The 288,358-nt window shown below is 38.0% G+C and overlaps 2 protein-coding genes, 1 long non-coding RNA gene and 1 pseudogene across 7 annotated transcripts; 2 read left to right on the plus strand and 2 right to left on the minus strand.

The window, feature by feature from the left end:
- Nucleotides 1–437: 437 nt before the first annotated feature.
- Nucleotides 438–37,311, plus strand: GORASP2 (golgi reassembly stacking protein 2). 2 transcript variants are annotated; one of them, XM_036067305.2, is made up of 11 exons: nucleotides 438–631; nucleotides 20,334–20,393; nucleotides 21,185–21,265; nucleotides 22,344–22,547; nucleotides 23,264–23,350; nucleotides 24,516–24,646; nucleotides 27,685–27,817; nucleotides 29,737–29,860; nucleotides 33,289–33,375; nucleotides 34,480–34,590; nucleotides 36,174–37,311. In XM_036067305.2, the coding sequence occupies exons 1-11, from the start codon at nucleotides 569–571 to the stop codon at nucleotides 36,512–36,514; spliced, it is 1,422 nt and encodes a 473-aa protein (XP_035923198.1). In that variant the 5' UTR covers nucleotides 438–568; the 3' UTR covers nucleotides 36,515–37,311. The 2 variants fall into 2 exon arrangements, with proteins under 2 accessions (XP_035923198.1, XP_035923199.1); XM_036067306.2 differs by lacking the exon at nucleotides 20,334–20,393 and having other exon boundaries at nucleotides 440–631.
- A 24,808-nt stretch (nucleotides 37,312–62,119) lies between these two features.
- TLK1 (tousled like kinase 1) lies at nucleotides 62,120–216,862 on the minus strand. 4 transcript variants are annotated; one of them, XM_078070982.1, is made up of 23 exons: nucleotides 216,166–216,276; nucleotides 183,319–183,524; nucleotides 175,425–175,473; nucleotides 168,668–168,786; nucleotides 141,771–141,842; nucleotides 124,223–124,298; nucleotides 120,963–121,009; nucleotides 118,738–118,833; nucleotides 117,166–117,255; nucleotides 116,055–116,147; nucleotides 111,551–111,661; nucleotides 111,307–111,443; nucleotides 108,134–108,322; nucleotides 92,963–93,029; nucleotides 81,344–81,441; nucleotides 78,956–79,037; nucleotides 74,787–74,878; nucleotides 74,613–74,702; nucleotides 74,292–74,461; nucleotides 73,879–74,014; nucleotides 70,809–70,920; nucleotides 69,811–69,918; nucleotides 62,120–63,892 (listed from the first exon to the last, which is right to left on the minus strand). In XM_078070982.1, the coding sequence occupies exons 4-23, from the start codon at nucleotides 168,779–168,781 to the stop codon at nucleotides 63,716–63,718; spliced, it is 2,157 nt and encodes a 718-aa protein (XP_077927108.1). In that variant the 5' UTR covers nucleotides 168,782–168,786; nucleotides 175,425–175,473; nucleotides 183,319–183,524; nucleotides 216,166–216,276; the 3' UTR covers nucleotides 62,120–63,715. The 4 variants fall into 4 exon arrangements, with proteins under 4 accessions (XP_077927108.1, XP_035923203.1, XP_035923202.1 ...); XM_036067310.2 differs by lacking the exon at nucleotides 183,319–183,524 and having other exon boundaries at nucleotides 216,166–216,298; XM_036067309.2 differs by lacking the exons at nucleotides 183,319–183,524; nucleotides 216,166–216,276 and adding an exon at nucleotides 177,996–178,074.
- A 30,414-nt stretch (nucleotides 216,863–247,276) lies between these two features.
- LOC144381503 (uncharacterized) lies at nucleotides 247,277–263,690 on the minus strand. The gene is made up of 3 exons (XR_013446761.1): nucleotides 263,579–263,690; nucleotides 259,012–259,127; nucleotides 247,277–247,396 (listed from the first exon to the last, which is right to left on the minus strand). It is a non-coding gene; the product is annotated as an uncharacterized LOC144381503 (long non-coding RNA).
- A 13,029-nt stretch (nucleotides 263,691–276,719) lies between these two features.
- Nucleotides 276,720–277,128, plus strand: LOC118519692 (gamma-aminobutyric acid receptor-associated protein-like 2 pseudogene; annotated as a pseudogene).
- The last annotated feature ends 11,230 nt before the right edge of the window (nucleotides 277,129–288,358 follow it).

Raw genomic sequence — 288,358 nt, forward strand, 5'->3', positions numbered from 1 at the left:
CTCATAATTAGGAAGGCAAAAACAGAAACAGAACGTTTTCCTTTATAAAACTGAGATGAGCTGAGCGGATGCGGGATTCAGCCCACAGAGAGGCACCATCAACCTCTTTACAATCTGGGACAAGACCTATAAACATGGAGAACAGAAAGCTGTTTGTACCCACCCTGCTCTTTTCAGTAGCAGCCCTTTCCCTGCCTCTGGCCACCAGGGGGAGCTACGACAAAGCAATCGTTCCTTCGGGCGAGTGGGAACGCGTCTGGATAAAGCTTGTCCAACTTAAGGATCCGTAGCAAGATGCCGAGACTGGAGGAACTGTATTTCTGCTGTCTCGCGAGCACCAGTAAGCCCCTCCCCGCCCGCGCGTGTTCAGGCCCCTTCCGGTGATTTGCGGCAGGTGGCGCTGTCTGCGGCGTCACAGCGGCCGTGGGTGCCGCGGCGACGCTCTCCCGGCGGGCAGTGCGGCCCGGCTCTCCGGCGGCAGCGAGTGCCACGTCCCAAGTGCTACGCGGAGGAGCGGAGCGCGCGGGGGGCGGGGAGCAGCGCGGATCCACACTAATCGCCCGCCGCCATGGGGTCCTCCCAGAGCGTCGAGATCCCTGGCGGGGGCACGGAAGGCTACCACGTCCTTCGGGTAAGGGCTCCGACGACGGCTCGGGAAAGGCAGGCTGGAGGCGGGGTCCGGCCGCGGGGAGGCAGAGGCCCCGACGGGCCCCTTCCCGGGACAGCCAGGCCCGACCCCGAAGAAGAGCGGCGACCGCGGGCGCTGCCTTAACCGAGGCCGGGTCAGGAGGCCGCTCGCATCCCGCCTCCCCAGAGCGCTCCGGACGCGGGGTCCGCCGCACTGGGAGGACGGGGTGGAGCCTGGGCGGTAGCCGGCCACTTGATCGGGAGGCGGCCCAGCCGGGGGTGGGGGGCGGAGGGACAATCTTTTTCTCCTTACGGACTTCTCTGTCCCTTCTCTCTTAATTCTTAGCTTACAAAGTTAGGAAAGGTTTGGGGGCAAAGTCTGCAGAAAAGGTGATGGTGAAGGTAGCATTTGAGTTCTGAGAAAATGAAGCCTGGAGCTCGCAAGCTAGACGCGGGGGATGCGACGGCAGGTGTTAATTCACCTCGGCGCTTTCTGGATGTCCGGAAAAGCCAATTAGGCAAACAGAAAATGAAATGGCCCAGAAGTAGGTTTGACGGACTTAAATTTACTTGATTTTGTAGGAGTTTTTCCTCTCCCGGGTCGCTCCCGACCTTTCCACCCCTCCTTTTCCACATTTCCTGGTGGGGGGGATCTTCCGTTCTGTTCTAAAGGTGTGGTGGAGATTAAGGTTTAAGGTAAAAGGTAATGGAGAGGAACTTCTAAAAAAAAAAAAAATCTAGGTAAACAAAGGAAAGCAGCCTCAGTTACCAGGATGGAGAAGCATAGTATCTCAAAAAACATTAGGTAAGCCCTTGCTTATGAGCAACCTAAGTTCTTGCAAAGCATGTGGGTTTTATAGAACTGGAAGTCTTTAAAAGTAGCATTGACGGTTATGTGCTGTGACACCTGCGTGAGTGGTTAACATGATGGATTGTCAGCAAAGTGGCCCCAATCTGTAGCACCATTTCAGGACGTAATAGAGTGTCACTAAATGTTAGCTGCTCACAGGCAAGAACATTTTCACTGAAAGTGAGAAACTGTACTTTCTGGTGCTTACAGTCATTTTCTGCCTTAGATCCCATGTTTTGGGGGAGACAACATTCTTTTTTTTTTTTTTAAGATTTTATTTATTTGACAGAGAGAGACACAGCGAGAGAGGGAACACAAGTAGGGGGAGTGAGAGAGGGAGAAGCAGACTTCCTGCCAAGCAGGGAGCCCGATGCGGGCCCGATCCCAGGACCCCGGGATCATGACCTGAGCCGAAGACAGACGCTTAACGACTAAGCCACCCAGGTGCCCCGTGAGACAACATTCTTAAAGTGAATTACCCAGATATGGGTGTGATAGCACTGTGATTGATGACCTTTCTGATCTTCAGGATTATCATGTCTTGTTGCCTCTCCACTCTACTAAAAATCTCTCTTGAAGCCACACTATTGGTGGGAAAGGATGATTTTCCTAGAAAATAAGTAAAGCATATTTCCTTCAGCTAAGCGAACCCCAAGAGCCACACCGATGGGAGAAATTGAAGGAGAAATGTCAGATCCAAATGTAAAGTGAAAGTTTAGTGGCAGTACTTTTCTATTATCTGGTTTGATTTTGAGTATTCTACCCGGGGGTGTGATATCTGGTATTACCAGCTGATTCTCACAGTGGCTGATTGTGGCCATGAATCTTTGGGGATTCATGATATTTTAATGATACATGCACTCAGTAAAACAGCATACTTGAGTTTTTAAAAGTCTGTTAGAAAGATGTACACATCGGGCGCCTGGGTGGCTCAGTTGGTTAAGCGACTGCCTTCGGCTCAGGTCATGATCCTGGAGTCCCTGGATCGAGTCCCGCATCGGGCTCCCTGCTCAGCAGGGAGTCTGCTTTGCCCTCTGACCCTATCCCCTCTCATGTGTTCTCTCTCATTCTCTCTCTCTCAAATAAATAAATAAAATCTTAAAAAAAAAAAAAAAAAAGATGTACACATCAAAAGGATTGCAATTGGATGACTTCTATTAATGACTGTGTTCCATGCAAAATAAGTTGAAGTATGTTTTCTTTACATAGGTGCATCTTAGTAAATCAGCACTCCTATATATTCAGTAGTGCAGATGTGTTATTAATCTGTAAATCTGATTTTCAGAAGCACTAGGGACAACCTTAGTTTCCAGTCTGCATCTGGAGCATAAATGTTGCAAAAGATGAAATCTTACTCAGGTTTTATTAGAGGGCGCTTTAAAATAGTAATGACCATCTGACTTAGGAGAATTTTTTAAATGTTTTAGAGTTCCTAACCCACACTGTCCTTGGTTTCCAGCTATCTTTGTTTTTAGAGGGGAAAGTACTATGTTAAATCTGAACATAATAGAAAAATCTTCCTTTCATTTATTATGGCCTAAATATACAATGATATATTCCACTGCTGGATTACTGAGCTTGTAAACTAGAATAAATATTGTGAGATAACCTTGGAAGAAAATCACTCATGTTAACAAGTTCTAGAATGATTTCATTAGAAGTTTGTTTTCTTTAATAATCAAATAATCGAATAGTGCTTGGTAATAAAAACTTGTTAGTAATAGTAATAAAAACTTGTTAGTAATAAAAACTTGTTTGGGTTCTGGGAGGCGCCTGGGTGGCTCAGATGGTTAAGCGTCTGCCTTCGGCTCAGGTCATGATCTCAGGGTCCTGGGATCGAGCCCCACATCGGGCTCCCTGCTTGGCGGGGAGCCTGCTTCTCCCTCTCCCTCTACTGTTCCCCCTGCTTGTGCTCTCTCGCTCTGTCAAATAAATAAATAAAAAATCTTTAAAAAAAAAAACAAAAAAAAAACTTGTTTGGGTTCTGAAATAATAATTATAGTGACACCCATGTCCACTGCTGTTTTTTAATTATTTTCAAGTCCTTACAATTCACATAGATTGAAATTTACATTTTTTTCTATTTTTCCATATCCATTGGTAGATTCTGCTTTTACGGTTTTTTAGGGGACAGCCTTGAAATAGTTTCAGATTCTCCGCTGTGAGCGGTGTACTTTCCTTTTTATGTATTATGCATTTATATATTGATGGACATTTTCAGGTTGTGATCATACTGTATATCCAATTCCCCATTCCTACCCTAGAAGGAGCTACTGTAGTTTAAGTATCTTTTCAGAAATGTTTTATGCCTGTAAAAGAATTCTGCCCCCCTTCACTCTTTCTGTTTCCTTTTGTAACTGTTGGAATCATAAGATACATACTGTTACTCCCCTCCGGTCTTCTTATTTGATAATCATCTTGGCAGTCTTTCCATAGCAGCACATAGAGATCTGCCTCTTGGTTTCACTTAGCTCCGCAGTAGTTTGTTGTACCACAGTTTAAACAGCACCTCCTGGTGATGGACATTTAGTTTTTCTAGTCTTTGCTGTCACCAGTACATGTTCACCTTAAATCCTACCTTTGTTTTCACTTAAAATGTACGTTTTCCCAAATTATTGAATCTTAATGTTTGTTTATACAAACGTTGATCTTCATTTTAGTAGATTACTACATTGTTTTCTGATAACATGTGTTCATTACAGATCTTTTAGATAAGTTAAAAAAGTGTAACAAAGAATCTAAATTATAATTCTATCATCTAAAAGTAAATACTTCTGAAGTATTTTCCTGTGCTTAACCATGCCGCTTAGCCATCTTTCACAAATATTTTGAATGATAGGACATATTCGAGTACAGTGTGGTCTGAAATTATCGTAAGATGTCGGTTACTACCTAAATACCCAGTAGCTGAGGAACTGGTAAATAAGTCAGGCCCTAAGTGCAGATTGAAATGCCATACGTTCATGAAAATGGTATTTCACAGCACTCTGTGGCCGTAGGTCTGCCTCTCTGCGTGGGTGCATGTACAGTCGAGTGCCAGGAACATAAAGTGGAAAGGTAATAAGCCAGGATATTAAAAAGGATTATTGGTGAATGGTGACATTTTTATATTCCTTCTAAACTTCAGTATATTTTCTAAAATTTCCACAGTGGTCATGAAATATTTGTATATTCACAAAATAATTAAAAGATATTTATAAAAGGTGGACTCTTATTGGAAATTTTTAAATTTGTTCAGAAGTCTTCTTTTATTTGTTTTAATTTATTTGTTTATTTGAGAGAGAAAGAGCATGAGCAGGGGGATCGGCAGAGGGAGAGGGAAAAGCAGACTCCCCGCTGAGCAGGGAACCCAATGCGGGGCTCGATCCCAGGACCCTGAGATCATGACCTGAGCCAAAGGCAGACGCTTAACCATCTGAACCACCCAGGTGCCCCCAGAAGCCTTCTTTTAAAAATAGCATTATAGTTCAGATTCCCTTATGCAATAAGTCCAATTCCATGTTCATCATGAGTACCACTTTTATTCCCACTCTCCAATCTTAACATCAGGCAGGAAAAATGTTAGCCAGGGCTTCTTAGTTTTGTTAGAAGTTACTAAAGTTGAAGTATGTTGAATACAGAATTCTTGCCTAGATTCTCTTTTAATGACCAGTAAACCATATAAGGCCGTTTTCAAAATTACATTTTTGGAGTTGCCTCATTGATGCCCATTATAAGATTTGTTTTGAAATTTGAATATTCAGATTAATTGCATTCTACACTTAATATTCTTTGAGGTGTGGGTTATCTGAGGACATTCTGGAACCAATGTTCACACCACTTTGGGGACATGGAAAATGTCATGTTCACTATTCCTTGTCATTTCCTTCAAGAGAGATTCTGAGATGATGGATGTTTTGAAGGAAAGGCCATTGAGATGAAGCATGTCTCCAGTATAATAATAGGCCTTTATCTCCAGAGCTGTTTGCTATAGACTGGGCAGCATTAAATACTCTTCTTAGAGGAGAAAGTGACAGTAGAATTATTTCCATAGGAAATGGAGGGTGCCTTGGGTAGCTCAGTCGGTTGGGCATTTGCCTTGGGCTCAGGTCATGATTCCAGCGTCCTGGGGTGACTCCCATGTTGGGCTCCCTGCTCAGCAGGGATTCTGCTTCCCTCTCTCCCTGTGCCCCTCCCCCGATTCATGCTCTCGCTCTCAAATAAAATCTTAAAAAAAAAAAAAAAATGAAATACCTAGACATAGCTACTATTACATGGATCTGTCCTTTTTTTAATGGTGCCTCACTAATCTACATGAAATCCTGCAGGATTTCAACTTGGTACTTATTTTGAGAAAGGGAATTCCTAACATTTGATAGTCATAATTTTTTCCACTAACACAGTGTTTCTTGAACTTTTTAAATTCATGCCCCCATTTGAAAAACAAAAATCTCACTACTACTGTCTTCTCTCCTCACTCACTCTGAAAACAGTGGATATAAAAGGAAAACTTGGGTTATTTGGTGTTTTTCAAATACAAAGTTGTAATCGAAAAGCTTTATAAACACCCACCTAAAGATTATGATCTCCCAAAATTGATCTCTCCTACTAAAAGACTATGAATACGGGTGCTTGGCTGGCTCCGTCTACAGCATGTGACTCTCGATGTCAGGTTGTGAGTTCGAGCCCCATGTTGGGCATTTGGGGCACCTGGCTGGCTCAGTTGGTAGAGCATGTAACTCTTGATTCTGGGTTGTGGGTTTGAGCCCCACATTGGGTGTAGAGATTAGTTAAAGATAAAATCTTAAAGACTATGAAGTTGTTTAATAAACATTGTTTGAAATTCCTTTCAAGTGTAGGAATCAGATTATTTCAGTTCATAAATCCCATAGAATACAGTGAATGTATGTGAACCTTACACACTTTCAGGAATTGTAATTATCATTGAACATAAACTTTTCCTGATATTAATAAACCTTGAACAAATCAGTGTTACACTGTTTATGTACACTTTCATATTTTGTGATGAAGAGTGTTTCAGTGTATGGACTGTCATCCTCAGGATCCTTATTTGGGGAAACCTACTGTTGGTGTATAATTACAGTTTCTGTTCTGGTCAGTAAGTAGTAGAGTGCACAGCACTGGCTGTAGTGTTTTCTGGGTCAGATACTGACAGGGCTTTTTTAAATAATACCGCTGAAATTTTCATAAGAATAGAACTTATGGAAAAAAAAGAATTGACCTTAGAATAGCCATTAGTTTCAGTACATTTTGCTGGCTTTAATACTGTGCTAAAAGGATTATGTTATTTTGATTGATTTCATTAATACTAATCTGAACTAGAAAATATTTATCTGTAAAGGTTTGATACATACTTCAGTATAGAACTGTAGATTGCCTTCAGAGGTGTGATTAAGTAAGATGGCTTTTTTTTTTTTTCCTCCAAACAGCATGCAGAACCAAAATAGTTACTCTGAGAGACTAGACATTGTCCCTCTTGGCATTGCAAATAAATTTACTGCAGCATGAAGAGAATGATGCTAAGGGTTGTTTTTGTTTTAAGCACCGATGAGAGAACATTCCAGCACATAATCAGCAATAAGGAACCTTGTCACCTGGTAGACGTGAATATATTGAGAGACTTCAGAGTAGACCACCAGAGACCACTCTTGGGAATCACTGGATCCTAGTGTCAGCTCCATCGTTGTGTTTTCTTGGGCAAACCTTTGAACTTCTTTGAGCTCTATTATTTTTATCTGAAAAGTGAGGATAATAGTAGTGTCTCCTCCACCTTTTGTACTAAAAACCATATTAAATATTGTATATGAAATATTTTGAAAAGAATTGAGCACATTATTTTTTTTCTGGCCTGCTGCCACCTTACAGAAGGCCTCGCCCTTAAACTTCTTTATTAAAACAGTGTTGTCACTGGGTATTCTATAAGACTGATGAATCACAGACCCGTACCTCTGAAACCAATAATACATTATATGTTAATTAGAAAAATACAATAAAAAAGTAAAAAAAAATAAAAATAATTTAAAAATTAAAATTGGGAAATATGAAAAAAAAAATAAAACAGTGCTGTCTACCTCATTGGTTATCCCAAGGATTAAATGAGATATTCCATAATAAAGCATTTAGCTTAGCATAGGGTCTGGAATATGATAAAGACCCAATAAATGTTAGCAGATGCTTTTATTATTAGCATCTGCATTATTGTATCACCCATTGAGAACCACTGTTGCAGTGGCAATACTGGTTAAAATAGACCTCTAAGCATATTAGGTAGCATTTACATTTACTTGATAATTCAGTAGCTACTTTTTGTCTATGTACTTAACCCTATACTTTACTGCTTAAGTTTTGGGGCACCTGGCTGGCTCAGTTGGAAGAGCATGTGACTCTTGATCTTGGGGTTGTGAGTTCAAGCCCCACATGGGGTGTAGGGATTACTTAAATAAATTTAAAAAAAACCTAAAGCATAAGTTTGAGATCAGATCTGACCCATTAATTTTATTTATGTGCCTGCTAATTTTTAAGGATCCTCATTTTTAAGGAAATTTTGTCTTTTTTAAAAGTTAGGTGGGTACCAGTGTCCTTTTCATTGCTTGGCATCACAGTGATACTAAACACATTAATTAAAAATTCTAAAAGAGTATGTAATTAAAATACTGTTGTTGGGTTTGATGTACACTGTAGAAGCTATAGATAGCTTAGCGGCAGTTAGACTTATTTCATGGGGAGTCATTCAGTTTTAGAAACTGTCTTGTCAACCTCCTCACTTTACAGCTAAAGAAAAGGAGCACAGGATTATTGCCTAAGGTCACGCAGCAAGTTTTCTTTCCCTAAGAAACAAATACCTAAGTTGGTATTTGAAGATTATAAAATTTGGTGACAGGTTGTCAGAATTTTTGCTTCTTTTAGAGTAGACTTCAGTTTCTTTCAACATCATTTTCCTGATACACAGACCTTTTCTAAGAAGGTACCGTATGCTGATAGGTTTTAATTTCCTTTTAGTTACCATTAGAATTTTATTTCAAATTGCTTCATATGTTATAAATTACATCATAGGGTCAGTCAGAAAAAACATGCTCTTTGAGTTATTTTGGTAGAACATGTGAGAATGTTTTAGCAAGTAAAGCTTTGAACTCTTCTGGTCAAAATAATTTCCACATATTTATGTCAAGTCCCAAATAGGAAAACTGGTCCTTTTCAGACATAGAAGAGCTCCCCTGCCCCACTCCAAAAGTGCCTTTTTTATAACTGAAGGATTTAGGGTTTATTTTTATCATATCACATTCCCAAGTCTTTTCCCATCATTTTGATCACCCAGGCATATACGTATAACATGAGGCTTTGTGTATATAGTTGGAATGAGTCATCATTGATACTTGGATTGAACTTAATTTTTAGTCTTACTTAACATCCCTGCTGTTTTTAAAAATAGTACAAAAGTGAGAGTGTTAACATTAAATTGAGAGAGGAGATGATGGTGTAGACAAAAAGTCATTCAGAGGAACTTAACTACCTTTTATATGTGAAGGAATTGGTGGTGCAGTAATAAAGAGGAGACAGTTACATATTCCATTGAGCCCATTTTATGGAAACATCTCCATGGTTAGAAAACTTAAGAGAAATAATTCACATACTAGCCAGAAATGTGAGTAAGTGTATCTTTGTATATCACCTTATAAAATGCCTACTTTGATGATATCCTGCGTTCTGAAAGTAGCTTCGCAATTTCTTTTCTGTGTTACATTAAGGTGGCAGTTCTGTACTCCTCAGCTGGAAGTATATAAATGACCGATGGAGCTGAGAGAACGTCTTCCCCTGACTCCACCCAAACTTTTCTTCCCTTCTACTGTGCTGTCCCTCTGTCCCCAAGCCAAGATTTAAAAGAGAGAGTGGTTCATATGAAATGACCCAAACCTAGTATAAAGTACTATTGCACTTTTAATCCCAGAAGAAGAGATGGATGCTTCATTGGAAAGCAACCAGTATAGAACAATTAGGTCTGTACACAAAGAAAAATCCATGCTAAATCTGGTAAAACTTTCCAATGATCCAGGATCAGAAGGTGAGAGAAAAGCCAAAAGTTTAATTGCATTTATTACCTGGAGGTTGTTTGGACAAAACAGTTAATGGTATCTCTTAGGGCTATTTTTCAAACTTTATTACAGATCAAAGTAAGAAACTTACTTTCCATTGCAACTGGTGTGTCCTACTACATTTCATGCAAAATAATGACTGTTATTAAGTCATGAGTTTTTTATATTTTATCTATTCTGATGTTTTCTTATTTTGATGTTTGTTCTATAATGACCCACTAAATTAATTTCAGAGCCCTGAAACTCCCTGTAGTAGTTGAATGACAGCACTTTAAGAAGAATTTATATATAGTTGGTGATTCTAAGTCCAGCTTCTAATCATGGATGCTAATTTCTTTTTTTTATGCTAATTTCTTTTTATGTAATGGGGATGGATACCCCTTCACTGTGCAGTTTCTGGCATAGGTTCTCATTTTTTGCTTCTTTTTTTTTTTTTAAAGATTTTATTTATTTATTTGAGAGAGAGAGAATGAGAGACAGAGAGCATGAGAGGGAGGAGGGTCAGAGGGAGAAGCAGACTCCCTGCCGAGCAGGGAGCCCAATGCGGGACTCGATCCTGGGACTCCAGGATCACAACCTGAGCCGAAGGCAGTCACTTAACCAACTGAGCCACCCAGGCGCCCTCATTTTTTGCTTCTTGAGTAAAAGGTTTTGTCTTGCTTATTGTACCTGTTTTTTCTAGGTTTATGAAGGAAGTATTTCTTTCATGTTGTGTTTTTATATTGGTAAGATAACCTCCAAATTTAAAGTTCAACTCCTGTAAGTGCCAGTAATTGTGTTCATAATTTATTCTACCTGTCCATGTTTTGGTAACATTTATTTTTGTCATTCATTTGTAAGCATAACTACTCTTTAGTATTTTCACCTGCTGTATTATATTTCTTTTTTTTTTTTTTTAAAGATTTTATTTATTTATTTGACAGAGAGAGACACAGCGAGAGAGAGAACACAAGCAGGGGGAGTGGGGGAGGGAGAAGCAGGCTTCCTGCGGAGCAGGGAGCCCGATGCGGGGCTCGATCCCAGGACCCTGGGATCATGACCTGAGCCGAAGGCAGACGCTTAACGACTGAGCCACCCAGGCGCCCCTGTATTATATTTCTTAATTGTTCAAAGTAAACCATGAGGCCTGAGAAGAATTGGAAAAAGTGGAACTTCAGCATGCTTGTTAGAACTCTCAGGGAATGGATTTGTGTAGAGTCAATTTCTTACTTAAAATGGATTATTTACTGCTTTTAGTATCAAGAATGTTATATGCGAGTCTATTTGTAAAATGTATTTCATGCTTCCCATCATCACTGATAGATGCTAAATATATTTTAGCCTCTTCATATCTTAATTGTTGTGATGACATCCATATGCTGTATTATATTTGTATTGGAATACAGATCATGTCCTTAGCACCTAGACTGTTGGTGTCCAGTATGGTAGCCTCTAGCCACATATGGCTGTTTAAACTTAGATGTAAATTATTTAAGTTAAATGAAGTTAAAAATTCAGTTCCATGGTCACAAAGCCACATTTCATGTGTGGCTAGTGGCTACTGTATTTGGACAGCACACGTACAGATTTCTATAATTGCAAAAACTTCTAAAAACGGCTTCAAGGCAGAGAACTTTTTTTTAATCTGCATTCCCTACAACAAGACACAATCACAACTTTTTTTTTTTAAGATTTATTTATGAGAAAGAGAGAGAGTGTGCCCATGGGATGGGATGGGGAGAGGGAGAGAGAGAATCTCAAGCAGATTCTACACAGGGCATGGAGCCTGACACAGGGCTTGATCTCACAACCCTGAGATTATGAACTGAGCCGATTCAAGAGCCAAACCTTAACCGACTGAGCCACCCAGGCACCGCACAATTAAACCTTTTTCATAAGTGCATAGTACATACTCACTATGTAGAATTTGGTAAGTGGCTTAACACTGGTGCTTTTTCTTCCTTTTGGTTTTTGATTTTTGAAATTTTTATTCTCATTTTCTGCCAGCTATAATTTTTTGTTAAAGTCAAGTGGCAGTAGCATCTCTTTCAGTTCTTTTGGCTATTCTCAGTCTGTTGGTGGCTTGGAAATCAAGTAGCCAAACGATGTAAATGTAAATAGACTATAAAGAGTGGTCCTGAAACTAAGAGCATCCTACTAAAGAATGAATGGATCAACCAGGAGATTAAAGAAGAATTTCAAAAATTCATGGAAACCAATGAAAATGAAAACACAACTGTTCAAAACCTTTGGGATGCAGCAAAGACAGTCCTAAGAGGGAAGTATATAGCAATACAAGCCTTTCTCAAGAAACAAGAAAGGTCTCAAGTACACAACCTAACCTTCTACCTAAAGGAGCTGGAGAAAGAACAACAAATAAAGCCTAAACGCAGCAGGAGAAGAGAATTGATAAAGATTAGAGCAGAAATCAAGGAAATAAAAACCAAAAGAACAGTAGAACAGATCAATGAAACTAGGAGCTGGTTCTTTGAAAGAGTAAGATTGATAAACCCCTGGCCAGACTTACCAAAAAGAAAAGAGAAAGGACCCAAATAAATAAAAATCGTGAATGAAAGAGGAGAGATCACAACCAACACCAAAGAAATACAATTATAAGAGCATATTATGAGAAACTATATGCCAACAAATTAGGCAATCTGGAAGAAATGGATGCATTCCCAGAGACGTATCAACTACCAAAACTGAACCAGGAAGAAATAGAAAACCTGAACAGACCCATAACCAGCAAGGAAATTGAAGCAGTAATCAAAAATCTCACAACAAACAAGAGCGCAGGACCAGATGGCTTCCCAGGGGAGTTCTACCAAATATTTAAAGCAGAACTAATACCTATTCTTCTGAAGCTATTTCAAAAAACAGAAATGGAAGGAAAACTTCCAAACTCTTCCTATGAGGCCAGCATTACCTTGATCCCAAAACCAGACAAAGACCCCACCAAAAAGGAGAATTACAGACCAATATCCCTGATGAACATGGATGCAAAAATTCTCATCAAGATACTAGCCATCGGATCCAACAGTACATTAAAATGATTATTCACAACCAAGTGGGATTTATTCCTGGGCTGCAGAGGTGGTTCGACATCTGCAAATCAATGTGATACACTACATAAATAAAAGAATGATGCAGAAAAAGCATTTGACAAAGGACAGCATCCTTTTTTGACTAAAACTCTTCACAGTGTAGGGATAGAGGGAACATACCTAAATATCATAAAAGCCGTATATGAAAAGCCCACATGAATATCATTTTCAGTGGGGAAAAACAGAACTTTTCCCCTAAGGTTAGGAACAAGGCAGGGATGTCCACTCTCACCACTGCTGTTCAACATAGTACTAGAAGTCCTAGCCTCAACAATCAGACAACAAAAAGAAATAAAAGGCTTCCAAATCAGCAAAGAAGAAGTCAAACTCTCACTCTTTGCAGATGATATACTCTATGTGGAAAACCCAGAGACTCCACCCCAGAATTGCTAGAACTCATACACGAATTCAGCAAGTGGAGGACATAAAAATCAATGCACAGAAATCAGTTGCATTTCTATACACTAACAATGAGACAGAAGAAAGATAAATTAAGGAGTTGATCCCATTTACAATTGCACCCAAAACCATGTGATATCTAGGAATAAACCTTAGCCAAGAGGCAGAGGATCTGTACTTAGAAAACTATAGAACACTCATGAAAGAAATTGAGGAAGACACAAAGAAATGGAAAAATGTTCCATGCTCATGGATTGGAAGAACAAATATTGTTAAAATGTCTGTGTTACCTAGAGCAATCTACACATTCAGTGCAATCCCTATCAAAATACCATCAACTTTTTTCAGCTGGAAAAAATAATCCTAAAATTTGTATGGAACCAAAAAAGATCCTAATAGCCAAAGGAATGTTGAAAAAGAAAACCAAAACTGGTGGCATCACAATTCTGGACTTCAAGCTCTATTACAAAGCTGTGATCATCAAGACAGTATGGTACTGGCACAAAAACAGACACAGAGATCAATGGAACAGAATAGAGAGCCCAGAAATGTACCCTCAACTCTATGGTCAACTAATCTTTTGACAAAGCAGGAAAGAATATCCAATGGAAAAAAGACAGCCCCTTCAACAAATGGTGTTGGGAAAATTGGACAGCCACATGCAGAAGACTGAAACGACCATTTTCTTACACCGTACACAAAAATAGACTTAAAATGGATGAAAGACCTCAGTGTGAGACAGGAATCCATCAAAATCCTAGAGGATAACAGAGGCAGCAACCTCTTCGACCTTGGCTGCAACAACATCTTGCTATCAGGTCTCCAAAAGGCAAGGGTAACAAAGGCAAAAATGAACTATTGGGACTTCATCAAGATAAAAAGCTTTTGCACAGCATAGGAAACAGTCAACAAAACCAAAAGACAACTGACAGAATGGGAGAAGATACTCGCGAATGCCTTAGCAGATAAAGGGCTAGTATCCAGTATCTATAAAGAACTTATCAAACTCAACACCCAGAGAACAAATAATCCAATCAAGAAATGGGCAGAAGACATGAAGAGACATTTCTCCAAAGAAGACATCCAAATGGCCGACAGACACATGAAAAAGTGCTCAACATCACTCCTCAGGGAAATGCAAATCAAAACCACAATGAGAGAGGGGCGCCTAGGTGGCTCAGTCATTAAGCATCTGCCTTCGGCTCAGGTCATGATCCCAGGACCCTGCATCGGGCTCCTCCCACTCCATGGGAAGCCTGTTCTCCCTCTCCCCCCCCCCCCCCCCGCTTGTGTTCCCTCTCTCGCTGTGTCTTTCTCTGTCAAAAAACAAAAAAAACAAAAAACACAATGAGATACCACCTCACACGGTCAGAATGACTAAAATTAACAAGTCAAGAAATTTCAAGGGAACCCTCTTACACTGTTGGTAGGAATGCAAGCTGGTGCAGCCACTCTGGAAAACAGTATGGAGGTGCCTCCAAAAGTTGAAAATAGAGCTCCCCTATATCCAGCAATTACACTACTGGGTATCTACCCCAAAGATAGAAATGTAGTGATCTGAAGGGGTACCTGCACCCCAATGTTTATAGCAGCAATGTCCATAGATAGATGAATGGATAAAGAAGATGGACTATTACTCAGCCATCAAGGAAAAAAGATAAAATCTTGCCATTCAGCAATGTGGATGGAACTAGAGGGTATTATGCTAAGCAAAATAAGTCAATCAGAGAAGGAATTATCATATGATCTCACTGATATGTGGAATCTAAGAAACAAAACAGAGGATCATAGGGGAAGAGAGGAAAAAATAAGACAAAACCAGAGAGGGAGACAAACCATTAAGAGACATTGGGGAGGGTATGTGCTATGGTGAGAGCTGTGAAGCGTGCAAGACTGTTGAATCACAGATTGTACCTCTGAAGCAAATAATACATTATATGTTAAAAAAAAAAAAAGATAGCAGGAGGGGAAGAATGAAGGGGGGAAATCAGAGGGGGAGACGAACCATGAGAGACTATGGACCCTGAAAAACAAACAGGGTTCTAGAGGGGAGGGAGGTGGGAGGATGGGTTAGCCTGGTGATGGGTATTAAAGAGGGCACATTCTGCATGGAGCACTGGGTGTTATGTGCAAACGGTGAATCAGGGAACACTACATCAAAAACTAATGATGTAATGTATGGTGATTAACATAATAATATATATATATTAAAAAAGACTCTTAAGCATAGGAAACAAACAGGGTTGCTGGAGGGGGGGGTGGGGTAACTGGGTGATGGACTGTAAGGAGGGCATGTGATGTAATGAGCACTGGGTATTATATAAGACTGATGAATCACTGGACTTTATATGTGAAACTAATAATACATTATATGTTAATTGAGTTTAAATTTTAAAAAAAAGAGTGATCCTGAAATACTCTGAAGAAGAATGAGCATTAGAGTAAGTTAATTTGTGGCCTTTGCACTAACTACTCAGAGTTCTTTTAGATTTCAGTTGCTGGCTTTCAAACTGTGTTCTTTGTAGGTGAAATATTGGGTATGTTCTTAGGTTGTAATAATTTCATTTCTGCTTTTTGGATAGAGGGAATATATGTTAAAGCTTTTTAAAGTGCATGTAAGTGTACAGCCTGATGAATTTTCACAAACAGCATTCTCTTGTAACCAACATCCATCCCTTTCCAGGCACACTGACTACCGACCAACCCCCGAGTGCATACTGTCCTGATTTCTAACAGCGTAGATTAATTTGACCTGTTCTTAGCTTTATATAAATGGAATCATATGTACTCATTTGTGTCTGGCCTCTTTTGCCCCAATACTGCTTATGAAATGTGTATTGTTGTAGGTCTCTCATTAATATATTTTATGCCATTGAGAGAATATACCAGGATTTATTTATGTATTCTGTTGTTCGTGGGCATTGTGTAGTTTTTAGTTCAGGGCTAGTACAAATAGTGCTGCTGTGAACATTAACTGTGTTGGAGAACATATATGTACCCATGTATTTTTCTTGGGTATACTGAAGAGTGCAGTATTGGGTCAAATATTTCAGTATTAACAGATATTGCCAAATAGTTTGCTCATTATATTCTCACCAGCAGTAATTGAGGTTTCTGATTGTTCTTTATCATCACTAACACTTAGTATTTTCCATCTTTTTCATTTTGGCCATTCTGGTAGGTGTGTAGTGGTATCACGTTGTGGTTTTAATTTGCATTTTTTTGATGACTGTTGAAGTTGAGCATATTTTCATATTTATTGGCCACATCAGTATCCTTTTTCCTTAGGATCAACTAAAATCTTTCCCCATTTCCCCATTAGATTATGTGTTGGGTTTTTGTTTTTTTTTTTTTTTGGTAGCTTCATTGAGATAAGATTTACCTACCATTAAATTCAACCTTTTAAAGTATATAGTTCATTTTTTTTAGTATATTCACAGTTACACAATCATCATCAATAGCTAATTCCAGAACCTTTTTATTACCCCCAGAAAGAAACACTGTACCCATTAGCAGCTATTTCCCATTGCTCCTACCCCTAGCCCTTGGCAACCACTAATCTACTTTCTGTTTCTGTGGATTTGCCTTTTCTGGACATTTCATATAAATGGAATCATACAATCTGTGGTCTTCATGATTTAGCATAATGTTTTCAAGGTTCATTCATGTTGTAACATGAATACTTCATTCCTTTGTATTGCCAAATATTTCATTCTTTGAGTGTACCACATTTTGTTTATTCATTCATCAGTTAAGGGACATTTGGGTTGTTTCTACTTTCTGGCTCCTATGAATAACGCAACTATGAAATTTGTGTACAGGTTTTTATGTGGACATGCTTTCATTTCTCTTGTTTATATATCTAGGAGTAGAATTGCTGGGTCATACGGTAACTCGTTAACATTTGAGGATCTGCCAAACTGTTTTCACAGTGACTGCACCATTTTACATTCCCACCATTAATGTATGAGGGTTTGTTTCCAACCCTTGTTGTTGTCTTTATTTTAGCCAACCTTGTGGATGTGAAGTCCTATCTCATTGTGGTTTTACTGTCTCTTTCTTAATGATTTGCAGTAGTTCTAAATCTGTTCTGAATACAGTTCCTTTGTTGGATGTGTGTTTTATCTTTTCAGTGTCTTAATTGTGTCTTTTGATGAGAAGTTTGTAATTTTAGTATAGTTTATAAATTTTTTTAGTTTATGGTTAGTGCTTTTTGTATCCAGTTTAAGAAGTCTTTTCATATTTGAAAATCTCAAAGATACTCTCTTATGTATTTCTCTAAAGGCTCTGTCATTTTACCTTTATGGTTTTATTTTTTTTATTGTTCTTTTTTGTTTTATTATTTGATCTTCAAATCTGTTCATCTGGAATTGATTTTTAAGAGACACATTTTAAAAGATGGTTTCTCTCCTCTTGCTAGTTAACATTTTATGTCTTTTTCTTTCCTTTTTTTTTTTTAAAGGGATGAAAGACAATACATGGTTAGAAGAATAATGTGGGTCCAGGAATTCGTTGGTTATAAAGATTTGCCCTCAGGTGGTGATTACGGAGTTAGGAAGAGGAGTTTAAGATTTGTAGGACTCCTGGGGTGCCTGCCTGGTTCAGTCAAAAGAGTATGCGACTCTTGATCTTGGGATCCTGAGTTCCAGCCCCATGTTGGTGTAGAGATTACTTAAATAAATAAACTTAAAAAAAAAAAAGATTTCTTCCAAGCATCAAACATGCCAGGTACACCATAAAAAAAAAAAAAAAAAAAAAAAAAAAGATTTGTAACACTCCTATCATATGTCAGAGTCTTATTAGCTCGGTGTTTTATAATGTCAGCTCAGCGTTTCATGATCTCATTCAATCTCTGTGGTATTCTTGTAAAGTAGATGACGTTATCCTTTACTTGAAAATGAAAAATCTGAGGCCCAGAAAGATAAATATACTTTCCCACGCTCACACAGCTAATAAGTAGGTAAAATCATGCCTCAAAACCAGATTTTGAGGCTCTGGAATTCTATTATCTTTTCATTGTGCATTTTTTCAAAATCTTGTAAAATCTTAACTATTAAACTTTCCAGTTTAACCTGTTCATCTTAAATTGCTGTAATATTTGGCCCAATAATAAATGCTAAATGACCAGGTAGGTAGGTAGGTAGGTAGATGGGTTGTTTTTTTTTTTTAATTTAAGGTGGTTTGAAGGAAGCTGACAATGAATCAACAATTGAAAGATATTAGATATTAGAGTGGACAGAAAGAATTGAAGTAATAATATGATGCTTGAAAGATTGGGTGCCTAAGAGATTCTTGTCAGTGGATATTATTGCCAGAGAAACTTACCTGTGTGGATGTTTAATTTGCTGTGTTGTAGATACTATTTTCCATGCTATGAAATGTAGGAAGTTTCCTTTAAGTATATTAGGGTCAAAGAGAACATTTTCTGGGGCCCCCTCTGCTGGCTTTCTATTGGTAATTAAGATACATAGTTGCCAGAATAATGCTGGTACAAATGATGTAAATAATTTAGGAAAGAAATTAATTTCAAGGTCCATTAGAGGAGATCCATGTTTGTAGCAAATGCAAATAGAAAAACAAAGTTAGAGAAAGGATTATTTAAGCTTATTATTTTTAGAATTCATATTTGGCTATTGAATCTCTTTTGACTTATGGGGAAGAATACTTCTAGTGGTATTGGAAACTTTCCATTTTAAACCAATAGTGGTAAAACTTTATACCCGGAGGGTGGCATGATAAGCATCAGTGTGTGGGATCAACTTTCTCAGTTGGTGGTAACATTACAAAAGTACTATCTTTGGCCCTTTTTAACTAAAAGATAAACTTTTGGCAGCCTCAGTGGAAAATTCTGAAACTGATCAAATGGACTGGTTGGTTTCTAGAAAAAATGGTCATTTGGAAATATTCAGAGAATTAGATGATTAGATAAGGACCTTACTAAATGAGAAACTCTACCGTAAGGGGGCTCCATGGATCTATGGTAATTATCCTCTTTTCATACCCAAGGCATTTCACACCTACTTGCTAGGCACCTAATAGGCATTTCAAACCCCAGCTAGCAGTGACTTGACCTCACTTTTCTTCTCATAATAGCTCCAGCCAGCCACCGTTTCCCTTTCAGAGTTGCCTTTTGAGGAGAAATCTGCCTGCCACTTTGAGTTCTAGACGTTTTGCTTGGTAATACGTAGAATATAAAATATCCCCCATTTAAGAAAACTGAATATAAAGAAACTAAACAAGCATGTGCTGATTATTTTCATTAGAGCTAAATAATAAATCCCTTTGATATTTAACTTAATTTACAAAAGTGATGTAGTCCCAAATTTGCAGGAAAATTTATGTAAAGCAAGATTAAACAGTTTTAGTAAGTTAAGCATTGAACCATCTTTATGATGGACAACTATTTCTTACTGTAACAAATGAAGAAGACCTAGTTTTGCTTCTTTAGAAGCAATGATAGTGTAATTTGGTTTTAAATAAATAAAAGGTAGCCTTAGTCCAAGAAATAATGAATGTATTATTATTCCAAGCTTAAGTATCATTAGTCCAAAAAGTTTGGTATTAGAAGGACAGATTCTGGGAACAGTATGGGTTTCATTTTGAAAGCATTAAAATGATTTGTTACTGTGTAGATAGCTACAGATTTATGTATGGATGAATGTGTATATCATTTGTGTAACTTCAGAACTGACTCTTAGAACTGTTAGGACTGTTATAGATCATCAGCCTGCAAATATCAAGGCAAACCTGGTTTTCATAGGATAGTTTTGACAGTATAAAATAATATCGGTCAGAACAAAAAGTCCTTAAAACATGAAAATATTTCAGAGAAAATGCAAAGTGTATAAACTTTTTGCTGTTCTGTTCTGTCATATTATTACTCTTAATAGCTCCTAATATTTTTATTACTGTAAATTTAGAAAATTTAATAGTTAATTTTAGTCCATTTCAAATTTGGGATGCTAAACATTTGAGTTGTTGAGAATCTAAGTAATCTTAGTCTTCCATTTAAAGTCCCCTCTAAGTCTGGCTCCATGCTTTCTTTCCAGCCTTCTTGCTGGACTAATAGATGTAAGATACACTTCCGAGTTTAACCTCTACCATGAGCCAGCAGTCCCACAGGCAAGTCATGGGATGGTTTCTTCACCTGTAAATAAAAGAACTACACAAAATCTGTGGTTTTAGCACTTTATTTGGAGAAACCCTTTGAGAATCTAATGAAAGCTGTCGATCTTTATACCCAGAAAACTGCTGATTCATACAAAATGTTGCATGTAATTTCAGGAGCTGCAGTGTTCCCCAGAAGCCATCCACACAGACTTCAGTTTAAAGATCCCCTGGATTGTAGGTTTTCTGATTTTCAAAATCTGTAATTCTGTATTTCTATCCCACACCATCCTCTTGTCTAGCTATACTGTATTAACCTCATGTTTTCAGACTCCTGGATTTTTACTCATTATTTCAACTTTCAGATGTCCTTTCTTATCCCCTTATCCATCCTCACCTTTAAAACCCTCGACTTAAAACACAGTTCAGATGTCTTTTTTTTTTTCTGTGAAGCTTCTTCAGTCAGAATTAATTTTCTCCTTAGAACTTTGTACCTCCATTATAGCCCTTAAACTCGTTGGTCTTGTATTACAGTTTATTAGAGGGCTGTGTGTCCTCTGTCTTCCCTTCCTCTTCTTATCTTGTCCTTAATAGATTATGAATATCTTGACATCAGCAGCTATGTTCCTATTAGTTTTGTAATTGAATGGTGCCTTACTAGTAGTAGTAGTGGAATAAATGCTTGCTAAATTAATTTGAATTTTTCACTCAGTTGTGATGACTGTCTGTTATGTCATGTGCTATACCCTGGGAAGGTTGCCCCTGCCCCCCAAAAGTAGGTGGTGTGAAATAGAACCATAGAGGACCTCCTATATTGGATGAATTTAAAGAATGGGTAGAATTTAGGGAGGTGCAAGGGCATTATCTGGGAGAGATGAAGAGAAATGAGAGAACTCGTGTGTTTTACCTATATTTCCTTATCAGTGAAATTAATCTATTTTTGCTGAAAATAGATAGGTATTAAAATTTAGCTTACAATTATTAATTAAGCTTTGTATTTTACATTTTTGGCACTTTTGTTTTCACAGGTACAAGAAAATTCCCCAGGACATAGAGCTGGACTGGAGCCATTCTTTGATTTTATTGTTTCTATTAATGGTTCGAGATTAGTAAGTTAAACTTTTTGTAGTTTCAACTATAATATTTTGTAATCTTTTAAAAATGGAATTTTTCAGATTATCTGGGGTGGATATTTATTAGTTATAAACATTATATGGCATATGATACCAGTTTATAAAAACTATGTAAGGAAACATGAAAATGTCAAATATAGAATACTATACCTCACCCTTCAGTGATTATCTTAGGAGAATGAAATAGCTCCTAATATTTTTATTAGGAGACTTTCTATATGTTGAATATTTAGTTTTTTTTTAAGTAGAAATAAGATGAAAAAGTTTGCCTTTTCAGTGATTTCAGACCTTTGTATGCTTGGATTAGTAAAGGCTCCTCAAATAACATATCAGTTTGCTTGGAGCTTAATTTCATGATATATAAATAATGCTTTTAGAACCAAATAGGTATGTTCCAAAAGTACAGACTTAAAACCACCTTTTATAAGTTGCTTCAGTTTACTTGTAGTAAAGTCTTGAAGGAAAAGAATTATAATTTCAGCAAAGGAAATTCTTATGACAGTGGCTACTTGGTTTTGTTTTGTTTTTTTTACAGCAGTTTTAAGTCTTCATTATTTATCAGCATCTCCTGCATAATGGCCTTTATTCATTTATGTAATGAAATATTTAATGTGCTACTTCCATTTTTCTTTCCTGCCAGTTCCTAATAAATAAATAAGGTGTATATTTAGGAATGCTGTCCAAAATTAAACCACAACTTCAGCAGATGTTTTAGATTTTAAAATCAAAGTCATACCAACTCTCTTAGTAATATGACTTCTTGTGGAGTATTTTGGTTTTTTAGCACTAAAGCCCTAGATCACTTCAAATGTTGGGTTGCAAAATCCATAATCCATAGTCAGCTATTAGAAAAAGTCTGAAGTTGGTAACATAGGAGTTGTTCCTAGTTTTCGACATTCTTCAAGGAACATTTGAATGTCAATGGCAGCTTTACCTGTTGGATGTTTTATTTATGTTGATTATTAATATTACTCCCATAGGGCCATAGGATGCTTAAGCTAATTAACATTAATTTTTTTATTTATTAAGAAAAATTATTTCTATGTGTTCACAGAATAAAGACAATGACACTCTTAAGGATCTACTGAAAGCAAATGTTGAAAAGCCTGTAAAAATGCTGATCTACAGTAGTAAAACACTGGAGCTGCGAGAGACGTCTGTCACACCCAGCAACATGTGGGGTGGCCAGGGCTTGCTGGGAGTGAGCATTCGTTTCTGCAGCTTTGATGGGGCAAATGAAAATGTTTGGCATGTATTGGTAGGTATTAACCGTGAGCTGTTACTTATAGTTTACGAAACGAAGTAGAAGTGTGCTGTCTTCATCTAAGTTGGATTGTAGAGGTATTATTATTATTATTAGGCTATTTTTGGTTTCTGAAAATTAGAATTCATTGCTATGGGTTAACAGATTTTAAAAATTTAGGAAGAGAAGCAAATATAGATGCCTAAGAACTATTTTTCTAGTGATTCGTCCATTAGAAGGAGAAATGTCAAAGCAGATAGCTACAGATAGCTAAAATAATATTTTAAATTTTTATTAAGTATGTGATTTTTATGTTTGTGATTTAGATATATATTTTCCATAGTTTCTGATATCTGACATGTCTAACAAGATAGAAATACAAGGGTTTTATGGGGTACCTGGGTGGCTCAGTCAGTTAAGCGCCTGCCTTCGGCTCAGGTCATGATCCTGGAGTCCCAAGATCGAGCCCCGCATCGGGCTCCCTGCTCAGTGGAGAGTCTGCTTCTCCCTCTGCCTCTGCCCCTCACTGCTCAAGTCTGCTGCTCCCTTTGCTCCTCACCCTGCTTGTGCTCTCTCAAATGAACAAAAGAAAATCTTTAAAAAAAGAAAGAAAGAAAGGAAAAGAAGTACAAGGGTTTTTTTAAATCACTAAAATTAAGGACTGTGAACTGTAAATTTGGAAGATTATTTTATATACATTAATTTTGGGGTGTGTTTTTGTGTTATTCTAGGAAGTAGAATCAAATTCTCCTGCGGCACTGGCAGGTCTTAGACCTCACAGTGATTATATCATTGGAGCAGACACAGTCATGAATGAGGTAATTGGTGTGTTTATTAATAATGAAAGTTTTATAACATTTTCTCATTAATGTATAGGTTCAGAAGTATATTTACATTTCACATTTAGAGTTGAAATTTAGGTCTTTGCTAATCAAGATAACTTATACATCAGGGTGTAAACAGAACACATGGGAGGAGGTGTCTTATAAGGTATAGCTATAAGGAAAAATACATACCGTGTGGCAATTGCACAGATTTTTTGTATGATACACAAAAATCTCTTAACAGGAGCACCTGGGTGGCCCAGTCAGTGGAGCATCTAGCTCTTGATTTTGGCTCAGGTCATGATCTTGGAATCATGGGATGGAGCCCCGAGTGGGGCTCTGTGCTCAGTGGGGAGTCTGCTTGAAGATTCTCTCCCTCTCCTCCTCCTCCCACTCTTGTGTGTACACTCTCTCTCTCAAATAAATAAATCTTTAAAAATAAACCAATCTCTTAACATACCTCAAGACTAAGGCAGATGCTCATTTTGGTTATTGATTTCATTTTCTCTACCCCTTTTTAAGGGAACAAAATTGGCTTAGCTATATTAGATCCTTTGCCTTGTCTGTTAGCTAGTGGAAGTATATATTGCTAAATCGAAAATGAGAGAAAAATAAGAGGCCCAGATAACCAGGTCTTAATAATGAAGAGTAGGGGCACCTGGGTGGCTCAGTCAGTTGAAGATCCAAGTCTTGATTTTGGTTCAGGTCATGATCTCAAGGTCGTGAGATCGAGCCCTGTATCAGTCTCCATGGGGAGTCTGCTTGAGATTCTCTCCCTCCCCCTCCCTCTGCCAATCCCACCCCATGTGCACGCTGGCTCGTGCTCTCTCTCAAATGAAGAAATAAATGTTTAAAAGAAGATAATGAAGAGTAAAAGCAGAATATATAGAATTTGGGTGTAGAAGAGTTTTATTAAAATTGCTGACTAGGTCTTAGGGAACTGGAGATAAGGCATTGCACATAGGAGATAGGTAAAATATTTGAAATCTTGTTTGGAGTATTGGTTTTAAGGAATGAGTTTTATGTCTAGCAGCAGGGCCTACAATCTGTACTTTTTATAAAAAGTTTTCCAGATGATTCTGATATTAGCCAGGTTTGAGACCCACTGTTCTAAAGTTTAGTAACATAAAAATGTTTTTCTCCTGTGATGCTTTTGCAGTCTGAAGATCTGTTCAGCCTTATTGAAACACATGAAGCAAAACCATTGAAACTTTATGTGTATAATACAGACACTGATAACTGCCGAGAAGTGATTATTACACCAAATTCTGCGTGGGGTGGAGAAGGCAGGTAAGGTCATTGTTCAGACTAAGTTATGATTGCTTAAGCTTACCAGTAAATATTGTAAACATCATTGCTTTTATTTTGAAACAAGTTACTAGTTTATTATAAGTCTTCTGTTGAGAAAAGGAAAGAGCTAACCTAGAATACTGAAACCAGTAATCCATTTTTTTAAAGCACATATTTAGGTAGTGTGGTATAGACCTACGGTCCTTTTCTTTACTGATCTAAGAGCAAACAGTCTTGTTTCATTTTGTTATTTTAATAAAATAGTTTCAGTTTTATTTTCCCGGTTCCCTTCCCCAACAGTGGGACAATACAAGTGTAACTTTCTCTAGCTGTTGGGGAAATTTCTTAGCATTTTGTGAAAACTCTTGGCTTTCAAAAATGGACAGATTGATTTCAACCAAAAATTAGACAAAATTGCAACAAAAATAAAAAGCAACTTAGAGGGATGCCTAGGTGAGTCAGTCGGTTAAGCATCTGCCTTTGGCTCAGGTCATGGTCCTGGGGTCCTGGGATCTAGTCCCGCATGAGGTTCCTTGCTCAGTGGGGAGCCTGCTTCTCCCTCTGCCTGCCCCTCCCCCTGCTTGTGCTCTCTTTCTCTCTGACAAATAAATAAAATCTTTAAAAAAAAAAAAAAAAAAGGCAACTTAGAAGGATTATCAAGCCAAGCAGAGAAGCAAACTGTAGAAAATCAGTTTTCCAGGACCGTTCATCAAGTCAGTTCCCTAATTTCAAAAAGCCAAAGCAAAGCATGCAGACTTAACTTTGCTTCTTTAAAAGGTCTTTCAGCTTTTGTTTAAATTGTACAAGTTTTTCATTATTTTGAAAGCCTTATTTAATTGAGGAATTCTTGAGCATAAGCCATAATTATAGGAAAGCCTAAGGTTTGGAAACTTTTCTAAATATTTTGTAAAAGTTCCAGCATTTGTTGGGAAGAGGATGACTTAGTTGAGGCAGGCAGAGAAAGACCCTGTTTGTTCATAATATCTTTCCCCACACTGACTGAGATTCTGTAGCTGACTATATGTTGCAACCAGAATGCTAACTTGTTGCAATTTGAGAAAATAGATAGAGGTATCATCTTAAGAATCTGGACTGTCTAGAGGGGAGAGGGGTGGGGGGATGGGTTAGCCTGGTGATGAGTATTAAAGAGGGCACTTACTGCATGGAGCCCTGGGTGTTACACGCAAACAATCATGGAACACTAATCAAAAACTAATGATGTAATGTATGGTGATTAATGTAACAATTAAAAAAAAAGAATCTGGACTGTCTGGGGCAATTCTTGATCAAGTTACTGTCCATTGTCCAGGTTTGTAAACACACAGAAATATGATCTTCTCAAGGCATTCAGAATTGACTCACTTCCGAGGGACTGCCTCATATAAACTAAATTTGTAGAGAAACTACTGTATTTATTAGAATGGCAAATTTTTAGTTTATAATAAAAACATTTCCCCTCTCCAGTTAGAAGATAACTCAGGTCAGATTAGCATCACAAGAGTACTTGGTACTCTTAAAGATGGGTTTACAGAGGTAAGATAACTTTACTACCAATGACATCAACAGAATCAAAGTGCAAGGAAGAGATTCTGCTGATGGTGAAGTCCAACTGCAAAGAACATCTCTAATTCTAATAAGAACATTGTTTTAAAATGCCTACTTCTGAAAGGCTATCATTGATCAATTTAAATTATTTTATCTTTCTTCCTCTCCATCTGAGATCTAGTTCAGTGAGGATTGCAGATTTGATGGTAGAAGGGACGAAAAGTGAGCCAAGGAATAAGTAATTTTGTAATATGAAGCATCAGTGTAAAATCAGATTTGGATTAGGAAGAGCTGGAGTTGGCCACTGCTTGCTCTCCCAGCTTTTGGTGGTGGTAGTATCCACAGAAATAACAGATGCCTTGGCAGGAGAGAGGCATGGAGATAACTGTGTGTGGCCTTCTCAGAAAGTATCAAATAGTTTGGGAGATAAAAGCAATCATGATGGAAACCTAAAGTGGAATCTGATTGTGAAGGGCCTTACCATGGTCGGAAATTTGGAAACACCTCGGGCAGTGAGACTCTGAAACACTGTACCCGTGGTGGTGGTGTTGGGTGGGGTCATTGGTTCCAAACAGTAGAAACCAACTGTTGCTGTCATAAGCAAACATGGATTTATTGCTGTGGAGTTGCTCCTATAATCAGAGAAACAGCTAAAGAATCAGACATGGGAAGAGACAGGACTCAACACTGCTAGGGAGTTAGGGAGGAAGGAAATTAGCAGTTTTCATTAGGGTTCTACTGAAGGGATCAAGCCATTTCTGTTTTTTCTGTCACTCCCAAGATTTGCAGCCATGGGCAAGAGAGGTGGATTGGCCTCTTTGGGTTATGAACCATTCATTTCTTGGTTTGGACAAGGCCCCCCCGATGGACAGTCCCACCAGCACTGCACACAACATAGAGAAGTAATTCTCCAAAGGGAGAAAGGGAAAAGGAATATTGGGAGGCCAGCAGACTATGAAAAGAAGCAGTGTGATTATGTCTTATTAAAAACATGCCTCTGGTGGCAGTGGGAGGATGAAGTAGAAGGAATCTGGATGAATTTGGATTGATTTGTGTCAGGTTCTGAAATAGAACTAGGGGCTGTGTAAATGACATCATCGTACAGAAGTACTTAAAGCTCTTCAGTGAAAAGGCTGTATGTCGTTCGTTCAGCAAATAATTATTAAGTGTCTGCCATGTGCCAGGAACTGTTACGGCAGTAAACAAAGTGAGGTCTCTGCCCTCAAGGACCTTAACATTTTATTGGGGGAGACAGAAAATAAATAAATGTGCAGTGTGTTAGATGATGATAAATGCTTGAAGAAAATAAAGGAGAGTAAGGGTAGTGTCTGTGGTGGAGGGACAGACACTGTTTTATAAAGGGTGGTCAGAAGAGTCCTCTGATACGATGACATTATTTAAAAGAATGGAAATTGGTTTTGTATTTCAAAACCTCAGAGAAATGCAAGCTGTGATTGATAACAATAAATTTAAGAAAAAAAATATTTTCATAGCCTAGGATGTGGCATTGGATACGGTTATTTGCATCGAATACCAACACGCCCGTTTGAAGAAGGGAAGAAAATTTCTCTTCCAGGACAGATGACTGGTACACCTATTACTCCTCTTAAAGATGGGTTTACAGAGGTAAGATAACTTTACTACCAATGACATCACACAGTTTCCAGTAAAACAAATCAAGTGTCCATGTGTGTGGTGGTAGCACTCATGGAGATGGGGCAGGTGAGGAGTTAAGTGCTCCTTAACCATGTTGAATTTGAAGTTCCTCTAGGATATCCAGATGGGTAGCCTGTGGATCTGGATTTCAGGAACAAGGACAAGGCTAGAGACACAGATTTGGGAATCATCAGCAAAAGGAGGGTAATTTAACCCAATGAACAGTGATAAAAATTGTCAAGGGATTGGGCCCGGGTGGGTCAGAGGACTGAGGCTGGAATCTTGAACATTCCTAATATTTAAATGGATGGGCAGAAAGGGGATCCAGCAAAGGGGGCTTGGAAGAAGTCCTAAGGGAGGACAGAGCTTCAAGAAAAAAAAGGCATGTCGACTTTGTGAGGTATTGAGAGAAGTCAGGTGAGAGGAGTGAAAAACACATGTCCTGGACGAGAGCCTTTCAGAGACTGGCGGGGTGCACGTATCCGATCACAGGGGACAGAGGGCAGACAGTTGGTGATAAGGTGATGATGAGAGCTGGTGCTGACTATTTCAAGAAACTTAACTGGGAAAGCAGAACAAGATGCTGTGTGGGGACTCTTATAGGATCAAAGTGAGGCTTTTTAAAGAATAAGATATTTGCACAGGCTTATAGGTTTTTAAAATGTTTTCTCTGCAAGCCTCACAGGACAGTTAACTCTTGTCTGCGTGAATAAGTAAAAACCAAACATCCAGAAGAAAAATGCTACCATTGCAAGAAAGGTCTGCCACCACTATCATTTTATGGTACACAGTTTGGCCATCCCCAATTCTAGAGAAAGTGAAGAGGAGCTAGAGAAGTGGAGCCTTTCCTCACTGCTCACCGCTGCCATTGGCCGATGGCCAGAGCCCATGTCTTTCCATGTTTAGAGCCCTACCGCCGTGTCTGCTGCTCCTCATCAGTGGTCTCTGCCCGAGTTAAGCCTCTGTGGGCAGTCTGAGAAGACCAGGGGGTGAAATGGCAGCTAAGGAAAAGGGCCAGAATGCAAGTAGTGTTGGAATGTGCCACAGGGCACTGGAGCTGGCAGAAGTTGGAGTATCCAGAGGTGAAACCACACATAGAATCCATGTAGACTGACTTATCCCTCCGCCACCCCGGAAGGTAGAGGTCTGGCTGCCATGTTCAGTCACTGATGAGAAAAGATAAGATGGACTCACGAGGTTAGACATCTTGAGAAACTTCCAAGACTTTATCATGGTATTAAGACTTTGAGCTGATTTCTCCTATGAACAATGAAAGTTAGAAACTGGCTGAGAAATCAAAGAAGAGGAAAGGTGGAGTAAAATGATTTGGGGACAGCTACGAAGGAGGAAAGAGTAGAATCTCCTCCTAGAACAGTGTGTGTAATGGGGGAGATGCCACGTGTCAAGAGACTGGAAGTGACAGGGTGGGGAGATGTTTAGTGCTTGGTCCTTGACATGTAACAAAAATAGGAAGAGTGTCTGAAGGCGGAAGTGCCAGGTGAAAACTTCTGACAGCTAGTATGATCAAAAAAGGTACCTGTTAAGAAATAAAACAAATGAGCAAACAAAAAAAAAGAAAGAGGCAATCCCAGAAACAGACTCTTAACTATAGAGAACAAACAGATGGTCACCAGAGGGGAGGTGAGTGGGGGGATGGGTGAAATAGGTGATGGGGATTAAGGAGGACACTCGTGATGAACACTAGGTGATGTATGGAAGTTTTAAATCACTATTTTTTTCAACGGAAACTAATATTACACTATGTTAACTAACTGGAATTTAAATAAAAACGTTTTTTAAAAAAAGGTATCTGTAGGGCCAGTGAGAGACAATATCTGTATGTTCTTTCAAGTAAACTTGAGTATTTTCTTTCCTTCTTTTTTTGGCAGGTCCAGCTGTCCTCAGTTAATCCCCCATCTTTGTCACCACCAGGAACTACAGAAATTGAACAGGGTCTGTCTGGACTTTCTATTAGCTCAGCTCCACCAGCTGTCAGTAATGTTCTCAGTACAGGTGTGCAGAAAAATCTATTCTCTTTTCAACCTACTTTGTTTTACATGATACTCTTTTCTGTCTCAAGCTATAAAAGTTTAAAAAGTAATGCTGGTGTACTTTGAAAACTATAAATATGCTTTGCATTTAAACCTCTTCTCGGTGTATTTTAGAGTCTGGGCTTCTCTTAGCTTGGACAAGTTGTAGAGTCAGGACTGTACCTTTAAATTCTGTTCAGTTGCTCTATTTACTCAATGAATGTTTGCGGTATCCCCTAGGTAGTAAACACTGGAGATACAAAATTGAGCAAGACACCGTTCTCTTTCTGGGGGTTCAGTCTTGCTCAGGGGACACGTGCATGTCTTCCTCCCTTTTCTTATTTCTTGTTCTACCCAGTACAGTCCTTTTTTGTTTTAGTTTTTTTCCAACAGCTTTATTGATATATAATTCACATACCATGCAAGTCACCCATTTAAAATAGATAATTCAGTGGGATTTTTTTCCGTGTATTTGCAGAGTTGTGCAACCATCACGTCAGTCAATTTCAGAACATTTCATTACCCCAAAAGAAACCCTATGCCCTGTCGCTCACTGTTTTTCCCCAACCCCTCAGGCCTAGATCATTCCTAATCTTCTTTCTTTTTCTGTGGATTTGCCTAATCTAGACATTTCATGCAATATGCATGGTTTCTGTGACTGACTTCTTTCACTTAGAATAATGTTTTCAAGGTTTCATTCATGTGGTAGCATATAGTAATACTTCCTTTCTATGGCTAAGTAATGTTCCATCATATGGACATGCCACATTTTATTTATCCATTTATCAGTTGGACATTTAGGTTGTGTCTACTTTTTGGCTGTTAGGAATAATGCTGCTATGAACGTTTGTGTACAAGTTTTTGCATGAACCCGTGTCTTCATTTTTTTGGTTATATTCCTAGGCCTGGGATTGCTTGGTCACATGATATAGATCTTAACTTGGTATGTTGGTAGAGTTTATTTTTCCATTGCCTTTTAAAAAACCACCTTTTTTCTGATTTTGTTTCTTCATAATACAAAGAGTATATTATTACTCAATAAATGTTGAGTAAGTGAAAGAAATACTCACATAGTTTAGTTTTATTTCATTAAAACCTTTTATTCTTGAGCTCCTTTTAATATTTGTGTTTATAGTTTGTTCACATTTCACTTTGTCCTGGAATGGACTTAAAATAGATGGATTCACCAAGATGCAGTTAAGGTCAACAGTATGATTTTTGCACTTGATCTCCTCAGTTCAAATCCCAGGCCTTTTCAGAGTCTTCATTTTCATTCCCAAAGGTGTCGTTTTCTAGATAAAATTTAAAACTTCAATTTTTTAGAATTAAAAATTTCAAACGTAGCCTAAAGTAGATGGCATGGTATTACGGATCCCCCCACACACACACCCAGCCCCACCAGTTTGCACTATGGTGACCTGCTTCTCTGTCCCCTACTCTTTGCTGGGTTTTTTTTTCCTGACTTTTTTAAAATACAGTTTGCATACCATAAAATTTAGTCACAACTCCGTGATGTCTAGTGAATTTATGGGGTTGTGCGGTCATCGCCACAATCCAGGTTTTTCCTAGATGAAATGAAATACTAACATCATCAGTATTAAGTCATAGATACAGTTAGGAGGGCATTTAAAGTTTATTTCATTTGAGCGGTGTTGGAATCCTTTTTTATATTGTGATTTTTTTCTTAGATTCCATCAGATGGTCTTCTAGTTTATTCCTGGCTAGGCTTAGTACAGGTGGGCTGGTGTAACACCCACGGCAGCAGACCGCTCAGTGTCTGAGTAGCTCTCTCCTCTTTGAGAGTAAGTGTTCCAGTGCCCTATCAGAGCTCTTCTGACCGCTGTCTTCAAATCTCAGTTTCTTTTTGACATTTTAAATCTTCCCTCATTACATTATAGTTACACTTGTCTTAGAAGCACATGAAGTGAGATCCCTGGCCTTGTTATACAGTAGAGAAATGGCTTCTTGAATATTAAAAGACAGAAATGCTCAGAAGAGAGTGAAATCAACATTTTCACTTTGAGAAAATCAGTTTAAAAATTGAATATTCTAGCAACATGACATGTGAGAACCCACTTTTTTTTTGTTACTTACCTATCTTTATTTTTAATTAAGTTGCTGCAAAGTAGCCCAGTCGGTAACTGCAGAAACGTTAAAAGTGTCTTAAAAATGTATATATGTATGGATTTGAAAATTTGGGGATTATAAAATTTTAGAAAATGAATATATCCTTTTGAAATGACATTAATCAGTATGACCTTTTCGATACACTCCCTTATGCTTCCTGTCCTCTTCCCTGCTTGATTTTTCTGCAGAGAACTGACACCATTTTACAGGCTGTGTATTTTACTTGTTCGCTATCAGTCTCCCGGACCCTCATTAGAATATATCCTACAGGTAGTGATTTGTCATTTCTTATGCTGTAGAGTGCATCAGTGCCTAGAATAGTGTCCAGCATATAGTAGGTGCCCCCGAAAACCTTGAGTGAATGAACATATCAGTTACCCAACTTTTTTGAGAATCTGATGAAAGCGATGGCCCCTCTTCTACTTTTACATGCCTCTAATTTCTGCAGAAAAGTAAATACATGAAAAAAATAAGTAACTATCTGAAAAGGGTTGTTTCATGCTTTTTAGGCACAATTCATTCCTGCTACCATATTTAAGCAGATTTCTGTAAGACAGTCTGGAATCCATGTACATTGTTACTACTGTTTGGACAGCAAAACCTCTCACATGAGTAGGTGGTAAACATTAATAGATAACCTTTATTATGTAGTATCCTAAGAGTTACTTGCATTTGAAGTACATAACCTCCTCAAGCTAGCATCAGTAAAAACACTTCAGAGGAGAGTCACAGAACCTACCCATTTCCTATCAAAAGGAAATGGAAATTCAGGAAGCCAGGTCATTCTCTCCATCCCTGGAGGCCCACGTACTCTTGTCTCTTTCAGGCCGTCTGCCTCCCTCTCCCCTCTCACAGATCAGCACTCATGGTTTCACAGAGCATCTGCCCCCACTGCCCCCAGCAGTTCTAGGTTTATGTGGTGTCTAGTTCAGGAGCCCAGTAGAGATTGACTGGAATCCTTGAGTCCCATTTCTGAATTTCTAAAACAGTTTTCTAATCTAGCCCTGCTTAGGTCAGATGTAAAACTCTTGTCCAGAGAACTTAGCTGGGGTGGGTTTGCAGGGCCTCCTACCCTGTTAGGCCAGACTCTGCTAACAGTCCTCATTAAAGGCCACAGGCAGAGTGTGTAGATGAGCTAAGGCGGTGAGGCAGCCAGAAACCAGGACGGAGTGAAGGCCTTACCATGGTGGGGAGGGAAGGGGGCTAAAGACTCCTAATAAAGTCTGTCCATTCTTTGTCAAGAATTTGGTAGAAGTTTTTTTTAAAGATCGTGTTTTGTTTCAGGTGTCCCAACAGTACCATTATTGCCACCACAAGTAAACCAGTCCCTCACTTCTGTGGCACCACTGAACCCAGCTCCTACCTTACCAGGTAAGCGGCAGGAGGCAGGGGAGGAGAGATGTGTGGAGTTAGTAATAATAGCATGACTAATGTTGTGCGTCTTAAAAAAAAAGAAAAGAAAAAAATCTTACACCTTTGTGGTGACTTATTACGTCTTTTAATCTCCTTTTATCTTTGCTATAACTTTGCGATAAATGAGAGCAAATGTCAAAGAGCTGTCAGTTACCAGCTGTTAGGTGCTGAGCCTCAGGCTCCTTATCCTCAGCCGGCCACCCCTGCGATGCGGCGTGAGGCAGGAAGAAGCAGTGTGTAAAAGTTCTGTCCTTCGGGGTTTCCTTCGTCAGGGCTTTCTAGTAGTGGTTTCTGTGAAGAGACGTTGTGTCCTGACAGAGAGCATTCCATAGCAGGTTCTTCAGAAGCTCTAACATTAAGTTAGATGTTTATTTCTCTTACTGTTCCTAGTGAAGACCAAATGTCTTTATCCATCAGATAACAATCAAATATTATTTCAGGGATCAAATGTACTTGCATTGTGAGAACCTTTAATTGTATGACTACAGAGGTCATGCACAGACATATTAAGCCATTAACCAAATTTGTATGTAGACACACACACACACACACACACACACACACACACACAAGAAGTGTGGTAAAACGTTGACGTGTGGGGAATTTGAGTGAAAGGGATATATGGGGTTTCTTTATATAAACTACTTTTGCAACTGTAAGTCTGAAGTTATTTCAGGAAAAAAAATTCAAAAGCGGGAGGGACTGTAAACCTCTGCCATCAAAGAGAAGTTGAGTTTCATTTACTCCTGCACTTGCTGAGCCACATCAGCCCTTTCCCCACAGCACTCAGGCCGTTGTCATTCTGGCTCGCAGGTCTGGAAGTACTCGGATGGGTTTTAACCCTTATCTACTCAGCCACCTAATCACGTAGGTACAGAAAGATGGTTCGCTGAAGTGAGCTGTTTCGCTCTTGTTGTTAATGTTAGGACACAGAGCTGCCACCCAGTACGTGGACTTCTGGTGTTCTCGCTTTGAAGCTGGTAGTAGTTGTTTCAGAACACAAAGATGGAATGTTTTCCCCAGAGGAAGTGGTTTACCTTTTGTTCTCTGCCTTCTCTCTAGGTCTGATGCCTTTACCAGCGGGACTACCTAACCTGCCTGCCCTCCCCAACCTCAACCTCCCCACACCGCACGTCATGGCAGGCGTCAGCTTACCGGAACTCGTGAACCCGGGTATGTTGCCCATCCTGCCTTCCTAGGACTCTGGCTAATAAAAAGCTTTTATCCAGGAAAGCAGATCCTCTATTGCAGTTTTTTCCAGAAAGGGCAGATCAGTTGAACAAATTCCAGCTGCTTCAAATAAATATTAATCTTTTTTACTTAAAAAGCTTAAAAAAGAAGAGGAAGAAGATTTTTGTGATTCTTCTCTGCTTGGCACCTCTCCTCCATTTTCCTCTCCTTGCACGCCGACAGCCCGAGTACCGTAAGGGCCAGTTGCAGAAATAGCAGTGTCGCGGCGCTGCCGTAACGGACTTGGATGGAAGGGGTACAGGCCCCCCGGTGGAGGTGAATGGACTCCCCGCCGTTCTCCTGGTGCGGGCGACTGCCACCGGTGGTGCTTGTTTTGAGTAGCCAGGCCCAGGACCTTGGGCTGTGAAACCCTCATCCTTGCTCAGCTGGCCGCGTTTGTTATTTGATAAATATTCTGTTATTAACAGATGTTTTTATAATAAAAACTGTTGGGATTTTAGCTACAGATAGTTAAGCTAGCCGATATTCAAAGCACTTCGCTCCGATTTTATGTGCTGATGGGAATGAAGCAGCAGAGTGTCCCACAAACCTGCTCTTCTAGTTAATGATTACCCACATCACCTTTAACTCTGAGATGGCCACAGGTCAGGGCTATTAATTTCTGATTTCCGTACTGAGGCGCATGAGTGTATGCTGTCATGTTTCTGTCTAGGTCATAACGGCCGGCTGTACACGCCCCTCTGGATGTATTCATCACCTGTCCTCATTAACCCATTCACTTTTCAGCACAGTGGTTTAAAAACAAAGGAAGACTGTAAACTCTAACGGTTTACCTATCTTAGCGCTTCCTTTGTTTTTTCTTTTATGCCCTGTATTCTTGGCTTCTTCCTCCCTTTTCCCAAATTAACAGACTCTAAGAGCATTGAGGGTTTCACCAGCCCAGTGGTTGCTCTGAACATGTTGTACATTCTACCTTTCCTTGTTTCTTAAAGAAGTAATACTCTTTCTTCATTCTGCATTTTGAAATCATCACAATAAACCCACCAAGTGTAATGGTTACCTGTCACAGGGCTTGAACAGAGGCTGGGTACTTACGGTGAGGCTAATGCGGGGCGGGGGCGACACGACAAGCCCATCCCTTCCTCGGCCTTCACCAGAGGGCTGGCCCCCTCTCCTCTTTCTGTTGTCTGTCCGGAGGGCAGCTCTGGGAGGGCAGCTCTGACTCGGGCTTGCAGCTTGTTGGGGGAAAGGGAGCACCCGGCCTTTCCCCCTCCAATGCTAGTGTAGCTGCGTGTCCTGAGCGGGAGAATCCTTTCTTCTCTGAACTGGCTGAGTCACACGGAGGTTTTGGAGTCTAGAAGCCCAGAACCTTTCCTCCTGGCCACCTGGTCTGGCGTGGGTACTTAACTCCGTCCTGCTTCCACCTGAGGGTAAGCGGGGCTTGTGCTGTGTGTTGCCCTTCCTCAGCTTCACTGCCCTAGTGAAATGCAAATACAGGCATGTGAGGATGACCGCTGCCTTTCTAGTGCTGGGAGGATGTGTGATCTCTGCCATTTTTGTCCTAGGTTTGCCACCTCTTCCTTCTTTGCCTCCCCGAAACTTATCTGGCATTGCACCTCTCCCCATGCCATCCGAGTTCCTCCCGTCATTCCCTTTGGTTCCAGAGGTGTCTTCTGCAGCAAGCCCAGGGGAGCTGCTCTCCTCCCTCCCGCCCGCCGGCAGCCCACCCTCCGACCCTGTCACGACCACTGCAAGGGCCGACGCTGCCTCCGCACCCGCTGTGGATGTGACGCCCCCCACTCCCAAGGCCCCCACCACTGTTGAGGACAGAGCCTGCGAATCCACCCCAGCCAATGAGAAGCCTGTCTCTGCGGTTACGGATGCAAGTGCCTCCGAGTCGCCCTAGCTTTGAACCTGTCTTCGGAGTCAGCGTGGTGGGCTTACTTACCCACGGAAGCGTGTCTGGAAATGCAAACTATCGTTAATTTCATACTAGTTTGTACTGTATCTGTAGGCATCCTGTAAATAATTCTAAGGGGAAAACTAAGGAAGAGGACGTGGGCTTGTATCCTGCCAAGTCGGGGTGGGGCTCACAGGCTGGGGAGGGAAATGTCGGAGAGTGCTTGTATTTTAAAGCAACCAAAAAGAATTGTAAGAGTGGCTTGCTGCCAGGTTTCCACTGCCATTCTTGGGGGGTATACATCTTCGGGAAAGGTGGTGACAGGGCGTCCACTAGGCTCCCTGTCCCCCTGCTGCTCCTTCTGTAAGTAAATGAAATATTTTATGCCTGGTACTCACACGCAACATTTCTTGTATTTTGTAAATCGGTTTTGAGAATGCAGACCACCTCACTAAATCGTGAAAGGAAAAGCTGTTTTACTTTTGGTGTCTGTGAGTCACAGCTCTCTAAAGGTTTACACGAAAATTCCAACTAAAGATGTTTGGTAAAGTTACACAGTGTGCGCTATTAATTGAACATCTTTTTACTCAGCCTACACCCAGATCTTCGTTCAGAGCGCTCAGCGTTACTGAGACAGCGTTTTGTAGCTGCTGCCATTGCTTTATACGCCCACCATAAAATGGCATTTAGAAAGAGGGAAAGGAGGTGTTGCACAGTTTTAAGCCGGAAGGTGGCACTTTGTGGCTACTTATTATAGCTCTACTGGAAAAGCATAGATACAGCAATAAATTACAGTAATTTTATTTTTCTTCTTGTGGTGCGTTTAAATGAGAACTAATTACCATGTATGCACTCGTTCCTCTCCAGTATGTCGCACATCTTTAATGTAATTTTTCATGTCTTATGTTTGCTTTTTCTTAAGTTTTCTAAGAGATGGTAAGTTAAGTGGAATTGATTTATTGAATGAAATTAAATGCGTATTATATCTGTTTTTTAAATAAGGCAAAAGAGGTTCATTGATTCTTGACCTGGTAGTAGCATGACTGTTACTAAGGGAGCAGCACGTGTGCTTGACCTTCACCTCGTCAGCCAGAAACTAGACTTAGCAGCACCGACCTAGTGCCTCTAATAGAGGGCCCCGCACCAGCCGATGTTCAGGTCATATTCATTTCTGGAGCCAGGTTTGTACTTAAAGCCAAATGGTAAAAGAAGGCTCCAGCTCTGGGCCTCGCTTCTTCTGTTTGCATTGTAAACATTTCTAGAATATTTCTCTCAGCTAACAATCCTATTTTTTGAAAAAGAGCTTGTAACAGGTAGGGAGAATATTCACAAGCATATTTACATGTTAAAATTTTTTACTTCCCAGGATAGGAGGGGGTTGAGCAAGTTGTTACTGCATTCTAAAAGATGCTCATATTTTTAAAAAAATGTCAAGGAGATACCTTAGTGGAAAGCAAGTAAATAGGTTTTAAGCTTTAAAAATGATTTAAAAACAAAAACAGTTCTTCCAATGCAGTGATTATTTAACTCTTGTGAGGTCACAGTTCTCATTTGAGAATGATGACAGTCCTGGGTCATCTTCCCAGGAAAATGTCCATAAGCATATCTAAAACACTAAGCTCTGGGGAGGGAGGGATTCTTAGCACTCGTTTGGAAGATGGGCACACACGTGGCCTGTGTTGGCTCACTGGATCTTCCTGAGGCGCAAAACACTTATTTTAGATATCCTCTGCTTCCTTCAGGAAAACCAGTCTCAGTGTTATATAGACAGGAGTAGATCCTGCACTGGGGCCAGAAACATGGATGTAAAAGATAGTGTCCCTGCCAGGAGGCCACTTACTTTGGCCATGTCAGGGAGGGAGCCTGGGGCGATCAGTTCTCAGGGCCCTCCAGAAAAGTGCTCTAACCACGGTGAGGGCTTTCTGGCCATCCCGTGTGGGGAGGATCATGTGCAGTCAGAATGACCTTTGAACCCCCTCTATCACTCTGTCCCTAAGTGCACACATGGGAGACATGAGGCAGTGATAGGGGAGGACATTAGTTTGGAATAAACTCCATTATCACAAATACTGCAAAAATAATGGTGATTTAAATAGAGTTTATTTCTCCCATGTTCAGACAGCCCGTTGGAGGTAGTCGGGCAGAGGCAGGACTGGTCCGTGGCAGTGTCCGAGACCAGCTCCTGTCTGGAGTTCTACAGGGTCCGCTTTCCATTTCCATGGTCATCCCATGACCAAGGTGGCAGCTGCAGTCCCAGCCAGGCCATCTGGTTCCAGCCAGAAGAAGAGAAAGGTATATTCCCCTTCCCTTTGGGGACAGTTCAGAGCAGTTTCGTGTCACACCCAGTACCGTGACTTACATCCTTCTGGCCAGTGCGGAGCTACGTGGCCACTTCCAGCTAGAGCGAGGCAGAGAAGTGAGGTCTTCATCTGGCCGCGTGCTCCGCCATCACTGAGGAGGAGGGAGAGCAACCAGTGAGGCCCAGTGAGCAGCCCTGCCGCAAGCCGTGCAGCGGGACTGAGCCCTCGGCCCGGCCCACGCGCGGCACCACTGTTTGCACCAAGATTTGGTGGAGCCAGAAGAGGCAGTGTGGTGAGGGTGCTGGAGAGTTGGACGGGAAGGTTTCAGACAACATCTGACATGAAGAATTACTTAGGCAAAGCGGGAGAGGGGGCAGAGACCTTCTAGGTTAGGAATGGCGAGGAGTAGAATGCACAGGGCCCTGAGGGCCAGGCCGGGGAGTGGGGGCTTTGTCTTAAAAACGGGAGTCACTGAAGGAACTCTGTGGGGGACGGGCTCAGATCTGCATGTGAGAAAGCCTGCCTAGCAGCGGGGAGGCTGGAAGGGGCTGCACAGTCCCAACGGGTCACCGACCCAGAAATGAGCAAAAAGAAGGGAAGAGCTTCGGGGCAGACGGAAGAAATAGACTTGCAGCTGTCATCCAGAGGTCACTTTTTTTTTTTAAGGATCTTTTTAAAGATCGATTTATTGAGAGAGAAAGAGCCAGGGGGTTGAAGGGAATAGAGGTGGGGAGAGAGAGAGAGAGAGAGAGAGGGTCTTAAGCAGGCTCTGCGCTCAGCCCGGAGCCCAACGTGGGACTCCATCTCATGACCCTGAGAACATGACCTGAGCTGAAACCAGGAGTCTTAACGCTTAACTGACTGAGCCACCCAGGCGCCCCATCCAGAGGCCCCTCTGGCAGCTAAGACTGAGTGTGATGATGATTCACCCTTCCCCTTTGGTGTTTGTTCCTGTTTTATCCTTAGTCCATTATTAAGCACACTTACCAAGAACAGCGAAGTTTAGCTTATTTCCTGACAATTGAAAAAGGAAAGGAAATGAAAAAGGCCTTCCTTATTTGTGAGACACCAGCTAATGTTCAGGGATGGGCTCTGCCTTGGCCTGAAGGTGAAGGCCTTCCCTTTAATTATCTAACCACTCCCGCTGCAACTGCAGTCACCTCAATTAGAACATGATTCCTGGGACCTTGGAGTTTTAAGAAGCTTCCCAGGGGATGGGAACCACTAAACACTGACCTTTCTCTTCCACGCTGAACATGTCCCCTCCTTGGCTTCCATTAGCAGCACCTACTCATACCTCCTGCTAGGTGGTCATTGAATCAGACTGTTCCAGAATTTGGGGAGGTAAGAAGACAACACAAAGGTCATTGTCTACTAAGACATTTTACCACTTAGCAAAGACTACATGTTAAGAGACTATTTATTGCTTTTATTTATTTTATTGCAGACTTTGTGCATGAGATCTAGGAAGGACAGCTTCCCATATTGCTCACCAACATGTTCCTTTATAGCCTTCTTGCATATGAGCCAGTTTGATTAAATAGAAGAATGGGGGATTAACACCAAGGCCAGTTACTCAAGCAGCAGAACCACAGGCTAGTGGAAGAGCAGGTGGGCCCGCTCTCACGCTGGTAGCATCCTGGGTACTGGAAACCATCCACTGGTGGAGGTGGGCCCCCAGGGACTTTCAGTGTTCTCAGAGTTGAGGTTGCACAGTGTTTTCTGGCAATAGATAAAAACAGGCCCCTGTTCCACAAAGGCCACTGGGACTCAAGATAATAACAGTGTGTGCTCACTGCTGGTGGGGTGAATAAAGAAGCAAAGATGGGTGCTTGGCCGGCTCAATTGGTAAACTATGCAACTCTTGATCTTGGGGTCTTGAGATCGAATTCCACATTGGGTGTAGAGATTACTTAAAAAAATGAACTCTTGGTTTTCTTGAAAAAACAAATGGGGCACCTGGGTGGCTCAGTTGGTGGGGCGTCTGCCTTCAGCTCAGGTCATGATCCCAGGGTCCTGGAATTGAGCACCACATCGGGCTCCGTGTTCAGTGGGGAACCTGCTTCTCCCTCTCCCTCTGCCACTCCCCCTGCTTGTGCTTTCTCTCTCTGTGTCAAATAAAATATTTTTAAAAATTAAAATAAAAAAAAAGTTGCTGAGTCAGCTAGGACAATCTGTTAGGTGAACAAGAGGTAGCAAACTGGTTTCCCTCCCAGACACGGTTCCTTTGAACCGGCCTATATATATTTTAAAATGTGAATTAATTGCCAACATTAAAAATAACATTTCACATAAATCCAGATTTCTGGTTTCTCAAGTCCCAAGATCTGGGAACACTGAGTAAATCCTCAGTCCCACAAGGAAACGGGCCCCCATGAGACTAAATCCTTCAGTTGGCCATGGTCCTCACCTAGCCCACTGGTTTCTGCCACCTGCCTGACCCACAGGTGTCTGAATTTTGCAGTGTCTCAAGTATTATCTTGGAAGGGATGGGTAAAAAACTGGAGGCTTCAAAAAGTTAGATGGTCCAGAACCCAGGGGATCCAGGATCAGAAAACAAGATGCTTCTGGGGCACCTGGGTGGCTTAGTTGGTTGAGCCTCTGACTCTTGATTTTGGCTCAGGTCATGATCTCAGGTTTGTGAGATCGAGTCCCATGTCGGGCTCGCGCTGGTGTGGAATCTGCTTGAGATTCTCTTCCTTTGTCCCTTCCTGCCCTCTCTCTCTCCCTTGCTGTCAAAAAAAAAAAAAGAAAGAAAGAACAAGATTTTTCATGGACTTCATTATTTTGGGTCCATGAGTCCTGGTGGAATGGACACTAAGGTTTAGGAAATTTGAAGCAGTCCTGTAAACTATAATAAACTTGAGGGAGAAATGGGCCTGGACAGTGACTGGGACAGTGACAAGAATTTGGGTTTCACCAGCCTCTTCCTGAAGCTAATTTTGGAACCCCAAGCCTATTATTTACCTTAACAACCAACTCTTGGAATTCATGGTCGGTTCTCTTAAAAAAAAAAAAAAAAAGATTTTATTTATTTGAGATAGAGCGAGAGTGAGCGAGCGAGAGAGCACAAGCAGTGGGGAGTGGCAGAGGGAGAGGGAGAAGCAAGCTCTCCACTGAGCTGGGAGCCCGACACAGGGCTCGATCCCAGGACCCTGGGATCATGACCCAAGTGGAAGGCAGACCCTCAACCGACTGAGCCACCTAGGCGCCCCTCAGTTCTCTTTTTTAGGTACCAAAGAGTGGCTTCTAAGAGGTCCTGAGTTCCTGAATGGCTTTCTTAACCTCTACTCTCTATGGCCTCAAATCCTGGTGCGAGGAAAGTGGCTCACATCTGCCCAGCTCTGACCAGGCTGGCCTGGCTTGAGACTGAAACTAGTAAGTCTGCCTGAGGTTGTGGGGGAAGCATCTTGGAGAAGCATTTGAATTAGGGTGTCTGGTGGTGGGGTTATGGGAACTTTTCATTTCTTCTCTTACACGTGAGTATTGCCAGAATCTTTAAAAACACATTTGAATTACTTTTTAGTCAACAAAAACAATAGGATCATTTCCAGGTAGGGGAGAAATGGAAGACTTGTGGAACCCGGGCTGCCTATTCTGGACGGTGAGGGGCTGGTGATCTCCAGCAGCATTTAAAAGGACTGTATGGCTGGTCATATACACAGGGGGCTCTCTATTAAGAAATCTCTAACACTGGTCCTAGGTTAGAATTATCAGCTACATTGGCCTTAATAGACTTGCACTGTGACTGATGTACAATGTTGTGTTTGTAAATCAGTTTGGCAAGAAATGTTCCTATATTCTAAATGTTCAGACAGCTGTGTTGAGCAGAGAGTCCCAAAGACTGGGCAAGAGTCCACATTATTTTGGCATTTAGATCTCTGAAAATAATGTTAGCTGTCGGATACATGAAGCATACACCCTTCCAACATTGTTTCATTTGAGATCAGCGGCTGAACAGCCTGTGTGCCTGCGGGCAGTGGAGATCATAAATGTGAGAGCATGCTCTGTTTTGTTAGGGAGCTGAAACAGGCTTCTGTTGCATGAGTCCAGGGGCTCAGAGTTCATTTAGTAAACAAGGCATTTACCCACCTTGATCTCTGCCAAGTTTTTGTCTTTGTTTTCCTGGGATGACCAGAAATAAGGGCATGAAAACTCAAGAGGCAATGAAATTCATTTTTCCAAATTCAGATCTCTACTAGGCAAATAGTATATATAACCTAAGGGGAAAAACACAACCCACAAAGGTCTTTGGCAACCTGATGTTGCTGTGTTCCAGGAGAGGATAAGTGAGGGTTGATTGTACTCGGAACATGGAAACTGGCAGAAGAGAGGGAAAAGAGGAGGGGGCCTTGGGCAAGCACAGATTCTGGACTTGATCACATGGACCCGTGTTGCAGAGTGTGACACATGAAGGAAATTTTTATTTTCTAATTTTAATACCTATATATCTAACATATATTGAAAAAATAGAGTTGCTTTGGATAAGGCTAAAGTAGCTTCCTTTACAAATAAACTTTAGTGAGAAAAAGGAATCAATTTAAAGAGAAGTATTAACTTGACAGCAGGTGCCAGGCGCCACGTTGGGCGAGTTTCCTTATTCTTCCCGGGCATCCCAGCAAGTGGCACTGATATCTCCACTTAACAGTTCAGAAACCTCCTCCAGTTCGCACAGCCGGAAAGCTATGGGATAGGCTTCCCGGTAGGTCTGTCCGCTCCCAAGCCTGTTTTGTCCCCACACGGCAGGAGACCGCGGTGCCCACCATCGACTTTGGCCCTGGGACTCTTGTTCGCTCCACCACCCACGTGGAGACGGAGCCCGGCCCGCAGTGCGCGCCGCGGCCACCAGGTGGCGCCGCGAGCCTGGGAGAGCCGCGCAGCGTCGGAGGCCGCGGGGTCTCCGGGCCGGCCTCGCAGGGCTCCTGGGCGGGGCTGGGGCATGGCGGAGCGGCCCCAAGGGTGGGGGCGCTTGTTACTCGTTGGAAAAGGGTTCTGGAACGTAGTCCCCCGCTTCCCTTACAGCGCAGACGTTTATCTGGGTGGAGATGCAGAAAAGCCTGGGTGCATTCTCCAAAAGGAGCCTTCAAAACAATTTTAAAGTAAAAACTGTCAACCTCAGGATTGTTAGGACAAAAATGAAAAGCCCTTCAGATGTCTGTGAACCCCTCAGATACTTCAAGAAACATCGGGAGTCTTGAGTACCTGGTGCGGGAGGAGGGTGCGGGGGGCCTTGCTTCCCACCATTCCCACCTCCGCTCGCCCTACACCCCTTCCCCTTAGCTCCCCAAGCCCAGGTTGATAGAGCCTGGCTGCGGCAGGCCCACCTAGACCTCGGTGGGCGGTCGGGCTCGAGGCCTCGCCCCGGGCCGGGTGCTTGCACCCCGGCCTGATCACCCCCACAGCTGCGCGAGGCGAATATTCCCGCTTCACAGGCAGGCCCCAGCGCAGCTAAGTGGGGCAGCTGCGTTTGGACCCAGGTGTGTCCGGGGCCGAAGGCATTCCACCACACCGCTTGTAAGTTAGCAATTTAGTATCGAGTGTGATGCGTATGAGGGACGGAGAGCGCGGAAGCGGGAACCTTCCATCGGGGGAGGTCAGGGCAGGCTCTGAGAGACGGCTGGAGCTCCCCGGAGCGGCGCTGCGGGCGGGGGCGCCGGCATCCGCAGCGACAGGAGGTACGTGTGCCCGGCGTGTTCTGGAACTACGGACTGCTCCGGGCGGCTGGAATGTGCAGGGCGCAGCCGTGGCAGCAGCTGCAGCCGGGGGCGTTCAGGGCCAGATCATGAACGGCCTTGGATGCCATGCCAAGGAGCTTAGACCGTACCGTAATGGCGACTTGATAAAGGGTCTTTTGTTTTATTTCGGTTTTGGCAGGGAAGTAAAGAGCTTGCCCTTTATAAAGATCAGTGGTTTTGAAAATCGTTTTTAGCAAGCAGATAGCCTTTTGAAAATGAAATATCCTATGGAATATAGACTTAAAAACCAGATCAAGGTGTAGCTGCCGGCTACCTCTGAGCAGGAGGAAGAGGCCTGGCACCCCTGGGGAAGGCGGCCACAGTCACCCCAGAACAGGGGATGCGCCAAGGAAACTAGGATCTCATCTTATCCCCAAAGAAACTTAAGCCTGGAGAAGGGCAGTGATGCCCCTCCCAATCCACTCCATTTCGTACCCCTAGGACCCTGCTTTTAGCTGTGGCTGGGGAGCACCTTCAGCTTCTGGTCTTGGAGAGGTCTGGAAAGAGCCAGAAGCCCATGGGCTGAGCCCTTCTCCTTTTCTCCAGCCAAGGCCGTCCTTTCTGCCTGGACTGAGAAAAGGAACTCACCCTCCAATGCTTCTCAACTCTGGTTGCTTTAAAAAACAAAAACAAAAAACCCGATGCCTCTAGATCAGGTAAAGCAGCTTGGGGGACCTTGGAGGTCTTCTCCCTCAATTCCTCATTTTATAGCTGAAGACGGTGAAATCCAGAGAGGTTGAGTGACTCTCCCTCAGGCTCCCTGCTCCGGGCCTGGCGTCCAGGTGGAAATAGGAACCACTCATTTGTTCTTTCAGCGGGACCACAACTTGGGCCACTGGAGAATGGGGGGCAGCTCAGCCTGGTGGAGACACACACATGACACAGCATGACACTGCTGGAGGGTCGGGGCTGGGGAGCTCGGTGTGGGGTCCTGTGCACGCTCATGTTCTTTTTTTTTTTAATTTTATTTGACAGCCACAGCGAGAGAGGGAACACAAGCAGGGGGAGTGGGAGAGGGAGACATAGGGGATGTTCTTAAGGCAAACCAGAGCTAACTACCCTCCTCCTTTACCAGAATTTAAAATGCCAGTGATTTTCCTTTTTTTCAACAATAAGACCCTGCAGTCACCGGGATGCTTAGTTGTGAGAAGAACCCAAACCAGCCTAGTCAAACAGGGACCATTCAAAGGCAGGCTCCTGGGGGGAATCTCTGCAGTTGGAGGGGAGCCATGTGCCTGGGCTGCAGCTCTCTTTGGGAACTGGTGGCTTTCTGTCCCCACAAACTGGCAGGGAAGTGAATGAAGAGACGATGCAGGTGAGAATGTGCTACCCTGCGACCCTCGAGGGGAGGCCCCTGGGGTTACACCCATCTGTCTTCTTACCTTGGTAGCAGGGACCATGTCTGGTTTAACTGGCATCTAGAGCATCCCTGACCCAGCAAGCACCTCATGTCTACTGAATGAGTGACCATCAGGATCTGTCCTCATCCAGCTCGGAGTCTGGCGGTGGGACCGAGATGAGAGTGAGTCTGTGTGGTAAATGCACAGCTCCTGCCCCCACCGCACTGTGTCCAGCGCTGGGCCAGAGACTCCCAACAGTGAGGAGGGAGGAGCATGCCTTCCTAGGGGGAGTACCCGGAGGGGTGAGCACATCCTCCCTCCCAAGGGGAGAGTTATCTGCGGGGTGACTGCCGTGTCCAGCAGGAGGTGTGCTGGGCGTGGGAGCCAGGGTGACCAAAGGCGTGGACTCTTCACACCCACCACTCTGCTTCTAATAGAGGCTCTAGGCTCACTACATCCTGTCTAAGGGGGTGGGGGGATAGAAAAAATGGGATTTTGTTTGTTTCAGGATTGGGGCTTAGCTGTCCTGCTCAAGAGTAAACGGTAAGTTATGGGCAGGTATTGAAGAGTCCTTTATTTGACGGGATATTCACTTTCATTTTCAGAGCTTTATTTTTTTACTTACAAGTTTGGAGAAATATAAAAATTCTCAACACTGAGGGGGAAAAATAAAATACTTGTAATATCTGAACATATCAGAAACTAGCAACTCTTTGCTTTATCTTAGAACAGAGCGGGGTCTGGAGAGCACTGCATTTGATAAAATATTGACAAAAGTGTTAAAAGAATACTATGGTACTGTCAATAATCTAGAAATTTAAGAAGTTCATATGTGTAATAAAAATGACAGAATTTATTTGAGAACCTTGTTACAGAATTACCAAAGAAAGATTTTTAGCTTAAGTGATTTCCTGTTTTTCAAGGCTAACATTTTGTCCAGAAGTCTCTCTTTTGAAGAGTCAAGGAGAATGGACAGGATTAAAGTGTCTCTATCAGCTTCTTCAGATGAGAATGCCCTAAATACCTGGAGTGTTGCCAGCTTCTAGTGCAGATGTTCTCAGTCTGCAGCAGAGGGTGTACTTTTGTGCTTCTGAAAAGTTGACTAGTCCTATTATTTCCTCTCCAAAGTGAAGAGTTTTTATAGTGAAATGATCTTAGTTATTTTATGCTAGAGTCGCATACACCTTTGGCTTTTTCTATGGACCTCTGTTTATTTTTAGTTTTTTAGTAGCACTTAGCAGGTTATGGTCTTACCACAATGTAATTTCACATTTATTTGTGTGATTCTCTGAATTGATGCCTGTCTCCACTATTGGGCTCTGTGTTCCACAAGGACACTTTCTGCTTCTTTCTGTATCCTCAGAGCCTCAAAGAGTCTTGTGTAGAATATATGCTCCATAATTATTGTTGCATGAATGAAAGGACCTAGGAGAGGTTTTCAGGCGTGGCTAGATGAGTACTCATTCTACAGCATCCCTGAGTGCATTGTTTTTTTAAATGCTCAGAAAGCATTGTTTAAAAAAATTGTAATGGATGGAATTGTCATTTAGCAACCTATAGCTTTTATAGCTTTTAAATGATACCTTTTCTCATTTTGAAAATCTTTCTTTGATTTACTTAAATGTATTCATAGCTAAAACCACTTAGATGTGTTGACCTCTTGTCTAATTTTCTCAACTTTTTCCCTTGAAGAAAATAACATATATTAGACACTTTTGCCTTTATTTGCAGATGAAGAAACTGGGGTGAAGTAATTTTTTATTGAGCTATAATTGACAATCACATTAGTTTCAGGTGTAATGAATTCATATTTATATATATTACACAATGATAACCAAAAGGTCTACTTAAAATCTATCACCATACATAGTTACAGATTTTTTCCTTGTGATGAGAACTTTTAAGATCTACTTCCTAGCAACTTTCAACATTTCAACTTTGTATATAATACAGTATTAACTATAGTCACCATCCTGTACATTACACCCTCATGATTTATTTATTTTACAACTGGGAAGTTTGTACCTTTGGTCCCATTCATCCACTTCACTTACCCCGCCTCTGGCAATCACCACTCTGTTCTCAGTATCCAGAGATAAAGCTTGGGTTTTGGGGGTTTTTTGTTTCTGCCTTTTTTTGGGGTTTTGTGTTGTTTTGTTTAGATTCCACATGTAAGTGAGATCATATGGTTTTGTCTTTGACTTATTCACTTACCATAATGTCCTCAAGGTTCATCCATGTTGTTGCAACTGACAAGATTTCCTTCTTTTTTGTGGCTGAATAACATTCCCTGGTGTGTGTACCTTTTCTTTATCCATTCATTCATTGATAGACACTTAGGTTGCTTCCATGTTTTGGCTGTTATAAATAATGCTGCAGTGAACATGGGGGGGCAGGTATCTTCTCAAATTAATGTTTTCGTTTTCTTTGGATAAATACCCAGAACTGAAATTCCTGGATCATATAGTAGTTGTATTTTTAATTTTTTTGAGAAACCTCCATACTATTTTCCATAGTGGCTGCACCAATTTACATTCCCACCAACAATGTATGAAGGGTCCCTTTGTTCTACACCCTCACCAACACTTGCTATTTGTCATTTTGTTAGTAGCCATTCTAACAGGTATGAGGTGATATCTCATTGTGGTTTTGATTTTCATTTCCCTGATGAGTGATGTTGACCACCTTTTTGTGGATCTGTTCGCCATCTGAATGTCTTCCTTGGAAAAATGTCTATTCAGATCCTCTGCTCACTTTAAAATTAGATCATTTGTTTTTTTTTGCTATCGAGTTGTTTGAGTTCTTGATACGTTTTGGATATTAACCCCTCATCAGATACGATTTGCAAGTATTTTCTCCTTAGGTGATAGGATGCCTTTGAATTTTGCTGATTGTTTCCTTTGCTGTGCAGGTTTTTCATTTGAGGTAGTCCCACTTGTCTGTATTTTTTTTTTAAGATTTTATTTATTTATTTGACAGCACAAGCAGGGGGAGCAGCAGAGGGAGCGAGAGAAGCAGGCTTTCCACTAAGTAGGGAGCCCAATGTGGGGCTCATGACCTGAGCCAAAGGCAGACATTTAACTGACTGAGCCACCCAGGCGCCCCATATATATTTGCTTTTATTGCCTTTGTTTTTGGTGTCAGATCCACAAAAATCCTCTTCTAGACCTGTGTTGGGGATTACCAGCTATGTTTCCTACTAGGAGTTTTCTGGTATTAGGTCTTATGTTCAAGACTTTTGTCCAGTTTATTTTTCTCTATGGTATAACAGTGGTCCAGTTTCATTCTTTGGCATGTGGCTGTCTAGTTTTCCCAGCACCACTTATTGAAGAGACTGTCCTTTCCCCATTGTATATATGGCTCTTTGTCGTAAATGAACTGACCATCTATGTGTGAGTCTATTTCTGGGCTCTCTATTCTGCTCTATTGACCTATGTGTCTGTATTTATGGCAATACCGTAGGGCGTTGATTTCTACAGTTGGTAACGGAGTTTGATATCAGAAAGTGTGATGCCACCAGCTCTTTCACTCAAGATTGTTTTGGCAATTCAGGGTCTTCTGCAGTTCCATACGTATTTTAGGATTGTGTGGTCTATTTTTGTGAAAAATGCCATTGGAATTTTGATAAGGATTGCACTGAATCTGTACACTACTTTGGGTGGTATGGACAATTTGATGATATTCTTCCAATCTGTGAGCATAGAATATGCTTCTATTATTCGTGTCTTCATCAATTTCTTACATCAAAGTCTTCTAGTTCTCACTGGACAAGTCTTTCACTTCCTTGACTAAATTTATTTCTAGATATTTTATTCTTTTTATTGTAATTATAAATGGGATTTTTTTTCTGATAGTGCATTATTACTGAATAGGAATGCAACAGGTTTTTTTGTATATTGATTTTGAATCTTGCAACTTTATTGAATTTGTTGATTAGTTCTGACTTCACTAGTAATTAGTGGAGTCTTTAGGGTTTTAACATATAATATCATGTCATCTGCAAATAGTGACAGTTTCACTTCTTCCTTTCTGATATAGATGCTTTTTATTTTTCCTGCCTAATTGCTCTAGATAAAACTTCTGTTTGGTACTTTCTTGTTTTCTCTCTTTGTTGAGGCTTTTCACTGTGTTCATCTATTCTTCTCCCAAGTTCAGTGAGCTTCTTTATACTCTTATTTTGAACTCTTTGTCAGGTAAATCACTTATCTCCATTTCATTAAGATTTTTTTTCTGAGGTTTTATCTTGTTCTGTAGTCCTCGGTTTCTTCACTTTTCTTGACATGCTGTGTCAGGTTCTTTCTTTTTTTTTTAGATTTTATTTATATTTATTTGAGAAAGAAAGAACGAGTCCAGGCAGGGGGAGGAGCAGAGTGGGGAGGTAGAAAGAATCTCAGGCAGACTCGGTGCTGAGTGTGGAGACTGACATGGGGTTCTAGCTCAGGCCCCTGAGGTCATGACCTGAGCCAAAATCAAGAGTCAGATGCTTAACCAACTGAGCCACGCAAATGCCCCACTGCTGGGTCGGTTTCTATGCATTGGATAAAACAGCCACCTCTCCCAGTTTTGAAGGAGTGGCTTCGTGTAGTTGATGAGCCGCATTCCACTCTGCCCTCGCTTGTCCTTGTCTCTCAAACCCTTCTGATTTTCCAAGCAGCCTATTTTATTTTTAATGGCTCGGAGCAGGTGAGGGTATGCCAGGACCAGTCAGTGTCCCAAAAGGGGAGGATCTCAGCACCCAGATTCAGGCTGATTGGAAGCCACAATCTGAGGCAGGAGCCATTAAATTATGCAAATATATACAGTCCTGTAGGACCACAGGCAGAGGTCCCACTGGTCACCAGTGTCAGGTGATCTAGGGGTGCCCACTGGCACCAGTCACCCAAATGTGGGCTCCTTTTTGGGAGGTCTCTGGAAAGGATTACAGTCAGCCCTTCGATGTGTGTTTAATGAGAAACCCGCTCCAGACTGCAGCTGGGATCCTAGACTAATCAGCCTCTTTCACAGAAAGATTGGGCTCCTGGATGTATCGCCTCTCGTTGTGCCCTGGCGGAGTGCCCACTTAAGAACGCTTTCTCTGTGGGACCAACAAGTGCAAGCCCCACTGGCCACCAGGGCCGGGTGGTTTCGAGGGGTCCCCTAGCAGCTGCTGCAACAATTGGGGTGCCAGAGAAGGGTATAAGCTCCTTTTAGGGAGCTACCAGGAAGCTGGAGCAAGGCAGAGGGCAAGCACGGGGATTACTCGCACCGGCCTCCCCCTGTGTGCCAGACCTCAGGCCCACCCTCCGACTGAAGCTCTTGGAAGAGCAAACAGACCTTTTTCACAGGAGGCCTGGGGTGTGTTTCAGTTGGCTATCTGCGCGGTGCCCTGATGGTGCCAGCCTGCCGAGAACGGTCTCTCCAAATGTTAGAGTCCCGTGGGGCCTACGAACGCAGCCCTTCTGGCCCCCGAAGCCAGGGGATCAAGTGTTCTCCCCTGGGTAGCAGCCACAAAAACTGGGTCACAGACAAGTATGAACTCCTCCCCCGAGACAGTGGCACTCTAGAGTGTGGCAGAGGGCGAGCATCCTGGCACTCCCCCTCCCAGGTCTCTAGAAGGGACTGCAGCCCTTAGATGTCTGTTGAACTAGAAGCCTGTCCCGCAGCCTGCAGCGGGGGCCGTGAGCTAATGGCCTGTTCACAGCAAGACTGGGATCCCTGGACTCTTGCCTCTTGCTCTGTGCCCTCAGGGTGACAGCCATTTAAGAGCTCTCTCGCCATTGGTTACAGTCCTGCAGGACCCCGGCCACTGGAGGCAGGGGCTCTGGGGACGTTTCCTGGACAACCACAGGTGGGCACGGTATGGTACGTTCCTTATTCCTTTGGCCCAGAAAGCGTTGTTGATCTGGGTGTCCGTGCACACGTGTGGAGTTCCCGGCTCTTTCATGGCAAATTTTGCGATTTCTTTGAGCGCCCGAGGGGCATGCTTTTTGAAATCCACCCCATGGATGCGCTTGTCACTGCTGATGGCGTGTTCTCCGGTTACTACCTCGTTGATGGCAGACTGGCCCTTCTTTTTTTTTTTTTTTTTTTTTTTTAAAGATTTTATTTATTTATTTGACAGACAGAGACACAGTGAGAGAGGGAATACAAGCAAGGGGAGTGGGAGAGGGAGAAGCAGACTTCCCGCCGAGCAGGGAGCCCGATGTGGGGCTCGATCCCAGGACCTGGAATCATGACCTGAGCCGAAGGCAGACGCTTAACGACTGAGCCACCCAGGCGCCCCCAGACTGGCCCTTCTTCTCGCCACCCTCCTTTGCAGGAGCCACGCTGCCAGGTCCTGAAAGGAAGAACAATGTTTTATTGGGTTTTTTTTGTTTTTAAACATTTATTTATTCATTAATTCCTTCATTCATTCAAATAAGTAGTAACACCCACTGTGGGGCTTGAACTCAGGACCCCAAGATCAAGAGTCCCGTGCTCTAACCACTGAGCCAGCCAGCGGCCCCAGAACAATGTTGTTTTAAAGTGGAATTTGATACACAATAAAGAAATAGGGATTTCCAATGGCATTTAACAGCCTCCATTCAGAACTGGAGAGCACTACCTGTATTTTTACTCAAGTGGGTCATGGATCCCTAGTGGTAAAGCAAAACCTTTCAAATACCCCAATATAATACAATTGCTTTTCTGTTATGGTAATTAAGTATCTCACTAAATAACTTTATAAATCTGAAAAGGTTATAGCAAAACCTGTGGAAGTCAAATATAATTTTTCTTAGCTATTCCACTGTAAATTAATTGAAGACTTTGCCTTGCTATTACTTTTGTCACTTGAAAGGTTAGTGAATAGTGTGCTGGGGATTTTAAAGTCTTGAACACAAAATTGTAAGAGAAGGATAAATTTTTTTCTCCAGTTTTATTTTTTTGTTTTATTTATTTAAGAGAGAGAGAGCTAGCGAGAGAGAGCAAGAGCGGGGGGGGGGAGGTGCAGAGAGGGAGAAGCAGACTCCCCGCTGAGCAGGGAGCCCGACATGGGGCTCGATCCCAGGACCCTGGGATCATGACCTGAGCCAAAAGCAGACGCTTAACTCACTGAGCCACCCAGGCGCCCCTCTCCAGCTTTACTGAGGTATAACTGACAAATAAAATTGTATATATTTCAAGTGTATAGTGTGGTGATTTGATGTACATATATTTTGTGAAATGATTACTATCATGTTAACATTCATCACCTCCGCAGTCAGCACAGAGTCTGCTTGAGATTCTCTCCCTCTCCCCTTCTCTCTGCCCCTCCCCCTGTTCACGCCCTCTCTAAAATAAAATTTTCTAAAAAAATTTTAAAAATAAAAATTATTTCTTCTTTTTGTTCTTCAGCTTGGAGGCTTTCCATTACCCCGTTTTCCAGATCACTGATGGTTCTTCTGCATCCACTAATCTGTTGATTCCTTATAGTGTGTTCCTTTCAGTTATTATATTTTTTAATTCTGATTGGTTCTTTTTATATTTTCTATCTCTTTGTTGAAGTTCTGAGTTTTTCCATTCTTCTCTCCAGTCCACTGAGCATCTTTATGATTTCTTTTTTTTTTTTTTTTTTAAGATTTTATTTATTTGACACAGAGAAAGGGAACACAAGCAGGGGGAGTGGGAGAGAGCGAAGCACACTCCCCGCCGAGCAGGGAGCCTGATGTGGGGCTCGATCCCAGGACCCTGGGATCATGACCTGAGCCAAAGGCAGACGCTTAACGACTGAGCCACCCAGGCGCCCCCTTTATAATCATTTCTTTAAATTTGCTATCAGACCTATTGCTTAATTTCATTTTGTTATTTTCTGAAGTTTTGTCTTCTTTCACTTGGAGCTCATTCCTCTGTCTCCCGGTTTTGCTTCACTTTGTGTTTGTCTCCTTGAATCATGTAGAACAGCTACTTCTCCTAAACTTGAAGGAATGGTCTTGCGTGTGGTTGTCCCCTGTGTAAGCTGTGTGCCTGGTGACATTTTAGGTTGGCCGGTTGGAGCTCTGGCTGGCAGGGGTCGGGGTCCTGGGGTGCTCTGCACTGGGGTTGCCCTGATGGGATGGCTGTGGGCCGGGGGAGTCCTGGGCTCTCTGCACAGAGGGCGCCTAGTAGGACAGCCATACCTGAGGTGCGCATGGGTCAGGAGGGTTCCAGGACACTGTGCACAGAGGGTGTCCTGGCAGGGCGGCTCGAGCCAAAGCAGCTGTGAGTCAGGAGTCCCCCCAGGGCTCTGAATAGGGGGTGCCTAGCAAGGCCTCTGAGGCCAACGTGGTGCAAGCTAGGAGTATTTCAGAGCGCCTCGCTCCTGCGTCACCTCGGCACAGTGGGTGGGAGCGTGGTGAGCACTGACCAGGGGTGGCCTGCCGTGGGCCGCACTGGGCCGCACTGGGCCGCCTTGGTGTGATGGCTGGTACTGGGGTGGGCTCGGGGCCCAGGGCTCACTGAAGCATTAGGATGGTTGGGCACCAGGAACCTGCTCTTGTCCGTGTTATCAAGGTGACAGTGTAAACAGTGGTGCTCACCAGCACCTGAGACCCAGAGAGTGCTCCGGCAGATCCCCTGCCATTTGGCAGTGTCCTAGGGTTAGTTCCTATCTACCCTATTTCCTGTTTTAAGCCATGGGTTTTTTCCTGAGCCCCAAGGCCATCTGGCGCTGTGTGGGCTAGGGGCCCGGCTGTGGCGTGGACGCTGCTCCCCTCTGTGCTAGCGAGTGGAGGGGGATGTAAACCGTGGCACTTGCCAGTGTCTCTGGCCTGGAGAAGTCCCGGTGGCTCTTGCACTATTTTGTGGAGTTTCGGGCTGGATCTTTCATATACTAGTTGCTCTTTTAAACCACTGCCTTTTTTTTTTCTTTTCTTTTTTTTTTTTTTTTTTTGGTGCCCTGAGGTGAATCTGCTTAGTCCCTCAGTACCGTCCCTCCCCACTAGAGCTGGCAGCACTGGGTGCGGGGGTTCTCTTTGCTACCAAGTCTCCATCTCTCCTGCTCTTCTCCATGCTGTCTTCTGTTGTGCAGCTGTGGGCCAGTCAGCCCTCAGTTCTGATCCAGGAGAAACTACTTGTAAATACATACAGACTTGGTGTGTCCATGGAGGAGGTAAGTTCAGAGTCTTCCTACATTGCCTTCTTGGACCATAACTCCAGGTCTTTAATCCATCTTGAGATTTTTTTAAAGATTATTTTTCAGAGAGAGAGAGAGAGAGAGAGAGCACAAGTGGGGTGGGGGCGGCAGGCGAGGGAGAAGCAGGCTTCCCGCGGAGCAGGGAGCCTGATGCGGGACTCGATCCCAGGACCCTGGGATCATGACCTGAGCCGAAGGCAGACACTTAACTGACTGAGCCACCCAGGCATCCCGGGATTTTTTTTTTAAGATTTTATTTATTTATTTGAGAGAGAGAGAATGAGAGAGAGCGAGCACATGAGAGGGGGGAGGGTCAGAGGGAGAAGCAGACTCCCTGCTGAGCAGGGAGCCCGATGCGGGACTCGATCCTGGGACTCCAGGATCATGACCTGAGCCGAAGGCAGTCGCTTAACCAACTGAGCCACCCAGGCGCCCCCCGGGATTATTTTTACATACGGTGTGAGAAAGTGGTAGAGTTTCATTCTTTTGCATGTAGCTAGCCAGTTTTCCCAATACCATTCATTGGAGAGAGTATCTTTTCCCCGTTTCATATTCTTGCCTCTTCTGTTGTCGATGAATCAAACATATACGTGTGGCTTTATTTCTGGGCTCTCTGTCCCTCTGGTCTGTGTGCTATTTGGGGGCCAGTACCACACTGTTTTGATTTGTATTGCTTTGTAGTATAGTTTGGAATCTGGGAATGTGGTATCTTCAGCTTTTTTTCTTTTTTTTCCCCTCAAGATTGCTTTGGTTATTTGGGATCTTTTGTGGTTCTTTACAAATTTTAGGATTATTTGTTCTAGTCCCGTTAAAAAAGCTATTGGTATTTTGATAGGGATTGCATTGAATCTGTGGGTTGCTTTGTGTAGTGTGGACATTTTAACAATATTAAATCTTCCAATCCGTGGGCAAGGGCTATTTTTCCAATTGTGTTATCAGTGTGTGTTAGTTTTCGGAGTACGTTTCCCTTCCTTGGTTAAATTTATTCCTATGCATTTTATTATTTTTGATGCAATTGTAAGTGAAATTGTTTTCTTAATTTCTTTTTGCTAGTTATTAGGGTATAGAAACACAAGCAATTTCTGTGTATTAATTTTGTATCCTGCAACTTTACTGAATTCATTTATTAGTTCTAGTAGTTTTTGGTGGAGTATTTAGAGTTTTGTATATATACTATCATGTCATCTGCAAATAGGGACAGTTTAACTTCTTCCTTACCAATTTGGATGCCTTATTTTTCTTGTCTGATTGTTTTGACTAGGACTTCCAATACTATGTTGAATGAATGTGGTGAGAGTGGGCTTCCTTGTCTTCTTCCTGTGTCTTCCCACTTTTCACTATTGTGTATGATGTTAGCTATGGGTTTTTATATATATGGCCTTTATTATATTAAGATATGTTTCATCTGTACCCACTTTGCTGACAGGTTTTATCACGAATGGATGTTGAATTTTGTCAAATGCTTTTCCTGCATCTATTGAGATAATCAAATGATTTTTATCCTTCACTTTGTTAATGTGGTGTATCACACTGATTGATTGGCAGACATTGAATCATCCTTGCATCCATGGAATAAATCCCACTTGATCGTGGTGAATGATCCTTTTAATTTTTTGTTGAGTCAAATTTACTAGTATTTTGTTGAGAATTTTGCAATTGTGTTTATCAGGAATACTGGTCTATAATTTTCTTTTTTGTAGTTTGTCTTCTTTTGATATCATGGTAATGCTTGGCTCATAGAATCTGTTTTCTTCCTCTTCTAATTTTTGGAGTAGTTTGAGGATAGATATTAACTCTTTCTCAAATGTTTGGTAGAATTCACCTCTGAAGCTGTCTGGTCCCGGACTTCTGTTTGTTGGGAGGTTTTTGACTGCTGATTCAATATCCTAGTAATTAGCCTGTTCTCATTTTGTCTTCCTGATTTCAGTCTTAGAAGATGGTATGTTTCTAGGAATTTATCCATGTCTTCTAGGTTGTAAAATTGTCGGCCTATAATTGTTTATAGTAGTCTCTTATAATCCTTTCTGTGGAGTTGGTTATAACCGCTCTTTCATCTGATTTTGAATCCATTTTCTTGATAAATCTGCCTAAACATTTATGTCCTGTTTATTTTTTTAAGAACTCTTAGTTTCATCTTTTATATTGTCCTTTTCTTCTCCATTTCACTTATTTCCACATTGATTTTTATTTTATTTTTATTTATTTTTTTAACATTACACAGTTGTTATTTATTCAACTATAAAGACTGTGGCAATTTCTTGATGGGTAACACCTTAACACTAATTATATTGCTGTAAATGTGGTTGAGGATCAGAATAGGATTCAGGAACAAGGGAGAATAACAACAAAAATCTTCCAACACTGAAACAAAGAAATACTTTTCCCCCCTTTATTTAAATGCTACTCTCCCATAGGCTTTTCTAGACTGGTCTGCAGTCTTAAGGTGATAGGAAACAAGGCTTTGGGCATTCTGAAGAGACCACAGGTTAAGCTACGGTGCCAAGCAGGAGACTGAAACCCTGATTGATCTGAGTGTCAATCTCAGGCACATTCTGGGAGCAGAAGCAGATTCTCAAACTTTTTCTGGTTATTACTTCCTGCCTTCAACTATAGGCTTGTTTTGTTTTCTGTTCCTTTTGGGATAAGGTTAGATCATTTGAGAATCTTGTTTCTTGAGGTAGGTCTATCACTATAAACTTCCCTCCTAGAACAGCATTTATTGTGTCCCAAATATTTTGGAATTTGTATTTTGTCTCCACAATTTTTTTAAATTTACTCTGTGGTATCTTCATTGACCCACTGGTTGTTTAGTAGCATTTTTAGCCTCCATGAGGTTTTTTTTTTTTTCTTCCAGTTTTTCTTTGATTTCCATTTTCATACCATTATGGTTGGAGAAGATGCTTGATATGATTTCAACTTCTTATATTTATTGAGACTTGTTTTGTGACCTAACATGGGATCTATCCTGGAGAATGTTTCATATGCACTTGAAAAGAATGTAGTCTGCTGTTTTCAAATTGAATGTTCTGTAAGTATCTGTAAAGTCCATCTGATCTAATTTATCATTTACTCTTTCCTTATTGATTTGTCTGCCTGGATGATCTATCCATTGATGTGAGGGGGGTGTCAGAGTCCCTTACTATTATCATATTACTATCAGTTTCTCCTTTTATGTCTTTTAATATTTGTCTTATATATATTTAGGTGCTCCAATGTTGGGTGCAGATACATATACTTGTTTATGTCATCTTGTTGGATTGACTCCTTTATCATCATGTAATGCCCTTGCCTGTTATTACAGTCTCTACTTTAAAGTCTACTTCATGTGATGTAAGTTTTGCTATCCTGGCCTTTTTTTTTTTTTTGCTTCCATTTGCATGAAATATCTTTCTCCACCCCTTTACTTTTGGTTTCTGCCTTTAGGATTTGAAGTACATCTCTTGTAGGCAGCATGTAAATGGGTCTTGTTTTTTTTCTTTTTTTAATCCATGCAGTCTAGTGTCTTTGGAGCATTTAGTCCATTTACATTTAAAGTAATTATTGGTAGTTATGTACTTATTACCATTTTTGCTAATTGCTTTCTGGTTTTTGTAGTTCTCTGTTCCTTTCTCTTCTCTTGTTATTTGCTGATTTTTTCTTATGCTTGGATTTTTTTTTTTTAAATCTATCAGATTTTGGTTTGTGGTACATGGGGTTCCTATATAGCACCCTATGTATATAGCAGTCTATTTAAAGTTGATGGATGTTCAAGATTGGACACATTTTAAAAGTGTCTTTTCTACTCCCCCCACCCCCATAATTTGACATTTTACATCCTTTGTCTCTTAACTGTTTTAGATATAGTTGATTTTACTACTTTTGTCTTTTAAGCTTTATCCTAGATTTATAAGTGGTCTACTACCTTTACTAGGAGTTTGCTTTTACTAGTGAAATTTTTTTTTGTAATTTTCTTCTTATTGCATTTTCTTTCCATTTGGCATTTCTTTGAAGGCCAATTTAGTGGTGTTAAACTCTTTTGAGTCTTGTCTGGAAAACTCAAATTCACCTCAATTCTGAATGATAACCTTGCCAGGTTGTTATTGTTGATTGCCCCTAGTGTTTTTCATTTCAGTTATTGTATTCTTCAGCTCATTCTTTTAAAGTATTTTTTACCCCTTTGTTGAAGTTCTGAGTTCATCTACTCTTCCAAGTTCTGTGAGTGCCTTTATGACCATTACTTTATCAGGTAGATTGCTTATCTCCATTTTAACTTTTTGAGGTTTTTGTCTTGTTCTTACATTTGGACCGTACCTGTCGGTCTCCTTTTGTCTGGCCGTGTTTGTTTCTATATACTACATAGGTCTGCTCCATGTTCTGGTTTGGGAGGTATCCATATGTTGGTGTCCTGTCAGGTCTGGAAACACAGTTCCCCCATGGGTACCAGAATGAGTGGCTCTAGAGGTCTCCCCTGTGGGAGGGGCTGCATGTACCCTTCAGGTGTGACTACACTGACTTCCATGGGCATGCGGAGGGCTGAGGCTAACTCCCAGTGAGGGTGGTTGCAAGGCCCTGCAGTGATTTTTGTAGATGTGCTGATAGGCAGGACTGCCTCCATCTCTGGGGCCAGAGGTACTTTAAAAGGGAGCCAGTCCTGACCAAGGCTTACTACCAGCTGTGGTGAGGTGATAGCTACTTTGGAGGGGCGCCTACTGAGAGGTGGGCTGGGTGGGTCAGATCTACAGGGGAATGCCACGATTGGGCAAGAAAAACTGTGCCCATCAGTGCTGCCCTTTCAGGAGAAAGTTCTACAGATCTGTGTCCGTCACTTGCCTTAAAATTAGTCAATAAATCTCCTTCATGTATAATAACCTAGGTGCTTTTCAGAGTCCAGACTACTAGCCATTAGACCACGGAACCCCTCTTAACTCAGGTGCTTTCAATATGCTGCTTCTGTGCTGGGTCTTGGACTGTTACAGTGCACTGGCCCTTTAAGAGCAGGGGCTTGGTTTCCTCTCTCCCTCCCAGTTAAATCCAGCTGATTTGCAAAGCCAGATGTTACGGGGGATTATCTTCCTGGTGCAGATTCCAAGGACAGGGAGGGCATGCCCACTGGGCTTGAACCACTTGTTCCTCAGGGAGGACCTCTGCACCTGTGATATCCTTTTCTGCTTGTGGGTTACTGCTAAGTGCTTTTCAAGCTGCTCTTTTTTCACTGGGTTTCAGGGTGAGCCAAATTACATGCAAGCCCTCTAAGCAGTGATTTTGTTTCCTGTAGCACTTTGGCACCTCCTACAGGTCAGCCCTGTTGGTTTTCCGGGCCAAATGTTCTGGTGGCTCGTCTCTCAGATGCAGACCCCAGGGTCTGGGGTGCCCAATGTAGGACACCACGCCTCTGCTCCTCCTGAAGCAGCACCACTCTGGGGCGATCTCTCCCTAATGTGTTGCCACACTGCGGTTTTGTGTTTTGTTTTGTTTTGAGACGGTCTCTGCCTCTCCTACCCGTCACAATGTGGTCCTTTGTATCTGTTGTTGTAGAGAGCAGTTCATCTAGTTTTCAGACCTTTTTCAGAGGGAAATGGTCCATATGTAGCAGTAGACTTGGAATGCTCACGGGAGGGGACGAATTCAGGATCTTTGTATAACACCATCTTCCCAGCTGAATCTTAAAAATTAGCTGCTAAAGCACTTTTTGAATTAGATTAAGCCTTCAGAACATTAAGTTCAGTTGTACTTAATGATCAGATAACGTGTCAAAATTTAAAGTGGGACTGGAGAAGGACCTGTCGGTACCAAGGTGTGAGGCTAAATTTCTCACATTTCAAACAGCAACGTAATTAAATTCTTAAGCTAAAAGGACTGCTGTCTACAATTAGCACTGAAACATAGCTAATAACATCTCATGTCAATCAACACTGTATTTAATAAGTTAATGAACAGCAAAACGAACAATATAGTCTTTAAATGTTTCGCTGAAACTCTCCATCATTTTGGCTTCATGTTATAAAGTATTTGTAGAATATGTGTTCACATTTTATGTACCATTTAAACTGAAAGAGTTTTGTTAGCAGGAGAGGATGACAGTAAGAAAATAAACCTGACTCTACTTTTGAAAAAAAAAAAACCAAAAATCTACTCAACTCCCGACTTATAAATTACTAGGGTGGTTTCTACACTTCCTCTCAACATGCATACACTACAGCTAATTCACATCAAAGAAAGATGTTTAAATTATATGCAAAAACTGTATATTTTACCTTGCATCAGTGCTGATTCCTAAAGGGAGACCCTTGGCTCATGTCTTAGGGAAAGAAGAGATGCTTTAATTCTGAGGACAGAATTCAGGAGACCAAAACCAATGTAAGCTTCAGAAGATATTAGAGCCAAAGATAGCCAGTGACTGAAATTATTCAGCAATACCCATTTCCCATGTGAAGGGAGCAGTAAATAATTCAGTTTGGCTCCGTTAGTCATCTTGTACCTGTTGGGTTAGTGGGCTATGACCCAAAATCTATAGCATTTGCTGGGGAAAACATAGGTGTCTAAGTTGATTTACCTCGTATACATCTTTGGAAACCAGGGAAGCAGTTTCCTGCTGTGGCTTGTTTTCCTGCATTTCCACACTAGCAGTCATTTTCATTCATTTGAAAAGAGTATGGTAACGCAGTGACTTAGTCTACACCACTTATTCCACCTAGTGTTAGATGTACATGTCCACTGTGTATCTCACTGAAATTTTTAAAAACCAAGCATTTTCTTTTAATGCAGGATTTTAAATGACAATTACTATATGAACACAGTACTTAATGATTTGGAAAGATGAAAACTCAAACAACAAAACTGAAAAATTTGTAGGCAGCACCTAAAGCACTCAATTAATGCTAACATTTCATTACCATATCAATATTTTTGAAAAATAGGATTTCTATCTTAATCTACATAAGAGCAGGTATAGCCCTGAGGCCACTCCTCACAGCGCTGTGTGTTACTTACCCAGTGATAATGATTATTAGGTTTACTTTAACAGCTTGAAGCACTTGATACCTGTCTTGAAGTATACTTACAGAATTTATGGAGCTGATTCTTAAGGAGCCTAGTCAGTCAATATCCTAAATCTTCAAAGCTCCCTTGAAATGTAATTTTCATAGTCCTTAAATTTTAATTGTCATTGTTTATTACTGTTTTGGCTACATTCTCTACAATTTCAGCAGCATCTTAAAGAGACAATGTGTCTATATGTACAATGAAACAAAATGCCTTGCAACATGAGAAATAAGAGCCACAGTTTAACTGTACAATATTAAGGAGAATCTGTGGTTATCACCTCCTTTTTCGGCAACATGGACAACTTACATGTAAGTATCAGCATTATGAATGTGACAAATAATTCTTACAGGAGTAAAATATAACATCCTGAAAAATAATGGTTTCTACCATACAAGGCAGTTAGAAAATGTTCACATTTTAACAAATCTGTACAAACCACAAGAAACTTATTTATGGGGACCGTCTTACCTTTCTGGTAAGAACCTTCTAGAAACGTAGGATAAACATGAACAATTTATAAATCTAGTTATCTATGTGCTCCCCAGCCCTAGAACCCAAGAATCTGATTTAGTGAACCCTATATGTCCAAGATGGATCATTTTTACATGCCTTGATTGTTAATGAATGCCAGCCTTTAATATCTCTCTATGACATATGTACAGTCAACTTGCACCTTTAAGGAGGTCATGAGATTTTTTTAGCAAAGAAGCAACATCATTTAGCAGCAATTAAAGCGCCTTCAAGAAGACTTAAAAAAAATACAATATCCAATTAGAAAAGCCATATTTTTAAACATTTGTACAAGAATAAGCTGCTGAAACTGGTAACTGTAATACAACGTCTGTACAACAATTTACAATAGAGCTAGAAGGGAATTTATCATTATCCTGCATAGAACTGGTCTGATCTGCATTTGGTTACATACTGTCACTTGTTTATGAACAAGGCCTGGTAACAAAGGGAAAATATCTTAATTCAAACATGTTGAAAACACCAGAGATATTTAGTGAATTCAACTGATTTTTAAAACAAGCAGCTCATTTGTCAAAGGTGTAAAGTATCTAGAAATAATAGCTCTCCTGTTAATATGACTAGTGGAAAAAAAAAAAAAAACAACAAAAACGGACACGCGGTTTTGAGGTACAACTTGGTAAAAGCCAGAATAGGCAAGTGACAAAATCTAACTCTGTCCAAAGTCCAAAGATTCTAACTCTCACATTCTATAAAACACAAATGTCATTCAGTTCTTACTTTGGTTTCAGCAGATTAACTGCTGAATGCTGAAGAATGTATCCAGGCACTATAGTTCTTGTGTTAGAAATATTTTTTCCATGTGTTTTTAAATAATGAAAAACTACCCTTCATATTAGAACTCTCTAGTTAAACAACCAAATGTATTTAAGTATTATAAACGTTATTTACAGTGTTCCCCCAAACAATTTTTCTTAACATGGTATTCCTGTTTCTGTGCAACAGGCAGTCATCCTTCACTGTTCAAGGTCATAGTCAAAAGTGTACATTTTATTCATTGTCCATGATCCACTCTCATACAAATGACGCTATGAAGAACTTCAGTTCACAAATAGTTTTCAACCATGTCCTGTGTGAAAAAGGAAACAACAGAAAACAATCAAATGCTCTCAAACTCAAGTGTGTATCTGGAAGCAATTCAAAGATATCATGCCAATTTTGGAGGAAAATCAGTAAGTAATTATGCTTGAAGAAGGGGGTGTAGGGGATGCTGTAAGCCCAGCCATGTGTAAGTTTCCTGAAGAATTTGATCTTCTCATATGCGGGAGAAGGTATGGGTCATTTGCCAGTTGGTGCACATCAAACCGATCTTCTTTTCGGTAGGCCAGACAGCGTCTTATAAAGGCCTTAAAAAGGAAAAGTTCAGAAATTAAAATTTTTGCCCCTTCTAAACATCAGTCAGCTGACTCCCGTAGAAGGATGAATACATTTAAGATAATAAGTATATTTCATTTCATTAGCATTCAAATCTTTTAAAATTCCGTAGCAATAAAGTTCTTACTCCAAATTCAAATCAACTCACAACCCTTAGTTGTTCCCTTTATAGTCTAAATGATTACTGCTACCATTTAAGGTGCATTAAGGAAAGGTGCATCTCATTTTTTTAAAAATTTTATTCCAAGAATAAAAATTAGCATTTTACTTCTTTTTGAGTGTACAATTCAGTGACATTTTAAGTACATTCACCTTGTTGTGAAACATCAAGATTATCCATCTCCAGATCATTTTCATCATCCAAAGCTTATCCAATATCCAAAACAAAAGCTGAAATTCTGTACCCATTAAACAACTCCTCACTCGTCCTTCAACCAGCACTTGGTAACCACTATTCTGTAAGTGGAATCATACAATATTTGTCCTTTTGTGTACAGCTTATTTCACTTAGCATAATGTTTAAGAGCCATCCATGTAGTCGTATGCATCAGAATTTCATTTCTTTTTAAGGCTGAATAATACTCCATTTCATGTATATACCACATTTTGTGTATCCATTTATCTGTTGGTGGGACGTTTGCATTGTTTCTACCTTTTGGCTACTATGAATAATGCTGCTGTGAGCAATGGCATATAAATACCTGTTTGATCCATGGACTTGCTGGATGACATGGTAATTATTTTTAAAAAACTGAAGTATAACTGACATATAACATTGTGGGTTTTAGGTGTACAACTTAGATATTTGTACTGATATCTTATTATTTGTAAGTTAATATCACCACTGTTACAAAAAATTTTTTCTTTTGATAAATTTTAAGATCTATTCATAGCAACTTTCAAATATATAGTATTACCAATTATAGTCACCATACTGTACATTACATCCCTATGATTTATTTTATAACTGGAAGCTTGTACCTTTTACCCTCTTTGTCCATTTCGCTCATCTCCCACCCCCTGCCGCCCACTAGTCTGTTCTCTGTATTCATGAACTTGGGGGTTTTTTTGTTTTTTAATAAGATTCTACATGTAGGTGAGATCATATGGTATCTTTCTCTGACTTATCTCACTTAAGTGTAATGTGCTCAAGGTCTATCCATGTTGTTGCAACTGGCAAGATATCCTTCTTTCTCATGGCTGAATAATATTCCATTGTATATATACACATTTTCTTGAGCCATTCATCCACTGATGGACACTTAGTTGTTGCCATGTCTTGGTTATTGTCTCCCATCCAAGTACTAACCAGGCCCGACCCTGCTTAGCTTCCGAGATCAGATGAGATTGGGCGCGTTCAGGGTGGTATGGCTGTAGACTTGGCTATTGTAAATAATGCTGCAATGAACATGGTGGTACAGGTATGTTTTCCAATTAGTGTTTTCCTTTTCTTGGGTAAATACACAGAAGCAGAATTACTGATCATAGGGTAGTTAAATTTTTAATTTTATGAGGAACCTCCATATTATTTTCCACAGTGGCCATACCAATTCACATTCCTACCAACAGTGCACAAGGGTTCCCTGTTCTCCACATCCTTGCCAAAACTTATTTCTTATCTTTATTATTTTAAATAGTCATTCTAACAGGTATGAGGTGGTATCTCACTGTGGTTTTTATTTTTTTAAAGTAGGCTCCACACCTAACATGGGGCTTAAACGCAGCCCTGAGATTTAGAGTTGTGTGCTCTACCAACTGAGCCAGCCAGGTGCCCCCTCACTATGATTTTGATTTGCATTTCCCTAATTAGTGACGATGAGCACCCTTTCATGTACCTGTTGGCCATATTTGTCTTTGGAGAAGTGTCTATTCAGATACTCTGCTCATTTTTAAATCAGATTTTCTTTTCTTTCTTTAAGTAGACTCCATGCCCAGCATGGAGCCCAATGTGAGGCTTGAACCAATGACCCTGAGGATGAGGACCTGAGCTGAGATGAAGAGTCAGAAACTTAACCAACTGAGCCATCCAGGTGCCCCTTGATTGTTTTTCTGTGATGGAGTTGTACAAGCTCTTTATATATTTTAAACATTAACCCCTTATCAGCTATGATTTGCAAATATTTTCTCCCATTTGGTAGGTTGCCCTTTCATTTTTTTGATGGTTTCTTTTGCTGGGCAGGTGGTTTTTCATTTGATGTAGTCCCACTTGTCTATTTTTGCTTTTGGTGTCAGATCCACAAATCCTCACCAAGACTGATGTCAAGGAGCTTAATGGCTACATTTTCTTCCACTTTATTGGCTTCAGGTCTTACATTCAAGACCTTCATCCATTTTAGTTTATTTTCGTGTATGGTTTAAGACAGTGGTCCAGTTTTCCCAACATCATTTATTGAAGAGACTGTCCTTTTTCCACTCTATAATCTTGGCTCTTTTGTCGTAATCAACCATCTATGCATGGGTTTGTTTCTGGGCTCTATTCTGTTCTACTGATTTGTCTGTTTTTATGCCAATATCATACTGTTTTGATTGCTACAGCTTTGAAATATAGTTCAAAATCAAGGAGTTTGATGCTTCCAGCTTTGTTGTTCTTTCTCAAGACTGCTTTTGCTATTCAGAGTCTTTTGTGGTTTCATACAAATTTTAGGATTGGGTGATCCATTTTTGTGAAAAATGCCACTGGAATTTTGATAGGGAGTGCATTCAATTTTTGGGTAGTATAGACTTTTTAATATTCTTCTAATTCATGAGCAAGGAATATCTTTCCATTTATTTGCATTATCTTCAATACCTTTCACAATGTTTTAGTTTTCAGAGTACACATCTTTCACCTCCTTGGTTAATTTATTCCTAGATTTTTTTTTTTTTTTTTTTTTGATGCAACTGTAAATAGGACTGTTTTAATTTCTGATAGTTTATTAGTGTATAGAAATGCAACAGATTTTTGTATCCTGCAACTTTACTCAATTTGTTGACTAGTTCTATCAGTTTTGGGCGCAGTCTTTAGGGTTTTCTATATATAATGTCATTTGCAAATAGTGACCTTTTTACTTCTTCCTTTCCAACTTGGATGCCTTTTATTTCTGTTTCTTGCCTAACTGCTCTGGCAAGAACTTCCAAATACTATGTTGACTACAGAAAGCTGCAGTTCTCCTTACATAATTCCAGACTTCTAGAATTTTTCTTCTGCTAAAACAACCCTCCCACACTCCTTCCATTTTACTGTCTGTGTACTTTGGCTAGAGGGTATGATGCCATTTTTTTTTGCCGTATTTTTTTTTTTCCTTTTTAGCATAATGAATTTCTTAAGATGAAGGGAACACTGAAGTGATACTTCTACTGAGGTTTGTTTCCTAGGTTGATAGTGTAACTACTGGAAAAACTAAATAATGGAATATAATCAGTATCTTTTTTCCTTCTCAAACTGGTTCTTATATATTGTCCTTCAGACTCTATATTAAAAAAAAAAACTAACATAAGATGGTACACAAATCCTAAGTGTACTTAACAGCACACAAAGCAACTCTGTAGCTGGCAACCAGAATGAGAACCTCCTAAATCTCTTCATGCCCTGCCCCTGTCCAGGCTTTGGCTCTGCCCCCAACCTAGCCGGATCCTCACTACCCTGACATCTACTGTGGTTGAGTTTTGGTTGCTCTGAACTTTACTTAAGTGGAATTACAGCTTATGTTCTCTTTTGCCTGGCTTCTTCCACTCTCTCTCTCTATATATAAATAATATATATAATATTGAATTGTTGTAAGGGCTAACTGATCATTTCCTTTATTTACAGTAGAAATAACTTTAGCTTGTCTTGAAATTCCTAACTTCCACATATATTCATCAATTAAAAGCATTGCAGGAAAACTACAACTAAGATCCATAACTTTAAAATCAAAGCTTAGTCACATTAGAAAGTATTTTACACCTTCTTCGTTTGAAATTCATTATAAGTAATTTTTTCTCTAAAAACAAACCTAGCTCTTCTTATCCTTATACCTTGGTTAGCTTACTAATATTTATCAAAAATCTTTCTGAATCCTTAGGTCTTAATCATTTTCAGAGTGGTCTTTGAAATTTAAGATGGAGGGGAAAAAAAATCAAGAGTGACTGATTTTGTTAAAGGCAGAGTCTGAGAAGATGAAAACCTGCTGACAGCGAGATGAGGAAGCCTACAAGGAGTAAATGTACTTAAGATGCCCACACCACCAGGTCAGTGGAGGTACTTGGTAAAGGTGTATTCTGTAAGGACGAGGTCTGGGGGAAAAAAAAACAACACACACAACACATACAAAACCCCACAAAAAAACAATGTGCCCCTCTGCCTCCCAGATCTGTGATTGTGGTGCCTATGAAGAGTTTAAGGCTAGAGCCAGAGAGGCCTAAATGGGACTTCTTTTTGGCACTATATATTCATTCCTGGTCATTTCTGTCAGTTAATTTACTTAGTTTCTGTTACCACCGATGCTGCAGATAGAAAAGGAAGACAAAATTTAGATGGTAGCATTGTCAAGTTCCTTTTAAGGAGCCATATTTACCTTACGAAAAATATGTGATGTTCTTATATCTTCTAAAAGTCATCCAAATAACTTGCTAAAGCCAATTAAGATATAACAGACAAAATGAAATACCAGACCATTTGCGATTCACAAAAACCAGTACATTTTCAATTCGGAAGGTCACTATGACCTCAATCAGTGGCAATATCTTACAGTGCTTATCTACATTCTAAAAATACAGAAACTATATAATTCCTGCTTATGAATTATCTTTATGGCCTAGGCTATTCATGCCAGAAAAAAATGGGAACTTCATGTGTTTTTCTTAGGAATTTCATAGGGTTTAAAAAGGAGAAGATTCCAACAGGGATCACAGAGAAATGAGCTTTGTGATGAGTGTAACAAAGCAGGAGTGAAAATACAAATGTAAAAGGCCAAGAGGATGAAAGTACCATAAACATTTTGCTATTAATTACAAATGCTATTCCATGTTACTAGACAGATGGGTTAGAACTACAGGAAGCCATTCGTCATTGATTCATAGACTGCTACATGGAAGCAGAGGGGATGAAGAGGTCAGGCTTTCTCAAGAGCTACTGTAGGGCAGCATAAGGTCAACAGTGAATTCTGGAGTCTACCAGAGTGAAAACTGGGCCACAGCTCTGCTGTTTACTAGCTCATATGATTCTGCTATGGCTTAACTGGCTTCCTTATAAAATGGGAATAACGAAGATACTGATCTATACCTCATAAGGCTGTTAAAAGATAAAGTATCAACACAATGCTTGGCACATAATCACTAAATAGTAGTTATTATTACTACTTTCTTACTTCTTGTATACTTAAATATCTCAGTATTAACATAAGCTGATATATAAAACATAAAGGTCTTGTGATTTTTCCCTAATTTTCAAAGCAAACTGATGTGTATTTGGGTCTTTAAAAGATGAAAACCAAAGACCTAATGGGCAGATTTTACTGTGGCAGCAATCCCTTTTACTTTACTTACTAATAAGTACAGCTGACCCTTGAACAATGTCGGGGGTTAGAGGCGCAGTTGAAAATCCAAATACAATTTTTGGCTGCCCAAAAACTTAACTACAAATGGCCTAGTGTTGACTGGAAGACTCACCGATAACATACATTCGAGTAATACATATTTTGTATGTTATACGTATTATATGCTGTATTCTTTTAATAAAGTAAACTAGAGAAAGGATAATGTTAAGAAAATCTTGGAAATACATTTACAGTATTGTACTGTTAAAAAAAAAATTCACAATAATGCCTGTGCAGTTCAAACCCATGTGGTTCAAAAGTCAACTGTACTTACTTTAAGCACAATTTACGAAATGAAATTTACTTCACAAAACCTATTTACATAAATGTAATACCTTTGCTTCACTGCTTACAACTGGTTTTACAGGGAACTGGACTTCTGTGGCTTTTAATATTGTATTTTCTTGAAGAATGTCTTGTTGTGATTGATTGTGACCAAATGGCTTAAAAAAAAAAAAAAAAGTTTAGAAAACAGAGTAATTATCAGTGAATCCAAAATATAAATGATTTGTGTTCTAAAAAATCTTCTTAGTTATTTGTAACTTGGGATGCATTCTCATGGAAACAAGGTTATAACTGATAGAAGGCTGAGTAAACCCATCTAACCAATCCTCAACATAGCTTAAACATGGTGAATAGCACAGAAAATAATGCTGTTGCAACATATTTAAGATAAAATAAAAATACAAAAAAAAACCTAAAAATTTATTATGACTGTTTAAAAAATGGAAATATGATTTAAAAAGTAAGAAGCAGTGGAAACATCTGTGAAAATTCCAAAGAATACTTTGAACACGGTACACTCCTTCACTGACAGCTCTGGGTTTGTTCCTAACTTGAAGCTACTTCCCAGAGAAGTCCCTTAACCCCTCTCTCCACACTGATGAAGGGGTTGGAAGGTATCTATGGCAGCTTGTAGCTCTGACTTCAAAATAGAGGGAAGAGGTTTGGGAAGAATTAAGACTAAATTTGATGGAATTTCCCTGAGGAAGCACAAGGGGATGCTATGCCCAGGCTTAACTGAGTATGCTGGGGGGGGGGGGGGTAGGAGTGGGGGAGGTAAAGTGTTTTGGCTTGAGTATCCCTAAGAGCAGAAAATGTTAGCACAATTGATAGTTTCTTCTTTTATTTAAGGGGGGGGGGGCGGCAAAAAGCAGATCAAGAAAGCTGCTGTGACATTAAAATAATCTGATCCATGAAAATTTTAACAAGGAACAAAGGCCTGGCTTTCCTTAGAAGGATCTACACTGACTTCAAGTTAATTAAACTTTACATTTAAGAGGGAAAATTCAACTTCTCTCCATAGAACAGAATCTTGCACACTTTAACTTACCTTTCTACCATAAAGACACTGAAAGAAAATGACGCCGACTGACCACACATCAACCTTGTTGGAAATCTTTGGTGGTTCTTTTCCAACTACAAAACACTCGGGAGGTAAATACCTACAGTTTTTTGGGGAGAAAAGAGGAAAGGATACTATTAACAATCTGTAATTTAAGTCTTCTAAACATACTTTTAGAACACTCAGAATACTCATACACAAAACCTTAGGACTTTCATGAATGAAAATCAAACTTCTGCAGCATTTACATCCTTGTATCATTTGACTCTAGAGCCAAAACATACAACTTCGTGATAAAGTATGCAACACATACGTATTATGTATGTGTATTACATATACCAACATTTTTCATTTCTGTAGGTAATATATTATCAGTAGAAATTATAATGTTCTAATTTAAGTAAGCAATTATAAATGATCTCCCATGCCCCTTCACCTGTGTTCAAAGTGTAAGCAATTCTCTTCCTAAAACACATATCTGACCAGCTGGTTCTTCTGTTTAGAAAACTGCAACATCATGCACTGCCAAGGTAAGCCCTCATAGCTCTTGTTTGTAACACAGACCCATTCTAATCTAGAAGCAACTGGCTCAGCAAAGACCATTCACTTGGTTCCCCACACACTACCTCCCTGCCCCCGCATGCTTCTTAATATGATCATCTCTAATGCCTTCCTTAACCACTCCAATTCATTTGGTGAGTACCTTTTTTTTTTCATTAAGACCGACTGGACCTCTGTTCCCTCTAGGCTGAGTTTTGCTTCTTCCCCATGTAACCAGCAGATATTATGGTACCTCTATTACGGCATTAAACTAAAATCACTCTGAACTGTGAGCAGCTCAAGGAGCTCTTATCATTCACTGTGCAGTTTTTGAACCCTAGCAGCATCTGAAATATATTAAGTATTCAAAAATACCATTTTCTACTTTTTTTTTTTAAAGATTTTATTTATTTGAGAGAGAGAGAGAGAGAGAGTGAGAGAGAGAGCGCAAGAGGGGGTAGGGTTAGAGGGAGAAGCAGACTCCCCGCTGAGCAGGGAGCCCGATGTGGGACTCGATCCCGGGACTCCGGGATCATGACCTGAGCCGAAGGCAGTCGCTTAACCAACTGAGCCACCCAGGCGCCCACCATTTTCTACTTTTAAGTGCTATTTGTAAGTTCATAATTTTATATAAAGGATAGGTAAAAATAAATTTGTCACACCTTAGGTTTTAAATAAAAAGATCCAACAGGGATGCAAGCATCTCCCACCTCTAAAATTTAGATAAACTATAAAATCCTGAAAAGGAATAGTACAGCTAAATGGGAATCTAATTCTTTTCCTTTAGTTTTATACTATGCTTAAATCATTTAAATTTCAGCAAGATATGCACAGATTTCTTAAAAGAAAAAAAAACAAACTTCTTGAAATAGAACCACCAAAGATGACCAATAACTCATTTGTAATGTAAATCCTTTCCTACCCCCCAAATCAAGTAAAAAGCCAGATTTGTTTTATGAATAAAAGTATATATTTTGTGTAGATTTATGAAACAAGAATGGCTCTTAAACACTATGCTACACTGTCTCTTGAGACAAAAAGCTGTAAGCAAGGAGAGGAATTTTAAGAAAGACACCAAAGCTATTTGGGAAGAAATGACCACCAGGATTTAGTGAATGACTGCATTTGAGACCTGAGAGGGAATGAGGGACAAAACTGATTTTCTTCTAAGTGATACTGACAAATAGTTTACATGTATTCCTGCAAGACTGTACAGGACATCCCACTTTACCAAATATAAAGCTAAAAAAGCTACTATGACTGTAGGAAACTAACCATTTTTCAAAACATGTTTCTATGGGAAATACATTCCAGGTTACTACATGGAAATGCTCCAGCCCACCTGTCAGAGGTAAATCTCCTTGCTCAGCCCTCCACAAGCAAAACCAGAGTGCGAGGGAAACAATATAGTGGGAGTCTCTGCAGAGGAAGGATGATCTATTATTTTAAGCTATCTTCCACGGAATCCAGAGCTCTATGAAGGAGACTTGTTGCTAAATGTCTGAAGACTACTGATTGAGGATACCAACTTTTAGGGGGTTACTAGTTTGAATGACAATTTTCTTTAATATGGGCTGAAAAATCCATGATCTATTATCTTACTCATATTCCTAGAAAATGCTACAAGCAGAATTTGAAAGTAAAATGGCTTTAAAAGAACACATGAACATGACTAATCCCTGTTCATGAAAGTTCATACAGACCAAGGGCATCTTGTGGAACTGGTTATTATGTGCCTAAGCTGTGCAAAGACTGTTCCAGAAACCCTAATGTCACATTTATGTTTGTAGTCTCCATCTTGTTCAATAAAGTTGAGTACAGTTATCTCTCCAATTACAATCTTACTCCTTTTGCTAAACTAAGTTTGTTTTGAAATTTTATAGTCTATATTCTCTACTTCAAGTGAATTTGACAGTAAGTTTGAAAATTCACACTGAAGTGATTTTTGTCAACACCTAGGTACTCTGAAGGGAATGACATTCATTCAGACTTAGACCTGTGAATCTACAGTTCTATCTAGAGTTTATATGTATGAAGTTATGAAAAGGGATTTCTGAGAGCCAAGTCCAAGACTAAGAATATTCCAAACTTCTTTCCCATGCATGATCAACAAAACCTCCATCTCCAATATAAACTGCCACCACAGAACCTCTACAGAGAGGACTTCATGCTTATGGCTACTGCTTGTAATAGTCAGGATGTGATCTTCATACAAGTATTTTTACTGATGATAACATCACTTGAACATACAGAAGAAAATCCATGATTCTCCATGTGAGGAGTTCCTGGCTAATAGACACTTAAGTCACTTGCCAATGCCAAGTTCTTCTCCCTTCACTTTGCTGATATTTACAGTTAAGATCCGACGAGAAAAGAAGACTGACAACAGTAATCTCCCTCTTGACTCAAACTTCATATTAGTACCCTCACCACTGTAATCTCAAAGATATATGGAAACAAAAACTAAACTCATAAAAAGTAATCTAGACAATTTCAATATTTTAAATTATACATTTACCAGTAAGTGCCTGCCCCTTGAGAAGTTAGATCCATTCCATCTACACCATAGCTATCATCATCCATGATCTTGGATAGACCAAAATCAGTGATTTTGATTTCTCCACATGCTGTGCCATCTACCAGAAGGATGTTTCCTAAGAACAAAATATAAAGTTTTTTTTTTAATGATACATAGATGAAAAACATTATATTTACTACTTTAGCTGACATTGGGGGAACAGATATATATTTAAAAAATGTAAATTTAAAATATAATTTTAAAATGTGATTCAATGGGCATTTTAAATTCTTCTAGTATTCCATTGACTTTAATAAACTGCACCAAAAAGCAGGTTTTCAGATAACTTAATATGACTTTTAAAAACTACAGTCTTTAGAGCTTAAAAAATTTAGACAAATTTTATTAATTACCTGGCTTAAGATCATAATGTATAATAGGGGGTTTGATTTCATTGAGATATCTTAGTGCATTTACAATTTGCATTACAATAGACCTAGCTTCCTTCTCTGACATTAATTTATGTTGCTTCAGATAGAAATCCAAGTCATTGCCTTCACAGTACTCTAATACTGTACAAAACCTACAATGAAGAAGAGAAAAAATTAGACCTAAAACATTATCCAATAATTCCTTATCACAGTGATGAAATGAAGAATATATCATCATTACAGAATAAGGAAAGCAAAAGCAAACATATTTTTTCTTAAATATAAATCCTTATATTCACTTACGTATCTGTATCCAAGGAGAAATAATCATAGAGTTTAACTATCCTAGGGTGATCCAGTTCTTTGTGTATTCTATACTCTCTGCAGGCATGTCTACAGGAAGAGAGAGTATATTTATTCTCCATGACTATTAAATGTATTTTCACTTGATAAAAACCAGAAAGTATTACTATTTACTTGTGGTAGTTTTCCTTCTTCTCATCCCTCCAGCTTTTATTAAGCTGGTGGATCTTCACAGCAGCGTATCTTTGTTCATAAAGGTCAAAAGCCTAGGATTCAAGGCATAGAAGAGTTAGGACCAAAGACCAACTGAATAGCTAAAGAGATTTAAAAAACAAATTTGGTGATAATTTTTATAGCAATATGGAATTAGAATATACACTACAGTTTTTGGTGATCATCTCTGCTATGATTATATATAGTTTAACAACACATTTATTATTGGGAACAAGATACAAATTCCATCATATACATCAGAGAAAACTTTAATGTGAATTTTCACATTCAGGTTTCATAAATGCCAATATACTGAATCAAGATAAAACAATAAAGCTGTTATTTGTTTTTTTTAATATGGATCTGGCTCCTCTACAGTGGCAAAAGCAGTAAGCAGCCAACAAAGAGAGGGCTTTAGTGTGTTTTTTATGGGCTGGATAAAGCAAAACTTTTTCCTCTACCTTTCCTAGCAACTCCCCACTTCTTTAAACAAGTTCGTAACGATTTCCAACTGTTTAAAAAATTCTAAACTCTAAACTTTGATTATGAAACTGTTCAAACACAACCATACATCATTATCACACCTATCTACATCAATAATAATTCCTTAAAATCTCTTCTAATATCCAACTTGTCTTCAATTTTTACTGGTTGTCTCAAAAACAGGTTTTATACTGGTTTGTCTGAATCATCAGCCTATTTCTTACATAAAAAAATTAAGAATGATCAGTATTCTTTTAAGGTGTCAGGTAATTTACAAATCTAAAAAAAAACCACTTGAATGTCATTTAAGAGAGATCTAGTAATTTTGGTTCTGCTGTGATTTACAGACAAAGGTGCCCCTTTTAAAAAAACAAAACAAAAACAACACTGAAAATTTACATATTAGAAAGAAGGTCCCCAGTCTCTACTCCCCCCCATCAACTGGTAACCTAAAAATAAACAAGAAAGGTAAACTGTCACAAAATTATAAAAGCCTAAGATCAGAAATAATACAGGATGCAGTAGTTAAGAATATTCATTTTGGAGTCAGATAAACTTATTAGCTACAGAACTCTGTGCTAATACCCTCTCTTAGCCTCAGTCTCATTTATAAAGTTTGGGATGTTGAGAGGATTAAATGGGGTAAAACACATAAAGTGTTAAACATTAGCTAATTACATTATTAAAAGCTTAAAGAGAAAAGATTAAAAAGTTCATGTGAGAATGCAAAAAAGCATAAAGGAGAATAGAAAATAAAATTTTAAGTGCACTCATAAAAATTATCAATATATATTGACTTATATATGACACATCTTTCTCCCAAGATTAGGTGAGTAAAGTATACCCTTCCCATAAGGCTAATATGGTCAATTACTGAGCAACTGATTCAATATTTTCCACCTTGGTGTAGATAAAAGTCTGTATTTTTTTGACTCACAATCTGCTTTGTTTCCCAGTGGACCTGGCAACCATGAAAAGGCTTTGAAGGGGTTGGAGAAAGTGGTCTTTAGTATTTAGGTCAGTACTGAACAAAGTTATTAGGCCCCAATCTGCATTTTCTATTTCCTATATAAGTCCTTTCTTCAAAAAGAAATGCCCCTCTTAGCAGCTATCTGTGATATAAGAAACAGTGCAAATACTATAGGGCAGTGGCAGAAGGCTGTCATGAAAGGTCATGACAAAAAGCTCAGAAGCTGGGCAACTAACTTTAAGGCCGAGTGAGTGCTAACTGTACTTTTGGTGATTTTTAGATCCAGAGTGAGCCATGCCATTATGATCTTTTCTACTTTGTGGCCTGAGTAAGCCTCCTTGAACCATTAAGTGCTTGAGAAGGAACTACTACTCGAATCAGAGAACCAGGAATTGGAAGAGAGCTCACAGATCACTCCTGATGGGTGAGGAAGGTTAGACCCATGATGTTTAATGCTTGTCCAACTTAACAAAAAAACAAAATGGTTCACAGTTGAACAAAGATCAGAACTGAAGTTTTCTGAATACAAATCCCATTATTTTTTCCCAGACTCAGAATTAGAATCCAGGTTTGTTTTCAGTAAACTAAGAAGGCACAGTCCTTGCCTCACTGTCAGGATTTCTAAGAATAGTCTGATGAGCTTACATTTGCTAAGCACCAATGTTCCTGTGATACAGCTCATCTAATCATTAGAGCAACCCGGGGCGCCTGGGTGGCTCAGTTGGTTGAGTGTCTGACTCTTGGATTCACCTCAGGTCGAGATCTCAGGGTCCTGGGATTGAGCCCTGCGAGGGGCTCTGTGCTCAGCATGGAGTTTCTCTCTCCCTCTGTCCCTCCCCGCTGCTCGCTCGCTCTCTCTCTCAAAAATAAGTAAGTAAATCTTAAAAACAAAAATCATTACAACAATCCTATGATGTAGGCACTGTTAGTATTTCCAGATGGAAGACTGAGGCAGAGGATGGTAAGTCCTACGCCCGAGTATATACAGTTAGTAAACAGTAATCAGTACTAGTTAGTATTCAAACCTAGCCTATCTGGCTTTAGAACCCAAGCTCTTAACCACTAACTATACTAATACATAACAAAACAAAGCACAAAGTGTCAACAAGGAGCTATAAAAGGGAGACCAACAGGGAAGTCTTCTACAGGAATTAAATTTAAGGTGAGGGTACAACCTTTAATAAGACTTCATCCTAACTAAGAGCAAATGGGAAGCCCCTGGGGCTTATAAGCAGGTGAGTGAGATGATCAGACTGCATTTTATAAAAAGGCCACTCCAGCTGCAGCATACGTCAATAAACTGGAGAAACTCAATGAGCCCTAAAGAAGGGGGTTAGCTAGGAGGCTCAGGGAGCAATGCCAGTAAGAGACAAGGAGGCCTTAAGCTGAGAGAGAGACGGAGGGGTCACTGCTGGATTGAGAGCTTAATGATACAAGTTAGCAGTGGGCACCAGGGACTGGTTTTATGTTGAGGAAAGGAAGTTAGGAAAAGGTGGAGCGAAGGATGGCCTTAGGTTTTTCACTGGAGGGAATGGACAGATGGATGTATTGCTGTGGGAAGCCGCAGTGTTAGAAGAAAAAGCGTGGAGAAGAGGAAGATAACTTCTGTGTCAGACCTGAGTTTGTACTGCATATGAAGCATCCATGTGAGGTAGAAAGACTAAGTCATGTATACCAACAGGAGGTATGGAGCTCAGAAGCAAAGTGTAGGATGGATATTATGTACACTGCTACAATAATGGCTTTTTGTTTAAAGAGTGAAAACCCTCTTTGGATTTCTTTCAGTTAGGAAAAACAGGCACTAATGTAGGTCTTTCGTAAAAAAGTGAAGAGGCCTCACACAAACTTTGTAAAGCAGGGGATACACTTCCCTTTATGCCGTTTTGGCTTATGAATGGTCTCACTGGAATGCTCTACTTTTGGATAGCTGGGGAAACCTGTATTTGAAAAGGAGAATATAGAATGATAAAAGACTTTAGGAACTACAATTGTTTTTTTTAAAGATTTATTTATTTACTTGAGAGAGAGAGTGCGTGAGTTGGAGGGGGGGAGGAGCAGAGGGAGAGGGACAAGCAGACTCCCAGCTAAGCCTTAAACCCAACCCCATGATCCTGAGATTATGACCTTGAGCAGAAATCAAGAGTCCAACACTTAATGGACTAAGCCACTCAGGCGCCCCAGAACTACACAATTTAAAGGCTGGGCAGAAAGATACAATGTAAAGTGAAAAAAGAGAAGATACAAAACACTGAACATGGTGACTAAAAACTTTTCTACATTTATACAGGTGCATTTAAGAAACACTGGCCTTAAAATAGGTAGAGATTTGGGTAAATTCAAGACATGTAAGACTTGTGACACATGTTTAAATTAAGGGGTACAATCTTTCCATAGATGTACTATATTAAATGGCTATTTGCCTCTCTTGATTCTAATGAGTGTTATTTGTATCGGACTGGCTGCTAGTAACGAGGTACCAGATATCAGCGTGACGCAAGGAGATTCTCCCCTCGAGATAAGACAACATAAGCCATCAGGCTCTTTTGTAATGAGGGTTGGGACATAAAAATCAGTCAAAAAATCATAAAATGAATCAATAAAAGACAAGTACTTCTTAACCATGTACTCCTATATCTTTGCTATTTTAGTGTAAGAACAGAAAAAAAGTCTATATTACCTTATACACTTCACTAAAGCCACCTCTACCAAGCAGATGAAGTAACAAGTATCTTTCATTTAACGTTGGGTGATCTTTGAACCTTAAGGTGGGAGAAAAAGATACTTAGGCACATAAAACCACATAAAAAAGGTTCCTTCCACAGTAAAGTTCCACTCTCTCTTCTACTTCGAGTTACTTCTTTCTCAGTTACTCTTCTGCTAATTGTGAGTTCCATCCTATACTGCTTTTCGTTCTCCACCTGCATGACTATTTTCAATCTGAACTCTCTGGTGTTCACTAAACTTAACATTTAGCTGAACATTCAGGTTCAATAACCAATAGCACTCTGATAAAGACTTACCAACTACTGTATTTCTAAGAGCTTTATGAAATCCCACAACTACTCAGTAGGAATTATTTCCCATGGAAAAATATACTTTTATATTGGGAGTACGGTTAATCAAGATTTTACAGTAGTACTGACATATGATTAAAAATAATTATATGTATAAATTGGCCTTCATGCATGATTAAATTTTACTCTTTGAACTTCTATAAATAAAATTTCAATTCCCAATTAAAAAATGAAAGCTTTAAAAAGAAACTTAGAAAATCTCTCACAGATAATACTCATTACTATGTAACATTTATTGCTCCTGCTATATATTAAGCATTCACATGTATTAACTCATTTATTTCTCAGCCAACCATATGAAGTAGGCGTTGCTACTATCTCTTATTTTACAGATGAGGGCACCACTGCACAGAAAAGTTAAGTCACTTGCTCAGGTCAACAGTTAATACATGACAGGGCTTAGCGGAAAAATGTGATTCCAAAATGTGCACTCTTGAAATAAAACAAAAACAAAAACGATGATAGCTTTATTAATTCCAGGTATAAATATATTTTATTATTTCATTCAAAATCAATCGAATATAGCTTTGACAATTTCTTTTCTTGAAGAACTTGTTAATAAAAGAGGTTTCTGCTAAGTTTTTGTTTTTGCTTTTTTTAAAGTAAACTCTACCCCCGTGAGGTTCGAACTCACGACCCAAGATCAAGAGTCGCAAGCTCTACTGACTGAGCCAGCCAGGCACTCCTCTGTTTACTTTTAAAGTGAAATGTAAAGCTATAACAATTCACTTAATTTTCATCAAGTGGACTAAGTCATATCCACAAATAAGTTTGAACATAATTTTCAGAAGAGACAACTGTTAAATTAGTTTTGTCCTATCCACTTAATTAGAATTTTCATCTGGTACATTTTGGGTTATTCCATAAATATATTATTTCATTCACCTTATGCACAGGAAGGATCTGTATATTTATGAATTATACATAAACAAATGATCATGAATAGGCCTTCTTTTAAGCAAGATATTTATAGTTCATAAGAGAAACTGGCCATTTCCAATTGCGACATTCATATTAGGTCATGAAGCTTTAAATGACACAAGTCTTATAAAGTATAAAAAGACACTCTTCCTCTCCTTTACGTCAATTAAATCCAAGTAGTGCCTTGCTGCTTAATTTCTGTCTTCTTCATAAAGCTCCCACCAGTCCTCAGTTATTTTCTCCTCTTTTGAGTTCCTTTAGCATTTAATATCTATAGCATTCATTTTGATAAGCAAGGATAAGGACAGAGGCTATAACTTAAACTTCTATTTCTTCTACAGTTTTTGCATAAATCTTGTTAGTTGAAATAATTTCAACTATGGCTTACTGAACTACTGCTAGCTGAAATACTTTCTCCTTCACTATTGTAATATTAACTTTGGTATTCAGTCAACAAACATTTATTTTGGGCCTAGCATGTGCCAGGCACTGGTCTAGGCTCTGGGGATATAGCAAAAATAAAATTAAGTCTGTGCTCTCATGTAGCTTACATTCTAATGTGAGGAGACAGACAATAATAACTGAAACATAAATCTGTAATTCCAGGTAGTGATAAATGCTATGAAAAAATAAAGCAAGGCAAGGATACTGAGAGAAGGGATGGAGTGAGGCAAAAACTGCTATCTTATACAGGGTGGCCTAAGGACAGCCTCTCTAATGATCATTTGGAGTGAAATAAGGAATAAGCCACGCAGATATTTAGAGGAAGAACACTTCAGGTAGAGGAAATGGCAAGCACGAAAGTCCAGAGATGGGAATGTGCTAAATAAACATGTTCGAGGAGGCCGGCTTGTGTACAAGATATAAATGAGGGGAGGATGACAGAGATGGGGTTGGTGAGGTGGCCAGAGACCAGATCATACAAGGCCTTCTGAAAATATGGGAAGGACTTTGGATCTTTTTCTGAGTGTTCTGAGAAGGCCCCCCAACACGGAAATATTGTTTATGCTCTCCACAGAGAGAAAAAACTTTTTATCACGTAAAACTGTAAAATATGAATAATGACTTACTGTGAATTATCTTCATTATTTATTCTCTTGAGCTCTCGAATGTGAAGATTTCTGACTCTTTCCAAACGTTCAAGTTCTGCCTGGATTTCTGCCTCTTCCTGAAAATGAAGAGAGGGGACTATAACAAGCTCAATTTATTTGCAATATAAAAAGAGATATTTTTACCCACGCATCAATTTTATACAGTGACAGGAAGAATAGTATATTATAAAGTACCACTGAGTTAAAAGACCAAAGTGCACTTTTCAATGCCTGAAAGATGGAAAGAGATAAGGCAAAAGCCTATTTCAAGAAACCATCCTCCACATAAAAATCTATACCTAATGAGATGCTGAGTTTTATTCTGTACTACAAGAAATCTATTTTTAGAATATTTAAACTGAAAATGACTGCAAGGTAGTTGAGGTTGACTTATAATACAAAATGAGATGAAAGTTTTATTTCTGGTACATCCCAATTTTAATTTAAGAGGGAATAATTTAATAATACAAAACAAATGAAGGTATTTTACAATAGTCAAAAAAGGAAGAAAGGAAGAAGACAGAACCACTGATTATTTCTAGACCTTAGAATGTCTGAAATACACACACACACACACACACACAATCTGACCACTCAGGATAAATCCCACTGCAATCTTAGAGACTCTAAAACAAAAATTATATGGATAGCTGTGGTAGATCCTCAGTTATCAGAGCAGCTCTAGGCAAATCTAAAGAAATTTAACATTTTATATAAAAATTTTGATAAACATTTTTCAGGTCTCAAAATATACAATTTTGAGAACATTTTAGAATCAGACCCCAAATAAACAACCACCCATCTTATACATCTCTTTGATTTGTCAATATAAATTTGAATACTACATAAGGGACAGATAAGGATATATCAAATTTCGGTGGAAAATTCTAGAAATGCCCAATATTATATTTCTGAATATTTGTTGAGTAAATAAACAAATACAAATTGCCTTGGCCTAAATGTGTATCTACTACCATTATAAATCTATATTACACTTAAACATATCTGTATATTAGCTCCTTTTATTTTAATGATTTATCTTTGATTTAAAAAATCCTTTATCTAAAAAATAATTCTGAAGTTTACTTTGAAGATATAAATATCATTTCACTCCAAAGCAGATAATAAGAGCTATAAAGGGTATAACACCTTTATCTAAGGCTTAAACTGAAAGGAATATTCTAAGTATGATAAAGAAAAACAAATGTTCACATATTAAAAAAAACTAAATCTAAGTATGTTGTTTGCATTCCACTTGACCCTTAAGGTTATTTTTATTATTTTAAAATGAAAACCACTACTTGTTGCAGAGATATTTAATATGGAGTAGGCATTAGATGATAAACAGAAACTTTCACAGTAAATTTAAATGAAGATAAACCTTTCTAGAATTTTGGGGAGTTTTTTTTTTTTTTAAATACATAGACTAAACAAACTGTCTTAATTTAACTGAAATTTCTTTATACAGCTTCAGTCACAAATATTTATTTTAATGAAAAAAGTAAAGGTAATAAATACTCTAGGGGATTAAATAACTGAAGATTCATTATAAGGACAGGAAATAGATTAAAAACCTTTTGGAATGAGACTCAAATCACAGCTTAGTTGTGTCTTAATTTATAAAGACATATAAAGTAGAATAAGAAACTGGTTATACAAGTATGTCCATGAGTATGAAAAAAATTCAAATTCATTTATACCACAGAACATAGAAAGTGGTAACCTCTTCTTTCCATATTACTAACATTTGTGGTCTTAAAACTTGTGATTCTTACACATGTAGGAAGCTACTAAACACTTGGTGGGCTGGTGAAATTTTAAATATCCGATAAAACTGTGAAATGTCTATTAGGATACCTACTGAAATAATTGTTTTAACTTTTATTTGAAATTGTAGTATGGGGATACTATATCAAAAGAGTATTTATAGAAATTAAATTTTACTGAGTCAATAAATATATTTTATGAGATTCAACTAGATTGTTGATACAGTTACATTTGCTTAATATTTTTTGGTAATCTTCAGAGGTCTATACAATGGCAGTAACCAATATTGCAAAATAAATACTTAGTATTTAAAGAAAGTAAAATGTAGGTCTGTGTCAGTTAAGCAAACTTTTTTTGTCCTCTATAAAACATGGCAGATATGGCCCATAAAATCTTACAATCTAAAAGCACAGGCAAGCTGCATTTGGTTTGAATTATAAAGTTTACAGGAAAAAACAAAAGTCAGAAGCGCTAGGAAAAAAAAAAAATTGGATCCTCTGTATGTAAGAGGAAATGTCAAGTAAAGGAACTATAACCAAGTCTCTCTCTTTTTTTAATAACCAAGTCTTATATACTGATAGATATAACTCTTTCATAGTCAGTGAAACATATTTACATCTAACATATTGTAATTTATTATTTATTTCACACATCTTGGACTTTAAACCAAAGTGACACACTTCTGGGGGCAAGATAATTCTGCAACTCTTAAACCCCACTTGGGGGGGGGCAGTATACATACTCTTATGGACTGAAGGTTTGTGTTCCTCCAAAATTCATATGTTTAAGCCCTAAACCTCAATGTGATGGTATTTGGAGATGGGGCCATTGGGAATTAGATTAGGTCACGAAGGTGGGGCCCTCATGATGGGATTAGTGGCTTTATCTGGAGGAAGAGAGAGAGAGAGATCCTGCCCACCCTGTCCCCTCTTTGTGGGAGCACAGAGAATAGGACATGTGAGAAGGCAGCCATCTAAAACCAGGAAGAAACAGATCCTCACAAGAAACTGAACCCTGCTGGATGGACCCTGATCTTAGATTTCCACCCTCCAGACTGTGAGAAAATTTCTGTTAAAGACACCTAGTCTCTGGTATTTTGTTATGGCAGCCCAAGCAGATTAATACACATACTTTCAGGCGAATGTTAGGACGATATGGCCTAGTACCCTTTCTTTATATAAAGGGGCAAAGCCCAGTTTTGGTATGGCCCCAGGGTACAATAGTCTAGAATACAGTAGTTTCATCAACTGATTTATATTTAGTGCAGTCATTTCCAAAGATCTATCCTGTAGACTATCCTCTCCTTGGTTTGAGATCAACATTAATCTCTGGGCTGCCCACAGAATTAATCATTTTCAGAGGGCTCAGGAGAAGCAAGTATGACCCAGGCTCACAACTGACCTGAGTTCATTATAGAATGGAATCCTCAAACCCATGGCAAAACTAGGCCAGATTACTAAAACACAAGAGATAATCCAACTAGAATAATAGCAACTTTCAATCCTCTAGTCATCCACCAGCTGAGCAGTTAAAGCAGAGGTCTAGAAGACACACGAGTTAAGAATAGACTTTTAGAGAGAGAGGTAGGTTTGGTGATCACACACAGTAAAAGGACACAGTTCTTTTCTGTTCAAACAGAAAGATACAGCAATGGACAATTTAACAGTATATACTACAGCTATTTTAACAGTTATTTTATAATGAGCTCTTAATATTCTCATTTAAAACCCAAGTCATGTAAGTATACAACAACAGATCTCAATACTGCCTCACTGTTAAACCTGCAAAACATACCACCTTCCAAAACTTTTAACTTTAAAAAATTTATATGGAAGGCAAATTCCACAGCAACTTAACCAAAACAATTTGTCCTTCAGCAGAAGTTTGACATAGAAATGCTTTCTGTTTGTAAGCAAAGTTTTTCTGGCAACTTAATATCCCCTTGGCTCAACTTTCTAAGCCAAAAGTCAGTAACAGTAATACAGAATCTCTAAAATGCCAGGTAAAAACCGCTAGGTCGATTTTTGTGCATTTCCCATAATGGCGATTTTTAAAACAGCAATTACTAAAAGAAAGGTGGGGTGTGTAGGCATTAAAGCTATAAAAGCTTAAAGAGTTATAAAATGCATTTTCACATGTAAAAATGATACATATCCTGAAAAAATTAAACATACTAGTTTAAATTTCTTTAACAAATCTTGAGTATGTTACATGTTATATCCACAAAAAACCCTCAATTTCAAAGAGCTGCTTTTCTATAAAGCCAAGATAAGACAGAAAGTATTTTGATAATCATTCTCAGCTTGCCTATAACCAATGAGAGTTGGTAAAAAAGAAATTCTGTATATTTTGAAGATGGAAGAAGAAGAGAAAAGCATATCACTTTGAAGAGCCTATTCAATAGCACTATAACATTACTTGGTCTAGGAAAACTAGTTCAGAATGAGGTTTCAAAAAGTTTAACTCCAAATTCGTTTTAGTAATATGAACAATATTAATCCCTCAAAAGCTGGTATCCGCAGGTCCTCAAATTTTTTAATTTCATAAACTATAATGTCATTCTAAAAGTTTATCACAAGGAAAATGAAAGGTGAAATTAACAAAGGCACTATTAAAAGCTAATGGAAAGAAAGGGTAGTGCAGAAAAAAAGAATTAGGAAGAAGAAAATCATTAACAATTTACTTCATCTTTAACCCTGTTGTATGCCCCCAGATTATTTCTATTATATGCTTTCAAATACTTTAAATATGGATATGAGAGAGATGAACCATTGGAAATATGAACCAACCAACAAACCAAAAAAACCACATAGATAAAGCAAGTCTGAACTTCCAGAGATCAGTTTTGAAACTATTGCCCATAACCCTGTTTTTGCTTGAGTATGATTATGTAAGATTGAAAACTGGGTAGGAGGAGGAGAGGGGACAAAAATTATGAAATTCCTGGGGCGGGGGGAGGGGGGTTTATTCCTAACTACATAAATGCTCCCTCCACTCCCCTCCCCAATCACTGAGCTGGTTATTACTGATGGGAGCATACTGTATCTCCCTCAGATGTATTGCACTGGCTTAATTATTTTAGAACCTTAATGTTTTCTCTACACTTCATTTCTTCCTTTTTTAGGGGGAGGGCGTGGGGTGTGGAGGTGGGGGTGGTATTTTATTCTCTCTTCAAATGCATAAATATCTACATTAAAACCCCTGGGAATAACTGTTAAAATAGGCAGGTTTTGATTCTGTCAGTTCCTCCATTCTATTTAAACAAGACAAAATAAAACCCTTCCCAGCAGCAAATAAATGTAACAAGTCAACTGACTGGCAAAATTTAAATATTTAGTATACTTCTTGAAAAAGAAATTACAGCTGCTGTACTGGAAATTCCTTGATGTTAAACACGAAGGAAGGTGCTCACACCACACCGTAGCACAGCCGGGCCTCGCGCCTTACAGCGTATCGTAGTCCTCCGCACGGCCTGGGTTCCTCTGAACCTTTTTCAGGATTTGGCTGGATTCACAGATTCTTTATTTAAGTATGAAGACATTTAACTTTCTACACAATGACGGAAAGAGCCTAGTATTCTAGACTCTCTTGACGCACATGAATATACAGGTGACCCTTGAACAACATGGGTTTAAGCTGCACGGGTCCACTAATAGGCAAATTTTTTTCAACAAATAAAGTACTGTAAATGTATTTTCCTCATAATTTTCTTAGTAACATTTTCCTCTAGCTTACCGTAAAAATACAGTATATAATACATATAATATAGAAAATTTGTGTTAACTGACTGCTTATGTTATTGGTTAAGTCTTCTGGTTAACAGCAGGCTATTAGTAGTTAAGTTTTGGGGGAGACAAAAGTTATATGCAGAGTTTTGTGCACATGGGGGTAGAGGAGGGTTGGTGCTCCTAACCCCTGATTGTACAAGGGTCAACTGTAAATGGCATGCAGTTATAGTTCTGATTGGGAAGGGCCAGTGGATAAGCAATTGTTTTCTTTTTCTGTAAAACAGTGATCTCTAGACTGAATTTACAAACATGAATTGAACTCTGCTCTAACCAATGGCTAACACGACTTCTAAAATTCTTTCCAAAATTAAAAAAAATTCCATTCCCTATAAAACTGGATTAATATTAAACATTACAGGAGCAAAACACATTTTACTTCTAAATTTTCATTTTGGTAATTGAAAATCTACTACACCAAGTTAAGATGTATGACTGCAACTGGGGAAACACAGAGTAGTAATGTTTATGGATTCATAATAAGAGTAGGAGGTAAAATATGAACACTGGGAGTTTTCCTATCTACAGCCAGTCCCATGTTCTCTCAGCAAAGTCATCTTTATAGACTACTACTCATTTTTAAAAGGGAAACAGTAGTAAGGACAGAATGTCAAGTTTAGAATTCTAACACTATTCTTGCCCAAACCTTGTAACATTCTTCGTGGGCTTAATCATGACCTTTTCTACTACAGTGTATTTTCACCAGACTTCTACTGAAAACTACTGCCTTATACAAGTAGCATCTTTTCTTATGTTCTAGAGAAATGTAATGTACAATGTGGTTGGCTTTAATTGAGAGAAGAATTCCCAAGAGATTTCTTCTAGTCATGGCCATGAATATAAAGGTGAACACACAGATTTAGAGATTAAGTCCTCTAGAATTATACTGTTCATTATTTTCATATTTTTATTCAAACAAGTGACAATAAATGTCACATATGCAAACTTATTCTTTGTGGTTATACTAAGGATCTGATATATCAGATGACAGTGGTATTCTAGAAAGAAAGACCAAAGGAGATATCAAACTTCAAGAGTTACTTGGGGGTCAATTCACCTAAAACCAATGCCCTGTATTCTCCACTGTTCAAAAGGCTTGTAGACAATCCATTGTCTTCCATTTCAACTAGTTGCATGGTCCACTGTGAAGGAGTGAGAAAAGAGCTGTGTGCTTGTTCTTGACCTGTAAAGATTTCATCATGGAAGATTAATACTGATGCTGCTGCTGCCTGTTACTGGTTGTTTCTCTTTGCAGGTGCCAATATCGGTCAGAGAACAGGATTTCAGTGGCAGAGTTGTTGCTATACTGTTATCTCTTCAGAACGGAGGCACAAGGAGAGATGAATGCCACATCGCAAGGAGCAAAGGAGAGAGAGAGAAAGAAATGGTGTCAGGTGGCATGTTGGATGTGATTTTTGTTTTAGTAGAGATTGAGATGACTGCAAATTGTTTAGCTGATTCCTTTGGTCTGCAAAGATACATTTGTGTTGGTGCTGATGATTCTTGACTAATCCTGTTTCAGTTACAAATTGGTTATGTTTTTCCAAAAAAACTTCCAGCACTTATATTCAGGACTTATAAATCTCTCTCTCTCTCTCTCTCTCTCTGTCTCTCTCCCTCCCTCCCTCTCATGCACACATACAACCCAAAACACATACATTAAGGCCAATCCCTACTAATACTATTTAATATTCCATACTGCTAATCAAATATTTTAAGTCTAGAAGATGACAAAACTTGAAGACTAAATAAAGGGCAACACACATCTGCATGCTGTTCACATCACACACTTGAGTAATCGCAGTGGCAAGACATAGTTATTAGTCCTAATAACTTCCAAAATTCTTATTTCCTCATCATTTTGGGGTACTATGATGGGTAACTTATATCATTTAAATATTAGCTACAGAGAGAATCTATTACAAGGATGATGGTTTTTCAGGGATTTATTTTAAAAAGTTATTTGTGTTAATTTAGTAATAATCCTAGAAAAGCATATCCATGTAGTTTCCTTCAATTGCAGAATAATGATCTGAACTATACAAACAACAACCTAGCAGAACTCCTCACATCAAAAAGATAAATTCCCATCTAGAATGTATCAAAGACTGGTATATCAAAATATGATCATCCGTAAGAGCTAAAAGGCACAGAATTTGTTTCCTTAAATCCACAGATTCCACATGTGGCACAAGTACATAAAATGGGGTAGTTAGTAGCCTTGCTTCAAAGAACCAACTTTTTAAAGACAGAAATTTATTCTCGCTGCAACTACAAGCTTTTAATAAGGGGTAACTGTTACCGGTAAGTTTGTACATAATTACTACCAAAGTTATTTTTTAAAAACTGTTTTGAGAATAATTTGTATAGTCTCCACATATTTTATTATATAGCTCTTCTCTGTTCTATTCTTTTAAATCCTTAAGCTACATAAAAGGCAAGATTATGTTAGAGAGTATAGTTTTTATTAAAAATGTTTTTTTCTGTTGACCTTTAAAAATAAATTTAGAGAGAAAACAATATACCAGCTAGTAAGAAATATTCTAGCTGATATAATAGTCACTAACAATACTCAAGGAAAATAATACGTGAGGGAAAGAGACAAACTTAACTGCTCTCCTTTATCTGCAATGAAAATGAAGCACGTTTCTGAAAAAACAAAAAGCAAGCACCGCCACTATTCTAAGACAGATGCAAAGAATGCTGTAAGTGAATTAATTCTTCTGAATACAATGAATCAACTTGCTACATGTACAACAGAAGAACCGTAGGAATGAGTGTACAGGTACCGCCACCGAAATGGGAGCGGAAAGAAAAAGGTGCATGTCTGGCTTTGCCGGCTACTAGCTTTATTATTTTGACAACACATAGGGAGATCTTGGCATTCAAAAAGTTAACATTAATATTCACTCCAGAATGGTTAAACCTTCGAAGTCCATAAAATGTAGTATTATGTAATTCTCCTGAAATGGGAATTTGAATCATGCCTGTGTCAGGCAGACTATGGAAATAAATCAATCACTTAGTGAATGAGTAAGCAATGAGTTCATAAACCGAATAACTGAAAATATTAAAGAATTCTTGATATATTAAAAAAAAAAGTGATGCTGCACAGTGATTTTCCTAATCTCAGAAGAGAAAACTAATAAGCCCTTAAGCCCCAGAAACATCTATTTATGTTAGCCACGGACTTACTTTTGGAGGCTTTTGCTTAACTTTCATTCCTTACTCTATCACGCTAATAGCTCTGGATTTATTATATTTCTAACTCTGCAGAATAGTGCAGAATGTGAACTGAACTTTATGATTTATTCAAAGGTAAATATACTTTTTCATATTTCAGTTTACCTATTCAATTATTATGATGATCTTTATAAAATACAAAGCACATCATAAATTATTCATTTCAAGAAAAAGTAAATAGGCCTTCTAGTCTCATATGTCCAAACAGCATGGGCTTCCTCAATGAAATAAGTTTTCTCTTTTGGTGCCCACAAATTTAATCTAATAATTCTACTGAACTTTAAGAGTTTTTATTAAAGACAGAGAGAGAGCAAGAGTATTCTGGGCTCCAAATCTAAACCCTAAGCTGACACAGTACAGGTTAACTCCCGTGCAGGTACAAGGACCTCAAATATTCATATATCAGAACCAGCCTATGGTAGAAACTATATAGTTACAAGTTGGGTACAGTTCATGTCAGCTTAATAAACCCAGGAGCATAGGGAGCTGATAAGATAGAGGTGATAACATCTCTTCTCTTAACTGAAGCTTGTTCTCTATGTTGTTAAAAGTGTCCAATCTACTTTTTTAGAAAACAGAATAACCTATTTTAATGGCCTATTTTCCAGGTGTGCTTTAGAATGCCAAAGAACGTATTTTTAAAACATGCGACTTAATGCTTATTACTTAATTTTGCCACTCAAAAATTAATATCCAGTGGTAAGCAGGCAACTGCTATTTGTGCTCTAAGATGACACCACTTAACTCAATTTTGTTCCCTGGTGGTACTACCAACAACTTTATGATGCATTCATTCTTCTCACCCAAAATAGCCTCTTAGAGGAAAATGTGAGAATTCAAGACATGAGAGCATATTTCAGCATTAGTAGTTTATCCACTCTCCCAAAATATTCCATGATGTTGGTCAAAGAAAAGTAATATTGTAAACTGGTTAAGAAGATAAAGTTAGAAATCTAGAGCTGCTCAGTAAATCTTGATAAAAGCTGAAAAAAATAAAACAGGAAAAAGATTATGGCGGGGACAGTTATTAGAAAGAATGAGTAAATACAAAAAAATGGAGAAGTCAAACACAGGGAAAGAGGCTAATATGGAGGTTAGAAGTCAAAGCGTAGTGTTCTACAACAGCTTACAACTGTTTATATAGTATCTAGACATTTAAGTATACCTCACTTTAGAACACTTACAAAGAAGTGCTTCAGAGAAACCGAGTATTTTCAAAGTACCAGGAAAGCTTTAAAATCAACCAAGCACAACCAACTAAAACCAAAAGCAAACCCTTCTCTGAAGCTTTTCAAAAAGTGAAGTATTTTTTGTAATACAAATCACCAATTCCTAATTTAACTGCTTTATAATTTCAGATTTTATATAACAGGCTTTCATAAAATACGATACACACATGTAAAATCTCATCACTAAAGAGTAATTTAAAATTAACTATTATATGTGAAAATAATAACCCTCAGTTAAAGTGTCCCATTATCATGAAAGGCTGGTTAGAAAATAATTCATAAATCTTTACAGGGGACATCAAACATAGGTCTAGAAGAGTTCATTATCAAAATAGCTTAGGTGGACACACAAATACCAGTACTAATTCTGTACTACAAAATCCTTCAAGAGTCCCATTACAACTCCATCTGTTACAGAGGATAGACGGAAGTTGTCTACTGTATCTCAAAGAACAGGAAAAATTGTAACAAAACAAAATACACTTTTTAAAAAAAAAGAACAGAATAAATTATGTTATAATTTAGTGTTAAAAGTACTTTGGGGTTGAAACTTTTCTGAGCAGGGGCATAGACAGATATGACACAGTTAAAAAACACTAATGCAAATTACATATATATATATATATTTCTATTTATCCCTGTAACTGAATGGCAGGGGTCTGAAGCACCTTGACAGTATTCCAAAAAACAAAACAGTACACAGTATGATAGCAGCTGCTACCACAATGGGTTTTTCTGTCCTACCTCACCCCACCCCAGGAAGACAACTTCACTGAAGCTATCTATCTTTGATTAGTTCACTATCTCAATTTTAGCGATTATTCAGCCTATTAAAAAAATATGTAAAGTAATGTGACAAAAAGCAGAATAAAAAATTGGGCCAAAGAAAAAGAATTTTACATCTGTCAGGAGCTTCATTTTGAGTGGGAAAATCTACTCTATTATTAATTTGAAATGGTTTGAACTAAAAATATGAACTGTAAAAACAATGAACTGATTACAATTTCATAGTTTACAAATCAGTACAAAGCTATACATTATAAAAATTGACTGTAACAACACATAGCAACATTCTGATAAACTGTATCACTTCATACTATTACTGATGATTAGGCTCTTCTAAATTTGCCAATGTACATATATTAATTGAAACATTTAATCAAGCATTTGATAGCTTAAAAGTTAAGCCAAAGAAACAAGTTTGTTACTAATTTATCCTTATTTCAGTTTACTATAAATGGATACAAACAATATGGAAATTTACATTTCATCTTAAAAATGAAGCATTTTTACAAAAACAGTATTTAAACAGAGTAATCCTAAGACCTGAATATCTGGCCAGGAGTCACTTCTCCACTATAGGGACATGGTATTACCAGCATCTCAACGTTTGTACGCTGCCACAAGGTAAAGGAATGTTATTTTAATATATTCAACTTAAAAATACCCGTCTTTTTTTGTCTAAACTCTGGGTACTTTCTCTCTTAAGATGACCTCTCCAATAAGAGACTTATAATACAATCTCTCCATAACCTCTGGTAACAAACTAAAAATTGAGCATATGCTTCACATACCTTTTTGAGATGTCCTAGTCTAAGTTTGAAAATTTCTTCCTGTTCATGATATTCTGCCAAAGTCAACCTGTCAAAAATGAGATGTAATTCTAGATATTAAGATTAATAGTTATTATTTCTTATTAACAACCAGCAAAAGAAGATAAATAAGTGGAAATACTACAATGTTGACAACATTTATCCCAAAATAAGCCAAAAGTCCTTTACAATGTTCTTCAGAATATACCTAATACTTACAGATGGAACAACTAATTCATAAATTCAGCAACTATTTAATGAGTGCTATGTATCAAGTGATGTTCCAGAATTTCAATACTCAGGGTACAATGAAAAAGACATTTTCTCCTTTCATTTTAGTTCGAACTTACACTCTATAATCCCCACTGAGGCAGAAAAGAAACAATTTAATAAAGAAGTAAAATAAACCCAAATAACAGTAAGTGTTATGAAGAAAACAAAAATGGGTGGCATGATAATGACATTGTATTACAGTAATTTGTACCGAGTGTTAGGGAGGTGGTTTTGAGCTAAACATCAAAAAGACAACTACAAGAGAACCTGGGCGAGTTATGTTCTAGACACAAGCTACAGCAAGTGCAAGGATGCTACGAAGGACTCAGGCTGGCATACTGTAAGAAGAGAAAAAAATGTCAGCATCAAAACAGCCAGAGAGGCTGTGAGCAGTAGGAGAGGCAAGCAGGGGCCAGCTTATGTATGGACTTCCAGACCAAGGAATGAATTTCATTTTACTCTAAGAGTACTAGAAAAGTACTGCAAAGAGAGTCCATCCAGTTGGGTACTGGTTTAAAAAAAAGGAAAAATACTAGGAAGTTTTTTTTTCTGCTTCCATGTGTTAGTGAGGAAAAGGAATGCTAAAACTATCGTCAACACACCAAATTCTTAATAAATATAAATAGACATAAGACTTTCAATCTTGAAAGTACTTTACGGTTATTTTATTATTCTCAAATTTTCATATATAACTTTGAAATATAACTAGCTTAATATATGTTGAACCATAATAAGACATAAACACTTAATAACATTTCCTGAGAAAAAATTATTGTTTTCTGATAAAAGAAGAAAACCACTCTACAATAAAACAACTTCCATTTCATACCCCAATACTGAAAGAACTGCTTTTATCAAGCCTGTTTGTTTACTCATGTGTTCTGGGGTATTTGGAAAAGCTCCTAACCAGGTAAGATTTATTTATGTTTATTCAGGTCCCTCAGCAACATTTAGTATAAATGTTATTCTCCTTTAGCTAGATATTAGTTAAATTTACTAATTCTAAAGAAAGGGTATTAAAAGGAAACAAACAAAACCTCCAATAAATTCCGTTAGTATTCCACTAGAAACATCTTAAGAGTGAAACATTTAAAATTAAACCTGTCTACCCAGTCTTAATACAACTGCTGGATTTTATTATACTAAATATAGCAACAGTGGATAGTTGCAGCAGATGCTTCAAGTAAACTTAGAGAAGTGTTACAGTGTGACTGTAGATGAAGTGAAAGGAAAAGGGAAAGGTGATCTTAAAAGGTCTGGAAACTAAAACGGATAAAATCTCAACTAATTCAATAAACAAAAGCTATAGGAATTTTTGGCAATAGCTTCTGGATAGGCATATATACCACCAATGAAAATTTGGTGCAATTTGAGTTTCCTAAAATTTTTGAAATTGCATTCTACTAAGAAGTCTGGCTCTCATGCAAACTTGCAAAGCCCTTCCATATGCAGATGGCTGGGAATTTCTACAATTTGGAGGTAAGCATATTTTGCTGTGTTTAGTTGGTGCAGTTTTCAATAGCAACTATTCCTGTGAGTTAAAAATGAATTAATATCTATTCCATGATGATTTAGTTTGTTGAATATTGTTTGGTTAATCTTATAGCATAATGTAATGCATATTTGCTATTTAATAGCACTTAGTTCCAGTTGTTAATACGTTTTATGTTATGGTTCAAATCATCCACATCCCTATAGCTAAAGCAAATGCATAGATACTCCCTCCCCAAATTTTCTTAGTAGAGTGATACTTCTTTATTGATTTAAAAAACTTTAACCCCCCAAAAGGCAAAACTTTAACCACAGAGAATTATTTCATAGATCTACTACTCCTGATATTAAACACGTACAATTCTCACTAAAGATTAATGGTAACTTTCATCAGCAGCAGAACTATTTACTTCCTGCATTTTGATTACTACCACTATAACTACTATTAAGCTTTAAATAAACAGTAAAAAATAAATATTGATCACTTTCTCTCTGCTTGGTTTTGAAGCATTAATAAGCAAATTCTGCAGGAAGTACTAAATACTACGATACTCAATTTCTAGGGCAGTGATTCTTACTATTTTATGATCGTGGGTATCTAAAAGTAATCTAAAGGAATTTATAATAAACACTCTCTCCGGAAAATTTCACATATACATAAATTTGGGGGTTCACAGCTCTCCGTTTAAGAATTCCTATCCCAGGTTCTTGTCTCACCAATTGAATGCAAACCTCAAAACAGCAAAAGAGACATATCTTACATTTCTCTGCATTTCCCTATCAGGAAGTATCTGACATATATTAGAGATTTTAAGATATCTCTGTTGTCTATTTCCATTAATGAAAAGTGTTTTTACATAAAATGTAAAATATCTGAAAATGGAAAAAAAAAAAAAATTTAGATCAAATTAACTGAGGACAATCCTCTCAAAAAATGAAAAGAGGGGGGTGCCTGGGTGGCTCAGTCGTTAAGCGTCTGCCTTCGGCTCAGGTCACAATCCCAGGGTCCTGGGATCGAGCCCCGCATCGGGCTCCCTGCTCCGTGGGAAGCCTGCTTCTCCCTCTCCCACTCCCCCTGCTTGTGTTCCCTCTCTTGCTGTGTTTCTCTCTGTCAAATAAATAAATAAAATCTTTAAAAAAAAAAAAAAGAAAAGAGGGACGCCTGCACGGCTCAAGTCAGTCAAGCGTCTGCCTTCAGCTCAGGTCATGATCCCAGGGTCCTGGGATCGAGTCCCACCATCGGGCTCCTTTCTCAGCAGGGAGCCTGCTCTCCTTCTGCCTGGCGCTCCCCATGCTTGTGCATTCGCGCGCTCTCTCTCTCTCTCTCTGACAAATAAATAAACAAAATCTTAAAAAAGAAGAATGAAAAGAGCTAAGGTAGGATAATGTTAATTTTAATGGCATTCAATTGCTACATAATTACTTTTATGATGTATTTTTAAGACCCTAAAAAAATTCACACTCTTAAGTAAGTCTCAGTTGGTTAGGTTATTTAGCAAATCTTTTATTCACAGATAATGTGAAGGTCAAGTCTAATTCCTCCCTATATGAATCATACCTGATATTATAGCCTGAATGATTAATATTTTATTGTGTTCAAATATACATATGTGTGCTTATTTAAGGGCATACTAAAGCTCCTAAAGTAGGTTTATATAAAACTTTAAAGATTTTATTTATTTGACAGAGAGAAATAGAGAGTCAGAGAGTACAAGCAGGTGGAGGAGCAGAGGGAGAGGGAGAAGCAGGCTCCCAGCTGAGCAGGGAGTCCAATGTGGGGCTCGATCCCAGGACCCTGGAATCCTGGGATCCTGACCTGAGCTGAAGGCAGTAGCTTAACCGACTGAACCACCCAGGCGCCCCTATAAAACTTTATTTTAAAAGCCAAGAAATTTAAACCTCAAACATAAGACTTATTATTAACTCATGGTAATCTTCCATCATGAGTCTGAATGGATGAGAATTTTATTTTTAATCCAAAGAACTGTTCTACAGTAGTTTGACAGAACTGTGAGATGACTGTAACAGAACTAGTACAAATAACAGAAAACAGGGAATACTCATTTCAAACAAATCTGATAATCAATTTTTTAAATAAGACATTCTGTTTAAGAAGGAAATTAACCTGAAGTTGCAAAGCTAAGGAATGCAATCTATGGTAAATAAGACTATTACAGGCACTTAAGAAAAAAAATGGCAAGCCCATTTATTTGTACAATTTAGCAGACCTTTACTGAACATTAAGCTATGAGCTATGCATTGAGGATTAGATTTTTTACATGAGGCACGGTGGGACATGAGACTAGTCTGCCTTTGAAAAGCCCTCAAAAAACTAGGAATAGAAGTTCCTCAACATGATATAGGGCATTTATTAAAAACCCACAAATGACATCATACTCAAAGGTGAAAGAATGAAAGCTTTCCCCTTAAGATGAGAAATAAGACAATGATGCTTTCACCACTACTATTCAATATTGTGCCGGAAGTCCTACCAGAGGGGTTAAGAAAAAGAAACATAACATCATGCATGAGAATGAGAAAAGAAGTAAAACCATCTCTATTTGCAGATGACATAACCCTAGATGTAAAAATCTCAAAGAATGAAGAAAAAACCACCACCAGAGCTAATAAATCAGCAAAGTGCAGGGTACAAAATCAACCCACAAAAATCAGTTGTGTTTCTATACACCAGCAATGAACAATCTAAAAAGGATATTAAGAATACAATTCCATTTATAATAGAATCCAAAAGAATAAAATACCTACAAATAAATTTAACCCAGGAAGTGACTTGTACACTAAAAACTACAAAACAGTGCTAAGGAAGTTAATCAAAACTAATTAAATGAAAAGACTTCTATGTTCATGGATTAGTAGACTTAATGTTGTTAAGAGGGCAATCCTCTCCAAAGTCATCCATATAGTCAATATAATCCTGATCAAAATACAAATGGTCCATTTTGCTAAAATGGGAAAAAAAATTACAAAACAATATTGAAAAAGAAAAAACAAAGTTATAGGACTCTCACTTATTTCAAAACTTACTACAAAGTTATGGTCATTAAAAGTTACTACCATAAAGATAGACATATAAGGGGGTGCCTGGGTGGCTCAGTCGGTTAAGCGGCTGCCTTCGACTCGGGTCAGGATCCCAGGGTCCTGGGATTGAGCCCCGCATCGGGCTCCCTGCTTAGCAGAGAGCCTGCTTCTCCCTTTCCCTCTGCCTGCCGCTCTGCCTACTTGTGCTATCTCTCTGTCAAATAAATAAATTAAAAAAAAAAAAAATCTTAAAGATAGACATATAGGCCAAAGGAACAGAAGGGAGTACAGATATCCATGGCCAGTTGATTTCTGACAAGGTGCCAAGACCATTCAATGGGGAAAAGAATAGTCTCTTCAACAAACAGTGCTGGGACAAATGGATAACCACATGCAAAAGAATGAAGTTGGACCCCTTCCTCACTCTATATAAAAAATTAACAAAGGGATCAATAATCTAAATATAAGAACTAAAACTAGAAAACTCTTAGAACACAGCACAGGCGTAAATGTCCTTGACCATGGATTTGGTAAAGGATTCTTAGATTTGACACCAAAAGTATGAACAAAAAACAAAGTAATAAAGTTAACGTCATAAAAATTAAAATCAAATCAAAGGACATTATCAAGAAAGTAACACAATTTATAGAATGGGAGCAAATATCTACATATCATATATCTGACAAGGGTTTAGTATCTAGAATATATAAAGGACTCTTGTAACTCAACAACAAAAAGACAAGCAGCTCAATTAAAAACTGAGCAAAAGACTTCAATATCTATACAAAGACCAACAAGCACATTAAAAGACATTCAACATTATGAGCCATTCAGAAGTGTAAATCAAAACCACAATGAGATGACACTTTACAGCTACTAGGATGATTATAATAAAAAAAACAGAAGACAAAAAGTGTTGCCAAAGATGTGAAGAAATAGGAACTCCTGTCTATTGCTGGCGGAGATGTAAAATATTGCAACTATGAAAAATAGTTTAGCAGTTCTGCAAGAATTTGAACACAGAATTGCCATATAACTTTGCAATTCTATTCCTAGGTATATACTCAAAAAAAAAAGAAAACATAGGTCTCATTCTATCCAGAGTGTAAAGGACAGTAAGATTGAGATTCACAAAAAACTGCTCTATTTTTTTAAAAAAAGGAGGGCATTGCTGGACAACATTTTTTTTTTTTTAAAGATTTTATTTATTCATTTATTTGAGAGAGTGAGAGAGAGAGAGCACATGAGGGGGGGAAGGTCAGAGGGAGAAGCAGACTCCCTGCCGAGCAGGAAACCCGATGCGGGACTCGATCCCGGGACTCCAGGATCATGACCTGAGCCAAAGGCAGTCGCTTAACCAACTGAGCCACCCAGGCGCCCGCTGGACAACATTTTTGCTAATACCCCAGAGAGGTGCAAAATGGTCTTTAAAAGATTAAGTGTGCAACTCATAGCCTCCCTCAGCCTTCTCAGCAGAAGCCAGAAACAGCAATGGGATTACCTAGAAAAGAACATGGAGGACCCTCTTATCTAATGGAGTGAATGCCTGTGTGAGGGGGGGAGATCCATGAGATCTTCTGACAATATTAAACAGAAACACTGCCAGATTGGGATTTAAAATGGCAGAGAGAGTACAAAATGAAAGGCTGTCAGACCCCCAAAATTCCACAAACAAGAAACAGGCCGAGAAAGCTACTCAGCTACATATGCATGCTAACCTTAATGAAAAAGAAACCTTTGTGAAAAAGACTCAGAGGAAAGAACCTTGAGTCTAGAAGGCGGAGTCATAGCCATAGAAAATTATTACCAGACCTTGAAACCAAATGGGAGTTTGCCTGGATGGATTTTGAAACTACTTGGGATCAGTGACTCCTTTCGTTTTGTTTTTTTTTCCTGCTTCAACAAAATGTCTTTAGTTGTTTTCCTATGCCTGTCCCCACCATCATACTTTGAGAAGAGAGAAGCTGTTTCTTGAGGTTCACAGACTAAGGGGAATTGTATTTTGGGGTGAATTATACAGGTTCTCACCCATACCTAATTTAGATGAGATGCAGAAAGTTTGAGCTGATGAAATTTTTGATGAGATTTTGGATGTTGAGTTGATGCTGTAATTGGGTTGGGATGTTGAGTTGATTCTTTTGAGGATGTTGGGATAGGATGAATGTATTCTACATGTGGGAAGGATGTGAATCTTGGCTCAGAGGGGAGACGGGTAGGCAGAATATCAGCTTCCAAAGATACCACATCCTAATCTTTGGAATTTATGAATATGTTACCTTACACAGCAAAAGATTAAGTGGGATTAAGGTTGCTAACTAGCTGACCTTAACGTAAGGTGATTATCCTAGATAATACAGCTATGAGTATAGAGCAAAGAAAAAAATTTATCTGAAGTAAACTAGGAAAAGACACAGAAGAGATAACATCTGAGCCTGATTAAAGAGAAGCAGCAGAGGGAAGCCAGGAAGAACCAGGGCACAGAGGGCACCATGGTGACTCAAGTGCACAGCATGTAGATATGAATGCAAAAAGAAAAATCAATGTACAGTATAGATTAAGGAAGTTCTACTAATGCTAAGAGTTTTAATCAAAGATCAATGCCGGGAGTGCCTGGGTGGCTTGGCTGGTTAAGTGTCTGACTCCTGGTTTCGGCTCAGGTCATGATCTCAGGGCCGTGGGACTGAGCCCTGCATCAGGCTCCGCACTCAGCAGGGAGGCTGCTTGAAATTCTCTCTCCCCCTGTCCCCACCCACCCCCTCTCCAAAATAAATAAATAAATCTTAAAAAAAAAAAAAAAAAGATCTATGCTGAATTTTGCCTGTTTTTTGTTTGGGCATCTATTAATATTATCATATGATCTTTCTCCTTACATGGAAAATTACAGATTTTTTTTAATGTTAAACCAACCCTGCATACCTAAAATAAACCGAACTTGGTCTTGATAAATTATCATTTTTATATATATGTTTGGTTGCTAATATTTTATTTAAGATTTTTATATTTGCATTTATAAAATGACATTAGTCTGTAACTTTCCTTCTTTGTATCATCTTTGTTAAATTCTGACACTTAGATTATGCTAGTCTCATAAAATAAGCTGAAGTATTCCTGACTTAGCTATTCTTTAAAAAAAAAAAAAAGTTTTTAAAAAGATTGGCACTATTTCTTCCTTAAATGTATATTTCATAAATGAGGTCATCTATACCTAGATTTTTTATTTTTTTAAATATTTATTTATTTGGGGTGCCTGGGTGGCTCAGTTGGTTAAGCGACTGCCTTCGGCTCAGGTCATGATCCTGGAGTCCCAGGATCGAGTCCCGCATCGGGCTCCCTGCTCAGCGGGGAGCCTGCTTCTCCCTCTGACCGTCCCCCCTCTCATGTGCTCTCTCTCTCTCAAATAAATAAATAAAATCTTAAAAAAAAAAAAAAGATTTATTTATTTATTTTAGAGAGAGAGCAAGAGCAAGAGGAAGAGAGAAACTTTAGCAGAGTCCTCGCTGAGCTTGGAGCCTACCGTGGGGCTAGATCCCACAACCCTGAGATCAAGAAACCAAGAGTCAGATGCTCAACCAACTGTACCATCCAGGGGCCCCTGGATTTTTAATTTTTTAATTACAGATTCAATTTCTTTAATAGTTACAGAACTACTTAGACTTTTGTTTCTTCTAGTGTCAATTGTTAAGTTAGATTTTTCTAGAAATCTATCCATTTCACAAAAATTTTTCAAGTTTAAGCCATTTATGTTCTTTTGTTTTCCTTTATCTATAGACTTTGTGGTAATATACTTTTCATTCCTAATAATGGTTGTCTTCTCTCTTTTTCAATTTTATTAGTTTTGTTTTGTTTTGGAATAAAACACATTTCTTGGATTGGCTGATTCTCTGTATTGTGTATGTTTATTTCCTGTATCATTAATTTCTGCTTTTTCCTCTTCCTTTTTTGGTTAATTCTACTGCTCATCTTCTAACATACTGAAATAGTTTATAAAGTTTTAGTTTTTCTTCTTTTCATATATATGTACATAAGGTTATACATTTCCCCCGGATACTGGTCAGATTTATCTCACAAATTTTGCTACATGGCACTTTCATTATTACTCATCTAAAAATATTTTTCTCATTTCCATTGAGATTTTTTCACTACTTTATTTTTAGTGATTTCTAGTCTAATTCCACTGTGGTCAGAGAACATATTCTATGATTCTAATCCTGTAAGTTTCACTCATGAGTTCAACCAAATATTTAAGAAACAATGCCAGTCCTATACAAACTCTTTTAATCTTTTGAAATTTGTGGAGACTTGCTTTATGACCTAACATGATAAATTTTTATAAAAGCCCAGCTTAAAAAAGAACACATATTCTACAGACATTAGGGGTATTGTGTGTCAAGTCTGTCCATCCCACTGAAATCTTCTATACCCATATTGTGTGTCCTGTTTTTTTATTGTTTTATTTTTATCTGTATGTTCAATTACTAAGAAATGTGTATGTTGAAATCTATTATGACTTGTGGATCTGTCTATATCTCCTTAAAGTACTGTCAATTTTTCACTTATCTTGAGGCCATATTATTATATGCACACAAATTTAGAATTACTATATGTTCCTGGCGATTTGAGCCATTTATAGTTATGAAATAACCACTTTATTTCTTATAATTTTTTTGCCTTAAATTTTACTGTGTCTAATACAGCTTTCTTTGGTTGGCATTTACCTGGAATATTTTTTTCTTAACTTATATTCCCAATATATCTTTTTCTTTTCCTTTGGCTACTTTTAAAAATTTATTTCTCTTTGCCTTGATTTTTCTGAAATTTCATTATGATGTGTCTAGGTATTTCTTTTTATTCATCCTACTTGGAATTCTCTGGCCTCTGTGAATCTACATATTGATCTTATTCATCTGCTTTAAAATATTCTCAGTTACTTAATCTTCAAATATTGCTTCTGCTCCATTCAAGATGGTTCTTCTATGGTCAGGTGACTTGTCTAGTAGTAATTTTAAGTCAAAAGACAGTAAGATACCTTCAAATAATCACCAACCTAAAACCAGCAAAAACCATTTTGAGAATGAAGGCAAAATAAAGTTAGTTTCATACCAAGAAAAAATTGAAAGGTGTCACTACCAATAGACTGACACTAAAAAGAAAAATTTTCTAAAGGGTTTTCTTGGGCAGAAAGATCTTACTATGTAAAAAAATCAAAGCTGTAAGAATAAATGAAGAGCAAAAAAATGGTAAATATGTAAGTAACACTTAGATGAACACAGACTATACTAGACAAAGATGTCTTTACATAGGGGTGTGTCTGATGGAGAGAGAGAGAATCAAATAAACAAAAACTGAGCAACCTAATAAGAAAAAGGGACAGAGATGAGGCAGGATAAATCAACAACATAAAGACCAGATTTAAGCCCCAATAAATAAATACATGAAATGAAAATAGATTAAATGCTCCAATGAAAGATTTTTCACACATGATTTTTTAAAAAATCAATTAAACATGTCAAAATCCATAAAATGTATACGACACCAAAGGTAAATTTTAATGTGCACTATAAACTCTGGGTGATAATGATGTGCCAATGCACATTCATCAATTGTAACAAATATACCACTCTGGTGCAGGATATTGATAGTGGTGGAGGTTGTGTGTGGGGACAGGGAGTGTATGTGAACTCTCTGTACTTTCTGCTCAATTTTGCTATACGTTAAAACGGCTCTAAAAATAAATTTTATTAATTAAAAAAGTCTATTATATTATTTACAAGAGAAGTAATCCACTAAATAACTTTATGGTATGTAAAATATAATCCTGAGTTAAAATTAAAGCTTTAATGAGAAAACACAATAACCTCCAAAACTTCCTTAATACAAAATAGAAGGTAAAATATTACTGTTTACTTTGCAAGCATCCTCTGTGAGACATGAAATACATAAATAAAATCAAAACATGATTTAAAATATATTTAACATGAGGTCAAAATCTTGATTAAAATTAATTACAATTAACACAAGGGTCATTTAGACATCCATAGGTAATATTATCTATGCAAATTACCTGAATAAAAGAAGTATATGTGACTAAAATTAGAAACTACTACCTAAAAAACCTGACCGAATCTTGCTAGTAGTTAAAAATTAGTTAAGAGCCAGGAACCACGCAAGTACTTTAACATGCATTACCTCATATCATCTTTTCAACACTATGATATATGTACTTTGACAAGTGAGGAAATGGAGGCTCAAAAAAGTAAAACAGATTACCAAAAACAACAACCTGAAAGAGTCAAGGATGGATTCCACATCTGTCTGTTTACAACGCTTAAAGTCCTAACCACTCCATAGTAGTAACTTCATTTTCTATGTTAATTTCTTGATAGAAAAAAATAAAAGATTTATGGTTTCTATTCTAATTATACTAGATGTTCTGCACATACACTAGATGTTCTAGTTACCACCAAACAGTGATTCAAAAGGAATTTTTTTTTTTTTTTTAAAGATTTTATTTATTTATTTGAGAGAGAGAGAGAGCGAGAGAGAGCACACGAGAGCGGGGAGGGTCAGAGGGAGAAGCAGACTCCCTGCTGAGCAGGGAGCCCGATGCGGGACTCGATCCGGGGACTCCAGGATCATGACCTGAGCCGAAGGCAGTCGCTTAACCAACTGAGCCACCCAGGCGCCCTCAAAAGGAATTTTTAGAAGACAGCTGCAGAGAATAACCACTAAAATATAATAATATATAAATCAAAGTGCTTCTGGGGCGCCTGGGTGGCTCAGTTGGTTGAACATCCAACTCTTGATTTCAGCTCAGGTCATGTTCTCAGGATCCTGGGATCAATCTCCCCATCGATCGAGACTCCCGCAGCGGATTTTCTCTCTCCTCTCCCTCTGCCCCTCCCTTCCCCTGCTCTCATGCACACTTCCTCCTCTAATAAATAAATTTTTTTTAAAAAATGCTTCTATGGCTTTTTTCCCTATTTAAATCTGCATTTGTATAAAGATATAGTCAAATCTTTTTTATGCAGTATCACTTCATTTGCCACTCTCAAGAACGTATAGCAGTTTAAGTTTAGGGTTAGTTCTCAGTCAACATATATAATAAAGTGGGGTGAAATAAGACAAGTCTATGACTATTAAACTATAGTTAGGGCTGTTAAGCATCCCGGAATACAAGTAAGCAAAATACCTGTGACAAACTAGAAAAATGAAGGAGAAACTAATGAGGAGAAAATAAAATTCAATCAAATGCTTATGTACCAGAATTTAGCATTTACTAACCACTTTCCATATGTCAGGAAACTGTGCTACATATTGAGAATATAGAGATAAAAGCTACATACAGAACAGGCACGTACAAAAGGCTATGGGCACCTAACCTGAGGGGAAACGGGGGAGAAAATGGGAAGAAAAAAAGTTAGAGAGGGCTTCCTACTGAAATTGGTATTTGAACCAAGCCTTAAAAGATGAACAGGCAATGAGAAGGTGAAGAAAGGCAAGGAACAAGATGTATAAAGGCACAGAAACAAGAACGCCTAATCCACTTAGAAAACGAAAGAGTTTAACATAAGATACATAGGACAGATGTTGGGAGTGAAATGAAAGAGAAAAATAAGGCCTACAAAGAGTCCTTCATGAGGGTGAATTTTATCTTGAAGGTCAGTGAAGGAGGTTAAATGTGAAACTGACATGATGAGACACATAAGAAACAGGAATCTAGGTTAAAAAAAGAGATGAGGTCCTATACTAAGATAGTAGCAAGGAAGATGGACAAATACAAGATGCTACAGAAACAGACACAGAGAACGAGGGAAAGGGAAACATCTAGGATGTTTATAGTGTCATTAACAGAGTAAATGGTGATGCTGTGACTGAAGAGACAGAGGACACTATCACATTACCTTAAAGTGATAATTAACTCCTATCCTTCAGGGATCAAGGAAAAACTTTCAGGAGGAAATACCTAGTATGGGATTTAAAAGATGAATAGGAATTAAAAACCATGGGTTGGAGTTTGAAAGTTGGCAGTGAAGGGAAGGCACTGGTTAGTGACAAAAGAAGAGGCTAGAGTGGTCAGAAGATGCCAGATCAAAAGTGCTTTAAATGAAGTCATCTTAGGATTTTTGGATTCTGTGATTCAAAAAACAGCTATGTTAGGGTGATAAGGAAGAGAACAAAAGGATCATATTTTGCAAAAATGATTCTGATTGCAAAATGAAAATGAACTAGATTGCTAAACCAAAGTGAAAGGAGAGGTAGGAAAAAAAAATAACCCAATTAAGAGAGGACAGTAACTTGAGTTAGAATGGTGTCAGTGGGGTCTTACGTAAGTGGATACACTTGAGGACTAGAAGGATTGGTGTCTTGTAGGAGTGGAGCTAAAGCTAATACACACTGTATTCTATATAACCACTCATCTACCCATCCACCCTTTATTAAGCAACAAATTTATTAATTTACAAAAAGTAAACCATTTGCTAGTTTTTCTTAAAATTTCAATAGCTGAATTAATTCCAATTTAAAAAGCCCACCAAGATTAGAAAAGGTTTAAAGATGGAAGTAGATTTTGAGGTAGATTTTGAAAAATAAGCAAACAACCACCTATTTATTAATGGAAAATAATAAAAATGGATTAAGAAAAATAAATGAAATCTTGATCTAAAACATTAAGGATGATAAAAATCTGGCATGTGGAACTGAGAGGATGGTAGTACCATTTACTAACAGAAAACACAGGAAAAAGCAAGGGGTGTGTATGTGTATGTGTGGATGAGTGTGTGTGTGTGTGTGTGGATGAGTGTGTGTGTGTGTGTGTGTGTGTGTAGAGAGAGACAGATTGGAATGGGAATAGTAATATTAAATAATTTTTGTTTTGTTCTGTAATTCTAGTAAATACAGTTTTGAAAAGGCTACATTAGAAGTACTGATAACAACCAAGAAAGGATATGACATTCAAAATTGAGATATATTTAATACTCAAGAGAGAAAAGTGGACTGGAGACAGAAACTTGGATGTCAGAAGCATATATGTGATAACTGAAACTCTGAGAGTAGCTAATTTTCAAGGAGAATATGTAGAGTAGGAAGTAAGATGACCAAGACAGATCTTTTAAAGATTACTTATATTTTACAAATTGGTAGTGTAAATGATGTCCATAGAAAAGACTGAGAAGATGAGCCAGAGGAGTTAAAATGAAAATTAGGAGATCAAGGTATTTCAAAAACTAAAGACAAGAGAGTCTTTTGGGAAAAAATAAGTCAACAATATTCAATGCTGCCAAGTTAAAGACTCAAATGTCTATGGCACTGAGCATCAAAAAGATAGTTAATCTTTAAAAGGCAATTTCGTTTAAGAAAGAAGAAAATGGAAGGTGAGACAGAAGAGACCGGTACAAGCAAGTCTTTCAAGAAAACCTGATTATAAAGGTGACAGGATATGGAGGCCAGAATTAGGGATATATAATTGAAGCAGAGTTTTTGGTTTCATTTTGTCTTCTAAAAGGAGAACCAGTAGAGAACAAAAAGCTGACGACAGAAGATAAAGGACGTATCTATAGAAGAGTCCCTCATGTAGCAGAGTATGGGAATCAAAGCACAGATGAAACATTACCTTTCAACAAAGGAAAAAAAGACTACATCCACATAAAAATATCAAACAGTGTGCGTGTGTGTGCGTGTGCGTGTTTGTATGTATTTTCTACTCACAAAAACTTAAGTTCTTGCAGAACAAAAAAGTTATGTTTGGACACATCTGTAAATCAAAATTTTAACAATGGTGTTCTCTATGGATGGGATCATGGTCTATATTGTTTTATTATGTTCTTTCATATTTTCCCAACTTTCTAGGTATAATAAGCATTTAATTATTTAAAAATCTCTTTGCCCATTGAACTATAAAGAGTAGTTCATCATTAATGCAGAAAATTTAGAAAATAAATAAAAGCAGAAAGGGAAAAAACAATACCTATAACCTCCAACGTACTGCTTTCAGAGGTTAAGAAAATATATGTCAGTTATATTTTTAATATTTTCTCAGAAAAAGGAACATTAATGGAAATACAGAATTGAGATAATCAAAACTAATAACTGACTCTATCATTCAGACATGAAGAAAGAGTGGATTCCAGTTTCCTCTTAGCTGCTAAATCTTCATTTTAAAAGAGGATTAATAAGTCTCCACTTACAAAGGCTGAATTCAGGTATTTGGAGATTTAGAAGTAAATTTTAATACTGCCTTCCCTCCTGGCCATAAGCATTTTTAATATTTAAGTATTCGTGTAAATATAAATAATATCTAACATTCATGCTCACTGGCAACGATTTAAAAAAAAGGTTAAAATGGAGGCTTACAGTTGTGGTAAATTGGGTCTAACAAAGGGATCATTCTCTGCTCCATTGACTGCTTTGTTTTTCCTTTGTTTTGGTTCAGAATTGGTAGAGGGTGCCTGAGAATTATTAGCTGTGGGAGGTTTGCGTTTGGCTAGAAGTTTCCTTTGCCTTTCAATATCTTCCCTTTGCTGATTCACCCATTCTTGCTGCCTGTATAAAAATAAATGTAAAAAACCGTATTAACTTTTCATTACTCTTCACAGTTAAAACACGAATATATTAATAAACATGAAAAAGCATATAACATAAACAAAAATTATGGTTCCACTTTTTTGAACCTACTTGTACTCACTGTCCAGGTCTCATTTGAAGCATTCATTTCTAAATTCCCTAAATCCCCCAAACTAGGGAAAGATGTATTGCTATATTTAATCTCATGGTACCTTGTAGATCTCCAGCTCCTTCTTCCTAGTAAATAACATTCCTATAGATACTTGATTAGAATGTCTCTAGAGTACATTAGTCCATGAGAACAGAGACCACATCTATTTTATATCCTATCGTATCCCTAGTGCCCAGCATAATCATCAGCACACATTGGGAATTCAGTAAATACTTGCTCAATGAAACAAACGGGCTATTAAAGAATAGAGATAAGCACGGAGTGGATTTTAAACATGCATCTCATCACTTTGTGTTTGTAGAAAAACTTTAAAAAGACAATTTAATAGTGTTATTTTCTAAATTTGTCTTTGTCAGAAAGATTTTGGGAATGTGCAAGCACTACCTTGAAATGAAACAAAAACTGACCTAAATATAAGAAATTTATGAGGAAAGAATTTTGACAATTTGAAGCAAACAAGAAAAAAAAATAAGGGAAACCAGAAAAATTAGCATGGCTATGAAAAATGAGCAATTAATAAAAGTAAAAATATTACTGCTTCCCATTCAAGAATGTGAAGCTTACTAATTCTAAAAAATACTAAATATCATGTGTATTATAAAAATACAGGTGAGAGATTTCAGCAATTTGACCAGAGCAAGAGTAGGTGACAGTGAAGCTTTTTAAAACTATCCCATCACACAACTTGTTCTCACAGTAACCATGTTCCCTTTTAGGTCACCTCAACACGCTAAGAAAAAAATTTTAAAACTCTACATGGTTATGATACTTAGATTTAAACAAGACAAATGTTTCAATTCCTTGGCTCCCCACCTCACTCAAAGCAGAACTACAAAACTTCTACTCTGCTGACCCAAAATTGGCTTTACATACATTGCCTGTTCCTATGATTCTAGCCAGACAGTAGTAGAGTATGACCAGAATGAAAGAATCAATAGCCACCTAGGCAGAAGAGTAAAAGGGTGGAGAAAATTCAAGAATAGCAAAGCTAGAACAGGAGTTTAATCTAGTTTTCTTTTGGAAAGAGAAATAAATAACTTCACTTTATTAAAATAGTTAATTCATAAAGCTAGTTTAGAGCACAATCAAGATGTTATAAATGAAAACAAATGGCAATAATCCTAATGTTTAAAATCCTAAAAAGTAAAGAGTTACTGGAATGAATATAAAGCTAATATCTGTTTATTTAGGAATGATTACACAATTTAGAGATTATTAATTTAATATTACTAATATTTATTTCTCTTCTCATCCACCAACTACTTTGGGTTATGTCACTGATAAACTACTTAATTTACACTGATAAGCAGCTTTATTTAAAATCTGCATATGTAACAACACACAGTAGGCCCTCAATACAAGAAATGCAAGTAACTTTCTAAAAACTAGATTACTTATTATAAAAGGATATAACTTAGGAACGGCCAGATGGAAGAGATGCACAGAACAAGGTATAGGGTAAGGGTGTAGGGCTTCCAGGCTCTAATTGTACCATTCTCCCCAAACCTCCATGTGTTCACCAACCCAGAGGCTCCAATTTTGCTCTTGACAGCTTGATGAAGAAATTTTTACTACAAACACAGCTTACATTTTAGATTTGTTATTTTTAGTTTCTATTCAAGGTTATATTATGTAGCCTATTTTATTCATTATCAGGACAACTGTAGATCTGAGTTTAGTAGCAGAGGCTCTTACTTATTTAACATGCAAAAATCATGGTTTCTATCCCAAATATATCTCCTATTCTCTACCTTTCACTGTCAGCATTTTAGCTCAAGCCTAATCACCTTAACATCTGGATACCTCAGCTGTCAATAATTTATCTTCCTTCCAATATTAGGCCCACATTACCACCAGTTATCTTTCTAAAACTCAATTCTGACCACACACACTACATACAAACCTTTAATAGCTCCGTACTACCACAGAATTAAAAGCCAAACTCTCTAGCATCACAAGAACTATGTTCTTCATTATGGTACACCTACCACCCAGCACAGCTGGTGTTGAACAAAAGCTGAATAATCAACTGTGAGAGAGAGAAGGCCATTCTGTGCGAAGTCCTGGAAACTAGTGTTTGAAACAGCAATGTTTATATATGGAGATACAGTTTTGTCTCCATTTTCCATATAACTCTAGGAAAACTGATGTAGATGCTGATACTACTCCTGTTTTTGAGGTTTAAAAAAATTTTCCAGTGAAAACAAAAAAGTAGCACAGGTCCTGGCTCCTTAATACATAGTCAATCTATCCCTATCTACCATCATCTGAACTCAATTTCTGTTTTAAAGTTTGCCTCAGAAATGCTAAAGCTACATATTCCTCAACTGATTTATGAATTATTGTATCTGAAGCAGAAGAGAAAAAGTTCCTGTCTTTTCCATAGGAATAGAGAGCAGGCAAAGGCTGAATATTAACACTGAAATAAGGACTGGAGATTGTGGAAAAAACTAAGTAGAAAAATCCCAAGATACATATATATGTAAATCTTCCAGTGAAAATTAAAATTTCCTCCCAAATCATCTATATAGCTAGAAGATCAGTTTATATTTTGGAAAGTCATACTTAGAATAATATATCTTATAGTATGGATGAATGCTAACTAATCAAGAAGTCTGCTAAAGCTGAAATTGTAATACTTTTGTTTTACGTTCCTTTCAAATGTACTAAATTCTGTGATTTCAAAGAGCAGTAAGGAGTAGAAATAGAACATAATTCCAAATCTATAATCTTTGGAAGTAACAAGAACTCAAAGGAACACTACATTTTTTAAAATGTAAGAATGACTAACTTCACAAGATTCTGAAACGCAAAACCATCTGTCCATTGTTCAGTAAATGAAGCACCATGTCTAACTGTTGTGAAGTGCCCAAGGCGTAATCGGTCTTGCATACTCTTCTCTCTGCTTGACAGTTTTTCTTGTGTACTCTGAAAAAAGGAAAAATCATCAATTTTATTCATTTAAATTTAAAACTGTACAAGGTGAAAAGGGGCCAGTGGAATGAAAAGGAAAATTCACTGAACTTTTAACTTACCTTTTCAATAAGCAGCTTCTTGCTCATTGATATGCACTTATTTAATCGTTCTTTGTATTTTTCAAGTAATTTTTGTTGTTCATCTATCTGCCGTCTGAGATCACAGTTAGCCTACAACGTAAGTAAAAATAGAAAAGGTCTAGAATTTGTGTATATGAGACACTTAGGAATATTCTTACATTCTGAATAAATTACATAAAAAGAAAGGATTAATAAATTAAGTATTTGTTAAATACTTAAATAATTTTTTTATTTCTTAAAGATTTTTATTTATTTATTTGACAGAGAGAGACAGGCGAGAGAGGGAACACAATCAGCGGGAGCTGGAGAGGGAGAAGCAGGTTTCCCGTGGAGCAGGGAGGCCGATGCGGGGCTCGATCCCAGTACCCTGGGACCATGACCTGGGCCGAAAGCAGACACCTGCTTAACGACTGAGCCACCCAGGCGCCCCTAAAATAATTTTTTTTAAACATCTACTAACCATGTGTAATACTGTTAAATGCTGCATAACTGTGCAGCATAAAGTACATGGAATTTGTATCCATACTCCATGGGTTCAAATCAACACCATAAGGTATGTAACCTTGGCTAAGTTATTAAGTCAGTTATCTGAAACTTAGATTTTTTTTTTTTTTGTATTTCTAGAACAGGGGCAATACCAGCTACTTCACTTAGTTAAAAATAACTAAAATATAGTATATAAAATGTCTAACACTTAAAAATAAATGTGAGTTCTCTTCCATATTTTTTAACTGATAGTTTTTCTTCATTAAACTTGTGGATGGCACTATAAATGCCTACCCAATAGCTAACTATTTCCACCATCTTTCTTGGCAACAAGATACCAATTTTGACTTTGTAGGAAGCCACATTGCTCAGGGAAGGGGCCTTTCTCTAAGCTCAGGAGATGAGCTGGATTAGTCTAGTACAGTGACAAAAGAATAACCTGGAGGGCTTCTTGTAATACAGATTGCTGGGACACACTCCCAGAGGAGTTTCTTTGTAAGTAGGTCCCCAGTAATGGATGCTTCTGGTCTGGGAATCAACTTTGAGAACCATAGGTCTAGGCCAATCATGGTGGAAGGCAAAAGACAGTGGCATAATATATGGCAAATGCTAGGAGAAAATACCTGCCAATTTAAATTATATACCTAATCAAAGTGTTTTTCAAGGAAAAGGGTAAAATAAAGAGACTCTCAGAAGAACATAGATGGAATTTAGCAAGAACGAACCCACTTCATTAGGTGCAATTCAAACAAAATCCCAACAAACTGCGTGTGTGAGACAGTCTTCCTCAACAAATGGTGTTGGGAAAATTGGACAGACACATGCAGAAGAATGAAACTGGACCATTTTCTTACACCATATACAAAAATAGACTCAAAATGGATGAAAGACCTAAATGTGAGACAGGAATCCATCAAAATCCTAGAGGAGAACACAGGCAGCAACCTCTTCCACCTCGGCCATGACTTCTTGCTAGACACATCTCCAAAGGCAAGGGAAGCAAAGGCAAAAATGAACTACTGGGACTTCAAGATAAAAAGCTTTTGCACAGCATAGGAAACAGGTAACAAAACCAAATGACAACCTACAGACTGGGAGAAGATATGTGCAAATGTCTTATCAGATAAAGGACTAGTATCCAAAATCTATAGAGAACTTATCAAACTCAACCCAGAGAACAAATAATCCAATCAAGAAATGGGCAGAAGACATGAACAGACATTTCTCCAAAGACATCCAAATGGCCAACAGACACATGAAAAAACGCTCAACATCACTCAGCATCAGGGAAATACAAATCAAAACCACAATGTAATAATACCTCACACTGGTGAGAATGGCTAAAATTAACAAGGCAGGAAATAACAGATGTTGGCGAGGATACGGAGAAAGGGGAGCCCTCCTACACTGTTGGTGGGAATGCAAGCTGGTGCAGCCACTCTGGAAAACAGTATGGAGGTTTCTCCAAAAGTTGAAAATAGAGCTACCCTACGACCCAGCAATTGCACTACTGGATATTTACCCCAAAGACAGAAATGTAGCGATCCGAAGGGATACCTGCACCCCAATGTCTATAGCAGCAATGTCCACAACAGCCAAACTATGGAAAGAGCCCAGATATTTATTGACAGATGAATAGATAAAGAAGATGTGGTATATATATATATAATAGAATATTACGCAGCCATCAAAAAATTGAAATCTTGCCATGTGCAATGATATGGATGGAACTAGAGGGTATTATGCTAAGCAAAATAAGTCAATCAGAGAAAGAGAATTATCATATGATCTCACTGATATGTGGAATTTAAGAACAAGGCAGAGGATCATAGGGGAAGAGAGGAAAAAATGAAACAAGACGAAACCAAAGAGGGAGACAAACCATAAGAGACTCTTAATCATAGGAAACAAGCGAGGGTTGCTGGAGGGGAGGGGGGTGGAAGGATGGGGTAACTGGATGACAGACATTAAGGAGGGCATGTGATGTAATGAGCACTAGGTATTATATAAGACTGAGGAATCACAGGCCTATACCTTTGAAAGCAATTAATACATTATATGTTAATTAACTGAATTTAAATAAAAAATGATTTAAAAGTTAAAAAAAAAAAAAAACCACACACAAACAAACAGTAATCCATTAAGAAAAATGAGTAAAAAACATGGCTGGTTATTTCTCAGAAGAAACACAGTTAATAAATATTTTAAAAGATGCTAGAAAATAGAGAACACATAATAAAAGATAAAAGACACTGTTACATCCACCAAATTGGCCAAGAAATTTATTATATCTGATTATAAAAAGCCTTGGCAAAGATAATAAGCAACAAGATTATTTATTGCCTATTGCTGATAGGAGTGTAAATTAATCCAACCGCTCTGGGGAAAATTTGGCATTATAAAGCAAAATTGAACATGTGCATGCCATGTACTCTGGCCACGTCTCTCTTAAAGCATATAATGTTAAGATGAATTTTCCCACATTTGCCCTAGAAGACATGTATAATAATGTTCTTAGCAGAACTGTTCGTATTAGGAAAAAGTAGAAATAAAATGTCCACCAAGAGCAGAAAAAATAAATTATGGTATATTCATATAATGCCTTACTATATATATAGCATGAAATGAACAAAGTACATGACAATTCCACATATAATGTTTAGTGAAAACAAGCAGAGCAAAAGGGTACAGACAGCGTAATTTTATGTAAAGTTAAAAAATAAACTGAAGGGCGCCTGGGTGGCTCAGTTGGTTAAGCGTCTGCCTTCAGCTCAGGTCATGATCCCAGAGTTCTGGGATCAAGTGCCATGTCGGGCTCCCTGCTCAGTGGGGAGTCTGCTTCTCTGACCCTCCCCTGGCTTGTGCGCTCTCTCTCTCTCTCTCTCTCTCACTTTCTCTCCCAAATAAGTAAAATTTTAAAAAATAAACAAACTGAAATATGTTAAGAATGTATAGATACATATGATAAAACCATAATAATAAGGCATAATAAATACAGAACTTAGAACAGTAGTTAATGGTAAAAGAATGTGAGTGACTGGGATGGGATCAGAAACGGCAAGCTGGATGTTTCAAAGGTGTCGGTAACTGTGGTAGGATCATAGATAAGACATTGGTTTTATTAAGTTTCTATACCAATAGTTCTCAATGCTGGCTTAAATTATAATCATCTGGAGGAGCTTTGTTTTGGTTTTTGTTTTTTGGAGGAGCTTTAAAACTATCAATGTCCAAGCCCACATCACATCAATTTAATCAGAACCCCTCAGGATGGAGTTTAGGCATGGGTACCTTTATAAAGTGCCTCCCGCACCCTTCCCATTTGGTGATTCTACTGAGCAGCAAGGGGTGAGAACCACTGCTTCTTACCTTACTCACATTATAAGTATTTTTTGATGTGTCCTTTTATAAAGTTTCCATTAAAAATCTCATAGGATTGCAGTAGTTACTTCATCTTGTATAATATCAAATGTCAGGTTTATAACAAAATCAATTACCTTTAAAACTAACATGAAATGGCCATCGGTCTTATGATAGCTGATCAAATAAAAATAAATTTTACAAACTTCCCTGTATTTCTCCAACTGTTTCTCAGTTGACATTTATTTATTAAAGATTTTTTTATATATTTTAGAGAGAGCATGAGTGGCAGGAGCAGAGGGAGAGAGAGAAAGAAGCTCAAGCAGACTCCACTATGAGCCCATCTTGGGGCTCAACCTCATGACTCTGAGATCAAGACCTGAGCTGAAACCAAGAGTTGGACACTTAACCGACTGCCCCACCCAGATGCCCCTCTCAATTCACATTTAAAGAGCTAATAATTTTCACTTTAAAATAGTGATTTTCACGTACTTAAAACTACCAGAAAAAGCTTATTTTTTCCCCAGCTAAAGAATATTTTACAATGCTAAGTATTTCCTCAAGTTTTATTATTGCCAAATAATTTACTCAATTTTCTCCCCCTCCATGATTATCCTTATTACCCTCCAAGACTACTTACCCTGAGCAAGTCATCTATACGACCTTCCTTCTTTTCCAGGTCCTGGTTTTTATTACTTTCTAATGCTGCTAATTTCAGCATTGTGAGATCAGTCTAAATGAAAGAAAGCTATTTTATTATCTCCATTATATATATCATGGCATGCAAATATAAAACTAGATTTTAGTGCTTCTAAAAACAAAGAAAATATTTGAGTTTGTGTATATAAAAGTTATCCCAAAAAGTCTTAGCACACTTTTAAAGTTTTAACATCTTCAGAAATCTAAGTTCTATAAGCTTACAAAGAAACATTTAAAAAACTGATTACTAAAAGTTTTAGAATATTGTTATGTTCTTCATTAAAATTCAATACAACCACTGATTTGTGCTATCAACTCTGGTTGATTTTTGAACATGGCAAAAACTTTCATGAGCTATTCATTGACTGAAAGCAATGTACTTGTAATCCTAGCCTAAAGATCATCCAAAGAAAGAAGTGTTGATGCATGTACAACAGCTTGGACATGACCTAACAGAAAAGTCTAATGGCAATAAACTGGAGTAATAAAGGTGGCTAAGCAAAAGATCTACTCTTCCAATCCCCGTGGTCTAATATAGTAAAATCCAAAAACTGTCACATGTAAAAAGTTAAAATGAAAAACTTAGTACTCAAAATTCATAAAATCAAATAAGCATAAAAGATATCTAACTTTCAAATGATATCTGTAAGTGTATAGCATATATGAATATACATAAATATAGACACCCAAAATGACCTACTTTAATGTTCACTTATGACAAATATAATAGCTTCAGGAAAACATTGATTATATGTATTTGGATGGTATGTTCAAAAAGAAGCAGTAAACAAAAACTGACATGTCATGCTTGTTCTGTTTATTTAATATCCTTATAACACCTGCATATTTAATCTGCATGTAACAAAGGATAAGCTGATAGTAAACTGGGTGTTTCGATTCCTTACCCCCTACAAATTGTTTTTTTGTTTAGTAATTCGCTTTCCTGATGTGTAATTTTACTTTATGACTGTGTCTAAAACAAAGAGAAGACATCTTAGTTATTTGTACTAAGTTTCTTACAAATCATACAAAAAATTTTATTCACTATTTACCTGAGTAATTTTAAAGGATAACTGCTTTGGTTGTATAATAGGGTGGTCCCCAAAAGCTAATGCAGTAGGAGAAGGGCTATTCGGTCGAACCTTAGAAAAAGATTAAAATTTTTACATTAGCAAGAAAAAGACAGGCTTTTGCTCAGCAACAACTACTTAACACTTCTTAAGTTTTTATCAGGATAACAACTGAATTAAAACATAATTGATTTTTCACAACTTTTAATCATCATTTTATTCAAGAAGCACTCATTTTTAGAGTACCCTCCCTTACATAAGGCACAGTGGAAAAAACAACCATATATTCCCTGCCCTCAAGAAGCTTACATTCTAGAACCATAAAAAAAATTTTTAATGCTTTCAATCTGTTAAACATAACAAGGCAAAATACAGTATTTCAAAACAAAAATATTAAAAACAGATGATGATGGTTCAAAAAGTAAAACCGGAAAGATCCTAATATAGAACTCTTAGTACCAAGGACAATAATGCACATCCATCTAGGGTATAATATCAATTTACTGATGAGTTTCATGGTTTATCTAGTTACTAGTTTTAAAACACATCATTGAAAACAGACTATATCATTGTATCGATGCCATCACTTTAACTCAAAATTACTGTTGAGTCTGACACTTTATTTTGCATATGGCAATATGATGTAGCCAAGGTACAAAAGGAGTAAGACACAACTAAGTGTGTGTCTACAGGCAAGGCATAGAAGGGGACACTGGAAGTAAAAACAGGGTACTTGAAAAAAATAAGAGATACTCTGATTTTAAAAAATCTTTAATTCATTTTTAAATTACTGAAAGCCAATGCTGCTTTTCTGGTTAGACATTAAATTTTCATATAATAAAAGTAAAGAAAAAATGAAATCCAATAAGCAAAACAATGCATATAAATAGAACTAGATCTTAAAACACTAGCAACAAACCAAAAAGTTGTAAGATAATTTTTAGACCCAAGATCCTTCTCCTATGTTGAACTAAAATGATCCAGGGATAAAGGGTGCCTACCTTTCTCTTAAGGAGAGTTAGAAATTAGAAATCAGTAATTGAATATGGACTGATACAAGAGTATTCGTTTTAGTCCCATAGGCTCGACATCATTCTTTTATAGAAACTTCACTTCTTGGATATAATTAATTCAGGAAATCTTTAACTTAAGGATCTCACTTGAAGAAATAAAGTTCTAACAGCATCACATCATTAAAAAGAATTTAACTGGGCACCTGGGTGGCTCAGTTGGTTAAGTGACTGCCTTCGGCTCAGGTCATGATCCTGGAGTCCCTGGATGCTTGGGACTGCTCAGCAGGGAGTCTGCTTCTCCCTGTGACCCTTCCCCCTCTCATGTGCTCTCTCTCTCTCATTCTCCCTCTCTCATAAATAAAATCTTTAAAAAAAAAATAAAAATAAAAAATAAAAAGAATTTAACTTACCTCACAGAATGATTTTCTAAAAAGATAAATACAAATAAATATATGTAGAAGTTTTCAATGAAAAGTTAATCTGTATACATATATACATAGGTTCAGCAGACAGAAGACTATCTACACATGTAAAAACTTACAGATGAAGAAGGAGTGGAATGTGAATGTGAATTTTGAGGAGAACGGATCGCAGGAGGTATGCCTCTTACTGGACTTGAGCCATTCCCACCTTGGTACTGAGAAAAAAAAAGGAAACATCACTCTTTATTAGAAGACGTTTAGCTAGATGTTATTTTTGACATGACATTAAGAATTAATTTAAATATATCTTCTTTTAAATTAAATTCGGTAGTGATTTAAATGGGTCAAGAAAAAGCAAAACTAAGGTCAGTTACAGCCGAGTCCTAAAAGACTAAAGAGAGAATACTGATCACAAGAATGTGAAAAGACTATGTTTAGTAAAGACCCTTATTTCTTGGAACATTCTGACTATAATTTGTTATTGTGGCAGATTCAAGATAAATTAATTTCCCCCAAACAATGAACATATATTATTTTTCCTTCAAATTTTAATACAGTTCTGTTATAAATGTTTTTTAAAGGGGTGCCTGGGTGGCTCAGTCATTAAGCATCTGCCTTCGGCTCAGGTCATGATCCCAGGGTGCTGGGATTGAGCCCCGCATTGGGCTCCCTGCTCAGCGGGAAGCCTGCTTCTCCCACTCCCACTCCCCCTGCTTGTGTTCCCTCTCTCACTGTGTCTCTCTGTCAAATAAATAAAATTAAAAAAAAAAAAAAAAATGTTGAAGCAGTATAATCCCTAATACCCCTAAATTAACATATTTACAAGTAGATATAAGTGAATGTAATAAACCATCTTAAAACAGAATCATCATTCTCAAGATCTGTTAAAAATCCAAATGTTTTTAAGTACTATATAAAAAATTACATAGATCAAGTCCTTTCCCTTTAACAGCACAAAATCTTATAAAAATCAATCTTTCTTTTATGCACAACATGCATTACAGTGCATGACCTAGGTGCATATGAAGAGAAGCCACCTAACGTATTCCATAGCTACCTCTCAAATTTCTCATGTTTCTCTACCAACAAAAGGAGGAGAAAACAATTCACTGCTACTGGTTTTCTCTCAGGGTATTAAGAGAAGACAAGAGATGAGGACCTCCTAGTGTATTTTCCTGTAACCTAGGGACTTTGTCTAATTTTTTTTTAATCTACAGTGCCTAGCAGAACTCATGGCACATGAACAGCATTCAAGAGACTTGAGATTTATTTATCTGAATTGATCCAACCTTTGGCAAAGATTGTTAACTGATACTAACACTGAGGGACTGACCTCAACTAAAGAGCACTAGGTCAGCAACACTAGACCATGGTCAGCAACAGTTTTAGCGTAGATTCTGTAAACCCAATTAAGAAAAACAATGGATGGTAAAAAAAAATTTTTTTAATGCAGCCCTTCCCCTGACTGGCAAATTCTGCTCTCACACTCAAGTAAATATATTTTTCAACTGAGTAGATCATGTTTGTTGTTTTAACAATCATATTAACGTTCCGTAATATGAAACTGATAGCCGAAAGTATTTATGTGTAGAAGTAAGAAAATATTCTAGACAGGGTAAGAATCTAAATTTACCACTATTTATTATTTTCAGGGGCTCTCAGATTCACACTTCTATCATTATTTAATTTCCATCTATAGGGCTCAAAGTTGCCGTGGTGCTATCCTAAAGGCTGCAATGACAGTACAAACAGTTCTAAACTAGAAGCTATTAGACTTCAACTTCTCTTTTTGCCCTTCCACTTTTTTTTTTTTTTTTTAAGATTTATCTATTTGAGAGAATGAGGGAGCATACGTGCACACACGCACGCAGAAGAGAGGGACAGAGGGAGAAGAAGAGAATCTTAAGCCGACTCCATGCTGAGTGGGGAGCCCTACGTCGGGCAGGAACTCACAACCCTGAGATCACGACCTGAGCTGAAACCAAGAGTCGGATGCTCATCTAACTGTGCCACCCGGGTGCCCCTCTTTGCTCTTCCATTTAGAATTTGACTTTAAATAGGCAACTTTACATCTCTGGTCCTCAGTTTCCTCATGTAATATAGAAACACTAATACCTACTGTACCTATCTCCTGGGTTGTCATAAGCAAATTATGTGAAAAAGTACTTTGAAAATTATGATGTGACATTCCAATGTAAAAGTAAATTTTAAAGTTCCTAGGAAGACAGAACATTACTGCTCTAATCAAGTAGATAATCAAAAGTTGACCTTGTGCTTCAAAGAAATTATTTCAGCCCATAGTAAAATTATATTAAGAACTGGAGATATTTGTTAATAAACTTACTTCAAAATAGTCACTAATTTTGTGGCCACGTCCCCCAATACTTTTTCCTAAAATATAAAAGTAAAAATTTTTTACAGATTTAAAGTTAGTCATGACTACTTATCATATACTATATCAGAAAAAGAATGTGTCAAACTTAATTTCCCTAATACACATAAAAATCATCTGTTTAATAAAAAGAACATGGTATTTTAGTTGGTTAGTGAGGGACATTGAAAAAATTATATTAAGAGCCCTCAGAGGGTAAGATGCCAATTTCAGAAATCCAAAAATCAAATGACATTTCAATAATAACATGTCAATTGTTAAAGTTCCAATTACTGGAGAATCAAATAAATAAATGACATTAAAGGATCTTGTTTTTACAACTACATTATTCATATTGCTTAATGGCTATAATTTCATAAAAGCAAATCAATGAATAAAAAAAGAAAAGTGGCAACTGCATAACTGACAAACCAATTCATACCCATAAATAATAAAAAAGCTTTGATTAACACAAAACCATACAAACTGACAATAACATGCTTTAACATGAATGTTATTTTGTAAAATGTTTTGATTTTCTAAAAAGTATTCCCAAATTAATAGGATTTTTTTAATAGACTAGATTTTAAATATTGCTCTTATATGACCATATTGATAAAGTGGGTCCAAATCATTATATATCACAGTTCTTTAATTAAAAGTTTTGCTCTAAAACGGACTCTTCATCACTTTTATAAATATTGAATTAAGAAGGTGCTAAGAAATACAGTGTTAGAGATACTTTTTTGGATGAGAGGCACCCACCCTTCAGTGGAACTATATAAAATACATGATTTCTTCAATACAAAGAAAAACTGACAATACACCATGAAATCAAAAGCTCTGGATAATACAAACATACACATTTATCAATTCAATACTGACTTATATTTATTTATTCAATGAATATTTGAGTGGTTACTATGTGCCAGGCATTACTGAAATGAACAAAGGTTACATTTAAAAGTTCAACAACCTTAAATTCTTTTGTGGAACAAGAAAAATTAAGTAAGTATCCAGGACTATAAATGGTACCTAGAAAGTCTGAACAACAGTTTTGTACAGATTTACTTAGAGGTCAGAAAGGATTGTAAAGGTTTTACAAGTATACCTTGTTTCACTGAATTTCACTGACACTGTGGTTTTGGGGTTTTTTAAAACACAAACTGAAGGACCTTGCATTGAGCAAGTCTACAGGCATCATTTTTCCAATAGATACCATTTGTTCATGTCATGTCTGTGTGTCACATTTTAGTAATTCTCCCAATATTTCAAACTTTTTCATTATTATATGTATTTGTTATGGCAATTTGTTATCAGTGATTACAACTCACTGAAAGCTCAGGTGACAGCATTTTTAAGTAATATTTTTAAAATTAATATATGATGTTTTTTAGATACAATGCTACTGGCACACAAAAGACTACAGTATAAACATACTTTTATATACACTGGAAAACCAAGAAATTCATTTGACTCGTTTACGGTGATACTTGCTTTATTGTGATGGTCTGGAACCAAACCTGCAGTATCTCTAAGGTATGCCTGTATACCCAAGGAATTTTCCTTCCACCTATAACAACTTTCCTGCAGATTCTGAAGAAGGTGCTATTCTTTAAAGACGACAGAGATGGTTTGGGTTGCCTATCCAGAAGCTATGTCCCTAACTCTTTTTCCCTAACTGAACCCAAACTTGGCTCTGTTAATTCCCTCCCCCTACATACCACATGTAATATCAGGGGAAGCTAACTCCTATCTGGCCTCCATCCTAGTTCCCCTCCCCTCCTGATCAGAAATCCAATTTTGTTCAGGTATCGATCATCCCTTCTCCACAAAGCCCACATTTCTAAAAGGAACTTTACCTACTTTCAATTTCAGAGATGGACCTGGTTTTTCTAAGGGCAATAGGACGTATGTTGGACATAACTGGCTAAGGAATGAACGGACTCATGACCCAATTCTGGCCGACAAGATTACCGGAGAGGTTTGCTCTGGACTTGAAGAAGCTTACCTTCAAAGAAAGAGGGGAAAAAAAACACAGAAAGCCAACCTCTCTCTAAAGCAAATACAAGTGTGAAAGCTCAAGTAAATCCAATCCAAACTGACAACCATTCTAAAAACCTAAGAAAATCAGACAATTCTTATGGAGAGCAGACCACAAAGAAATAAACATGGATTCTTAAAAACATAGGTTGAATCAACCAACCCAGAAGTCCCAATTTGGGACTGCTTTTAAGTGAGTTTTTAAATCTAAAGTTGAAACTATCATAACTAATATAACTTTACACTAAATAAAGCTCCAAGTCCACTAACCACATCCTGGTGGAACTACACTAAGACCAAAATTGAGCTCTGAGCAGACGGAGATACAAAGTACTACACATCTATAGAGAGATGCTAGAGTGACTTAAATGCTTCCTTCCACACAGACAGTCGCTGCGAATACATCCCTTGATGCCAGTGCCACATACAAGTACTAGTAAGCCATGGGCTCCTGGCCCCAGTCCTTACAGCTAAAGAGCGGCTCCAAAACATGTAATCACATGTATAAAGTCATTATATATGACTTAAGAGCCAATTTATTGTATTTAATTTTGAGTGGCCAAATTAAATGACAATACTATTTTGTTGTCCATTATAAGAGTTTTGTAGATGACTTGAAAATCATCTTCTTAGCCTATATCACAAAGGGCAGGTATGTAAGAAAGAATGAAGAACAGGTATGGAAAGAAAAAGATGATGCTTTAATAAGCAACTCAATCATTTTTATACAGTCTTTTTCTTTTTTAAATAAAAGGAATAAGCAAGCTTTTGGTACTTGCACTTTAAAGTGACATCTAAAGTTCTTATTCAAAGACAAGAAGCCATTTCAATACTGTAATTCAGATAAAGAAAGAAAAATCAAAGGTGATAAGGTAATGTTTGCCAGGTTTGGACATGACACTTGCCTTTCTAATTCTCAAGTAAAAAAAAAAAAACAAAACAAAACCGGGAAACGTCAAAAAGCCTAAAAACAGTAACCATACACTACCTGTGGTACAAAAGATTTCAATTTCATATTATTTTTTCTTCTGGGAAGTACATTTATAAACTATTATTAATGCATAAATTTATAATAGCTATAGAAATGATAAAAACACAATATGACTTTTACAGTTAAGCTATATTAATTGACTAACAATCAGATTAATTGTAAATACTTATTTGGCTCTGAAGGATTTTGCTTCACTTACCCTGACTACTTTCATTCTGGTTTTCTGCTTTTCTCTTTCTTCCTCTGGATGATTCCGATTGTTTCTTCTCTGGTGTCTACAGAAAGCAAGTTAACAGAATTTAAAGTTACAGTTTTACATACACAATTATTACAGTTAGTATAAAAATTATTTTTATTTCAAAACAAAGACTATTTTGTTCATTAGTGCTCATGCGATGTAAATGTATAGTTACCTATATACAATTTATTTAAAAGATAAAATTTCCTACTATGTAAATTTTAAACAAAGTATAGAAGTCCTTGTACACATTACTTGAAATTCACATTTATAGAATTTGACTTGAGATGGATGAAAAATCTGAGAGTAAGCAGCCTTTTAAAGCACCCTTCACTGGATTGGGCAAAACACAATAAAAACAAGTAAAGAAAAAAAACCCTATGTTTTTCCTATTAGTTTTCTATTATTCATACATACTTAGTTTATAAAAGTAAACTTGGATGAAAAAGAAAAGAGCAGAACTCAAACCCCAATATATATATACAATCCCTACAGTTATTATCTAACACTTAGAGCAAATTCATAGATTATGCTCCAAATCAGGGGGCAGCAAATTACAGCCCAGTGGCCAAATCTGGCTAGCTACCTGTTTCTGTAAGGCCCAGTATCTAGGCATGTCTTTTACATTTTTAAAGAACTGAAAAATTTAATAATTAAAACAATATTGTGATATGAAAATTTTAAGAAATTCAAATTTCAGTGTCCATAAATAAAGTTTTATTGGAACACAGCCACCCTCGTTCATTTATGTACTGACTATGGTTGCTTTCACACTACGACAGCAGAGTTAGTTCCTAGAGAGACTATATGGTCCACAAAGCCTAAAACATCTGGCCCTTTACCTAAGTCTGCAGATTCCCAACCCTAGATGATTGCTTATTCTCAAATTAGCATTTTCATCAGGCTAAAAAGCAAGTAATTTTTGTGGAGTCTGACAAGCTGTTGTGCTTAGTTAAAAACTAAAACTAAGAGCAAAAAGCACAATGCAATGGCACAAGGCCCTCAAATTCTAGAAGCTTGGCAAGTATGTCTGGTGCCAGAACAAAGAATGTTTGAATGAATGATACAACTTAAATCTCTAAAGGCAATGCAGTCCCCAAACAAGAAAGGGAAATAATCCATATTTCGTTGTCTCTGAGTAGTCTATGATTAAACAGTACAAATGACAACACACAACCTAACTTGTGTTGAGCATCTATGATTCCTCTTTAGTATTATCATGGGGATTTTAAGTTCTCTCACCCCCATTTTGTCAACATGATAACAGATTCAGAGAGGATGAAGTGAATGTTCTAGTGTCTGAATTCTTTAACAGGAGTTCTATCATCTCCCCATCTTACCCTCCCATTTCCTCATGCCTAGCATACAGTTATCACTTGATAAATACATTAATGTTAAGTAACTTATTCAAGGTAACCAGGATTTAAATCAAATTCAATTCTGTATTCCCAAGGCCTAAATGCTCTTTTTTTCTCTATATGATAGACTACGTGCCCTATATCAAGAACTGAATGAATCAACAATACAAAAACATTTCAAAATTTTATCAAGTTTGTAAATAAAATTCATTATGTCCAACAAACTGCCTACATGTTTTCACAACACAAACCAGAGATCTTAAAGAAATCCACCCTAACTGGCGATCTACTCAAGAGGTAGACTGATGTACCAGCAATTTAGGGTAAATAGGTCATTAGTTATCAGACTCAGACAAATAATAACCAATCTTTTTTTTTCCTCAAAATAAAAATAACACCAAATTAAAAATTCTAAGCTAACATTTTTATAAAGAACCTTAAAATCTATCTTAAAAGATAATTCCCAAATAATGTTTATTCACATCCTTCCCTAATCTGTGTTAAAAAAAAAATGTAATTTAAGATCAAGAAAATACGGTTTTTCACAACAGTTTAATGTACTAATTTTTAAGCATGGCAGGATCCCATCTGAATTCCATCTTAAATCTTGACTAGCTACTTTTGAATAAACAACAAGAACAAAAAATCACATAAAATAACACAATTCTGAAAGTTATACTGGAAACATTTTCTATCTAAATGGTTCTGTATCATTTTCTAAAATATATTCCAAGGAACAGTGGATCAGTTTGGTTGAGAGGCTACATTTTAAATGCAGAGGACAGCAGGATGGTTCAACTGGGGTGAGCAAAGTTAGATTTATTTACCACAAAGCTTCTAAATGGTAACAGTCACTGGCTATCTCCAAAAGGGGAATGGGGTGAAAAGTTACAGTGTATGAAGAAATTCTGAAACTTATTTGGAATAACATTCATTAAACACTTTACTGAATATATATTTGAAGATACTTAAGGTCTTTTTTTTTTTTTTTAAGACCTATAGATTACTTAAGTAAAAACTTTGAGGCAAAATTTCCCTACCTAAATTTTAAATTTAATGGAATGGGGAAGTGGGACAGTCCTTTGAGGGAAATGTCATTTTGTTAAAAACAATGAATGAGAAAAACCCAAATGTATAATTATTACAGTTAAAAAAAAAAAAACAAAAAGGCCAACAGGTTTACCTCCTTTAAACCAGAGAAGAATTTGAGGAAAGAGGGGGTAGGTAAAAGGATGACAAGACTAAAACTAATTTTAAGACTATAATGTATGACTAGTGCAGGTAAAGAAGCTGGAAATAGGTAATAAAAAACCGAAAAGTTGAACAAAATATAAAACAAAAAAGGAAAACCGAGATATAACTAAATTCACCTATAAAGTAAATGCTTCCATTATGAACACACCATATTCTGTCCCTTCCTATAAACCCTAATCTTTTTTCACCCATGTCCTAATATTACCACCTCATTCCTTACTCTCACCTCAGATTATTTTAGACTTGTTCTGTCATCCCAAAAGAACCATAATTTCCTAAAAAGCAAGTACCATGGGTCTCTGAAGAAGCACAGATTGAGACTAAGAATCAAACTCTGGGTCCATTATTTACCATAACTCTCAGCATGTTATTTAACCCAAGACTCTAATTTTTCATCTTTTTTTTTTTTTTTTAAGTAATCTCTACGCCCAACATGGGGCTCGAATTCACAACCCCGAGGATCGAGTCACATGCTCTACTGACTGAGCCAGCCAGGCACCCTATTCTCATCAATTTTAAATGTGGTAATACAGGTATAGGATTGTGGGGATTAAATAAGAAAGACACCAGAAACATACTTAGTACACCATCTGGAACAGTTGTGTACTCTATAAATGTCAGTAAGCACCCAATAAATTTTCTTATCTGAATGGCTATCCTATTATTCCAAATATCTGTGTACTTTCCTATTTCAAAACTTCAATCACATGTTAAATGATTAGCAGTTTCTTCCCAGTAGCTTATAAATAACTTGTAGGGCTTGCAAAATAAGTGATGTTTCCTCTTTAAGGTCCCATTCAACTCTCTTCTCAACTATAAGCCACAGAACGAGCAGTCTAGGCCCTAAATATTGTATCACTAACCTCAGGAAAAGGTGCATTAGTTTATTTTGTTTGTTTTAAATTTAAATCTGAACAATACCTATATTAAACAAAACAAAAATTCTCGGTGAAGGTTCTGCTAACAATTCTCCTGAGTCACTCATTTCTACATGGATTTAGGAATTTAGAACCTTGGGGATTTAGGATGTACAGAAATGTACCAAATATTTAATCTTTAAAATGGCTCATCAGTGAAGAAAAATTCGGAATGCTATCTGTGATTTTCAAACTGTACTCCCAAGATACCTTAGGAAAGGAGGTTGTGCCTCAAAAGATGTTAAAGAAGAGGAAAAGGGAAGGAAGGAGCAGGGGGCTGAGCTAAGGCTCTAGCCTATCAAAGACACATCCTTATCCTACCTCCACCTCTGTGCTTGCAAACACAGCATCCCTCATTTTAACACAATGAGGTCCCATATTAGACTTACTATGAAGAAAGAGTTCTAATGGCTTAAAAAAGATTTGAAAAACCACTGATCTTGACCAGTGATTTCCTAGAAAATCCAAGGGACATCAACCAGGCCAGCTTGGCATTTGCACAAGGTGTAAAAATTGTGCATGTTGCGTATTTTACAGAATGTTTTCAAGCTTATTACTGCTCTTGCTGATGCAGTCATTTCTTTCTTTTCTGTTTTTTTTTTTTATTGCATTACAGTTTACCAGAAAATAGAAGGCAAAATAAATATGGAAAGCAAAATAATATGATACGGCTTTATTTATTTTTAAAAATTTATTCATTTGAGATACAGAGCGAGCACAAGTTGGGGGAGGGCCAGAGGGAGAGAGAGAGAATCTCAAACAGACACCACGCTGAACATGGAGCCCAACGTGGGGCTCCATCTCATGACTATGAGATCATGACCTGGGCCGAGACCAAGAGTCAGTTGCTCAACCGAATGCACCACCCAGGTGCCCCTGATTTGGCTTTTAAAGTAAAGATGGAAAGACTATCAGAATTATAAAAAGTCAAAGAATTATGTCATACAATGGAAGAGTGGTTAGGAGAAAATGATGAAAGCAGAGAGTGGTATTATTCAATTTAGCTTTATAAATGCTAATTTGTAATCATACCAAAATCTGAATGATTACTCTGGCATTTAAATGTTCTAAGATATTAGTTAGAATTTACATGGTATTTTCTAGCAGTTGAAAAGTATGTTCAAAAAAGAAAAACAAATCTAAACGACTCAAGAGGCGACAGTGATATAATTAAACTAATGCTTCTATTTTATTTGGAATTTAAGTCAGTGATTATTAAACAAGGTTTTCAAATCTAATATGGGATCTTGTTTTATCTGGCTCCTCGACCTATTTTTAAAATAAAAATAAATGTGTTTCTTCAATGCAAATAAGACAAAATATAAAAAAAACTACCATCTTAACACTGTCACAGAAGGAGGGAGATAAATCAGTACGGACTGTGCCATGATAACAGATAACCACCTCTATCAGCCTCCAAACAGAGATACTTAAAATTATTGGCATAAATGCATTATAGGAAATTTTAACAGTACGTGAAAAGATACCATCACAAAAGAGGAGGGAGTGGATGTTAAAATTTATTCTTTTTTTTTTAAAGATTTTATTTACTTGACAGAGAGAGACACAGCGAGAGAGGGAACATAAGAGGGGGAGTGGGAGAGGGAGAAGCAGGCTTCCAGCCAAGCAGGGAGCCTGATGTGGGGCTCGATCCCAGGACCTTGGAATCATGACCTGAGCCGAAGGCAGATGCTTAACAACTGAGCCACCCAGGCAACCCTAAAATTTATTCTTTACCTCTACCTTAAGTACAATTCATCAGCCCTGACTGGACAACAAAAAGAAAAGTCAGAGATCATCATCTCTATTAAATTACTACAGTTAATAGACACAGATATATTTAATCTCTTCCCATTAAATGAGAAAATACTTTAAAATAGAAAGAAAAGTGGGGCACCTAGGTGGCTCAGTCAGTTAAGCGTCTGCCTTCGGCTAGTTCATGATCCCAGAGTCCTGGGATCGAGCCCCGCATCGGGCTCCTTGCTCAGGGGGGAGCCTGCTTCTCCCTCTTCCTCTGACCCTCCCCCTTCATGCTCTCCCTCTCTCACTCTCAGATAAATAAAATCTTAAAAAAAAATAGAAAAAGTTACTCTATTATTAAATAATATCCATAACAAAATATTCAATCCTCCGTCTTGTCAGAATGTATTTTTTCCAACTGATTCATTTAGGTACAGATTGGTTTCAAAAATACAACTCACTGGCTATTCCAATGATTCATAGAGTTACTCAGGTATCAAATTTAAGGTCACTGTACTTTGAACAAATGGCATGACAAATTTTTTTGCCTGAAGCTGGTAATGCCAATGTTCAATTTTATTCCATATTTCTAGGCAAAATTTGTTGAACTAGATGTAAGACAGGAAAATGCTGGAGAAATCTGTTACTTTAATGGCACATATCAAAACTGCACTGAACTAGAAAGGAAAATCTGGAGCTTTATAAAAATAGTCAATGTAAAATAGATGTTCTATTCAAGAATATCAAATGTACAAGATACTGTTTCTTCCAACCTTTTGCTATAAAAATTTGGTTAGAATAATGCACTGTAAGAAAACTAAAATTCTATTGTAAAAATTTCCTTGCTGCTTTGCATCCAATTTACATTTAGCTAAAACTATCATGAAATATGTACATCCTAATTCAAGGATTTTGAGCTGGCAGGACCTGAAATTCACAGTCTGTCTCTGCCCAAGAGTCAAAACTTTAATATGGAGAACTATTATTATCTGGAAATGTTTGCTTGAATCTTTGACACCTAAAAGAAGATCTTTGTTACATTGCTGATTTCAATATTTAATATAAAAAGTTTATGTATGCAACATTTTGGGATCTTATCATTAAATAAGAGCATTTCCTTGCTGTTTGAAGTAAATCCAATCAACACATCAGCAATTTTGAGCGTAGCCTATTTTCTGCTGTACTGCCTTTATTATTTAATAATATGTATGATCAAAGATGGTAGAGAGCCAATAAGATAAACTTGGGTAACTACCCAATGAAAATGTGTGTTTACAGGTTACTAAAACTGTGCCTGCTCACATCATTTTTAAAAGCCCGAAGGATTTTTACTCCCCTCACAAATAGACAATATCCACAAGCACATTAGCACCTAAAAGAATTATATACTACCACAATCTTACTCTCAATTTTTAAAAGCTACCTTAACTTGCCATACTCACAGTCTGACTTCTCAAGCTCCTATCGTCTGGACCCATTTTAATTTGCATTCATGTATGTTTGAAGGAGCATACCAAGTCTTCAATACTGATGAAATGCAATTTTATTTGCCATTTTCTTACAATTCACAAAGCATAACTATTTCTTGGCATTTTCCCCCTTCTATGACTTTCCCTTGAAGGCTTTATTTTTGAATAGTATAAACCAAAATTAAAATAAAGTTGGACTTTCTATCCTATTCATATGATCTTTTAAGTTTTCAAATCATACAATCAGAATAAAACAGACATATAGAGCAACTGCTGTGAGAGGAAAAAGCAAATTTTCAAGATAACTTATTCTGGAAATGTTGGCATTTTGAGAGTACTTACAATAGTAAAATTTAGAACAGTGATTTCACAACTTTTCTCCCGGTGTGACACTCATGATGGAGTAAAACACTCCTGTATAATATCTCTATAGACATTTCCCTGAACATGAATCCCTAGATCCTTAAACAATTTATTTCTTTGGGATAGACACTTTTAAGAGTAAATGTTGTGTCACAGAATATGCACACTAAAGATTTTAAACATATTGCCATAGTGCATTTTCAAAGGCAGTATCAATCTACACTTCCACTGTGAGAATGCCCACCAATCTTTAAATATCTACCTGATGTGTTTAAAAAAAAAAAAGTGGTATCCCATTGTTATTCTCTATAGCAATACATATATAACCCCCAAAAAGTGAGGTTTTGTTTGTTTGTTTGTTTAAAGATTTTATTTATTTGACAGAGAGAGAGACACAGCGAGAGAGGGAACACAAGCAGGGGGAGTGGGAGAGGGAGAAGCAGGCCTCCCACGGGATAGGGAGCCCAATGCAGGGCTCGATCCCAGGACCCTGGGATCATGACATGAACCGAAGGCAGATGCTTAATGACTGAGCCACCCAGGCACCCCAAAAGTGAGTTGTTTTTTAAAAGAAATCGTTCTATCATTCAAATATTAGCATGGATTCTCGATGTCACTATACATCATAATCACTTACAAAGCTTTTATTTAAAGCTCATGCTGAAGTCCCCATTCCAAAGTTAACCATCTCTGGAGAAAGACCAAAGGAATCCTTACTTTTTAAAGAGCTCTGGGGCACCTGGGTGGTGCAGTCAGTTAAGCGTCCAGATCGAGCCCCATGCCGGGCTCCATGCTCAGCTCAGAGTCTGCTTAAGACTCTCTCTTCCCTCCCAAATAAATAAATAAATCTTAAACAAACAAACAAAAAAGAGCTCCAAAATGATGCCAATGAATTAGCAATAGGCCATCTATATATACAGTAGTAAGTCCTGTATAGTCCACATTGGAAATTGTCTAAAATTAAGAAATTATTCTTGGGGCACCTAGGTGGCTCAGTTGTTTAAGCATCTGACTCCTGATTTCGGCTCAGGACCATGATCTCATGGATCGTGAGATAAGAGCCCCATGTTGGGCTCCAAGCTCAGTGGGAATCTGTTTCAGATTCTCTCTCTCCCTCTGCCCCTCCCCCCACCCACACGCGGGCACTCAGGCACTCTCCCTCTCTCAAATAAGTAAATCTTAAAAAAAATATATTATTATTATATTATTCTTAATATAATCTTCTATTAAAAATTAAAGACTCAAATTGTGGCATACAGCAGAAAATTCATTAGGATATAAGAAGTCCAATGGGTTGTCATGGTTACTCTGTTATTTTAGAAAATGAGAATTAATCATACTATGCTCTGCTGACATAAAAATATATCTAATATTTTTAAAACTCTACTATAGTATAACATACTGAAGCCAAATTTCTCAGTAATGTCAGCTTGTGCTGACTGACCTTAAAATCCAGACTAAAAGCAGTATTTATCAGATAAAATATTTGTGAAATGTTGTTAGTCCAGGGATATCTTGGATTGGCAAATTTGATGTTACTATAAATCATCTTAAATCTAAATATTTCCAAAAAAGAATACCATTTTTTTTTTTTCAAAAGACTAGCTAGGATCATTTATCTAACTAATGAGTTACACATTATCTTAGTTATACAGAGAGAGAAAGTGTAGACACAGTAGTTGAGAGCATCACTTTGAAACAAAACAGATACTTTGGAATGAGAATTTTGACTGTTAACTTACTATCTGTAGGCAAATTAATTAACCTCTCTAGGCTTCAGTTTCCACACTTAGGAGGTGTGAAATGTAAAAGAGTTATAATCTAGCTCCACAGGTAGCATGCTCAAACTACTCTCTCTCCTCCATTAATGGGGTGGTTCTCAACCAGGCGATATTTGGCAATACCTGGAGATACTCTGGACTCACAAGTGGGGGAGGGGAGGTTGGCGGGGAGAGAGAGAGTGGGCTACAGATATCTAATGTGTTTGGCAGAGATGCTGATAAACATACTGCATTCACAAGACAACCCACCACACCTCAAGAATTATCTAACCCCAAATGTCAATAAGGTTAAGGTTAAGGAACCTTGCTTCGATGAATATATAAGAATCATTTGTAGTTGTTGACACAAAAACTACCTGTATAGTATGCTACAACTAAAGAGATGTTAGATTTATTCATTCAACAAATATTTACTGAGCATATACTATGGTCAAGCACTATACCAGGTTCCACTTTAAAAGTATCTTGGAATGACTTGGCATTTTTCTCTTCCAATCTTATTTTCATCATCAGCTTAGAACGTTTTTGTTCTAAAAAAACAACTAACCACTGACACTAAATGCATTTGTATAAAGGGAAACATTTAACAGCTATTTATTTCCTGGCTAAGTAAATGGGTTATAGAACATTATTTCAAGATTTCATGATTTATAATAAAGCGAAAGATTATCTACTCGGAGTGTATCAGAACTTCCAAGCAGGAAGTTCTTTCTCCTTTGAAAAAGTTTCCCAGTTGACTCTGACACACATAGTCCTCCACCTTTACAGAAAAAGACGCAGAGAGCCAATATCAGACCCACATTTGGTTTCCAGTTCACTTTTCCTTCCAGGACACTAAGGACATATATATTCAACCAAGATAGACCCACTTCCTTTGCTGTGAACCCTGTCCTATAACATATGTTAGGGTCAGACACTCTAACTTTTGGTGAATATAGCTTCTATAAGAGCATGTCCTTTAATGTACAGTGGTAGAATTAAATAAATATAGTTTTCTCTTTTTAAATAAAAGGAAATTTTACAAAGTAACTCCAGATATTTCACAGGAACTTTTAAATCTTTTAATTTAGAAGTATGACTATTAGTCTTATAAGGGAGAGAAAAAAACAAACTTAAATCCTCTAATGAGAAAATGTCTTTATTACTGCTATACACTATTTTGGATGCACACAGATTACTCTCCTTCAGGAGGACACTGTTATTACGCATTATATATTATATACAGAAACACTGTTATATACAATGTCTTAGTAAAACAATTAACATAGTAATACTAAGATTTCTGGTTTGGCCCACCTAACACAGTAAGAAGTAATGAGAAAATACTACCAGCACAAAGATAAGAAAAGATGGAGGAACCCATCAAGAATACCACAAAAATCATTTATCAGGCTAAAATATTTTAGAAAAGAATGTAGGCAGCAGGATACAAAGAGTATTTCTTAAAATTGATGAGGGCAATGAACTAGTTTTCTAACAATCTTGAGGAGCTGAACAGATTTAAACAGAATAAAGTCAAAAACAAGGTAATTCACGTAGGGGAGGAATAGGCATGAAAATGTAACTTTCAGTGATACTTAACTACACATCACTAAACTCATTTTTCAAGTCTTCTTCTTTCTTACTGGGTATTCAGACTAAGACATTAAAAAAAAGATTTTTCTGGATTATAACAAATACATATAGACAAGTAAAACTTTAACGAATTTTTTTTAAAAATCTATCTAAAACCTAAAATTTAAGGTCAGTTTTACCTCTATCTTCAAATAGAATCATAATTTCCAATCAATCTAGGATACCTAAGTATTCACTGAGCAAACATTTAAGCCAAACACTATTAAGAGAGCAAAAAAGAAATATAAAAAGTAGAGATGGGTATGAGCAGAAACGAAATAAAAACAGGAAGTACTCTTACCACTCTACTAATTCAGCCAATTTACTAATACCAGAATATAACCCATTTAAATCAATTTATACATGTGTATGTGTAATTTTTAAATACCTACTTCAACAAAGGAGATTTTACGTTAAAAATAACCTATTAAAGAACTCTATAAACAATTACCACTAGTCCTAGAAATGGAAATAATGCACTCCTAAAGTCAGGTCCAACCTAGTTTTAGGTCCAATTCCCTGGTGTTCTTAATTTCTACTTCATCCAAAATATGAAAATAAGAAACCATACGTAATGTGGTCCTTTGAAAATTCTTCTTAAAAAAAGAACAAGAAAAGAATTAATGAAGAATTAATGCTTCAAACTATCTTTAATACCATCACTTCAACTCGAATGAGAAAAAAAAAATCTCATTTAGGTTTCAAGACCACTTCTAGAAACTTAATTCAAATGACAAAGTTAATCAGAACTTTCATAAAATGACCTTCATTAATCAACATTAGAGGTAAATTAAGACAGTCAAGGCACCGTATCATATTTTTCTCTCATTACAATCATTACAATTCTGAAAATGGATCTAAGTTTAAGTGTCTAGATCCAACAACTATCCTAGCTTCCATATACCTCTAATTAAAATCCTTAATCCTAAATATCTCAGAAATCAAATGTACTTGGACCCAAATAAACAGTAATTCAATGCTAGTGGACAGAGGGTTAAAGAACTGGTAATTAATTACTCAAGAGGAAGGGGAAAAAAAAAACTGGCTCTAGAAAGAGAAATAATCTTTTTAAAAATGTTCAACACAGGGGTGCCTGGGTGGCTCAGTCAGTTAAGCGTCTGTCTTCAGCTCAGGTCAGGATCCCAAGCTCCTGGGACTGAGCCCCACGTTGGTCTCCCAGCTCAGCGGGGAGTCTGCTTCTCCCTCTCCCTCTGCCGCTTGCCCTGCTTGTGGTCTCTCTCTCATTCTCAAATAAATAAAATGTTAAAATAAGTAAATAAATAAAAATAAACTGTTCAACATCAATGATTTAGGTTACACAGAAGAATTATAAAAGATGAATATTAAAGATTAAATTGAGGCAAAAATAAAATAATTTAACATGTGTTTGCTTTATCAACATTATTATGTAATATGCTGTATGTAAGGACACAGGTATAAATAGACTTAAATGTGCTTCTCCAACATTATTAAAGATGATGTAATTCAATCATTTATATTCGGTCACAAATATTTCAACCTTAGTAAGAAATAAAATAAGACAAAGTAACATAAAATACATCCTAGGACATCCAAAAGGAGAGGTAGGGAGGAGAGTTATGGTATAACTGTTCATTATAAATTCCAAATGAGCTACAAGGTAATTTATCTTAGCATCCTGAGGTAAAGATGAGTGGAGACGGCAAATACAAAGAATTTAGAGAAAGTTAGAGAAGGTCTTTGTGCTTAGTTAGAGATGGGTCCTTGAAGAAGAACTGCAAATAGGTGAATCAGGCAGATTTTAAAACTTGGAAAACACTGATAACCAAGAAATATGGGCTCCTTCTCTTATCCTCATAAAATAATCTGGACTTTTGGCCAGCAGACAATATGCACAGATCCTGTTTCCAACTCCTTCAGGCATTCTGAAACATTTAAAATAAGATGAATGGCCATCTCCCTCCATCCCCTGCAAACTCCCCTTCTGGTTCCTCCCATAAAATTTTCATCATTCTCACACCCACAACCAATTCATGATTCTTTCCTTCAGCTGATAAACTCTATTTCACTGTGGAGCAAGAGAAAGGTTATTAGGCTGGAAGTTTGCCCATCAGGGGAAAAGCTGTTCCCAGTTAATTCTGTCCACAATGAACCCTGCCCACCCAGGTTCTGGATCTCGGCATTTCATACCACCTCCCCAAAAAAGGTGTTAAGCTTGGTTCTATTTTCTCCTCTCTTTTCAGCACTTTCCTTGTCCTGTCGTCACAGCTCTGCTACAAGCCCTTCCCTATACATAGTATGTCGAGCCTGTTAAGACTCTAGACACCATCTCCCTTATCATCAAGATTCTGCCGAGAGTAGTCAATATTTGCTGTCACTATTTCCTCACTATCCCAGCTCTCTTTAATGGGCTACAATCTAGTATCTTGCTCCCATTAGTCTACTAAAACTAAGCCTAAGTGACAATTCTTAGTCACTTTTTATAGTCATTATCTTAATTGACTTCTGTAACATTTAGTTCTACTCCTTATTCTCCCCTCTTTCTCCTCTTCCTCCTACAGTCTACACCTCCTTACCAGACTACTACTCTTACTCTAGCACGCTTACCTCGCCTGCTAACATTTCCCAGCATTACACGCACTATCAAAATGAGTTCACCCACAGAAGCAGTTTTTAAACTTTTAGGTCCCAGGACTCCTCTACAAACTCTTAAAACTGTCAAGGATGCCTCAGAGCTTTGCATAGGCTATAACTATCGATATTTACTATTCTAGATGTTAAAACTAAAGAAGTTTTGAAACATCAGAATATACAAGTACACAATTCGTAAGTCAGGGTGATGATGTCATCATGTGTCATTACAGACTGGAAATTTTCACTGTAAACTCCAGAGAAAATGAAAGTTAAAAAGCCAGATATGTCTTAGCATTATTGTAAAAAAAAAAAAAAAGGGGGGGGGCAAATAATGCCTTAGCACTACTATAAAAATTGTTTTGACCCTGGGAAGCCCCAGAAAGACTCTCAGAGACCCACCCCCAGAAATCCTATGACCACTCAAAGTGGTCACCTGTGCCAAAAACTCCTCTAAGTCTTCATCTCTAACCTGACCTCTCTCCTGAGCTCCAGATAACTCCTACTGCCTATCTGAAGTACCATCTTCATTTGGTCAATTCACAGATGTTCAAACTCAGTGTTGTCCAGAACTTAATTCATTATCTTCTATGCCAAACCTATGTTTCTTCCTTCTGTGTTGTCTATTTTGGTCAAAGGCACTAACATTCACCTAAAGCTAGATACCTTTAAATAATCCTAGGCTCTTCCCTTTCCTTCTTTCCCCTCATTCAGTCATTAAACCATACTGATTCTACTACTATCTAGGGGAATCCGAGAGCTTGTCAGAAATGCAAACCCCCACCCCAGATCTATAGACAAAAGGAACTGTTGGTAATTCACTTGCACACTGAAGTTTGAGAAACATGGGCCTGGGGAGTAATACCATTAACCAAAGTTTGAGAATCTGAAGGGGAAGGCAGAGCCCAAAAGGTAAACTTGAGAACACTAATTAGAACCCTGTTTCCTCCTAATATTAAACTGTGGAAGTTGGGAGTTTTGTAAAGGAGACAATATTCCTTAACTAAATGATCTTCCCAATTTAGGTTTCATTCCCTCCAATTTTATCCTCTACACTACAAACTGGGGGAGCCTATTCATCTCTACTTTGCCTTTTGTTCCTTCTGTTTAAATGGCTCTCCATTATCTAGACAACAGTCCAAATTCCTTACTACGAAGTACAAGGGCTTTCAAACCCTGACTCCTACCTATCTTTCACCATTCTTGCATAGCCTACCTATTCCAGAGGTCTTCAAACCAGTAGGCAGCTTGGTAAATTTTTTAAGCTTCTCAGGTGATCTAAAAGTGCACTAAGGGTTGAGAATCACTGCCTCATGTCTTGAACAGAACTACTTGCCATGCTTCCATGCAAAAGCAAAAGCGTATCCTAGTCTTTCTGCCTGTCTTCTTCTCGTACTTTACCCTTGTCTTCTGGGATGAATTCACAGCCTAACAACTCAACTATCCTCTCTCCTCTAAAGGAAGACTTGACTTTTCTCCCCCACCTTCTCCCCAGCAAAGATGGAATTAGGGGTTTCTTGCTCTTTGCTCCCATAGTACCTTGTGCTTACATCTATTATAGCATAGTCTACACTGTTTATGAAGCAGTTTGTCTGTCCTACTAGACAGTGATCTCATGTGAAGGTAGGGATTGCACTGTATTCATTTTTTTATATTCTCTTTGCTTGGGCACAGAGGCTAGAAGATAACACATATGTAATAAATGCTTACTGAAAACACAGTAAATTTTTGGAACATACTGAACAGACCTAGAATGATGTAAAATGAAGCAAAAACAGGACTGACACCTTCCTACCAACTAGGCAATTTCATTAACAAAGGGAAAAACCTTTCTGTTCTACAATTCTACATTTAGAAATAAAAGGCAAATCCATATAAGAAGTAATTCATATATAAACTGAAATGAAAAATTTCAATTGAAGTAGATTCAAAGGAGTTTAACAGTGAATATCAGATGCTTTTCAGTTTTAAAAGTAAAAAGCTAGAAAACAGAGGAGTTCTGGGCATCTGAAAGAGTACTGGGTGGGAGGAAAATGCCCAACTGAAGAAACAAAAGCTAAGATATGCATATTATTTATATTAAAATGTGGAAATAAATACCAAGAAGAAGAGCTGAAAGAATGAAGAGTGAGGTGGAGAGAAAAGCTATTTTTTTTTTTAAATAAACCTTCAGTACTATTTTTCATATAACAAAAACTATTATTTAAGAAAATGTAATGGATCAGGGGACGGAGTACCAAAAGAATAAAATGACATCAGAGAACAATACTACATAAACTTTACTACTGGTGCACCAGGAAAGAAAGTAGTACTTGACCCTATAATTGTTCACGCCCACAACTTCACAACTTCACATAATGATCGACAAATACCTGTATTTTGAGGTGTGTAAAATTTCACCCCAAGGAAATTTGTTAAAGTATCTAGTATAGAAATAAAACCTAGAAATCATTTTCCAGATAAGTAGCTTCTTAAATGATAAGACAAAAAAATTGCTTCTTCAAATCTTAAGGAAAATGTATAAGCTGTAGTCATTTCCAAAATACTGTGCCACTTGACTTAACAATTTGTAAAAATTCTTGATGCTGAACACAGACCAGCAAAAGCCCCCAAATTTTTAAGATTTTCTATAAATGCTTCAAATATCAAAATTTCTATACAAATTAAGCAAAGTATATGCAATGCTTAACCGAATTGTACTTCACTGTAAATTACAGTATGGTCTTAAAAAAAAAATTTTTTTTTTAACTAAAAATACAATCAAAAGTGATTCTTGGAATTCTTTAAAGGGAAGTGGTACTTTCTTATAGACTGATTCCTTTGAAAAAATTAAAGCTGCATCTACAGCTTATATTGGGAGACTATAAAGAACACAGAAATACCTGTTACAGATGATCTAACTTTTACTATGTTTTGCTATAAAAAATCTGTCAAAAACATCAGATTTGGTGAAAAGAAAAGGGAAATATCTAAAATTATTTTATTGCCCTTCGTAACATAACAGCCTATGAAAGGAAAGGCATGTGAAGTTACTAAATAGACCAAAATCTGGAAATATCAAGAAATGTTCCAAAGTCCAGGAGATATAAAGTGAAAACATTCTTGATAGTTTCTAAAAAGCTGTACTTTGACTAAATCTAAACCTACAATTTTTAAGGACTTAATATAAGTGTGCTAATTTGAAAAAAAAACTAAACTGTGATAATCTGGTACTACAGGGGCTACTAACGCTTACCTCAAGGGAACCTACTGCGGATAAAGTCCCGTCACTTGCACAGTCCTTTCAGCTGCCTGCCAGTTGTCTCTGTGGAAGGGAAAGCCTGATGAGTGAAAACCCTATGCCACACTCCTTTGGAGTGTCAGGGTGCCTGCACAGTACTGCACAAAACTGTCTACCTAGAGAGATTCCTAGATGCTTTCAGTAACACAGGACTTAAAAAAATGCCACCTTTGATATTCTCTTTCCACTGAACACCAAAACCAAATGGCTAAGAGTTACTGAGTGCTAGACCTACTGGTGTTATCAAGGGGATATATCTATACTAACCCAAGTAGAAAAAAGACCAAAATGGATCAAAGAGAAACAAGTTAACATTGAAGGGAAAACACACACACAAACACACACACACACACACACACACACACACACACACACACACACGCATGCATTGAAAAGTAACAGAAGTCTATAATCTGAGCAAAGGACATATTGTAAGGTTGTAGCCACAAAAAGTGATGTTACAGCATCAAGTGAATGCTAAAACCCAAAGAACTTCCTGTATACATATTTCAAACAGATGCCATCAAGTGTATCATGCTCAATGTTAACTGTACCATGGATCTAAATACCTACTTGTAAAATTCCATGTATGTTCTTAGTGGGGTCGGTAAGTGGGTGGGAGGAGAGAGGATTTTCCAGATATTTTTAAATATGAAAAATGAAAACCAACGGCATGAAATTCGACAAGAAATTTCAAAAAGAAAAAAATGTATTATCTACATCTCAGAAAGTAAACAAACCCTTACTCAGAACCAAGCTAAGAGGGAAGTATAACAAAAAATAATAGAAAACTGTAAACACAGTTCAAAAACCACTTTCGCCTACTAGAATTATGAATGGCTAGTAACTGTCTTCCATTAAGAACATCTATACCACTAATGTAGAAATTCAACTACGTCACCAAAGAAACTATATTTTCTTTCTAATGCCAAATAGTCTTCAGTCTGAATACTGTGCTTCATAAGGCAGAACAAAATGTTCCTACCAAAAACTTTAGCATTAACCTTTACCACAAGGATTGCTGGGGGGGGGGGGGTTGGGGGAGGAGGAAAAACTATTAAAAGAAAAAACGTGATTCCAGCTTTTACTTTAATAGCACCATATTTAAAATGAAGTTACTTACCTCAGATTCTTTGTCACTTAAAGATCCCAAGCTTCCAAAACTGTGATTAGAACTTTCATTATTTGTTGAGGCCTGTTAAAAATTTTTAAAAAGGTAAAAATTAGGAGTAATTTTAGATGAAACATACTACAAGGTAAATAATCTACATTCATAAATGAAAATAAAGTATGATTCCTTTAAGTAAGGAAGTTAAATGAAGTAAAAATAAGAAATATCAGGGTGCATGGGTGGCAGAGTCAGTTAAGTGACCAACTCTTGGTTTCGGCTAGGGTCCTGATCTCAGGGTCGTAAGTTCAAGCCCTGTGTCAGGCTCTGTGCTCAGCCCGGTGTCTGCTTGAGATTCTCTCTGCCTTTCCCTCTGCCCCTCTCGTGCATGCTCTCTCTAAAATAAATAAATAAATCTTAAAAATAAGAAATATCAATTACTTAACACTACAAATATCTTGGAAAGTTTTACCAAATCAATAAAGATCTGTGTTTCAGGAACTGAGTTGTTTTAGCTGATTTTTTAGAATACCAAATTCAGGAGCAAAGGAACTGGGCTATTACTAGGATAACAAGATCCCTAAAATTACAACCCAATACATAAAAACTGATGCTTCCTTTAACCAAAAGTATTATTTGTGCTCCTTAATTCCCTTCACAATCTCATCAAATTCTATCATATCCCATCCACACCCCTCTGCCTCTCTTTATATTAACAAACTGGACAATCCCTGGTTTTTTGTTTGTTTTGGTTTAGTCTTTCAAGAAAATCTTTTACCATCTCTACCATTTTAATTGCTTCACCCAAGAGTTTCTACATTTCCTTTCCATTATTTTTAGACAGTGACCAAGAGAAATGAGCTATCATTTTGTAGGATGACATCAGCTATGTTTCCAATATGTTTCTATGATGCTCATTATTTTGTAGACTTTTTGGACCATCAGTAACAAATCAATGTCTTCCAGTAATGTTTAGATCAGAGGATGACATGCTATGGCATACACATCAAAGATGATGCATGAATGACCTTCGTGTACAGGCAGGCCACCTGATATCCCTGTTTTCCTGCAACTTAAGAGTAGGTGCTACCACCAGGTATTGACCCCGAAGATACAAATGTAGTGATTCAAAGGGGCATCTGCACCCCAATGTTTATAGCAGCAATGTCCACAATAGCCAAACTATGGAAAGAGCTCAGATGTCCATCGAAAGATGAATGGATAAAGATGTGTATGTGTGTGTGTACACACACACACAATAGAATACTACTCAGTCATCAAAAAAAATGAAATCTTGCCATTTGGAACAACGTGGATGGAACTAGAGGGTATTATACGCTAAGTGAAATAAGTCATCAGAGAAAGACAATTATCAAACAATCTCACTCATATATGGAATTTAAGAAACAAAACAAAGGATCATAAGGGAAGGGAGGGAAAATAAAACAAGACGAAATCAGAGAGGGAAACAAACCATAAGAGACTCTTAATCATAGGAAACAAATTGAGGGTTGCTGGAGGGGAAAAGGGTGGGAGAGATGGGGTAACTGAGTGATGGACATCAAGGCAGGCACGTGATATAACGAGTACTGGGTGTTATATAAGACTGATGAATCACTGATCTCTACCTCTGAAACTAATAATGCATTATGTTAATTAACTGAATTTAAATTTAAAAAACAAAAAACAAAGTTCTGGAATGGGGGAAAAAAGATAAGAGTAGGTGCTAATCCCACTATTAAAAGGTTGGAAATTGGCCTACAATTACCCTTAGGCTAACTTCTAAACTGATGACTCTGAGTCATTAGATACATGTCTAGTACTATGCTGGACAACCTAAAGGCTGTTTTCAACATAAACCAGGACTCGAACTGATTAATATTCCAGCACTATCTGGAGGAAGGTATAATCTAATTAGAGCAAGATTATCAAACTTGAAACAAAACAAACCATAAACAGCAATTAACAAGTGGTAAATTAGATTCAGGGAAAACAGAGGCCACGCCAATATTTTTGAGCATCCCTAAATCCTCAGATAAAAATACAAACCCCAAACCAACAGACAACATTTACAACAAAACTGGCTGACAAGGAATCTCCATGAGTTCCCCCCAGATAGCAGGTGGAGACAAATCACCAATAACCACAGGACCTGTGTCATATGAGAGGAAGCAAAAGGAAACAGAGTATCTGTCAGATCTGAGAATAGAGACACTGAAAATAGCAATTTGAGTACAAAAGCTCTAACTCAAAGGGTTTCTCCTTTCAAAAAATGATTTAGTATAGGAGGTCCATGGTGAACTCTGAAGAAGTTGGAGCAATCTAGCCTCTATGAACTAGTTGCAACAATCTAGCCTCTATTGAGCACAACTGGTACATTGAAGATAAAGGAAGGAGAATATTCAGATAAAAGCAAGGAAGGGAGCAAAGCCTAGAAATTTCAGAAAGCAAATGCCACACTTCTGAAGAGTGCCCTAAAACAATAGCAGAAGGAGCTCTGTAAGAAAAGCCATTCTAAACCACAAAAATGTAAACAACAGAAAATGATTAGGTCAATCCCATGAAGTTATTATAAGGAAAGAAAAAAAGAAAAAAAAGAAGATACGTAATAACATCCTAATAATGAAACCACACCAAGAACACACACCCATAAAATAGGTGAAAATTGTAACCTACTATTTTAAAATGAGATAAAAAACATTACAAAAATGACTCAAGACATGAAAGAACAACATAAACCAAATTTCAAAAAACTCAGGTTTAGGTTAACAAAACTCAGGAAAACATCAGAAATGGGGGGGGGGGACAGTTTCAGAAATGAAGACTAAGCCTGAATGAACTTGAGAGAAAACACATACAACATATATCCACTGAACATTTATCCAAATGGAGGGATAAAAGAGAAGGCAACAACTAATGAAGCAATAAAAATTCAACATTCAAGTAAAAGAAGTCTTTAAAGACCACTACCATAAAAAAATAGTGAAAGCTATAATGCAAGAAAATGCCCTTGAAAATTAAAAGTTTTTTGAAACTGCTGACTGAAAAAGCATGACGTACACCTAATACCAACCCAGAAAGCCAACATCAAACTTTTCCAAGGCAACACTATATGCCAGAAGAAAATGGAGTAATATATTTAAGATACTCAAGAAAATATAAATGAAGTGTTTTATATTCAGTAAAATTGCTCTTGAACACATAGAAGGCACAGATAAACTGTTACCAAATGCTGGAGATCAGGAAATACGGCTCCTACGAGCCTTCCAAAAGAACCTAGAGAATAAGTGTTAGATAACCAAAAAGAACCTACCTAAGAACTAACAGCAAGCAATAATATGATCTACTTGTTGGTAAAGATTGGGGCGCCTGGGTGGCTCAGTCATTAAGCATCTGCCCTCGGCTCAGGTCATGATCTCAGGGTCCTGGGATTGAGCCCTGCCTCGGGCTCCCTGCTCAGCAGGAAGCCTGCTTCTGCCTCTCCCACTCCCCCTGCTTGTGTTCCTGCTCTCGCTGTCTCTCTAATAAATAAATACAATCCTAAAAAAAAAAAAAAAAAAAAAAAGATTAAATGAGAAGTACATGGAAGAGAGTATAAATAATGGCTAAATGTATGCAAAATTGTTAATAATAAAATATTTTTTAAAATAGGAGATGGAAGTTTATGGGAAGCACAAGCAAAAAAAAATTTAACTGTTTTCAGTAATCACTTTGGTCACTGTAACAGTACAACTATTGTTACTCAGACTGCTGTAAGATGAAGAAAGGAGTAAATAATTATGTGACATTCTAATTCTATCATCTGCTTTATGTCCTTGAGAACCACAACTCTTAGTATAGAAGAAGAGACATAACAAAAAAACTTGTTAGTTCTGATTTGAATTGGAGGTATCGATATATATTCATGAAGTATTTTTACCTTTTAAAACAAAAAATATAATATTCTATCACAAGTAATAGAATATCTCATCATACCAATATTCCCACAGATAACTATATATTCTGGAAAAAAATATAAAAAACAACTACGTGGGGGCACCTGGGTGGCACAGTCGGTTAAGCATCTGACTCTAGGTTTCAGCTTAGGTCATGATCTCCAGGCTGTGAGACTGAGCCCCGTGTCAGACTCTATGCTCAGCACAGTCTGCTTAAGACTCTCTCTCCCTCTCCCTGTGCCTCTCCCCCAAGTGCTCGTGCATGCTCACTCTCTCTCTCTCTGAAATAAATAAATCTTAGAGGCGCCTGGGTGGTTCAGTCGTTTAACCATCTGCCTTCAGCTCAGGTAATGATCCCAGGATCCTAGGATCGAGCCTCATATCAGGCTCCCCGCTCAACGGGGAGTCTGCTTCTCCCTCTCCCTCTGCCCTTCTCCCCTGCTCATGTGCTCTCTCACACATGCACTCTCTCTTAAATAAAATCTTAAAATAAATAAATCTTAAAAAAACAAAAACAAAAACAAAAACCAACTACCTGAAGGCACTTGAGAGCAACCAAAAGTAGGCAGAATTTGGATAGGAGACAACATTTGGAAAAAGGGAATAGAACTCGGTGTTTTTACAGCTTTTGCCTGAAGAAAGGTCCCTAGTCTGAGCAGCATGGAGCAGCTTGAATTTGGATCAAAATATGCAGTCTTACTGGCTTGAAAGACCAGAGTTTAGAGCTACTGCACCAGCCGGAAAGTGAGAGGGCATATACTGGAAATCAACTGCAAAAACAAGAGTTCCATATTCTGCATATTAACTCTACCCATGTCTATGGCTGATCATTAATATATACATGGCTGAAACACTCTAAGCAGTCCAAATACTTAAACAATTGAGCAGAGTAGTCAGCCACCATCCTCTGTGAGGAGAAATAGCTTGGAGTTTAGTCCAGCCAAGTTAATTGTTTTCTAATAATACAAATAATAACCAAAAAATCAACACTCTCCAAAAGAATATACCAAACCCCAGAGTCATTACAATGTGTTATTCACAATGTGAAGAATGAAATACAAAATTTCTAAACATTCTCAAAGAAAGAAGAAAATGTGACACATATTCAAAAAAAAAGACAACCAAAAGAGATCAACCATAAGTCACTCAGATATTGAAATTAGCAAAGATCTCAAAGCAGCTACTCTAAGTATGCTCAAGATGACAAAAGAGAATATACTTGCAATAAATGGACAAATTGGAAATTTCAGAAAAGAAATAAAAATATAAAAAAAGAACCAAATGTAAATCCCATGACTGAAAAATTCACTCTCTAAAATAAAAAAATTCAATGGATGGGCTTAACATCAAAATGGAGAAAGTACTGAAGACAGAGCTAAGAAAATTATTCAAACTAAAAAATACAGAGAAAAAAATATTGAAAAAGAGTAGTCTGGGGGCGCCTGGGTGCCTCAGTCGTTGGGCGTCTGCCTTCGGCTGGGGTCACGACCTCAGGGTCCTAGGATCGAGCCCCGCATTGGGCTCCCCGCTTCTCCCTCTCCTGCTTCCCCCGCTTGTGTTCCCTCTCTCACTGCCTCTCTCTCTGTCAAATAAATAAAATCTTTAAAAAAAAAAAAAAAGCTGTCTGTTGGACACTGTCACAGTCTAACATACATGTATTTGGAGTCACAGGAAAGAAAAATGGGCACAAAAAATATTTGAAGAATAGCCTGAAAATTCTAAAATTTGGTTAAAGACATAAATTTACAGATTGAAGCAGCTCAATGATTCCTCCAAGCAGAAGTACAAAGAAAACCATATCTAAGTACAATACGATAACACCTCACACCTATTAGAATTGCTATTATTTAAAAGATAAAAAATAGGGTGTTGGCAAGGATGTGGAGAAAAGGGACCCCTTGGCCACTATTGGCGAGAATGTATACTGGTACAGCCACTATGGAAAACAGCATAGAGCAGGGTACCTGGCTGGCTCAGTTGGTGGAGCATGTGGCTCTAGGTTTCGGGGGCATGAGCTGGAGCCCCATGCTGGGTATAGAGATTACTTAAATAAACTTAAAAAAAAAAAACCAGTATGGAGGTTCCTCAAAAATATCAAAAATACAATTACCATATGACCCAGCAATTCCACTTCTAGGTATTCATCCAAAGAAAATCAAACACTAATTCAAAAAGATATCTGCACCCTATGTTCACTACAGCATTATTTACAATAGCCAAGACATGGAAGCAACCTAAGTGACCATCAATGGAGAACTGGATAAAGAAAATGTGGTATACATACATACAAGGGAATATTAGCCATAAAAAAAGAAGGAAATCTTGCCATTTGCAACAACATGGATGGACCCTGACAGCATTATACTAGGTGAAATAAGTCAAAGAAAGACAAAAGTTTATGATCTCACTTATATGTGGAACCTTAAAAACAAACAAACAAAAAAACAAAACCCAAGCACACAGCCACAGAGAATAGATTAGTAGTTGCCAGAAGCAGGGGGGCTGGGGTGGGTGAAATGGATAAAAGAAGTCAAAAGATACAAACTTCCAGTTACAACATAAATAAGTGCTGGGATAACATAAATGACAGTATGGTGACTATAGTTAATAATACTATATTGCATACATGAAAACTGCTAAGAGATTAAATCTTAAAAGTTCTCATCACAAGAAAAAAATTGTAACTGGGTGGTGACATATTCACTAGACTTACTGTGGTGATCATTTTGCAATATATACAAATATGGAATTATGTTGTACAACGAAACTAATATAATGTTACATGGCAATTATACATCAATAAAAAATTAATCCACTAAAAATTTTTTAAAAAGAAAAAAATGGGGGGGCACCCGAACAGCTCAGTTGGTGGAGTGTGCAATTCCTGATCTCAGGGTTGTGAGTTCAAGCCCCATGTTAGGTGTAGGGATTACTTAAAAATAAAATCTTTTAGAAAAATACATAAAAAGAAAGAAAAAGAAAAAAATCTTGAAAGCCGCCAGAAAAAGAGAACATACTGTATGTGTAAGGACAAAAGGATATGACTGACTACTATCTTGTTGTGAAAATTATTACAGGCCAGATTTAATCTCTGGAAATGTGAGACAGAACTATGGATTGAGGCATGTAAGGCACAGTGAGGAAATAGAAGGTACTAAAAGCAAGTCTACACACTAACTGAAGAGACCCTTAGCCCCCTTTCCATGCTCAATTCCAGACACTTAGTACCCAAACTTATACTCCACAGATAGAAAACTATATAATTTCTCCCTAGGAAAGCAGAGCATCTCAAGATATAAGACTTATAGATAGGAGGAATCGAAAATCTCTCAGAAAAATGACCCAGCCATGTCATCTTATGCAAAACCTATTGGTCAATAAGCCCTACCTACTCATACAAAGCTTCCAAAAAGTGTTCAGCGCCTAATGCATGTATATCAACAAAGCCCAACAGCACCACATATCTGAAGAAATACAAACAAAAAATTAAAAGAAGTCCATAAGAAATAAAGACAACCAAGGGAGCACAAAAAAAACTTCAAACAAAAATAAAACCATTACTAAATATCCTAATAATAGCAAACTATAAAAATGAAACATTTAGAGAACCACGACCAAAAAAAGGAAAAAAAAAAAACTGGAAAAAGAAAATATAATAGCTAAAATAAAAAGAAAAAAAAATGTATGAATTCAAAGATAAAGTTGAAGAAATATTCCCAGAAAGAGACCAAAAAAAAAAAAAAAAAGAAAAAAAGAAAACTAGAATCAGTTCAAGAGGTCTTGGTCCAAATAATGAGAGTTCCAGAAAAAAAGAGTAAGAAAATCCAGGTGGGGAAATTATCAAAGAAATAATTCAAGAAAACTTTTCTTTTCTAGAACTGGAAAGCATGAGTTTCTGCATTGAAGGACATGCTTTTTTTTTTTTTTTTTTTAATTCAAGTTAACTATATGTTGGTTTCAGGACTGAAGGGCATACTTTGGACCAAGTATACTGGTTCAAGAAGACCCACACCAAGGCCCATCATAATAAAATATTTTAAATGACAGGGATTAAAAAGAAGATCCTAAAAGCTTTTAGGGAAGAATAAACAGGTAACTCACAAAGGATCAGGAATCAGAATGGTATTGGAATGTTCAGCAGTAACTTTGCAAGCTAGAGGGCAATGGAACAATACCTTCAAAATTCTAATAAAACGATTTCCAACCTAGAATTCTATATGCAGACAACCAAGGGGAGGAGGAAAATATGCAAGGTCCCAAAAATGTAACTATTCATTTACCTTTCCTCAGGAAATAACGAGACAATCTGTTCCACCAAAGCAAAGGAATAAACCAAGAAAGAGAAAGAGATGGCATACAGGAAGCAGAGCTCAAACACAGGACAGACACAAAAGGAATTCCCATGATAGTCAAGAAGGGAGATTCCAAGATGACAGGCATCCAGTAGAAAGAGAGAACAACTATCCTAAAGAAGAACAGAACAACAAAACCTCAGGGAGGATATCTAAAGAAAAATAAGAAAAAAATTAAGAACAACTTCTATTTGAAAATAATGAGAGATTTGTACATCTCTGCTGGAAAGTATTGGATGCTTCCACTGAATACTTAAAAACTAAAGACATAACCATAAACTCCAGGGAAAACAAAGTTGCATATTTGTATGAATCCATTTATATGAAATGTTCAGAAGAGGCAAATCCATAGAGACAGATAACAGACAAATGGTTGCCAGGGATAAAGTGTGGGGTAGGAGAGCAGGAGAATGGGATGTTGCTGCTAATGTGTATGGGGTTTCTTTTCGGGGTGATAAAAATATTCTGGAATTAGACAGTGGTGATAGCTGCACAACTTAGTGATATACTAAAAACCCCTGAAATGTACACTTTAAAATGGATCAATTTTATGGCATATGAACTGTATCTCAATACAAAAAGATTATAAAAGTTTCAAATTATTGAGGAGAAAGGAGCACAGAGGGGGTAAGAAAGCTTGATAAAACTTCGTACGTAGGGCGGAGCAAGATGGGGGCGGAGTAGGAGACCTGGATTTCATCTGGTCTCAGGAATTCAGCTGGATAGAGATCAAACCATTCTGAACACCTACGAACTCAACAGGAGATCGAAGAAAAGAATAGCAACAACACTCTGAACAGAAAAGCGACCACTTTCTGGAAGGTAGGACGTGCGGAGAAGTGAATCCGAGGTGATATTTGGGAAGAGAGACGGCGGGGGAGGGGGCCTCCGTCAGCTGTTTCTGGAAAGTGACAGAGCCCCAGAGCACAAAAACGGAACTTTTAGAAGTCCGCTCCGCTGAGGGACGCTGCTCCAGTGGCTAAGCAAGGGGTGGAACCCTCGCGGGACAGTGTGGTCTCAGAACCCTCGGGGTCACAGAAAGACCGGGGGTGCCTGAGTGCGGCAGAGCTCCCAGGTATCAGAGCGGGGAAGCCGGCTGCAGAGACGGAGCTGAGGCGCGGGCTCTCAGCTCGGGGTTGCCATAAACCGTGATCCGGGGCACAGTCGGGCCACTGCTCCTCCAGCAGGGACCCAACAAGCGGCAGATCCAGGGAGACTCCCCATCCTCACCCGGGAGGAGCGGCGCGGGAGCACACCGCAGGTATCTGCTGGGTTTGGAGACTCCACATGGGGTCGTGCCCCAGAGATAGAAACGCGCCGTCACAGGCCAGGTGAGCACGGAGTACGGCCAGAGACCAGGCAGACGGGAGTGACTGACTGCTTTTCTCTGGGGCTCACCAAGGAGTAGGGCACCGAGTTCTCAGCTCCTCTAGGGCGGAGAGGGAGGCCGCCATTTTCACTCTCGTCCTCCAAAGCTGCACTGAAAGCTTGCAGGGAACAAAAGCTCCCAAGAGCATATCCGAGCAGATTGCTTAGCCCAGACGCGCAGGGGCAGGGCAATTCCGCCTCCAGCAAAGACATTTGGGAACCACGGCAACAGGCCCCTCCCCCAGAAGATCAGAAAGAATAGCCAGCCAAGACCAAGTTTACCGATCAATGAGAACGGCAGAACACCAGAGCTAGGGGAATACTGCACATAGAATCCATCGCTTTTTTTACCATGATTCTTTAGTCTTTCAAAGTTAATTTTTTTTTAAACTTTTTTTTTGAATTTTTCTTTTTCCCTTTTTCAACCAACATCTTATCAATCCCTTTTTAAAAAACAATTTTATTTTTCATTTTTAGAGTCCTATTCTATCCCTTCATAGTAGTTACCCTTATTTTTGGCATATATATATAAGTTGTTCTCTCTTTAAAATTTTGAGATACAGTTTCTTCTAACAAATAAAAATATACCCTAAATCTCTAGTGTATCGCTTTGTTCTAGTCTCCTGCCTGATCACATTCTCTCCCTTTTTTTTTTTTTAAATCCTCTTCCTTCTTTTTTCAAACAACTTCTTATCAATTCCTGTTATAAAATTTTTTATAATTTTCATCTTTACAATCATATTCCATCCCTTCATTGTATCAACCCTTATTTTTGTACATATATAAATTTTTCTTTAAAATTTTGGGAGACACTTTCTTCTAACAGACCAAAATACACCCAAAATCTAGTGTGTGGCACAGATCTATGCACCAGCCTGATCATATTTGATCATATTCTGTATTTTTGTTTTGTTCTGTTTTTGTTTGTTTTTACCTTTTTCTTTTTTCTGTCTTTCCCTTTCTTTTCCCCCGGTTTCAGGTCTTTTCTGATTTGTTTAGAGTATATTTTCTGGGGACGTTGTTACCCTGTTAGCATTTTGTTCTCTCATTCATCTATTCTCCTCTGGACAGAATGACAAGATGGAAAAAATCACCTCAACAAAAAGAACAAGAGGAAGTACTGACTGCCAGGGACCTACTCAATACGGACATTATTACGATGTCGGACCTAGAGTTCAGAATGATGATTTTAAAGACACTAGCTGGGCTTGAAAAAAGCATGGAAGTTATTAGAGAAACGCTTTCTGGAGAAATAAAAGAACTAAAATCTAACCAAGTTGAAATCAAAAAGACTATTAACGAGGTGCAATCAAAAATGGGGGCACTAACTGCTAGGATAAATGAGGCAGAAGAGAGAATCAGTGATATAGAAGACCAAATGATGGAAAATAAAGAAGCTGAGAAAAAGAGAGAGAAACAACTACTGGATCACGAGGGCAGAATTCGAGAGATAAGTGATACCATAGGACGAAACAACATTAGAATAATTGGGATCCCAGAAGAAGAAGAAAGAGAGAGAGGGGCAGAAGGTATATTGGAGCAAATTATAGCAGAGAACTTCCCTAATTTGGGGAAGGAAACAGGCATCAAAATCCAGGAGGCACAGAGAACCCCTCTCAAAATCAATAAAAACAGGTCAACACCCCGACATCTATTAGTAAAACTTACAAGTCTCAGAGACAAAGAGAAAATCCTGAAAGCAGCTCGGGACAAGAGATCTGTAACCTACCGTGGTAGAAACATTAGATTGGCAACAGACCTAACCACAGAGACCTGGCAGGCCAGAAAGGACTGGCGTGATACATTCAGAGCACTAAACAACAAAAATATGCAGCCAAGAATACTATATCCAGCTAGGCTGTCATAGAAAATAGAAGGAGAGATAAAAAGCTTCCAGGACAAACAAAAACTAAAGGAATTTGCAAACACGAAATCATCTCTACAAGAAATATTGAAAGGGGTCCTCTAAGCAAAGAGAGAGCCTAAAAGCAACATAGACCAGAAAGGATCACAGACAATATACAGTAACAGTCACCTTACAGGCAATACAATGGCACCAAATCTGTATCTTTCAATAGTTACCCTGAATGTAAATGGGCTAAATGCCCCAATCAAAACAAAGGCTATCAGATTGGATTTTAAAAAAGAAGACCCATCGATATGCTCTCTGCAAGAGACTCATTTTAGGCCCAAAGACACCCCCAGATTGAAAGTGAGGGGGTGGAAAACCATTTACCATGCTAATATACACCAAAAGAAAGCTGGGGTGGCAATCCTTATATCAGACAAATTAGATTTTAAACCAAAGACTGTAATAAGAGATGAGGAAGGACACAAATCCTACTTAAAGGGCCTATCCAACAAGAGGATCTAACAATTGTAAATATCTATGCCCCTAACATGGGAGCAGCCAATTATATAAGGCAATTAATAACAAAAGCAAAGAAACACAATGACAACAATACAACAATAGTGGGGGACTTTAACACCCCCCTCACTGAAATGGACAGATCATCTAAGCAAAAGATCAACAAGGAAATAAAGACTTTAAATGACACACTGGACCAAATGGACTTCACAGACATATTCAGAAAATTCCATCCCAAAGCAAAAGAATACACATTCTTCTCTAGTGCCCATGGAACATTCTGCAGAATCGATCACATCCTAGGTCACAAATCAGGTCTCAACCAGTACCAAAAGACTGGGATTATTCCCTGCATATTTTCAGACCACAATGCTTTGAAACTAGAACTCAATCACAAGAGGAAAGTCGGAAAGAACTCAAATACATGGAGGCTAAAGAGCATCCTACTAAAGAATGAATGGGTCAACCAGGAAATTAAAGAAGAATTTAAAAAATTCATGGAAACCAATGAAAATGAAAACACAACTGTTCAAAATCTTTGGGATGCAGCAAAGGCCGTCCTAAGAGGAAAGTATATAGCAATACAAGCCTTTCTCAAGAAACAAGAAAAGTCTCAAAGTACACAACCTAACCCTACACCTAAAGGAACTAGAGAAAAAAACAGCAAATAAAGCCTAAACCCAGCAGGAGAAGAGAAATAATAAAGATCAGAGCAGAAATCAATAAAATAGAAACCAAAAGAACAGGAGAACAGATCAACAAAACAAGGAGCTGGTTCTTGGAAAGAATTAACAAGATTGATAAACCCCCGGCCAGACTTATCAAAAAGAAAAGAGAAATGACCCAAATCAACAAAATCATGAGATCACAACCAACACCAAAGAAATACAAACAATTATAAGAACATATTATGAGCAACTCTATGCAAGCAAATTAGATAACCTGGAAGAAATGGACGCATTCCTAGAGATGTATCAACTACCAAAACTGAACCAGGAAGAAATAGAAAACCTGAACAGACCCATAACCACTAAGGAAATTGAAACAGTCATCAAAAATCTCCCAACAAACAAAAGCCCAGGGCCAGATGGCTTCCCAGGGGAATTCTACCAAACATTTAAAGAAGAATTAATACCTATTCGTCTGGAACTGTTCCAAAAAATAGAAATGGAAGGAAAACTTCCAAACTCGTTTTATGAGGCCAGCATTACCTTGATCCCAAAACCAGACAAAGACCCCATCAAAAAGGAGAATTACAGCCTTGATGAACACGGATGCAAAAATTCTCACCAAAATACTAGCCAATAGGATCCAACAGTACATTAAAAGTATTATTCACCATGACCAAGTGGGATCTATCCCTGGGCTGCAAGGTTGGTTTAACATCTGCAAATCAATCAACGTGATACAATACGTTAACAAAAGAAAGAACAAGAATCATATGATCCTCTCAAAAGATGCAGAAAAAGCATTTGACAAAGTACAGCATCCTTTCTTGATCAAAACTCTTCAGACTATAGGAATAGATGGTACATACCTTAATATCATAAAAGCCATCTATGAAAAACCCCCAGCAAATATCATTCTCAATGGGGAAAAACTGAGAGCTTTCCCCCTAAGGTCAGGAACGCGGGAGGGATGTCCACTATCACCACTGCTATTCAACATAGTATTAGAAGTCCTAGCCACAGCAATCAGACAACAAAAAGAAATAAAAGGCATCCAAATCAGCAAAGAAGTCAAACTCTCACTGTTTGCAGATGATAAGATACTTTATGTGGAAAACCCAAAAGACTCCACTCCAAAACTGCTAGAACTCATACAGGACTTCAGTAAAGTGGCAGGATAGAAAATCAATGCACAGAAATCAGTGGCATTCCTATACACCAACAATAAGAGAGAAGAAAGAGAAATTAAGGAGTCGATCCCATTTACAATTGCACCCAAAACCATAAGACACCTAGGAATAAATCTAACCAAAGAGGCAAAGGATCTGTACTCAGAAAACTATAAAATACTCATGAAAGAAACTGAGGAAGACACAAAGAAATGGAAAAATGTTCCATGCTCATGGACTGGAAAAACAAATATTGTGAAGATGTCAATGCTACCTAGAGCAATCTACAGACTCAATGCAATCCCCGTCAAAATACCATCCACTTTTTTCAAAGAAATGGAACAAATAATCCTAAAATTTGTATGGAACCAGAAAAGACCCCGAATAGCCAGAGGAGTGTTGAAAAAGAAAAGCAAACCTGGCGGCATCACAATTCCAGACTTCCAGCTCTATTACAAAGCTGTCATCGTCAAGACAGTATGGTACTGGCACAAAAACAGACACAGAGGTCAATGGAACAGAATAGAGAGCCCAGAAATCGACCCTCAACTCTAAGGTCAACTAATCTTCGACAAAGCAGGAAAGAGTGTCCAGTGGAAAAAAGACAGTCTCTTCAACAAATGGTGTTGGGAAAATTGGACAGCCACATGCAGAAGAATGAAACTGGACCATTTCCTTACACCACACACAAAAATAGACTCAAAATGGTTGAAAGACATAAGTGTGAGACAGGAGTCCATCAAAATCCTAAAGGAGAACACAGGCAGCAACCTCTTCGACCTCAGCCACAGCAACTTCTTTCCAGAAACATCGCCAAAGGCAAGGGAAGCAAGGGCAAAATGAACTATTGGGACTTCATCAAGATAAAAAGCTTTTGCACAGCAAAAGAAACAGTCAACAAAACCAGAAGACAACAGACAGAATGGGAGAAGATATTTGCAAATGACATATGAGATAAAGGGCTAGTATCCAAAATCTATAAAGAACTTCTTAAACTCAACACCCAAAGAACAAATAATCCAATCAAGAAATGGGCAGAAGACATGAACAGACATTTTTCCAAAGAAGACATCCAAATGGCCAACAGACACATGAAAAAGTACCCAACATCGCTTGGCATCAGGGAAATCCAAATCAAAACCTCAATGAAATACCACCTCACACCAGTCAGAATGGCTAAAATTAACAAGTCAGGAAACGACAGATGTTGGCGGGGATGCGGAGAAAGGGGAACCCTCCTACACTGTTGGTGGGAATGCAAGCTGGTGCAACCACTCTGGAAAACAATATGGAGGTTCCTCAAAAAGTTGAAAATAGAGCTACCATACAATCCAGCAATTGCACTACTGGGTATTTACCCCAAAGATACAAATGTGGGGATCCGGAGGGGTACGTGCACCCTGATATTTATAGGAGCAATGTCCACAATAGCCAAACTGTGGAAAGAGCCAAGATGTCCATCGACAGATGAAGAGATAAAGAAGATGTGGTGTATATATATACAATGGAATATTATGCAGCCATCAAAAGGAATGAGATCTTGCCATCTGCAATGACGTGGATGGAACTGGAGGGTGTTATGCTGAGTGAAATAAGTCAATCAGAGAAAGACATGTATCATATGACCTCACTGATATGAGGAATTCTTAATCTCAGGAAACAAACTGAGGGTTGCTGGAGTGGGGGGTGGGGTGGGAGGGATGGGGTGGCTGGGTGATAGACATTGGGGAGGGTATGTGCTATGGTGAGCGCTATGAATTGTACAAGACTGTTGAATCACAGATCTGTACCTCTGAAACAAATAATGCAATATATGTTAAGAAAAAATAAAAAAGGGGGCGCCTGGGTGGCTCAGTCGTTAAGCGTCTGCCTTCGGCTCAGGTCATGATCCCAGGGTCCTGGGATCGAGCCCCACATCGGGCTCCCTGCTCAGTGGGGAAGCCTGCTTCTCCTTCTCCCACTCCTCCTGCTTGTGTTCCCTCTCTCACTGTGTCTCTCTCTGTCAAATAAATAAATAAAATCTTTAAAAAAAAAAAAAAAAAAGAAAAAGAAAAAAGAAGATAGTAGGAGGGGAAGAATGAAGGGGAGGAAATCGGAGGGGGAGAAGAACCATGAGAGACGATGGACTCTGAAAAAGAAACTGAGGGTTCTAGAGGGGAGGGGGGTGGGAGGAGTATTAAAGAGGGCACGTTCTGCATGGAGCACTGGGTGTTACGCACAAACAATGAATCATGGAACACTACATCAAAAACTAATGATGTAATGTATGGGGATTAACATAACAATAAAAAGATATATAAAAAAACAATAAAGAGGGCACGCTCTGCATGGAGCACTGGGTGTTATGCACAAACAATGAATCATGGAACACTACATCAAAAACTAATGATGTAATGTATGGTGATTAACATAACAATAAAAAAATTTTAAAAAACCTAGTACATAATCATTTATATTATCAGATACACAGTTATATACACATGCAAGCACACACTCAGACTTCTGATGCCTTCCAAAAATAGATTTTGGGGGGGGCAAACACTCATAGGACATTTCTTAAAATATAAAAGCAACATAGGCACATGGAAAAAAATTTCATTACAAAAATATAAATTTCTCCCTCCCACACCAGTCCCAATATTCAGAGGTGACCACTTTTTAAAAAACTGTTTTTAATGAAATTTTTGAATAGGCAATACAAATAGGCTACCTCACTTTGTTTATTATCTTTCTAGAGGCTATATGTTTACACTAACAAATGAAGTATACAAACTTGGTTCCTCCCTTCTTATTCAAAAAAATAACATTATGCAGACTGTCCTGCATTGCTTTCTTTTCTCTTAATACAGGCTGGAATATTCCAAATCAATATATAATAGATTCTTAACTTCTTTTTTCCTTTGCTAAGTCCTTTCTTTCAAACAGGTGCAGAGTATTCTATTATGTACTATATTTCAAAAAATTCTTTATTGACTTTGCCATGAAAGATGAAGAATTTATTTATTAAGATTTTATTTATTTGACAGAGACAGAGAGAGCACAAGCAGGGGGAGCAGGAGAGGGAGAAGCAAGATCCCCACTAAGCAGAGAGCAAGACTCGGGGCTTGATCCCAGGACCCTGGCATCATGACCTGAGCCAAAGGCAGACGCTTAACCAACGGAGCCACCCATGAGCCCTGAAAGATGAAGAATTTAGTTCACTGGCACCACAGCGTCCCCTTCTTCCTGATATATTTATCTTTTTTATTTTAAATTCTTCAAATAGTTACCTTACCAAAAATACACAATTTTTAAATTCTTTCAACCATGTGTGATTCCTCACTATGTAAAATAAAAAATATATCTTTACATTTAGCTCCTTTTCCCAACATGACAGCTACACAATAACTTTTACATCAGTACCCTTTATAATATTTACCTTTACCTTCTATCTGTAATCCTACAACAGAGCCACAAAACTCATGCCACAAGGATCTGGGGCAAGTAAAAAATAAACAGGTGAAGCAGGCTTGGGATAAGATAAAAGTGGCATAGATAGAATAAAAGTTTTCTCTCTCTCCAAGTTTTGTTATTAGCTGCAAACACTGAATTAGTGAATGCTGCTAAATCATCGCCTCAGGGAAATACACAGTTATGGTCCTGCAAGCTTTGCATCACATTTTTTGTTAACCAATTAATATATAACCTTGTTCTGTATAAAAGTGTGTTTGTTTTAAGATGCCTTATTTAATATCTATTGTTGACTCATTCACACTGAATTCATAGCCAATAGCACTATAACTCATGACTGAACAAAGCTTACAGAACACACATTTTCTCCCTAAGGCACCTCACAGCCTTCTTGTGCTCAGAACACTAGACAGCACCTCAGCACTACTAACCTTGGGGGCCATTTTAAAGAGCAAAATCACCAATAAAAATCACAAAAAAGTGAAAAACATGGCACTAAGTAAACTGTGAAAAGAACACTTGTTTAAACTAGGAGAGCTGAGACACACAGGCAGAATGTTGCTTTATTCAGCCTCCAACGACTCAAATTTTTCAACATTGCACATGCACAGGCCCTTGAATGACCAGCAAAAGCAATCTGAGTATTGATTTTGAGGTTACAAATAAATTTGAGCATGTAGGTGAATTTGCAATTACAGAATCCCTGAATAAAGAGGACTGACTATTGTATGTGTATGTATACCTATCAAATCAACCCTATAGATTATATTGTGCAAATAGTAAATCTTGTATAGCCTGCTGTTTTATATATATTTAAACAGACAAAATTTAAAATAATTATATTAAAAGCCCTCATTATAACTGCATTTTAATAAATTCACCATGTATTTCTAGACCTGCTTGATCTATAAAAATTTATAATTGTCATATCTTCCTTATGGATGATTAGTCCTTAAAAAATATCTCTTTATACCATTCTGGCTTTTGTTTCTGAAGAATGGTTTATTTGATATTCATTCATGCATTCAAAAATATTTATTTTGGGCCTTACTACTGTTGCAGGTGCTAGAAATATAGCAATGAAGAAAAAAAAACTCCACGGGCTCATGGAACTTACACTGTACAAGAAAGGAAAGAGACAAAAAACAAACATAAATATTTAGTATTATGTAAGGAACCAATTAAGTACTTTTAAAGAAATTAAAGAGTTAAGGTAGAGTGATATAGCTATCTTCTTACATAGAGTGGACAGGGAAAGCCTCTTTGAAGAGGTAATACTTGAGCAACATTTGAAGTATGTTTGAAGCAAGTTACAAAACAAGGTGTAGTGGGACAGTTGTTAGTTGAACAGGGTAGTTAGTTTAAAGTTAGGTCAGAGGTTTTCATGATGAAGACATTGAACTGTATTTTAAATGTGATGGGAAGTCTTTGGAAGGTTCTGAGTTAGGGAGAAACTGACCTCAAATTTATATTTAATTCTACTTTCTTCTTCTCTATGATCACCTGAAATATTTTCTTTCCAGTTATTTCCAATCTTTGTCATTTTGGGGAGATGTTTTTTGTCAACAGCCTATAGATGGATTCTCATTTGTTGTGATAATATATACTTGACTTTATTCCTTCCATATTATATTAATAGTTAGAATTGTCTCTTCTTTCTCTCTACCTCACTTTTACTGGATGAAGTTTCTTTTTATTCCTCCTTCTACACGCTGTCACAGTAATTTAGAAGTTCTATTTACAGTATCTCTGTTGCCTGTGCTTATTACTTTACTTTTAAGCAAACATAACATACTTCCTTATAGGTAATCAATTTTTTACTCTATACTCCTAGATGATTTTCTTACCTTTCTCCCATTCCTCCTCTCCCAGAGCACCTTCACTATCAGAAATTTAATCCTTGTGCTTTAAGTTCCACATTACAAACTCCTGGTTCACCATTATTAAAATATGCTTACACAATAATACAGCATTTCACAGGCACATTATCACCACCAGTTTAGATAATAAAACCATTATAACAGTCATTGCTCAACACTATCTTACATTCTGTAGCTCATCTGTATTTTTAAATTTAAATGAATATTTTAAAAATACAAGCTTATCCAAAAAGAACAGTAAACCAAAATTAATTCATCATCCAACATATAGTCTATACTCAAATTTCCTGAAATATCTCAAAAACATCCTTTATAACCATTTTTCTCCCAATCCAGGAGCAAATCAGGATTCACAGATTCAATTTGGCTATGTCTCTTTTGTCTCAACCAATCTACAAAAGTCCCTCTGCCTCCCTTTGTTCTTCATGGCACTGAACACTTTGAAGAAAGAGTCCAGGCCAGTTGTCCAGTAGGATGTTGCAGGAGTATTTTCTCATGACTAAATTCAAATCAAACATTTCCACCATGGGGGAAAAAAAAAACAACATTTCCACCATGAAAACTATAGGTGATCTGTGTTCCTCTTGTTGCATCACCTCAGAATGCGCCTAATGTCAGACTGTCGGTGCCACTGCCAATAAAAAATGAGTTTCCTTATTATGGTAGTGAAAAACACATCTCTCCATTTTAAATACCCATTTTCTCTTTTGTAATAAATAACTCATCTACAGGGTGAAACTTTGAGACCTTGAAAATATACTGGTCTCTAAAACATTTTACTAAATGATTTTAACAACCACTGATGATCCCTGCCTTAATTAATAATTATGCTGGGCAATACTGAATGTTCATTTCCTGATTCTGCATCCCTTCTATGTTAGCTGACATTCTTCCAAGAGACTACCACATAACAACAAGCATACCTAGCTTGGTTCTTAAGCACCATTCCCCACTAAAATGAAGCAGGGCTCCTTGGAGAAAAATCTGTTCACATTCATTGCAGAGACCACAGTGATACTAGAGAGAGATGGTAGGGATGTGTCTATACATGAGCACAAAAATTCACAAAAATGTTTACATCTCTTAAATCTAAATAAAGAGTATGCAAGTATTCTTTGTACAGTATTTTCAATTTTCTATAGGTATAATATTTTTTAAAAGTAAAAAGTTGTTTAAAAAAATTGGGGGGAGGAGTGAGAAATCCTGCAGAAATGTGTAAGTATCAGTTTGAGAATATATATACAATTAATATAAATATATAAATGAGTATAGAGTATCATCCTAATACTAAAAATAGAATATGTAACTTTAAAACATCAGGAAAAACTCCATTTGTCCAATGGAAAGCAAGGGGTAGAAGGGAATAAAAGTGAAATATTACTAGAAGACATTAGACAATAGATAGCACAGCAAGTCAGAAAGTAACAATAATTACAAAAAATGTAATGGACTAGACCCACCTTTTAAGAGGTAAAAACACTAATATTCTATCAAAAAAGACATGGGGCCTACAAGAAATACAATTAAAACAAAATGAGTAAAAATAATAGAAAAACATATACCCATATATCTAAGACAAATATGAATGAAAAGAAAGCCAATGATACTAATCTTAAGATTTGAAAAAAACAAGTATTAAATGAAAAAATAATTTACATGGTTATAAAAAGAACAAAATAAGATGTATGTATGTAAAAATATGGCCTCAAAATGTATCAAGCAAATATTGATAACTACAGGCTGAAATATATAAATCAATAATCACAGCCAATGATTTCCTAAATGAATTGAAGCACAGCTGACACGCAATGTTACATCAGTTTCAGGTGTACAACATAGTGACTGGACAACTCTATATGTTATGCTATGGTCATAAGTGTAGCTGCCATCTGTCATCATACAATGCTGTTATAATACCACTGATGTTTCATATATATATATTCCCTATATAGCTGAAGATTTTAATACGCCACTCAGAAAAAGGTCAAGCTGACAATACAAGGAAATATTTAAGATCTGAACAAATAAAATTAAGAGCTATTAGATATGAAATGTTTATAAAACAGGGCACATTTCAGGAATTAATGTCATACAAACTATATTTTCAAAATGTAATGCAATAAATTAGAAATCCATAACAAAAGAAAAGCTCAAAATATCCCAATTAATAACCCTTGTCTTAAAAAGGAAATAAAGGTGGGGTGCCCTCCTGGCTCAGTCAATGGAACAAGTAACTGTTGATCTCAGAGTTGTGGAGTTTGAGCTCCACGGTGGGTGTAGAGCTTACATAAAAAAAAAAAAGTGGAGTAAGTATTGTAGTATGTAGTTTTTTGGGTCTGACTTCTTTTAGCATAATCCATTCATCTGAGATGCATCCATGTTGTTATATATTATCAACAGTCTCTTACTTTTTATTGCTAAATAGTATTTCATTGTATAAATGTATATACCACACTTCTTTTCAATACATTTCTCTTAGATGAGGAAGTTAGTTGAGTTGTTTCCAATATTCTGAAAATTACAAATTAAGCTTCTCCTTCCTTTTAGATTTGACAGTTGTTTATGTGGTGTAAATTACCGCTCAAAACATAGAATATTTCCATTTCTGAAGATCATGACCAATATAAAGAAAAAATATATATGTGAGGTGTAAGAAATAAAACTGTCATTTTTGGAAGATAATTATTGGTTAGAGAAGCCTAAAGAATCAACGAACTGTTACAACCAAAAAAAAAAAGAAAAAAAGACCCAACAGCAAGACCGCTGCACATAAGACCAAACCATAAAAATCAAACACCTCCTAGGTCCACAATAACCAACTAGAAAATAAAAAAAAATACTTTAGCCACAAAAACTAAAGTATTCAGAAATTAGCCAAAAGAATTCATAAAAACTAGCCAAAAATTCTTAAGATCTCTATAGGGAGAACTGAATAAATGGAGACACGTTTCATGTATTTGGATGGGACAACCTAATCTTATAAAGATTTTAACTACTCCTCAATTAATCTATAAATGCAATGCACTCAAAATAAGAATTCTATTTGATAATCTTTTAAGGAAAAAGACACAAATAAGCTATTACAGAAGAATCCCCAAATGCTAACAAGCAAATGAAGGGATACTCAAATTTTAAATGAGGGAATAAAGAACCATAAAAAAACTAAGTCAGCTTTACTGAGTCAACTTTATAAAAGAAGATTAAAGAAGAGACTTGCTCTACCATATAAAAAAGATATATCAAAAATACAACAGTATTTTTTTAAAATGTGATACTGGGGGGCGCCTGGGTGGCTCAGTCGTTAAGCGTCTGCCTTCAGCTCAGGTCATGATCCCAGCGTCCTGGGATCGAGCCCCGCATCGGGCTCCCTGCTCCGCGGGAAGCCTGCTTCTCCCTCTCTCACTCCCACTGCTTGTGTTCCCTCTCTCACTCCCACTGCTTGTGTTCCCTCTCTCACTGTGTATCTCTCTGTCAAGTAAATAAATAAAATCTTTTTAAAAAATAAATAAATAAATAAATAAATAATAAATAAAATGTGATACTGGGACAAGAATACAGACCAGTGGAACGTAAGAGAAATTTCAGACAGATCCATATATATACATGGCAAATTAATATATGATAAAGGTAGCATCACCGATCAGTGGGAAAATATGGATGATTTAAAAAGCACTGTGGAGAGGGGCGCCTGGGTGGCTCCGTCAGTTAAATGTCCAACTCTTGATTTCAGCTCAGATCATGATCTCAGGGTCTTGTAATCAAGCCTGCGGCAGGCTCCACACTCGGGGAGTCTGCTTGAGATTCTCTCTCTCCCCCTGCCCCCACCCCTCTCTCTAAAATAAATAAATAAATCTTTAAAAAAATGTTTTAAAAAAAGAAGCACTGTGGAGAAAACTGGTTCACCAGATGGACAAAAGTAAAACTTGATCCCTATCAATACTATATAAAAGGTGGGGCCTAAAGGGCAAATATGATAGTAAAACTATAAAATTAACAGAAGAATCTGCAGAGTATCTTTGTGGCCCAGGGGTGAGGAACAAGTATTTAATTCTCAGAATACCTCAGGGTCCACTGAACCCAATTTTAATGTTTGAGCTTCTTTTTCAAGTAGTTCTACCTATTTGTAAAGATTGGTATTTGTCACAAGGTGGGGAGAGAGAGGGGGGCGGGTGGCACCTGGGTGGCTCAGTCAGTTAGGTTCTGACTCTTGATTTCAGCTCAAGTCATGATCTCAGGGTCGTGAGATCAAGCCCCAAGTCAGGCTCATGCTTGGTGTGGAGCCTGCTTAAGATTCTCCTTCTCCACCGCCCCACCCCCCGTTCATGCTCCCTCTCTAAAAGAAGATTAGTATTTGGGGACTTTTATTCTTTCTTAGAGATCATCCAAAGAATAAAAATAAAATTTATTTTTAATGGAATAAAATGCATTCTATCTTATAATTAATCACCAGACATCCAAAAGACCCTTTCACAAATTTAAATTACATTATGGGATCTTACTGATCTTATTTTTCCTATATTTTGTTATTACATCATCCTAGGAATTACTTCCTCATTACTCATGATCGTTCATCAATTATTCCCAACTATGCTAAAACAAACAAAAACCACTAAAAAAAAAAAAAAATAGAAGAATGAGGATATGATAGGCAGAATAATGTCCTCCAGTGACACTCACATCCTAATCCCCAGAACCTGTGAATGTTACAGGACTTTGCACATATAAGGGGGTAAGGACTTTGAACTGGGGGAATTATACCAAATTATCCAGATGGGCATGAGCCAATCTAATTGCAAGTACTTAAAAGTGATGAACCTTTCTAGATTGTGGTCAGAGGGAGATGTGACTTCCAAAGAACAGTAAGAGAGTTGCATCATTGCTGGCTTTGAAGATGGAGGAAAGAGACTACCAGTCAAGAAATTCTGTCAGCCTCTAGAAGCTAGAAAAAGGCAAGGAAAAGGTGCCCCCCACTTCCCACCACTGGAGCCTCCAAGAAAGAAATCAAGTTCTGCACACATTGATTTTAGCCCAATGAGACCAATGTCAGACTTCTGACCCTCAGAACTATAAGAAAATAAATGTCTTGTTTTAAGCAACTCTGCAGTAGTTTTTTATGGTAGAAAGAGAAAAATAATGCAGATTTAATGACTTAAAAGAGTGATGCAATAGTGAAATAAGTGATAATCTCTCAAGTTATCTTCTTGTCTTGCCCAAAGTACTGCATCATCCTTCAAGAATGTATAAAAGACTAGAGTAGGGGCGCCTGGGTGGCTCAATCAGTTAAGTATGGACTCTTGACTTTGGATCAGGTCATGATCTCACTGTCATGAGATCACACCCCATGTTGGGCTCCATGCTCAGCAAGGAGTCTGCTTGGGTTTCTCTCCCTCTGCCCCTCCTCCCACTCATGCAGGCACTACCTCTCAAATGAATAAATAAATCTTAAAAAAAAAAATACTAGAGACATCCTTGCAGACTGATATTAGATTGCACTGACTCCAGTGGAGAATTAAGAAATTTTCATTTTCCACCCAAGATGGTCAAGGGAAGAAAACGACAGCAGAAGACATTTTGTAATTATTAAACAAATCAGAAAATAAATACAAAGAGATAACAACACCTCTAGACTCTACTCTAAAACTGATGGCAATGACTATATAAGTGAAATCTCAGAGTCATCAATTGATATTATCCTAGATGAATTTTCTCAAATTCAAGAATCAATGAAATGGATAACATATTTCTAAGGAAAAAAAGGAAACATGGTATTTTCATTAGTTAGTCATTCAACTGAAGGACTTCATCATATAATATTCTTCTACATGAATTTGGACCACTTGATGCTCAAAGGATTCATGACAATATCCTTTATCTTTTATGATGTTTGTGCACCAAGATTTACTTGATACAAAGAGGATTTTTTTTTTTTTAAGACTTTATTTATTTATTTGAGAGAGAGAATGAGAGACAGAGAGCATGAGAGGGAGGAGGGTCAGAGGGAGAAGCAGACTCCCTGCCGAGCAGGGAGCCCGATGTGGGACTCAATCCCGGGACTCCAGGATCATGACCTGAGCCGAAGGCAGTCGCTTAACCAACTGAGCCACCCAGGCGCCCCTACAAAGAGGATTTTATGTTTAAATTATTATTAAAATGTCTAATAAAGTTGTTTTTCATTATACCTTTACTCCTACAGCTATAAATTAGTAGCAAAATAACTTGAAATATAAAAATAGCAAAAGGATGGGGCACCCGGGTGGCGCAGCTGGTTAAACATCCAACTCTTGGTTTTGGCTCAGGTCATGATCTCAGGGTGGTAAGATCAAGCTCCGTGCTCAGCACAGAGCCCGCTTGGGTTTCTCTCTCCCTCTGCCCCACCCACTGCTTGCTCTCTGGTGCTCTCTCTCTCTCTAATTTTTTTTTTTTTAAAGATTTTATTTATTTATTTGACAGAGAGAGAGATAGCGAGAGCAGGAACACAAGCGGGGGAGTGGGAGAGGGAGAAGCAGACTTCCCACTGAGCAGGGAGCCCGATGCGGGGCTCGATCCCAGGGTCCTGGGATCATGACCTGAGCCGAAGGCGGCTGCTTAACCGACTGAGCCACCCAGGCGCCCCACATAAATAAATCTTTAAAAGAAAAAGGAAAAGGATCTATTTGACCCAGATGGTTCATAGTGACGACTGTTTTTCTAAGTATACCAAGAGCTATCCAAAATTTCAGAGTTATAGACTATAAGTTAAAAAAAAATTGGTGACTTTGATTACAACAAAATTAAAGAGTCCTCTACAATAATCCTATACGATAATGGATATCATGAACAAAGGTGATAGACATGACAAAATGGGAGAAGTTATTTGCACTGTATACAGCCAACATGGAATTGATATGTAAGTATACCTGGAATATAGGAAAATCAGTTTGAAAAAGAAAGTAATCCTGATAGAAAAATAGGAAAAGCATTGTAACAATTTATAAGAGACTCCCAAAAAGCTAACAAGCACATGAAGAAATGCTCAAAATAATTGGTGGTACAAGAAAAAAAAAAAAAAAAAGAGGGATACTATTTTACATGTTAGACTATCAAAAATGAGAAATCCAGATGATGCCAAGTGTTTCTGGGATGTAGGGATACATAAATGATCATGCATTCTGTTAAAAGTATGGGTTAGCCCTGTACAACTGTTCTGAATAGCAATCTTATACTATTCATTCAATTTAACTCTATATATACCCTATAACCCAGCAATTCTGCACCTAAGAATGTAACCTAAACAAATGCTCACAGAGGTCCATAAGAGAAAAAGTACATGAAATCCACTACAGTGTGAGGTAATGGGGAGCTGAAGACAACGTGAGGTCTATCACTGGAAAGCCTAAGAGATATGCAGCAGTTGTACAAACAGGAACACATACAGATAGGAACAAGGGTGACAAAGGCAAGGAAGAGAAAAAATTATATAATGGGAGAAGAGCAGTTCAATCTACTCAATTAATTCTTACTCCTGAAACCGATTATGCTGTATTAGAACATCATGCCCCTGAAGTATGTTATGCTATATTAAAAATCAGGTTTGTAAATACTGAATTTTTCCCTATACATTACAAAAATTACAGTAAGTGGTAATTTGCTATTAAACACATATGTAGGATTCTTTTACAAAGTATGTTCTGGATCATTTAAAACAATGAAAGAATGTCAAATAAAGATTATAATTTTACTCACTTTTGCTCCAACACTGCAACTGCCAGTGCTTCCAGTGCTCCCACTTGCAACTCCTGTAAACCTAGCTTCCAATAATTCTTGCCTTCTTGGATCCAGACTATGAAGCTCATCCATTGCACCTATTAATAACAGAGAAGGAAAATAAAACACAAATATATATCTTCATATACACACAAACACAAAATATATAGATGTGGTTAGTTATCAATATAAACCTAATGAATGCATTCTATAAACAGATTAAGAGACGTTAAAATTTTTATCATGTCCTTCACTCATTTATCAAAACGACCAACAGTGAATTTCCAACACTTCTAACTGTAATCCACAGTAAGAAATATATTTTCCACCCAATTCAGTACAAAGACACATACACACATGTATTAAAAAATTCCACAAATACTTCTTACTGCATGCAGTGCACGCCAATATTTTCTAGTCTATTTTGTCCATCAGAAAAGAAAAACACTGGTTGTGAGCTATTTAATTGATTTCATGTGCCATTAATGGACCATGGGTCCACAGTTTGAAAAACACTACTCTCATAGTATAATCTTAGCTTATGCAGAATTCTGACACTAAGTGACATTAGTAGTTATTTTGTTTATTTATACCTTATCTGACTATATTTTAAACTGGGAAAGATTTTTTTATGACTGTCACATCCCAAAGATTTTTGGTACATTTGATAGGTTTCAGTTTCTATCAGGTGAATGAAAAATATGCATATATCAAACAGATCATTGAGGTAACAGCTATCACTGGAGAATCACTCCAATCACTGGAGAATCACTCCAATCACTGGAGAATTAAAGGGGGAAAATTAGCATCCTCATGTAATTGCTACTATGCAGACTAAAGCACCACAAATTCTAGCTAAAGTTCAATTTTAAATTTTTTTTCATGTCTGCCAACTCTCTACTGATAAAAAACCTTAGAACTGACATAAATGAGTGGTTCTCGAAAGGAATAAGGAGCAATCCCAAATCACATGTGGACACTTTCAAACTAAACTAACTAGACCCCTTCCACATACTCTGACAGTCCTCTATCTTAAAGTTTAACAGTTATTCCTATAGATTTTATCTTTTAAAATTGCTTTCATTACCTTTCATCGTTATCTGGACAGAGGACTGGATGGCTAATGGCCATCCTGCCATGTTTACTTCCATATATCTGTACCTGAATATATATTTTCTGCCCACTCTTCTTTCTTCCATCTCAAAGAGGTAACTACCTTTAAAAAGCTGAAGCCTTCAATTTTTGCTTTTGATCCCATTCCTTCTTGACATCCAAGGGATCTTGCATTTGCATGTATAGACCTAAAACTATAGAACTCTTAGAAGAAAATATAGAGTAAAGCATCATGATCTTGGAGGATTTGGCGATGATCTCTTAGATATCAAACTGGGAAAAAAATGCAAGATCCCGTGCAGAATACATAAATAAATCCTACAATTCAACAAAAAAACCTCAAACAACCCAATTTAAAACATGGGCGGGGGAGAGGGACCTGGGTGGCTCAGTCAGTTAAGCGTCTGCCTTTGGCTCAGGTCATGATCTCGGTGTCCTGGGATTGAGTCCCACACATCGGGCTCCCTGCTCAGCAGGAAGCCTGCTTCTCCCTCTCCCTCTGCTGCTCCCCCTGCTTGTGCTCTCTCGCTCTGTCAAATAAATAAATAAATAAATAAATAAGTAAGTAAGTAAGTAAGTAAGTAAAATCTTAAAAAAAATGGGAGGGGGTGGCACAGTCAGTTGAGTGTCCATCTGACTCTTGATTTCGGCTCAGGTCATAATCTCAGGGTCATAGGATTGAACCCCATACTGGGCTCTGCGCCCCGTGTTTGGCTCTGCACTCAGCGCAGAGTCTGCTTGAGATTCTCTCTCTCCCTCTCCCTCTGTCCCTCCACCTGCTGTCTCTCTAAAATAAAACTAAATTTTAAAAATCTTTAAAAAATAGATGGGCAGAGGACATGAACAGACATTTCTCCAAAGATATGTAACTGGCCAATAATTACATGAAAAGAGGTTCAATATCAATCATTAGGGAAATGCAAATCAAAACCCACAATGACATACCACTTCACACCCATTAGGATGGCTACTATAATAGAACCAAAAATAGTAAGTGTTCGTAAGGATGTGGAGAAATTTGAACCTTTGTGCATGGCTAGTGGGAACGTAAACTGGTGCAACCATTGTGGAAAACCATATGGCAGTTCCTTAAAAAATTAAACATAGAATTACATATGATCCAGAAAGTCCACTTCTGAGTATATACCCAAGAGAAATGAAAGCAAGGACTAGAAAAGATCTTTATACACCATGTTCATACCAGCATTATTCACAACAGCCAAAAGGTAGAAGCAACCTAAGTGTCCATCGATGAATGAATGGATTAACAAAATGTGGTCTATGCATAAAATGGAATATTACTCAACATTAAAAACAAAGAAAATTTTGACACAGGTTACAATACAGATGAACTTTGAAGACATTATGCTAAGTGTGAAATAAGCCAAACACAAAAGGACATAAATTGTACAATTCCGGATTCCTAATAGTCAAATTCAGAGACAGAAAGTAGATGATGGCTGACAGAGACAGAGGGGCATGGTGGAATGAGAAGTTAGTGTTTAATGGGTACAGAGTTTCAATGGGGAAGATACAAAAGTTCTGGAGATGGATGGTGGTGATGATAGTACAATAATGTGAATATACTTAATGGCACTGAACTGTACACCTAAAAATAGTTAAAAATGGTAAATGTTGTATGTATTATGTACACTTTACCACAACGCTTACAAATAATTTTTTAAAAATAATTAAATTGAACTTCATCAAAATTTTAACTTTGCTAGTTCAAAATACATGGTTGTAAAAATGAAAAACAAGAGACACGGAGAAAATATTTATAAAACATTTATGTGCTATATACTATTTCTACTCTTTGGCTTGGTAACTGGTTGATGGGATGGCCCACTGAAATTTAGCAGAGAAGATGAGGACCTAAGTCCCCACTTTGACCTGAACCAACTAATAATGTAGTATTTTGTTTAACCCTGTTTTTGTTTCTTAGATATACAGCTTCCTCTAGGACCTCAACCCTCCCCCATGAGGTCCTAGAGGAAGCTAAACGATAGAGGAAAAACAAACAATTGGTTTCTAACCAAAACTCCTACGAGTCCCAACCTCACTAATAGTTCTTAACACCTTCTAACAAGTTTTTACAACTTTTTAATGGCGATGTATGCAAGAACCCCTGGTATAATTCTTGGCAAATAACAGATGCTTAACAAATATTAGCATACTTGTCTGTTTTTTTTAAAGATTTTATTTGTCTATTAGAGAGAGACAGAGAGCACAAGCCGGGGGGGAGGGGGAAGAGTGGCAGGCAGAGGAAGAGGGAGAAGCAGGCTCCCCACTGAGCAGGGAACTCAACATGGGGCTCGATCCCAGGACCCTGGGATCATGAACTGAGCTGAAGGCAGACACTTAACTGACTGAGCCATCCCGGCGGCCCTAGCATACTTGTCTAAATAAAAATGTAACCTTGAATACTAGAGCCTGCCTCCCAAAATGCAGTCCATTGACCAGCAGCATCTGTTATCACCTCAGATGCTTATAAGAAATGCAAAATCTTGGGTCCCACCCCTAGACCTAGCAAATCAGAATCTGCATTTAGTAAGATCTTCAGGTAATTATTACGTGCATTCATGTCTGAGAAGCACTGCTATAGAATCTGGGTCCTCAAACTTTTCCTGAAAAGGGCCCAAATGTATTTCAGTCTTTGCAGGTCAAGGACAAAAACACGTAGATACTTACATAATGAGAGAGAAAAACTTCCTATAAACTTTCTGTTGACAAAATTCAAGATATAATAAGTATATTTTATAATATTATAAAATATAAGTCTGCTAATAAAAAAATGGAATTGGGGTAACACTTAATTTTAGTTTCCTATCATCAAAATCTTGCAAATATTCAACAATTATGTTGATCAGCTTTTATGTATTTATCTTTGAAATGTCTTTTCTGACAGATAGGTACTGCTAAATACTGGTATTGACCCACAAGTACATGATTTTAATGAGTATATTCATTACTTTGAAGGCAGCTATAGAAGTCTCTTAGATTCTTTTGATATTTGCTTTTCAATATGTCACTACACTGCAGAATAATCACTTCCAATTGGAAGTTAGGTAGAAGTTCCTCAAGTGCACAATTAAATGGATTTTGAGATATGGAAACTTTCTTTGCACTTGCATCAATGTCTGAAAATTGTTGCTGGAACTGTAGTTTGATGGTGGAAAATATATTCATGCAAATTCATATGGGAATGAAGATCTCACTTTGACAGAAGAAATGTATAAAGCAGCTGGATGTTACTTGTGATTCAAACATCAGTTGTCACTGAAATGACTTAACTGCAGCTTAAGTTCACATGTAAGCACTATTTTGCCTCATAATTTTATGTTAGATTCATTCAAAAATATTTCTAAATCTTCAGAAAAAGCTAATTTCCAAAGCCAATCAGTATTTGACAATAGTGGTTGAAGGCCATCCTGCTTCATTCAGAAAAATTTCATTATCAGTCCTAAGCTCAAAAAATTGTAAAACAATTTTACTACTAAAGCCAGTCAAGATATCCAGCTTCTATGGCCAATAAAAATTCACGCAGCTGATGCTAATTAAATCCATGAGAGCAAATGAAGAGCACCACTGACAATACTGATTCAGTAACACATGATAAATTCAAATATTTTCTGCAAAGTACCTACTGATGAATAACACAACAAATAACCATAGCTTTGAACACCTCACATTTTTATAAGCTTTGTAAAGTTATCCAACTAAGCCTTTTTCTGTTCCACACATATTTTTACCACCATCAGTTTTAACACATCTTATCAGATTCCACTTCAGATTGTACTTAGTGTTTTCTCAACTTTGAAGATATTCTTGTGTGTAGTTGTTCTCTACAGACTATTCATAGAGTTTAATTGTTCTGCCACTTCAAATCTGGCATTGACACCTTGAATAAACAACAACTGAATAGTATCAATAACATCTGTCAACTCAGCAAGAGCCAAGGAAAACCACTATAAATTACTTGCCTTGTTTTTTAATTGACTACTGATGTTGCTTCAAATGTCCTTAACTCTTAAATCAACTGTTCTTGCCAAAAAATTTATAGTCTAAAACAAGTTTATTTTTTCTGGACACATTTTTTTTGCTGCAATCAAATACAATTTAATTAACTCACCATCAGTAAATGGCTTTCCTTGCTTGGCTAACAAATGAGCCACTTGGAAACTTATTTTGGTGGCAGCCTCATTTTCAATTTTTATTTTTATGAAGAAATTATGCTGTGATAAGATATTCCATTTTAAATTGACTGTTACTTTAAGAAAACAGAATTGAGAATAGTGTGGTATATGCTTAGTCTAATAATGTCAACATAAATTCTTCTCTAACAGCTACAGTGTCACTGAATAAAAAAATGTTTTGCTAATTCAACAAAATAATATACACTCCACTGTGCCTTAAAAGCATGGCACTCAGAGTCCATTTTTCTTTTCTTGTTTTGACATGATAGATATGCACTGGTATAAAAAAATAAAACAAATATTGCAGGCTGGCAATACACATGGCACTCAAAACACCGTCAAGTTATAACAGCAGCACTGAAATTTGTAGTGCACCAAAAGCTGTATGAAATGATAAGAATGTCACAACTACTCTGCTCTGCCATTATAATGCAGAAACAGCTGTGTTCCAATAAAACTTTATTTATGGGCACTAAAATTTGAATTTCACATATCATAAAGTATTGTTCTTTCAATTTTTTAACCATGCAAAAATAGGTACTTTGCTGACTCCTGCTGTAGCAAACACATTTCAAAGATTTTAATTTTTTATGGAATCAAACTGTCATTTCTGACACTTATCAGAAATTTGGTCCTTAATTACAAGAGGTGAGATTTTCTGAAGAATATGTAATTTCACTATAATCCACTAAATTCTTTATTATACAATATACTTTGGAAAAAGAAATTATAAAAGCCACTCTAAAGACCATATCATCCTTAAAGAATACCCATCTCTAAATACAACCACCCGTCTCCCAATTATGCTACTATTCTTACTAAACTGCTCCATAAAATGTATTACAAACCCAAAATTTCACATAAAAAATATAATGAGATGTCACTACCCAAATTAGAGATCACATCCTATTCTTTTTTTTTTTTAATTTTATTTATTTATTTGACAGAGAGAGACAGCAAGAGAGGGAACACAAGCAGGGGGAGTGGGAGAGGGAGAAGCAGGCTTCCCGCCGAGCAAGGAGCCCAAAACAGGGCTCGATCCCAGGACCCTGGGACCACGACCCAAACCGAAGGCAGACGCTTAACCAACTGAGCCACATCCTATTCTATAAAGAAAAAATTTAGGGAAACATAAATGAAGGCCACAGTTTTACCCATTAGAGAAGTATGTCATGGCCCCTTCTAATAAACATTTTCTCTCTCCCTCTCTTACACACACACACACACACACACACACACACACACACACTCTTTCACTCACTCAATAGATGTTAGTTTTTATAAAACTAGCCTCCCAAGGTGACCAGTCTAAAAAAGATGCATGTATTTAGACATAGTATTAGTTCTGGTTAGTCAGCATTACTTTATAGTTTTATCACCTTTTTATGACAAGGAATCTATCTTTCATTATATCATTTTTTAATTACCTTAAGACTTCATCTTCCTTGGCAGATAGTCAAAACAAAATCACGATATCTAGAAAGCATGTTAATACCAGAAAGGTTAATACCAGTTACCAAAAAGCAAATGAGTTTGCTCACTTAGACCTTTCTAATAAATTCAACTGCTACTAAGCCATTGCCTTACATTTTTAAATTTAAAACTTCCTGAAGTCTGAAAATATTTTAACTCATTCCAGATTTTAATTGTTACTTTTTATATTTCATCTGATAAGCTGATTTATACAGAACAGTTAAGGTCTTTCTTCTATTAATACTTTTCACATTATACTTGATAAGGCAAAGAACTCTGATTAAAACACAAATACCATGATAAAGTTAGAAATTATTTCAACAAGATAAAATATTCCATTTAAATCAGTCCTTTTCATTAGTTTTTTAATGCATTTCAAAGTATAGGAAACAAAAAGAATTTAAGAAGGCTACACTGTTCAACACTCCAGAATTTCTGACTCTTGTCTTGAAACATCCATTTTAACATGGTTAATAGAATATATCTATTTTCAAATACAGTATTTTGTATCATATATTTAGCAAACATACCTATTACTTTTGTTGACTACATTACATTCTAACATTTATTCCACAGCTTGATTGCCAATTTAAAACCAAATATCCTAATTTTTTGGTACTTAAATGAACATGTTAAATGGAGCTATCACAAAAGTGGCCCAATTTCTTTCATAACCTTTCCCCCCCCATGAATCTAAAAAAAGATCTCCCACATTTTTACCTCATGATTTTAAATATTAGCATTTGGAAATTTAATCCATTTAGAATTTAATTGTATATAGCTATATTTTTTTCCAAAGGAAAATGTCATAAAATTTCTCACAAATGCAACCTTTCCCACTGATCTGAAATACTTCTCTAGCCATCTATCATATTCCCACATAAATATGGGTCTGTTTCTGTACTTTATTCTGTTCCACTAAACTATCTGAGCTATACACATCTATCCATCTACCTACACATGTATGTATTGTATATATACATATATATATATATTTACATACCTACACTCTTTTTCAGACACACACCCCAAATATTTCATCGAGAATGGCTGAAAAGAGTAAGCATAGAAAGCCAGATTCCTGAATCTAGTATATACAATCAGTTATATAAGCCTGTGGTACAGAAAAGACAGGTCTGATCTAGAACCATTCCAAGTCAGATAAATACCTCGCCTTATCTTTAAGATACTTAGTCATTTTAAACACTTTTGTTATAATCCTTACAGCAAAGAATTCGGACATACTGAGACCAAATTATTCATATAAAAAAATAGCTTGCATCAGAGTAAAGCACAGAGTTTTGGTTTTTGCTTCTCTGCCCTGTCATGACCTTAGAGAATTAGTAATAATTTAATTTCATATTTTATTCTTATAAATAAAAAATGTCTGACAGCTAATTTTTCTTTCATCAAAAATAAATACACAAATAGGCAAGTTGTGTAAGCATGGCCAAGTTCCTTAGCCATGTTTCAGCTTCTTTATATATAAAACGGATAATAAAAGTATGTACCCTTATAGTTGTTAGAATAAGATAAGTGTATATGAAGAGTTTTAAACTAAACCTGTCACTTAGTATTCAATAAATGTGAGCATATATGTATGCTACAATACAAGTGCTCAATAAAGACTGGCATTTATTATGTACATAATATAAGCTCCCTTCTAGCTTTCTCCCTGTGGTTAGAATTTCCTGGTAGGTAAAATGGCATATACTTCAATGCCTAATTTTTTTCTGTTAATGTCAAAGTAATATAACTAACTCCTATTCCTCTACCTTCTTTAAGCTTATAATAATTTGCTATTTTTAGAATCAATTTCTCTCATATACACACATATATACATATACACACATATATGCATGTATATATACATATACACACATATACATACAGGTACATATGTGTGTATACATATATACATATATATATGTATTTTTATAGTAGGCCACTTCTCTATTTTAACATCTTGTCTCATCTTAAGGAAATTGAGATACTGAGAGATTAAATCATATTACCTATTGTTAGAACTGATATCCACTCAACTAAGCACCCCTTATCCCAAAAGAGCAGTCCAAAAGAAGAGTGTAAGAGTGTGTGTGTGTGTGAGAGAGAGAGAGGGAGAGAGAGAAAATGAACACGCATGTGCTTATGCATGTAAAAAGCAATGTTTTCTAAGAAAGGTCCAAAATAGGAATTTGGTAAAACCTGGACTAGTTATTACTTTCTTATTACTACGACATCAACTGGTATCCTATCCCTAACCTAAGTACTAATTATTTAAGAATCTTTTTTAGTTCCATGCTTTTCCCCCATTATTAATGTAATAAATGCTGGTTGAAATAAATCATACAGAAATATAAAAATGAAAGCCCCAATACTCCCGTTTCCCAAAATCCCACTCCTCAGAGGTAATCATTTTGATATACCTTCAAAAGGACAGTGACGACTGACTACCCCGCAGTACTTCTTTTTGGTCTGTTCTATCCTAATAGGGCAGGGTGAAAGAAGGACTCCAGAACAGTTACCTCGTACAGTCCATCTGCAGCAGGGAAGAAAACCTCTGACAAGGAAGTTGCATGTACTCTACATAAGAAGTCCAAGTTGAGCACTATCCACCTTTCAAAACACTATCTGAAACAATGTATTATAATAAACAAGGATAAAATATTCTAGATGTTTATACAGTGATTTCAACACAGGCATTATTTCACCAACATCATCTCTATCATATCTTAAAAAGACTCTTAAAATGGGTTTCTGTGGACACTTATTGTAGCAAAATAGCTTTAGGGTTAAGAGCATAGGCTCTGCTGCCAGAATCCCAGCTCTGTCCTCATCCATAAAATCCTGGTAATAACAGAGCCTACTCCACAGGATTCTTATCCAATTCAGTGAGATGATACTGGCAAGCCCTTAGCAGGTTCCTGGAATATATAGCCTCCATAATTTTTACTTACTATTACTGAGTCCTAGAAAAATAAGCAACTTCCCCAAAATTGCATGCCAAGTAAGTGATGTGAGAACAGAAAGCAACAAAAGGATATTAACAAACAGTAGAGCATTCCAGTTCACTCATTTTCAATTTCACTAGCCTAAATCTTCAAACAAAGAAGAAAAAAATAAAATTTTTAAATTAATAAACCCAAAAGATTTCCAACAAAAAAACCACTCTGCTTAGGAACCCTACCTGCTCTAAATGCCCACACAGACATGTTCAACATAAATTATGCTGCTCAATGAAAATAAAAACAGTCTTTAACTATCATTCCCAACTCTAAATTACTGTACAACTCCAGAGAATGCCAAAAGTTTAGGTGCCAGGTACATAAATGAGTGCATAAACCCATTAAGATCATAACATTCCTCTAGAAAGATACATTTCCAAAGACCAAATCACCCAAGATTCAAAATTTTTAAATTCTAGTAAGATTTTCTATTACTTTCAACCTTAACAGAAATGCCAACATGTAACTTTAGTTTTTAAAATATTTATATATATTTTTTTATATTTATATATATATATATATATATGTATGTATTCAGAGGGGGGGCAGTGAGATCCAATATCGAAGAGGAGGGGGAGAGAGGGAAAGAGAGAGAGAGAATCTTAAGCAGGCTCCATGCCCAGCGCAGAGCCCAATACAGGGCTTGATCTCACAACCCTGAGATCATGACCTGAGCTGAAATCAAGAGTCAGATGCTTAACCAACTGAGCCACCCAGGCGCCCAACCAACTTGTAACTTTAGAAAAATATATAAGTAAATCAACTTTAACAAAGGATGAGAAATTGTGATTTTTAACAGGTTGAACCACATGAAGTTATATTCAAACATTTTAAATATATAAAATAGGTTCGTATGGTTCAAACTATTTACTTGATGACCAAAATGGTCTAGAGTATGAGCAGTCCTCTAGTATCTTTACAAATGATTATGACTGCCATTTTACAGAAATTCAATACAGAATACAGAACTCAAAGAAATTGTGGGTCACATCATTCTCATATATTTTTAATTTGTGTATTATCTCAAAGCTGCCAAAATGGAGTGATAAATGCAAAGCCTTATTAAGTTTATACCTTATAAGGTTGGCCCTCATAGTCTTCCAGACACTCTGTATATTTAAAAAGTCTGACTTATACCAAGTTTTCTTTCAATTATAGTAATTTTCTAACTTAACATTTCCCAGTGTCAAGTTATTTGTCTTATGAAGAAAAGGACATGTATCTTTATAATGACAAGAAATAAGCAATTTCACTTCTTCCCCTTTTTACCACTGGTCATAAACCCCAAATTGCCAACAATAAAGTAAAATGCAAAAATGCAAAAAATTAGAGCCTAAAAATCCCACTCATAGTCCTACTACGCAAAGATAAACTAATGTCAACAACACTCAAGTTTTCTTCCAGTCTTTTTTCTGTTTACTCTTTTTTAAAGACCTATTTATTTATCAGGGGAAGTGGGGCATAGGGAGAAAATCTCAAGCAGACTCCCTGCTGAGCACAGAGTCTGACTCCCAGATCGTTCTCACCACCCTGAGATCATGACCGGAGCAGAAAACAAGAGTCAGATGCTTAACCGACTGAGTCACCCAGGCGCCCCATTTTTCTGCATACTTTTTATTCCTCGATTAACATTACACTTTTTATAGTAGCCCCTGGCATTCAAAGATGTTTCCACATTCATAATTTCAACCATTTGCAAAAGACCCTAAAAGTGATGACATAATAAAATTAATCATTCGCTGAAGTGCTGCTAAAATGAGAAACTTATATAACCTCCACCCATTCAATTCTCAGTCTGGGTTTGATTTTCCTTATAGGTAGTCATATATCCTGAAAGTCATATAGTTATCCCCCCCACCAAAAAAACTATTTTGTTTTTGAAAAATCTTTCCCCCAAATAAACCTGATTAACAGTGTTAATGATGAAAGTGCCAGTGGCAGTTCTTTGCCATAAAAAAAACCTTCAGATAAATTATAAATGTAATTTATATAAGTTTACTGCATTTTTTTTTTTTTAAAGATTTTATTTATTTATTTGACAGAGAGAGAGGCAGCGAGAGCAGGAACACAAGCAGGGGGAGTGGGAGAGGGAGAAGCAGGCTTCCCGCGGAGCAGGGAGCCCAATGCGGGGCTCGATCCCAGGACCCTGGGATCATGACCTGAGCTGAAGGCAGACGCTTAACGACTGAGCCACCCAGGCGCCCCTAAGTTTACTGCATATTAATGCTACTACTCTATACAGTATCCATGTTTTAATAAAACTGATTTAAGTCTCCTACAAGTAACTTAAACTTCTGTATTAAAACTATGACTATCAAACTGTGTGATAGGTATGTTAAGGTTCACTGCAATATTCACTCTACTTCAATAAATTAAAAAATGTTCCCATAACAAAAAGTTAACAACTTTTTATATTTTCCTACGTTTTTGTGAGGGAATTTGTCTTAAGGGCATTTGCAAATTTCAGAACTAAGAAAGCTGTCTGATAGCCATCACTGTCAAGATTCTACACTAATTACTATTTTGTATCTTATGTTCTTACAAAAGCAATTTTCCACATTATGACATGTTTTCATGAACATTTCACAACTACCTAACATTCCATTAAATGGATGTACAGTAATATATTTATTCCCCTACCACTGGCGATTCAAGTGGTTTCTAATTTCTTGCTATTAAAAACAGTGCTGCAACAAACATCATTCTACCTAAAATGCTCTGTTTGAAATTAGAATTATTTCCTTAGAACAATGACTCCCAAAGCCTGGTAGGAAAAATATTATTTTTCCATATTTATTTACCTCTCCCAGATCCACCTCAGCAATCTCCATCCAGAGTCAAAAGGTAACTGTGCAGAAATGAGTCTACATAGCAAGTGTGAGGATGCTGTCTTTAGAAAGGCCTGCTGCAAAGAAATTCCCACCCTTCCCTAACTGATAAGGGTGGCTCACAGTGCCTAGACTGTTCGTGGAAACAATGTGGTTGGTATATGCTAGGAATAAGGTACTCCCAATTAAAACCTTGAATGCAGAGTCTCTAGTGAACTTCCCCAGACAGACACATTGCACACATGTTGCTGCATTTTCACTGGGGGAAGAGTATGTACTCTGTGTACCCCCTCTTGTGAGGGAGAGAGCATAAGGAAGCCTGTGTATGGATTCCTCCAGACCCTGCCTATGTTTTCCCCTTAAGATTCAGCTGTGTATCTTCACTATGTTGCTGCAATATACATCAAACATGAGTACAACTATATGCTGAGCCCACTAGCCTTTCTAGTTAATCTCTGAACATAGGGGTAGCCCTGGGGACACATTACACAGTATGTAAAGCTCATTCAGCCTACCTGACCACTCTAAAACAGGCTGAGAGAACATCTGGTCACTAGTGAGGCACCATGTTCATAGCCCTAGGTAAAAACTAGAGATTACTCTGCTATTTGAGGTTATGTAGAACCCCAAGTAAAGTTAAATTTCACATAACTCATTTCCCTGCCAAGACAGGCAAATGCTTTAATTCTAAAACTCCCTAGCAAACACAGTAATTCTGAGTCTGCAGCTTTATCAATGAGATGGCCTATCTCCTCTCACTGGACTATAAACTCCAAAAGAACAGGAATCGGGGGGGGGGGGGGGGTTATTTGTTCACTGAATATCAAGATGCCTAAAAGAATGCCCAACACGTAGAAGACTCTCAATAAATATTTCTTGAATGAATAAATGGATATTCTCAGGCATCCCCAAATTTTCAAACTGAAGGAACTTGGTCTAAAAGACAACCAAATCTGTATTTCAGCTCTACTGCTTTAGTAACTCCCAGCCTCAGTTTCCTCAACTCCTTCTGGCATAAAACAGACACTTAATAACATGAATAGAACTTATTTAGAAAGCCAAGGAAGCTCAATAAGAAAATCAACATAATATAAAAAAATTAAGGGCGCCTGGGGGGTGTGGTCAGTTAAAGCATCAGACTCTTGGTTTTGGCTCAGGTCTGATCTCAGGGTTGTGAGATCAAGCCCTGCATTGGGCTCCATGCTCAGCGGGAAGTCTGCTTAAGTTTCTCTCTCCCTCCTCCTCTGCCCCTCCCCGCTACCCCATGCACGCACGTGCTTTCTCTCTCTCTCTCTCTCGCATAAATAAATAAATAAATAGATAAAGCTTTAAAAACAATTAGTTCAATCAGGTAGAATATTAAGTACTGTTACTTGTAAAGTATTACAGCGTCTGTATTTCTGCCTAATTACAGATTCCAGGGTGGATTCATGGACACCAGTTAGGCGGCCACTGTAGCGATCCAGTAAGAGAAGACACTAGCTTGAACTAGTACCACATAAGATCAGAAAGGTATCTAGGAGATGGAAAAACAAGAGGACTTGGTAGCAGACTAAATTTGAAAAGTAAAGGAAAAGGAAATGTTTCTGGTTTACACATGGATAATTGGTAGTAACAGTCACTAAAAAAGGAACTGGTTTGGGGAGATAGATCATGAGTTCCTATTTGAAGACCATGAACTTGGTGTGTTTTAGGGACAACAGTGAGTTTCTTCATGCAGGCCTCACTTATCCATTCATCTAACAATGAAGACTAAGGCTCACAGTTACCTATTTTATGGGTAATAGTTCAATTATCATTAGCAAAGAGCATAGGGTAGCAGGAAGGAAGAACAGGTACAAAGAAAGCCCAGCTCAATATACAAAAAATAAAAGTACAAAGGATGAGGAAAAACTGCTTTCACTGACCACTTAGATATTTAAAAATTCATCCATACTGTGGATCACTTATACAATCAACTCTATTGTAAGTCACTGGGCCTAAAAGACAAGATAGGGTTCACACTATGAACTCACAATATCAATGAGGAGAAAGACAAATAATGTAAAAGAATAAAACTTGAGGGGCGCCTGGGTGGCTCAGTCGTTAAGCATCTGCCTTCGGCTCAGGTCATGATCCTGGGGTCCTGGGACCGAGCCCCGCATCAGGCTCCTTGCTCCGCGAGAGGACTGCTTCTCCCTCTCCCACTCCCCCTGCTTGTGTTCCTTCTCTCGCTGTGTCTCTGTCAAATAAATAAATAAAATCTTAAAAAAAATAAAATAAAACTTGAAATGATCGTGGCTGGATACATCAGAATCAATTTTATGAACTACTTACCATGTATGTCTAAATATTACAGAGCATAATAACTCTCTAAACTGCTTAACATACTATTTGATTACAATATACAGCACGGTGTGAATGAATAATTCTATAGGACACATAAAAATCAATCCTATTTCTTTCTTAGTCACATTATATGCACTTCATCTTCCCAGGTTGCTGTTCATGCACTTTGAAAACAATTACAGCATGTTTAGCTTCTCTATTAGACTGGCTTTTGGTAAATCAGAACTTCCACTTACTGTGCTCCTCATTCTTCTAAGTTATTACCTTTATAAGTAATAGTAAATTATGTTAATTTACTTATCTGTACTTGTAGAACACATTGCGAGAGGAAAAATGTATTCTTAAAAAATAATATAGTCGACTAACAAATAACCTGATTTTAACATGGGCAAAGAACTTAAACATTTCTCCAGACATAGCACAAATGGTCAGCATGCATAGAAAAAGATGCTCAATACCACTAATAATTAAGGAAACGCATATAAAACCCACAAGATATTGTTTCACTCTCCTTAGGACTGCTACTATTTAAAAAATAGAATGTAAGTGTTAGCAAGGATGTAGAGAAATTGGAATGCTTGTGCACTGTGGATGAAACTAAAATGGTACAGCTGCAGTGCAAAACAGTATGGCAGTTCCTCAAAAAATTAAAAATAAAATTACCATATGATCCAAGCAATCTCACTTCTGGGTATATACCCACAAGAACTCAAAGCTGAGTCTCAGAGATATTTGCACACCCGTGTTTATAGCAGCCTTATTCACAACAGGCAAGGCATGGAAGCAAGCCAGGCAACCATCAATGGATGAATGGATAAACAAAATGTGGTATACACATAAAATGGAGTATTATTCAGCCTTTAAAGGGTAGGATATTCTGACACATGCTACAACACAGATGAACACTGAGGACAGTGTGCTAAATGAAATAAGCCAGTTACAAAAAGACAAACATGTATGACTGCATTTATATGATATACCTTAGAGTAGTCAAATTAATAGTATAAAATGGTGGTTTTCAGGGGTTGGGGGCTGAGGGGAATGGAATGCTGTTGTATAATGGGTATTACAGTTTCAGTTTGCAAGATGAAACAGATCTGGAGTTATCTACTTGAATAACTGGTTAATTTGAAGCATTCAACTTCCTCATAGAAAGTTACTCTATACCAGGGATAGGGAGCACCACCTGTTTTTGTACTATCCATGAACTAAAATGGTTTTTACATTTTTAAATGTCTGGGAAGGTGAGATCAAAAAGAAGAGCATTTCATGACAAGTAGAAATCGCATGAAATTCATATTTCAGTGTCCATAAATAAGGTTTTATTGGAACAAAGCCACGCCCATTCAGATAGAGAGTAGTTCTAACAGAGACCTTTTGGCCTAAAAAGCCTAAAATACTTAACTAACATGCTCTTTGCAAAAAGTCTGCCAACTCATGCTCTATACCTAATTCCAAAATAAGGAATTAGGTACAAAGCAAAAATAAAATGAAGTAAATAATAGTTTTTTAAATTTTGATTTAATGATTCTTTTAAAAATACAAAAGAAAAGTCTTTTATGTGGCTTTTTATTTCTACCATCAAGACATCTGCATATACAAAGAGGCACACAGGCATGTGAGCACATGCGTTATTTTTAATACCTGCAGTATCTGGAGTTAAGCCTCAATCTTAGGATAAACTTTCATTAGTAGTTAAGCTCTTTGGGTACTCAATAAATGCAGGATTTATACAACTACTTAATTACACGTTCGCCGTCTCAAATAACTGGGTTAAAGTCATTTTTACTTTATACAAATTTAGAAAGGATATCCTAAATAACAGTTAAAATACACAATAAAGTTGCTGAGGGGTGCCTGTGTGGCTCAGTCATTGAGCGTCTGCCTTCGGCTCAGGTCATGATCCCAGGGTCCTGGGATCGAGCCTCAGAGCCCCACATCAGGCTCCCTGCTCAGCGGGAAGCCTGTTTCTCCCTCTCCCACTCCCCCTGCTTGTGTTCCTTCTCTCGTTGTGTCTCGCTCTGTCAAATAAATAAATAAAATCTTAAAAAATAAATAGATAAATAAAATTGCCGAGAGCTCATGATAATGAAAAATTCGCATCACTTTTATCATTTTCTTATTAAAGGCAAGTTCTGTGGGGTAGAGGTAAGGGTTGTAATTTATCATGTGAGCTGTTAAAGATAACTAAAATGCTTTAAACATCAAGTTTTAGACAGTGTTCCAACTAACCATGCATCTATGCTTTGGTCAATAACTTGTTAACAGAAAATTGAAGGAAGAACATTTATTAAATTGCAAGATACTTAACACAACATTAGCAAGTAAAGAATAAATAATTACTATAAATTGATCCTGGCAAGTAGGCTACCATAACAGGGTATACTGATCTCGATTTCAAATTTCAAATGCCAGTATTTGGGGAACAAGCTGAAATTATTAACCCCCCTTAAAATTCCCAATCATTTTCTTTCTTCTGCTGCTCTGTAATCTAGAGAAGTCAATTAGACAGTACAAACAACTGCAAGTAGTTTTAACATAAGAACTGTCACAGTCCTTGTCATCAGTACATACTGTAGTAAAAGTAAGCTTTGGTAGTAATAAGCTTTAGTAATGGGTCCATGATATCAACACTGTGACCTCAGTTAACTTTGCTCCCTCCCGCAAAAAAATCCACCTAAATAATTTTATGATTAAGCAATTCAAAGCTGTATCCTTTTCAGTAATTTTGAGAAACTTGAGTAATTTTTAAAACAAACCACAAATAAAAAAGGTAATAAACATGTGGAAAACTGCTTATGTTCTTGGTAATCAAATATATACAAGTAAAACAACCTGGAATACAACCACACAAGACAGTTTTAAAATATACTACCACTAGAGCAGTGATGTTTCCATTAAACTGGTTCATGTGTGTTGCTGGTGGCACTGTAAATAGGTACAACTCTTACAATATAACAACATCCAGAAAGAAATTCATACTTTTTGACTAACTTAAATTGAAACAATAACTGCAACATTTGAAGCATGACAATTTTCAAAGGCATACAAAGTGTTATACTGTATTTAGCAAACCTAAAAGTCAGTTTCTAAAGCTGAAACACTATTGCTCAAAGGGCAATAATTTAAAAGAAGCAAAGTAACAAAGATGTATCACATTCTTACCTATAGTGGAAAGAACTGAGAACAGAGAATTGAGCATACATCCAACCCGAAAGGAAGTGTATATGTCCCAGCTATTAAATTGTTAAAAAAAAAAAAAAAAGGTGCAAATATTAACTATGACCTCTTAGAACCTAATCCCTGAATAAGACACAACTCCATTATGACTGTAACTCATCAGAAAACAGTTTTTCCCAGAATCAGATAAAAATAATTGGATAGGATTGTGTACCACATATTATTTTAGAATGTTATCAATGCATTGTCCTTTCATAATAACAGAAAAAAAAAAAAAAAGTCCCAGATAACATTTATTCAACTATACATTCATCATTATTGCGAGGAGGAGGGATGCCTGGGTGGCTCAGTGGGTTAAGCAAATGCCTCTGACTTAGGTCATGATCCCAGAGTCCTGGGATCGAGTCCCAAATCAGGCCCTTTTTCAGCGGGAAGCCTGTTTCTCCCTCTGCCTGACTCTCCCCTGCTTGTGTACGTGCACTCTCTCTGACAAATAAATAAAATTAAAAAAAAAAACCACTATTGAGAGGAGGAAAAAAGATTCAAGTTCACCCAAAATGTTCAAATGAAGGGTTGCTGGAGTGGATGGGGGTGGTGGGATGGGGTCACTGGGTGATGAACATTGGGGAGGGTAGGTACTATGCTGAGCGCTGTGAATTGTGTAAGACTGATGAATCACAGACCTGTACCCCTGAAACAAAACAAAAACAAAAAACAAAAAAGCAAACAAGAACTCCCAGTAATGCTGATTAGGTAAATCAGACCAATGTTCTGGGTTGGGAAACTTGAAAAGTTGGACTAAATTCTTTTGGTTTTTTTTAAGTCTGCTTATAGTTATAAGTCAATGAAGAATCATGGGGCCAAAATTCAGGAAAAAAAACTCCAGAGAGTTGAGGGTGATAAATGAGGCTTCCCCAGACTCTAGAAGCATCTGCTGATTTCAGAACTAGTGATTTAGAAACTGAGATGCTAAGCAAAACTTTGGCGGTATCACTGGGCTGCACAGGAAAAAAAAAAAAATCCAGAGCCTCCCCCAAACTTTGCATTGGGATCCCCATCTCAGAGCAAAAGTGACTAGGATTAAGGTCCACTTTCTAATCTCAATCCTTCAAAGTGGACCAAGAAAATCTGAGACTTACAGTGCCCCTATAGTTCTGCCAAAATTAAATGTAAATCCTATCATGGAGGACTGCCATTATTCTAGGCCCCAAATGATCTCTATGGTTTTTCATAAAAAATGTCCCATATCCAATTAAAAAACAAAACAATGAAAAAGAAACCCAAGAAAGTAACACATGACTGAAAAGCAAATAAAACATGGAACAAGACTCAAAGGGATCTAGATAATGAAGTTATCAAACACTTCCAAATAATTATGCTGAATAATAAGACTGAGAACTTTGACAGGGAACCTGAAACTACCAAATTGCTTTCTAGAACTAAAAAAAGTAAAAGGATTTAAGTTAATAACTCAGTAGATGAGTTTGACATTTTCTAAAAACTTAAGAGAGAATTAATGAGGGGCACCTGCATGGTTCAATCGGTTGAACGTTTGATTCTTGATTTCAGCTCAGGTCATGATCTCAGGGTTGTGGGATTAAGCCCCAAGTTAGGCTCTGCGCTGGGTATGGAGGCTGCCTGAGATTCTCTGTCTCCCTCTCTGTCTGCCCCTTCTTCCCACCCTCCAATTAAAAAAAAAAAGAGAGAATTCATGAACCAGAAGATTATCTCAGAAAAATATACCTTTCAAAAGGCACATTAGGAATAAAAAGATGAAAATACAGAAAAGGGGATGAGAAACATACAGCATACAAAAAGATCTAATACATGTACAACTAGATTCCCAGAGAAGATGACAGAATAGAACTATCTGAAATGGTATGGACCGAAAATTTCCCAAAACTTATAAAAGCCTTCAAAAGTGCTGTCCAACAAAATTTTCTGCAATGATGGACATGACATGCTCTCCATCTGCCATAAAGGCAGCCAATAACTACATGTGGCTACTGAGGACTTGAAAAACTTAATTTCTAACTTCTTAAATGATCATTTAAATAGTCACATATGGGGTGCCTGGGTGGCTCAGTTGTTAAGTGTCTGCCTTTGGCTCAGGGATCGTGGGATCGAGCTACATTGGGCTCCCTGCTCCGCGGGAAGGCTGCTTCTCCCTCTCCCTCTCCCCGTTTGTGTTCCCTCTCTCACTGTCTCTCTCTCTGTCAAATAAATAAAATTTAAAAATCTTTTTAAAATAAATAAATAAATAGTCACATATATCTAGTGGCACTGGATAGTGCAGCCACAAGTCACAGATCTAAGAAGTCCTACACACACCAAGTAGAACAAAAGAAAAGCACACTTACACACCTCAGAGTAAAACTGCTTGAAAACCAAAAATAACCTCCCCCAAACCTGAAAAGTAACCAGAGACAGCAAACTAGATTACCATCAAAGGAGCAACAATAAGACTGACAGCTGACCTCAGAACAAAACAATGGAAATTGGGTCTCGCTGTAATAACACAAAATGAGCTGAATGAATGAAAATAACGGCCTACTTAGATTCCGATGCCCAGACAAAAACAACAAAAACTTTTCAAGAATAAAGATGGGGGAAAGACTTACCAGACAAGCAGTTAACAGAGTATTCCACACCAGATAGGCCCAAATACAGAAATCATTAAAGAGCATTCTTTAGACAAACAGAAAATCAACACAGCTTTAAAAAGAAAAAAAAAAAGTAACTATATAGTAAATACAAATGCAGAATTACTATATAAAATACTCATAATATCTTATGGGTGGTTAAAATAATGTAAAACCAAACTATGCAGGGGCACCTGGGTGGCTCAGTTGGTTAAGCATCTGTCTTCAGCTCAGGTCATGATCCCAGGGTCCTGGGAACCCTGCGTCATCGGGATCCCTGCACAGCGGGGAGTCTGCTTTTGCTTCTCTCTCTCCCTCTGCCCCTCCCCCTACTTGTGCACACTCTCTCTCTCAAATAAATAAATAAAATCTTGGGGAAAAAAAAAAAGAACCAAACTATGCAGTAATAGTAGTATGTAATTCAGGAGAGGGAATTGTACAGTGAACAGTTTCTAAAGTTGTTGCATTGACCAGGAAGAGGAAAAAATACTGACTTACACTATGCTTAATAAGTCAAAGAGTCATATTTTCATTTCTGGGATAACCACTAAAAAAATTAGGATATAATCTCAAACAGGATATAACCATTAAGCCACCTGTGGGGAATTATTTGAAATAAAAAATAGTAACAATCCAAAACAAGGCATAAAAGAGAGTAAAAGAAAGTTCAAACAAACAGGGTAAATAAAACGAGAAATATCAATTTAAACCCAAATATATCAGTAAGTATATTAAATATAAATTTACTCAATGTTCCAATTAAAACAAACACAAACTAGTTATTTTTTAAAGAACATATGCTATTTAAAAGAGACAGCTAAAATATAAATAAAAGCGTTAAGTAGAAGCCTGGAAAAAGATATACCATGTAAACATTAGCAACTGAAAGCTAGCATTATCTGTCTTAACACTAGATACAGTACATTCACTGTAAGGCAAAATGCATTACAAAAGATAAAGAGAAACAATACATGATGATAAAAGATTTGATTTACCAGGGAGATACAAAAATTCTTAATTTGTAAGCACCTACAACAAAAAATATATAAGTACATAATATAAAAAATGACAAACTATACAGAGACAAATCTACAACCACTCCGGGACCTTTTTTTTTTTTTAAAGGTTTGAGAGAGAGAGTGTGCATGCATGCTAGCAAGCTGGGGGGGGGGGGGGGGGTGGTGACCAGCAGACTCCCTGCTGAGCAGGGAGCTGGACACAGGGCTCCATCCCAGGACCCGGAGGATCATGACCTGAGTTGAAACCAGATGCCCAACCAACTGAGCCACCCAGACACCCCTGGACATTTTAAACCTTTAAACTTGCTCTGAGTAAGAGCAAACAAGCAAAAAAAGTAATGATAATTTTAAGAAGCAAACCTGATATAACATATATATATTGAATCACATCTAACCACCATAGTCAAAATTTTGGGGGGACCTATACAAGGAATATTTACCAAGAAAGACAATATGTTGGGTCATCAAAAAAGTCTCATATTTTAAAGAACTGAAATCTTACAAATTTAGTTCTTACTACAATGGAGCTAGGTCAGAAATCAGTAAAAGCCTTTTAAAGTATATAATACTTATACGAAATATGTATTAATCAACTTTATGTTATTGGTAAGGCTTCCAGCCAACAGTGGGCTATTAGTAATTAAATTTCTGGGGAGCCAGAAGTTACATGCAGATTTTCAACTGTGTGGGGGCTGGCACCCCTAACCCCCACATAGTTCAAGGGTCAACTGTACTTCTGAATAATCCATGGACCAAGAGAAATCATGGAAATTGTAGAATATTTTGAGCTGAATGAAATACACACACACACATACATACACACATACCAAAACTTGAGAGAGTAAAAACTTGAAAATGGTTAATTGTATTTTATGTGAATTTCACCTCAATTTTGTGGGGGAAGGAAAAAAAATCAGAGAAAGAAAGCCAAACCCATGCTTAGGTAACTTTATAACCTCAAACGCACCGGGGGAGGGGAAGAATAGGGAGGAAGGTTAAAAATCCAAGAACTAATAAGCATTTGTCACACAAGTCTAGAGAAAGAACAGCAAATTAAACCCAAAGAAAGTCAAAGAAGGAAACAATAAAAATCAGAACAAAAATCGATCAAATAGAAAACAAACATAAAAGACAAAGAATGAACGCTAAAAGCTGGTTCCATGAAAAAAACTAATAAACTGGTAAGAGGGATCAAGAAAAAAGAGACAATGGGGCACCTGGGTGGCTCAGTCGTTAAGCGTCTGCCTTCGGCTCAGGTCATGATCCCAGGGTCCTGGGATCGAGCCCCGCGTCGGGCTCCCTGCTCCGCGGGAAGCCTGCTTCTCCCTTTCCCACTCCCCCTGCTTGTGTTCCCTCTCTCACTGTGTCTCTCTGTTAAATAAATAAAATCTTTAAAAAAAAAAAAAAAGAAAAAAGAGACAAGACACAGATAGTGACCATCTAGAATGAAAAGAGGATATCACTATAGATCCTAGACACAGAAAGATCACAGGGAATATTATTTACAATTTTACGCACACACATTGGAAATTTTAGATAAAATGTAGGAATTACTAGAAAATACAATTTACCAAAACTGATACAAAAACTGAAACTCTAAAGAGTACTGTGACATTATAGAAATTGAAATCATTATTTAAAATTTCTCCACAGAGAAAACTCCAGGCCTAGAAAGCTTCCTCAGTGACTTCTACCAAACACTTAAAGAAGCTATAACACCCTTCTTACATAAATTCTTAAGATAGTGGTAAAAGAAAAAGCACTTCCCGGGGCACCTGGGTGGCTCAGTCGTTAAGCGGCTGCCTTCAGCTCAGGTCGTGATCCCAGGGTCCTGGGATCGAGCCCCGCATCGGGCTCCCTGCTCCGCGGGAAGCCTGCTTCACCCTCTCCCACTCCCCCTGCTTGTGTTCCCTCTCTCGCTGTATCTCTCTCTGGCAAATAAATAAATAAATAAATAAATAAAAGAAAGAAAAAGCACTTCCCAACTCATTTTTATGAAGCCAGCGTTACCTTGCTATAAAACCTGACAAGAACATTATGAGAAAGTTACACACCTATCTCATTCATGTATGTAGGTGCAAAAATACTAAATGAAAAATCAGGAAAGTAATTCATATAAAAAAACTAATAGTTCACAATTAAATTGGGTTTAGTCCAGGAATACAAGGTTGGTGTAGTAATTAAGGAGCAATAAAATAATTCACATTAAAAAAAAAAATACTGAGAAGTTAAAATTATCTGAATAAATGCAGAAAAAGGCATTTGATAAAATTCAATATCCATTAATGATTTAAACAAACTAGTAACCAGTAATAGAAAGGAACTTCCTTGACCTGAGAAAGGATAGATCCAAAATGCCTATATGCTAAATTGTAAAATATTGATTCTTCCCATACTTCTAAAATAGGAGCAACACAAGGATTCCCACTATAACCAATCTATTCAACACTGTACTGGCAGTTATAATCACTGCAATAAGGCTAGAAAAACAAGTAGTATAAGGATTGGTAAAGATGAAATGAATTTATCACTCATAAGCTATATGTTTATAGGAAGTCAATCTAGTTGAGATACATTATCAGAATTATAAGCAAAATTGCTGGTTACCAAGGCAATATGCAAAAATTAACTGAATTTCTACATATCAGCAATAAGTAGAATATAAAAGTTAAAGAGATACTATTTACAGTAATATAAAAAAATAAAAATAAAACACCAAGTGTAACAATTATGTAAGATCATTACAGAGAAAACTATAAAATATTACTGAAATGATGAATATACCCAATCTACATGGATTGGAACACTCATTATTGTAAAGATATGATCAACAATGCAATTTCAAACCCTCAAAAGATCTGTTTTAGTTTTGTTTCATTTGTAGAATGTACCCAAAAATAGCCAAAGCAATTTTGAAGAAAATCAATGAAATGTGTATTAATTTTCTATCACTTGTTCCAACAAGTTACCACAAACATAGCAGCTTAAAAACACACATGTATTATCTCCAGTTTCTGTGGATCAGAAATCCCAGCACAGCATGGCTCAAGTGGTTCTCTGCTTAGAATCTCACAAGGATGAAATCAAGGTATTAGTCTGTGTTTCTGTCTAGACACCAGGAGAGAATCTGTTTCCAGGTTCATTTAGGATGCTGGCAAAATTCAGCTCCAAGAATTATAGGACAAAGGTCCCCATCTCTTTCCTGTCTGTCAAGTGAGACTTGGTCTCAGCTTCTAGAGGCCACTTACATTCCCTGGCTCATGGTCCCCTTTTAAAGGCACCAACAGCAGGCCAAATCCTTTTCACGTTTCTGAGTCAAGTCCCTCTGACCTCTTCTCTGCCCCACCTCTCTTCTGCCTTCCTCTCTTCTGCGTTTTTTGTATTTAAGGGGCTTGTGCAGCTGAACTGGGCCCACTCAAATAATCCAAGGCAATCTCACCATTTTAAGGTTTGTTGCTTGTAACTTTAACTACATCTGCAAAATCCCTTCAAAGCACTACAAAGATTAAGTATTCAACTGAATACTCAGAGGAAAGAAATCTTGGGAGAATTCGGCCTATCAAAAGGCAAGAAAGTTTATTTTATGGATATCAAGCTAATTACATTTACTAGGTATCAAGCTCGTAATTAAGACAGTATGGTACTGGCACAAGAATAGACAAATGATAGAGAATGTACAGCCTAGAAACAGACCTGTTTCCGGGTACAGACACTTGATTCACAAAAAAAAGGTAGTACTGCAAAACAGTAGGAAAGAACACTTCTTTTCGGTAAATGGTGCTGAGATATCAGGATAGCCATACGGAAATGACACTACTACCTCACACCACACAGGAAAAAAATCAACTTCAGGAGGACTATAGATTAAGTACAAAAAGCATAATAATAAAGTTTCTGAAAAACAATAAAATATAGTAGAATAGGATAATTTCAGGAATAGTGGCATGAGGAGCTTAGTGGACCATCTGAAACAACCATTTAACTGGTAAAACTTTTTTTTTTAACTTTTTTTTTTTTAATTTGAGAGAGAGAGAGAGAGAGCCCATGCTCTAGCGGGGGAGGGGGGTAAGGGGCAGAGGGAGAAGGGAGCCCAACGTGGGGCTCGATCCCAGGACCCTGGAATCATGATCTGAGCTGAAGGCAGCCGCTTAACTGACTTGAGCCACCCAGGCACCCCAACTTTTTTTTTTTTTTTTTTAAAGAACCACCAACCATTTAATGTTTTTGGAGATCGTCCTAAGGGCATACAGCAAATGGAGAAACATTTATTCAAGAAAATATACTACACTGAGGTGAGAAGAGCAACCATCTGTGACATCTGGGCCACAAATCACTCCCATTCACACCCTACAACTCCATGTGACAAGTTCTACACAGATGGGTTTCCCAGGAGCTCCCCTAGCCCAGTCCAGGAGGATAATTTCACCCCAGAGGAGAAGGATGCTGGCATCTCTCACCACCAGAACCACCACCACCACCCCCAGCTCCATGTTGCAGAAACTCTACCTCAGGCAGGCATGGATGAGAAAACTATGGAGTCCCTCCTCCCAACCCACTCCCACTTGTAAGGTAGAAGCTCTATTCCAGGTACAGTAGACCAAAAATACCTGGGTCATAATTGCTCACTTATAAGCAAAACTTCTTTACCAGGAGGGGCAAGCTGAGAAAAGGGACTACCCTACTCCTACAGCTGGGTGTCACTTCAACATAAGTTATCTCCTTTTGGGGCTCCTGGGTGGCTCAGTTAGTTAAGCATCCCACTCTTGATTTCCCAACTCCTGATTTTGGCTCAGGTCATGACCTCAGGGCTGTGAGAGTATAGGCTCCACGCTGGGCATGTAGCCTACTTACGTTTTTCTCTCTCTCTCCCTCATCCTACTACTGCCCTGGCCCCCTCCCTCTCTCTCTCTCTCTCTCTCTCTCTCTCTCTCAAAACAAGGAAAAAAAGAAAAAAAGAAAAGAAAGAAAAAGTTATCTCCTTTCTCAGTCCCTAACTTCACTGAAGCAAAGCAGAGGTTCTTCCCAGAGGAAAAAAACAGGCCATTAAGAACTGAAAGCTCTTGGGGTGCCTGGGTGGCTCAGTTGGTTAAGCGACTGCCTTCGGCTCAGGTCATGATCCTGGAGTCCCAGGATCGAGTCCCACATCGGGCTCCCTGCTCAGCGGGGAGTCTGCTTCACCCTCTGACTGTCTCCCCTCTCATGCTCTCTCAAATAAATAAATAAAATCTTTAAAAAAAAAAAAAAAAAAAAAACTGAAAGCTCTATTCTCCACCTAAGGGAACGGACTTTATCTGGCCAACTGTGGGGAAGTTCATTCCTAAGGGCATTTTCCAAAACTATGGAGACCTGGGAGGTGAAGAACTAAAAGAATTGTAGTTCCATGATAGAAGTAGCAACAAGCAAGGCTACAGACTATGTAGAAGTTTAACTACTAAGAATGAGGCAAACAGAAAGGCAGTTACCTCTCAGAGCAAGCACAAGTCTCAAAAACTGGTAACCCTTAGCTTCTGCAGAAACCTGACTTAATGCAGCAATCAGACTATGGAGCAATTCATGCCCCAGGATGTTGACGAAAACAACAAAGCAATCAGCTAGCGATTAGTGGAGGCTGACTGCTAGGTGTGATAGCAACAGAAAGAGACCAGCCAAAAGCTTAATCAGGGAAAGAGACAACATGAACAGGGCCAAAACCAGTCATCTCTGGTGGTCAAGGAGACTATGTACATGCCTTTGAGAGGGCCCAGATGTTGGATTCAGCAGAGTTCAAAGCAGCTATCATACATATGGTTCGAAGAACTAAAGGAAACCATGTTTAAATACTTAAAGGGAGGTTATTATGACAATGTCTCATCAAATAGAGAATGCCAATAAAAAGAAATTTTATAAAATAATTAAATGAAAATTCTGGAGTTCAAATGTACAATAACTAAAATGAAAAGCCCAGTAGAGGAGCTGAACAGCAGACTGGAGCTGGCAGAAGAATCAAAATCAGTTCTTCTGGCTACACCATAGAGTAATTTGAATCTACATGAGAGAACATGAGTGCCAGCAAAGACAGCATAATTGCGTATTTCTTCTTAACTCTCTTAGTTGAAAAAGTAATCGCACATACGACATGCATATAACTGTATCATTGAGCCTAAAACGTTTAGAAATGTAACATTTGACAATAATAGCACAAAGGAGGCAGGTAGAAACAAACTTTATTTAGTAAGGAAATGGTATCAGATAGTAAATTAAATCTACAGAAAGAAATGAACCAAAATGATTAGTACGAAAACTATAAATATGTTTATGTTTTCCTTTATTTCAGTTTCTTTAAAAGACACAGAATTATATAAAGTAATAATTATAATAATGTATTCTTTTATTTGTAACAAAGCAATATGATTTAAAGAAAACGGAAGGATGGAGCAGAACTAAATACAGTTTCTATATATCACTAGAGTTAAGTTATTAATCTGAAGTAGATTCTGGTAAATTTTGTAATGTACACCCTCAAGCAATCACTAAGAAAATAACTCAAAAAATACTTTCAGAATCATTAAGGAAACTAAAATGTTACACTAGAAAATACTCAATGCAAAAGAATGCAATAAAGGAAGCACAGAAAGACAAAAAGAGACATACAGAAAAGAAAAAGCAAAATGGCAGACATAAATCCAACCGTATCAATATCATTAAATGTGAGTGGATTAAACAGTAAAATCAAGACGCAAAGACTGTAAGACCGGATTTAAAAAGAACAAGATCTGACTAATGCTGTCACACTTTACAGTCAAAGACACAAATAGGATAAAAGTAAAGGAATGGGAAGAGACACCATGCAAATAGCAACCATAACAGAACTGTACTGGATATACTAATATCAGACAGCCTCTAAAATATTTTTAGAGGTGAAGAGGAACATTTTATAACAATTAAAGGGTCAATCCATCCATAAGATATAAAAATTATAAACACATATGCACCATATAACAGAGCCTCAAAATACACGAAGCAGGGGCGCCTGGGTGGCTCAGTCAGTTAAGCGGCTGCCTTCAGCTCAGGTCATGATCCCAGGGTCCTGGGATCGAGCCCCGCATCGGGCTCCCTGCTCGGTGGGAAGCCTGCTTCTCCCTCTCCCACTCCCCCTACTTGTGTTCCCTCTTTCCTGTCTCTCTCTCTCTGTCAGATAAATAAAATCTTAAAAAAAAAAAAAAAAATACATGAAGCAAAATTGACAGAATCAAAGAGAAATGGACAACCATGCAACAATTGGAAGACTTCAATACTTCGTTTTCAATAACAAATAGAACTAGACAGAAATTAACAAGGAAACAGAAAGCTTAAACACTATAATCCAACAAGACCTAACAGACATGTAGAGGATACTCCATCCAACAAGAGAACACACATTCTCTGAAAGCATACATGGAACATTCTCAAGGAGAGCCCATATGCTAGGCCATAAAACAAGTATCAACAACAAGGACTGAAAATAGACAAAGTATGTTCTCCAATCACAAATGAATTAAATTAGAAATCAATTACAGAAAGAAATTTGGGAAATCCACAAATATGTGGAAATTAACATACTCCTAAATCAGCAATAGATCAAAAGAAGAAATCAAAAGGAAAATTAGAAAACACCTGAGGTTAATAAAAATAAAAACACATCAAAACTTGATGAACTGACTGCTAATTGAGTGCTTAGAGGGAAATTTACAGCTGCAAATGCCCACGTTAAAAGAGAAAATATAGGAAAACATTTTTATGAACTTGACATACTTCTTAAATACCATAAAGAGAAGGGAAAAACAGGCCACCAAAAGGGGGGGGGATATTAAAAAACTAAAGAGTACTTATCCGAAATACAAAAAGAATTCCTTCAAATACATTACTGTTTTTTATAACACAACCACCACAAAGGAAAACTGACCAAAAAATTTGAACACATATTCAAAAGCCAATAAACTTATGAAAAAAAATGGTTAACAACTTTCTCATCAGGGAAATGAAAATTAAAACCATAAATACCACCTCACAGCCATCAGATTAGCAAAAATAAATAATACTAACAATTCCAATTATTGGTGATGATGTGGAGCAATGGGAACTCTCATAAAGTGCTCATAGGAATATAAATTGTTACAACCACTCTGGAAAACCAGCAGTGTCTACTAAAGGCAAATTCATACCCATAAGCCAGTAAATTTACTGTTGGGTATATACTCAACAAATATTAATAGTACATGCAGAGATTGATATAAATGCATTTATACAGCATTATTAGTAGTAGTAACGAAGTGAAAACAACCTAAACATCTATCAACAGATTATATTAACTGTGGCATATACATACAAAGTAACACAGAGCAATGAAAATCAACTACAGTTACAGAAATTAACATGGATGAATATCAGAAACATTATGTGGAGCAAAAGTAGCTAGAAATAAAATATATACTATGTGAGTCAATTTATATAACATTCAAAAATAGACATTACTAAGTCAGAATAGTGATTTCTTTGGGGAGAAGAGAGAAGGTAGTGACTGATGGGAGAAGGGAGAGGGCTTCTGAAGTGCTGTCAATGTTCTGTTTCTTGACTGAGTGGTAGTTACACAGATTACGGTTACAAAGATTATAATTCACTGAGCAAAAATTTATTTGTGTGCATTTTCTGTATGCTTTACACTTCAATAATGAAAGATAAAGCAACATGTAAAATTAAAAATTAAAATCAACTGCATGGGGCACACCTGGATGGCTCAGTCAGTTAAGCATCTGACTCTTGGTTTTGGCTCAGGTAATGATCTCAGGGTCCTAAGACTGAGCCCTGAGTGGAGTTCTGAGCTCAGCAGGGAGTCTGCTTGAGATTCTCCCTCTCCACCCCCCCACCCCAGCACACTCGCTCCCATTCTCTCAAATAAATAAATCTTTAAAAAAAAATGAAATAAACTGCATCACAGTAAAACTATAGTACTTGAACTTTAGAGGCTAATAATTTTTAAACACATGTACTTAAAAATATCACAAGGAAGGGGTGCCTGGGTGGCTCAGTCGTTAAGTGTCTGCCTTCGGCTCAGGTCATGATCCCAGAGTCCTGGGATCGAGCCCCACATCGGGCTCCCTGCTCGGTGGGAAGCCTGCTTCTCCCTCTCCCACTCCCCCTGCTTGTGTTCCCTCTCTCGCTGTATCTCTCTCTGTCAAATAAATAAATAAAATATTAAAAAAAAAAAAAATCACAAGGAAAAACTTGTGTTGAATTTAATGAAAGTATAAAACTTTATACAATGAAAAATTTACAAATACATAAAAAGAAAAAAATGATGGAGAAAATGGTTTCATCAAATATAACAAGGACTGACATCACTACCATATATTTTCTAATGCCTAAGACACAGATTTCAAGAAAAATTAGCAATGGGCTTTTGTACAAATATTAAGTTCTCACTAGCAATCAAGACATAGCAATTGAAACAAGAAGATACCATTTAATAGATAAATTGAAGGAAAATTGTGTAATTCCTTTCTCTAGGGAGCACTTGGTTCATACCTCTGTGATAGAAATACAATTTCCTCCCTTCCTATTTTCCTTTTTAGACAACTTTCCTTCACAGCTGGAAAGGGTTGCTTTAGGATCCACAAGAGAACAGTACTACTGTGGTTCCTGACTTTCCAGTTTCTATTTCAGTCCCCTTGCAGCCTAACTGGGTTCTAAGATATACCCAGCCCTATATCCTTCTAATAATAAATCTGTTTTGCTTAAGTTTTTTTTCTAGCAACCAAATGACCAATGGATATAACACCCTGATAAACTATATGCTACAACTATATTACAGTTCTTCTGTTTATTTCAGAAGTTGAGAACTGGTAACTCACAGACTGTTTTACCTGACCCACAAGGTGTTTTTCAAAAGTATGAATTACATATTATGAATTATAGTCTTCCTCACCAGACTGTGACCAAGCTCCTAGGAGGTACGGACTATATCTTATGTATCTTTGTTTTCCCAGTGCTAGGCTCTAGATCCAAAAATACATGCTGAATGAATAAACTATGGCAAAAGGTTTCTATAAAAGTGAAGCTCTGACAATTGATTCATATCTGAGAAGCAATAACAGACTCTAAGATCCTAGTTATCCCATTGGGAAAACAATAATGACAATATAAAATAAAATATAAAGTACATAACACATAAAAGTATCTGTCTCCTTTTGCCCAATAAGCCAAATCCTTCAAACGTATACCAAAGAAGCAATTTAAAGGAAGAAAAACTATTATATACATAACAAATGCAACAACATTATACAGTGAAAAGAAATGAGATCACAATTATGACTAAGTTTTGGTATATATATCAACTAAATAAGTTAGTATACATTCATTTAAAATATAATTATGAAGGGCGCCTGGGTGGCTCAGTTGGTTAAGTGACTGCCTTCGGCTCAGGTCATGATCCTGGAGTCCTGGGATCGAGTCCCGCATCGGGCTCCCTGCTCGGCAGAGAGTCTGCTTCTCCCTCTGACCCTCCTCCCTCTCATGCTCTCTGTCTCTCATTCTCTCTCTCTCAAATAAATAAATAAAATCTTTAAAAAAATAAAATAAAATAAAATAAAAAAATAAAAAAATAAAAATAAATGTAATTATGAAAACTATAAGATGACAACATATACATACGAGGGAATGCAACCTACACATTACTTTTCAATGGCTCTCTAATATGAGCTTTTTTATCCCTGCCTTTTTTCTCAACAGAAAAAATTCACCAATCATGAACACACATACACAAACAATAATAACAACAGCAGCAAGTAACTTAACCAAGGTCACACAGCTCAGGAAGTGACAGAGAAAGGATATAAATCCAGGTCTATCTACAGTAAGCCCACAATCCTAACCCTCATGCTACACTGCCTACACAGCCACTAATAAACACACATTATTAAATACCTAGTGCACATAAAGCAATCTCCTTGGTACAAATAAGAAACACAAAAACAATACATGCCGCTTTTACAATTTTTAATGCAGTGCTTTAAAGTATATTTCTGCATATCAAAAGCAATATGAAAAGCAAGATAAAGCATAAACACTGCTAATCCAAATTTAGTGCTTGATGCTTGCTTAAATGTTGTAAGCATGTCTCATAAATCTGATCAATTCTCAAGCCACAAATAATTACGAGAAGTAAAATAATGAAAGTAGCAATTTTAAACATCCTCTGAAATCTGCCTCTGTCAGACACAACTCTGCTAGAATTCAACAGCCCAGGGAGACAATCCATGAGAATCAAGAGCACTCCAGCCACAGGAGACCTTTATCCAGATAATACTTTTCTATTCTTACCATTTAAACAAAGAAAAAAATTTAAATTTGAAAGCATCCTTTTATCTACATATAATAGTAATATTTAACATACACTGGTTAAAATGCCACGAATTTCTCATGTAACTCTCACAACCCTGTGAAGTAGTTACTACTACTATCCCATCCTACAACCAAGAAAATCTACAGCTGAGGGGTGCCTGGGTGGCTCACTGGGTTAAGCCTCTGACTCTCAAGTTTCAGCTCAGGTCATGATCTCAGGGTCATGAGATCGAGCCCCGAGTCCCACTTCATGTTGGGCGTGGAGCCTGCTTAAGGTTCTCTCTCTCCCTATCCCTCACCACCCCCCAGTAAATAAATAAATTTTTAAAAATAATACAACCACTATATTTAAAAAAAAAAAAAGAAAAGAAAAGAAAATCTACAGGTGAGGCAATGAGAGGTTAGTAAATGTAGTTAAGTGACAAAATCCAAATGGAACCCAGGCCTAACAAATGCATGCTTGTAACTATTACTTATGCTACACTACCTTTCTAAATCATAATGCTTTTAACATATGGTATCCAATATCCAAAAACTAAATGTTGTCAACTAGGTCAAAGAAGTAGGACACTAGGAAGAAAGAGAAGTAAGGGCCAAGAGCTTGCAGGATGCATTTAATAAACTCCATTAGATACATGTTCAGTGTCAGGTTTATAACCTTTCAGTTAAGTGCAAGACACTGTGTTAATAACATTGAAATCCAATATTTCCTAGGATGAGTTGAACCCTACCTGGTTCAAAAATATATGCCCATACTTTGTCAAATGCTTTTTCTGCATCTATTGAGAGGATCATATGGTTATTGTTCTTTCTTTTATTAATGTATCACAATGACTGATTTGTGGATGTTGAACCAACCTTGCAGCCCAGGAATAAATCCCACTTGGTCGTGGTGAGTAATACTTTTAATGTACTGTTGGATCCTATTGGCTAGTATTTTGGTGAGAATTTTTGCATCCATGTTCATCAGGGATATTGGTCTGTAATTCTCCTTTTTGATGGGGTCTTTGTCTGGTTTTGGGATCAAGGTAATGCTGGCCTCATAAAATGAGTTTGGAAGTTTTCCTTCCATTTCTATTTTTTGGAACAGTTCCAGACGAATAGGTATTAATTCTTCTTTAAATGTTTGGTAGAATTCCCCTGGGAAGCCATCTGGCCCTGGGCTCTTGTTTTTTGGGAGATTTTTGATGACTGCTTCAATTTCCTTAGTGGTTATGGGTTCAGGTTTTCTATTTCTTCCTGGTTCAGTTTTGGTAGTTGATACATCTCTAGGAATGCACCCATTTCTTCCAGGTTACCTAATTTGCTGGCATATAGTTGCTCATAATATGTTCTTATAATTGTATTTCTTTGGTGTTGGTTGTGATCTCTCCTCTTTCATTCATGATTTTATTTATTTGGGTCCTTTCTCTTTTCTTTTTGATTAAGTCTGGCTAGGGGGTTTATCAATATTATTAATTCTTTCCAAGAACCAGCTCCTAGTTTTGTTGATCTGTTCTACTGTTCTTTTGGTTTCTATTTCATTGATTTCTGCTCTGATCTTTATTATTTCTCTTCTCCTGCTGGGTTCAGGCTTTATTTGCTGTTCTTTCTCCAGCTCCTTTAGGTGTAGGGTTAGGTTGCGTATTTGAGACCTTTCTTGTTTCTTGAGAAAGGCTTGTATTACTAAATACTTTCCTCTTAGGACTGCCTTTGCTGCATCCCAAAGATTTTGAACAGTTGTGTTTTCATTTTCATTGGTTTCCATGAATTTTTTAAATTCTTCTTTAATTTCCTGGTTGACCCATTCATTCTTTAGTAGGATGCTCTTTAGCCTCCATGTATTTGAGTTCTTTCCGACTTTCCTCTTGTGATTGAGTTCTAGTTTCAAAGCATTGTGGTCTTAAAATATGCAGGGAATGATCCCAATCTTTTGGTACCGGTTGAGACCTGATTTGCGACCTAGGATGTGATCTATTCTGCAGAATGTTCCATGGACACTAGAGAAGAACGTGTATTCTGCTGCTTTGGGATGGAATGTTCTGAATATGTCTGTGAAGTCCATTTGGTCCAGTGTGTCATTTAAAGTCTTTATTTTTCCTTGTTGATCTTTTGCTTAGACGATCTGTCCATTTCAGTGAGGGGGGTGTTAAAGTCCCCTACTATTATTGTATTGTTGTCGATGTGTTTCTTTGCTTTTGTTATTAATTGCCTTATATAATTGGCTGCTCCCATGTTAGGGGCATAGATATTTACAACTGTTAGATCTTCTTGTTGGATAGACTCTAAGTATGATACAGTGTCCTTCCTCATCTCTTATTATAGTCTTTGGTTTAAAATCTAATTTGTCTGACATAAGGATTGCCACCCCAGCTTTCTTTTGGTGTCCATTAGCATGGTAAATGGTTTTCCACCCCCTCACTTTCAATCTGGAGGTGTCTTTGGGTCTAAAATGAGTCTCTTGCAGACAGCATATCAACGGGTCTTGTTTTTTTTATCCAATCTGATACCCTGTGTCTTTCGACTGGGGCATTTAGCCCATTTACATTCAGGGTAACTACTGAAAGATATGAATTTAGTGCCATTGTATTGCCTGTAAGATGACTGTTACTGTATATTGTCTGTGATCCTTTCTGGTCTATGTTACTTTTAGGCTCTCTCTTTGCTTAGAGGACCCTTTTCAATATTTCTTGCAGGGCTGGTTTCGTGTTTGCAAATTCCATTAGTTTTTATTTGTCCTGAAAGGTTTTTATATCTCCTCCTATTTTCAATAACAGCCTAGCTGGATATAGTATTCTTTCTTGATCAAAACTCTTCAGAGTATAGGGATAGAGGGTACATACCTCAATATCCTAAAAGCCATCTATGAAAAACCCACAGCGAATATCATTTTCAATGGGGAAAAACTGAGAGCTTTCCCCCTAAGGTCAGGAACGCGGCAGGGATGTCCACTATCACCACTGCTATTCAACATAGTACTAGAAGTCCCAGCCACAGCAATCAGACAACAAAGAGAAATAAAAGGCATCCAAATCAGCAAAGAAGAAGTCAAACTCTCACTGTTTGCAGATGATATGATACTTTATGTGGAAAACCCAAAAGACTCCACCCCAAAACTGCTAGAACTCATACAGGACTTCAGTAAGTGGCAGGATAGAAAATCAATGCACAGAAATCAGTGACATTTCTATACACCAACAAGACAGAAGAAAGAGAAATTAAGGAGTCGATCCCATTTACAATTGCACCCAAAACCATAAGATACCTAGGAATAAATCTAACCAAAGAGGTAAAGGATCTGTACTCAGAAAACTATAAAATACTCATGAAAGAAACTGAGGAAGACACAAAGAAATAGAAAAACATTCCATGCTCATGGATTGGAAGAATACTGTGAAGATGTCAATGCTACCTAGAGCAATCTACAGACTCAATGCAATCCCCGTCAAAATACCATCCACTTTTTTCAAAGAAATGGAACAAATAATCCTAAAATTTGTATGGAACCAGAAAAGACCCCGAATAGCCAGAGGAATGTTGAAAAAGAAAAGCAAAGCTGGTGGCATCACAATTCCAGACTTCAAGCTCTATTACAAAGCTGTAATCATCAAGACAGTATGGTACTGGCACAAAAACAGACACCGAGAGCAATGGAGCAGAATAGAGAGCCCAGAAATCGACCCTCAACTCTAAGGTCAACTAATCTTTGACAAAGCAGGAAAGAATGTCCAATGGAAAAAAAACCAGTCTCTTCAACACCATTTTGTTGCGCAAATTGGACAGCCACGTGCAGAAGAATGAAACTGGGCCACTTCCTTACACCACACACAAAAATAGACTCCAAATGGTTGAAAGACCTAAATGTGAGACAGAAGTCCATCAAAATCCTAGAGGAGAACACAGGCAGCAACCTCTTCGACCTCAGCCGCAGCAACTTCTTCTTAGAAACATCGCCAAAGGCAAGGGAAGCAAGGGCAAAAATGAACTATTGGGACTTCATCAAGGTAAAAAGCTTTTGCACAGCAAAAGAAACAGTCAACAAAACCAGAAGACAACAGACAGAATGGGAGAAGATATTTGCAAATGACATATCAGATAAAGGACTATATCGAAAAATCTATGAAGAACTTATCAAACTCAACACTCAAAGAATAATCCAATCAAGAAATGGGCAGAAGACATGAACAGACATTTTTCCAAAGACATCCAAATGGCCAACAGACACATGAAAAAGTGCCCAACATCGCTTGGCATCAGGGAAATCCAAATCAAAACCTCAATGAGATACCACCTCACACCAGTCAGAATTGCTAAAATTAACAAGTCAGGAAACAACAGATGTTGGTGGGGATGCGGAGAAAGGGGAACCCTCCTACACTGTTGGTGGGAATGCAAGCTGGTGCAGCCACTGTGAAAACAGTATGGATGCTCCTCAAAAAGTTAAAAATAGAGCTACCCTATGACCCAGCAATTGCACTACTGGGTATTTACCCCAAAGATACAAATGTAGAGACCTGAAGGGGTACGTGCACCCTGATGTTTATAGCAGCAATGTCCACAATAGCCAAACTATGGAAAGAGCCAAGATGTCCATCGACAGATGAATGGATAAAGAAAATGTGGTGTATATATGCAATGGAATATTATGCAGCCATCAAAAGAAATAAAATCTTGCCATTTGCAACGACGTGGATGGAACTGTAGGGTGTTATGCTAAGCGAAATAAGTCAATCAGAGAAAGACATGCATTATATGATCTCACTGATATGAGGAATTCTTAATCTCAAGAAAGAAACTGAGGGTTGCTGGAGTGGTAGGGTTGGGAGGGATGGGGTGGCTGGGTGATAGACATTGGGGAAGGTTGTGCTATGGTGAGTGCTGTGAATTGTGTAAGACTGTTGAATCACAGACCTGTACCTCTGAAACAAATAATACATTATATGTTAAAAAAAATGAAGATAGTAGGAAGGGTAAAATGAAGGGGGGGAATCGGAGGGGGAGACGAACCATGAGAGACTATGGACTCTGAGAAACAAACAGGTTTCTGGAGGGGAGGAGGGTGGGGGGATGGGTTAGCCTGGTGATGGGTATTAAAGAGGGCACGTATTGAATGGAACACTAGGTGTTATACACAAACAATGAATCATGGAACACTACATCAAAAACTAATGATGTACTGTATGGTGATTAACATAATAAAATTAAAATATATATATATGGCCATCTCATGTATTTTTGATACATGAGTTGGGGACAATTCTTCAAATAATAATTTGGTAACATTCATCAAAAGTCCTAAAATTGTCATACTTTTTGCCCTGACAATTTCATTGAGAACAGTCCTTTAAAAATAAAAAAAAGCTTTTACTCAAAAATATTCACTGTATCGTTATCTATAATAGCCAAAAAATAAAATTTAAATTAAAAAGAAATAACCTAAATAACCTAAACCTACTTATAATAGTTGTATTTGTTCACCATAATCCCTTTCTCTGGAAAACTGCCACTCAACTAATCTGTGTGTTCTTAAGAGGATTGTCAATCATGATTTTCTGTGGGTTCCCCAACTCACCCTAACCACAACCATAGTGGCTAATGACCTTTCAGTACTTCATCTCCCAGGTCCCAGGGATTGGTTAAGAAACTGACAATTAGAATACATCAGCATCAACCCAGAACTAACTGCCATGTGGACATCAGGAAAGAGAGGTTGTCTTTCCTTTGTGGTTGCTACTCTAAAAGCTACACGTGTCTGGAAGCTCCAAAAAGAAGGGGCCAGAAGAACCCAGAAATGGAAACAGCTGCTCAATGACATTATTTGAGATCTTGTATCAAAACTATTTTCAAAGCCATTCCATCCTCCTTCACACATACAATTCCCAGTTATGTAAACCAATAAATTCCTTTTTATCACCGGTAAGCAAGAGAACCATGACTAATACACTACCTAAAGAATGTTTAACTGAGTAAATTACAGTACATCTATTCAATGGAATACCATTGACAAAACAGTGTAACTGTTAAGAGCATGCACTTAGGAGCCTAGTCTGAATCCTGGCTCTGCTACATATTCTCTATGTGTTCTTCAGTAAGTTACTTAACCTCTCTGGGCCTCAATTTCCTCATTTGTAAAATAGGGATATAACGGTACTTATTTCATATGATTGTTAGACATAAATGAGTTACTATTTACAAAATACCTAGAACAGGGCCTACCATTAACAAGTATATGTATAAATAAATGAGACATATAAGTAAAAAAAAAGTAACAAAGTTGACTAAACCATATAATTACAACAATATTTTTAAAACCTTGTGCCCAGAGAAAGGCAAAACTGTATTTTTAAAGAAGCAAACACACTATTTACCAAAAACAAAAAAAAACTGGAACATGCCTCAGATCTCATTAGAGACAGGAAGAATCTGACTGGCTTCAAACAAATCCTTATGATCTTCCCCAGTGGCACTATATTTATCATCAGATAGGAAACACATACCTAGTGTCAAGTGTGGAATCATGAAATCACACAATGTATCACACTTAACAATATTAGCAGATACTATTAACAATAACACTTAAAAATTTAAATCTAACAAAAGTTTGTCATTATCTCCAGCTAAATTAGTTTCCAAGGAAGGCACACATTTATGAGTACGTATGTATTCATAATGAAGAGGAACAAATATTACAAGTCATCCCCAAAAGTCACTCACATTTGGCTTTGTAATACATCTTTGTAGAATATAAGCATTTTTGCTTAAATATTGGCATAACTTGTCTTCTTGATATTCCCAACATTTCAGACCTAATAATGAAGCCACATGAGAAGATTTAAGTTTCATAACCTACTCCCTGAATCAGCTTTGTATCTTTCCACACCATGCTTTGAATTCCTATTAACCTATTCAAATTGTCTCTCATTAGATTTACTAAATAATACGTTACCAAGAGATTTGTTTTGTATGCAATAAAGTAATTAAAACTAAGTGCTTTAAAAATTCTTCTTATAGATGTGCCATATTGAGCTTCAAGCCTCTTTTCCCTGCCCATGTTGAATACTAGTAACAAAGACCTGCTACTAAAGCACCTCAATTTTGTTCAGAGCCTCATGCACGAGGTTATAAAGCCTCCACAGTAAGTAGTAACTCCTGTACTGACACTGGAAAATTCTTTGTTCAAATTCTAACGTTTATTTGTTATGGCCGTGGTGGGCTTAGGAGGCCAAAAGAGGAAGATAAATGGCATTCCAATTTAGATTATTAAACATAAAAATAAGGTTTTTCATTAGTGTACCTCTAACATTTCCCATGAAAGAACTAAACAATCTGAAAAAATGAAATGTAAGATTTGCACAGCTGGTACAGCTTTCTAAATTGGGTTGTTTGATTTTGGGCTTATTATGTGTATTGTTTTTTAATCTTATCTTCATACATGTATAAAACTCATGCAAAAAAAATTAACAAAAGTTTACAGATAAACTGAACGAGCCTAAAAGACTGATTAGTCAATTAAAATTTATGAAGGAAAAATAACTTAGAAATTAACCAAAGACCAAATTTCTCTATCTCAGGCAATATATCCTTGTGGTTAAAATGCAGACTTTGTTCAAATCTCAGCCCTAACATTCACTACTGCATCATGGGCAAGTTTCTTGCTTTCTTCACTTCTAACTTTCCTCACTTCTAACTTTCTTCACTTCTCTGTGCTTCAGTTTCCTCAACTGTAAAATGAGAATAAAAATTGTATATACCTCATAGAGTTATAAGAATTAAATGAATATATATATGCAAACAATAAATTGTAGCTATTATTGTTGCTGCTATCCACATCACTCTCTAAAATATAACTTGCCTAAGAATTACTAACATAAGAATCTTCCGGGGTCTGAAAATATGTGCACGTTAATATATATAATCATTCTGTTTTTAAGCAAACTTAACAGTCCTTCAACAAAACTTTGTGTTGGGTGCCAACTCTACAGAGGACATCCTAGTATGCACCGAGAATACAGAAATGAACAAAACACAGTCTCCGAATTCAAGACTTTTCCTTTAGTAGGCAACATAAATAAAACTATAATAAAAGGTAGCATGATAGACATGCTATGAAATCATGACAATCCTGTAAAACACTAAGAAACAGAGCACCTAACTCAGAGGGGGCAAACACTCCAGAAACCTAGTTACATTTCAGAGTACCACACTGTCATTTCTGTAATTAACATAGTTTTTAATATATTCATAACGTTTTAGAATGTAGATCATTAAAAAAAAACAAGATCACTCAGCACACTACTTACCACGCTCATAAATAAATTTGAAAAATTTTTTCATAATAATGAAGCCTATCTTCTCTTAATAAACCCAAACATAACCTTGAAAAGGTCATATTGCTTCTTCAGGAAACATTTCTTTCACCAATAAATAAAAGCTCCCAGATTTTCCTCCAGTAAGTTATATTAGGTCTAATGTCAAAAAAATAGTATTTTTGAGCTGGTAAAGACCTTTGAGAGCCCTGAATTCAAAACCCCTCATTTTATAGATGAAAAGAAGCCACAAAGTATAAAGAAAAAAGCACTAAGTAGAGAGTCAGAAAACTGAATTTTGGTCCCAAGTCTCTCAGAGTAAAAGCCTGGGCAAATATACCTAAGTTTCCTCATCTGTAAAATGAGAGGTTTGGACTCAATTGCTTCCAAGGTCCCTTTCAGCACTTACAATTCTCATTTTATGAAACTGAAGCAGAGAGATAAGCAGCTTGCCCAAGGTTACACAGCTAGTTAATGGCAAAGCAGGGACTACACTTGGATTCCAACTATGATCAATGTACTTTCTCATCTGTACCATACTGCTTCTCCTACTTCATAACACTATTCTTCTAAATTATTCTAAGATTTTTGGAAATTAACAAGCATGAAGAACTTTATGAAACAAATGACTTATTCCTGTGGCTCTTCTATAGAAAATGAGCTCTAAATCCAAACGCAACAAGTACATGAAGTCTCAAGCTGTGTGTCACTATACTTAAGTTGACCTCCACAAAGTTATGGGAATTTATGCTTAACTTCCTAAAATCTAAACTTTCAATCCCAACTCACAGAAGAGATTATGTTCCTTACAAAATTAAAATATGAATTGTTCTAGGTCAAGATAAATATTACATAATTCTCTGAATAAGATGAGAATTAAAATTCATTTTAGTTTATGTACTAGTTATATCTAATATGCATTTTTAAATTCAAAAGTAATCAACTTAGACACTTTCCCTTCATGTATCCTTTTTCAGACTCTCTAGCTTTAAAACCATTAGAACAAATTAAGCATAGTCCTTCTGAAATCGCATAAACAATCACAAATAAAAGACTATATATGGTGAAACTCTTTCAAAACTGAAAATCAGCCCCCATAGTATTCTAAAATTCTGTGCCCAAATATATTACAAACTCTACTAAACTGTATCACAAGCAGCATCTGATTCCCTAAAATGCCTTCAAAGCTTATTATATTTCACAGGGAATTTAGCAAGATTTCAGGAAGACTGATAGTGTTGATTCCAGAAAATACCAAGAGGAAAAGCACAATAAAAACACAAAATAAAGTCAACAATAGTTTCATACTAGTGACTGAAGAGAATATTCAAAATCATTCATACATATATATGTATAGTTTAACTACAGTATTTAGCTATTTTCAAAAAACCCAGAGAATGTTTACATTCTAAACTGGATGGGACCTGAAGTCACTTAATCCAGTAACATCCAAAATAAGAATCAATCTCTGCCCCACCCAAAAATGTCCCTGTAGATTCTTTAAATTCTTATCGCTATATACTTTTTTTAAATTTAAATTAAATTTTGTTAGGTAACATATAATGCAATACTGGTTTCTGGAATCACTAAACACTTTAAGAGCAGTTTTTTTCCACTAGCTGCTATACCCTTCTTACATCCTGGTCAACAAATTATACTGAATTCCACCTATGCCTTTCTAACTTTCACCTGCTGGTCTACATTCTAAAACAGCAGAATGGATCTACTCTCTCTGCTATTTATGTTTTTGAAACACCTGAAGACAGCTATCACGCTTTCCACCCTTTCAGTGGTCTCATCTTAGGCTATAATTATATGATCCACAGACTTCTTGTGGGTCTCGGAGACAATTCTGAAATACAATGTACTCATATATTGCAAGTAACATTTAAAAAAAAACCTGCCACTTGTCAAATTTTGGTGTAATATCAAAGAATACATACAATTTCTAAAAGGGCTATTAAAATACATCAAGTTTTCTAACTACATAACTATGTGAAGCTGTATTCTCTTCACAATACCTCAATCAAAATAAAGCACAACAGACTGAAAGCAGAAGCAAACTCCAGCTGTCTTCTAATAGGCCAGAAATTAAAGCGATGCAAAAATGTAAAACAATGCTACTAGTCTCACTAAAGTTTTTGTTTTAGAATTTTTATTCATTTAAAAATTTGTTAACAAGTAATCAGTTTATTATTTTTAGGTAAGTTAATATTTTTGAAATTATTTCTAAAATAGTATCAATAGACATAACCCACATAAAATCTGTCGAGTCCTCCGTAACTTTTAAGAGAGTAAAGCGTTCCTGAGACCAAAAAACCTGTTTCCCAGGGGCAGATTCCCAGGCAGCTAACTAAATTCTGGGATTCTCTCCTTTTCTCTCTCCTCTAACACGTAAATGTGCCTCTATAAAGGAGGCATCTACCATGGATCTATTCATAAGCTAAAATCCTTGAACATAAAACCCTGTCCTCCTCCAGCTAGTGACTTCAAGAAACTAAAAAGCCATTTGGTATACCTTTACTTTTAACAACTCCCTACACGTATTAACTCAATCATCCAGAGTCAAATACTTTAATTCTTCTAAAGGATGCAGTCTATAAACATGAAAACAGAGCAACAGTTTAATTACACTGTGACATTATCTTTTTAACCAAACTACTTTCACTATTTACATAAAAGCAAAGCAAATTATTCATATCTGGTAAAATAGAACAGAAAAGAAAATGTAAGTCTTCTGTATAATCATTTGATTCTTAGCAATAACTAATTTAAAAGTAACCATGTACTGACAGGCCAAAAAAACCCCATCTGCTCATCTAGCCAATATGACACTGGGTTCCTAGGTCTCAGTGAAGCAAAACTGACCTCTATTTGAAAATTTACTTAATTTCTTAACTTCCCATTTCCTTAATCACAGGATTATTAGAAGATAAAATGGTACAGAAATCACACGTTTAAAAGATCCAACATGAGGGGCGCCTGGGTGGCTCAGTCGTTAAGCGTCTGCCTTCAGCTCAGGTCATGATCCCAGGGTCCTGGGATCGAGCCCCGCATCGGGCTCTCTGCTCAGCAGGAAGCCTGCTTCTCCCTCTCCCACTCCCCCTGCCTGTGTTCCTTCTTTCGCTGTGTCTCTCCCTGTCAAATAAATAAAATCTTAAAAAATAAATAAATAAATAAAAGATCCAACATGAAATCTAGAGCTACACTGCTGAGCACCTCTCAGGGAACTTCAAGATTGATAAAAGAAAAGCTTTGGGACTCAGAAAAAGATGTTGTCTACACTGTATCATACAAATTCCTAAATTCCAACAAATTCCTAGATCTTTTAATATTTAAAGGTGTATTTTATTTGTAATCAAGTAAAACTATATTAAGATGAGAATGAGAACAGGGTGAGAAAGGAAGAAAGTCAAAATACACAGCATTGAAAATAGATTATAATATTAGATTTTTGGTTTCAAATATATCAAAACTTCAAAATAATCAATTTTTACAGATATTTATGCTACATCTTCAAAAACAGCCCATTTTCAAAGTTAAGTTTGCTTAAAAGCAGTTTACCACATAACTTTAAAATACATGTCCACACACATATGTATCTTTTAAGTTTAAATTTTTCTATCATATATTACGTTAAATTGCTTCAATTTTTCAGAAACAGTTTGTTCTCACCTTGATACATATATTCAAGTTCCACTAATATTAACTATATTCTTACTAACAATCACCGTAAGTCCAAAGCTCTCTCAACTTACATCAATTTATATAATATACTAATGTGTATACCTGCAAGAAATGCTAAACACTTGTTAAAATGAAAACTGGGATCTCACTCAATAGAAAATGTCCCCATCATTATGTCTAGGGTTTCATATATACAATTCCTGTTAGCATTAATGATATCTGAGACTATATCTTCAAGATAAATATATATATCCCTAGAGAAGATTAACACAGTTTTAACTTACATACTGGTCGGTCAAAAAGAAATATACCACTGTGGCCATAGAGGTACTTGGTGAAACATAACGATCACAAAAGCATGTCTTATTATTCATTAACAAAAGATTCACCAATTTACATAAAAGCCTACTGTAATCCAAACTTCTAGAAATAATTGTTTATTTGGAAATTCAAGGTAAATTATTCCAACCCCTCAAAATTTTCAAACATCAGGAAAAGTGCAGAACAGTACAGAAGTTTTTTTTAACTACAGTTGAAGTAACCTCAGAAACTCACAATCTAGATTTTGCAGCCCCCAAATTACTAACACTGATAACTGATGTTACAGATGAACAATTCAACCCTATGTCCTCAGTATCTAGTACAGTCCCTGGCTCACAGAAATGGCTCAATAAATATCTGAGAAATGAAAGAATGGAAAAAGGGTAAAGCCTTTAAAAAAGACACCATCATTTACCATCACTCATTACACTATCACTGGTAACACTATCATTAAGCATCTTAATGAAACTACAAAAATAGAAGCATGCTAAAAGCACCAACTGCTCTATGTACAAAATAGATTTTGAAACATTCATTTACAAATTTTCAAGTGCAAAAAGAAAAATCTCCAGATGCACTAAATTTGAATTAGTCAATAAATAAACTTTTGTCTTCTAATAATCAGAACTCAGTGTTGGGGGTGAAATGGAAAAGAGGGAAAATGTCTGTCAGTGCGTTCAGCATGTTTAATGGATGCCATAAATCAAACGTTCCCATGAATTTTCTGGAGCAAATTCATGCCAATCTTTGAGCCTATTGTCACTTTCACACATGCTCACAGGAACAAAATGACAAAGAATGCTATGCCTGAACCACTAGATTCAGGGCACAAAACACTTGATTAACAATTGTCAAGGCTGGGTAGTAAATATTGACAGATATTTTCAAAATAAATTAACCCCACCATTTCCTACATAAATCATAGCTCCTGGTTTCTTTGAAGGATTCAGCAGACTCTTGGACTTCCAGACATTTTCTGAAAATGTGGCTACAGTCTCCTTGTGTGACACAACTGGGAGTGAACAACCCATTTACCAATTGCTGATGAATACCGCTAAACGTTTTCCCAGACAAAAGAGCATTAAATGCGATTCCATGCACATTTATTCTTCCTTCATAAATGCGCGTTCTCCCAAATTTCATTTTATGTCGTATACTTAAAGTTAAATACAGCAAGTTGAAATTTTAGTCAAAAAGCACTCCTGTATCTTACTAGCTGTGTAACTGCTACATCTGGTGGCAGCACACTTGCATGCAAGAAACCAGAAAACTTAGAAAACAATTGTAACCGATCTGGTGCGTGTTTGCATTAACCTTTACGCCGATATTTCTCACAAAACCCACGACCCTGTCAGAGAACAGTAGCCTACTTGCAGAAGAGCGATAACGCACAAACACGCAGGAGGTGATGGCGAAGGAGAGAAAGTTGCAGCCATCTGGAGGGGGTGGTTTTAAAAGCCTGCCCACGAGTCAGTCTGTCGTTTAAATTGCTCTAAGGGGCCAGACAGGGGATCAAAGTCGGCTTTGATAATTTAAGCGACTCTCCCCAAAGGGCAGGGACCCTGCTAGCGAGGGCATCCTTCAGGTCCCGGGCTGCAAAGCTCGCAGAGCCGGGACCGCCTCTATGGGAGGAGTGCGCGAGGGAAGGGGAGGGGGCTCAAGGATGAATGCTTCAACGGGAGGGAAAACCCACCAGAGACCGGAGGCCAGGAGGTTAAGAGTACTGAGTGTACTAGCAAATGGAGCAGAAAGGGGTTGGCGTCCGGGGGGAGGCTTCTCAGCCTAGCAGTACTGGCTCTTAGGAACCCCATACGAGTCTGCGCGCCTCGCCCCGTCCCCTCCAGCGCGCACCCCCTCGTCCGTCTCCGCCACCACCCGCGAACCACCACCCACAGCCAGCGCACTACCTCCCCGGAGCCGGGCGGCCTCGCGTCCACCTCGCCACCATCCCCCACCCTGGGGTCGGGGGAAGAGACCCGGGGGGCGCGGGGGCTGCGGCGCGGGAGAGCAGGCCCGCGAGCGGGCGCGGGCGCGACGGCGCTTACCTTCCCTGGGCCTCCCGGATGGCGGCGTGTGATTCAGCAGGGACCTGGCCGCCGCCGCCGAGCCCGGGGTTGGAGACGTGGAGAGCTGGGACCAAGATGGCGGCCCCTCCAAACTTCCACTGCTACTTTGGACACTCATCAAGCTACTTTCTGGGAACCCGACTCCCCCCCTGCGACGGCAGCGGCGGCAACGGCACCGGCACCCGCCTCCGTCATGGCGGGGGCCGCGCTGAGGGCGAGCGAGGGAGCGAGGGCAGGGAGGGGAGAGTCAAGGGGATGGGGGAGGAAACCGAGAAGGGGGGGAGGTAGGGGGGGAAGAGGTGAGGGGAGGAGAGGGGACGGGGAGGAGGAAAAGGGGGAGAAGCGAGGGAGCAGGCGGGCGCGCCGGGGAAGAGGCGGAGGGAAGAAGCGCGGCGGCGGAGGCGTCGAGGGGGCGCCCGCTGGAGTGCAGGCGGAGCGCGGGCTGCGCCGGCCGAGGACACTTCCGCGAGCGGAACCTGCCGGCACCTCTGCAGTGCGTCGGCCCCCGGCGTCGCTTGGGTGGCGGCGGCGGCGGCGGGCGGTGGGTGGCGGCTGAGGCGGCGGGGTAACCTCTGCATCAGTTACAGGCGGCGGCGGCGTCACGCGCCGCCTGTGCAAACACTATCGCGAGGCTCCTGCGCCTCCGGTAGCGGCGGCGGCCGCGGGAGCAGGCATGGGGGAGGGACCTGCCAGGGGTTGGGGGCGGGGGGGGATGGAGAGGGAGCCAGCGCGCAAGGGAGGGAGGAGACGCGGGCGCTCGGCGCCCCTGGCGCACCCGCGGATCGCAGCGCGGAGCGGGAGCCCCGGGCCGGCGGACTCGCGTGCGCGGGGGCGGCCTCCCCGCGCCGGCCGGAGGGAGGCGCACCCCGCACGCGCCCCCGCCGTGTCGCTCGGGCTCCGGCTCCCGCTCCGATGCCACCTGACTCCTCCACCCCCCCCCCCCCCGCGGAAGCGCGCCTGGCTCCCGACCCACACCCAGCCTGGGGAGAAATGCTTCTGCTCTCGCTGGGCTGTCGTTCGCAGGAGTTCGATGTGATCATTTCTCAAAATGGAACTGAAAAGTTAAGAGTTGCTTCTTTCTTGCCCCTCTGTACTGTGCAGAAAAACCTGCGTGCGTCTCCCCGTCTGCAGAATGGGAGTGATTACCGAATAAAAGAGCTAAGAAACTAAGCTGGGGGCGAGGGTGGATGAAAATAAAACTTTATGAATGTTTTCTAAAAAGAGAAAGAATCTTTACCCGTGTTGTGCACTCTGTGTGTGGTATAGCAGTTCTTTTTTTTTAAAAACAGTAAATGGACAATCGAAATAGAAAATTTTGATTAATTCACATATTTAGGGAAACTATCCAATGTTCATCTTGTGGAAGAGGGCATGGTTTCTAGAAAGTTCCAATTTGTTTCCATGCCACTGCTGAATCCCGACTAGAAAATCCCAAAGCAAATTACAGTATTTGCTAAAATTTATAGATACAGTGTAGCTTTCTACACACCCACACACGTAAAACACACCAGGGATTGGGCATCTTGTTCATAAAAGAGCAGTCTAATAGTTCAGGGAAAATACACCAAGGTTATTGCTCTCTAAAAAACCAAAATGAATAGAACACTAAACAGATTATGATAATAGAGCAACTGCATATAGACAGGAGGAAATGGTATGATTACCAGGAGGACAAAAATGTCATTTCTATTTTTTATTTTTATGACTTTGCATTTCTCACAGTAATGTTGTGTTCAGATAAACTATCATACTAGAATAGAACCTTGGTTGTCAGTTATCTCCAGAAGTAATTTTAGGTTTCTTATGCTTCAGATTCTTCAGTGAGTTTTTAGTCATGTTGTGCTTTTCAAACTTAAGAGGCAGATCTCACAAATTAAACAACTTTTGTGAAGTATAACTGACATACAATAAACACATTTAAAGTGTACAATATGATAAGTTTTGATGTGTATACAACCCTGAAACCAAGTCTACAAGCAAGATAATATATCCATCAGTCTCCACAGTTTCTTCTACCCTATTGATGTTCCTCTTGCACTCCAACCCCACCCCCAAGTAACCACACATCTGCTTTCTGTCACTTAGTTTGCATTTTCCAGAATTTTAGATAAATGGAATCATAGCCTGTACTTGTCTAGCTTCTTTTTCTCAACATAATTGAGTTTCATCTACATTGTTGCACTTCATAGTTTGTATTTCTTATTGCTGAGTATTCCGTTGTATGAATATACCCCTTTGTATTGTTCACCTGTTGATGAACATTTGCATTGTTTCCACATTCAGGCTATTACAAATAGTGCTACTGTGAACTTTCCCTCCTGTAGAAGTGTTTGTGTGTGGGGCGCCTGGGTGGCACAGTTGTTAAGCGTCTGCCTTTGGCTCAGGTCATGATCCCAGGGTCCCGGGATTGAGCCCCACATTGGGCTCCCTGCTCCACAGGAAGCCTGCTTCTCCCTCTCCCACTCCCCCTGCTTGTGTTCCCTCTCTCGCTGTGTCTCCCTCTGTCAAATAAATAAATAAAGTCTTTTAAAAAAAAGAAGTGTTTGTGTGGACATAGGCTTTCTTTTCTCTTGGATACATACCTAGGACCTTACTATTGGACTTTTATACCAAAGTACATGCACTCTAAGGGGAAGCAGAGTTTCTCTAAAGGACATGTAGGTAAATGTATGATCTTTCTGTATTTTAAGACTAAACTTAGCTGACTGGTGAAATGAGCATAGGACAGAGGAAGTCAAGACACCTGGGTATTAGTCTCAGCAGGTAACAATCCTTCTTGATTCAATTTCCTCATCTGTGAAAAAGAGGTTAGCGTCACTAGGTGATCTCTAAAGTGCCTACCAATGCCTAGACTTCATACAGAGCTTAGCTCCTCTCCAGTAGTAAACAAAACCCAGCCAAAGAGATTTGATGGTAGGTTATCTTCCTCCCAACCTTCTCCACAGCTTCAGGTTATCTTTATACCAACCCAGGTTACATTTTAGGCAGGCCTGCTCCTTTTATTTTAAATGGTAAGTAGAGGATCACAGCATAAACATAATTCAATTCAGATATATTGTTGTTATGAATGCTGCCTAGGAAGGACAATTGAACGATTGGTTCCTGCTTTCTTGTGGTTTATGTTAAAGATCACCAACACTAACTTACTTGTAAAGAGGCTACTGCCAGCAGTAGGGAGCTAATTAAATAAACCGTGGCTTAGCCTGAAAATGGAATACCATGCCATCATTTAAAATCAGGTTTTCAAAGAATACTGAAATAGATGATAAAACTTTCACACTGTAGTAAGTGAAAAGGTGAGTATGATCCCAATTTGTGTACAAGCATACATAAAAAATGACTACAAGGATGTACCCCAAACAGTTAATAATAGCTAATAATAGCTAGCCTTGGGTCTGAGATTAGATAATTATTCTTTCCTCCTTTATGATTTTCCAAACTTGGTACAATGGATCATTTTTAAGTAATTAAAACTAAAATTATACAAACATGTAATTTTATGAAATGATTATGATAAATGAAAACTTCAAGGGTGAGTAGAGGCTCCCATATCTTGCACATCAGCTAGTACATAGACATTCAAAAGTTGTTTGATAGAGATGGGATGGCTAGAGTGATAACTTGCACAATAGGACAAGGTACAGAATAGTCAGGAGAGTCCAGATTCAGACAGCAAGAACACCTGCCACTCTGGGGAAGGAGAAATTGAAAGAAAAGCAAGGAAAGAGCGTTGAAAGGGGGGTTTTGGCAAGGTTCTTTGGGAAAATATTCCCAGAGGGAAAGTCAGCATAAGAACACAGGAGTGAACTGAGCAAGTAAAAGGAGAATGCAGTAAACCTGCCCAGAAAGAATCAGGCTGAGCTGGGGAAAATGTTCTTTCTGTGAATTGAGTGCTCCATGAGGATAGACTCAAGCCCTTAGTACCGTGCTTGGCACAGACCAAGGGCTCTGTCAGTGTTTGTGGAATGAATGAATGAATGAATGAATGATGATCAGTGAACTGGGATACAGGTGAGGGAGCAATGCAGGAAAAAAGGTCTTCAAGGGTCTCTTGATAGGTCATATACAAAAGGGAATATCTGAGCCCTAATCTATACACTGATCATAATTTACAACTATGTTTATTAGACTCCGTTTATACATCACAGTAAAAACATTTGCAAAGCAGACAATACTATAGATATAATAAATGCATTTTATACCTCTTACCATTTGATTCCTTCTAAATTTGAGGAAATAATGTCTAAGTTCCTTTCCCCCAAACCAACCAGAAATTAGCCCAGATAATGTCTAAGTTCCTTTCCCCCAAACCAACCAGAAATTAGCCCAGAGACACAGATGAAGTGTCCTTTCTAAGTATTCTCCCATACAGTGGGGTGCTAGAGCCAGTTCATACTGCGCAGAGAGCAGATTGTGTGCATCTCTCCCCAACTCAGTTCAGTGATGTCACACTGGTAGCTTGAAAACAGTATTTACAACTCCAAAGTCATCAAAAGCTACAAATCAGGGCTCCCTCACCAGCATACCACTGCTCACATAGTGCATACAGGATTTCCCCGCTGTCCATTTCCCTGCCTAGGGAGGACAAGGACCTTGTCTGTCATGTGTATAGTTGTATTCCCAACGTCTAGCACCTGCCTGGCATCAAGTTGATGCTGCATACATATTGGTTCAGCCAGTTAATTACCCGCATACTGGTTAGCAAGCATTTGAGCCCTCTGAGCTAACAACTGGGTTGGCTGCTCTGGCAGAGGAAAAAAGGACCAAATATTCTACCACCCCCTCACACTTCGTTGGCCAATGTTTGTGATTTGGTAAAGTTTACTGACCTTGTTAGGGTTGCCAGATGAAATATAATTTTTGCATGGACCATACTAACACTAAAAGAGTACTGGTTGTTTATGTGAAATTCAAATTTAGTTGAGCATCCTGTATTTTTATTTATTAAATCTGGCAACCCTGGCCCTTTTGAACTAAGCAGAAAATAGTTAATGAGTTATTACCTGGTAAAGTTGAATACTATGACCTGGAAATTCCATTCCAAAGAATATATCCTACAGGAATTCTTGCTCATGTGCTACAGGACATAAGAACAAGAATGTCCATAGCAGCCAAAAACTGGAAACCACCCAGATGTGCATCGACAAGAGAACGGATAAGTAAACAGTTTTGTCTATTCACACAATGGGATACTACTCAACAATTAAAATGCTCACAAGCATAATGCTGATTTAAAAGGACAAATTAAAGAAGGATGTTGTCTGTTTGACTCCATGTGTAAATAATCAAAAACATTCAAACTAAATAATACGTTGTTCAGGAATGGAGAGATGGCAAAACTAGGAAGAGAAAAAGAAAGGGGATGAGAAGCCAAAATCAGAGTGATTACTTCTGTCAGGGAGAAGGGGGGATGTGATATGGAGAACTGACAGGGGCGTCAAAGCATCAGTAAATGCTCTACTTATTAAGTTGGATGGGAGGATGGAGATATGTTTGTCTTATTCTTTTTCTTTAAGCTACTCGTGTGTATGATTTACTCTTAACGTACAAAATATTATCTTACAAATGTTTAAGACATGAAGAAAGCTGTGCCTTCTTTATCAGACTGAACATAGAGGCCCTCCTTGTCTCCTCTGCTTGGACTTATCCCCAGATTTGATTTCCTTCTTTGTCCAAATGTATGCACACAGATGGGAGATCTAAAGATGCCTGTCCTACCATCACAACATGCCGCCTCAATAGTCTTTTTGGTAGATGCTTAGACAAATGACTCCATCACGTTGGATGATGAAGAATTCTCATTTCACTGAGTTTGTTCTAACTGTGCTGCACAATTCACAAAGCCTACTTGGAGATTTTGGTGTCCGTATTCCCCTAGAGAGAGTTCCAAGGCTTTGTACATAATATGCTAGGTTATACTTTCTCTGCTGTCTCTAGCATTGGAAATGGTTTCCTTCAGGTTTATCAACTAATGGGGGGAGAGGGGTTGATCTATACGTAACAAAACTGGAATTACTAGGTTCTCAAATCTGATTCATTTTGCCTGAGGTTAAAAAATCGTAATCAACTTCAGCGCAATATTACCTCCCCAGAGTGTACTAGAAGCTGTCCTCCAAGGACATGAGTATTACAACATGTTTACAAAAACAAAGTACAACAAGCGAACAGTGCTCATACAGCAGATTTAAAATCAACAATATATCTCTTAACAAAGCAGTCTACTTAGAAAAGTGATTAAGAAAACATATGAAACCAAGAAGTCTAGTGTTCCACTTCACTCATTCTAAGTTTTATGGATTAAATTGAAATATAAATTCATCACATTAGAGGGAAGATGAAAGATTCCCAAAGCCTTACACTAAACTCTGTTTCTGCAACATGAAATTTTTTGTAGGCACAGAAATTGACGTGACTTTTTAAAAAAATTAATATCATTCTTGATTTTTGACAATATCTTTCCAACAATACAGTTTAAAGACTTTCAAAATCACTTAATGCTTTTCCAGGAAATATAAAGTGCTAAATCTTTCTTAATTAGATACATGACAAAAATAAGTAGAGATGTCTATAACCTCATACATATTTAGAAACTTTGAAACAATATAGAAATGTCACATATTGATGAGAATTTCTTCCCCCTCCAAAAAAGGAGTAAAAATGCTACCATAAAGCAAGTGGAGGCTTTCTGAGATGCAAGTAATATTCTGTTCCTTAAACCAGGTGCTGGTTAGAAGTGTATGTTAAACAGTTTGTGAAAATTCATCAAACTGTACACTTACAATAAAAAGTTAGACAAAATGGGCGCCTGGGTGGCTCAGTTGGTTAAGCGTCTGCCTTCGGCTCAGGTCATGATCCCAGGGTCCTGGGATCGAGTCCCGCGTCGGGCTCCCTGCTCTGTGGGGAGCCTGCTTCTCCCTCTCCTCCCCACTCGTGCTCTCTCTCTCGCTATCTCTGTCTCTCTCTCTCAAATAAATAAAATCTAAAAAAAAAAAATTAAAAAAAAAAAAAAAAAAGTTAGACAAAATGTAAAAAAAAAAAACCAAAAACAACCCTGGCATTTGTAGTTATAAGGAAATACATACACACATAGACACACATTTAAGGGAAAATAAATTTGTTTAATGAGACAATGAAAAGGAGGGTTGTTTTTTTTTTTAAAGGAAAATGTTTTTAATATGAGGGGAAATGAATGGTGGTTTCTTATGGGAAGAAGTTAAGAAAACGATATCTTAAAATCAATATACATACAATGAAATTTCTAGAACTGCCACTATGAGAAAATCCTCAAGTAAATATTTACTTCACTATTGTCCATTTCTTGCACTTGGTAAAGAAAGCTGTTTGGCAATGGCTGATGATCTGTATACCCATCAGTAAAAACAGTTATGGACTGATAAACATTCATTTCAGGAAATACTTGTTGAGCGCCTACCCTGCATAAAGCAATTTGCCAGGTGCTGTGGGAGTACAGAGGTGAGTCAGACATGGAGCTTAGAGGTGAGAGCAAAGAAGAATCAGGCAAATGACTACCATCCAAAGTAAAAATGATCCATGCCAGAGGTAAAGTATAGGTAAATGGGAGAATGTAGAGGCAGGAGAGATCACATTTGAGGCTTCCTAAAAGAGTAGCAGTTTTGTTTTTGTTTTTGTTTTTAAAGATTTTATTTATTTGAGAGAGGATGAGAGGAGAGAGAGAGAGCACATGAGAGGGGGGAGGGTCAGAGGGAGAAGCAGACTCCCCGCTGAGCAGGGAGCCTGATGTGGGACTCGATCCCGGGACTCCAGGATCATGACCCGAGCCGAAGGCAGTCGTCCAACCAACTGAGCCACCCAGGCGCCCGTTTGTTTTTGTTTTTAAAGACTTTATTCATTTATTTGACAGAGAGAGACACAGCGAGAGAAGGAACACAAGCAGGGGGAGTGGGAGAGGGAGAAGCAGGCTTCCTGCTGAGCAGGGAGCCTGACGTGGGGCTCGATACCAGGACCCCGGGATCATGACCTGAGACGAAGGCAGACGCTTAACAACTGAGCCACCCAGGCGCCCCAAGAGTAGCGATTTTAGCTGGGCCTTGAAGTGCACCAAAAAGTGATCTAAATTGTTATTTCCTTTCCAAGATTCAAAACTTAACCATCAGAATCTGGATCTATTCCATAGACAAACTTAAGGCTCTCTTCTATTTTTTTTTTTTATTATTATATCATCAGTTTCATACGGTCTTAAACTTTTAGTTCAATCTTCACTTTTTTCCCTTTTGTTGTCTTGTTTAGAGGCCTCTACCTACTTTCCAATCCTTGTAGAACTGCATCTTTTAATTTAGCATTCTCTTTGCTCTGTGGGTTGGGATGGGTTGAGAGAGAACAGGGACACTAGTAACAAAAGTAATTTTCCCCAGTGAAACTAAGTCATCTATTACTCAACATGCAGAAGAGAAGCCTTCCAATTAAGTCAAAAGCATTACTTACATTGGTAATCAACAAGAAAGCATACAGGAACATTCTCCCATAAATTGACACAATTTGATGAATCATAAAATCATGAATCACTGAATCATAAAAAGAACTCATGATTTGGAAGATAGGGGTTGGAAAGAATTGGCGGAGATATCTAAAACAGACTTTAGCTACAGACATAAATTAATATAAACACTAATAATGAGAGATGAATTGGTACTAGTCTAAAATGCTAAAATGCTAACTGAACTATAGTAAAATATAATTATATTGACATTTTATTTATAATGATGGGATTTCTTTTGGGAGGCAATTCAGCAATATGGATCAAGAATTTTTTAAAAACCTTATTCCTGGGGCACCTGGGTGGCTCTATCGGATAACCATGAGACTCTTGATTTCGGCTCAGGTCTGCATATCAGGGTCATGAGATCGAGCCCCTCCTAAGGCTCCCCACACTAATTTCATTCTGGGAATCTATTCTAAGAAAATAATCTTTTTTTTTTAAGATTTACTCATTTATTTTTGGGGGGAGAGGGGGCTGGGGAGGGGTAGAAAAAGAGTCTTAAGTAGACTCCGTGCTGAGTGTGGAGCCCCACCAGCAGCTGGATCTCACAACCCTGAGATCAGGACCTGAGCTGAAAACACGAGTCCGGCCCTTAACCAACTGCACCACCCAGGTGCCCCTCTAAGAAGATAATCTTAAATTAGAAAAAAAAAAAAAGGTGAGTTTTCTCTTCCTGCACAAGATAATTTTTCAACATTATTTATAATAATAAAAAATTGAAAATAACCGATGTACAATGATAAGGGTATATAATAACTTATGGCTCATCTACTTTATAGAATATAATAAAGCCATTAAAATGATTGTGAAGAGGTGCCTGGGTAGCCCAGTCGGTTAAGTGTCCAACTCTTGATTTTAGCTCAGGTCATGATCTCAGGGTCATGAGATCGAGTCCCACCTCCTGCTCTGTGCTCAGCCGTGAGTCTGCTTAAGACTCTCTTTCCTTCTGCCCCTCCCCCCTCGGATAAATAAATAAATCGTTTAATAAAAAAATGATTGTGAAGATTTTACAATAACCAACAACTGATTCACTGATTTCAGTGACTAAAGCAGCATATAAAAACTATATATACAATGTAGTCTCAATCATTTAAAATGTGTATAGTAAAAAAATTGAAAGGAATACACTAAAATATTAATAGCAGTTGTCTTGGTGTGATTTTTGTGGCTGGTCTTTGTACTACTGGGTATTATCCAAATGTTCTATAGGAATAACAATTACTTTATGAGAAAAAAAAAAAAAACCTGTATATTTTCAAATGACTGGATTTTCGACCCCAGATTAGATTAATAAAGAGCAACAAAAGGAAGTATTAACAGGAGATGGGGGGGAAATGTTTGGTGCCTCTTTTCCCATAGAGCTTCCAAGTGTTATTGTTTGACTTTTTCTTGGTACAATTAAACAAATGTAGATTTTAAAAGTATTTGTTTAAAACTCTCAGGAACCCACAGCAGAATCAGAGGAATGTCGACCTTCTAAAATCACAGTAGAAAATAAGAGCAAACAAAACTGAGTCTGCAGAGCAAATGACAAAACTGAAAAGAAACAGAATGCACACATGAAAACAAAGTCACAGAAATATGGCAATAGAGAGACTAAGCATTGTAAGTTTAGTTATTAAATTTAGATTCCCTATTAATAGAAAAACCTTCTCAGATTATGTTAAAAAATTAAAATCCAATACTTTGCTGCTTATAAAAAATACATCTAACTAAAATAACACAAAAAGACTAGAAAGGAAAGGATGGATAAAAATGTAGTAAGCAAGCTTGCAATGTATTAGAGATAGCATTAGGGAGTTGAAATAGAATTCAAGGCAAGAAATTTTAAAGGTTATTTTGATCTAATACAAACATTAGATACTCCTTATGCGTGTGCCATAGACACCAGCAATTCACAAAGTGGAAAATACGATTCATTAATTATGGGAATGTGATGGAACTACTACCTCTCCACCCTGAGCACAAAGGAAAACTATTCCCAGGTTCCTTTCAGGGACAGCGGGTCACGTTACCAGGTACAGACAATAGAACATGAGCAAAAGTCAGGTGTGTCCCATCCAGGCCAGGATTTGAGAGTCTGTGTGCCACCATCACACTTTTCTCTTTTAACAGGGATCACAGAAGCCACACAGTAATGTGAAGCCACAAGATGAAAGTGACCTGGATCTTCCAGTCACTGCAGGGTGACCAGCTGCCTTAGAAGTTGGCCCACTGGCATTGGACTTTGGATGAAGGGAAAAAAACCTATGTTGTTTTAAGTGCCTGAAATTTGGTGCTTTATTTGCTATTTATAGCCTGTTCTGTCTTAATTAATACAATAGAAAAATGTTAAACTGCCCAAATAATAAAAAAATTCAAATTAAACGAAGAGGTACCACTTTCCATATGTTAAACTGGAAAAACAACAGCAACAAACCTTAAAATATTAATACCCAGTGCAATGGGGGAAAGGGTAATCTTTTCTTTTTCTTTTCTTTTCTTTTCTTAAGTAAGCTCTACCCCCCAATGTGGAGCTTGAACTCACAACCCTGAGGTCAAGAGTCCTGTACTCTACCAATTGAGCCGGCCAGGTGCCCCAAGGATAATCTTTTCAATAAATTAGGCTGTCAAATGGATATCCACATGAAAAATAAATGCCAGATGGATTGTAGATCTAAATATGAAAATAAAAAATTAAGCTCTTAAAAGAAAACACAGGGAAATATCTTCATGATCTACAGGTAGGTAAATGTTTCTTAAATAGGACACAAAATATGCTTACCATAATTAACAAATTTGACAGATGAAACTATTTTAATATAATCTAATCACCAAAAGAGTTTTGATCACCAAAAGATTTGATTTCAGATAATGAAAGCAAACATAGAGTGGGAAAATATATTTGCAATCCATATATCTGTAAAGGATTTATATTCAAAATATGTAAAACAACAAAAACAAAAACATCCTTCAAATCAATAAGGAAAAGACAAACAAAATAGTAGAAATGTGGACAAAAAACTGGAACAGTTACTTCACAAAAAGAGAACATCCAAATGGCCAAAAAACATATGAAAAGATGCTAAACATCTTTAGTTAACAAGAAAATGCAAATTAAAGCCAAATGAGATACCACTCACCAGAAAGGCTAAAGTGAAAAAGACAAAAGGTCAGCAAGTGCGTGAAGCACTGGGAACTCCCATACACTGGTGGGATTGAAAAGCAATACCCTTAGAAAACTGAGGGCAGTATAACTACCAAAACTAAACATACACATATGTTACGATCTGTCGGTTCTATTCCTAGGTATACTCCCAACAGAAATGCATACGTATATTCATCAAAAGATATCTACAGCAATTTCATAAAGCAGCACTGCTCATAGCAGCCCCAAACTAGAAACTACTCAAATGTCCACCAGAATAAATACACTGGGGAACATTCACCCAATGGAATACTATACAGAAATTAGAATTAACAGGTGACTACACACAGCGACATGGATGAACTATACAAACATAATGCTGAACAAAAGAAGATAGACAAGAAAGATTACATACTACATGATTCCATTTATATACAGTTCAGAAACAGGCAAACCAGTCTATGGTGTTAAAAATCAAGACAGTGGTTACCCTTGGGGGTGTGTGAGGGAGACTTCTGAGATGGTGGTAATGTGTTGTTTCTTGATTTAGGTTCAAGTTACACAGTGCGTTCACTTTGAAAATTCATCAAACTGTACACTTAGATTTGTACATTTTGGTGCACATATATTTTGCTTCAGTAAAGTGTTTAACATATATAATAAAATAAATAAAATATAATATAATAAAAATATATGCCACAAATATATAATACCAAGTCATAGCAAGCACCTAGTTAAACTTGTATTCTTTTTTTCTTTAAGATTTTATTTTTAGGGCGCCTGGGTGGCTCAGTCAGTTAAGCAACTGCCTTCAGCTCAGGTCATGATCCTGGAGTCCCAGGATTGAGTGCATAGGGTTCTCTGCTCAGCGGGGAGCCTGCTTCTTCCTCTCCCTCTGCCTCTCCCCCCTCTTGTGTGCGCGCACGCGCTCTCTCTCCCTCTCTCTCTCTCTCTCTCGCTCTCTCGCTTGCTCTCTCTCTCAAATAAATAAAATCCTTTAAAAAAAAGATTTTATTTTTAAGTGATCTCTACACCTCATGTGGGGCTCGAACCTACAACCCCAAGATCAAAAGTTGCGCATTCCACCAACTGAGCCAGCAAACCGCCCCTAAACTTGTATTCTTTCTTTTTTTTTTTTTTTTAAAGATTCTATTTATTTATTTGACAGAGAGACACAGCGAGAGAGGGAACACAAGCAGGGGGAGAGGGAGAAGCAGGCTTCCCGCGGAGCAGGGAGCCTGACGCGGGGCTCGATCCCAGGACTCTGGGATCATGACCTGAGCCGAAGGCAGATGCTTAACGACTGAGCCACCCAGGCGCCCCCTAAACTTGTATTCTTATGCATTGTTTGTATCAAGAAAAGACTGGTACAACCATTTTGGAGAGTAATTTGGACATACATGTACGACACACATTAACTATTTAACACACAAATATATTCTCATTTCTGAGAATCTTTCCCAAGGAAAAAAAAAAAAAAAAAAACATGGGGGGAAACTATGAATAAAAATGTTTATCACAGAGCTAAAATCAACTATAACTATAGCATATCCTCTTGGTATATTTTTATTCAGCCACAGTGATGACTGCTTTGAAAGCTCTAGTGAAACATGACAAAAGCTTTTGGTATATGTCAGGTAAAAAAGGAAAATGAAAATTCTGTATATCCAATTATTATAATTAAAGATATGTTAGAAGAAAATAACTAAACGGAAAACACACAAATGATACACATAAAACTTCCCTGCCCAGTCTCCTCCACTCTTGTAACTCCAAGAATCACACATGTAATGAAGACTCTTAAATCTGTATGTCCAGCCCACACATCTCTCTTGAGCTCCAGGATATTCAAACTGGTCACTACACATGTCCCCTTGGATGTTCCATAAGTCCCTCAATTTTTTCCTCCTACTTTTGTTATCTTGGGTAGAAAGGTGGCCAGGAATAAGAATGGGGATAGGGATTCAGTTACCCAAACCAGAGATCTGAGAGTCATTCCTATTTACCCCCATTCCTCATACCTTTACCATTCCCTAAGTCCACACTGTCTTCTCAAGAGCCCTTGGAAGTCATCCCATCCATCCATCCTTCTGCCATTGCCTTTATCATTTCCCACCCAGATTATTGCAAAAGCTTTCTAACTAGTGTTCCCGCCTTCAGTTTTAGCCCATCAGTCCAGCTGCTCTGGTTATATTTGTAATATAACCAACTCTGAGCATGCTTTTCCACTTTAAAATTCTTCTTTGGCTACTCATAAGTGATTGGATAAAGTTCAAACTCTCTAACATAGTTTATGTGATTCTTTTTATCTTTTTTATCTCGTTATCACCTGCCTGTCTTTCCAGTTTTATGCCTGGTTACTCCTTCATGGGAAGCCCACACTCCAGTCACACCAAAGTTATTACAGTGGCCAGACAGGTTATACACTGTGTTTCACTTCTCTTGCCATTTTCCAGCTCAGAACCCTCTTTTGTCCCCCACCTTTTCCTGACCTTATTTGCCTAGCCCATACTCTAAGACTCAGTTCAAGCCTTTTCTTGACTGGGAAATCTTCAGGGATCACATTTTTACAGGGTCAGAATCATGGGGTACACCCAACTTTCCATCTTATTTTTCTCACTAAAATTAAAACATGATCAATTTTCTGGTTTGCCAAGGTACCCTTCATAATGATCCTTTAATACCCAATGTTAAGTTCTCTAGCTTCTCTGCTCCCTCAGTATACTGCATATAACTTTATCACATCACTTACTGCTTTGTTTTGTAATTTTTTTTTTTTTTTTTTTAACATGTTCACCTCCTCCACTAGCCCCTGGATTACTTGAGGGCAAGTATTTGTGTTGTGTTTATTTCTATGTCCCCAGCAGAGTCTGCAGCAGAGTAGGAATTCCCTAAAGGAAAGTGAATGACTGAGTAAATAATGGTGGTTGTGCTAGTACGGTAGAATATGAGTGATCGTTTTTTGCTTTTTCTCAAGTGCCCAGACTTTTTGTGGCTACTTATTCATTTAGATTCATCATGTTAAAAAAAAAAAAAAAAAAAGAGTAGATCTAGAAAACAATTTTTGGTAATATTATATCACCTTTACCATCTTCAATTATTTTTTTTCAATTCTCTTTGATTGATCAAACATCTTATGACTCCCAATTTTGCCTAATATGTATATATACAATGAAGAAAGACTGGAAGAGCACTTATTATCTCCTCTTCTGTTTGTAACACAAACATTGTGCCTAATTAACAGTTAACTCGCAGTCCTTATCTTACTAGCTCTAGCGGGATTTGACTTCAGCTGATTGCTCCCTCCACCTTGCACCTCTGTCTTTATTTGACCTCTAGGGCACAATCCTCATTTCCCTCTGACCTTGAGGTCTCTGTTTGATCAGTCCAGTTTCCAGACTCTCTGCCTCCTCTTCTGGTCCACTAAATGCTGGAGCACACCAAGGCTTAGTCCCTCGATTCCCTTCTCTTCTTGTCTTGCCCCTTCTCTTCCTACCATCAGGTACTCATTTCTTTTGGTCCTGGCTCTCGAGCCTGGCTACACATTTGAATCACCAGAGAAGCTTTTTAAAACATATCAAATCCAAGCCCATTTTGTATCAGAGCCTCTGTGGGCAGAGCCAAGATTTCAGAGGTTTTAAAGCTCTCTAAGTGATTCTAACGTGGGACCAACGTTGAGGATCACATCTAGTGGTTTCAAATATCATCCCCATGCAGATTAGTTCAAAATATATGTCCCCTGGCTCAACCTCTCTTTGAGCTTCAACCTCGAATATCCAACTGATTCATAACAGCTTCCTTTGACCTATCTAAGAACTAGCATATCCAAAACTAAACTCTTGAGAGATCTTGAACAAATATAAAATTGATCATATCATTCTCTTGCTTAAAACACTTCAGTAGCTATCTTCATGCTTCGAAGAAAATCCAAATCACTAAAATCATTAAAATCATTAGTCCACAAATGACCCAGCCCCTGTCTACATCTACAGCCTTCTGATCCTCTATGCCTTGCTTGCTCTGCTTCACCACACTGTCCTGCTTAAAGTTCTTCCTCAAACAGAACCAGCACACACCCACCTCAGGACCTTTTTCTTTTACTGTAAACACCTCCCCCAACATGGGGCTCACACTCCCGGCCTGGAGATCAAGAGTCACATGCTCTACTGACTAAGCCAGCCAGGCGCCCCCCACCTCAGGACTTTGCACTTTGTTTCCTCTGCCTAGAAATCTCTTCTACCAGACCTTAACACAGACCTTAACATAGCCTTAACATTGCCATTTTCCCAATGAAGTGTTTCCTCACTTCATTCAGGTCTATGCACAAATGCCCCTTCCTCAGAGAAGCCCCCTTCAACCACTTTAGCTATAGTATAGTTCTCCCTCTGACCAGCTTTATTTTTCTTTATTTTTTAAAGATTTATTTTAGAGGGAGAGAGAGAGAGGGAGAGAGAGTATGCGAGTAGGGGGAAGGGGCAGAAGGAGTGGGAGAGGGAAAGCAGACTCCCCGCTGAGCAGGGAGCCCAATCAGGACCTGAGCCAAAACCAAGAGTCCGATGCTTGACCAACTGAGCTACCCAGGCGCCCGCTCTATTTTTCTCCCTAGCTCTTCATCATTACCTGAAATTACATTACATATATGTATCCTTTCTTTGTTAATATTCTGTGTTTTTCACTCTAGAATGCAAGCTCCCCGAGGGCCAACTTTTATTCGTTCACATCTGGTTTCCCAGCACCTGTTTTTACCTTTAACATATCTGAAATTGGGATGCCTCTGACAATTAATGGCGTGACATAGAGAAATTAGCAGGGGTTTTTTCCTTTGTTTGTACAATATAAAATGAAAGTGACTGTTATAGCCAATGTATTTTACTTTCTTTTCTTTCAATTTTATTGAGATATAATTGACATACAGCATTGTATAAGTAAGTTTAAGGTGTATAGCACAGTGACTTACATGTATTGTGAAATGATAACCACAATAAGCTGAGTTAACATCTATCACTTCATATACTTACCAAAAAGAGAGAACAAAAAAAAAAAAAAAAAGAAAGAAAGAAAAGGAAAAAAAAAGTTTTTCCTTGTGATGAGAACTTTTAGGATCTACTCTCTTCGCAACTTTCATATATATGATACAGCAGTGTTGCTATGGTCATCATGTTGCATTTCACATCTCCAGTACTTATTTATCTTGTAACTCAAAGTTTGTACGTTTTGATCCCCTTCATCCAATTCCCCCACTGCCACCAATAGTCAATGTATTTTAGACTCAATGAAATATGGTGGTAGGCACTCAATAAATAATGTAATGGGCTGGGAGCACTGAATAAGCATATAAATAATTAGAATGAATGTTAATATACCTGGGCTCCAAAAATTATATCCTGGTTACCATAAACATACAGGAAGGCACCATAGAAATAGGAGATTTTCGTTGGTGCGAAGGGGACAAAAAGTCCTGGGTTGTACCTCAAACACTGCTGTGGGATCCCTTGGCATGCAGAAACCTAGGTGGTCTTGAGGGTAGAGGGAGAGTCACTGGGGAGAGAAATAAAATTTGAAACAGAACTGATCATCAAAGAAAAAGAAGTATCAAAGACATGAGAGAAAGCTTTGTCCAAAACCTGTCTCCTCTCAACTAATAAAGTGATGCAAGTACAGCAATGTTTAGGTTCCACATCATTTCTGATAAGGCCCCCAAAAGGATATGGGAACATCTCTTCCCAAGGGTACAGTGCATTTTTCAAACAAAAATATTTATAGGGGTGCCTGGGTGGCTCAGTCGGTTAAGTGTCTGCCTTTGGCTCAGGTCATGATCCCAGGGTCCTGGGATCGAGCCCCGCTTCAGCCTCCCTGCTCAGCGGGGAGCCTGCTTCTCCCTCTGCCTGCTGCTTCCCCTGCTCATGCTCTCTCTCTCTCTCTCTCAAATAAATAAATAAATAAAATCTTTAAAAAATATTTTTATATTAATAGCACCAGTGTTTTATTAGCTAGCATTTTTTAATGCTTATCATATTCCAGGCATCACATAGTGTTTACATGCATTATCTAATCAGATCCTAACAACAAACTCCATGGGATAAGTGCTACTGTAATCCTTGTGTTACAAATGAGAAAGCTGAAGGCTTGGAGGAATTAGGAAATTTATCTAAAGTCACACAGGGATTAAGGGAAGAAACCAGAATAGGAACCCAGGTCTGCTTGAGGGCGGGGGTCCATGTTCTCAACTGCTCTGCACACTGACTTTTACATATTTCCACTTCCGAAGACTATGCTTCTTAATTTCTGGATGGAATGTCATGGAGCTTTCAATTACAGACAGGAGCTGAAGGGAAGAGTGTGCTCTCCCCCTTTCCTACTTCCTGACTGTCTTTCTTCTTCCCTGAAGAAGAAACGTTAAGAGAAGGCTTGGGTGCAGACAAGCTTTGTGACAACAGTGGTAACAAAAGCTCAAGAACAGGCAAAACAACAGTGAAAAGACAACTCCAAGGCTGACAAAATAACCAAGACATATTTAAGCAAATCATTAGCTGACATGGATTGAGAATCCGTCAGCTTTACAAGAAAAACTATCGAGAAACCTAAGATCTTACTTGTCTAAATGGAGTAAAATTGAGCTGCTATAATGTATATTGCTTTTATTCTTTTTGTTAAACATTTATAGACTTATTAAACTAAAGAAATATAAGGAGGGTTTAAGCTTTTTACCACTCTCCTGGTTTGGGGTATCAATTTAACTAAACATTATCAAAACAGTCTTAATTTTCAAGTATTATGGACTTTTACACTGATGACTATCAAATTTTATATATACTTTTTATTGCATTGGATAATTCAGTGGATTTTCAGTGCTGTAATATTGAATGGCTCTTTCCAAGGTTCTGAGGTAGCTTGCACCTGCTCTTGTTACAGCTTTTTATAGCCTCATCTAAAGATGGATTTGAAGACTATTCTAATATTTGTTATACTGGAATGGGTCTTATATTCCATGTAAGAAGATATAGAATAGCAATTACCAACTGTACAGGGAAATTGGCAATGCCACCGTGATGACAAGCACAGTTGTAGTGGTGTGACCGATTTATTCATTTCCTTAATAACCTTCATAGTTGTAATGAGTCATCCCTGTCTCTTGTTCTAAATTATAGGGCACCCTTTTATTCCCAAACCAAATGAATATACATGATGACATTTTTTTCTTTCTCGTTCTCATTTCAAAGACCTAATTTTTCATAATCTAGCAGTTAAGAGAATCAGACAGACATGAGTTGGAATCCTAGCTAAGAGGAAGAAAAGGTTAGAGAGGTGTGGATTCCTCCACTGCCCCCAACTTGTCCTCTAGACATCTTTCAGAGGCTTTGAAATATGGCCAGGCTCTGTTGCTGTGAGTCTGACATTTAAGCAGCTAGCCCCTTCCGTTCCTTTTATGACAAAAGAAGGAGGAGAAGGAGGAGAAGATGAAGCGGTTTTTGGTTTGACAATCAAGCAGACAGTGTTTGCTCTACACATCAGTTTCATTATTCACAAATAAGGAATTTTTTAAGGAGCCATTAGAGAACAATCTGAGAAGGCAAGAGAACGCATCTATCTTCCAGGCCTCAGTGTGTTAGTAAGTGGTATTTGTCATAGAAATTAAAATGCTGAGCAGATGAGAGAAAAAGCCCCAACATAGCCCCATTGTATCCATATTAATATCTTTCTTCTTGGGTATAGGTATTTGAAATCACAGATTAGCAACATAGTAGTGCAGCAAACTAAGGAGACACTTGTTTTCTCCTGTGATTCCTAGAAACAGAGGAGGAACTGTCTGGGCTGAGAAGATTGCAACATGTCTTAACTTGTTGCTTCAGTAGCACACAAGGCTGTCCTACATTGGCTAAAAAATGAGTGACTGTTACTTAGACAAAGATTTGAAACCAAACATTCAGTCGTGTAAATTCTGCGAGACACTTGACATGTTAGAAAGAATATGTGGATCTAAAAACAATGCTGAAGAGAAGTATTTTTGACTTTCACATAAAGTCCAAAGTTAGAGAAGATGCCTCTCATGAGATATAAAACTATAGACTTAATGAAAATGTTGAAAAGTTCAGAGATGATTAACTCTGATAATGATGATTGAGGAGTTATATTTAGATCAAGGAACAGATTCATTCTGTAAGAAACCTTGAGCACAAGAGAAATTTCTGTTTGGGTTGTGAACAAAAACAGGAAAGGTCTGCCATTAGTTCTGATCTTTCAACAGAAGCCAGAAGAATTACTATCTCATTAAGGAAAATAGTAGCTGAAACAAAATATGGTGTTTCTTTTATGAACTGGAAATAAAACATTAAAGTTGGCGCTGTAAAACTATTACAACACCAAGACCCCCAAATTGTCAGACTCAAAGTGAAGGCAATGTTGATTTGTTTCTTAACTTCAATTAGTATGGATCATTCTGTGTGCTTAAGCAATGAGGTGTAAATATAAAGACTCTGAAGCATTAATGAGCATTTGAGAAATCCAAAGTCAAAAACTGAGCCAACACATGAACCCAAGTGCTCTAAAGTCTTTGTATGTCTTCAGAGCTGCTCCTCCACCATGTTAACAACATGATTGACTTTAAGGTTCTAGGTCCTCAACTCTTTCCATTTCTTCCCAATCAGTCAGCTGTCTCTGGCTTCACTTCCCACCTTGTTCAGTCAGACCCCACAATCCATCCCTTCAATACCACTCTTGCCAAGGCAATTAACTTCATTATTTTTTTGAATAGTTATTTACTGAACCCATTCTGGATCAATCCAACCATTGGCTTCTCCCTCATATACCTGAACGTCTAGAGAAAAAAAAAAAAATCACCAGACTATCAAAAATTAATGTTAGTAATGGATATCTCTGGGGACAGGACTATGGGGACATTTCACTCTTTGTAATAATAAATGTAGAAGGAATGATGGAATTAGAAAACAATCAGTTTTTGGCAATCAGCCTAGTAACAATTCAGGCAAGAGGCATCAATGGATGCTATTACCAAAGAGTGAAAGTGGAATGAGGAAAAAAAGTTTTATACCCCTCTCAAAGTACCTCCCTCAGATGGTAATTATAAAAGAGGGGAGGAGTAATTTTTCAGTTGAGAAACCTGGCAGATACCATCTTAAGCAACTGATCAAATCAATGTCATCAGAAATGGGACAAATTGACGTTATGGGCTACTCACTGGGATTCAATAAGAAAAATCCAACTTCACTTCTATGATGTTCCAGGATGATCTGGTTCTGATTATAAGGAAACTTCAAATAAACCTATGTTGAGAGATATTTTACAAATTTATTGGCCTGTAGTCTTAAAAAAAAGGTCAAGTTCATGGAATTAAGGAAAGATTGAAGAACTCTTTCAGGGTGAAGGAGACTAGAGAGACATGACCACTGGGCACAGCACTACAATATGTGTTTTTTTTAACACCATGAAGTAATTAACTCAGTTCTGACACTATCTGCATGGAGATAGCATCAGATCCCACAAGTTAAGGGCTCAGTCTGACAAGACTGCTTCTTCCCAGTTCAGATGCCAATCACAAGTCCAGGTTGTTAACCTGTACTGCTGACCAACTGGCTGTAAATCAGAGGTTCCCACAACCCCTTCCTCAGGTTTGATTACTTTGCTAGAGCAGCTCACGGAACTCAGAGCAACATCTACTTATGTTTACTAGTGTAAACATGGAAGAGATGCATATGCAAGGTATGCGGTAAGGGGAAAGAATCTTCCATGCCCTCTAGGTATGCCACTCTCTCCTCAAATCCATGTGTTCACCAACTGAACTCCATCTTGAGTTTTGATGGAGGCCTCATTACATAGGCACAATTAATGAAATCATTGGCCATTAGCAATTGATTCAACCTCAGCCCCTCTCCCAAAAAGGGGTCAGAAAGGTGGGACTGAAATTTCCAACCTCCTAACTATGTGTTTGGTTCCCCTGGCAACCAGTCCCCATTCTTAGGGGCTTTCCAAGTCACCTGTGGTTGAAAGGGGTTTGTAATGAATATCAAGATACCTTTATCGCTCTTATGACTTAGGAAATTCCAAGGGTTTTAGGATCTCTGTGCCAAAAAACAGGGTAAAGATCAAATATATATTTCTTATTATAAATCCTGATATCACAAACACTTAAACCTGGAGTAGATCCTTTGCTATAAAGAATATTATTGGGACAATTGATATAGTTCTTTGCACAATTCTTGCAACTTTTCTGTAAGTTTGAAATTGTTTCAAATAAGTTGTTTCAAAATAAAAAGTAAACAAAAACAAAAACAAAAAACCCCCCGTTTTTCCATTTTTAAAATCATGAATCATAGGATACACACACAAAAAAAACAAGTTTAAAGTATATGTAACTTATGGGGTGCCTGGGTGGCTCAGTCAGTTAAGCATCTGCCTTTGGCTCAGGTCATGATCCCAGGGTACTAGGATCGAGCCCCACATCGGGCTCCCTGCCCAGCTGGGACTCTGTTCCTACCTCTCTCTCTGCCCCCCTCCACTCGTGCTCTCTCTCTTGCTTGCACTCTCTCTCAAATAAATAAATAAAATCTTTTAAAAAATAAAAATAAAGTATATGTAACTTATGACATTAAAAATAAAAATGAGTGTCTATGAATTTACCACTCATCTTGAGAAATAGAATATCAATAATGTTAAAGTTCCCAGTATGCTCCTCTCTATCTCACCCCTCTGCCCAGGAAACATTACCCTGAATATGTTTTATCATTCCTTACTTTCTTTAAAGACAGCACATATAGAAATTCCTATATAATATTTTCTAATAACTAGAGAAATTTAGCTTTCCCCCTTCTTTGTTTATTGATTACTTTCATTTCTTCTTTAAATCATCTGTTTTATCCTTTGCCATTTTTCTATCAGGTTGGGTTTTTTCCTTATTGGTTTGGAAATAATCTTTACATTCTATGGATATTATCTTTGTCTGTTTTATGTGTTGCAAGTATTTTTTTCTAGTGTGATGCTTGTCTCTTAACTTTGTAGCTTTTTGTGGTAACTTTTACTGTACAGATGTTTTAAATATTTATTGGGTCAAGTCTGTCCCATAAATTTATTTATGATCACTGGGTTTCTTATCCTATCCAGGAGGTCTTCTTGTTTAAAGATATCCTCCTATATTTTCTTCTAATACTTTCTAGTTTTGCTTGTTGTTATGTTTAGATCTTTAATCCATAAATAATTCTTTGTTTATGGTGTGAGGCAGGGATCTAAATTGGCATTCTTTTTTCACCTGTGATAGGCAGAATAATGCCCAGAAGAGACATCAACACCCTAATCCCCAGAATCTATAAACATTACCTTACACAGCAAAAGAGATTTTACAGATGTGATTAAGGTTATGGACTTTGAAATGAGGAGATTATCCTGCATTATCTGGGTGGGACCAATCTAATAACATGAATCCTTAAAAGAGGAAATTATTCATGGCTGTGGTCAGAGGCAAACATGACTGTAGAATGGTTACAGAAATGCAATGTTGTTAGTTTCGGTGATGAAGGGGAGACCAAGAACCAAGGCATAAGGGTGGCATCTAGAACTGGAAAAGTCAAGGAAATAGATGTTTACCTATAGTCTTCCAGAAAGGAATGCAGTCCTGTTGACACCTTGATTTTAGCCCACTGACACTTGTATCAGACTTCTGACCTATAGAACTGTAAGATAATGAATTCATGTTGTTTAAGGCACCAGGTTTTTGGTAACTTATTAATTAGAACTAATATGCCCCTCTAACCAACACCCTTTATCAAATATTCCATTCTGTTCCTACTAAATTAAAATGCCATATTTACTGCATAAATAATTCCCATGCACATGTTGGTTTCTGAACTCTCTATTTTGATCCACTGGTCAGAATAGATCTCTTTTCCTGACCCAGAACCATATTGTTTTAACTACTGTTACTTTATAATTTTTTAAATGTATTGAATCCTTCCTCTCCTTTAAAAAATAGGCTCCATGCCCAGCATGGAGCCCAACGCCGGACTTGAACTCGAGACCCTGAGATCAAGACCAGACCTGAGATCAAGAGTCAGATGCTTAACTGACTGAGCCACCCAAGTGCCTTTTAATCCCCATTCCTACCTCTTTATTTAAGACCTCATCATTTCTCTCTTTCCTTGCATCTTAACCACCTTCTGTCTCCAGTTTCACTCTCCTCCAGTTCATTTTCCACTATATAACTAGCATGATTTAAAATAAAGGTATCATCAGATTTCTATCATTTAAGTCCTTCATGGCCATCCTTCATCTCCAATACAAAGTCCAAATTCCTTGCTAAGGTGCATAAAAATGGTATGATGAAGGATGCTGCCTATTACCAGTGTCATCTCCTGCCCCTTTGCTCCAGACGTCAAAGCTCACAGAGTGAACCACACTTGCAACCCTTTGTATCCTTGGATATGTTGCTGCCTCTACCTAGAATGCCTTTCATTCTTCCTCTGAGCCAGTCAGCGCTGTACATTCAAAACTCAGATAGAGCATCAAATTCTCTGGGCAAACTTTCTGCATTCCTCACTGTTAGACTGAGCTAGCGCCTCTCCTTTGCACTCCCATAGCAGCACAAATATATCTCTCCTAGCAAGCACTCATCCATTTTGCAACTGCAATTGTTGATTTACTTGTTTACCTCCCTCACTAGATAGTGATCTCCTTAAAGGCAGGAACTGTCTTTCGTTTATGTATCCACAGTGCTTAACAGAGTGCTAACAATCTTGTAATAATAATAAAAATATGAAAAATAATGAAATAAGTAGTACCTCTTATTAAAACCTGGACTAAGTGGTTTTCATAATTCAATAACCACTAAGTGTCAGCTCATAATTTTGTGTTCTGTGAAACTGTTTTTACCTAAAAATAATACTGTCCAGCTTGTTCACTCATCTTATTCACAAGACTTGGCTACAGGCGACTTTGGGATGTTTCCAAAGGAAGAAAGTTTCCTATGTTGAACAAATTCAAAAGAACATGACTCAGGCTCTAAAAGTAATCCAGAAAAGAATTTCTAAAATATTTTGAGTAGGAATGGTATTATTGGATTATTTTGATAGGAATAACCCTTATTTAAATGCCTGTGAGAACCACCAGATTTGGTTAGGTGCCCCTCCTCTGTGCTCCCATAGCAATGAACACAAACATTGAGCCAAGCACATATTGTGTCATATGGAAGTACTGTGTTTAAATATATTTTTCCCATTACCAGTGGTTTCCAATCAGGAGGACAAAGCAGGCTCCCCCCCTTGTATGGGTGTTTGGGGAAATTTTTGATTGTCATAATGACGGGAGGGAGGTGCCCCTGTCATTTAGTGTCGAGAAGCCAGAGATGCTGAATATCCTACACTGAGCAGGACAGTCTAGTACAACAAAGAATTAACCTGCCCAAAATGCCCACAGTGACCTCATAAAGATGCTGACTTTATTTATCTTTGATTTCCCATTGGCTAGGAGAAATCCAGCACTAAAAGTCACTCTGAACTAAAACCGCAAAGTAATGGGGGCAGGAACACCTTGTCATAATGTGTAGGTTATTGGGCTTAAATAATCAGATTACTTTGTAATCACCATTCATAGTTACTTCTACATTTCTGTATTATATAATTGATGAAAGGTGAATGAATGATAAGAGAATAAAGTCATTAAATCCAGATATTTCTTTTTTTGGTCCAGGTAAGGTTAATTCTAATAGAAATAGCAAAAAAAAAAAAAAAAAAAAATCATCTTTAATATTTTCTTCCATCAATCCACCCATCTCAGGGAGTCTCCTTCATATTTTGGCATCTACCTCCAGAAACCTCCCGTTTGGCACTACCTAGGAAAGACATCCTGGCCTAGAATACGAACACCTGATATTCCATTCCATCAGGTCCAAGGTCTAATTGTTTAAACTGACAATCCAGGCAGATCCCAGATAATCTGGTTTCCACATTATCTCTAAATTCCCTTCCAGTTTTAACATTTTATGACTCAACACCCACTAAAAGTCTATAATATTTCACAAGTCCTTCCTAAGTTTATTCATGATTCTAACCTATTAATGAGCACTGACAGTTTCTCCCAGTGCCATAAGTTGAAGTGCAAGAGAAAATTTTAAGAAGGGGACACAAGATCATATTTTCTGGGCTGCTGGATTCTGGGTTACTCTGATCATGATTTTTAGGAAACCACTTTCCACCATTCCCTAGGTCCATTCCTAGTTGCAAAACAGCATTGTTTATTGTCCACTTTTTTTTTTTAAAAGATTTTATTTATTTATTTGACAGAGAGAGAGAGACAGCTAGAGAGGGAACACAAGCAGGGGGAGTGGGAGAGGGAGAAGCAGGCTTCCCGCGGAGCAGGGAGCCCGACGCGGGGCTCGATCCCAGGACTCTGGGATCACGACCTGAGCGGAAGGCAGACGCCTAACGACTGAGCCACCCAGGCGCCCCGAGTCCACTTTTGCTAGAATAACAACTTCATAAGAGCAAGATCCTTGTCAGCTTTATTTGTTCTGCATTCCCAACGCCTAGAACCATATCCATTATATCGTGGAACTCATTAAATATTGTTGAATAAATGAATAAATTAATAAGTAATTTACCATAAGTAGAGATTTATATTTTTTTATATTATTCATTTATTTGAGAGAGAGAGCATGAGCAGGGGGAGGAGCAGAGGGAGAAGGAGAAGCAGACTCCCAGCGGAGCAGAGAGCCAGACATGGGGCTCGATCCCAGGACACTGGGATCATGACCTGAGCCGAAGGCAGACGCTTAACTGACTGAGTCACCCAGGCACCTTAAGAGATTTAATAAAATAAATAAATAAAAGAATAGAGTAGCATATTCTACAACAAAAGGAAACTTCATGTTGTGGGGCAACTGTGTGACAGACTGTAAACTCTGGACTGAATTGCAAAGTCACGGGAGGGGCGAGGAACCTATATGCATGACATGAAATATAAAAACAGACATGGCTGAATTATAAAGAGCCCTTAAGCCTGGTACGAAGGTCAAATGAAATTCATTTATCCCTTAAGTCTGACCTGGGTGAAGAATATCTGATAGGCTCTCAGCAAAAATAAGATCAATTCTCAAGTGTTACCCTGAAAAGTTCAAAGTCCTTTAGCTTAATCAATAATCCTGGACACACTTAAACCCTTATTTTACATGATCCTAATATACACATTAGGAACCAAACAAAATATCTCATAGGAGTAATGTTTAATACCTATCAGTGGCATACAGAGAAATGACAATACATTTACATCATTTGTGTTTAATAAGAACCAGTAATTATTTCCATTTTCTAAAAGGACAAAATAAAGAGATATGAAATACATGTCAACCATGGACCATGAAAACCATCTTAAATCAATACCACATCCTCAGTGAAATGTCTATGCAACCAGACCAAAGTAAGAGAATTTAAATAAAATTGAAAAACCAACTCAAACACTGACAGTACCATAGTTTTAAGACTTCAAATATTTTTTGATTTTAAAATGTCAATGAGAAATATGGGAAAGACTTGTGAAAACAATGTGCATTATTCATTGCATAGGCTAACAAATTTTTTAAATGTTCAAAGTCCCACAGAGTGTTGCAGAAGAAATTCTGTCTCCTGGATCCTTAATTCAAAATCACTACCATGGGAAGTGTTTCAGTTGGCAATTGTATTCAGCAGCAAGTATCAGAAAAACATCACAATGTGTTTTTTTTCATGTTACAAGGAGTGTGAGGGTAGACGGTGACATCAGGCCAGAAGTTTCCCTTCTATCTTTCCGCATCTCTATCTTAGCACAGGGTGTTTTGCCCTCCCGTTATTTTGTGATCATAAGATGACTGTTCCATCTCTGGCATTGAATCTGAATTCCAAGCAGGAAGAAAGTGACAAAGGGTAAAAGGTATGTGCTAGCTAAAACTTGGAAGAGATTTTTCAGAAACCTCTACTCAGTGACTTTTCACTAATGTCTCCTTGACCAGAACTTGCCTCACCTGGCCACCCCAAGCTGTAAGGAAAGCTGTGGAAGGTACTGTTCTGCTGGCACATTGCCCTCCTCTTGGCTTCTGTAGGATATATGCATAGTAGACTGTTCAAGTTAATGCAGTTTTGAAGCTCCAACTCAGAGGCACTCGGTTTTGAAAGGGTGTGAACCTCATAGGCAAATCTACCCTGAAGCTTACACGTCAGCTTCCCTCACTCATACGGACCCCTCAAAGGCCTTGGGAGAAATCCTGGACATGTGTTCACAAGGTCATATATCTTTGTAAAATTTGCACAATTAAGATATTTTAGTGGCAATTAATTAATATTATCGTTCTTGCCACGCTGACCTTCCCACCCTCATGACAGGTAAGTGTTATGTGAATGGCCATGGGTATTTGGGGAATCAGGCTAAGTCAAAGCTAAATTGAGGACACATTCAGTTTGAATTGAATGGGATCTATCAAGGAGGTTCACACATTAAGGAGGTTCTGTATATAGTTGAGTTCTTGCCAGCATAGGAATTGTTTCCAGGAATACTCCTGCTGCTCACTCTGCTAATTCACCTGGCACCATGATGTGAAGGTACACGGCTCAACATAAAAGCTTGTTGACAAGCCGCTACAATAGGACATTGGTGACAAACTATTCAGTGAGAGTCTTCAACTCAGAGTAGTCAATTAGTCACTGACAAGAACATCTGAAATGCTCTGAAATCTCATATATGAAAGAAACCAGGTAAAAGTTTCCCAGAATTTGACAATAATCCTAAAATTTTACCTGACATTTCTGATAAGTTACGATGCTGAAAGAAACTTTTCTAAATTTTAAATAACAAATTTCAAGCTTGCTAGAGGAAAGCCTGGATTATCTTTCTAGTCTACGTAAAATCTTTGAAACCTTCGTATGAAGAGGCAAACAACAAGCATGCAGCAAAAAAATTATACTTTAAAAACGGAAGTGTGTCAGGCAGTTAATCAAATTTGTGTTGTTTTCCCTAGATTTTGTGATATTCATGGTATTTGTCAGTTTAAAAAATCTAATTTGTTGTGGTTCTTTTCCTCATTTTAAAAAGTCACTTTTGTTCCTAATTTTGTATTCTTTCTATTAACAAGTTCTCTCTACCTACAAATTGGGTAACTTTCAAGCCTCATGGAGCCAGGATCTGCCCTTGAGCCTCAGGAACCCTGGGAGTCCCCCCAATAAGAAGTAATCTCTAAGGCCTTCCAGATTTACCTTTATATCCAATGGAAAAAAAGAGTGTAAGGAGAGTAACATTCTCCCCTCAAGTCAGAATCAGAGCTGGCTGCAGATGCCCACTTTAAGGGTCCTTTCCCCTGCGCTGTACCCTGAATTCACTTGGTCTTCTTAGGTGAAGGTCATGGTCAGGAATCCCACAGCAGCCAGGGAAAGGCAACAGGAAGAAGCAAAAGGGAGTTGAGTTGTTAGTTCTCTTATTCTTCCCATGGTATCCTTAAGAACTCCATTTGTCACGTACCTACATTAACACACTTTCTGCTTGGATGTAAGAAGGGGTTTACCCTGCAAGGCCAACGCACTTCCCTAAGCATGTCCAGTAAAACATCAATCTCACAAATCTCTTCTTCTTTGGTAGGATACATTCAGGGAGGGCTGCCTATTAGACTCTTCTCTGAAGATTCCCTAAGCACACCAGCTACTTCAGAGCTTTGAAAAGTGCAGGTGGATTGACTTTGATTCTGTCATTTCCCAATCTAATTCAATCACAAGATCCTATAAACCCTAGAATACATCTCGAGAATTTTTGCTCAAAATGGATATACAAACATTTTATTCATAATATTGTTATTTTCATACACAAATGTCAAGGCTCCAAAGGGCATTTGGATTTTTAAAGAGCTCCTGGTAACAAAAGAAACCAAACTGTAACAATGGACTTTAGGGTGTCATGGCCCAAAGGGTAGATATAGTTTAGGACAATGTTAGGGGACCCTCTGCACACACTTCAAATTCCAACATGTTGATGACTGTTTTTCTAGCCATTCATAAGGCAGGTCTTGAACCTGTTCACAAAAGAGATTATAATGGAGGATGTTGTTACTTGATTATGTTTCCATGCTGTATTCTCAGATTTGGAATTAGCTGCCTATTACATCAATAATACTTTAACACATGCACTTTTCAGTTTTTAATTACAGAATCCATGGAATGATTAAGGTATAAAAGCTGCTAATTTTCCTTGGTTAATAATAAAGCTAGTTTGGATTGCTATAAGAAATCTTGTTTAGGGGTTCCTGGGTGACTCAGTCAAAAGTCTGCCTTTGGCTCAAGTCATGATCTCCAGGTCCTGGGATCAAGCCCCGAATCGGGCTCCCTGCTCAGTGGGAAGTCTGCTTCTTCCTCTCCATCTGCCTCTGACCCCCACTTGTGCTCACTGTCTCTTTCAAATAAATAAATAAAATCTTAAAAAAAAAAGAAATCTTGTTTAAATTTGCTCTTTAAAATATTCGGTTCAGGTATAAACTTGTATAGTATCGATAACCAAGCATTTGATCAAAGAAGGGAATCTGTGAGCTCAGCCATATGCTAAGATAAATCACGTGCATGAAGTTAGGAGCCATGCTTAGAAATACCAATCCTGGGGTGCGTGGGTGGCTCAGTCGTTAAGCATCTGCCTTCGGCTCAGGTCATGATCCCAGGGTCCTGGGATCGAACCCCGCATCGGGCTCCCCGCTCCGCAGGAAGCCTGCTTCTCCCTCTCCCACTCCCCCTGCTTGTGTTCCCTCTCTTGCTGTCTCTCTCTCTGTCAAATAAATAAAAATTAAAAAAAAAAAAAAGAAATACCAATCCTAAGAGTGAATGAAAGGCCTACTTTAGGAGGAGGAGAATCACTACCGCCATGACTTCAGAAGCCTTACCAAAACCCTGTGTCTTAAATGACACAAGATACATTTCCATGATGACTCTGAGTTTTCTGTTTGCTTTTATTATTTATTTATTGCTTTAATAATGCAATTGCTTGGTCTTGACATATTTGGATCCTTTTTTTTGTTTACCTCTTGTGCTGAAAGCAAATGTCTTACGTGCCAGTGCGTAGAGGGCATAACTGGGGCTCTCCATTGATGAAATATATTTCTTTAGTTTCTATTCATATTAGTCTGCAAACACAAAGCCCAGGAAATGTAGGAAAATCAGCCTCTGCAATCAGAGCTGCCACATACGGTTGTGCAGGTTGTGGACTGTACAATATGCACAACTATATACAGCAGCTCGTGCTGCAACCTTTCCTGCAGATCTGTGCTGTAATCTTCCATACTTGCAGAAGTAAGTTGACTGAAGAAGAGGAGTATGTAAAGAAATCTTATGAAATCCTGTGATTTTTTTTTTTCACACATGAAGCAAAGTTGATAATTTATTCTCTAACTTTGAGTTCCACACTCTTTATTATGGAGTAAATTTTTGTAGTTGGGAGAAAAGTTCAGTGAAATAAAATTTGAATACAAATTAGAAGTGGGAGCGCCTGGCTGACTCAGTTGGAAGAGCAGGTGACTCTTGATCTCAGGGTCATGAGTTTGAGCCCCACGTTGGGTGCAGAGATTACTAAAAAAAATAATAAACTATTTTAAAATTTAGAAGTGAAAGTTGTTGTAATTATTTTCTATTAAGAGAAAAACATCCATTTTTAATATTTTAATTGAAGTGCAAAGATCTTGGCAACCACTGCATGAATCATTATTCTGCTCATTTCCTGCTCCTTTTCTAACACACCCCTGTCCTCAATCAGTTCAAAATGCAGAATATCTACGGCTGGCAAGTTGGAGTCAGTAGCAACACTTCTCTGAGATACATTTTTATATATTTGCTGTTAGTAGAAATTGAACTAGTGAAATTCTTCCAGCCCTCAACATTAAAGACATGAAACACTCTTCACAAGCCCAAACACCCTTTCCCAACAAGATAATGTCAGAAACAAGAAGAAAACAGTACCTGAACAAGATCTACAGTTCAATAGATACCATTTTCCAAGGGGCAATAATTAAATATATACTCATATTTTGCTCCTGAAATTATGCATATATATTGTCCCTGGACAATTGACCCTGTTCATTTTGTAAGATATTGTCTTCTTAGATCTCTTTTGGTGAATAAACATCTAAAAATGCTTGCTCTTGTGAGGTTTTCTGTTGAGATCCTGATTGGTTCAAAGGCACTGTAGCTGCTTTAAGAGAGACATGGTGGGACTGTTCCATTTTATTTAAATATAATGTGGAGGGTGCCTGGGTGGCTCAGTTGGTTAAGCAACTGCCTTCGGCTCAGGTCATGATCCTGGAGTCCCGGGATCGAGTCCCACATCAGGCTCCCTGCTCAGCGGGGGGTCTACTTCTCCCTCTGACCCTCTTCCCTCTCGTGCTCTCTCTCTCTCATTCTCTCTCTCAAATAAATAAAAATCTTAAAAAAAAATAAATATAATGTGGATAATTGTCTCTTGCTTATTAAAAAACATCACATACGTTTTTTAATGCTCTCAAAAGTTGACATATATACGCCAATATTATATATATAGCCATATATATAATATATGGCAGCCAAGTAACTGACATTTTATATGTATGTACAGGCAAGTCCTTGGTTGCGTGGGCAGAGTTGGTAGAGAAGTAAAACAACGAATTTCCTCTCAGTAAGGTGAGCAAAGGCATCCCTTTAAGTGGCTCTAAAAGACTAAGTAACTTGCAGTTGAAATGCACAACAAGGTATACAAGAAAGGAAGCAGTCTGGCTATAGGAGAGACTTCACAGTGAGTTGGAAGAGGAAGATTAAGACGGACTGGGGAGTGAATGGAGTTGGGCAGGGGGTGGGGCCTTTGCCTGATCAAACTCAAAATACCAAATTTTAAGAGAAAAATACCAAATTCTACACAGCCATCACTGTTAGTAATTAGGCAACACTGTCAAAAATATTTTTTCACGGGGCGCCTGGGTGGCTCAGTCATTAAGCGTCTGCCTTCGGCTCGGGTCATGATCCCAGGTCGTGGGATCGAGCCCCACATTAGGCTCCCTGCTCAGCGGGAAGTCTGCTTCTCCCTCTCCCACTCCCCCTGCTTGTTTTCCCTCTCTCACTGTGTCTCTGTCAAATAAATAAATAAAATCTTTAAAAAATATATATATATTTTTTCATGTCAGGATGTAGTTATATTATTCTTTTTCTCCCCCATTTGTACTAATATATGCAAATGTCATTGCGTCTCTACTTTCTTAAATCATTAAGGAAATTTGGAACTACAGAATTCTACTTTTCCCCAAATTTTCTGGTTTTGGTGAGACAAACTTAAATAAACTCCTGAAATATTAAAATATAAATAAATAGGCCCCTAAAGACTTAGTTAGGTTATTTAATGTTTTGCTTTGTTAAAACTTATTTTCGGGGTGTCTGGGTGGTGCAGTCGGTTAAGCATCTGACTCTTGGTTTCGGCTCAGGTCGTGATCTCAGGGTTGTGCGATCGAGTACCACGATGGGGCTCTGTGCTCAGTGTGGAGTCTGCTTAAGACTCTTTCTCCCTCTCCCGCCACCCCTCCCCCTCCTTGAATAAATAAATAAAATCTTTAAAAAAAACAAACTTATTTTCATAATCTCTTTCAAAGTAGTGGGCCTATGGCTAGAAGCTATATCTCAAGCAAATCATAATTTAGGCCTTTAGTTCGACTAGAAGAACAAAATGTTCCTTCCTCCTGGAAGCAGGAGACCCTACCTGCCGCAAAAGGATCTATAAAGGAAAAGCAGACTCAGGGTAGTCAACTTGGAAATCTAAACTTTTACAAAGTGGTAACATTGTTATAAGGTATTTAATTGTGCGTGTTAATGCTGGGGAAAAAAGATACATGATAAATTTCTAGGTTTTAGGCAACGTATTTATACTTTAAATCTTCTTATACTTAACGGGTAATCTCAGAATATGAGGTTTCTTATTTTAAATATGATAGAAAAAAACATGGAAAAGGAAACTGGTTAAGTAACATTTTCCTTGAAATAGCATTTTTTTTTAACTTCATAACAGTATAGAACTACAGGCATAAATATAAAACACTCAAAAGAATTTAATACTGTGTTTTCAAAGTGTTATTAATGGACTGCCAGCATCAGAATCACTGGGAGGACTTGCTAAAATGCAGATTCTTGGACCCCACCTCAAACTCTTAAAATTAGGGTAGATGAGAACTCCAGAATCTGCATTTCAGCTAATACCCTCACATGACTCCTAAGAACGCTAAGGTATGAGAACCACTGCACCAAAGTTTCTTGTCAATAGAATAATCATTGTGTGCCCATTTTTTATCCATAATACCTAACATGCCACCTGGCCCAGAGCAGATGGTCAATAAATGTTTACATAAGCAACTTGTATAGGGGAGATGGTCTTTCTCCTCTTAAATCACAACTTAAGTCCAACCAAGTGTTTACCTAAAGAAAGTATTCATCTAGGGGTGCCTGGCTGGTTCAGTCCATAGAGCATGTGACTCTTGATCTCAGGGTTGTAAGTTCCAATACCACGTTGGGTGTAAAGATTACTTAAAAATAAACTTCTTAAAAAAAAAAAAAGGTATTCATCTATGTTCTATAGTTACTAGGGAAAAACAAGTACAAAAAAAGGTGAGAGGCAAAGGATGTAGGCTGGCCAACTGGAAATACATTATGAATGTATTTGATGTACATATTTAATGTGTGATATAAATGCATAGTCTCACTTAATGTGCTATAAATGTGTCAGCTCAATTAATTAAAGCATGAAACTTTTTTGCTCAGCAGCACCATTTAAGAAATAACAATGGATCAACAGAGCTCCAGTATCTCAACTGCAAAAAATATGTAAAATACTTGCATCTTATGGATGGGTAGAATAATTTTCAATATAAAAATCTGCACATTTAAAACTGCAATGGAAAAATCCTAGAATGAATGTGCCAAAGTAGAGGATTGGAGTGGGTTTGGATAGGATGTATAAAAGGGCCATTATAACTATTGAATGAGCAGGTTGTGAGAGCAGCTGGGCTGGATAGAGTTGGTGGTTGGGTTGGCGGTGATGAGAATGGGAAGTTAGACCAGTATCCAAAGATGCATGAAAAGTAGGTCTGATTGACTAAGGGATGGAAATCAGAAATGATTACAAATGGCCTTCAAAACCTTGCATGATCGGGGCAGCTGGGTGGCTCAGTCGTTAAGCGTCTGCCTTCGGCTCAGGTCATGATCCCAGTATCCTGGGATCGAGCCCCGCATCGAGCCCCGCATCGGGCTCCCTGCTCGGCGGGAAGCCTGCTTCTCCCTCTCCCACTCCCCCCTGCTTGTGTTCCCTCTCTCGCTGTCAATCTCTCTGTCAAATAAATAAATAAAAAATCTTTAAAAAAAAAAACAAAACCTTGCATGATCAGAAAAATCTGACCCTAATAAATTTATCCTTCAATCTGGATAAGCAAATCTTTGCTTATTTCAGTTCTTTACTGATTGTAACTTAAAGTCTTTCATATCTATTTACCTACTGATCAATTTTAATGCAAATTTATAGCACATTTCCCCATTTCAGTACCTTATTTAATTGATTAAAAGGAAAAAAGCATGGCTCTGATATCACCAGAATCAACATTTTTGGTAATATGTAACATAATTAAAAAATAAACCTCAAGTCCTGTTCATCCAGTAAGTTTCTAATGAAAGGGCCATATAACCAAATTCATTTTTCAAAATAATGAAAAGATTGTTTTCAAAGAGGTATCTGTAACTATATTGCTTGCTACTTGGAAGTATTTCTCTTAGAAATAGTCTTTTATTAGCAGTGTGTTTGTCCCACAAAATCACGCTCGGGTCACTCTGAACTCAAAAAGCCCCAAGAATAATGAGTCTTTCTGAGCCTTGATATCTGCAGCCCAGAGTCACTCTGAAGTTCGAAGGATCACTCAGCCAGTGGGTTTTCCTGTATGCTTGTTTTGGGAGTGAGGCTTAGCCAAAGCAGGAGCTCCAGTGGTCCTCTTTGTTGGGGAAGTGTTTTTCAGTCATGAGGAAGGGTTATCTTGCACGTTCCAAATAGAACCTGTACATTTCAGAGCCTAATCTCTTGAAAAGGTTCTACACAGTAGAAATCGTGGAATTTGAGGTTTGGTATTTTTGTGTCTTCATCGTACAGAACGCCAGTAAACAAGTAACCTGAAACATGGTTGTTATTTTAAATAGAGAAAGTCTAAGGGGGAAGAAAGCTATCCCCACAGTGGATAATTAGTAAGTGCTGAGTAGAGGGCACTCCTGTGACATAGCTCATGGATTCCCTTTCCCTAAAAACACAGGCAACACTTGTACGAATGTGAAAGACTGGAAAGAGAGGCCAACGTGGGAAGAGCTTTTCCCCCTCATTAAATGAGAACCAGTGCTATTAGAAAGTAAAACCCCACGGATATATGCAAATAAGCATACTGCTTCTTTGGAAAACACAATGGAAATAGAAATAGTGGGCTTTCTTCCTCTTCCATTGCTATTTCTCAGCACTCCACGGGAACATGACATTATTTAAAATGCTTCAGTGCATCCTTCAGGTGTTTCTTTCGCCATCCGGTATGCTGGGTAGTTAAATTTCAGCTGAGTGATACCATCACATAAAGGGGTTTTATATTTTGGTGTGTGCAACAATAATGATTTGAACATACTTTTATTATATGACTAAAAGCTATGATTCTTTTCTCTACCTACCATTAGGATGACTTACATAGCCCACATTCCACAATCCTGGTGTGATGTATAGGGATCCCTAAAGGTAGGCTTGAGGTTTAGAAATTTTAAAATTCAGGCAAGCTAAATTAGACAAAATCAAAACTATTTGGGAGATTCATATCAGGTACTAATCAGCACCAGAAATATATGAGGATCAATCGTTTTCAGTTTGTATTATTTTTTTTTTTCTTTAAAGATTTTATTTATTTATCTGACAGAGAGAGACACAGCGAGAGAGGGAACACAAGCAGGGGGAGTGGGAGAGGGAGAAGCAGGCTTCCCGCAGAGCAGGGAGCCCGATGCGGGGCTCGATCCCAGGACTCTGGGATCATGACCTGAGCCGAAGGCAGACGCTTAACGACTGAGCCACCCAGGCGCCCCTGTATTATTTTTTATGTATCTAAATCACTTAAAAAAAAATTGCTTCCAATTACATTAGGCACTCAACTGAAACCCCATTTTACATTATCTGCCTTCCTTATCCTAATTTCATCACAAAAGCCTGCACATTTATAGAGTAAGTTTGTGATTAATTTTAAATTCACTTTACCAATGTTTGTCAATTAATTATGATTTAATGGCCATCTCATTGTTTACTGATATATATGCAATGTTTTGTCATCAATCATTGAACGTTCCTTGAAATCACTGGGATGGAGAGCCCCTATTTGGTAAGAGCCACATTATTAACATTAACCCTGCCTGGCTTTACTTCAAAGGATTTGAGAGGACAGCGGGGCCATATATACAACCATTCCATTAGAAATCACCTTTGTGACAATTTTGACAGAAGACATCCAGCCACAGTTGGTGAGAAACTCAACTGCTCTTTAGGTTTTAGCTTACTGGATGTATAGACTGACCTAACCCTTGAGAATTTTCCTCACAGTGACCTCACAGCTGCTTCAGGTCACTCTTCCACTTTGGTTCTAATCTTTTCTCTGGGACAACTCTCAAGAAATCTAAGTGGTTGTTAAAGGGAGGTTTTCGATCACCCTGAAGTCCTATCTTTTCTGCTCAAGTCTTCCCAATTTTTACTCCAGCTTAAGCAGACCACAGCAAAGAAAGATGAGACTCTCAGCTCCCTTGGTCTGGACTTCACCATTAGTTTAGACCAAAACCACTTATACCAATCTATCTATCAATCAATGTAGCTATCTATCCATTCGTGTATTTAAATAACTTACCTCACACTGGGAGCTCATGTAGAAGCTAGAGTTTGGGACTGTTATTGGATTTTGTTAACATTTATTGAGTTCCTACTATGCCTAAGGCATAGGGTTGTCAGATAAAATATAGGACATTCAGTTAAATTTGAGTCAGATGAACAATGAATTACTTTTTGGTATAAGTATGTCCCAAATACTGCATGATTATATTTAAACTAAAAAACTGTTCATTGTTTATCTAAAATTTAAATTTAACTGTGTGTCTTCTAGTTTTATTTGTTAAATCTGGCAACCCTTTTAAGACATTAGCTCATTTTAATAATAATAATAATAATAATGTGAAATAATTCTTCATAATAATAATGTGAAATTGGGTACAGTTTTACTCCCATTTTATAGATGAATAATAATGCTAGTAGAGCCCCCCAGCTAGTGACAGGGGAATGGGGATTCAATTTTAAGCTGTCTAAAACCACAATGCTTTACCCAGGACAAAGGTTAGTTAGAAATAACTGCTGAACTTCAGAAAAATACAGATGCTAGGGTCTGTCACAGACCTCCTGAATTAGAATCTTCAGTGGAAGAGCCCAGGCATTTCTATGTCTGGATAGAGCTGCAGATAATTCTGCGGTGCAGCTGGGGTCGAGAAGATCGCTTCTACTGCTCCCAGATGTTTTCATATGAAGTGCTATTAAGCTGGTGTTCTGCTTGAGAAATTAATTTTTTGAACATAAAAGCAAAATTTTATACTTACCTGTTAGATTATTAGGTTTGGTCTATTTTGATACCATTTTAAATTATTTTCAAATCTTAATCCTGGCACTTTTGAAGATTCCTATTTCTGCAAAATAATAGTCTTAAGCTTCTTTTAGAGTTACATAGATTTTTGGGAATTTGATGTAAGCTATAGATTCTCTCTCGGGGAGCAGGAAACACATATGAACACCCATGCGATTTGGCACGCAATCTCAGGGGTTCAGCAACCTGTTGATAGATCTAAAAATCCATGGACCTCCAGGTTAAGAACCCATTCTTAGAGGATTTTCAACTCTCCACTGCAAAATTTACTAAACATGCTATTAATATATTAAGTATCGTTCATTCTTCCAATGAACTTCATTAAACTTTGAAAAACAAAACGAGTTGCTTTTTGCATTGTAAAAGTAATTTTAGGAGAAATAAGTACTCCTATGCCCTACTAATGAAAGTATGAATTAATTTTTTTTTTTACTTTTGGCAAAATACTCTTTACATAAAATTTACCCTCTTAACCATAGTTAAGTAGTGTTGAGTACATTCATATTGCTGTGTAACCAATCTCCAGAATGCTTTTCATCTTCCAAAACTAAAACTCTATACCCATTAAACAACAACTTCCCATTCCCGCACTCCTAGCACTCCTAGAACCACAATTCTACTCTCCGTCTCCATGAATTTGACTACTCTAGGTAACTCATATAAGTTGAGTCATACAGTATTTGTCTTTTTGCAATCTGCTTATTTCATCTATGTTGTAGCATAGATGTTGTCAGAATTTCCTTCATTTTAAAGTTAGAATAATATACTATTTTATGTATATACCATATTTTGTTTATCCATTCATTGGTCAACAGACACTGGGTTGCTTTTGTCCTCTGGCTATTGTTAGTAATGCTGCTAGGAGCATGAGCGTAGACAGTGGAAATTTTATACAAAATTTCTTGAAGGAAATTTAGCAGTGTCAATAAAGTTACTACAGATTGGTGAATGATAAGATATATAAGGATTATAAGAGAGGGGATGAGGGGTACCTGGCTGGCTCAGTCGGTGGAGCACGTGACTCTTGATCTGGGGGTCGTGGGTTCTAGCCCCATGTTGGGTGTAGAGATTACTTTAAAAATAAATCTTAGGTGGGCGCCTGGGTGGCTCAGTTGGTTAAGCGACTGCCTTCGGCTCAGATCATGATCCTGGAGTCCCTGGATCAAGTCCCGCATCGGGCTCCCTGCTCGGCGGGGAGTCTGCTTCTCCCTCTGACCCTCCCCCTCTCATGTGCTTTCTCTCTCATTCTCTCTCTGTCAAATAAATAAATAAAATCTTAAAAAAAATAAAAATAAAAAAAAATAAATCTTAGGGCGCCTGGGTGGTTCAGTTGGTTAAGCCACTGCCTTCGGCTCAGGTCATGATCCTGGAGTCCCTGGATCGAGTTCCGCATCGGGCTCCCTGCTCAGCAGGGAGTCTGCTTCTCCCTCTGACCCTCCCCCCTCTCATGTGCTCTCTCTCTCTCTCATTCTCACTCTCTCAAATAAATAAATAAAATCTTTAAAAATAAATCTTAAAAAAATAAGAGAGGGGATGATAAAATCATGGTTAAGCAAGGGGTTAAACATTTAAGTAGGTATGTTGTATAGGAAACAAATTAAAAATTTCTATACTGGGTCAGAACTTCGAGGGATTAAAGTTAGATTGGAATATTACTATTAAGTGGAGAAATCAATGTCAACTCAAGATTATCAAGAGAAATATTTTTTCCAGCTCTGCCATCAAAGTGGCCCAGCAGAGTTAATGTCCCGGCTACACGGGTCAGGGAATCTAACATGGAATCTAATTTGTAACCCTAGGTGTGTGCCCAGATTTTGATCTTTAATTCTAGCAGCCATTAAAAGTATCTAATCCCATGTCCTATAATAGAGAGAAAAATCAAGATAGGCTTAATATATCTTCATGCTTTCAGAAAGCAAGGATGTTTGTAAAATGTCAGGGTAATGTCAAAAGGACAATGGAGCCAACCTAAAGAAAAAAGATACTTATGGCTAACTGAAATGAGTTTCATCCGTGAAAAGCCATGAGTCTTTAATGATATGCAAAAAGGGAAAAGTCTACATATATTGTATAAAATGGAAATTGTAACCTAAAAGGGTGAATGCAATAGAATACGCTTAATTTTTAATAAATAGGGGGATGTTGACATTTATGGATGTTGTATGGTTTTTTTCCTAATGGAAAATGACAATTAATAAATTATAGATACATATTTATTGATTCTAAGACTACCTTTTTGGTTTTTTTTTTTTTTACATTTTTAACATCTCTAAAATTGTGCTTCTACTGTGGATGGCTTTCTTAATTGCTGTTAGTGAAGAGCTGCGTGTTCATACTTGGTCACAGCTGTTCATAATGCTTCACTTTCTTTTTTTTTTTTTTTTTTAAAGATTTTATTTATTTATTTAATTGACAGAGAGAGACAGCGAGAGAGGGAACACAAGCAGGGGGAATGGGAGAGGGAGAAGCAGGCTTCCCGCCGAGCAGGGAGCCCGATGCGGGGCTCGATCCCAGGACCCCGGGATCATGACCTGAGCCGAAGGCAGTCGCTTAACCAACTGAGCCACCCAGGCGCCCCCATAATGCTTCACTTTCATGGAGTAATGCACATTGTTGGTATTTCACAGGAACTGTCATTTGAAATGTCTAAAGAAAAGTTTCTTCTGTAATTTTGGCATTTGTTGAAATGAGGTATTGTGTACACAGAAAGCCAATGAACAGAGCAATGGAATGTGCATTTGATATTAGTGAGGCCTTCATATTCAGGGGAATGTCAACATATTTTCTGTATTTTTATTCAGTAAAACAACCAAGTGCTTTATGGAAACTGAGAAAGAAAAATACCCACAAATAGATGGAGCTATGTTATATTTTGTTACTAAGATACATACAAAAAGATTCTTATTACACACCAAGAAATACAACTGAAGGCAGGAAAAATTGCCAAATCCCTTGTAAGAAATAAAAGAATTTCAGTGGTGAGAGGCTAGTTTAACTAATGCCTAAGTCATCCCAGACTATTGTTAAGGCATTGTGTATAGTTTAGTAAGATTTTTCTTTCTTAGGGGGCGCCTGGGTGGCTCAGTCAGTTAAGAGTCTGAGAGTCTTGATTTTGGCTCAGGTCATGATTTCAGGGTGGTGATATCGAGCCCCACCGTTGGGCTCTGTGCTCAGCACAGAGTCTCCTTGAGATTCTCTCTCTTTCTCTCCCTCTGCCCCTCCCCCTGCTCATACTCTCTCTCTAAATAAATAAAATCTTTTTTTTTTTTTAAAGATTTTATTTATTTATTTGAGAGAGAGAATGAGATAGAGAGCATGAGAGGGGGGAGGGTCAGAGGGAGAAGCAGACTCCCCGCTGAGCAGGGAGCCCGATGCGGGACTCGATCCCAGGACTCCAGGATCATGACCTGAGCCGAAGGCAGTGGCTTAACCAACTGAGCCACCCAGGCGCCCTAAATAAAATCTTTTTTAAAAAAGGTTTTTTTTCTTAGATGTATATAAAATAATGACACAGCTAACAATAATAGCATCTTATATTTGATAAAATATGGTATGTATTTTTCTCTATTTGATTAAGAAGGGAAAGGGAAAGTCATAGAACTATGAGATAGCCAAATAAATGGAAAAAGTAGAAACTCTACCAAAGATAGGGAGAAGTAGGAGACGAGGGTCCAAGAGAGGGTGCAAAGATGATGGATTAGCCACATGCTCTAAAGAGGGAGGAGGCAGTACAATCTCCATCGCTTGTCTCCATGGAAATGAACTTTTAGGGGTTTTGTTTGTGTGGGTTTATTTTTATAACATTTTATTATTATTTTTTTAAAGTAGGCTCCATGCCAACGTGGAGCTTGAACTCACAACCCTGAGATCAAGAGTTGCATGCTCCACTGACTGAGCCAGCCAGGCCCACCTCCATGGAGATGAACCTTTAAGGGGTCTATTATTTCTAAGGCCTAGTAAGACTTATCCAGTTTCCCTATAATGCTAGAAGACCAGGACTTAATATTCAATACATAATCGGGACGTGATACTGGTTTATATAATGCTAACCAAGCAAACAAAAAATGAATACATTATTTCAGGAAAAGAGATCACCTTGCAAGAAACTAAAATCTTTATGACAGTGCAGATGAAAAGCCTCCTTGATGTAAAACCTAACTATTAAAAAGGGGCCTATCTTACCAAAGAAGACATACAGATGGCAAATAATCATAAGAAAAGACGTTCAGCATCATATTTCATTAGGGAATTGCAAATTAAAACAATAATGAGATATTATGGGACGCCTGGGTGGCTCAGTTGGTTAAGCAGCTGCCTTCGGCTCAGGTCATGATCCCAGGGTCCTGGGATCGCGTCCCGCGTCTGGCTCCCTGCTCAGCAGGGAGCCTGCTTCTCCCTCTGCCTACCGCTCCCCCTGCTTGTGCGCTCTCTCTTTCGATCTCTCTGACAAATAAATAAATAAAATCTTTAAAAAATATATAATGAGATATTACTACACACCTATTAGAATGGCCCAAATCCAAAACACTGACAACATCAAGTATTGGTGAGGATGTGGAGGAAGGAACAGGAACTCTCACTCATTGCTGGTGGAGATGGAAAATGGTACAGCCACTCTGAAAGATAGTTAAAGGTTTTTTTACAAAATTAAACACACTGTCGCAATATAATCCAGAAATTGTGCTTCTTGGTGTTTATCCAAATGAACTGAGTATGTATGTATACACAAAAATCTGCACACTGATGCTATAGCAGCTTTAGTTATAGTTGCCAAAACTTGGAAGTAACCAAGATATCCTTTAGTAGGTGAATGGATAAGCAAACTGTGATACATCCAGACAATGGAATATTACTCAGCACTAAAAAGAAATGAGCTTTCAAACCATAAAAGACAGGGGTGCCTGGATGGTTCAGACAGTTGAGCGTCCGACTCTTGATTTCAGTTCAGGGTCGTGAGATTGAGCCCTGCACAGGGCTCTGCACTAGGCAAGGAGCCTGCTTAAGATTCTCTCTCTCCCTCTGCCTCCACCCCCCAACCCTGCTCCCTCGCTCTCTTTCTAAAAAAACAAACAAATAAACACCCCCCCCCCAAAAAAAAAACAGCAACAAAAACCATGAAAGACATTGAGGTGGGGCGCCTGGGTGGCTCAATTGGTTAAGCATCTGCGTTCAGCTCAGGTCATGATCCCAGGGTCCTGGGATAGAGTCCCGCGCTGGGCTCTCTCCTCAGTGGGGAGCCTGCCTCCTCTCTCCCTCTGCCTGCCACTCGCCCTGCTTGTGCTCTCTCTCTCTCTCTGTCAAATAAAACCTTAAAAAAAAAAAAAGACATTGGGGAACTTTAAGTGCATATTATTAAAGGAAGCCGGTCTGAAAAGGCTATATATTGTATGATTCCAACTATATGACATTCTGGGAAAGGCAAAACTGTGGAGACAGTAAGAAAAGATCAGTGCTTGCCAGGGCTTAGGTGGGATGGGAGGATGAATAATCAGAATAGAGAGGATTTTTAGGGCAGTGAAACTATGCTGTATGATACTATAATGATAGATTCATGCCATTAATTTGTCCAAAGCCATAGAATGTACAACACCAAAAATAAACACCAAGGTAAACTATGGACTTTAGGTCGTAATGACGTGTCAGTGTAGATTCATCATTTGTAACGAAAGTACCACTCTGGTGGGGAATATTGATAGTGGGGGAGGTTATGCATGTATGGGGACAGGGAGAATACAGGAACTCTCTGTACTTAGTGCTCAATTTTGCTGTGAAATTGAAACTGCTCTAAAAAAGAAAGCCTATTAAAAGAAAGGGGGCAGAGGGAGGGGAAGTATTCTGATGACAGATGATTTAGGTTTGAATAACCTTGGAAAATAAAACTACAAGTCAACTAAATTGATAATTCAGGCTCTCTGACCTGGTCTGAAGCAGTCTATTTTTTCTTTCTTTTTTTAATTTGTCTCTCAGAAAATTACCAGAAAAGTACAATCCCAGGAAAATATAGAAATTAATATTGTTGCAACCTTAGGAAGGTATAAGAACAAGTATAGAGATAATTTTTAAAAATGAATTGGGGGCACCTGGCTGGCTTAGTGGGTAGAGCATGCGACTCTTGATCTCAGGATCATGAGTTCGAGCCCTGCATGGAGTATAGAGATTACTTAAATAATGAAAACTTAAAAATAAAAAAAGAAAAAGAAAAAGAAATCTTCTAAAAAGTAATAATAAAATAAAAATGAATTGAACTCATGACGTTGCTGTTTTAAAATTATAAGTTTGATTGTCACTGCTGTTTAAAACATTTGAAATATTCTAAATAATTCTTTACATTATATTAAATTTGTAATTAAATTTTAAATCATTGAAGAGAATCACTGTTAAATGCTTTCAGAAGGGGCACCTGGGTGGCTCAGTCGTTAAGCATTTGCCTTCCGCTCAGGTCATGATCCCAGAGTCCTGGGATCGAGCCCCACATCGGTCTTTCTGCTCAGTGGGAAGCCTGCTTCTCCCTCTCCCACTCCCCCTACTTGTGTTCCCTCTCTCTCTGTCTCTCCCTCTGTCAAACAAATAAATAAAATCTTAAAAAAAAGAAAAATGCTTTCGGAAAACTGATTTTCTAGTTTTGTTTATTAGCTATGTAAGCTTAGGGCATGAAGTGGAGAGTAATCCCCTCCATGCTTCAAAGCCCATGAGACTTCAAGAAGCCCCGAAATAAGTACAGATAAAAAGCCCTAAAAATGCAGATCCTCCCGGAACAACACAATCAACTTTGAGAAATTTATTTTAAGGGAATAATTAAAATATGAGTTGAAGGTAAAGCTATAAGGATATTCATCATAGTGTTATTAAGTGTAGCAAAAGTGGAAACAACTTAAATGTTCAAAAATGAGGCATTTGATATTGATAAACATCCAAAAGTTTGCAGCTCATCCTACTAGGGAGGCTGTGAAAAAATTAGCTGCTACTCACAAAATGGTGCAGCCCTTACGCAGGGCAACTTGGCGGTGTCTACCAAGACTACAAAGGCATTTTGACTCAGCAATCCCACTCCTAGGAATTTATCTTAGCAATATACCTGTAATTGTAGGAAATGACATATGTGTAAGTTTATTCTTTGCCCCTCCGCATGTAATAGAAAAAGATAAGAAATAACCTTCCCTAGAGGACACTGGTTAAATAAACTATGGTTCATTCACACAATTGTATGTTTTGTGGCTGGAGGAGAGAATGAGGATGCTCTTGCAATACTGATAATGGAGAGGCTCTAGAAATGCATTAAGTTAAAAAAAAAAAGAAAAGGTGCAGAGCAGTGTAAACAGTGTGTTCTCTTTTGTGTAAAAAAGCAGGGGAAATAAGAATGTATATTTGCATTTGGTTTTATTTGCATAAGAAAACACTGGAAGGGACACAAAAAACTAGTAAAAGGAGTTACTTATAAGGGAAGGGGGGTAGGATAGGAGTGAGACTTCTTAGTGTTTACCTTTTCTATACTGTTTTGATTTTCAATTGCATGAATGTATTTTTTTTTTATAAATTTATTTATTTGAGAGAGCGAGAATGAGAGAGAGAGAGAGTACATGAGAGGGGGGAGGGTCAGAGGGAGAAGCAGGCTCCCCGCTGAGCAGGGAGCCCCATGCGGGACTCGATCCCGGGACTCCAGGATCATGACCTGAGCCAAAGGCAGTCGCCTAACCAACTGAGCCACCCAGGCGCCCCTGCATGAATGTATTTCTTATTCAAAAAACTAAAAAGTAGAATTGCTAACTAAATTACGATGTGTTTGTATGACAGCATACTAAATAATGATCAAAAGTGATGTTATAGGTGTTTAAATACATAGAGAAATATTCAAAATACATAATGGGTAAGAAAAGCAGGTTATAAGAAAGTAATATGTGATCCTATAATTTGAGGAATTATATTTACTTCTTTAGGATCGCCTCCTAAAAGAATAACTCAGTAAAGTGTCCCTTTTTAAGTCTATTTGTTGACATCCTAACCCCCAGTACCTCAGAATGTGACTATATGTGAAGACAGTCTTCAAAGAGGTGACTGAGTTGAAATGAGGTCATGAGAGTGGGCCCTCATCCAGGATGACTGATGTCCTTATAAGAAGACAACATTTGGACACAGATATGCACAAAAGGAAGCCTATGTGAAGACACAAAGAAGGTGGCCATCTATAAGCCAAGAAGAGAGGCCTCAGAAGAAACCAACCCTACCTACATACACCTTGATCTTGGACTTGTAACAGAATTATGAGAAAATAAATTTCTGTTGTTAAGATACCTGGTCCGTGGCACTTTGTGATAGTGACAGCAGCCTTAGCAAACTAATACACCATGATCCACATTCGCAAGATCTTCAGGAGCTTGTAGCCATTGGTGATGCATGACAATGCCTGTTTCGTGCCTTCTACTAGCTAATTAGGTAAGTCAAAATACAATACCATGCCCTAATTTGCATTTCTTTTCATTTTCTTTGTATTAAAAAGTCATTTGACTGTTCTTCTGAATTTGAATGTCATTCTACTACCATGACCTGTGAACCAATTGATTATTCTTAGATGAATGAAGCTGTGCTGGAGTGTGTGGTGACCAAGGTGCATATTTATAGTGCCCCCCCCCCCCCCACGCCGAGGGTCAATATTGTTTCCTTTATGTGTAACAGTCCTGGCTGGGCCGCTCCACTCCATCTCTCCTCTCTCCACCTCCCAGGCCTCATTATGATTGCTATTTTTCCAGCTTTTACACCAGTTCTCCCAGAGACCACACCGAGGCAAGTATGTGGGACAAACAAGTATTTCAGTCCCAGAAATAATCAGAAAAATCTCCATAATGAGCCCATCTAGTGGGCTGAGCACCACCACATCAACAAAGACAATTCACCTGTACAAGAACAAAGCAAAGCAAAGCTTATTTGGAACCATCTAGGGACTAAACTAGGATGCTTTACACAGAAGAACTTGCTGGCTAATTAAGTTGGGGCAAGGTTAATTCACTGACAATGCCATGAAATAAAGAGGGAAGCTAGGAAGTGCTAACAGGAAATAGTTTTTTTGACTTACCAGCAGGAGAAAGGAAGCTGCATTTGAACCCAAATGCATCCCAGAAGCTGTTGAGTAACTTCACCCAGCAGATATATATAGCCGGGCCTACCAGGGAGAGCAGTTATGACCAGCCCGCACCAAAGGCACTTCTAAAGACAAGTCTGTCTCATAAGATCTTTATGGCGACCTCCTTTGGGCACATGAAAACCTTACTTCTGGTTGATCTCTCTACTTCCTGCCCCATGTTACATTCTTAGAAACCAAAAAGTGCTCTGAAGACAGATGTTCAACAATTCAGAGAATTCAAATCTTACACAATGGCCGGTGCCTGCCACACAGTCCGTATTACCACAGAACGTTTCATGCAACAAAAATGTAAAATATTGTTTTATTGCTTACCTGGCTCACTTTGTGTAACAGATTTTGGTTGTAGGAAGCCTTTTGGTTTTCACCACAAATTATTTCAAACTGTCCGTCATGGTAAATTCACTTCCTCTTCCTTTTTTGCACAGTTAAACTCATTTAAGATGCCACAGTGTGGTTACCCCACATTTTAACACATCAGAAATATAACATATAAAAATACTTCATTGATGTACATACGAAGTTTAATTTTTCAATATTGTTTTCTGATGGGGGAAACAAAGGCAGAAGAAAAATTAAAATTCTTTACTACTTACAGCCCACTGACAAGTCTTCGAAACAGGCAGAGTGACCTTCCTCTGGGAGCCCAGCTGCCTAGATGTTGACACTTTGCTAAGGGCAAAAGGCAATCTTAGCCCGACCCCCCAGGATCCTGTGAGTCTACTTTAAACGTACAGAAATTCCTCTGGAAACTTCCTTTATCCCTAACCCCCAAGATATGTTAATATTCATCCTCCAAGCTTATGACCCACCGATATACATCTGAAGGGTCTCATGACTGAGTTTTTACTGAACAGTAATAAATTACTTTTCCTAATAATACCTAGCCCCCTCAGAGTCCTGGAAATCCTGTTTCCAAAATACCTTGGAAGCTTGTGCTGCCCCTAACCCCCTCCCAACTTGAAAGTATATAAATACCACCCCTCAAAACCCAATGCAGGGCGCCTGGGTGGCTCAGTCGTTAAGCGTCTGCCTTCGGCTCAGGTCATGATCCCAGGGTCCTGGGATCGAGTCCCACATCGGGCTCCCTGCTCAGTGGGAAGCCTGCTTCTCCCTCTCCCTCTCCCCCACTTGTGTTCCCTCTCTCGCTGTGTCTCTCTGTCAAATAAATAAATAAATAATTTTAAAACAAACAAACAAACAAAACCCAATGCAGCTCTTTCTGCCCACGGGTCCTGTTCCTGTACTTAAATAAAAGATGTCTCAAGAATTCTTTCTTGGCTGTCAGCTCTGTACCCCAACATTTCTACATCATTTTCCACTGACCACTCTTAGTCCAGTTTTCTACATCACGAACATATCTGGTGATATAGGAGTTAAATGGATCCTCCTTTCCCTTTTCCCCTCAGTTTAAAGCCTGTCTAACAAGCTTTGCCAGTTTGGAACTCCAGAAATTGTTTAGCATCTGCATAAGTTCAGCCTAGCCAGAGGTTGTGTTTTTGTTTTTGCTTTTGTTTTTGTTTTTTTAAAGATTTTATTTATTTATTTGACACAGAGAGACACAGCGAGAGAGGGAACACAAGCAGGGGGAATGGGAGAGGGAGAAGCAGGCCTCCCGCGGAGCAGGGAGCCCAATGTGGGGCTCGATCCCAGGACCCCGGGATCACGACCCGAGCTGAAGGCAGACGCCTAATGACTGAGCCACCCAGGCGCCCCCAGAGGTTGTGTTTTATCATACAAAACCATTTCTGGTTCCCTCCCTGCAAACTCCACTCCTCCTAATGCTGCCTTCTCGCCACTTGAACCTAATATCCCCAAATTTCCTGAGATCTCTTGGGTTGATATTATCTTTAAACCTTGTAATAAGTCCTGATGTTTGATTTTATCATATCTTTTCTTGCCTGGGTAAGTTAATATGTTCCCTCAAGCGAATAAGAGACGTCCTATTAGACTTCCTTTATCAACATCAGTGTGGTCTAAGGGAGAAGGATTCAGAACCAGGAGATAGAAGATTTCAATTCCAGCACCACCTCTTTTTATAACTGGTTATGTGACCTTGGAAAAGCAATTTAAGTCCTCTGTTCTTCTAGCATGTAGTTTCCCCACTGTAATAAATATTATAAATCCATTCTGTCCTCATCACTTTTATCATCAAAGAACATTTATCAAATTCCTACTTGGTGATGGCCCCTTGCAGGGTGAGGCAGGTAGTCAAGGCCCCTGTTAGTCAGGTGTCTAAAGGCAGAGCATTCCAGCTTCATATGAGGCTTTGTTCAGATGAGCCTCTTATGAACATTTGTTCACAAAGTTTACTGCTTTGGGGCGAATAAGAGAAAAACACACAGTAAAACCCTTTTTTTAAATAGCCAAATTTATTTAATATTTTAAAAAATCTATCCTTTATCTTAAGATTATACCTAATATTTTATTTTGGTGTAAAAAATATAATTTCTTTTTTGAAATTGTGGTCATAGTAGATGCTATTTTCTCTTTCTTTCTTTCTTTTTTTCTTTTTCTTACTAGGCTGCATGCCCAGCATGGGGCCCAATGTGGGGCTTGAACTCATGACCCTGAGATCAAGACCTGAGCTGAGATCAAGAGTCAGATGCTTAACCAACTGAGCTACTCAGGTGCCCCAGTAGATGCTACTCTCTAAAATTGGACTCACCAACATAAAAAAAAAAAAATTTTTCTTTAAAAAAAATGTTTATATCCAAAAATTTTGCTAATAGTTGAATTCCAAGTCCAAGCTCTGGACTGAGCCCTATCTCTCTTGAGAAAGGGTTTGCGTCCTGCCTCTAACAGCCAACATCCTCTTACAGACTCTGTGGTTTGGTTTTAGAACATTCTAAGCTGGTGGTCACTGGGCAAACTGGGGCCTAGTGTCTGCACTGCCTTGTAGTGTCCATGCAGTGTGGGTAAGTCCTTTAACCCTTTTGCATCTCAGATTCCTCATCTGTAAAATGGAGTCAAGAGAGGTGTTGGGGAGGGGAAAATTTCCTCTTTCCCCTCTTATTTCTTTTGGCTGTTTGAATAATTAAGATGACATAAGACAGATTAACAGGAGTAAAACAAATTTAATTACATACTTACCAAGAATCCACCCAACCTGAGAGATTCCAAAGACAGGCAAAATAAGGTAAATAAGTCATCTTGAACTAAGGAGAAGTGGGTAGGGGTCTGGGACTTCAAAGGGAAGGAAGACAATTCACAGGAAGATGAAAAAGAGTAAATATTTGCTAAACAAATGTTTACTGGACTATACAGGACCAAGAGGACACAGAAAAGAATTTTAACAAACAGATTTTGCTAAATTCCTCTCTGTCCACCACACCTAGCTCGTATTATACTGTAGTTATGAATGGTCTGGAAGCAGGTCCTCTCTATAAATTCTTTTAGGCAGTTAGGAAAATGTCAAAGTTTCTTTCTGAGCCTTCTGTTTCTTAAATATAATCAGCCTAAAATGAGCAATATGCCAAAGAGATATTTTAGGGTGGTATATTTTGTTTCCCTACAGTGGTCACCTTTTATCCTAATATCCTAATGAATGACAAAGACTTTCTCCTTGACCTAACTGTACTCTGGCTCCTCTAAACTCACAAGGCCCTGACCTTGGGCTCTGTCTTTCAGACATTAGTCCAGTTTTAGCAAGAATCCTCTTGCGTCAATTTAGCAGAAAATCCCCCATCCCTAATATCTGATCAAATTCTTCATCCTCCTCCCTCAATATCTTATCACTCTGGCCTGCCTTCAGCAAGAATCCTGTTCAGTCAGTCTAGCAAGAATCCCATTAGCCTTGATGTTTTCTCTTAGTAATTTTCCATACCCTGATCCCCACTCTGCTCTTTGGCTATAAATCTCCACTTGTCCTTATATTATTCAGAGTTGAGCCAGATTTTTCTTCCCTGCTATAAACCCCATTGTAATAGTCTCCTCGAGTAAAATCATCCTTTAAACAAGTGTCATGAATAATTTTTTTTAAAGATTTATTTAGTTGAGAGAGAGAGAGTGCATGCAGTGGGGAGGGGCAGAGGGAGAGAGAGTCTTAAGCAGAACTCCACACTGAGTCTGGAGCCTGGCATGGGGCTCCATCTCAGGACTCTGAGATCACTACCTGAGCTGAAAAACCAAGAGTTGGCCGCTTTACCAATTGCGCTGCCCAGGTGGCCCAATAATTCTTTTTTTTTAACATGGGCATGACATGTGCATACACATAGCTCTCTGTGCCCCCTTCCCTGGACACTAGTTGCAGTATACATTCTCACCCCTTTCACTCTCCCTTGGTAAGGCACATCTGGATGCCAGGTGAGTTAAATTAATGCTGCTTCGACAATGGTTTTCAAACTGGAGTGGACCTCAGAATAACCTCCAGCACTTGTGGATCACAGGTTGCCAGGTTCTACCTAGAGCCTCCGATTCAGTAGGTCTGGGGTATGACTTGAAAATTTGCATTTCTCTTAAATACAAATGATGTAAATGCTGCTGCTGGTGGTCCTGGCATCACGCGTTAAGAACTATGGCAAGAGAAGAACTTTGAATCCACTAGAATATTGTCATCAACCAATCAGTCAGTCAATCAGTCAAAAACTGCACTCATTTGTAATAAGTTGCTTTCTACATTTTGGGTTAACTGCTGAGTTAGCAACCTCTCAAGGGTCTTCCAGCTAAAAAAAATTCTATGATGTTTAAGTGAAGCAAGACAATGAGTTCAGCAATTGAAGCCTGGCTCCCACTGCAATCGTATCCTCTTTCAGTTCTTTCTGGTATCTCCTCCACCCCACCTGCCTGAAGACCCTAACCCTCAGTGTCACAGGGACCAGGGACGGCACACTGTGGTTTAGTTTCCTGCATGAATACAGAACAGAGTATTCTCCTACGAGTCCTGGCAGTTGTGATGAGAATCCTTTATTCACCTCAGGCCTCTAAGGAGATCAAATCTACATTCTGACTTTTCTGGGGCTAAGGGAGGTCATTCCAGCCCTAGCAAATGCTGCAATTTGCTTTTAAGAATGTCCAAGGGGCGCCTGGGTGGCTCAGATGGTTAAGCGTCTGCCTTCGGCTCAGGTCATGATCCCAGGGTCCTGGGATTGAGCCCCGTGTCGGGCTCCTTGCTCGGCGGGGAGCCTGCTTCCCCCCCTCCCTCTGCTTCTCCCCCTGCTCATGTTCTCTCTCTCTCTCTCTCTCTGTGTCTCGAATGAATAATAAAAAAAAAAATCTTTAAAAAAAAATAGTTTGCTTCTTAAAAAAAAAAAAAAAAAAGAATGTCCAAGACAGGTAACCACAGTGATGCATTGCCCTCAGGTAATTTTAAGTTGAAATCCAAAAGGAAACAAAATTCAAATTACATATCTAGGTTTTCCTAATAGTGATGTATTTTCTGTGGAAACATTTCAGTCAGTTGTTCTTCAGAGGCTGATTGTCCAGAAGAAAGAAGAAATGCTTCTCTGGGGGTTTTGGAAGTCCATTGGCTTTATGGGTCTGCAAGAAGCCAGGAAAGGAAAGTTAGTAGCATAGGGAGTGAGAAGTACCCTGGGCAGCTGCCCCTCCGGCCAGGTGCAGTTTCTCTTAGAAGGAGGCTCTGATAGGGGCGCCTGGGTGGCTCAGTCAGTTAAACGTCCAACTCTTGATCTCTCCTCAGATCTTGATCTCAGGGTCACAAGTTCAAGCCCCATGTTGGGCTCCATGCTGGATGTGGAGCCTACTTTAAAAAAAAAATAAAAAAGGAGGCTCTGATAAGTGCATTCACACAGTGGAACACTTTATTCCCTCAGGCTTTTTTACAACATACCCCTCCACCATACCTTTCTAATGGGAACTGATTATAAGAATAGTCAGTTCAGGCGCCTGACTGGATCAGTTGGTAGAGCATGTGACTCTTGATCTTGGGGTTATAAGTTCAAGCCCCACATTGAGTGTAGAGATTACTTAAAAATACACTCTTTACATGGGCACCTGGGTGGCTCAGTTGGTTAAGTGTCTGACTCTTGGTTTTGGCTCAGGTCATGATCTCAGGGTTGTGGGATCCAGCCCTGTGTCAGGCTCCATGCTCAGTGGGGGGTCTGCTTGAGATTCTCTCTCCCTCTCCATCTGTCCCTCCCCACCATGCTCTTTCTCTCTCAAATAAAATAAAATAGTCTTTAAAAAAATAAAATAAAAGGGTGTCTGGGTGGCTCAGTCGTTTAAGCATCTGCCTTCAGCTCAGGTCATGATCCCAGAGTCCTGGGATTGAGCCTCACATCAGGCTCCCTGCTCAGCGGAGAGGCCGTTTCTCCCTCTCCCTCTGCTACTCCCCCTGCTTGTGCTCTCTCTCACTATCGCTCTCTCTGTCAAATAAATAAATAAAATCTTCTAGAAAAAAAAAAAAATAAAATGAAATCTTTAAAAAAAAACAATAGTCAATTAATGGTTACTCATTTTTAGTTAAAAAAGCTAACATGGCATGTATCAAGGTGCTCCATGTGGCAGGCATTATTATAAGGACTTTCCTCATATTAATTTATTTAATCCTTATAGTGGTCCCATAAATACTATTATTATCTCTATTTTCCAGACAAAGAAGCTAAGGCACAAAGAATTAATTAATTTGCCCAAGGTCATATCAGTTAGTAAGAGGTAAAGATGGAATTAAAACCAACTCTGGCCTCAGAGTTGCGTTCTATGTCGCATTTTTTTTTTTTAACAGAGAACAACTTTCTAGATTAATTAAATCCATAATTCAAATGTTTTATTGAACCATTTGACAATCAGAATCTGTTATGGGTTGAATTGTGTCCCCCCCAAAAAAGATATGTTGAAGTCTTAACCCCCAGTATTACAGAATGTGAATTTTTTTTTTTTAAGATTTTATTTATTTATTTGACAGAGAGAGACACAGCGAGAGAGGGAACACAAGCAGGGGGAGTGGGAGAGGGAGAAGCAGGCTCCCTGCTAAGCAGGGAGCCTGATGCGGGGCTCGATCCCAGGACCCTGGGATCATGACCTGAGCCGAAGGCAGATGCTTAATGAGCCAACCAGGCGCCCCACAGAATGTGAACTTCTTTAGAAATAGGGTCATTGCAGATGTAATTAGTTACTTCATACTGAAATAGAGTGGGCCCTTAATCCAATATGACCAGTGTCCTTTTAAGAAGGCCATGTGAAGACAGAGACACACAGAGATAACACCAAGTGACTGTACAGATATATATTGGGGACAGGCAGCTGCAGGACAAGGAATGCCAAAGACTGCCAGCAAACCAGCAGAAGCTAGGAAGAGGCAAGAAATGATTCTCCTACAGAGTTCAGAGGGAATGTGGCCCTGCCCCAACACCTTGATTTTAGACATTTAACTTCCAGAACTAGGGAGACAATAAACTTTTATTATTTTAAGCCACCCAGTTTGTGGTTACCTTGTTATGGCAGCCCTAGGAAACTAATGCAGAACAGATACATTTTTTCTCCACTTTCTTCACCTCTCCCTTCTAACCTTCAACAGGAATGCCCTAGACTAGCAGATCCACTTGGTAGGACAAAAGGAAAAATCTGAGTTGTTCATTCATTCTGAGCCTGCCTGGCATGATTCCCAGCACATGGTAGGTGCTTAATAAATGTTTGTTCATTGGATGGATTCTTCCAACATTTACTAAAGGACCACTCTTTGTCATGATTATCTAGAAATGGCACAAGTCCTAAAAATCAAGACTAGGTAGTTAGTTACATTCCTCCTTTCAAATCCACAGATGACTTGATAAAAATTAGCCACCAGAATGTCTTCCAGCTATCCCTAACACAAGTAAAAATGACTGTTAAGATTTCGCTTCTGGGCCTTCTTGTTCCATTGATCTGTGTATTTTTGAGTAATGCTTCACCTCTTTTCCATTTTCTTGCCCTCCTCTGGTGGAGGTGCTAATGAATGGAGAAAGGTATGAAAAGCAGACAGCAGGAGGGAGAAGTACAACCCCAAACCTGATCATGAGGGCTTGGATAACTGAGAGGACACCACCGTCAAACTGTAGAAAAAGCCCTCTGAACACATTTTAAGACATTAGTTTCTAATGAAGGCTCATAAAGGTACTTTTAAAAAGGTTTGCCCAAAGACAAAGAATGAAATGATTTTTCTGAAAGTAAATTTATTAAAGATGTTGAGTGAAAAGAGCAAAAGTATATGTAATATAGTCTCATTTCTATAAAACAATGACAAAAATTCCTGTGTGTATATGTGTGTATAAAACTGTTTATGTACATACTGGAGTATAGTTGTTTCTAGGCATTGTCAATGAATAAAGCTGGGTTTTCTGGTATTAGTTTTAAGAAATAAAGCATCCTAACTTATAAACTTATAAGATACTCACCCACTCACTCATACTCCCCTTCCCCAATAGTCTCCCCATGAGAACTTATGGATTTCCATTGGTTGAGTTCCACATACTACAGCCCCAAGGAAATAAATGGCATGGTCATCTATGGAAAATGTTGGAACATGCAGTGAGAATAAGAAATAAACTGGGGGCGCCTGGGTGGCTCAGTTGGTTAAGCGTCTGCCTTCGGCTCAGGTCATGATCCCAGGGTCCCTGGATCGAGCCCCGCATCGGGCTCCCTGCTCGGCGGGAAGCCTGCTTCTCCCTCTCCCACTCCCCCTGCTTGTGTTCCCTCTCTCGCTGCTCTCTCTCAGTCAAATAAACAAAATCTTAAAAAAAAAAAAAAAAGAATAAGAAATAAACTTTTGTTACTATAGGCTACCAAAATCTGGGGTCATTTGTTGCAACCACAGAATCTAACCTAACCTGACTGTTACAGTAATTATGCACAAGGCACAGGGCTAGGTACACATAGTCATTTTATTTTATTTTTTAATTTTTAAAAAAAATTTTTTTAGAGAGAGAGAGAGAGCACATGCACACAAGTGGGGGGGCTCAGAGGGAGAGGAGACAGAGAATTTTTTTTTAAGATTTTATTTATTTACCTGATAGAGAGCAAGAGTGAGAGAGACAGAGCACAGAGGGAGAGAGAGAGCACAGAGGGAGAGGGAGAGGTAGATTCCCCGCTGAGCAGAGAGTCTGACGCGGGGCTCCATCCCAGGATCCTGAGATCATGACCTGAGCTGAAGGCAGACACTTAACTGAATGAGCCACCCAGGCACCCCAAGAGAGAGAATTTTAAGCAGGCTCCACGCCTAGCACAGAGCCTGACGTGGGACTTGATCTCACAACACTGAGATTATGACCTGAGCCAAAATCAAATGTCGGACGCTTAATCAACTGAGCCATCCTGGTGCTCCCAAATAGTCATTTTAATAGAAGGAGGAAGAAGTATTAGGAAATTAAAATCTTGTTTGCTTTCACATAAATCGGTAAGCCATCAACAGAGCAGAAGACCTATTAGAAATTTAAAACTGGCCAAATTTTCTAAAAGGCTTCTGGTACTCAATTCTGATATAATAAGGGCCAGTCTCTCTATAACAGAAGTTAAAACCCCAAGAGAAACAGAGTAACAAGGGTATGTTTTCCATATAAAAATCACTTCGCTAGAATATGAGGACTCCATGTCACTGTACAGATTTATGAAGAAAACAGAATTCTTAATAGAGCCTCGGGCATCTGCTCCTATCATGGAGGGAAAGCACTCCCAGAAGCAAGTAGACAACATTTGCCTAGAACCTGCTATTATTACACTCTGTGCATATGGTAGCTAAAAACTCATTAGTTCTATAATTCTGGCTGAAGTTGGCAAGCCACCTCCAGAAATATTTCATACAAGCAAAGTGACAGATGGCAATTTCCTTTGTTATAGGATGAGCTGATTAGGGTAGTGGTCACACGCAAGTCATCTAGATAAGAGTGAAACTACTCTTAAGTAATTTATCTGCAACTTCTGATAAGTCAATCTTCATAAAATTGGCCTCATTTTTGTCATCCAAGAACACATTATTGGTCAGACTTACATAATTTCTTTCAAATAGGATTAGAAAATATATTTCAGTGGATACTGTGAGGTAGATATATAATTTGTAGCCGCAAAAAACAGAGGGTAGTCATTTTGTTCTAATTTCCCTCCACAGCTGCAGTTCCTTCTGTAAGGGCTGTTTGTTTTCCTCTCCAACATACCATCCCCATCCTCCTTCTTTTAGTAAAAATGTACTAGACAATACAAACAATACAGTACTATACAATAATACTTTTGAGGCTCCCTACCAACCCTCCTTATGCTTCAGGTAGAGCTGACCCCCACTCCCATCCCACGCTCTAAGTGATGAATATATGACCCAAACCTGGCCAGTCCGAATACTGCATCTCCTGCCCTCATGATTTATTCAGAGATGGATATGTGACCTAGCTTGGGTCAATGAGAGTCTTACTCCAGTTTTGGGCTAGAACTGTTAAGAAGGAGATATTACTGGGTCTCCTGGGTGACCCAGTCAGTTAAGCATCAGACTCGTGATTCCGGCTCAGGTCGGATCTCAGGGGTCATGAGATCGAGCCCCATGTGGGGCTCTGCACTCAGCAGGGACACTGCTTGAGATTCTCTCTCTCCCTCTGCCCCTCCCTCACCCAACTCTCTCTCTCAAATAAATAAATCTTAAAAAAAAAAAAAAAGAAAGAATGAAAAGAAAGAGATATTCTCTCTCCAATGGATAGAATGCAAGCCTAAGTTGTTTTTGGAATCTTTGCTACCACTTCAGACAATGCAGGCATACAGAGGAAAGCAGAATCAAAAGATTCCTGGCTTCATTTTGTGTGTACATGGGTCCAAATAATCTTAAAGCTACCATACCCTACACTTTTTCATTTACATGAGTCAGGAAATTTCCTTTTTTGCCTTAAGCCAGTTGGATTTTTTTTTTTCATTTGCAACCATAAGAGTTCTGACTAATGCACTTGCTATCACAGGAAAAACAGCCAGAAAAAAATATTATAGTCTTCCCTGGTCTTATCTCAATGACCCATTGAACCAGAAACACGAAACAAATAAACAAAATTTCAAATGAAATTTCTTCCCAATATAGTCCATTTTCCCAAAGAATCTCAAAGCATTTACAAACCTCAGAGAATAATACCCTAGAGTTGTACGAGGCACTCTTTGTTAGCAGAGTTAAGAATAACATTGACCTTTTCCTGAGAATAGTCTATGCGCCAAAAACCATACAAGGCATTTTATACCTTTACCTTATTTAGTATTCACAACTACTTTATTAGATTGGTATTATTATGCCCAATTTACAGATGGGGGAGTTGAGGTCAGAGAGGTTCATTTTCCTCAGGTGATTCAGCTTATAAGTGACCTCTCCTGCATTTAAACTCATGTCTTTCTAGCCCAAAGTCTGTGTTCTTCTAAGCAACATAGCCTCTTTTCTTATATCCATACTGACATTTTTGTCAATACCTCCCTACTTACCCTTCTGATTGGCCCTTCTCCTCCTGAGGTCCTAGCTGTATGGCCTAAAAATAGACACCTGACCTGGGCAAGGTAATTGTATTCACTCACTTGAGAATTTAAATATGGGACACAGAAGGAAGTTGCACTCAGTGGTAGATTCTTGAGCTGAAATGGCATATATGTTACTTGTAAGACACACTTTTCTAGCTTAGGGAACAACATGGTCTTAAATCTTTCATTTTTCCAATGATTTACTCAAATTCTCATATGTTCTTTCCCAAGATCTCCTCTATGGGCACTTCCCCCTAAACTGTCCAAGACTTTCAGGGGCTTTCTTGATACAAAAGGATCCACCCTGTCAAACCTCAAAAATAAAGAACTTGAAATCTGATTAGATCACTACTTTAATAGTCTTGTCCCTGCCACACAGCATCACACTTCAGTGTTGGTCTTGTGCAGGCTGATGGATGCTTGCCTGTCTTCATTAGCCCAGAGTCCCATGCTTGGCCTCCAGGATCAGAGTTTTGTTGACTTGCATTCACATATTCAACACAATGCCAGGAGACCTGGATCTCACAGGGAATCCAGCCATTGGAAATTTGTGTTTAGTTCAGGTCACCAACTTAAACTCACCCTTCCCTCTCAGTGCCATCCTTTTGAGAAACTGTGGTGTCCTATTCTACCAAAGGGCAGGACCACATGGTTGACACTGATAGGCTACTGGACTTTAATTCTAAGAAAAAGTGGGTGGTGGAGGTCTCTGTTCTCTTTCCCCGGAAGTCCCTTCTTCAAGAGAAAGGATGCCAATGACCCTGATATTTGCATAACTAAGTTGGGGAGCAGCATTCAAAGGATTCCTTTCACAATAATGAAACTCTGCTCCTGGATCAGTTACTTTCTCTACCTAAGAACACAGACACCTCTAAAAATATTTTCTAAAACTGTACCTCACCAGGCATTGTGTGCCATCTTGAATCAGAGGCATGATGAGTTAGCTAGTAGAGGAAGCTGACTGATGAACTAGAGAGCTTTCTGACTTTGCATAAAACTCCCTGTTCTACTGTGTGCAAGGTCTTGCTGTTCTTGCCTTTCCTTAGGTTCTGCCCAGGTTAGTGAAGTGCCATCTCTGTTTAGTAGTTCATGTTGCAGGTCAAATTTGTGTTCCAGGAAAATGCAACTTAACAGTACTAAAGGCTAATAAAGGGTGATTATTTTTATAATAATTTATAAGAAAAATTAATATACACTTCCAGAAGCTCCCCATCTAACTCTTTATCCATTAACTGCTATCAAACACATTAGCACTTCATTGCTTTGCATAAATAATAGAGAAATAATAAAAGACTGTGTAATCATTCTTAAAAGTGTTGGTGCTGGGCTTGATGCAAGAATTTTTTAATTATTCTATGGAGAATACCAAAATCAAGGACTATAAAAACTTTTTGGTCAAATGGCTGGAATTAGGCAGAAGAGAAATGGAGCAGAGGACTGACTTTATTCTCTACTATCAAGTCTGCATGTATATCTGGAGCCAAAAGCAGCTGGGAGACATGAAGGAGCATTTTATCATAGGCTTGATGGGCCTCTCCTTGCTAATTATATAGCATTTATACACACTTTTAAATTATGAGATGTTTGAACTATATAGAAAAAATACAGTGGTTGGTGCGCTGAGCTCCAAGGCTCCGACAGCTGGCTGCATCCCTTCCCCACTGCTGCCACCATGACATGAACCTTCAAGGAGGACCACTCGCTGAAATACAGATGCTGGAATCTGCAAAGATCTGAGTGAAATATCCCAACCGGGTTCCAGTGGTTGTGGAAAAAGTCTCAGGCTCTCAGATTGCCGACACTGACAAACGGAAGTATCTGGTTCGATCTGACATCACTGTGGCTCAGTTCACGTGGATCATCAGGAAAAGGATCCAGCTTCCTTCTGAAAAGGCAATCTTCCTGTTGGTGGATAAGACAGTCCCACAGTCCAGCCTAACTACGGGACAGCTTTATGAGAAGGAATAAGATGAAGATGGATTTTTGTATGTGGCCTACAGTGGAGAGAACACTTCTGGCTTCTGAGGGCCAACGCTAGGCTAGGTGCACCGTTGTGGCTTGTGTGGCTTGTAAATAGCTGGCCATTTGCAGTTACCAGACCTCTTCACATTGACCTATTAGTGCATTTGTAACTGAGTTTATTTCTTAATACATTGGAAGGTATTGTTTCCTTAGATTAGTAAATTAACATACAGAGTTTTCTTTCGAGTTTCCCTTTTTGTGCACTGTCCTCATGGCTGTACTCCAGGGAACCTGTTCCTCTGAGGATCATATTTAATGAAGATATTTCCATATTAAAGTGAGGTAGTGATGTAGGAAAGATGTTAGGGTTCAAAGCCGATGGCCAAGAAAGAATTCGTGAGACGTCTTTGGTGCAAAAAGGAGGTTTTATGAAAGAAAGCACGGGGACAGGACCTGTGGGCAGGAAGAGCTGCACTGGGGTCATGAGGAACGGCCCATTATATACTTTCAAGTTGGGAGGGGGTTAGGGATAGTGTAAGTTTCTAAGGAATTTTAGAAGCAAGGCTTCCAGGACCTGGAGGGGGCTAGCTATTGTTGGGAAAAGGTCATTTATTACCATCTAATAAAACCTTAGTCATGAGACCCTTCAGATGTATATTGGTGGGCCATATGCTTGGGGGATGATTGCCAACACATATCTTGCGGGGTTTAGAGATAAAGGAAGTTTCCAAAGGAATTTTTATATGTTAAAGTAGACTTATAGGATCCTGGGAGTCAGGCTAGGGTTGTCTTTTGCCCTTAGCAAAGTATTAACATCGAGGCAGTCTGTCACTCTGCCTATTTCAAGGACTTGTCAATGGTCTGTAGGTAGTAAGGAAATATAATAATTTCTCTTCTGCCTTTGTTTCCCATATCAGGTAGATGGGGTATTAAAGTGAAAGGGAGGGGAATGATGCATTTCTTCTGGATTAAGTTTGAAGTGTTAAAGATGGCTAAGTATTAAAAGCACCCAAATTAAATCCTTAGCAATCAGAACACTTGCTTCACTAGATTTTGCCCACTGCCAATCATGTTGGACTGAGCTAATCTGTTTCTCTTTCTGAAATTATCAAGGTAAATAATTTAGAATAAAACTTCCTCTTATAAAGGGAAAGGAAGAAAAGAGAAAGACGAAAGAAAGAAAGAAAGAAAGAAAGAAGAAAGAAAGAAAGAAGAAAGAAAGAAAGAAAGAAAGAAAGAAAGAAAGAAAAATACAGAGAATAATACCCAATAAACCCCCAAGCTTTGACATATTTTAACTTTTTGCACTATTGTATTAGTTTCCTAGGGCTGCCATAAGACATTACCACAAATTTGATGGCTTAAAACAATAAAAATTTATTCTGTCAAAGTTCTAGATGCCAGAAGTCCAAAATGAAGATGTCACCATGGTTGATTCTTTCTGGAGGCTTTGAGGGAGAATCTTTCCATCTCTCTCTCCTAGCTTCTGGTGGCCGCAGGCAAACCAAGACACTATGTATCTTCTCTCCTTCTCTCCTCTTCAGAAAGATACTTGTCATTGGATTTAGGGCTCACCCTGATTCAGGATGATCTCATCTCCAGATCCTTAACTTAATTACATCTGCAAAGACCCTTTTTCCAAATAGGGTGATATTCATAGGCTTTTGATGGAACATATTCTTTTGGAGGCCAACATTCAACCCGGTACAAATATTTACTTTAACCCTTACAAACAAAATGGTATAGATATCATTGAAATTCCCTCCCCAAACCCCTTCTATCTATTTTGTTTCAGCCCCAGATGTAACAACTATCCTAAGCTTCACTAACATGTATACTCTAGTACTTTTACTACCTTTGTAACCACAAAGAACATGCAGTTGTTTATATACAGACATTATCCTTATAAAAGATTTCTATAAATGATATCATCCAGTACATTTCTTTTGCAACTTGTTTTTTTTTTCACTGAACCTTAATATTTTAAGATTTACTTATGCTGATACATGTAGCTCTGATTTATCTATTTTGACTATGGTATGAATATCCCACAATTTATTTATCCAGTCTTCTGTTGAAAGAGATTTAGTCTTTTATAATTGGGGTATTATAAACTTTATGGTCATGATCATCCCAGGATGTATCTCCCTATCCTTATACACATATATGTATGAGAATTTTATTAGGGTGAATACCCTGAAGTGGAACCAATAGTTTTTTTTTTTCCCCCTCTATTTTTATATTCCCTAGATAAATATTAAATGTTGTTCTTAAAGGTTTGCTAACAATAAGCTATAAACTGTCTGGGCCTCATTCTGTTTTGGGAATGGATTTTTTTCACTATAGTTTTTTTTTTTTTTTAAGATTTTATTTATTTATTCAGGAGAGACAGAGAGAGAGGCAGAGGCAGAGGGAGAAGCAGGCTCCCCGCAGAGCTGGGAGCCCGATGCAGGACTCAGTCCCAGGACCCTGGGATCATGACCTGAGCCGAAAGCAGACGCTTAACCAACTGAGCCACCCAGGCGTCCCATCACTATAGTTAAATTTATTTAATGATTATAAATATATTAAAGTTTTAAAATTTCCTTTTTAGATAACTTTGGTCATTTACATTTCTCTAGAAAATTATCCACTTTATGTTTTTGTGTTTTCAAATGTTTGGGCTTATGGTTGTTTATAATAACACACACACACACACACACACACACACACTCTCTCTCTCTCTCTCTCTCTCTCTCTCCCCCTCTCTAAAAAAAATAATAATAATAAATAAAAATAAAGGGGGGGTGCCTGGGTGGCTTAGTCGGTTAAATGTCCGACTCTGGATTTTGGTTCAGGTCATGATCTCAGGGTTGTGAGATGAAGCCCCACGTGGGGCTCCCCTTAAGATTCTCTCTCTCCCTCTCCCCACCTTCTCTTTCTCTAAAATAAATAAATAAATAAATAAATAAATAAATAAATAAAATATATAATAACATGAAATTGTGGTTTTGTAAGGTCAAAAGGCTGAATATTGGCAATTTTATATGACTTAATTGACAAAATTTATTGTGGCTTTAAATTTTCTTCTTTACCTATAATTATAAACCCTTTCAATCTTAGTATCATTGTTTGTACCTCCTGTATATTTTTAGTTTATCACCAAACATTATTTTATTAGTCTTTTTTTTTTTTTAAGATTTTATTTATTTATTTGACAGAGAGAGACACAGCGAGAGAGGGAACACAAGCAGGGGAAGTGGGAGAGGGAGAAGCAGTCTTCTGCTGAGCAGGGAGCCCGATGCGGGGCTGGATCCCAGGACCCCGGGATCATGACCTGAGCCGAAGGCAGACTTTTAACGACTGAGCCACCCAGGTGCCCCAGTTTTATTAGTTTTTCAAAATGATTCCCTCTTCATTTTTTATTTTATGAATTTCTACTTTTTAAAAAATTTCTTCTTACTCCCTTTGGATTTACTCTGCTGTTGTTTTTCCAACTTACTGAATTGAACATGGAGCCATGGATTTTTTTTTTTAATTTTTTTTTTAAAGATTTTATTTATTTGACAGACAGAGACACAGTGAGAGAGGAAACACAAGCAGGGGGAATGAGAGAGGGAGAAGCAGACTTCCCGCGGAGCAGGGAGCCCGATGTGGGGCTTGATCCCAGGACCCTGGGATCATGACCTGAGCTGAAGTCAGACACTTAACGACTAAGCCACCCAGGCGCCCCGGAGCCATGGATTTTTAATACTTCTATTATCGGATACACATACATTTAAGGCTACACTCTCTCAGATGTATCCAAATTTTAGTAAGTAATATTTTCATTGTCATTTAGTTCCACATATTTATTTCTATCTTAATTTTTCACTGAAAAGTAAATTATTTAAAAATGTACTTTTTAGGGGCGCCTGGGTGGCCCAGTCGGTTGAGCATCTGACTTTGGCTCAGGTCATAATCCCTGGGTCCTGGGATCAAGCCCTGCTTTGGGCTCCTTTCTCAGAGGGGGTCTGCTTCTCCCTCTCCCTCTGTGCTCTCTCTGTCTCTCAAGTAAATAAATAAAATCTTAAAAAAAAAAAATAGGGGCGCCTGGGTGGCTCAGTTGTTAAGCGTCTGTCTTTGGTTCAGGTCATGATCCCAGGGTCCTGGGATCGGGCCCTTCATCAGGCTCCGTGCTTCGCAGGAAGCACGTTTCTCCCTCTCCCACCCCCCCTGCTTGTGTTCCCTCTCTCACTATGTCTCTACCTGTCAAATAAATAAAATCTTAAAAAAAAAAATAAACAAAAATAAATAAAAAAATAAAAAATAAAAATGTACTTTTTAGTTTCTACAATACGTGAGTTTATTTATTTATTTATTTGCCATCTTTTTAATAATTCATTTCAAATTTTATTACTTTTTTTCAGAGAAAATATATCAATTTTTTGGAATTTCTCTTCTTTTATGGCCTAATATATGATTTGTTTTTGTTTTTTTGTTTTTTTTTGTTTTTGTTTTTTAAAGATTTTATTTATTTATTTGAGAGAGAGAGAATGAGAGAGAGCGAGTACATGAGACGGGGGAGGGTCAGAGGGAGAAGCAGACTCCCTGCCAAGCAGGGAGCCTGATGCGGGACTCGATCCCGGGACTCCAGGATCATGACCTGAGCCGAAGGCAGTCACTTAACCAACTGAGCCACCCAGGTGCCCCTGATTTGTTTTTGAAAGAGTTTATGTGTGTTTGAAAAGAATGGGCATGTTATCATTTTGATAGTAGAGTAGTGTTTTTATATGAAGCTCATAATTGTGTAATTCAAGTCTTCTAGAGGCTTACTGATTTTTTTTTTTGACTGATCTATCAGTTTTGGATAGATGTATTAAAATCTTCCACTACGATTTCAGATTTGTAAAATTTTCTTGTGATCTTGTTCATTTTTGCTTTTTATATTTTGGCTTGGTTATTAGGCATATACAAAGCAGTTATTTTCTCTTCATGCTTTTAAAACATTAATTCCTTTTGCCTCTGACCTCTATTTTGTTGTCTGTCCAATTGTTGATCCAATGTAGGCAATCTGTCTTTCCTTTCTGTTTGTTTTTTAAGATGTTTCTCCTTGTCTTTAACATTCTGCTATTCCATCATGATGATTCTAGGTAGAGTCCTACTTGGAAATCTTAGAGAGTCTCAAGGCTGCAAAGGTGCTGCCACTCAACACCCACATCCTAGGGCCAATATCCTGGTTTAGTCTTACCCTGAGCTATTGGCAACTTTTGGATTTTACTACTCTGGCTTTGAGCTTTTCCTTCATTTCCAGAATTAATTGTTTTTTCTCACACTTTTTTCTTTATTAATTTCTTCCATTAAAGAAGGATTTAGTAGAGGTACCTGGGTGGCTTAGTCAGTTAAGTGTCTGCCTTTGACTCAGTCATAATCCCAGGGTTCTGGGATCGAGCCTGAGTTGGGCTCCCTGCTCAGCCAGGAGCCTGCTTCTCCCTCTCCTCCCTGCTCCTGCTCTCTCTCGCGATCTCTGTCACAATCCCTGTCTCTCAAATAAATAAATAAAATCTTAAAAAAAAAAAAAAGACATTTAGTAGGGGCACCTGGGTGGTTCAAGTCAGTTAAGCATCCGACTCTTGGTTTCAGCTCAGGTCATGATCTCACAGTCATGACATTGAGCCCTGGGACAGGCTCCACACTCAGCGTGGAGTCTGCTTGAGATCTTTACCCTTCCCTCTCTCTTCCACTCCACTCCTCCCCCCCCAGCTCTCTCTCTCTCTCCCTCTAAAATAAATAAATAAATAAAATCTTAAAATGATTTAGTAATAATTTCCCCAGCACTTCTTTGTGTTTATAGTGGGAAGAGGTGCTTTGTCAATTCTGTTGTCAATATTGAGGAATCAGAAGGGTCTGGAATCCTCTTACTCTTCTGTGAGACCATGAAGAAGCAATGAAGTCAGCCGCTTTCCACTGAGAACTTGGCATTGAGAATCAAGAAACAATATTCTTTCATCCAAAATCCCTGCATGACTTAATATCACTGTAATTTAAAAATGTGACAACTTGTAGATAAAAATGTATAAGAGAGATGCTATTGTGAGAGGACATGTTATTATTCACACTTTATAGAGAAGGAACTGAGGCTCAGAAGTTAAATAACTTGGGGTGCCTGGCTGGCTCAGTTGGTGGAGCATGCTACTCTTGATATTGTGGTTCTGAGTTTGAACTCCACATTGGGTATAGAGGTTACTTAAAAATAAAATCTTAAAAAAAGAAAAAAAGAGTGGTGCCTGGGTGGCTCAGTCAGTTAAGTGTCCGACTCTTGACCTCAGCTCAGGTGTCGATCTCAGGGTTGTGAGTTCAAACCCTGCATTGGGTTCCATGCTGAGCATGAAGCCTACTTAAAAAAAAAAAAAAGTTAAGTAATTTGTCCAAAGTTACAAGGACTGTAAGTGAAACAACTGAGATTTTAAGCTATGATTCTGAGACCAAAGCACATACTTTCCCTACTAGTTGCTTTCTAGGAAATTGTAATCTTTATAACAAGAAGAGACATATTTAAAAGGTAAAAACTAAAAAATCAGAATATATTTAAGGGCTAAAGTGTATAGTACAGAAAAAACTATAAAAGGAAGCTATCAATGTGATATATATATATATATATATTCCTTTTGAGAGAAATGAAATAGCTGCATGCCAACTGAATGCATTCCTCACAGATAGAATTACCTGTTGAGTACAGTTTTGGAGGAGCTCACCAGATGGCATTCCAAATGAGAGATACTCACATGGACTGTGGAGGTATAATGGCTTTCAAACATCTGTCTGTCTCTCTGGCAAATGATATTGCTTTGAAAGGTGGATTTTTTTTTTCTCTCTTTTGAATGTTATGTCCACTTGTAAAGAGAGGTACATCTCCCTTATATTGACTGGATCTGTGTAGACATCTGATTGTGTGTGGCAGTTAACCCAGTGATATTGGATGATTCTGAGGGCAAAGGTGCTCTAGCTGATTTTATTGCCCCTAATATTCCCATTCTTATTTCTTCATAAGACAAAGGGATATGATTTTGCAAGCAAATACGCTATTTCCATGTAAAGTTGATGATACCTGATGTCCTGAATTTTAATTCTAATGTTTTTGGCTGTATATAACAGCAAACTCAACTAAAAGTGACTTAAACAGTAAGGAATTAATTTTTCCATAAAGGAGTTCTGGAGATAGAGTGATTTCCAGGTTGGTTAATTTAAGAGCCCAGCAGTGCCATCAAAGACTCTCTCCATGAAAAATGTGGCTCTTGACATGTTTTCTTGCTCCTATACCTGGTGTGTTGGTTTTTGTCCTCCTGCTTTTCTCATCATGGTTCCAAGATGGCTGCCTCATCTCCAGGCATCTTTCCCTCATACAGCAATGTTGAGATATCATAAAGGGGCAGTTTTCCCTCACAATGGCAGAAAAACCTTTCCCAGAAGCTGTCGTGGAAAAGTTTCTTTCAAGTCGTGTTTGCTAGAGTTACCTTACACATCCATTCCTAAAGAATCAATGGCAAGAAAAATGGAATCTCCACAATGGACGTTGCTAACAGAGACTTACTCTTTGGAGCTAGAGAAGGACTCCTTCACTGAGCACACGGCCATGATAAGGGTGAACCAAGCCAGGGTTCTGTTGGTAAGCAATATTGGAGGACTGGCCTACACACAAATGCAGCCATGATTCTAGAGGCATAGTTATGGCTGGCTTGAAACAGTGAAAGCACATGCAGAAAAAAAAACAGAAGCAAGATATGGAGTGGAGAGAGGGAGAAAGAAAGGACAGAAACAGAGACATGGTAGCATTTAATTTCCTGAACCCCTCATTTCTGACCCTCTTAAGAATTTGTGATTTGAACTTATGAGTTCTTTTTTGTTTAAGCTAATTTGAATGAGATTACTTTTTTTTTAAAAGATTTTATTTATTTATTTGAGAGAGAGAATGAGAGACAGAGAGCATGAGAGGGAGGAGGGTCAGAGGGAGAAGCAGACTCCCTGCCGAGCAGGGAGCCCGATGCGGGACTCGATCCCGGGACTCCAGGATCATGACCTGAGCCGAAGGCAGTCGCTTAACCAACTGAGCCACCCAGGCGCCCAGAATGAGATTACTCTTAATTGCAACTAGAAGAGTCCTGACTGAACAGAGTCTTTAATTACCTAAAGTATAGTTAGTTAAACTATAGTTGAGGAGGAGCCATTGTACAATGGAGGAACTGTATCGGTCAAGATTCAATCAGGAGGTAGAAACCACACAGTAATTTGAACAGAAGAAGTTTAATATAAAGAAATATTAACCATAACAGAGAATCAGAATAATGAAGGAAGGGATAGTAAGAAGTAAAGGGAGCTCTAAATAATATAGGAATAGCAGCTATCATGGAGTAGCCCCTACCCCAAGGGCTGAGATAGGGCAAATGTGGAAGAATCTCCCAGCCTGTCTAGTTTTAGAGCGAGACCTTGTTGGAGTAGGTGGGGCAGGGAGCTCACTGAAAGGCAGAGAATTCTCCGTGGTGCCATGTTAGTGCAACTCGGAAATACACCGTGCTAAGAAAAGGTGTTAAAGAAGAGGTATCTTGCTGGAAGCATTCCACTACAAAACCACCTCGGTGGGGCGCCACGGGAAGCTTCTGGATCCCAGGTACTGCTGACCACGGTGCCCTTCAGTGGTCCAGCTCTGGAGAAAATTCATGTATCGCTGGCTGCCAGAGTTGCCACCTACACTCCAGTAGCCTGCTGCAAGGCACACAGGAACTGGGAAGGCAAACGGCTTCTTCCTGCAATGTCTCTCCAGCAGTCCCTGCTCTCAAAGCTTAATGTTGTGTCAATTGGCAAAGAAAAAAATATTTAAAATATTTGAATATTAAAAAGATCAGAGCCTGATAGGAATTTTTATTAGGCTTTCTTCCTTAAGTTAAAATGAAACTATGTACCCAGAGGGAAAGAAAAACCTTCTGAAGCCTTTGTGGAAGAATTTACTAAAACATTCAAAAGACAAATAGCTCTAAATCCAGAACACAGAAGTCCTTTGATTTCCATCTTACTTGGAAATCTTCTCCCTGATATAAAGAAGTAAGTTGAGGATAATGCAATTGGATGGGTGGATCAACATGTGATGTGATATAAGTAGAAACCAAATTCCTGGAGGAATTGAAAGCAACTATCCTTAACTTACAAATATTTGCAAAACCAGAAATTCAGCTCCAGACATAATTCAAATTCTACCTATCCGTTTTACCAATGCCAAAACCTCCCCTACTTATCTCAAAAGGCTTGTAAATATTGTAAAAATTCTGGCCTTAGGGAACAAAAATTCTTCCTCGAGGAACTGGCATTCTTTCTTTGTGCCTTTGAGGTGTAAATGTTCTACCTGGTCTTCTCCAACAACTCTTATCTATGTCATCTCTTTGAAATACAAACTTCAGAGAGATAATCCTTATCAGAATCAACATAATAGAGGAAGTTGATGCAAATGAAGAATCTAAAGAAATCTAAAGAATCTAGAAATCTAAATCTAGCCATCAGAACAGGTTAACTTATTCCAACTGTTCTTTTACAAGCTAGTGAGTTGCATTATCATACATGTCTCAGGGGTAAAATTTCAAAATGAAAACTATAAGGTCTCTGTATCTGTCTGCATGTTTAAATGTATCTCTATACATGTGTTGTAAATGTAAATTTTCTACTTGGGATTGAATTGTTAAAATTAATTTGTAGAAGAGTTCTGTTTAATTGACTTAAAACTAAGTGCTTATATGAATTGAGTATTCATAAAATTCTAAAAAATATAATAGATATAGGTTCGTGTGATATTGTAAATATTTGGTATTAAAGCTAATTTAATTTTGTTGGTTTAATTAAAAAAGACATGTCTTTGGAATTATTAACATTGAATGTAATGCAGACACACAACTTTTATTCTACCTGGATTTATTAGTCAAATAAGTTCATGTTATCCCTTTCATGAAATTTGTCAGCACGAAAAATCTTTATGATATGCCTATGTTAAAAAACTTTCCAGATCCTTTTGGTAACCTAAAACTTTAAAGTTTTCTAAATTAAATTAAATGACAAATAGCTAATGAATATCTATATAATTTCCAAATAAGATAAAATACTGAAACCTTAATTCCTGAACATAGGTTTATCCACTTTTGGTTTTCTTCTACAGAGAAAACGAAAAATAATTTATATTAGGAAACATGTCAGGATACTTGGGTGGCTCAGTCAGTTAAGCGTCTGCCTCTGGCTCAGGTCAGGATCCCAGGGTCCTGGGGTCGAGTCCCGAGTTGGGCTCCTTGCTCAGCGAGGAGCTTGCTTCTCCCTCTGCCTGCCACTCCTCCTGCTTGTGCACTTCCTCTCTGACAATTAAATAAATAAAATCTTTAAAAAAAAAAAAAAGAAAGGGGGTGCCTGGGTGGCTCAGTCGTTAAGCGTCTGCCTTCGGCCCGGGTCCTGATCCCAGGGTCCTGGGATCGAGCCCCGCATCGGGCTCCCTGCTCCGCGGGAAGCCTGCTTCTCTCTCTCCCACTCCCCCTGCCTGTGTTCCCTCTCTCACTGTCTCTCTCTCTGTCAAATAAATAAAACCTTAAAAAAAAAAAAAAGAAGAAGAAAGAAACATGTCTAATACACTAATACTGAAAAATGTATGAGAAAGTATACATTTCTAAAAATTATAAAAAGAATTTACAGGTCTGCCAATCCACAGACAGCTAATATAAGAGATAGCTCACAGCTGTTTTCTTCTTAATTTCCATTAGAAATTAAGGTTTTTAGGGGTTAAGAATTCTAGCATTGCAATTAAAGCTACTAGGAACATTAAGGGAAACATCTCTATATGCAAGGATATGTGTTTTCAGTAAAAGAATTGATGAGGAATGGAGATGTGTTTTTGCTAAGGGAAAAGAATGTAGATTTGTCTTAAAGTAAAACTGGTTATTTCAAAATGGGAAAAAGAGAATAAAATACAAAATGGTATAGAAAATGGGGAAGAGAGGGGCACCTGGGTGGCACAGTTGATTAAGCAATGGACTCTTAGCTTCAGCTCAGGTCATGAGTCCTGCATCAGGCTCTGTGCTCAGTGCAGAGTCTGTTTGAGTTTCTCTCTCCCTCTCCCTCTGCTTCCCCACCCCCATTCTCTTTCTCTCTAAAATAAATAAATAAATAAATAAATAAATAAATATTTTTTTCAAAAAAGAAAGAAAATTGGGGAGAGAATTTTACCCTGTGAAGCCAAATTGGCTAAAAATGGAATTTTTATTATAAGGTTTTAAAATATAAGCTTTAATATCAATAGTGTACTTATATAAAACTAAAACATTATTTTTTTCCTTTTTTTTTAAGATTTTATTTTTTTAAGTAATCTCT

Source organism: Halichoerus grypus, chromosome 4, assembly GCF_964656455.1.
Source record: "Halichoerus grypus chromosome 4, mHalGry1.hap1.1, whole genome shotgun sequence".
In the NCBI taxonomy this organism is placed as follows: Eukaryota; Metazoa; Chordata; class Mammalia; order Carnivora; family Phocidae; genus Halichoerus; species Halichoerus grypus.

Bases quoted from the DNA above. Each gene is read 5' to 3' on its own strand.
- TLK1 (XM_036067307.2), bottom strand. From the start codon at position 216,304: ATGAGTGTCCAAAGTAGCAGTGGAAGTTTGGAGGGGCCGCCATCTTGG. The intron at 117,256-118,737 runs GTAAGTTTTTAC...TCTTTTTCTAAG, and splicing joins ATTCCACTCCTTCTTCATCT to GTTCGACCGAATAGCCCTTC. The intron at 108,323-111,306 runs GTTAGTCATTCT...ATTTTTATACAG, and splicing joins GCGTTTCAGAATCTTGTGAA to GCAGCAAGAATGGGTGAATC.
- GORASP2 (XM_036067305.2), top strand. From the start codon at position 569: ATGGGGTCCTCCCAGAGCGTCGAGATCCCTGGCGGGGGCACGGAAGGC. The intron at 24,647-27,684 runs GTAAGGTCATTG...ATATTTTCATAG, and splicing joins GCGTGGGGTGGAGAAGGCAG to CCTAGGATGTGGCATTGGAT. The intron at 34,591-36,173 runs GTATGTTGCCCA...TTTTTGTCCTAG, and splicing joins ACCGGAACTCGTGAACCCGG to GTTTGCCACCTCTTCCTTCT.